At 36.2% G+C, this 277,717-nt stretch overlaps 1 protein-coding gene across 3 annotated transcripts; it reads right to left on the bottom strand.

Annotated features, from left to right (window-relative positions):
- Nucleotides 1–35,192: 35,192 nt before the first annotated feature.
- On the bottom strand, nt 35,193–143,726 carry SNX7 (sorting nexin 7). Of its 3 annotated transcripts, none has more exons than XM_025367452.1 (9): nt 143,479–143,726; nt 116,939–117,121; nt 110,803–110,913; nt 110,294–110,458; nt 106,880–107,078; nt 103,673–103,872; nt 101,018–101,104; nt 57,927–58,079; nt 35,193–35,639 (listed from the first exon to the last, which is right to left on the bottom strand). In XM_025367452.1, exons 1-9 carry the CDS (start codon nt 143,722–143,724, stop codon nt 35,562–35,564), a joined length of 1,422 nt encoding a protein of 473 aa, XP_025223237.1. In that variant the 5' UTR covers nt 143,725–143,726; the 3' UTR covers nt 35,193–35,561. The 3 variants fall into 3 exon arrangements, with proteins under 3 accessions (XP_025223237.1, XP_025223257.1, XP_025223247.1); XM_025367472.1 differs by lacking the exon at nt 143,479–143,726 and adding an exon at nt 143,005–143,164; XM_025367462.1 differs by lacking the exon at nt 110,294–110,458 and having other exon boundaries at nt 143,479–143,704.
- Nucleotides 143,727–277,717: the final 133,991 nt, after the last annotated feature.

The raw sequence follows: 277,717 nt of genomic DNA, 5'->3' as shown, positions 1-277,717 counted from the left end.
ATGCAGGAACAGAAGATCAAATACCACATGTTCTCACTTATAAGAGGGAACTCAACACTGGGTACTCACGGCCATAGAGATGGCAACAATAGAAACTGGGGACTACCAGAGGGAGGAGGAGGGGGAGTAAGGGTTGAAAAAGTAACTATTAGGTACTATGCTCAGTACCTGGGTGATGCGAACATTCGTAACACAAACCTCAGCGCCTGTCAGTAAGCCAGGTAACAAACCTGCACATGTATCACCTGAACATAAAATAAAAGTTGAAAAAAAAGAAGCTGCCCTACCAGTATCTGAAAAAAAGAAAAAAGCTCTACATCACTAATCATCAGGGAAATGCAATCAAAACTATGATAAAATATTATCTCATCCCAGTTAGAATGGCTACTATCAAAAAGACAAAAAAATAAATGCTGGTGAGGATGGGGAGAAAGAGGAATGTTTGTACACTGCTGGTGAGACTGTAAATTAGTACACCCATTATGGAAAACAGTATGGAGGTTCCTCAAAAATCTAAAAATAGAACTGCCATATGATCCAGCAATCCCACTACTGGATATGTAGCCAAAAGAAAGGAAGTTAGTTTGGGGAGGTTGAGGCAGGCAGATCACAAGGTCAGGAGATGGAGACCATCCTGGCCAATATGGTGAAACCCCATCTGTACTAAAATTTAAAAAAAAAAAAAAATTGGCCTGGTGTGGTGGCGTGAACCTGTAATCCCAGCTGCTCGGGAGGCTGAGGCGGGAGAATTGCTTAAACCTGGGAGGTAGAGGTTGCAGTGAGCTGAGATCACGCCACTGTACTCAGCCTGGTGACAGAGCTAGACTCTGTCTCATAAAAAAAAAGAAAAGAAAAGAAAAAGAAAAGAAAGAAAGTTAGTATGTCAACAAGACATCTGCAGTCACATGGCTGTTACACCACAATTCACAATAGCTAAAATATGGAATAAACCTATGTGTACACCAACAGATGAATGAATACAGAAAACTATTCTACAGTGGAATATTATTCAGTCACACAAATAATGAAATTTTGTCAATTGTAACAATAAGGATGTCACTAGAGGTCCTTACATTAAGTGAAATAAGCCAGTCACAGAAACACAAGAGAACCTTGCATGTTCTTGCTTATATGTGGAGACTAAAAAAATGGATCTCATGGAAGGAAAGAGTAAAATGATGGTCACTGGAGTCTGGGAAGGTAAGGAGGAAGGGATAAAAAGAAGTTGGTTAAGGGTACAAAAATTCACTTAGAACAAAGGAATACATTCTAGCATTTGACAGTACAATAGGGAAATTGTAGTTAACAATAATTTACTGTGTATTTCAAAATAGCCAGAAGAGAAGAACTGTAATGCTTCCAACATTAAGAAAAGATAGATGTTTGAGATAATGGATATCCTAATTATTCTGGTTTGATGGCTACATGTTTTGTACATGTATCCAAATATCACATGTACCACCAAAATATGTACAATTATGGTAAAACAATAAAAATACAAAAAAAAAGGAAACATTGGTCATCACAGAAAAGGAAAGACAATTAACTTTGAATATGTTTCATTTATGTTCAATATTATCTAGTTATCCCTCTCTCCAAAGAAAAAGAAAGGGAGCTCAGGTCATTCAAACAAGGGCAAGACTCATGTATTTGTAACTTAGTACATCAAAAGTAGTTTATTTGAAAGATCTGCTTACTGTTAATCTAAGCAACAAAAGTTACCCTTCAACCTTCAATTAACATAAAAAATAAATCTGTGTTTGAATACCTTCGAATGGATTACAAATCGTGCTATATTTTCTCATTAAATATGGTTTTTGGGCATTACATACCAGAAAGCAAAAAGCCCCATACTATCATATGCCACTAGGAAAAAAGTTCCCCAATTCACAAAACCTCTTCTAAGACCAAGTCTATATCCAGGAAACCACAAATAACGTAAAAGTCAAGGCCTTCATTTTTCACCCTTCAGAATAGCATAGGATTTTCTTCTGAGTGGTGAAGGACTTTCCTATTCCCTAGTTGATACATTTAGAGAACAATAAAACAGACACACACACGAATAAGAAAAATACATGTGCAACAATGTAATATTTCAAAAAGTATCACGGTAGTTATCAACACACTGATGGACTTTGCCACATGTATTTTAAGGATGACTACCATTGTCACTTTGAATTACCTTAAATTACCTTTGAATTACCTGAAGGCTCAGAGACTTCAGATCTCACTCAGATCCTAAACAGTGAAGAAAACAGAGCCTCATTTCCTCATTTGTAAAGGGAATGAATTTTTGACACACTTGGGGTTGGGTGTGCAGCCTACCGCATCTTCTCAACCCCCCTCCCTCCCCTATCCATGAGTTACCCTTAAAGAACTTTAACTCATGGCCCCATGCTTTGTTCAATCTGATCCATACAGGGCATTTTACTTTCTCTGCTCTCCACTCCCATCCAATTTATTCCCAGAAACTTTTAATTGGAACACAGAGATTCCAGTAACTAGCTGTAGATGCTAGAAGTAGCAAATACATAAAATAAAATTTCTGTCTGTGATCACATTCCTTAAAAACAGATAAAAGGATTTTCACCAAATTTAGAGAATATGTTAGAGATGATGAGTCAACATTTACGGAATGTGACATAGCAAAATGAACTTTGTTGAGTCCAGTGTTGCTAATATTTTCACTTAATTTCCTCTTCATTTGTTATCCAGGATCAACTCTCAGCATCTCTATCACTAGACATATTAGTAGCCTATTTCTTACCAAAGCAGAAACAGCTCATCTAACTCCGTAACAGAATATCTTGTGCTCCATGCCAGAGTCACATCTAGATATATGGATAAATTGGACAAGCAAGTAATTCCATGCACACCTAAACCACTATCTCCAAAATATCCATCCAACAATTATTTATTAAAAAAGAGAGAAAGTGTCTTTTTATATTTCTTTCATTGTATGTAAGATAACTAAGATAATCACATGCACTGCATTTAATGTAATATTCTAACTTAATTTTGAATATTCTTTTCTTTTGTAATTTTCTTTTTATTTATTTATTGTAATTTTCTTTATTCATAGTTTATATGTATGGATACAGAAGTACCTTATAAGGATACATTACAAAATTCTGTTCAAAGCAACACTGAAAGCTCTTTTCTATTGTCTTTTATGTCAGCAAAATATTTTTACCTTCTCGGTAGTTCTTTCTCTCTTTTTAGCTTCTTTTGCAATTTTCTAAATCAGAAAACATCTTGGCAGGTATATTAGAGCATTTAAAGTTTAGGGGGAAAATTTCCAGTTCTTACTAAACAGCACTATCACATGCATTTTTCAATTTCAGCTCAAACTGCTGACTTCATGCAGCTGTCAACTGGCTGTTCTCAGAGTGATTGTCACCTGTTGGAAAAATTCCCAACAGAGATCCATCACAGGTGGCAAGGAATGCTTGGTTTTGTTTTAATTTTTACTCCAAAGTGCACTTCAATTTGGCAGAAGCCAAACTATGAAAGAAGCCAGCTACCAAAGGAGTTGTACGTAGAAACCTGAATTAAATGGTTGTATTTGTTTTAGAGTCCCTTATACATCGATGCACCAAATGTCTTCCTACTTGGCGCTGACCATCGGCTCTTTGCCCTTTTCCAACCACAATGTTCCGTGGATTTCCATCCTAGCCTTACAATCCCCTAATGTTTGACTTTCTTGAGAATCTAAACAATGTATTCAGTGATTATTTACTGTTTCCCATCAGCAATGAAAATACCAAAGCATTAGTGATCAGTGCAACTGGCACCAGCTTGTATTTCCTTACTTAATGGCTGGTAGATTTTGAGGTTGGATCTAGTGGCTTGGAAAGTAATGGAAATAAAAATGGACAAAGGAGAAAACATCTATCCCAAAGGGAGGAAGGAAAAGGATTAAATTAAGAAGCCAAGTGAAAATTTATGTGAACCCCTCTGCCCCTCAACCCCCACCTTCCTCCTGCAATCTGGCTCATTTTCTGAGTGCCCACCATGTGCCAAGCACTGTGCTTTATCCAAATAATAGTATTTTAAAATACAGTGCTATAAACTAGATACTATTAGTCCCTTTTTAAGAATGAGGAAACTAATGTTGAGAGGTTCTTTCTCACAATATCACATCTAACAGGTCTTCAAATCCAGGTATATTAGCTAAAAAGTAAGACATCTAAGAATAAGAAAATGAACACTGTATATCCTGATACAACAGTCTATAATCCTAAAGTGACCGAGGTAGAGATGATCAGAATCAAAGTTGCAACTAGTTCAGGGGAAATGGGAAGACCTACTTGTCTTATAAAAAAATTTTCTATAACCAATCATGTCTGAAATTTTGAAGTAAAGTATAATAGAAAGCACAGAAGATTTTCTTAAGTAAATAAAGTATTGGGAGTAAGGAATAATAGTACTAGCAAACATTTATTGAGTACTACCATGCACCAGACACTATTGAAAACATAGTTCCAAGAGTCTTTTCATTGTAATCCTAACAACAACTATGTAATTAAGGTATTACTGTTTTATTCATATAAAGATTATGAAAACTGACATCTAACAAGCTTAAATAACCTTCCCAGGGTCACAGGGTTACTAAGTGTCCAAACCAGGACTCCCACTCAGAACTGTATGCCTCTAGACTCTGTGCTTCAAACTACTAGACTAAACTACTTCTGGAAGGGAACCCATGATCCTAGTATAGGTGATCAAGTCATCATCTACTTTAGCTGGAATCCAGGCTCTACAGAAGAGGATTCCCCAAGATAAAGTGAACACCTAAGCATTAGATCATAATATATATAAATTTAATGAGGCAGTGCTAACACTGTAGCTAAGTCCTTTACCTGGATTGTCTTATTTCTTGCTCACAACAACCTATGGGATAGGTACTAATACTAACTTTATTTCAAAGTTGAGGAAACTTGAGACTTAGGAAAATTTGCTATTTTGCAGGACTTAAAACCTAGACCCTAGGAACTATCACTATTAACCACTATATGCTCCTTCAAGTCATATCTTTATGGGCTGAGATCTAATTCCATCTTTTGTAGTACTGACTTCGTAGTACCCTACTACAGTAAAATATTTTGCTCTTACATCTGGACCAGAGTCTTACATGTTGAGTAGTGGATGGAGTAGCCTCCAGCTCCTCCTAGTGGCTAGAATGGCCACTAACATTTACTAAAGAGTTGAGTATTGTGAATCATTGCAAACCAGGAACCACCAGCTTATGGGTTTGTCCAAAGGCCTGACAGGCATTAAACACCTGCAATCAAATGTATCCTAAACCTCAGAAGCCTCATTAAGTGTCTGACATCTGGTATGCACCAGGGTACTTTAGCAACTGGGGAAGAGCAGCATGCAGATTAAAATGATAAAATTACCCCCAAATTAAGTTAAGCAGATGTGGAGTGGAGACACCAGCAGTTCTGTTTTTCAGTTTCTTCCTTGCATTCCACAACAATAAATATCAATGCTTGTTATCTCAGCTAATTACACAGTTCTTCAGCAGTAAAGAAACCATTCTCCTTTCATTTCTGACACATAGCATTTAGATGCCTCCCCTCTAATGACCTGCTTCCTTGTCTTTTAAGAATGGAGTGCTACTGCATCCAGCTAGTAATTCAAAACTGAAAGCTGCTCCATCCTCCAACACTTATTCTTTTTAGGGTTAATTTTTAAATCATACCCTAATTACAGGAATTTACAGTCTTTAAAAAAGTAGCTATTTTCAGACCTGTTTACTAGACCACAATCTGAAACATCAGTCAAAAATAGCTTCAACTGATTGCATCCTTCTCTGGAACAGAACATCTAGCAGCAGAACATCCTATTGTAGCTGGTCCATCTACCCCATAATTGAGGTTGCATTGCAGCCCTGCTCCAAACTTATTTCCGCAGGAGAACAGCTAAGATCCCTTAGATAAGATGTCGGAATATGTGCTACTGGAATTGCATCCAGTCTGTTGGTTAACATTACCAGAGCCAATTTAGTGTTGAATTTAAATCACGGAAATGTTAGTGATATGGCAACATATATTCACAAAACTTTAGTAAAGTCAGTAATGACTGCCTTGCTCTCTGAGGCTCCACTCTGAGAATCCTCTTCATAAGACGCAGTCAAAGCTCAGTGAGGGAAACATATTGCTGTTAAATTAAAAAAAAACTTATTATGTTCATCAACTCAATATTGCACACTTAAAAGTCATAAAAACAGCTTTTGGAATCACAGGGGATTTTTAACCACAAGTTCTTCTTTTTGTAAATATTCATACAAACAGATGATGTAATGTGCATTTTAAAAATGAGAAATTAACTTTAGGAATCAAGTGGGTCAAGGATAAGAACAGTGTGACTCAAAGAACTCAATGCCTCCTTTCAGATTAAAGTGAGAAACTCTAAAAACGAGAACAATATCGGGGAAAATCTTGATTTATTTTTTCTTTCTAAAGCAAGTTTGATGGAAACAAAAAAACAGCAAGTGTTTTCAGAGGCTGCTATGTTTATATTATGTAACCATATCTTGCTAATATAGCTTTAGGTGTTTATCCTTCAAAAGTAAAAGAATTAAACAGACCCAAAGAATTCCTCAAAGCTAAAACCAAAGAATACAATAGCAGACTAACCAAGATTTGCAGAGAACCTACTACATGCAAAGCACTGTTTTGCTGTGAGCTGCATAGTGATATAGAAAATTTGGCACAAACTGTTTGTCCCCAATGTCTACTTCAAAAAAAAATTCTTTCCTCTAAAACGTGATCCCTTCTGCTGTCCCTTAGCTGACAGCCTCATGCCATCACAAAGCCTTCCAGCCCTAAGATCTAGAGTCCATTTTTGAAGCGGCACAGTGCTACGAAGGAGAGGCAGATAACATGGATGGATCCCATCTCAGCATGCTAGGCACACAACTCCCCCTCCCCAGATTTTATGAAATCACCTCAAAAACCCTCATCCATAATATTCAGATAAATTAGTCTTTCCATTTAGCTTCCTCTCTTGAGAAATGTTTTAAGAATCTAACCCCATCCAAATGCTCTTTGTTTTCTCCCCAACACAGAACCTGTGAATGAGTGTGATTTTAAGTCAATAGAAACATACATAATTTATAAGAGGATTTTTTTTAAATTATGCATTTCCAAACACAGTTGTTAAGGTTATAGCAAGTAATAAAAATGCAGAGAACATCTTGCAGTAGAGACAGGCTGTGGGAACCCCCTACTGGCTTAGCCAGAAGAAAACGACCCCACTGGTTCACTCAGCAACAGCTGTGGGATCCAGATTACAAATTCCTCCCAAGGCAATATGAATATGAGCTTGAAATATTCATCTCTCTTCCCAATACAAACTTGCTGATGCATTGCTGCCTCAATATTTCTATAAACCAAAACACCTCACCCTCAGAGCAGAGCTAGTTGAATCCTAAATTCTTAGGACATAAAGTATACAATGCTCAGAAGGCACATATGAAAAGATCTTCCTTTGGAATCTCAAAGTCAGTTGGCAGTTGGTAGCAAGACCAAACACAGAGATAAAGTCAAAGATCCTATCACATTTTTGGTTTTTGAATCTCAAAAAGTAAACATATTTGTGGTGGGATTAATAGTTGTCAGTGGGGAGCCATCTCCAGTAAAATGCAGGCACATTATTACACAATTTAGAGAATATCTTGTGTGTGTGTGTGTGTGTGTTTTAAAATAAACAGCACTATAGAGTTGGATGAAAACACACAGACTATGTAAGAGCCAAATTCATAGCAGCTGGAAAATGCCACATATGGGTGAAGGTGAAACTCTAAACTGAAGCAGGAAATCTCCCTGCTCCCTTTGTAGGGGGGAGTTGGAGTACCTGGGCGCTGGACCTAGCTAGGTGCTTCAGTGGCAGCAGGGACGAACTCCACTCACTTGAACACACTGCATTCTACCCCTCACGACAGGGGGCCCACAGGTGCAGGTGCAGGATCCAGGGCAAGCACTTTTGGATGCCAGCAGGAATGAATTTTGTATTGCCCCCACAGCAGCGTCTAGGGGGATGCCTGCGACCCTTGAAGCCCCAGAAGGAGTTTCACAGAAGGAGTGTTACAATCAGTGCTCGTTTAGCTTGCCATCTGCAGATGGCTTAAGTGTTAACAGCTCAGTGGAGGGTCAGTGTCACAGCCTTTTGCACCTGCACTCGAGTTCTTGTCCACTGTCCAAGAGGAATGATGTTGCACGAACAAATTGGAGACGGTAAATGTGAGGTAGGGGTGGGGTGGGGTTATTGCCAACGAAAGTGGCTCTCAGCAGGAAGAGGAGATGAAAAGGGGATGGAGTGGGGAGGTCATCTTCTCCTGGAGTCCAGCCGTACTCAGAGGGACTACTTTCCAAAGCTACACTACCATCAAGCTGTCCCTCTGAAATCAAGTCTCTTCTCTCTGACATCCAACCATAGTCTCTGACATTCAGTTACTTCCCCTCCCCTCCTCTTTCTGCCAGAGAGCCTGCGGTTTTTAATGGGCACAGGATGGGGGGCAGGGCGGGCCACGGGTGGTTTTGGAAAAGGCATTATTGAAGCGGGAGAGCGGAAAAGTATGTTCTCATTTTGGGTCGCAGTTCCAGGCTTGAGGGTGGGGCCGTCACTGGGGACCCACTCTCTTCTGCCAAGAATTTCCCTGCCTCCTATTCCTATCAGAACTACTGGCCTCACCTGAGATTATGATAAAAGTGAAGTGTGAGTTTAATAATAGTCCAGATTTTTATTCTAATTTCAGTTCAAGTATTGGTTATAATCCATTTTCCTGATATTACATTGAGTGTCAGAAATATAAGGATAAACGACAAATGTCCTGCCCTTAGGACATGGTCTAATGGGAGACTGCCATAGTCTGATGGGAGAGACATGGGAGGTTGGTGCAAAAGTAATTGCAAAAAGTAAAACCAATTACTTGTGCACCAACTTAACACATGTAAATACGCAACCACCCAAAGCATAATTTATGCCATAATGGTATCTTGGTATCTTGCATGGTAAGTGCTCAGTAGATAATAATGAATTTTTATGTTAGAAAGAGACATTTTTAGGTTACAGATATTCTTAAGAAAATAATTCTAAGTCAGAGAAACCTTCCCAAGAAAGCAGCTGTACTCAAAAGATGAATACTGCAATATTATTTATAATAGTGGACCATTTAAAACTATGTGAACATACAGCAACAGGAGATTGATAATAAATTATGGTATGTCTAAATGATTGAATTTATAATGGCTATTAAAATGAATATTTAGTACAAAAATCTCTTCTTTAATATCAAGTGAAAAAAGCAAGATACACATAATAGTATTATTATACTATTTATATTATATAATTATAATATATACAACAGTATTATTATAATAATATTATTATAATACTATTTATATTATATAATTATAATAATACACATAATAGTATTATTATGACATGTACTTACATACAAATAATGTAGGTAAGGTATGCCAAATATTAATAATAGCTATAACTGTATAATAGACCTATAAATATTTTTTTTCTTTTTTTAATTTTACTTTAAGTTCTAGGATACATGTGCAGAACGTGCAGGTTTCTTACATAGTTATGTGTGTGCCATGGCGGTTTGCTACACCTATTGACCTGTTCTCTAAGTTCCCTCCCCTCGCCCCTCACCTGCCAACAGGCCCTGGTGTGTGATGTTCCCCACCCTGTGTCCACGTGTTCTCTTTGTTCAACTCCCACTTATGAGTGAGAACATGTGGTATTTGGTTTTCTGTTCCTGTGTTCATTTGCTAAGGATGATGGCTTCCAGCTCCATCCATGTCCCTGTAAAGGACATGATCTCATTCCTTTTTATGGCTGCACAGTATTCCACAATGTTTTTGTACCACATTTTCTTTAACCAGTCTATCATTGATGGGCATTTGGGTTGGTTCCATGTCTTTGCTATTGTGAATAGTGCTGCAGTAAACACATGTGTGCATGTGTTTTCATAGTAGAATGAATTATATTCCTTTGGGTATATACCCAGTAATGGGATTGCTGGATGGAATGCTATTTTTGGTTCTAGATCCTTGAGGAATCGACATACTGTCTTCCACAATGGTTGAACTAATTTACATTCCCACCAACAGTGTAAAAGCGTTCCTATTTCTCCACAGCCTCACCAGCACCTATTATTTCTTGACTTTTTAGTAATCACCATTCGGACTGGCAAGAGATGGAATCTCATTGTGGTTTTGATTTGCATTTCTCTAATAATCAGTGGTGTTGAGATTTTTTTCATATATTTTTTGGCCACATAAATGTCTTATTTTGAGAAGTGTCTGATTGTTTCCTTTGCCCACTTTTTCATGTTTTTTTTTGTGTGTGTGTGTGTGTGTGTGTGTGTGTGTGTGTGTGTGATTTTGTTTAAGCTCCTTGTAAATACTGGATATTCAACATTTGTCATATGGGTAGATTGCAAAAATTTTCTCCCATTATGTAGGTTGCCTGTTCACTCTGATGATATTTCCTTTTGCTATACAGACACTCTTTAGTTTCATTAGATCCCATTTGTCAGTTTCAGCTTTTGTCGCAATTGCTTTTGGCGTTTTCATCATGAAGTTTTGTCCGTTCCTATGTCCTAAATGGTATTGCCTAGATTTTCTTCTAGGGTTTTTATGGTTTGGGGTTTTACATTTAAGTCTTTAATTCATCTTGAGTTAATTTTTGTATAAGGTATAAAGAAGGGGTCCAGTTTCAGTTTTCTGTGTATGGCTAGCCAGTTTTCCCAGCACCATTTACTGAATTGGAGATCCTTTCCCCACTGCTTGTTTTTGTCAGGTTTGTTGAGGATCAGATGGTAGTAGATGTGTGGTGTTATTTCTGAGGTCTCTATTCTGTTCCCTTGGTCTATAGGTCTGTTTTGGTGCCAGTAGTATGCTGTTTGGGTTACTGTAGCCTTGTAGTGTAGTTTGAAGTCAGGTAGTGCGATGCCTCAAGCTTTGTCTTTTTGCTTAGGATTGTCTTGGCTGTATGAGGTTTTCTTTCATTCCATATGAAATTTAAAGTAGTTTTTTCTAATTCTGTGAAGAAAGTCAATGGTAGCTTGATGGGAATAGCATTGAATCTATAAATTACTTTGGGCAGTATGGCCATTTTCATGATACTGATTCTTCCTATCCATGAGGATGAAATGTTTTTCCATTTGCTTTTGTCTTCTCTTATTTCCTTGAGCAGTGGTTTGTATTTCTCCTTGAAGAGATCGTTCATATCTCTAGGTAGCTGTATTCCTAGGTATTATATTCTCTTTGTAGCAATTGTGAATGGGAGTTCACTCATGATTTGGCTCTCTGCTTGTCTATTGTTGGTATAAAGGAATGCTTGTGATTTTTGCATATTCATTTTGTATCCTGAGACTGCTGAAGTTGCTTATCAGTTTAAGGAGTTTTGGGGCTGAGATGATGGGGTTTTCTAAATAGATAATCATGTCATCTGCAAACAGGGATGATTTGACTTCCTCTCTTCCTATTTGAATACGTTTATTGCTTTCTCTTGCCTGATAGCCCTGGCCAGAACTTCCAATATTACGTTGAATAGGAGTAGTGAGAAGGGGCATCCCTGTCTTGTACCAGTTTTCAAAGGGAATGCTTTCAGCTTTTGCCCATTCAGTATGATATTGGCTGTGGGTTTGTCATAAATAGCTCTTATTATTTTCAGATATGTTCCATCAGTACCTAGTGTATTGAGAGTTTTTACCATAAAAGGAAGTTGAATTTTATCAAAGGCCTTTTCTGCATCTATTGAGATAATCATGTAATTTTTGCCTTTAGTTCTGTTTACGTGATGGATTACATTTACTGATTTGCATATGTTGAACCAGCCTTGCCTCCCAGGGATGAACAGCTCACTGCAAGTTCTGCCTCCCAGTTTCAAGCAATTCTCCTGCCTCAACCTCCTGAGTAGCTGGGATTATAGGGGCCCGCCACCACACCCAGCTAATTTTCATATTTTTAGTGGAGACAAAGTATCACCATGTTGGCCAGGCTGATCTCGAACTCCTGACCTCAGGTGATCCACCCACCTGGGCCTCCCAAAGTGCTAGGACTACAGGTATGAGCCACCACACCTGGCTTTAGTGCTTCTTTCAGGAGTTCTTGCAGGGCAGGCCTGGTGGTAATGAAATCTCTCATTCTATTTTCACTAGCAGTTGCTCCATATTTTTGTCAGTACGTGATATGCTCGGTCTTTGGTTTAATCCATTCTAATAGGTATGTGGTGTTATTTAATTGTGGTTTTAATTTGCATTTTTAAATAACTAACAGAATTTTTTATTATTTCATTTGCTTATTTGCCATAAAGGTATATTTTATTTGGTGAAGTATCTGTTCAAATCTTTTGACTATATCTAATAAACAAATTGTTTCTCTTTTATTGAGTTTGGGGAGGATATAAATCAATAATATATTTTTAAATTTTCTTTTTATCATTGGTTTTTACAATTGGATTATAGGCTTGGTTTGGTGGATCACACCTGGAATCCCAGTGCTTTGGGAGGCTCAGGAGGCAGGATCACCTGGGACCAGGAGTTTGAGATCAGTCTGGACAACATAGTGAGACCAGGTTTCTACCAAAAATTTTAAAAATTAGCCAGGTGTGGGAGCATATGTCTGTAGTCCTAGCTACTTAGTAGACTGAAGTGGGAGGATTGCTTGAGCCCAGGAGTTTGGGGCAGCAGTGAGCTATGTTTGTGTCACTGAACTTTAACCTGGGTGACAGAGAAAAAGAAAAATTGGGTGTCTCAAAAAAATTTTTTAATTAAAAAACCCAATTAGTTGGATTATAATGAACTGTGTTATAATTGTCTTCATGTTTCTTGAATTTGGGATTCTTTGTGCTTCTTGGATCTGTGAGTTTACTGTTTTTATCAAATTTGAAAATTTTCAAACTTACTTTCTTCAGTATTTTTTCTGTCTCTCTCCCTGCTTTGGCCACTTAACTTACAAACATATTAGACCACTTGAAATTGTCTCATATCTATATAGTCCATTCATTTTTTTTAAAATTATCCTTTATTTTTGTGTTTTATCTTGATGGTTTTCATTTTCATGTCACCATGTTTACCAATATTTACATCTGCAATGTTGCATTTGTCATTAATTCCATCCAATATATTGTTCCCCTCACACATGTTAGTTTTCATTTCTAGAAATTCCATTTTTGTCTTTCTTATAAATTCCATTTCTATACTTAATATTTGAACACATATAATAGTTATATAACTGTTTTTATGTCTTTATTTGCTAATTGTAATATCTGTGTCAGTTCTGGTTTCCAGTTGACATTTCCTTTTATTATAAATCATATTTTTGTACTATCTTGCCAGTGTATAATATTTTATTGAATTCCTGACATTGCAAACTTTACTATGTTGGATGTTAAATGTTTTTGGATTCCTATGGATATTCTTGAGCTTTCTTCTTGATACATGAGTAATTTATTTGGATACTGTTGAAGCTTGCTTTTAAGGTTTGTTACGCATGACTGGAAAGGTGTTTTAGCCTAATTATTTACTACTATTGAAGACAGGTCAGTGTGCTTTACCCAGTGTTCCATGAAACATGAGATTTCTCCAGTTTGGCTGGTGGGAATGGGTGCTATGTCCAGTCTTAAGTCACCTCTAGGCAATGTCACCTTTACTCTGTTTAGGCAGTTTTTTTCCTCTGTCTTTGGGTGGTCTCCTCATGCATGGGCACTTAGCAGCACTCTGCTAAAGACATGGAGGGGCTTGCTGTTGACCTCTGGAGTTCCAGCTCTGTGAAGTTCTCTCTTCTCCAGCAGACTGTCCCACATACTCCGAGCTCTGTCTCTTCAACTCAGAGAACTGGTCCAGCTCTGCCTAGATTCTGCCTCCATATACTCTGTCCTGGAAACAATCTTGAAGGTAATAAGATAGGGAAATAACAGGGCTCACATCATTTTCTCCTGTCTCTCGGAAATCATTGTCCTACATTGCTTGATGCTCGTGTTTTGATAACATTTATTTCATACATTTTGTCAATTTGTTTATTTTTCAGGTTGGGTGATAATTCTGTTTTCTGTTACTCCCTCATAGTTGGAAGTGTATGTACCTAAGTGTATTCATTTTTCTTCTAAGTGATAATTTCATAAGCCTCAGAATTCCAAATAATGAATAAAATATTCCCATAGCAGCTTTTATGTCTGACCAATCACATAGACCCAAATATTCCTTTGTAAAATACTTCACATAAGAAAACCTAAAAACAAAAACAAAACAAAAAACCTGATGGCTTCAACCATAATTTTTGTTGTTGTTGTTGTTGAAGGAGCATTGCTTTCAGTAAATATTTCTCACTTTGTCTTTTTAAAAATTACCTTTTAAAATTAATACTTTAATACTATTCTTGAGTAGCTGTGTTTATTAAAGCACTAGATATTAATTTTGATTTTTCGTTGCCAACTTAAAGCTGTTCTCAATAGACGCTAGAGATAAATACAGAAACTATTGGTTTTTACATTTTATTCTTTTTTAAAATGTAGGATACTTCTCTGCAAACTTAATTTTAGAAAAATATTTGAATATTTTTTAAAAGCACAATAAAGCAATGGAAATATTTTATAATAACACATAATTTTTGTGTGTAAAAAACATACTAACTTATAAACCTTCAAATCAATTGCTTAGACTATACCTGCAGGTAAAATGAGCTGTTTGGCCTGAATTGACTGCTTGGTTATTTCAAAATCCTTAAAAATTCAGTTAAATTGGTTGGATCATTACATAGTATGAAACTGGCAGATTGCTTAATCAAAAATGGTTGAATTGGCTGTATGTGGAGCTATAACATGAATCTGGGAATAGTAGTCTCATGTTTGGTGCTAAGGGTACTAGAAAGAACTAAGAAAACATTTGTGAATATTTTTTATCCCATAATTGTGTTGTTTTTCATCAAAGGACTTTGAAGTTATAATAGTAGAAGGTGTCTATGTCATTAGAGGAATGATGCTGGGTACTTGCAAATTGTCCGTGGCATGTATTATAGACATAATAGGAAATGAGAGGAAATCACAACTAGACCTCAGAATTATCCCATTTACACAATAAATAGAACACCTGTTATAACTAAATTAAACACACACCAGCAAGAAACTGGCCCAATCTTTACCCAAGGACCCCTGAAAAGCTTAAACGGAAACCTCAAATGGCATTCAATAAATAGATTAGTATATTCATGCTAGATTTACAAAGTATACCTCATCACTTATTGTCACTGAAAAGTCAGTAAGCGTTACAGTTACCAGGAGACCTGCTTGAAACTTCTTACTAATAGTAAGAATGGAGGTTTTGGTTTAGGATGTTATTTGGGAGATTAAAAGATTTAGACAAGCTTAACTGGGAAGAATAGCATAGTTTCTTTGAAATCTTGTAGTTTAAAGCTGAGTTGACAGTTGCACATTCACTAGTTTAATTTCTTTCCTAACTCTGAATGGTTTTGCTAAGAAGGAAGAATGCAGGACGGACTGAACATTAGAAAAGAAATATCATGATATAAAATGAGGGCTGAGGTAAAGACGAGGGTAAATGACTATCCAAATGGGATATCTCATAGATCCAAATAACTTTAGAGTTAGAAAATACTTCAACAGCCACCTCATATATTCCCTAATTTTGCAGATATTCTAGGAAGTGAAGCGACTTCACATGAAGACAGGATAAAAGTCCACCCAAGCAGACTGATTATTAGTAGTTCTCCAAGACTTACCAGGTAGATCACCAAATGTGTGGACACTGATAGGTCCTCCTCCCTGAGGTTCAAAAGGGTTTCTAAAGGTGAGGGAGGCTGGCTGTGTCTGGCAGCAAGCAGTGATTCTTTCTGCCTCTACATAGTGTGGCTGGCACTCTTTCTCTCTCCCAAGGCACTTTGCTGGGAAAGCTCCACTCTTCCCACGACTGTAGATCTAATGTTTCAGAGAAACACAAAGTGACTGATGCTTCCAAAATAAATTCTTGATTTCTTAGACTGGGGAAGGGAACTTAGGGGCATGGTTAAGAGCACTGACTTAGGTGTAAATCGCACTGATTGTTGTGTGAAATTGTATGAGCTATTTCACTTCTCCAAGGCTTACTTTCCTTGTGTGAATAAATATAATAATTGTTTCAGTTTCATAATACTGAGAAGGAATAATCACATGTAAGGTGCTTAACCCAGTATCTGTCAAAAATATTATCCGTTGTCACAATAAAATAGGATTATCCATCTCCTACGTTTCTTTTCCTGGAAGAGCATTGTTGCCTGGTAGACCCTTATTTTACTCTAGATTCATAATGGGGGAAAATGACATTTTTATAGATTACAAATTTATTGAAGTAGCCATGGAAAAAATTGTCACGCATCACATGTGAAGTATTGTAAACACATCATAATAAAATCAATACCATATTATTACAAACTTCTCTTTCATATTTATCTGGGGTCACAGGCTTCTCAAAGGACTGTGGGCTTGAAAATATAGTGTCAATGGAGCTTCAAAGCCAGTCCAATGGTGATGGCAATGACCCATAAGATTCTGGAATTGGGGCTGGGCACGGTGGCTCATGCCTGTAATCCCAGCACTTTGAGAGGCCAAGGTGGGTGGGAGTTCCAGACCTGAGGTCAGGAGTTTGAGACCAGCCTAGCCAACATGGTGATACTCCATATCTACTAAAAATACAAAAATTAGCCAGGCTTAGTGGCTCACACCTGTAATCCCAGCTACTTGGGAGGCTGAGGTAGGAGAATCGCTTGAACCCAGGAGGCGGAGGTTGCAGTGAGCCAAGATTATGCCACTGCACTCCAGCCTGGGCTATAAGAGCGCAACTCCATTTCAAAAAAAAAAAAAAAAAAAAGCTATGGAATTGGGTACAATGTCTCTCTGCACTTCTTTACCCTCTTTACATCCTCTTTTTCCTCAAACAAGCTGGATTCAAAGAAGGGCTGGGAGCCGTGTGGCTAGTTGGTAATAGCTCCTGAAAACTCAATGTAGCAGTGTAATAGGAGAGAATGAAATGGTGAAAGAGAAAAGTTTGAGAATCACTGAATTAATTCAGTCAAGTGTGTCTTTGCTTCCTGTACTAGAACTAGAGTCAATGTATGTTGGAATAGTCATCATTTATATAATTATGCTTCTCTTATTTATGTTTAAAGAACTTTGAGTGAATGAATTATTAAATTATTGAATGAAGGTGAGCATGATAGAAACAAATTTATTCTTCTCCTTAAGATTTGTTTGGACATGGTGCAAAATGAATGGCTCTCAGCCTTCAGAAAGAGTGTTCCCTGCACAGTGTGCCTCCCTTTTTCTGCTGTGCCACATGTGACAAGAAAACACAATTAAACTTTCAGTTGGGTTTTGCATTTTTCTGATCTTCTAACAACTGGGTGTCAGATATCTCAATGCATAACCACCCACTCACAACAAGATTATACATTAGACTCTTTGTTATCTACTTTTATGAAGGATTTCTGAATGCTAAAAGGAATAAATTAACTGTGCCAAATCTGTAATAAAGTTGTTCTCTCTATCCGATTGTTAATATTTCCACACAATTGTAGAGTAATACTCATCAAGGACAAGAACATTTACATTATCCTAAAAGAAGGACACTGAAAGTTATATAAAATTCATTTGATTCTTGGAGCTATATATCCATATTTGCTCTGGACTAAATATCATAATAGTATCTAATAGCCAAGTGTAAAATAACTATTAGAATAAATCTTTCCAAATATAATGAGAATACAAACCAGGAATGCAAAATTAAATATAACCATTTTATTTAAATTTCTCAGATTTTAATAATCTGATACCTAGATTTTCTTCTAAGTGCTATTATAGTGTTAATTTCCCTGTGCCCACCCTTTGTAGAAAAGTACTTGCTGGTTACTGCTTGTGAGCAGAGATGTTCATCTTTTTCAAAATTAACTCCATCACCAATAAGAGTGACTGGCACACATACTCCAAAATACTTGTTTATTATTGAATCAAATAGTACATAAATCATAAACTGTGAATTATGGAGATTAATATTTATTTTAAATAAAAATAATAGCTACAATGTTTGGAATAGTCTCAATGGGTAGGCTGCTTCATGTATATCTTTTCAAAGTCATAAATACACCATAATATATTAGCATGATCACTTTGAAGATAAGCAAACTTTTAAAATATCTCTTTAAAATTTTCAATTTAAAAATGATTTGATTTAACATAATTTGTGCGGAAAGGCAGAGATTATATCACACGATCTGTTACTTGTGACCACTCTGCTATCATCCCCAGCACTCTTCCCCTCCCTCACTCGCATTGCTCCAATCATCCTGGCTTCCCTGTTGTTCTTCAAGACACCAAGCTTAATGTTGGCTTAGGGTATTCGTATTTACTGTTCCCTCTCCTGAGATACTCCTCCCTCTGTACCCGCAAGACTGGCTTCATCACTACTTCATCTATATCACTGTCTTCTCAAAGAGGCAGTCACTGACCACCCTGTGTCATAGAGCTGCCCCACTCTCTAACCCCTTGCCTTGATATAGTTTTCTTCACTGTACTTGTTGCCATCATATTAAACATTTGCCCGTTTGCTTACTCTAGATCTCTCTCCACTAGAATATAAGCTCCAAGAGAGCAGACTTTGTCATTTTCTTCACCACTGGATCCTCCCAGTGTATAATAGTACACATAGTATCATTCAATAAGTAGATAAGTATTTCTTAAATAAATGACTCAATTGGTTGCTCTTATTTACTTAAAAATATATTTTACATGTTTTATGAATAAATTCGCTTGGACTTTCTTAGTTCATTAAACACTAGAAACAAAACTCCAAAACAATGATCTATCTAATTCTGACTTTCTTGAGACGTATTTTGAGACTATTTTGCAAAAATGATCGCCAGTAGTCATTACTGCTGTGGAGTTGCCTAAGGAGAAAAGGGATGCCTCAATTTACTATGTTAACTCAACCCAGGAAATGTTGAGATATACAGAGCCCCACCATTCCAACATTCATCAGCCATGCAAATTAAGTTTTTCATAAAAATTTTAGTGAACTCAAAAGGTTATTGTGAAAAAAAATTCTACTGATTATATTTCTGTCGCTATGTGCCAGGCATTGTATTTAGTACTTGACATGTATTAACATATTTAATTCTCACTTCAGAGCTCTCTGAGGCACTATTATCACGCTATTTGTTATGGACTGAATTACGTGCCCCTCAAAATTCATATGTTGAATGTCCAACACCGTACCTCAGAATGTGACTGTATTTGGAGATGGGGTCTCTAAAGAAATGAGTTAGGTAAAATGAACTCATATAGGTGATCTCTAATCCAGTATGACCAATGTGCTTATAAGAAGAGGAGATTAGGACTCAGACAACACACAGACTATGAGGCATTGTAGTAGTTAAGAGTTCTCCAGAGAAACAGAACCAATAGGATTTTATATACAGATGTTGCCTGACTTACAATGGTTTGATGTAGGGTTTTTCAACTTTATGATGGTGTAAAAGCAATAGGTATTCATTAGAAACCATACTTCGTGTAGCCATGCACTATTCTGTTTTTCACTTTCAGTACAATATTCAATAATTTATATGAGCTATTTAATATTGTATTATATAACAGGCTTTGTGTTAGATGATTTTGCCGAACTGTGGGCTGAGGTAAGTGTTCTCAGCACATTTAAGGTAGGCTAGACTAAGATATCCTGTTCAGTGGGTTAGGTGTACTAAATACATTTTTGACACTGGATATTTCAACATATGATGGGCTTATCAGGATATAACCCCATTGTAAGTCAAGGAGATTTATTTTAAGGCTCTCAAGATTATGAAGGTGGCAAAAACAAACAAACAAACAAAAACAAAAACAAAAACAAAAAAAACTGCAGGGTGGACCAGCAGGCTGGAGGCCTAGGAAAGAGGCAAAGTTGCACATGAAGGTCCAAGGCAGTCTGCTGGCAGAATTTCCTCTTGCTCAGGGCAAGTCAGTCTTTTGTTCTATCCAGGCCTGCATCACCAAGAACAATATATTTTATTCAAAGGTCATGGATTTAAATGTAAATGCCATCCAAAAACATCCTCACAGAAACATTCTGAATAACATTTGACCAGCTATCTGGGCACCATAAGCTCAGCCAAGTAGGCACATAAAATTAATCATCACAAGGGCACTCCATGTGAACTTGGTGCCCATACACATCTTTAACCCTACCGTAATCCCCCCAGACTCACTGTTTTGATTTCTTTGGTTTCAGCTACTCGAAGTCAACCATGGTCCAAAAATATTAAATAAAAAGTCCAGAAATAATCAATTCATAAGTTTTAAATTGTACACTGTTCTGAGTGGTGTGTGCTGAAATCTCACACCATCCCACTCTGTCCCTGAGATGTGAGTCCTCCCTTTGTCCAGCATATCCACTGTCTATTCTTTCTGGCCGTTAGCCAGTTAGTAGCTAACGTGGTTGTGAAATTGACTGTCATGGTTTACAGTGCTGGTGTTCAAGTAGCCCTTATTTTACTTAACTGTGGTTCCAAGGTGCAAGAGTAGTGATACTGGCAATTTGGGTATGCCAAAGAGAAGTTATAAAGTACTTCCTTGAAGTTAAAAAGTGAAAGTTCTTGACTTAATAAGGAAAGAAAAAAAAATCATATGCTGAGGTTGTTAGGATCTACACTGAAAACAAATGTTCTATCTGTGACATTGTGAAGAAGTAAAAAGAAATTCCTGCATATTATTTATAGGTTTGGGATTATCCTCAGTTTCAGGCATCCACTGGGGGTGCTGGAACATATCTGCCACAGATAAGGGGGCTACGTACTTTAATCTCCAATAAAGACAATAACGAGGTCATACTTCCATCTAGCATAATACAACTATCCTATGTACAACTGAAAATGCACTCTTTTCCTGGAAACGGATGTGAAGTCCTTACATGATGTTTTCTCTTCTTGATACCTTGTAATTTAAATATTATGATATGAAGTCAACCATACTTAATACTATGACATGAAGTCAATACATCTTATATCACATAATAACGGGAAAAGAAAGGGAAGAAAACAAAGATACTATATAGTATATATATTAATACATACATATGTATGTGCATGCATACACACAAACATACTGATAACAAAACAAGGAATACTTATGACAATTACAGTACATATTTCTGCAACTGGTCACATGGTCATAGCTGGGATCTGTAATTACCTTCTTTCACTGCCCATTCTGCCTTCTATCACCTCAGCTGGTCATAGTTCCTTCCCTGGTGGGGTGACCCAAACCTTCATTCCTGAAGGGTCTGGGCCATTAGCAGTTCTATCTGGATTGCGTTGTTTTATTTTTCCATTGATTTTAATCACAGGGTATGGTAATACTATGAGAAACCCTAAGGAATCTCTTGTATTAGACAGAGTCTTACTTAGTATCCGTCCAATTTCTCCTTAATATAATAGTTAGGATCAATCACCCCAGCTAACAAGTAATTCCCGTATTTGCCTATTGATTCAGAGGCATGAGTAGCCTAAAGTGGTTGGGTGGTAGTCTTAACTGCTGGTTCAATGGAATCATTGTTATCTGTCCTGGTGGAAGCATTCCCCCATTTGGAACTGAGACCCCTAGGCAAGCAGAGCATGAGATCATAGGAACGGAAAGCAAATATTTTACTAGTTGGTTACAAATGGTACTGCTACCATTTCTACCCCTTGATTCCTGGACATTTGAGTGTCTGCTGTGGAAGAAACAGCACAATATATTGCACACAAATTCAGAGTATCTACAGCCTGTTGCAGAATATTGACCCAGCCCTGCAAGGTACCACCCCTCAGATGTTGTTGTAACTGAGTCTTCAAAAGGCCATTCCACTATTCTATCAAGCCAGCTGCTTCAGGATGGTGGGGAACAGTTCACCATGTGTGGACACAGTGAAAAAGTGGCAATCCTTAAAAACAAAAACAAGGAGAGAGGACTCAGAAGAAACCAAACCTGCTGACACCTTGATCTTGGACTTCTAGCCTCCAGAATTATGGTCTATTGTTATGGTAGCCCTAGCAAACTGATGCACTGTTTTACTATTTAGACAGATAGATAGACAGATAGATAGATAAAAACCCTGAGACTCAGAAAAACAGATAAACTTGCCCAAAGTAACACAGATAATAAATGATTAATTCTTAAACTCAGAGCCCTAATTCTTGACCGTTAGTTAAGAGAGCACCTGGTTGCCTTATCGGCATAACTAATGTCAAGTACTTCTGTGGTTTTGGTCATGCTCAGCACATTAGGTGGTCAACAATTAATAACTGGTGATAAATATGTTCACCAGTCTATTTAAGGACTGTCAAGCAAATTAATATCTAGGAGGCATGAAGCTATAAAGAAAAACACTTGTTCTACATGTAAAGAGGAAGAGAATATGGGGCATTCATTTTTTGAGTGACAACATTTAGAGAACAATTTTGAGAAAATTTTTACTTTATGAAGAAAATTTTGAAAACTTCCAATGACTTAGCAGCCCAAGCTGGCCCATGTGCTGAGGCTGAGGTGTATCCACCAGTCAACATTGCAAAAAACAAACACAAAATCTGCAGGTGCTTCTGAACCATTTCAGGAGCAAGGTGCTCACTTAGCTGGGGTCAGGGAAGCTTCACACATTTCTTCCCTCTGAGAAAAGAGTTCTTTTTAGAAGATTTGGCAAATGTTTCCTTGGAAAACTCTTCAGCTTAGTAATAGTTGGGGCTGTAATTTACCCAAAATGGACAGAGAACAGCTAAAGAAGAAGAGAAGGATCTTCATTCAGAATGTAAAATGTAAAAAACAATTGATACCAAGTGGGAAGGAGGGAAAATTTATATCTGAAAAAAGTAGTTAGGTATTATCCCTCCCTAAACAATTATATAACATATATTTATAATGCATAATACATAAAGTTATAAATACACTATATCTACACATATATATCTTTCCCAGATATTGAATATCTTTCATGTATTATTGACTGTTTCCCCTCCCATCTTGTATAGGTACAGGAATACTTTAAAAATATAAAAAATAGTGACTTTTCTTTTTCTAAAACATACAATTTCCTATTTACTATCAGACTAGCAATACTCTCTCTCTCTATATATATATATATATATATATTTTAGATACAGAGTTTAACTCTGTCACCCAGACTGGAGTGCAGTGGCATAATCATAGCTCACTGCAGCCTCAACCTCCTAAGCTCAAGCAATCCTCCTGCCTCAGCCTCCTGAGTAGCTGGGACTACTGGTGCATACCACCACACCCAGCTAATTTTTGCACTTTTTGGAGAGACAGGGTCTTGTTACGTTGCTCAGACTGATCTTCAACTGGTCTCAAATGATCCTCCCAGCTCGGCTTCACAAAGTACTGGGATCACAGGTGTAAGCCACCATGCCCAACCTGACCCTTAATTTTAAAAGCTTTTTGTGGATGTGTACTTTGCACTGAACTTGTGCTGATGATGAATGACAGCCAAAGGGGCCTACACAGAATGCCTCCTATATAGAGCAAGGAAACTGTAAATAAAGCATTTCCCTTCCCAACTCTTTGCCATTTACTTGATGTAATTAAGAAAGATGGCATTAGATACTTGTATACTATCTGGAGTAAGGCAGCCAGACACTGTATATTAGGAGGAAAGTTATTCCAAGGAGTAAGGAGATTCACTTGAAACGATATTTGGCTAAGGAAGTGAGAGTACAAAGAGAGGGGATGAAAAGTTCTAATTCTGACTCTGTTTTCAAATAACTGGAACCAGGGCCCACGTATAATGTGTGGGGCACAATGCAAGATGAAAACATTAGGCCTTTTGTTTAAAAATTACAAGACTTCCAAGTCTGTGACAGCAGAGCATTAAACCAAGTGTTAGGCCTTGGTAAGCCTAGGAACCTGCATAACGACACAGGTCACATGCTGTGTCCAAAGACCTGGGTTCACAGTTTTATCTGTGAATTCAGGAACTGATTTGCTAAGTTAGCTTGTCTCATCCACAATTTAGAATTCCACATCATGACAGTATAACGCCTTATGTTTCTTATATGGAAAAGGTTATAACCTTCACTTGTTGTAACAGAATTTGATAATGTTTTTCTCTAAAAGCAAATTATACACCAAAATATCTTCCAGTATTCGTAGCATCCTTGCCTTAAAGAAAAAAAAAACCTCATAAATGAAATTTTTGATGATTTCTATCACATATTTCCAGAGAAACACAAAGTAATCTTGCCTGTTAGAATTTGCATAAGTCCTTCTAGAAGGAAAAAGAAAATGCAGCTATTACGTATTTTGAATCCTAACATTTAAAGTTTAAAAGCAGATATTATATAGTTTTTTGGTTGTAGTTAAGCCTTCATTAAAGGATACAAATTATGCCATCAAGCCACTTTGAGTTTTTTATGTTTTTCTAATATCATAATTAAATTAAAAGGTTTTCTCTCCAGAAAAGTATTGATTTTAGCACAAGTCTCTCTCTCTTGAAATATTAGAATCTGAATTCCTTTAAAGGGGATGTGTTACATTATGACAGAAATATACAGGAGCATGAAATACCAAGAGAAAGTATGATTATAAGAAATGAAGAAAATAAAGGGGAAAGAGGAATGAAGAAAGGAAGGGGAAAAGGTAAGTTACTGTGATGCTATTCTAAGGAATATTTATATTTTGTATTAAATAATATTCAAAAGTAAAATTATGTGACTGCAATGATGATTCTGAAGAAATAAATAGTGGGGAAAGAATCTATAAGACCTACGAGAGGAGCTCTGGGCAATCATGAAGTTTGGGATCAGGCTTGAAGACATCTCCTAAGACTTAGTCTTCAGGTCGGCAATTCACTGCAGCAGTCTGACAGCAGTGAGAAATGGGATTTCTGTACTGTCCGCCACAGGTTGTGTATTACAGATACTGCTGGTTATCTGCCCTACATCTAGACTTCCATTTTACCCTAGTAATGGAGCTCTAATTTTATTCTGTGGAAGCTGTGTGCAAAAATAAATATTAAATTATCCAATACCCCTTAAAGGTAGGTGTGCTATGCGACTGGCCATTGAATTTGTGGTGAAATCTGGCCACTGAATTATAAACAAAACTACTCACTATAGTTAGCATGTAATTCCTAATTCCTTAGTTCTGTAGGTCCATTTCCTATAAGTTCTCTTTGGAGCAATTTACTTTATTTTTTGTTATGTATCCTGAAACTCTGTCCTTTCTTAGCTTTCAAAATAAAATTCTGAATTTTTTCCTCTAATGTTTTAGCTACTCTTTTCAAATATCTATTACCACAAGTTTGGTTAAGATCTCAGTAATCTCTAATGGGGACTACAGCAATAAATTCTAAATTACCATCTCAGCCTTTGGTTCAAATATAGCTCTTCAGTTTGTTATGCACTGAACATTTTCATATTTTTCTCTAATGGCATAGAACTAGTACAGTTTGAGGCTGAGAATATGACACAGAGAATTAGATAATAATTATTATTCCTGTGACTGTATTATTCCCAGAATGATCTAAGCAGGTAGATTTCAGGAACAGTGGTACATGTTACAAAAAATAAACGTAGCTATAAAGTGCCACAGGAGGATGGAGGGAAGAGTGATTCTTGGAGATAATAGGAAAATTCATCAAAGACTGGATGACATTAAGGTGGGTCTTAAATGAGTAGGAGTTTGAAAGGCAGGAAGGAAGAACTCATCAACAGAAGGAAAAACATGAGCACAATTATAGAAAGATGAAAGTGCAGCTGTGTTTGGAGAATGCTAAGTCAGTCTACGTGATTGGACTTTAGAGGAGGTGAAGAGAAAGTATGGAAGGTCTTTCAGACCAGCAGTCTTCAAAGTAGCCTGGAGCTACAGAAGAAAATTTCCAGAAAGTACTCTGGTATGGGTAGTGTTTCTGGTTATCAGTTCCTAGATACTAAATTCCTAAATCTATTCTTTTCTAAAACTGTCTGCTTGAGAATATTCCTCCTTTCTAGAAGTCGTACCTAATTTTCTTTCTTTCCATTTTACAGTAGACGCTCTCTCAATTTAAAAAAGAGAGGCATAGCTCTTATACATCTGGAATTTTACTATGGCTAATTGCCTAAGAGTGCAAATCCACTAGTCGCTAAACAAAGAGAAAATTAAAATATTTCTCATATTTATATGGGGTGTGTGTGTGTGTGTGCTGTGTCATTAAAAATGCTGCGTTCTGGTCAATGTTGCAATGTTCAGAATAATTTTGGGTGAGGCAGGGTTTATTTAATTTTCATTTAGTGACCTCAATCTCATCTGTCTCTGGAGGATCATCAAAGAATGCTTTGCTCCAGTGACTGTGTCTCATGAGAGCAAAGCAATGAGTCTATTGAGAAATGCTGAAAGTTGTGATGCTTTATTTTATGCGAATGACAAGGTAGTAGCAAGGGTGATCTATCTATTCACCTATCTGTGCACCCATCCTCCCATCTATCACCTTATCTATCCATGTAATGATCTTAAAATTCAGAAGGGAGATGATTCTTATGAAAATATGAATTTGTATGTTTATTTAAATTGAAATATAATGATTGACTTCACAATGAGGGCTGGCTTGATCAATTAGGTTATATGGCTGACATTTTCTATAAATGTCATGAGCTAAGTCTGTGACTCCAAAGTTTTGACAAAAAACTTACAATATGTAAGAATAAAGCACTTTATCAAAAACTGTTGTCATAGCAAAGGTTTATTAAAACTAGCAATATTTAAATTTCCCTAACCTTTTCTGTTTAACAAGGTGCCTCTAAAGTGAAAGAGTAAAAGATGAGTCATTGTCACTGAATACGTTTTGGTAAAATCTGTGCTATTTTCCAGAAACTAAAAAGAGAAGAAAGACTCTGTGTGACAGTCACTTAGACAGCAGCTAAGTCTGTAGCTTAGCTCTTCTTCCAAGAGAGACCCTGTTGTGAGAAGTGTAGTTAGCTGGCAGCCCCCAACTGCCACATCTTCAGATCCACTGCGATTTCCATGCAAACATCCTACTTTCCCCCAGACTGCTCTCAGTCAGTGACAGCCTGGCGGAGGTACCGGAGCTGGGGGTCACTTCTGCCAAGCCAGGATCCATAACAGAAAAGTTTTGCTCCGGGAATGGCTTATGGCCTAAGATTTTTTAAGAACTGTGCTGCATTCCGAGCCCTTCGAACCCACTTTCTTCTCCTTCCACCTCTCCCCTCATAGGTCCAGATCTGCACGGCAGTCTGAAGCCTTTTTCTGGCCCTCTCTTCTTTATCTCTTCTACATAGAGTTTCTATCAATCTTTGACATTTCTAATTTTGTCTTGGAGTCTGACTCCCAATCTGAGACACTCTAATACCAGGGCATCAAATTCTTTTCTGATTATTTACTTTCAACAAAATTAAGAGAGGATCTAAGCAAAAGATCCTTTGCTAAGTAATAATTTTAAAAACTGGTAATACATCCAGGAGTAGGTTAAATAGAGTTAAAAGTAATCTCATTCCCCTAGTTTGGGATTAGCTTAGAAACTCAGGCCTAGGTCAACTGTGTGACAAAATAGTCACAGGGATTGGTTCAGGATAGGCATAAATTTCAATTTGGAGAAATGAGACACAAGGAGAATGTTGGGTATTCTGGAAAAGAGTTTTCCTATTCTTAAAAAAACTAACCTGGAAAAGATAACTTCTTGCTTCCTTTCTATACCATGTACGTGGATACAAAATTAAAAGCCATCAGTCACTTTCATACTGTAAGGAAAGGAAGTCAAAAAGCAAAATGCTCACAGGCCAGGAAACTGCAGAGAAACAGGGATGGAGCAACCAGATTAAGCTGATCCTAAAGCCCACTCTACTGAGTGACTTCCTAGTTAAATGAGGATATATTTTTCTCTCCATTTAAACCTGCTAGAGTCAGTTCCCTATCACAGCCAAATACATCCTTCGTGCCTCCACTTACATTGGAACCTGCTCGGAATCCACCTTGCCCCAGCTCCCTCCCACGTGCAGTGGATCCTGTCCTTTATGTCTCAGCTGCTTTCCTGGAATGGGCATGCAGTTGTTTATCTGGACTTTGAGCCTCTGCCTCAGCCTCCGGCTTCTTATATTTCCTCTGTGGAATGGGACCAATTTGGATGTGAATACCAGCCTGAATCAAAGTCTACCTGATTGTTTATTGGATTTTCTGCTTCTTTGTTTACACAGCTACATTTCCATCTCTAGCCCCTACAACTACCATGTCAGTTAATGCATTTGTGTCTCCGTGGATCGTTAAGATTTCAGGGACTATGGGCATATAAAGACAGACATACAAAATAATTAACTGTTAAGGTTATTCTGCTAATTAATTTTCACTAATATATGCAAGTGTACAAACATATTTGCGTATATATTTTTGCACACATGCACATGTATATGGACAGATATATATCTATATATAGAGAAAAATGCCTTTCTATATATTTATGTCTGAATATCACATTTGAAAGTTCTTACCATGATATATCCAGTGTATCACAGGAGAACTAATCTGAATAAAGAACTAATCTGAATAAAGAGCTGATGGAGGAGTCTCCTAGGCCCCTGCTGTCTCATGAGATGTTTTCATTTCTGAGACTTGGGGACAATCTGGGGATAGTTCTAGAAGATGAGTCAGTGGGGTGATTGGAGGCCTATGCCAGCAGTTATTAAGCAATTATTATCAAAGTATTTAAATGATTTGTTTTTCCTACTGACATATGTCTCTAGATAGCATTAAACAGTTTAATAACAAGTATGGCTGTATTAGTGCAAATTTCCCTGAATATGAGCACTGCTGATGACAATTTGAAGCCTGGTATCTTAGATTTCTATTAGTTCTACTGATGTTCTTGTTTATGCTTTAGGTTTCCTCTCCTAATTCTTCTGCTGTTCCTAGCTTCGTGTGTCCTCTGATATCCCCACTTTGGTCACTCACTATAAAGGGGGTAATAAAAAATAAAAACCATATTGATTGAGTCCCTTAGAAGTTCACACTATCCCCAACCAAGTTCTGGTAATCGCTCACAATTCAAAAAAAAAAAAAAAGAGAGAAAGATTCCAGTAAGTTTAAACGACTCATCTTGGAACCTCTTCTTTCTCACTCACTACAGCCCAGACACCCTGGTTTTCTTTCACTTCCTCCTATGCATTAAGCTTTTTCCCATCTCAGGGCCCTTGTTTGTGTTGTTTCACTCAGCCACAATCTACTCCCCTTTGCCTGGTTTGTTCTTACTTTCTGGGTCTTAAGTTGTGCTTCGCTGTCTACTCAATTTAAAATAGATGCTCCATATTATTCCCTCTCTTACATCACAGCACTTCACACAATTTGTAATTATGCATTGTTACGGGTTGAATTGTGTCTCCTTTCCAAAAAAAACATATGTTGAAGTCCTAACCCTCAATACCTCAGAGTGTGACCTTATTTCACTACAGGGTCTTTATAGGGGCAATCAAATTAAAATGATGTTGTTAAGGTGGGCCCTAATCCAGTAAGACATGTGTCCTTGTGCAAAAGGGAAATTGGGACACAGAGACACAGAGGGAAGACAATGTGGGGACACACAGGGAGAAGATGTCCATGCGATTGGAGTGATGCATCTACAAGCCGAGGAATGCCAAGGATTGCTGGCAAACACCAGAAGCTAGAAGAGGCAAGGAAGCATTCACCCCTAGAACCATCAGGGAGAGCACGGTCCTGTAGACATCTTGATTTGCCACTTCCAGCCTTGAGAACGGTGAGACAGGTGTCTATTGTTTTAAGACACCCAGTTCCTGATGCTTTTATAAGGCATCCCTAAGAAATAATATATGCGTTAAGATTTATTATTTATTGTATGATGTCTGTCTCATAAGACTTTTAGCTTTATGAGAGTAGGGTATGTTTACTTACCATAATTGTTTACAGCAAAACAGAGGATGGTGTCTGGCACCTATTCCTAGTGGAATATTTGTGGAATTAGTGAATTACTGAGTAAGTGGATGCATGGATAATATTTTAATGCAAGGTCCTTCAAAAGAATTTAGAATCTCAGATTGTTCAAATAAACCATTTAAAAGTAACACTAATTTAATCTTAAAATCAGTGATCATAATGCTTCAAGTAGGAAAAGAAAATTTCTGATGCACAATTATCAAACACTTCTAACCAGCTCTGATTAGTTACTAAATTGCATGTTGTGGGATGATTCCCCTTAAAAAGGGAAAGCATTGTTCTTCTTATCTTACCAAAAGATTACCCTGTCATGTTTTAAGATAAAAAGCACAAACAATCTCTTCAATCTTCACGATTTACATTAAGAGAAATATAAACAGGAATTGCAGAAGTACACATTTTCTCTTTTGAACGTATGTAATTATAGCCTTAAAGAATTACACAAGTAAAAGTGATGGCAAACATATTTAAATAGCTGTCCCACTTTAAAGGATCTCATTGCACAATAACCTTATGAACAGGCACATAAATACATTTTCAAACCTGGGCGAACTGTAATACACGAAGACCGGAGATAAGTAACAGCAGGCATGCCGTTGGCTTCCTGCTCCATTGATTTTTATTCCCATCTTTCCACTGATCACTATACACATTCACACACCACACATGCATACAAACACGCCACATAACACATTTATACCATGTACATAAGCTTAAATGTGTATCTATATGTATTTCTACTGACACATATACATGACATTCTGAACATATCTTACTATGACATGCCTTGGTAAATGTGACTATTGTTTGCTTTATCTCAGGATTCACTTATGAAGGGATTCGGAGTTTTGAAGATTTAGTAGGTAACAAGGGGAAGCTGAGGCAGAACCTTTATAATCCAAAGTAAGTGGTCAAAGTCAGCTGTTCGTAATTTATTCTTATACTTCCCAGCAATGTAGATTTGGCAGATTAATTCCCCCTTTCCACAGATGGGAAATCGGGGCCTAGAATAGTTAACTCACAAGCTCAGAATTTTAAATGCTAAAATGACTATTTTTTTTTTTTTTTTTACAGTATGTTCAGAATTTAATTCTAGTTCTAACAACTCATGTGTTTCAATGGAATCTTAATTCAGTATTTCCACATAAGAATATTTCTTACATATTGAACTCCTTATTCAATCAATTCTAATGTAAAGGTTGATTTTTTAATACAGATGAGTGCACTAACAACTCTAATTTCACAGTCTTGTGCTATTTTTTAGCTAACACAATTATGATTGACTTCCTATGTAATTATATATGCTGGACTAATGGTTTATTCACACTTGTAATCTCAAATAGATATTCTTTGAAGAGCTATTTTTACACGAGTCCTTGCTTGTTGAAAAATTTTAGGCATTAGAAGTGTTAATTATATATAGAACTAATATAATTCTAGATAGATAAAAAAGTATGTTCATTTAAAATTATCGTGTGGACATGTATTACTCTATCTTCCCCAGCACTCTTCTTTCTTCTGGATAAAGCAGCCCCTTCTTTTAGATGGTGAACACATAAGGTGGTTGAATGAAAACTGCCGTCTCCCTTTGGTCATAACTTCTTTACCTACCGTAATTTGTGTAAAAGTAGGAACTGACTTTGGCTATGATAATAATAGCACATTGGCTCCTAGCCACAAAGACTGACCTGAGACCGGGGGGTGGGACTAAGAGCGGGCTTGGCTGTATGCTAAGCCACTTCTTCTCTCAAGAGTTTTAACTGAATTGAAGGTGGAAGGGAATAGCTCTCTCCTTCCTAGTAGCAAAGCTGGGCACTTGTGAGCCAGGAGCTACTAGCAGACATTAATCTAGCCCAGGACTTCTCGACCTCAGCAATGACATTTGAGGTTAAAAAATTCTTTGTAATTGGAAGCTCTACTGTGCCTTCTTACCTCTATCTACTCAATACCAGTAGCACCCTCCTCCCCAAGTGTGACAACAAAAAATAGCTCTAGGCTCTGCTCATTGTCACTTGGGGATCACACTGCCCCAGCTGAGAACCACAGAACTAGCTTCATGTAAAGGCAGCAATAGGAGAAAGTGAGGCCAACCATTCAAGAGAAGTAGGGAATAGATAGAAAGAAAAATATATCTGTTCAGGACCAGGCATGCCCAAATATATCTTTTTCTTTTTGATTATGTAAACTGTTCAATTCCTTTTATTTTATTTTTTAAAGTAGTTTGATTTGTTCTTTTGTCAAGTTCAATAAGAAGAATCCTGAAACAAAGCATGGTCTCTCCACAAATAGTGCAGGGACAACTGGATACCCACATGCAAGAGAATAAAAGTTGGCCTTTTCTTCACACCATACACAAAATTTAAATCAAAATGCACTAAAGCGCTAAAACTCTCAGAAGAAAACAGGAATTAATCTTCCTAACCTCATACTTAGCAATGAATATGATACCAAAAGCATGAGCAACCTAAGAAAAAATAGATACTTTGGACTTCATCAAAATGAAAAACTTCTGCGCTTTAAATGGCATAATCAAGAAAGTGAAAATCATAATTCGAGAGATTTGTATATTAAATACATAAAGAACTCTTACAACTCAATAATAAAAGCACACAAAATCCAAATTTAAAAGTGGGAAAAATATGTGAATAGACATTTGTCCAAAAATACCTATATAAATGGCCATTAAGCACATGAAAATATGCATCAGGGAAATACAAATCAAAAACAATGAGATGTCACTTCATACCCACTAGGGCAGTTACAATAAAAAAATCAGAGAGTAACAAGTACTGGTGAGGACGTGGAGAAATTAGCACCCTTATCCACTGCTGGAGGGAATGTAAGATGGTGTAGCCACTTTGGAAAACAATCTGGCAGCTCCTCAAATGGCTAAACAGAGTTATAATATAACCCAGCAATCCGACTTTCAGGTATAGGCCAAAGATAAATGAAAACATATGTCCGCCCAAAATCTTGTATATCAATATTTATAGCAGCATTATTTATAATAGCCAAAGTTGGAAACAACATAAATGTCCATAAGTGAAAGGATAAACATAATAGATGAACAAAATGTGGTATAACCACACAAAGGAGTATTTTTAGCCATAAAAATAACGAAGTATTGATAAATACTACATTGATGAATCTAAGTGAAGGAAGCCAGTCACAAAAGATCACTATCATAATACTAATATGAAATATCCAGAATAGGCAAATCTATAGAGACAGAAAGAAGATTCCATAGGCCCTGGGAGATGGGGGTTGAGGGCTAAGACAGTGACAGTTAAAAGGGATGAGGAGTCTTAAAAGGGATGGGGATTCTTTTTGAAGTGATGAAAAAGTGAAAGCAAAGTAAATAACTATAAACAAGAAAATTGCTGCATAAATTGCTGTAGATTCATTTCATGATATACTGCGCAGTCATGTAAAGGGTAGAGCTATTTTTGACTTTAAAGGTTTTCCAGAAGATATTAAGTGAGGAAAGAGGCAAAATAGCATGTATAGCATGATGTCATTTTTAGATCAAAGATAAAAGTTATGTGTGTATAAGTATGTACAGTATATTATGAGAATGGAAAAGTGTAAGGAAGGGTACATGTTAAAGAAGTTAACATGGGTTACCTGTGCAGCTATGCATGGTATGTATTTGGGAGAGCAGTCTTGTGGATGGAAAAGGAGAGGGATGAGGAAAGGCTTACAGCGCACTAAAGAGGGGGGGAGGGGAAAGGTATTGCACTTAAAAACAAAGCACATTTCATATTATCCCATTGAATCACTTAATGATCTGATTAACTATCATTTCTCTGCCAGGTTTTCTAAGTTTACTGTACCATTTAACAACCTGTGGGTTAGAGTCTATTATCTCCATTACCTCCAGATGGGGAAACTGAAGTTCAGAAGGCTTAAAGAGCTTGCAAAACAATACTGCTGGGGCAATTTTGATAAACAGGAAGGACTCCCACCTAAAATTTGTTTTGGATGTCAAGACTCATGATGCCACAAACACACCAAGAGGATATGAAAAGGTTTATCACTTACATCATGAGGCTTTCGGGGGAGAGCAAGGCTGGCCTCTTGGACTGATTCAAAAATGGTTTGAGGCAATTGGAAAAGGAGACCAGCTAAGGTTTTTATGGTAGTTAGCAGGTAGATTCCCATCTGTAGGGAGGGGCTTGCATGTGTTTGAACTTTATTCCAGTCAGTGCCAAAGGAGGGAGCACTTGGGCTTTCAAAGCAGCTTGTCCAGGAGATGTGGGGCAGAAGAGGAAGAGAGAGGGGTAGGATCTACAAGCTATCAGCAGCCAAATGTCAAAAAATGGAGCAAGACTTTTTATTACAGATGGTTTAAAAATTTTATTTGCCAATATTTAAGAAAAATGTTTAGTTTTATATTTATAGCTGTGTGTGTATAAGTGAATCTCTTGTTTTAGTTAAAACAATTTAAATGTCTAGTTTTGTGACACTTAATTGACAATACCCAAAATATAAAGTCATATGTGTAAGACAGCATGCATGACCAAATACCTCAAATTTCACAGTCCTGAGAAATATCTACTTCCAAAAATCAGCGAAAATTAAATAATCAACACATTTAGCTTTTTTAATTATAAATTATATTTAATTATAAATTTCTATTAATTTTATAATTTTAATTAATTATAAAATTAAGAGAAAAAATCTGTATGATCAGTATTACTAGAATGTAAGCTCTGAAAGTATCTTTTTCATCACTAAAGAACATAAGCACCTACATCTGTGCCTTGCATGGGATACACAATGAATGAATGGGGAAATAAACTTGATAAACACTGTACATCTTAACAAATAAAAGCTAGGTATGAGTTGAAAGAATATGCAAAAATTTTACAAAGCCCAAATATATCTACTAGTGGGAATATAATTATATAAGGATTTCTAACTAATAACTCAAATAATAATTTAAATCTTGGAAACTTTTTAATTGTGGAAAACAATTACTTATAAAAATCAATTTTTGAACAGTTGTCATCTATTTTAATAATGTCAAATAATTTTTGGTTGTTACTTTGAATTCCTAATATTAAACTGAATAGTATTCAGAGGAAATGATAATGAAATAAAATTGAATGCACAGTATACTTGTTAACACATGCTGAACTCAATTTAGAATGTTTAAGAGGCTTGAGTTACTAGGAGGCAAGGAATACACTGCAGCCAGCCACTTCATACTAAACTTTTTATTAAAACAGTCCTTACAACATATTTAAAATGGCATGTTCCACAGTCAAATATTTAAGAAAAAAAATCTATATGCAATTATTGGCACACAAATTTAAGAACATAATTAAAACCAAGCCAGATCTCTCTCTGTATTTCTATATCTATATACATATAGATATATATCCATACAGATAGATATATCTTCAAATTCATGTCAGTGACCTGGAATACCTGAGGTTTCAAGTTGTTGGTTTTCCAGATAGTACAAAACATTTTTCATCCACTTTATAAGGGACATGGCAGATCCAGAAAGAATAACTTTGGTTAATAAATGCTGTCTCCCAAAGATCAAACAGAAGTCCTCAATGGGATTAAGGTTTATCTTCAGAGGTTTCTTCCAAGTGGAGGTTGGTCTGTGATGTAAGGAATGATTCCCACGTAGCAAGGCACTGAATAATGGAAACACACCATGAGGCAATCAATAACGGTTTACTTTCAGCGTTAAAGGATTAATAAATTCTTACACATCTGTTCCTATTGCAATCTGTTCTATTCTTCTCTCCTATCATCTTGTCAGAATCCTTGTCATTTTCTACATATTTTAATTCTTAATGAGGGATGCTACTGTGAAGTAAGGGGAAAACATATTAAAGGTTAAAAAGATTAGCAAGGATTAGTTTGCTGAAATAGTCTACTATTACCCCATATCAAGAGAAAAATAAGAGCTCCACGTTATAGAGAAAAAGATGGAGCCAGATGGAGCTGAGGAGGAGTGATGATACAAACACACTTCAGCCTGATTTGAATCCCATTACACCAAGTGTGAATTTGAGAAAGTTGATTAACCTTTATTAGAGTTTCTTCAGCTACAAATTAGGTTAATGATAGTACTTACCACTAGCACAACTGTGAGAATTAAATTTATATAATCTGTATAAATCTCTACGCAGAATGCATAACATAAAGTGAATGCTCAAAAAGTTAGCAACTGTTAAGATGGTCTGTCGAGAATGGGTGGAAAGACTTAAGTTATTAATGTGCCACAGGAAATGACACAGGATTGTAAGGGTCTGAAGGCGCTCACAACACATAAACATAAATGTGGCCTATTTGATTTTGCCTGAGGATGACCTTCCTAATAGACCAGTCTCAAGTATCTGTATGAAGTTTATCTACAGCATAATTTTAACAGTCTGAACGCACTTAGGATTCTTCTAAATCATACCTACTCTAATGTATATTCAGCCTGAGCTATAATGAATTTGGAAAGAAATTATGTTTTGTTTTTTTTTTCAAACATGGATAGACGGCCATAGACATGTATGTTTCTACATAATACACTCCAAAGTTGGACTGATTAACACTGGTCCACCTGGCTCAACTACCTCCATGTCACTTCTTCTGCCTCTAATCCTTTCACAGCTTTAATGTGTCCATATCAGACAACCAGTGCTAATAACAGACTAGAGATTTTTCAAACACTGTAAAAACTCAAACATTTAAAGCTCTCAAATTATAAGTGTGTTGCATTTCAAAAAGTATGTATTCATATAATTATGTATGTGTATGTGTATGTGTGTGCGTATGCACAAACACATTTTTTTCAAACTGAAGATTTAGAATATGGGAAATACTATGTCAATTCAGATTTTCATAAAGATTACATACTGTGATTTAACTCTGAGATAGGCTCCAATAACTTAGGAAGCTAATAATAAGCTAAAAGATTTGTATAATTACAGGAGAACAGTAAAGCATTGAATGACCTAATTGTCAAATAAAAAAGACACTGGGTAAAATTTACCCAATAAATTACTGGGTTAAATAGTGGGTATTTATTTTGTAATATATTTTGAAGGCCAGACTTGGGGTAATGTAGGCCTCATTAGAATAATCAAGTTTATCAAGACTTTAAGGTATACTTTTTGCTTTAAATAGCTTTAGAAGGTACTGAAAGTCAAGTACAATCCAAGAAGCACAGTAACTGTAATAAATCGATTCTGGGATTTGCTTTTATCCTCCAGTAAGTTACTAACTTTACGATATTCTAGTTCCTCAGATATATAATAATAATAGCCTCTCTCATAGGGATGGAGAAATGACAAAATAAAATAGGAAGAGGAGGGAAGGGGAGGGGACTAGAGGAATCAGGGTCAGGTAGTTACTACAGGAGACACCTAGTAAGAGTGGCCTCCTCTTAGACGGTACAGGAGAATAACTTAGATATCTTTAAGTATATCTAAATGCCTATACTAATGAAAAGGCATAAAAGATGAATACTTCACATTTAGTATATTTTTCAAATTTTGGACTGTAAGTAATTTATAATTGTCCAAACTACACATGATTTGGGGGGCATGGAGGGTAGACATACAAAAATCTCTTCACTCAACAAATATTTTGGAGTTCTTACTATATGCCAGGCACTGTGACGGTACTAGCGCACAGCTCACAAACCAACAGAAATTAGGATTTAGCATGAAACCCAGGTAAGCAAATATAATCAACTATAGGATCTGTGATGTTACAGGACATGATGGGAGTAACAGTAATAGGATCTAAGATTGGAGTGTCCTAATGTTTCCTAGTGGAAGTAATCACTGAATGCAGACTAAAAGATGAGCAAAAGGTAGACCCCATAAATCTCGGCATGTTTGTGAAAGGTCAGTGTGAGGAAGTATAGCGTAGTGATCAAGAACTCAGGTTCAGGACTTCTGTTGCTGACCCAGAGGGTGTAACAAGGACTGGAAAGGCTCTTTTGCCTAAATCAATCAACCAGGTAGATACTATATATATAAAGCAATGGTTTTCAACACCCTGGAAATCAGGCAACAAAGGATAGTGGCCCCTGAGGAGAAAAACAAACAAACAAACAAACAAAACCAGAGTAAACTCCATGATTACCCCAGTGTTATGAACTGCAGCCCTAATTCTAGTACCTAAGAAGGTGACTGTATCTGGAGATGAGGCCTTTAAAGAGGTAATTAAGGTAAAATAAGGTCACATGGGTGAGCCCTAATCCAATATGACTGGTGTCCTTATAAGAAGAGGAAATCTGGACACAGAGAGGAAACCAGAAATGTGAGCAAGGAGGAAGAATCATCTGAGGACACAGCAGGAAGGTGGGCATCTGTAAGCCAAGGAGAGGGACCTTAGAAGAAAGCAGCCTGCTGACACCTTGATCTTAGACTTCTAGCCTCTAGAATTGTAAGGAAACAAATTTCTGTTGTTTAAGCCACCTAGTCTTAGGAATTTTGTTATGGCATCTGTATTGGGCTGTTCTTGCGTTGCTATAAATAAATACCCGAGACTGGGTAATTTATAAAGAAAAGAGGTTTAATTGCCTCACAGTTCTGCAGGCTGTATGGGAAGCTGGTGCCAGCATCTGCTCAGATTCTGGGGAGGCCTCAGGAAGTTCACAATCATGGCGGAAGGTGAGGTGGGAGCAGGCATGCCACATGGCGAATGCAGGAGTGGTGGGGGCAGTGCTACACACTTTTAAACAACCAGATCTCATGTGAACTCAGAGCAAGGGTTCACTTATCACCAAGGGGATGGCCCAAGCCATACATAAGGGATCCAACACTATGATCCAAACACCTTCCACCAGCCCCAACTCCAACACTACGGATGACATTTCAACATGAGATTTGGGCAGGGATGAATATCTAAACTATATTAGCATCCCTCTAATATACCAGCTTGTTGCCTTAACAGAATTTCCAGGCCATGGTGAACGGAGACATTACCTGGCTGACTCACTGAGTTAAAAGGGTAGAGCTAAGAGTTAGAGAAAATGCAGCTAGAGTTCATAGACCAGAGTAACAGAGAAGAGAGTGGTGCATGGAGACAAAGTTCTGGAGATGTGCGGAGGATGCGCCACATCAAGCAGAGTACTGATTGGCACATGTACGTGAGAAGACTAGGAGACACAGGGGGAAAAAGCCATCGGGAAGGATTAAACAGTATCCAGCATTCTCATAGGGCCTACAATAGTACAAGATCCCATCAAGCAGACTGCAAAATCACTTAATTCATTATCTGCAAAATTTATCACTGTCAGAACACACTATAAGAAATGTTAAAAAAAAAAAAAAAGCTTATCTGGCAGAAAAAAAAGAGACCAGATAGAAATATGGATCTATAAATAAATGACATAGTAACTACATGAGTACATATGATATATACTTTTCTTATTATTTAAATGTATTTAAAATATAATGAATTAAAAAAAGGAAAATCTTACAGGGCTTGTAATACATGTAGAGGTAAAATGCATTACAAAAACAGCATAAAAGCCAGGTGGAAGGGAATGAAAAAACACATTTGTAGGTTCTTATATAGGCAGTATAATAAATACTACCTGAAGGTAGACTATGACAAATTTAAGATACATACAGTAACCTAAAAATAACCACTAAAATAACAGAGTTATACCTAATACAAAAGAGTTATACCACAAAGAGATGTAAAACAAAATCATGTAAAGTTGTCTATCAGTCCAAAAGAAGGCAAAAGAAGAAAATGGGAACAATGTACAGATAGGACAAATAAAAAACAGCAAGATAAAAGACTCAAATATACCAATAATCTACTCAAATGTCTATATGCTAAACATACCATTAAAAGATGCAGATTGCCAATCGAATTACAAAAAAGACCTACCTATACTTTGTTTAAATTTCTTATAAATATTTTAAATATAAGGACAAATATAGTTAAAATTAAAAGGATTAAGAAATACATATATGGCCAGGCACGGTGGTTCATGTCTGTAATCCCAGCAGTTTGGGTAGTCGAGGTGGGAGGATCGCTTGAGCCCAGGAGTTTGAGATAAGCCTGGGCAACACAGTGAGATCCTGGGTTTATTTCTTTTAATTAAAAAAAAATATATATATATGTGTATATATATACACATAGATATACATATATATGTTTTATTGTAACACATGTCAAAAGAAAAGCTAGCATGGCTACACTAGTATCAGAAATGTAGATTTCAGAGCAAAGATCATTATCAGAGATATCATTTCATAATGATAAAAGGGCCAATACATCTAGAGGACATAATTTAAAATGTTTACACACATAAAAGAGTTTCATAAAAACTGACAGAAATACAAGGAGAAAGACAAATCTACAAGCATAATTGATTTTGATACCCCTCTCAAGAACTGACAGAATGTGTGGACAGAAAATCAGCACTCATATAGAAGATCTGAACCACACTATCAATCAAGTTGACCTAACTGAGATCTACAGGACAAAAGCAGAATACATATTTTCTTTCACGTGCCCGTAAAACATTTACCAATATAGATCACATTCTGGCCATACAAGAAGTCTCGATAAATTTTAAAAGATTCAAGTCATATAAAGCATGTTCTTTGAACATAATGGAATTAAACTAGAAATCAGTAACAGAAAGATATCTTTAAAATCACCAAATATTTGAAATCTAAACAGGACAATTATAAAAAGCCTCCAGTGTCAAAGGACAAATCAAAGGAGAAATTAGAACGAGTTTTGAACTGAATATGAAAACACAACACAGCAACAATTTTGGTATGCCATCAAAGTAGAACATAGAGATTTTTTAGCACTAAATGCCTACATATGAAAGGAGGAAAGATTTCAAATCAATGACTTTAGTCTCTACCTTGAAAACCAAAAAAAGAACAATTAAATGCAGAAGAAAACAAAAACAAAACAGAAAAGAGCAAAGTGGGACTCAATGAAAGAAAAAAGAAAAACAATCAAGAAAAATCAATGAAACTGATATCAGGTCTTTGAGAAAATTAAACTTTTAGCCATGCTGCCAAGGGTCAGGAATGAGAGGTTTAATGTTAGTTCAGACTCTACTAAAGGAAAAAAGAAAATTATGAAGATCTTTATGCCTCTACATTTGACAATGTAGATGAACTGGACCAATTCCTTGAAAGACATAAATTACCAAAATTCACCATAGAAGAAACCAATAACCCAAATGAATCTGAATTTGTAGTTAAATATCTTCATACACATACACAAATTTCCAGGCCCAGAATTCTTCACTGGTGAATTACAGCAAACATTTAAGGAAGAAATCATACTAATTCCATATAATCTCTTCCAGAAAATTGAAGACATGGGGATGCTGTCCAAAATACCAGAGCCAAAGATATTCCAAGAAAAGAAAACTACAGACCATTATTCCTCCTAAACATAGATATGAAAATTCTAAATAAAATTTTGGTAAATCAAATGTAGTAATTTCTATAAAGAATCATGCATCATAACCAAATGGAGTTTATTCCACGAATGCAAGACTGGATTAACATCCAATCATTTATCAAATGACAATATTAAATGCAACATTATCTCAATAGAGAAAAAAACATTTATCAAATTCCAATGTCCATTCCTTATTTAAAAAAAAATTCTCAGCAAATTAGGAACAAAGGAGAAGTTCCACAACCCGAGGAACAACACTTCCAAAAAGCTACAATAAACATCATAGGCAGATATGCAATAAATATTAGCTATTATCAGTATTTTATTGCTTTTCAATAGCAAGAAAACAAAAAACTCAGTTTCATAAACAACTCACAAATCTCCTTCACCAAATGTCAAGTTTAAAAAAGAAGGAAATACAAAAATGCCGAAGTATATCTTTAAAAAATCTACCCACAATGTTTACGAAACAGAAAACTATTAACTGGGTGGAGAGGGCTGATGGGAACAGCACCACACTTTACATTTAGAGAAAAGCCCTCAGTTTCCTTTGCAAACCATCTTTCTGCTAGAGTTCTCTGGTTTGCTCTCTGCAAACCCATACACAATCTTGTATCTGGCACCCCTGCAGGGCAGCCCCAAAGCAATTACTACTTTCAGAAGATATTAGGTATTTTTAATAACTGCAAAACTATCATTTAAATAAACTTCTGAACATTCTCCAGGTAAAATTCAAAATGAAATTCTAAGCAGCCTGCTCTATTTAGAATTCTTGTCTAATAAGTGATTCAAATTGCACCAAAGATGGTGTTAGTCCTCAAGTGAACAAACTCCTATCATTTTCATATTCTGCATTAACCATGCTAGTTTAATAAAGATCCAAGATATTCAGTAGTTGTCCATGCTAATTAGTGATGTGAGCTAATATTTTCATTTCTAAAGTAAGTACTAAAAGGGATAGTAAAACATGATAAGACAAATTAGCTATTTCATGATTTCCTTATCTTCCATACCAGAAGCAGAAAAAGTATGTGTTTTGAAATACAGAATATTATAGAACAATTGACATAGGATAGCAACAGAAATAACATTAACAACTGCCATATACTGATATGAATACTTGGTTAGGCATTATAATGAATGCTTTATATATCACCTTCTTTAAGCCTCACAATGACTACTGTCAATCCTATTTTACAGGTGAGAAAGCTGAGGCTCAAATGGTCTAAGTGTGTTTACATTATAAATCTCATCAATTGTATGCCAGTATTTATCCATCAACAAATGGATAGTCAATCTTCTGAACCATCACCAGGGTACATTTAATAAGTCACTGGGTCATGAGAATGAGATGCCTTTCTTTCACATAGTAGAAGGATGATTTTGGAAGGAGAAATAGGTAAGAAACCCTGATTGCTGGGGCATCAGGCTGATCACATTTTAGGAAAGAGTATTTACAAAAGGTGAGTGTATAGAAATTAATTCCCTTCATGTATCTTGGAAATTCTGTATATATTTCTAGGAACGTATCTATTGTTTGAAGAAGACTGAATTAATACATGCCAGGAATATGGTAAGTGCTCAGTAAATGCAGATGACTCTAAAGAGAAGGAATATATTGAACAACTGATGCTAAGATGCTGGCCATCAGAAAACTGCACTTTTCTATTTGAACACTAATCAACTGATACCTTGGTTTCTATTGCTCTTCAAACATGTAAATATTAAGTTTTGCCCTAAAAGCCTGAACCCCACTTATGTTGCTGACCAATATGGTTTTTTTTCTGGGCCTGCAAAGCTGAGATCTGACCTTGAACTATGCAGCTCCTGACGCTACCAGATAACTCTGGGATTCTTGATAGCAGGTTTTTAATTAAATAAATGTAATTGCCTGTTTCCACCAATGTTTAATATTCACCCGTGTTACCTGACATCCTGCACATATATCAAATTAATGTACACAAATCTTTATAAACAACAAAAATATGATCTCTAAGGCTCCTTAAATTTCTTTGCTCTTGAGTATGAAACCTAAGGAAAAACTCAAGACATATATTGTTTATACCATATAGTTAAGTAATTTATTACAGTGAGTATTTACTGTGCTCAGGATTATAATTGGAGGATATAAAGAATCGTTAATACAACCAAAAAAAATCTCAAAACCTAGTGTGAGATTTGCTTATAAGTTAATATTTTTAAAAGATGTTTCTATTTATTTGGCTTTGCATTGTCATCAAACAATTTTTTCCACTTTTAAATCATTACAGTGAGTGAAGAAAGTTAGTATCTGTCAAAACCAGAGTAGTAATAAAAAATACCCAGCAACACTGCTGGCCTGACATTTAATAGTTCTGGTTAGCTCATTCTAGCTTTGGATTCTCATACTATCATGGGAGAACCAACAACAACAGGAGTTCCACTTCCATTTGAATAAGATGTCATCATTTTCCATACATACTGTTTTATTTCATGCAATAATCTTCTGATGAAATCAGGTAATTTCATTTTACAGTTAAGAAAAATGACTCTCATAGTGCAGTACTGTGTTTTTTTCCAGTGCTCTATAGGAAACCATGGTGAACAGCTCCTTCTCACTGCAGAAAAAAATAAGCTGATAAATATGCTATACATGCAATGAGCCAAGATGTGGTTTGACCGGAAAAAAAGCTTATCACAAATCCTCGTTAATTGAGAATCCAGTACACGTTTCCCCCAGGTGGCTGCAGTTGTAGCCAAAGGCAAGTGCAATTTCTCTTTGAGGAGAGAACTCAGACAAAGAGAGCCACCACAGGAAGGTGAGCCAGAGGTGGGGAAAACAGACCCAACAGGTAAACGAAGCCTTTCTGTTTCTACACACAGGCTGAAAACCTCCTCAAATGCAGTACACACAGATAGAATACGTAGAAAAGTAAGTTTTAATTCCAAAACTAACTTTCAGTTTTGAAAATAAATCTCTTGATACTTCAGTAAAGGTGGTGACATTTTCCATTAGAAGAGGTAAATGTCTCTTCAGTTCTCATAAGCGGGTAGTAATCCCACAGGCAGATGTGATCACGTCTTCTAAAGAGTAAATGGTGACAATAATGGTATTTCTATAGATAAGATACAGCTTTCAATGGAAGCTTCCACATTTGAGAATCACTATTTTCTCAAGCTTGTGGGATATGAAGATGTTCTGTTCTACAGTATGATTTCAGGCAAATTTCTTTATTGCTCTGGGCCTGTTTACCTATTCATCGTAAGGGTTTGAACTATGTGTGTCCGTTAAGTTTCATCCCAGAACTAAAATTGAAGATTTCCAGAGGCTAACCATGGCTGACAGGAAGTTGGCAAATGAAATCACATATAATTTGTAAATATGCCTTGCTCTGCTTTGCTTGACCCAGTGTGGAATACAGCAAACAAAAAATTTTACTTCTCCTCCTTGTATTTGGTATTTGTAAGATAATTGTCATTATAATTTCCAAAGATAAGATTCACAAATATATGAGAAATATTTTCAGTACCACTACAGCTGCTTGTACTACTAGTAGCCAACATTTACTGAATCCTTATTAGACACTGAGTTAACTGCTTTTCTTTCATTCATTCATCCATTCATTCATTTGTTTAGCAGCTTTAAAACCTGTTTTCTATGGTGGCAATTTTGGGCTCAAGTAAAATTAGTGGCTTAAGGCATGTGCTGGTTAAGACTCCTGGAAATACCTGATGAGCATAAAATCTTATAAACAATTTTTAGTGACTCACTGGGAATGTTAACCTTTGCTTCTAAGACTTCTCTTTCATCTTTACGTATTCCTTTCCTATACATACATATATGTATATGCACGTACATTTACATTTTAACACCCAAACAAATCTATGGCATTTTCAGCACTTCATCGATGAGGATACTGAGGCTCACTAAAATAAAAAAAAAAAGTCCTTAAGGTCACTCAGCTAAAAGTCAGAAGTCATTTGTCCAAAGCCCATGCCCTTAGCCACCATGTGATGCCTATGTAACAGCTGATATCTCCATAGGTAATGACACCACACTGTTGATAGAAACAGCTAACTAGAAAATTTTTCATCCAAATTATTACATACGTCAAAATAAAATATAATTATGTATTTCTGTGGTAATAAAGTAAAATAACTAGACATTTACCTAATAATAATGATACTTATTATTATAGAATATGTAAAAGCCACACCTTCCCATATATTTATTTTAAAACGGGAAATTCCCATATTAAGGCAGATAAAGCTGTTGTGCTTCTACTTTTCACCTTTAATCAAAAAGCACCTTTTAGAGAGAGTACCATGATAATTACATCTTTCTCAATAAGCTACCAATTGGAAATATGACTGAGTTTCTTCTAAGTATTTTAATGTCATCTCAAATGATCCTGGACATAGCTGATATCACCTACATTTGAGAAAACATTGAAGCTCAAATTGGCAATCATTTCTCTACTAGGTCAAGAGCATCATGAAATTATTTATCATCTATAAAAATCGTTAGGTTATGCCTACAATGACAGCAATAGGGTGTGTAACATTTTGGTAACTGTTTTTTAATCTCCTAAACCTGAAATTGAAACACTAATGAAAACTTTCAGGAGGTACATATTTTCAAATTCTGATATGTAATCAATCTGGAAATTAGAGTTGATACTGCCAGAGAAAAGCAACTTCTATTATTTTGCAATAGCTCAAATTATTCATTAAATTTCATTTTTGGAAAAGTCTAAATTCAGCTTCTGAGAATCATCTGCCAATTTATAATTTTAGAAATACCAATAACTTAAAAATAACAGGATTTGCAGATTATTTTTCTAAAAATTACTTTTACATATCTCTCAAGAATGTAAGTGATAAATGTGCACTTGCAATTATTGCAAATATTTAAATGACTGCAACACAGATAGTTAATGCAAAAGGACTCATTAGCTACAAACGCCATCTTGTGGTCCATTTTTTTATTATTCTGTAGATGTCTAACTCAAGATCTGATAAAGACAGATGGAGCCCTAGATAAAATTTAATTCATTTCTCTCATTTTTATACATGAGGAAATTGGGGTTCTGAAAGGTCTAATATATTGGAAATCTTTATAGGAGAAATTAACATAAGAGCCAAAATTTAAATTCATATCCTTATAAACTCATACTTTTGCTACACCACAACATCATTGTTGTTTGCTTAAAACTAAGCCAATTACATGAAGTCTATACAGTTTAATGCGAGACACTTCAGACATTAAGCTTATCTGTTTTTGTGTCAGCATACGTTCAAAGTACAACAAACTATACAGATGAGCACATTTACCTTTGGATTATTAGAAAATTAAGGTGCAACTATGATGTTTAAGCACATTATTTTATAGCGTGTTACATATGTGTTCCAGTTTTATTCTCCTAAAGACTTGTGAGGGATGTATGTGAAAGGGATGTGGGGTGGGGGAAGGGAGGAATACCTCTATTTGGCAGTTTAGCAAACTGGGTATATAGAGAGGACATGGTTAGGACTTTATAATTAGCTAATGCAGGCATCATGGTATCCAACTTTAATTTTTTCCATTAGAAGACCCACCTTTCTTATTTGTGATAAAATGCTGTGTGTGTGCGTGTGTGTGTGTTTAAATCATTTCTTCCTTTTCTATACAGAAACTATTATATTGGCCCATAGTATGTAGTCTGTCATTTACAAAGCACAATAAGCAGAATGTCCTTGATTTAGAAACTAGACTTTATAAATTATTTCATTATTATGTGCAATCTCCTTCCATGCAAATCCCTGATTAACTACATAAAAACTTATGTAGCCCAAAGGATGGGAAGCAGCACAGACTATGGCATGATATAACTGTGTATTTCACACCTAAGGTCACTTTATTTGCATAGATAATTGAGAACAAATTACATTACAGAATATAGGGGACTGATGAGAATATTTTCAATCGAAGTTTTGAAAACCGCAGAAAGCTGGCTGGGTGCAGTGGCTCACACCTATAATCCCAGAACTCTGGGAGGCCAAGGCAGGCAGATCACTTGAGGTCAGGAGTTTGAGACCAGCCTGGCCAACATGGTGAAACCTCGTCTCTACTAAAAATATAAAAAATTAGCCAGGCATGATGGCAGGTGCCTGTAATCCCAGCTACTTGGGTAGTAGGGAGGCTGAGGCAGGAGAATTGCTTGAACCTGGGAGGCAGAGGTTGCAATGAGCTGAGATTGGAGCACTGCACTCCAGCCTGGGTGACAGAGCAAGACTCCATCTCAAAAAAAAAAAAAAAAAAAAAGAAAAAAAAAGTAAAAACCTACAAAACAACAAAAATATTTAAGACTTATATGACACATAATAAAAGGTTCACAACTAGATGGAAACATGAGCTATAGCTATGGATTTTGAAAATTTAATTCAGAGAAGAAATCACACTTAATCAAACAACAAAGTAAGTACATAATAGTTAAGAATTCTAAAAATGACAACTAGTTGATTCTAAAGTTTCCTTAGAAATAAATAAAAATAAAATCCTGCTGCAATTGAACTTAATTCTAAAACTGACTGCGTTTTATATGCTTTATATGATGCTTCAATATTAAATCGATTATAAACTTTTAAGTGAGAAAGGACACTATCTATATTAAGTGTAAGAGATCAACAGACTTGTAAAAACCAGAAGGAGCTTCAGAGCAATGCTTCTTAAACTATCCGTGGTGAAGAACAATGGTTTTGTTTTTTCTTCTTTCAGCCTTCTAAGGACCATTAAGTGGTCTTACTGGCCATGACTAGTCTGTAATTCATGCCACATGCAAATCACCACAAAGGCTGGACAATACTTGAATTGTTCCATAGAATTCAACAAGTCAAACCTCCTAATCACCCACTTGGATGTCTTGGCAATGTGGAATTGCTATCAAAGATTCCAACTGATAACTTGCAACTTCTAAATTGAATCTATAATAACTTATGGAATGAATATCAGTTCACACTTAAAGTAGCATTAGAGATCAACACTATTACCCAAGATTTCCTAAACTATGTTCTGTAGAACACTCATCCTGCAAGAAGAAACACTGATCTAGTCAAGAAAAGTATTATGTCTTCAGATTCACCATATAAGCACATAAAATACTCTGAGAACTCCTTTAGTAAATAAACCTGCTTAACTACTTAATAATTACTTTGTTCTTTTTTTTTTTAAGTCAGAAATATCTTCTAATACAACAGGACCTTAATATGATTCTCATAAAACTTAAATGTTGAAAAAAATTAAGTTTTTTTCAAAATTAATTAAGAGGTCACCAAAACAAATACCCAGAAAATTAAATAAATTGACTTCTAAAAAGCATGTTATCATTCTCCATGCTAAAGACTAACTTATGCAAAATAACTTTGACTTAAATATAAAGATTCCTGCAGACAGAAACTAGTTAGATTTTAGATTTACCTCTTGGAATGTGAAAGTAGGACCTTATCAACAACATAGAAGATAATACTTACCTTCTTATTTGCTATGGTAGGGGAATATTCATCTATACGTCAGTGAAAAGTTGCATCAAATTATGCAAACGTAAGTTCAAAGGCAGTAGGCTATAATACAGCAGTGTTTTAAGCCATGTTGAATTAAAATCTACTCTGTCAAGACCTCATGGTTACCTAAGCTCGTTCAAGTGGTGTTAAAATGAACACTCTAATGAGCATTAGAAATCTTATATCTCTATCATCTGTTTTCCCTCTGTTTTCTAGAGAACATTTCAGACATTTACTCCATAAATGGTTTCTGTGAGCAAACAAATTCGGTATGTGAGAGGATAAAGAAAGGTGAATAGGTTTCTTTCCTAAGAATTTCTTAGAAACATAAACATGCTAAGATGCGTTGCCAACCTTCTCCAACAAAACGAAACAGTATAAGCTAAATGGGAGTAATGTGGCTATCAACTTGCCATCCTCAAGAAGTGGAAGTAAAGGATTGTGGGATCATGTATACCACAAATATACAATAATTAGAGACCCAAAGAACTATGCCCAGAGACTTCCTCTGATATTTATAATAGTCAATTATTAAAAAGTTATTTGTGAAATATCTTAAATGTAGATTTCCCTGAGCTCAGCTTACAATTCTTGCTTCTTCACTTATCCAAATTTCCTGGTAATGTGTCAAACTGAGAAGGCAGTTTCTTGGAGTCTAATGGTGGCTTGCCTCCAAAGATGTTCTAGAATCACAGAAGACTATTCCATCTCTGTATCTTTTGCTCTGACCATTTCTATGTGCCTTTAGATTCTATTTCAAATAAGAACTGATTGCTCAACAAAAAAGTGATATATTTGGTAAAAAGGACAAGGTTAATAAACAATCAATAACAATGTTGGTCTCTTGAAACACAAGGAGAACACTCTATTCAATGTATTGCCATTTAATGGCATTAAGAAGATGAAAAGTTGCTGTTTTCCTTTTGATGATCATCCCTAAATAAATTAGATGATCCATAGAAAAGTAGCATGATGTAACCTGAATTTCTTAATGCATTCAGGCTTCCAGTGAGTACTTCCCAATGAATAAGACAGCAGATAATGTAGGTACAAGGATGTAACGAATTGGAAAAGTTAACTGGTATAAAAATGGCTAGACTGAGTAAACTTCTAAGCTTCTTATCCTCTCAAGCTGGTGTGTTTGCTTTGCCAGAAATATAGCCTACATGTAACTGGAATCTATTCAATTTTAGGGTGTATAATGTAGTTCTGAGATATTCTTCACATAATTCCAAAGACATAGAATGCTCTTTTCTGAAGGCCTATTTTAGCACGAGGGCATCTGTCTTCTGAGGTCTAGGGTTTAGGTCAGGCTTTAGTACCTATTAGGAGGCATGATTGTAAAAAGAAATGCACCTTGTTATGGGTTCAAAATTCCCTGTCCTGGATAACTCTGGATTATTCCAGCTCTAGTCAGCTTCTTTGTTTTCATAATAAGGAAAGAGAATTTAACTTTAAAGAATGTGCCTCTTGACAGAGATGCAGCCCAGGAGTCTTTTTTATGGCGAACATAAAAAAAAAAAAAAAAAAAAAAAAAAAGATTCAATACAGACCATCTATTACACCTCTGTTCCAACAATTTAAAAGAAAACTCAAACACTACCTGCCATTTCTTAGGCTAAAAACTATGCTGAACAACTCTATGTGGGTAACTCCCCTATCATATCCACTCTTCTCTCTCTAAGACAGGCTATTGATAAAGGGTTGAGCAAGTATTGACTGTGCATGGTGTGTATCTGAAGTTACAGAGGAGGTTAACTACTTTGGAAACATTGTTCCAGTATTGCTGAAAACCTTCTCTGGGGGTAATTTTAGGATTCACCTAGGAAAGTAACATGGCCTGCATTTCTTCTGAGTAAGTGACAGTCTGTCAGTCTTCCTTCTATGAGTAAATTTAGAATTAAGAGCTTCAACTGGGGCTTTGTAAGCACTGCTTTCAGGTTGGTAAAGGGCGGGCTTTTGCACCACTCACTGAAAAACAGAAGACACCCAGCCATCTCTTTGTGGCAATGGATAGTTTTTGTTTTATTACGTCTTCAAATGTACTGGATTTTAGTTAACTTTCATTTGTATTTGCCTAACCTTTTCATCTTATAGTTTCATTCTCCTTCATGGATAAAACAGCAGTGAAATAGAAATGAGGTAGTTCTGTTTTCTTCGTTCCCATTACACAGTTTCCACTAGGAATTCATTTTTATTAATTTCTTGATAACACATGAATTCCTAATTTTCTTGCTTCCAAAGAGGCTCCTCATACCTACTCTCATTTGACTCTGGTGCTGTTTGGAAGCTCTTCACATTTTTCCCCCCAAAACTCTCTGTTTCCCGACATATGCTTTCACTGATATTGCCTGTGTTTTTCTGTATTCTTCCTTGACTGTATCCTCCTCTATCATCTTTGTTTCCATGGTCCATGGTCCACAGGTACGATTGTGTCAGGTTCTTTACCTGCTTCATTCTTTTCACTTTTAAGAATTGCCCACTCGGCCGGGCGCGGTGGCTCAAGCCTGTAATCCCAGCACTTTGGGAGGCCGAGACGGGCGGATCACGAGGTCAGCAGATGGAGACCATCCTGGCTAATCCGGTGAAACCCCGTCTCTACTAAAAAATACAAAAAACTAGCGGGGCGAGGCGGCGGGCGCCTGTAGTCCCAGCTACTCGGAAGGCTGAGGCAGGAGAATGGCGTGAACCCGGGAGGCGGAGCTTGCAGTGAGCTGAGATCCGGCCACTGCACTCCAGCCTGGGCGACAGAGCGAGACTCTGTCTAAAAAAAAAAAAAAAAAAAAAAAAAAAAAGAATTGCCCACTCCTCTCAAGTCATATTCTCATTTAGAGTGTATGATTTTCAAAGTATAACTAACTTTTCTCTAATTTTTTAAGCTACTTTACTAAATTCTAGGAAATATGACTGAGAATGGCCAAGTTTTCCTTCTTTGCTTTCACCCCCCAGATTTTGAAAATAGTACTGTCTCCTTATGGAACTGTCATATTAAGATAACAGTTCTTTGTTAGTCAGAATTAAGTCTAGGGAGACTATTCCCCTCATGGCTCCTTTCAACTCACAGATGAGCACAAATCGATACTTTTTCTGATTTTCAGCTTTGAATAGAATGAAATTTCTGACAGGAATCTAAATGCCATCCATCCAAATCTTGCTTAGGTAGCAGTTTTATCATCATTATCAATATAGATTAACCTCTTAAGCTCAGAATACTTGGAAATTGTCCTAATTTGGACCAGGATGGTTTCAAGTAAATATATACACAATCTACAAAATGTCCCAAAGTATGCAGTATAATATTAAGTTTAAAACAAACAACCATTTCACTAGAATTTATTTCACCATTTTCCCAACACAAGAAGAAATAAATCCCTAAATAAGTAAAACTACACTTGAAGAACCTTCTGGACACTCAGCGCTTATTCATACTTATTTATTTATTTATTTATTTACTTACTTACTTACTTATTTATTTATTTTTCGAGATGGAGTCTCGCTCTGTCGCCCAGGCTGGAGTGCAGTGGCCGGATCTCAGCTCACTGCAAGCTCTGCCTCCCGGGTTCACGCCGTTCTCCTGCCTCAGCCTCCTGAGCAGCTGGGAGTACAGGCGTCCGCCACCACGCCCGGCTAATTTTTTTGTATTTTTAGTAGACACCGGGTTTCACCATAGTCTCGATCTGATCTCCTGACCTCGTGATCCACCCGTCTCGGCCTCCCAAAGTGCTGGGATTACAGGGGTGAGCCACTGCACCAGGCCCATACTTAGTTTTTAGAGGACTGCTGTGAGATCTACTTTTACAAAATTTCTGTGATTTTTAAATGAGCCATAAGTAACTAGACTTGGATTTTAAGAAAACAGTAGTACTGTTCATCTGGCTCGATGGTATACCCTTATAATGATTTTTTTTTCTTTTTCTCATTTATCTTTCAGAAATTTTCCTTTGCTATAATTGTTTTTCTGCTTGCTAGATGTCCATATAAATATATTTGTGTTATCTGCTAAGAATAGAACCTTTTATTGAGTCTGTCCATTACAATCAAGTAAAAAAACTAATTTAAATACTTTGCCATTAGAAAAAAAATAACGTTAGGGTTGTGTTAATCAAATAAATGAATAAATATTTTTATATATTATTTTTCCCCAATCAACTTTAGCCTCCTAACAGCAAAACTTAAGTGTGAATTTGGATCATCTCTCCCCAGGCCGCACCACCCGTGTTTAGCACAGGGCTTCGATAACAGAATCTCACATAAATGAGTTTACATGAGGGAAGTGGCATTCCTAAATAAGACTGATAGAATAAGAAATGCAGTAATCATGGACCTGCTTATTTCTTGAAATTCTTACCAAGTTTTCAAAAAGCTAATATTTATAATTATTTTTAATAGTATACTTATGATAGAAGAAAAGAAAAAAAACAAATGTTCAACTATTAATTATCTAAGCTAATATACATCAGTATGATGTATCATAAGAAAATTATGACACTACGTGGAAACATGTAAAATAAATGAAAAATATGGAACTCAAAATAATATATATTCATTTTAATGACTGTGACACTAAATAACTAAACATATGTGTTTTTATGCTGACACATTCCAAAGACCCATGCAGAAAATCTAACAATAATTTAATCTTAAAATAGCAAATTATTTTCTGTAATTATGTATAAATGAACCACTCCCTAGGAGAAAGGATTATATGGGTATTCTTTATCCTCATCATACATTTGTGTACTGAGCTTTTGTTGCTGTAATTGTTTGTTTTCAGTGAGCCTGTATTAATATTATAACCAGAAAAATAAGATAATAAAATAAGCATTTCCATATATCCACTAATAATTTTAAAATAAACTATTCAAAGGAATGAACTATATTATAAAATAAGCTATGCAAAGGAATAAACTATTTTCCTTTATCATATTCACTTAACTACAAACTGCAATTTGGCAAAAATTAACATTAGTAGAAACTTGGGCCAGCAAGACTGCAGAGAGAGGAGAGCACTACCTCCATGAGTTACAGAGAAGGTCATGTGAGATGCCACATGTGAGATACAGAGCAGGCCCAGATCATAGCAGGTACTCAGAAATGTTAATTTAGCAGGCACATATTAAGAATCTGCATAGACACATTTGAACATAGCTCCTTTTACTAACCCTACCCTTATCATAACTCTTGTGAATTCCCTACCCTTTCTTACTATCAACCTTGTCCTTGATATGTTAGAGACAAATAAAACAAAGACATTAAATGACCAAAAGGACATCAGAGCTGTCTGTCACCTCCTTAATAACAAAGGTGATTTCACTGGACTGGGTAGACGGTTCCCCATTTTTTGTGCTCATCCAGCCGAAAGGTAATTGTTCTCTTTTATATTAATAGTTCTTGCCAAGTCCAGAGCTATTCCAAAGCAGTTCCTAAATGGCTACACTTTCCTGTCAGAATGTCCAAATAAGCCCTCAAAGTCTAATTGTAAGAGGACATTGGACAGCCAAGTGAATTCAATGATATTAAAATAAAGTTTTGAGAAGAATGCGCTCTTCCAGTTCATAAGATAAGCCAGGAATCACTTGCTCTCAAGCTTTCATCATTAGCACCATCAGCATTGACAACAACAAAGCAGATTTTCTTTTGCACCTTCAATAAAAATGTTAGGAAATATCCACGCCCTGTATCCAACACGTCCTGTTTTACTGTTTTAGAATCCCTTTACATTAGCAGGAAGTCATTTTCTTTCGTTATTTGAGTATCAGTGTACTTTGAAATCATTCATCCTGCTCAAGTGGATTTTTAATTTTACTGTTTTATTATTCATTTGTTTAAAAAGACTCAACACATTTATCCTTAATTATTGGTCATATAGAACAAAATGTGAATAACATCATTTTACCTAGTAAAAGTTTCATTTGAGACACCCGTTGTGGATTTAGAATCAACTCTCTCCCAATAAATTCATACATCTAAGTACAACATGACACTGATTATTACATGTTCTTAGATGTAATAGATGCCTCTAAGTATAACATGACACAATTATTGTACAATATGATAATAACTGGAGTTGGATACAGACCCATACCTCATATTTATAATCTAATTTCCCTCTGCCATTTTAATATTTAAGTTTTAATATCTAAACAATCTGTGACCAGAACTTAATACAGGTAAATCCAAAGGCAAATGTATATATACCCTGTTTCATCCATCACACTAGGAACAGACCCTTTTGGGAATACTGATGAAAAAAGAAGTATTTCCATTAGAATGTGATGAAATTAAACAGGAAATGAATGGTCTCTGGAACATTTCTCTTCCCTGTATATCTGAGATATTCTGATGTTAATAGTTAGTGGTGGATTGTTGCTGTTTAGGCCTTAATCTTTCGCTAAGAATCCTTGACCATTTAAGGGCTCCAACTTTCAGATTTTGTTTTACTGGACTGATGTGCCAAATCTGTTACAAGTTTTTCACTCAGGAAAAAATTCAACAAATAAATGGAGCTATAAGGATCTCTGGAAGTTATACAAACGAAAAACAATGATCCCTCCAAATTTATACATTTAAGATGGAGGACACTTGATATATTTTTGTAACATTTAGAACTGTAGTACACTTGGGGAAAGAGTTAAAAACACACACTGATAGAAACTGCTGTGAAAAACAAAATTTGCAATATGGCACAGCAATGCTCTTTTAACTGTTTCTAAGAAAGGAACGTTTTATATAAACTGAATTCAATCAATGAGACTGAAAAAAATACGTATTTACGTGAGAAGTATGGTCAAAACCCAAACATTTTAGTTGGAATGCTGTGGAATTGTTATGAACACTTTAAAAAAAAAAATCCAAATTTAGAAAAATTGGCAGATCTTATCATTTAAAGGAAAATATATTAAGTGCATTTGTCCTGTGATTTTTATACCCTAATATACTTAGGTTTTATAATCGTTTATAGAAAACTGCATGTTTTAAGACATTTTCTTATAAATTATCTCAATTAAATTTTTGATTTGTTTTGTTATTCATAACAAGTGTCTTTCTTAACAATTCTGTAATTTAAGTGTAGACAATTTCTACTATAAAGGAGAGGTAAGGTTAGCTCTATGGATTTAAACAGTTAAATGGTAATAAAGCTTTATGTTGATAAATGTGCTTTATTAAAAAGAAATATTTTATATCATTCAAAATCTGAGATTTATGGGAAATTCATTTTAGATACTTGATTTTACTTATAGTTGTTACCAGAATGAAAAATTAAGGAGAGACAGAAAATGATCTTTCCAGTTCTACCCAGTTAAAAAACAAAACAAAACAAAACAAAACAAAACCACGGATCTGTTCGATAATCTCTAGCCCACTAACATGAAACTCCTAGGTCAGTTCACATCTCTGCCTTTCCTGCCTCCTAACTAGTCTCATCCTGTCCAGTGTTGCCTAACTCTGACCCATGTACAGTCAGAGTGATCTTTCCAAAAGGCAAGTCTGATGCTGTCAGTTCCCTGCTGAAAACTACTCAAAGGTTCCCATTTCCCTTAAAAGTAAAAGATTAAATTTATATAGCACTCTTCAGCCTAATCTTTCAATTCAAAACTACCTTCACTCCTTCTTCCTCCAAAAAAGAACCTCAGTTATCTGAACATGTTCTCTCTCCCTTCGAGGCTTTTGTACATGTGTTTTCTCTGCCTCCAACTCCATTTCTCACACCCTTATCTGGCAAGTCCTTATTCTTCATTCAGGTCTCTGCATAAACATATCCTTATTTTTCCTAGATTAGGTTATATGCCCCTGCAATGTCTTTCTATACCTAACCTTTATACCATTTTGTTATGCTCTCTTTGTGACTGTTCTCATCATTGGCTGTAACTACATGAGAAAGGGATTATTTGCCTTGCATACTGTGGTCTCTCCAGGGCCAGGCCCAATGTCTGGTGATAGAAGGGGCTTAATTAACTCTTGTTGAATAAAAACATCAATATCAGTTAATCTTTCAAGATATATAATATTTTACTTTAAAGTTCTTTTAAACTGATAAGCACTATATACTCTAAATTACAGGGGACCTCAACCCCTGGGCCACGGACTGGAACTGGTCACTGGCCTGTTAGGAACCCAGCCACACAGCAGGAGGTGAGCGGTGCGTGAGCATTACTGCCTGAGCTCTACTCCCTATCAGATCAGAGGCAGCATAAGATTCTCACAGGAGCGCATGTAAGGGATCTAAGCTGCATGCTCCTTATGACAATCTAACTAATGGCTGATGATCTGAGGTAGAGCAGTTTCATCCTGAAACTAACCCCGCTCCCACCTAGGTCCATGGAAAAATCATCTTCCATGAAACCTGTCCCTGGTACGAAAAAGGGTGGGGACCACTGCTATAGGACATAATTTTGTTAATATAATAATTTCATATATTCATTAATTCAGCCAGAGATAAAGTTAAAGATGTTATTTTAAAATATACTTTCTAGGAAAAGTATGTTTACAATTAAAAAAAAAAAAAACCTTATCTGAGGAAAAGTTAGTTGTAAAAAAATGAAATACAATCATCTGAAAAACAAAATGAACTTAAAAAAAAAAGATGTTGTTACTCTTTTGCTGATGGAATGGGGTGCTCCTTTGTTGATGGTTTTAGAATAGCTACAGAAGATGGGGATAGCAAGGATATAGGGAACAGGGCCTGAACTGATTTTCTGCTCATTCAAACCGCTGTTCCTTTCCTTCCTTTGCCAAATCTTTATAAATGGAAAAGAGAGAGGAAAGAGGAGTAGTTAGGAGAATCATTAGAAAGCATTATCAAATGCTTTTGAAGAATCGAAATCCAAAACAACAAACTGAGGATAAAAACCCAAATGTAACTGACAACTTCATCGAAACTGAGCTACCAGAGGGGCATCAGAATGTGACACTGGTTCTTTAATACACTCTTTCAACACTGGACAGACCAAAAGTAAATGAGAATATAACTTTAAAATGAAGCAATATCAAATAACACTAATTACCTGTTCATAATAATGGATATTCTCCTCAGCCATATCTGTAAATGCTAACTTGATGTCATTTTGCATATTTTGTTTCCATCTTTCCCAATCTGCTTTCAGGGCATTATTAGCACATTCCACTTTATCTTCAAGTTTTCCGATCTCCTCTGGAAGCTGAATTAGGTCACAAAGAGAGACAAATTGACCTATGTATTATTTCCATTAGGTGAATTCATCAAATATTAAGTTGAACAAAATACCAAAATAGCCTAAGTATAACTCTTTTTTGTTTTTAATCACCAGTATTTATCATATGTACTAACGAAAGTAAAAAGAACACGGGGTTCAGTCAGGGTTGTTGAGTACAGTTCTATGGCTGGCCACCAATTAACACTTGACCTTGGCTAAATCTCTCAAATCCTGGGCTTCAGTTTCACTATTTATAAAACAAAAGCAACTGAGCCAAAAATTAACTCCAAAGTCTTTTGTATTAAGACTCTCCTTACAACTACCATTTCTGGTGATAATATTTACATTAAAAAATACGGTTTCAGTCACTTCAGCTTCCCAGTTCTGGTCCTCATTTTTCAATTGTTTTTAGCAGAAGGCTCAATTAACTGAGAGGTTATAACATCCATACTCTAGTCCTGCCTGGAGGCCCAAGGGATTAACTTGTAAACTTTACTCAGATAGCCAGTAACAGAGGCAAGTTTATAGCGCAAGATGCCCAGATCCTAGACCATGAGCCACCGGACAGACTTAGTGTAATATTTACCCTCTTCCCCACCTTATCAGCCTTTCAGTATGTAATCTATTGATTTATTTTTTTATATTTGGCATATTCATATATATGTATTTATACATTTATATTATAGCTATTCATATATTCAGTGTATATTTACTAAGTGTCTTGTCTGTAGCGGGCATTTGTCTAAGACCTGGAGATTCAGTAGTGAAGAAAATACACAAAAATCCCTGTTTTTACCACAGCTTATACTCTACTGGGGAGAGACAAACTATAGGCAAGGTAAATAAAAAATACGAACTGTCCGCTGGTAATAAATGCTAGAGAGAAAAATGAAGCAGAAAAGTAGACAGGAAATGTTAGGATGCTGCAATCTCAGATAAGGTGGCCAGGGAAAGCCTAAATAAGTATGACTTGAATAAATATCTGAAGTAGATGTGAGAGTGAACCATGGGCTTCTCAGTGGAAACACATTCCCAGCAGAGGAAACACATTCCCAGGAAAGGAAACACCAAGGGCAATGACCTGGAGGTGGAAGTATGCCTAGGTGATTTAAGAACGGAAAGACCTGTTCACTCTGATGGTAGTTTCTTTTGCTGTGCAGAAGCTCTTTAGTTTAATTAGATCCCATTTGTCAATTTTGGCTTTTGTTGCCGTTGCTTTTGGGGTTTCAGACATGAAGTCCTTGCCCATGCCTATGTCCTGAATGGTATTACCTAGGTTTTCTTGTAGAGTTTTTATGGTATTAGGCCTAACATTTAAGTCTCTAATCCATCTTGAATTAATTTTCGTATAAGGAGTAAGGATCCAGTTTCAGCTTTCTACTTATGGCTAGCCAATTTTCCCAGTACCATTTATTAAATAGGGAATCCTTTCCCCATTTCTTGTTTTTCTCAGGTTTGTCAAAGATCAGATGGCTGTAGATGGGTGGTATTATTTCTGAGGACTCTGTTCTGTTCCATTGGTCTATATCTCTGTTTGGTACCAGTACCATGCTGTTTTGGTTACTGTAGCCTTGTAGTATAGTTTGAAGTCAGGTAGCGTGATGCCTCCAGCTTTGTTCTTTTGACTTAGGATTGTCTTGGAGATGCGGGCTCTTTATTGGTTCCCTATGAACTTTAAAGCAGTTTTTTCCAATTCTGTGAAGAAACTCATTGGTAGCTTGATGGGGATGGCATTGAATCTAAAAATTACCTTGGGCAGTATGGTCATTGAATGGGAGAAAATTTTTGCAATCTACTCATCAGACAAAGGGCTAATATCCAGAACCTACAAAGAACTCAAACAAATTGACAAGAAAAAAACAAACAACCCCATCAAAAAGTGGGCAAAGGATATGAACAGACATTTCTCAAAAGAAGACATTCATACAGACAACAGACACATGAAAAAATGCTCATCATCACTGGCCATCAGAGAAATACAAATCAAAACCACAATGAGATACCATCTCACACCAGTTAGAATGGCAATCATTAAAAAGTCAGGAAACAACAGGTGCTGGAGAGGATGTGGAGAAATAGGAACACTTTTACACTGTTGGTGGGATTGTAAACTAGTTCAACCATTATGGAAAACAGTATGGCGATTCCTCAAGGATCTAGAACTAGATGTACCATATGACCCAGCCATCCCATTACTGGGTATATACCCAAAGGATTATAAATCATGCTGCTAAAAAGACACATGCACACGTATGTTTATTGCGGCACTATTCACAATAGCAAAGACTTGGAATCAACCCAAATGTCCATCAGTGACAGACTGGATTAAGAAAATGTGGCACATATACACCATAGAATACTATGCAGCCACAAAAAAGGATGAGTTTGTGTCCTTTGTAGGGACATGGATGCAGCTGGAAACCATCATTCTCAGCAAACTATCGCAAGAACAGAAAACCAAACACCTCATGTTCTCACTCACAGGTGGGAACTGAACAATGAGATCACTTGGACTTGGGAAGGGGAACATCACATACTGGGGCCTATCGTGGGGAGGGGAGAGGGGGGAGGGATTGCATTGGGAGTTATACCTGATGTAAGTGACGAGTTGATGGGTGCTGACGAGTTGATGGGTGCAGCACAGCAACATGGCACAAGTATACATATGTAACAAACCTGTACGTTATGCACATGTACCCTAGAACTTAAAGTATAATAATAATAATTAAAAAAAAAAAAAAAAGAATGGAAAGACCAGCATGGTTGCAAGAAAGAGAGAAAAAAACGAGGGCGGGGTAAAGTCCTGGGAAATGAGGTTAGAGAAGCAAGTGAGTGGCCAGATCATACTGAGCCATGTAGTCTACGGTTAAGGTTCTTGGATTTTATGGAGATCCAAAGCCAGGAAGATGTGAACAGAAATGACATCATCTCGCTCATGTTTTAAAAGGGGCCTTATATGTTACCACCATTTCACGACAAAGTATTTGTGAGAGGCCATCTTTTAAAAAGAATTCCTATTTTAAGATGCTGAAATGTAAAAATGTCTTAGAACCAATAAAATGTTACTTCCGATGCTTGTCTGAATTAGCTCCTTTTTAATATGAAATTTCACTTCTGTTCTTATTTCACAGCAGCTGTGTGTGCTTTCATTTCTCAAATAATAGATATTTGGTATTATATAAAACTTGCATTACCAATGTGAGATCTATTTCAGTAGAAAGGCTGACTTTCATGTTTTTGTCTGTGTTTTTTCACTCTCTTGTTTTGTTTGTACGGTCAAACTATATCAGTGAGAATACTTTATGGGATTCTGTAGTCTTCTGGGTAATTATTTTGCCAAATCTTAAAGAACATGTCCAATGGGATGTTATTGAATAACTAATAATGACAGGCTGTCGGTGCTTGGAAATAGGCACCTACAGCCATAATAAAATTGTTGAAAGGCCAAACTCAAATAGGATCTGGGTCTGCTAGGAGACCTCAGGGATGTTAGAGAGCCTCCTCTGGAATGTTGGATGGAATCTTGCCATTTGCATAGCCAGATGGGGATTATTAACAGAACGTCTCCATCTAGGATCAAGGGGTACATACACCAATTGTAATCACACTGCTAACTCTCCTCTGCTTAGGCTTTGCAGTTTAAATTGCCATGCAATGGCGTGGAATGCTGATAGAGTGGTTCTACTGAAATTGGCTTTCAGGAAACATAGTATCTAAATCACATAGTCTATCTTTGTCTTCTTCCTGATGCAGCTTAAAATGGTGTCCCTGCCATAAAGGATTTACTACAAAGAGTTTTTCCATGTCAATCTGTAAATCTCCCTCATTAAAGCCTTTGAAGTGGTGGTCTGGTCAGTTGGTGGCTCTGCCATAACCAGCAGAGCGTGTTCCTAGAGAAGAACTTAAGAACGCACTCTCAGAACTTTGCCCTCACTGTCACCTACAGAAAAAATTATAGCCTTATCAGTACAGCACTGGGATTAAGAGTACTGACAGTGGGTTAGCCTGGTCTCAGTTTAAGTCCCACTTCTGTCGTTTACAAGTTATGCAACATTGAGTAAGACTATCTGTTGAAGCCCTAGTATCTTTAACTGTAAAACAAAGGTAAAAATAATAACATGCATTTCATTGAGATTCTTATAAAAACTGCAGCATGAAACAATGACCATTAATTGACTTACACAGGGCCTGAAAATTTGCCTACTAAATGTTCTCACCATCATCATCACCATCATCATCAGTTGGTGAAACTGACATTAATTTCCTCTCTTCTTCTGGTATTTTAGTCTCTGGTAATATGTCATTCTTCTACCAGTGTCTAGGTCTTAAGCCAATTTCTAGTGCTATTTCCTCAATCTATTTTCACCAGTGTAGAAAACGACACATATGCTTTAAATATATATGATGAATTCTTGTCATTTTTTGGTGACTATATCAGGTTTTTCCTTTCTTTGATGAGTTATTCCTAATTTTAGTTGGAAAAAAGGAAGGTAAAAAAATTAGGTATTTCCTCACAGTGAATCATCTTCCCATAATTTCAATTCTAAGAAACACTAACATAATAAGCACAAAACACCTAATTCAAATTAGGAATGATCTGCACTACATCTTTCCCAACAATTTACAAAAGCATAATATAATTAGATACCTTTCCCCTTCGTTGACTTCAATTTTACTAAGTTCTTTGGTACAAAGACTACGCATTCTGACTGTGCCATCCATCCAAGTTCTAATAGAACATATATACTCAACAAAAGTTAACCTGAGGGGGAGAATAGCCCACTGGCAGGCTAAAGAAGTCCTTCTGGTGTTTTATTGTTCCCTCCAACACCACATGTCAGGTTTCAATAACTCTAACCGTAGGAAATTCAACTCATTTACTGCAAAATAGCATGGAAAAGACTGGGCTAGATAGGATTTAAGGCTTGGTATTATCCTTCTTTTCACAAATACTGACAGCAGTTTAGCCCTCTGTTACTGGAAAAATTGAAGAAGCAAGCAATCCTTGTTGCCTGCAAAATGTTGTAATGCCAAAATAAGTAATAATAAAAGACTGTAAGATAGTGAAAACATGCTTTATATTTAATAGTAAGGCTAATGGGTAATTTCTAGCTTCAGTTATATTCAGCTAGAAATTAGCCACACAATTAAAGTCATTAATCCTAAAAGCTCAAACAAAACAATATTTTTCTACAATGGTGAGTACATGTCTATAGTAACAGTAACAGCAGTAATCATGACTATTTTTTGCAGTGTCATGGGCCATTATTTTAAGCTATATGCTTTCCATACATTATTTCACTTAATCTGCATACGCACGTTACAAATGTGGTATTATCATCTTCCTATTACAAGCTGGGGAACCAGAAGAAAGAAAAGAGATTACATAGCTATTTGTGGCATATCAGGGATTCAAACCGATGTCTGCCAGTCAAGGCAGGTGCTCTATTCATACTGACTGAATAGCACCAGCCATTGATTGGGCAAGCTTGTCTGTGGCTTTCAAGGTTAAACTGATATAGCTGTTATCTCAAGGAGTTTGTAATCTATTAGGTACAGGTACGCAAAAGTAAAGCAAAAACCAAAGGCTATAATAAAAAGTAGAATGGGATACCATAATGGAAGGAAAAACGTAAAAGTAGTATTTACAGATACAGAATGGGAGATTAATTCTGATTGTGGGGTAGGGGACATTTTGACTTTTAATTAACTAGTCAGTGACTGGGACAAGGAAACACCTATCTGAGGATATGATATGAACACAATCACATAAATACTATGCTACAGAGTGTGACAAAAGAATGGACAAGAGGCTGGTCTGGAGTTGGCAAGGAGAAGCATGGGAAATGCAGCTGCAAATGCAGATTAGAGACTGACAAGTAAAGGCTGGAAATGATATTGAGCATGAAAAGGATTTTGCAAGAGATGGTTATCCACTGAAGGTTTTGATCAAGGCAGAGTTGTACTTCAGCCAGATTGAGTCAGAGGTATGTGGAAATTGTTAAGAGAGAAACAAAGGAGGAGAAGAAAGGAAACCAGTTCATCTAAAATGGGACTAAGGAATCAAGAATAAAAATCAATAGGGAGGATCTGGTTGGTTCTCACTCATTCACCCAGCAGCTTCCACTCAGCATCCATCTAGTCTGCGTTAGGAACGAAAATGGAGGGGGAAGAGATGCACCTTGCTCTCACAGACTGATGCCATTGGGGAGAAATAAATAAGTAATCAGGAAAAGAAAACTTGAAAGGCATTCATGCAAAGCAAACTGCAGACGTTAGTTCACAGAAGCATGTTTACCTTGGAGTTTCTGAAGAACTACAGATGGTTCTTTAAGGTTGATACCTACAGTACAGTATGAGTAGATGAAGAGCTAAGGAAAAGGACAGAGAGGCAGGCAGTGCCAAGTCCTACAGGGATTCTCCTGCAGGTTGTTTGGATTTTCATTGAAGACAAGTGGAGGTGCTGAAGGAGTTTAAGAAAGAGGACTAGAGAACAGTGGTAAAGATCAGACCCCTGATGCCACAGAAACTGAAAAGCAGCGACTGAAATGCTGGGAGGCAGAGTCAGGAGGGTCTAGCCCTGACGTAGATGGTGGGCACTGTGAGAAAAGTCTGCATTGCTGATAAGGTTAACTGGAAGAACAGTTACTGCAAGGTGTGATAGGAGATGATGGCCTGAAGGCTAACAGTGGTAATACATTCACTGTCCCAAATAGTATTGCAAAGTGAGGGACACTGTTATATAAACATTCAAAACCATTTAGTTGCAGACAGAGCAAACAATTTTTGGAGGCTAGCAGGAATCAAGATTAAAGTTAAGCTTTGAAGCTTCCAAAAAGACTTTGCTACACTAATTTCGGTAGTTTGGGCAGGCTGGGAGATAATATGGATACACCAATTGACATATCGATTGCACCAAAGCAGAGCTGACATTTTAAATTTTAAAAATTACAGGTATATGTCTAAGGAAGTAAGTAAAACTGATGTGCAGCTCTGCTCTTTTGGGAGAGACCTCTCTCCATTATCAAGGTTTTTTATTTGATGTTTCAATGATGCTTAAACTGCTTTGGAAGTCTTGTTTGAACTAAAAACAGTAACGTGGTTCATTTTGAAACTGTTAAAACATTTGGTCCTCTAAAATGAATGACTAATCCTCCTCATTCAAACACATAAATATATACATCTGTTTTTATTTGTTGACCCTGACCTCTTTGATACCTCTTTGGAAACAATTAATTACGGATGCTCCTGACTTACCTATGTAAAAGAAAACAAAAACTCCAACCTGAACCCCAATTCACTATGCCAAAAGAAAAACATTAAGCTGAAAGCTGAGTCATGCAAGAAGCTGCCTTTCCTTTTGTTCCTAAGCAGATACCTATAGATAAAAATATTAAATATCTCCACAGGTAGCTACTCTAAGTTCACCTTATCTTATGTAAAGTGCCCATTCACTGAGGCTGAGAGGAATACATAACTGACTACTCCCCTACCTGCTCCTTTTCTCTTGCAACAAGTGGATAACAGTACCCTCACTATTTCCCCTCCAGCCCACTTTTCCCCTTTAGATACTGAAGCCTTCAAAATCATCTTTGGAGAAAGTTACAGGCCACAGACTGTTTCTGTGACTCCATGTTTATTTCCTCCATGCATGTCCCTAACCTTGGCAAAATAAACTAAACGGATTAAGACCTGTCTCAGATACTTTTTGGGCTACACCTAAATCCCAATAAACCCACTGTTAGTTGAAAATATTGTAAGTCAAAAATGTATTTAATGCTGGTAACACAGCAGACCGTCTCCAATTTAAAATCATTCAACTTAGGATTTTTTGACTTTAGGATAGTGAGAAAACCAAACACATTCAATAGAAACTGTAACCCCACCTTAAAGTTGAATAATCCTAAATGGAACCATCAGAATTCACGGACCATCTGCATTTTGAAGTGCTAAGCTTTCAGGGCTATCTGAACACTGTAAATCATTTTACTGGTTATAAGTCATTCAAACGTCATTCACATTTAATTAAATCAAGTTAGTAAGAAATGCAAACAAATTCAGGAAACTTTGTAGAGTCATGTGCCACATAACATTTCAGTCAATGACAATCTGTATATATGACAGTGATTCCTTCCATAAGATAATCACATGGTATTTTACTGTACTTTTTCTATGTCTAGATACACAAATATTTGCCATTGTGTTTCAATGGACTAAAATAAAATGCTGTACAGGTTTGTGACTCAGGAACAACATGCTATATACCACAGAGCCTGGGTGTGCAGTAGAGCATGACATCTTGAGGTTGTGTAAGTATACTCTACAATATTCGCACAATGATGAGAATGCCGAAAAACACATTTTTCAGAACATATCCCTATCACTTAATAACACATGACTGTATAGTAAATGAGTTATGTGATGTTGAGTTGAGTTCCTGTGAAAAAGAACTGAAAATTTTTCTACTGAAGTCCAAAGACAAAGAGGGAAACATTAGGGAATTCTGAAGCAGCTCATGCTCACCAAGACAACTACTTTGTGAGAATTATGAAGTAAAAATATGAAGTTTATTCACTTAGCTAATAAATATTTTTCCTGTCTACTATGGGCCAGGCACATGGTAGATGTTATGAGAGATACACTGTAATAAGCACATAGCTCCTTGAGGCACTTGAAGCTAAATAAAACACTATTCTTATACTTTTAAAAAAACTTTTATTCTTATAAAAAACAGTATTCCTATACTTTGGAGTTTTCTTTTGTTCATTCTAAAAAAAAAAAAAAAAAAGAATATAGGGCAGGAATAAATTTTGAATTGTTTTTAGTTATAACTATTTTTCCTGAGAGGGGAATATGACCAAACTTTGGTAAGGCTGACATATTTCTCTAAAAAGTATTATTATTAGTCTTAAAAAGTGAAAACAGAATTTGCTGATTCCTGAGAAGAAACAAAATTACAGGGGGAAAAAAAAGGAAATAATTTTTTAAAAATCACACTACAAATAAGTCCACCAATAACATATTAAATATTATTTCGTTATTTCTTACCCATGGACAGTACAGTATAAAAGGCAGCATCGAGTGGATGAATAAAAGATGCATGAAGTTCATGTCATGCCCCATCTATTGGAGGGATCCCAATCCAGCTGAAGGTCATTTCCTCCCTTTCTTGTTAGATCTGGCTTGCTTTTTCTGATTCAGTTCAAAGTTATCTAAGGAATTGTTGCGGGAAGTCAGGGACCCCGAATGGAGGGACCGGCTGAAGCCATGGCAGAAGAACATAAATTGTGAAGATTTCATGGACATTTACTAGTTCCCCAAATTAATACTTTTATAATTTCTTATGCCTGTCTTTACCGCAATCTCTGAACATAAATTGTGAAGACTTCATGGACACTTATCACTTCCCCAATCAATACCCTTGTGATTTCCTATGCCTGTCTTTAATCTCTTAATCCCATCATCTTCATAAGTTGAGGAGGATGTATGTTGCCTCAGGACCCTGTGATGACTGCGTTAACTGCACAAATTGTTTGTAGAGCATGTGTGCTTGAACAATATGAAATTTGGGCATCTTGAAAAAGGAACAGAATAATAGCAATGTTCAGGGAACAAGGGAGATGGCCTTGGACTCTGACTGCTGGTGAGCCAGGAGGAACAGAGCCATATTTCTCTTCTTTCAAAAGCAAATAGAAGAAATATTGCTGAATTCTTTTTCTCAGCAAGGAACATCCCTGAGAAAGAGAATGCGCTCCTGAGGGTAGGCCTAAGAACAGCCCCCGTAGGGGCGGCCTTCTTTTATGGTCGAAGCCAAAGCGATGAAATAAGCCCCTGTCTCCTGTAGCACTCCCAGGCTTATTAGGATGAGGAAATTCCCGCCTAATAAATTTTGGTCAGACAGGTTGTCTGCTCTCAAACCCTGTCACCTGATGTTATCAATGACAATGCATGCTGAAACTTCATTAGCAATTTTAATTTCACCCCGTCCTGTGGTCCTGTGATCTTGCCCTGCCCCCATTTGCTTTGTGATACTTTATTACCTTGTGAAGCATGTGATCTCTGTGACCCACACTCTATTCATACACTCCCTCCCCGTTTAAAAATCGCTGATAAAAACTTGCTGGTTTTACGGCTCAGGGAGCATCACAGAACCTGCCAACACGTGATGTCTCCCCAGGACACCCAGCTTTGAAATCTCTCTCTTGTACTCTTTCCCTTTATTTATGAGACCAATTGACGCTTAGGGAAATAGAAAAGAACCCACGTTAAATATCAGGGGTGGGGTTTCCCCCGATAGGGAATGGTCTGATGATTAAAAGGGTCAAAACAGATGCACTGGGTTCCATAAGCACTGGCTGCGCTGTGAACCCTGGTCATCATGTTGTGAATGTTTACAGGTCACATGGGCAGGTGGGAAAAGTAATGTGATAAATCCAAGCATTATTATCAGAAAATAAAAACTACATTCTGTTGGCATGGACTCATAGGACCATTTCTAGAACTGCATAACAGAGCACTGTTTTAGTATTATTCCATTTTTAAAGAGCATATGACTGCTAACATCACCACTGGGGCACTAATCTCACTAGCCCATTTAATCATATTGGAGGTTTTTCTCCTTATACACTCAACACTGACTTTTGGTAAAACTAATCCAGAAACATAATATTCTAATAATTTTCATTAAAAAGTGCTTTTATAAATTCTAATTTAATATCACCTTTACAAATTTAAACTTTCAAGAACATAGCTTCACATAAGCATAACCATCAGAAACAGACCTAATATTAAAGTTGCATAAATCTCTGAAAATATGGTTTATTAGCTTTTTCAACCAAATGATTAACTGGAATGTGAAGAGTAAAAACAAAAATCACAAAAAAACCAAAATAATTTTATTAACTTTATGGAAAAGATTAAAGTGATAGAACATTTTGGAATCTCATTAAGAGAATAAAGATAGTATTTTCTTTCTGACAAAATATGGTCTTGGAAATTGTATCACAAATATCTACATATAACTATTACAGATGAGAACTGCATTCTCACAAGGTTAGAGTAGCAAATAAAATATAGAAAATATTTTTTAATTGTTAAAAAGAACATATTCCACAAATCTAAGTTTCCAAAAATACTTTATAATAAATAAAATTTGGAGAAAAATTTAATAAAATGGGATTACTTATAAACTAAATAAGATATAAAACTAATGTATCCAGAGTGCATACATTTGATCTAATGCTAAATATTTAAAAATAACCGAGCTTTTCCTCTTAGAGAGTAAAGTGTGTTTAAAGATGACTGGGTAGTCTTTTGCTCTTAAGACTTAAGTTTGATACTCTGATGCTATTTCCCTCAATATATGTCTATTACAGAGGCAGGAACTTTACTTTCAAATTTACTAATAGAAATAACAATGACGTCATTGAATTCACTTGACTATCCTATGGCCTCTTACAAATGGTGAGAGCTTATTTGGACTTTCGAGCAGGAGACTGCAGCTATTTACGATTTGCTTTAAAATAGCTCTGGAGTTGGCAGGAACTACAAAAGAGAACAATTACCTTTTGGAGGGATGGACACAAAAAATGGGGAACTATCTACTCAGTCTGGTGAAACCAACTTTGTTATCAAGGAGATGACAAACAGCCCTGATCTTTACATTCTTGCTGGAAGGCCTTTTGATCATCTTAATGTCTTTGTGTTTCTTTATCTCTAACATATCAAGGATAACTTGATAGTAAGAAAGGGTAGGGACTTCATGAGAGTCATAAGAGTAGGGTTAGTAAGGGTAGCTATGTTTCAGCAAGTCTACTGCATATTGCAGATTCTTAACATGTGCCTGCTAGATGAACATTTCTCAGTACCTACTATGATCAGGCCCTGCGCCATATGTCACATGTGGCATTTCACTTAACTTTCTCTGTAGCTCTTGGAGGTAGCTCTCTGCCCCTGCCCTCATGCTCCCAGTCCAGCTGGCTTACCTTTCAGTAATGCAAAAGCAGAATTAGGCATGTGATGCAAGTCCCTATGACAGTACTGCAGGCTAGTTCTCAACTATACTTTTCTTCTTCCTAATTGTTTAGCAAACTCCATCTAAGGATTTTTGTTTTTTTAAGTTCCACAATGCATGTGCAGGATGTGCAGGTTTGTTACATAGGTAACATGCCATGGTGGTTTGCTGCACCTATCAACCCATCACCCAGGTATTAAGCCTAGTATGCATTAGCTAGTTTTCCCGATGTTCTCTCTCCCCACCACCCCCGCCAACAGGGCCCAGTGTGTGTTGTTCCCCTCCCTGTGCCCACGTGTTCTCACTGTTCAGCTCCCATTTATAAGAGGGAACATGTGGTGCTTGGTTTTCTGTTCCTGCGTTAGTTTGCTGAGGAAAATGCCTTCCAGCTCCATCCATGTCCTTACAAATGACAAGATCTCATTCCTTTTCACAGCTGCATAGTATTCCATGGTATATATGTACCGTATTTTCTTTATCCAGCCTAACATTGATGAGCATTTGGGTTGATTCCATGCCTTCGCTTTTGTGAACAATGCTGCAATGAACATACATGTGCATGTATCTTTATAACAGAATGATTTATATTCCTTTGGGTATATACCCAGTAATGGAATTGCTGAGTCAAATGATATTTCTAGTTCTAGGTCTTTGAGGAATCACCACACTGTCTTCAACAACGGTTGAACTAATTACATTCTCACCAACAGTGTAAAAGTGTTCCTATTTCTCCACAGCCTCACGAGCATCTGTTGTTTCTTGACCTTTTAATAATTGCCATTGTGACTGTCATGAGATGGTAGCTAATTACAGTTTTGATTTGAACTTCTCTAATGATCAGGGATGTTGAGCTTTTTTAATGTTTGTTGGCTGCACAGATTTTGTTTTCTTTTGAGAAGTGTCTGTTCATGTCCTGTACCCACTTTTTAATGAGGTTGTTTTTTTCCTTGTAAATTTAAGTTCCTTGTAGATTCTGGTTATTAGACCTTTGTCAGATACATAGACTGAAAGCATTTTCTCCCATTCTGTAGGTTGTCTGTTCACTCTGGTGATAGTTTCTTTTGTGGTGCAGGAGCTCTTTAGTTTAATTAGATCCCATTTGTCAACTTTTGCTTTTATTGCAATTGCTTTTGACATCTTCCTCATGAAATCTTTGCCCATGCCTATGTCCTGAAGGGTACTGCCTAGATTGCATTCTAGGAATTTTATAGTTTTGGTTTCTACATTTAAGTCTTTAATTCAACTTGAATTAATTTTTGTGTAAGGTGTAAGGAAGGGGTCCAGTTTCAATTTTTTGCATATGACAAGCTTGTTCTCCCAGCACCATTTTTAAAATAGAGAATCCTTTCCCCATTGCTTGTTTTTGTCAGTTTTGTTGAAGATCAGATGGTTGTGGGTGTGCAGTCTTATTTCTAAGTTCTCTATTCTGTTTCATTGGTCTGTGTGTCTGTATTCGTACCAGTACCATGTTGTTTTGGTTACTATAGCATTGTAGTATAGTTTGAAGTCAGGTAGCAAGATGCATCCCGCTTTGTTCTTTTTGCTTAGTATTTTCTTGGCTAGCTGGGCTCTTTCTTAGTTTCATATGAATTTTAAAGTAATTTTTCTAATTCTGTGAAAAATGTCAATGATAATTTAACCAGAATAGCATTGAATCTATTAATTACTTTGGGCAGTATGGCCATTTTCACAATATTGATTCTTCCTACCCATGAGTATGGAATGTTTTATCCATTTTTTGTGTCCTCTGATTTCCTTGAGCAATGGTTTGTAATTCTCCTTAAAGAGGTCCTTCACTTCCTTTGTTAGCTGTATTCCTAGGTATTTTATTCTCTTTGTGAAATTGTGAATGGGAATTCATTCATGGTTTGGCTCTCTGCTTGACAACTGTCAGTGAATAGGAATGCTTGTGATTTTTGCACATTTATTTGTATCCTGAGACTTTGCTGAAGTTGTTTATCAGCTTAAGAAGCTTTTCGGCTGAGAGGATGACGTTTTCTAGATATAGGCTTGCGTCAGCTGGAAACAGACATTTTGATTTCCTCTCTTCCTAACTGAATATTCTTTATTTCCTTCTCTTGCCTGACTGCCCTGGCCAGAACTTCCTAAGCTGAACAGGAGTGGTGAGAGACTGCATTCTTGTCTTGTGCTGGTTTTCAATGGGACTGTTTCCAGATTTTGCCCATTCATTATGATATTGGCTGTGGGTTTGTCATAAATGCTCCTATTATTTTGAGTTATGTTCCATTCATATCTAGTTTATTGAAAGTTTTTAACATGAAGGAATGTTGAATTTTATCGAAGGCCTTTTCTGCATCTATTGAAACAATCATGTGGTTTTTGTCTTTGGTTGTTTATGTGATGGATTACATTTATTGATTTGCATATGTTGAACTAGCCTTGCATCCCAGGGATGAAGCCTACTTGATCATGCTGGATAAGCTTTTTGATATGCTGCTGGATTTGGTTTGCCAGTATGTTACTGAGGATTTTCACATTGATGTGCATCAGGGATACTGGCCTGAAGTTTTATTTTTTCATTGTATTTCTGCTAGGTTTTGGTATTGGGGTGATGTTGGCCTCATAAAATGAGTTAGGGAGGAATCCTTCCTTTCCAGTTGTTTAGAATAGTTTCAGTAAAAATGGTACCAGCCTCCTTTTGTTCCCCTTGTAGAATCCAGCTGTAAATCTGTCTGATCTTGGGCTTTTCTGGTTGGTAGGCTATTTATTACTGCCTCAATTTCAGAACTTATTATTGGTCCATTCAAGGATTCAACTTCTTCCTGGTTCAGTCTTGAAAGGGTGCATGTGTCCAGGAACTTATCATTTTCTTCTTGATTTCTTAGTTTATTTGCATAGAGGTGTTTACAGTATTCTCTGATGGTTGTTTACATTTTTGTGGGGTCAGTGATGAAATCCCCCTTCATCATTTTTTATTGTGTCTATTTGATTCTTCTCTCTTTTCTTCATTACTAATAGTCTATTAATTAAAAAAAAAAAAAAAAAAAAAACCGCTCCTAGGTTTCTTGTTTTGTTGAAGGGTTTTTTGTGTCTCTATCTCCTTTAGTTCCACTCTGATCTTGGTTATTTCTTGTTTTCTTCTAGCTCTGGGGTTTGTTGGCTCTTTGTTCTCTATGTCTTTTAGTTGAGATGTTAGCTTTTTGACTTGAGATCTTGAGATCTTTCTAGCTTTATGAAGTGGGCATTTAGTGCTATAAATTTCCCTCTTAAACACTGCTTTAGCTGTGTCCCAGAGATTCTGGTACGTTGTTTCTTTGTTCAAAGAACTTCTTGATTTCTGATTTCATTTCATTATTTATCCAGGAGTCATTCAGGAGTAGGATGTTCAATTTCCATATAGTTATGTAGTTTTGAGTGAGCTTCTTAGTCTTGAGTTCTAATTTGACTGGGCTGTTGTCTGAGAGACTGTTATGATTTCAGTTCTTTCGTATTTGTTGAGGAGTGCTTTACTTCCAATTATGTGATCGATTTTAGAGTAAGTAACATGCAGCACTGAGAAGAATGCATATTCTGTTGTTTTGGGGTGGGGGATTCTGTATATATCTATCAGGTCCACTTGATCCCTATCTGAGTTTAAGTACCGAATATCTTTGTTAATTTTCAGTCTTGATGATCTGTGTAATATTGACAGTGGTATGTTAAAGTATCCTACTATTATTGTGTGGGAATCTAAGCCTTTTTGCTGGTCTATAAGATCTTCTTTTATGAGTCTGGATGCTCCTGTATTGGGTGCATATGTATCTAGATTAGTTAGCTCTTCTTGCTGAATTGAACCCTTTACCATTATGTAATGCCTTTCTTTGTCTTTTTGATCTTTGTTGGTTTAAAGTCTGTTTTGTCAGAAAATAGGATTGCAACCCCTGCTTGTTCCTGCTTTCCATTTGCTTGGTTGATTTTCCTCCACCCCTTTATTTTAAGCCTATGTGTGTCTTTGCCTGTGAGATGGGTCTCTTGAATATAGCACATTAATGGATCTTGACTCTTTATCCAGCTTGACATTCTGTGTCTTTTAATTGGAGCATTTAGCTCATTTACACTTAAGGTCAATGTGGCTATGTGTGAATTTGATGCTGTAATCATTATGCTAGCTGGTTATTTTATAGACTTTAGTGCTTCCTTCAGTGGCTCTTGCAAGGCAGGCCTGGTGGTGATGAATTCCCTCAGCATTTGCTTGTCTGAAATGGGTTTTATTTCTCTTTCGCTTATGAAGCTTAGTTTGGCCAGATATGAGATTCTGGGTTGGAAATTCTTTTCTTTAAGAATGTTGAATATTGGCCACCAAACACTTCTAGTTTGCAGGGTTTCTGCTACGAGGTACATTATTATTCTGATGGGCTTCCTTTGTAGGTGACCTGGCTTTTCTCTCTAGCTGCTCTTAACATTTTTTCCTTCATTTTGACCTTGGAGAATCTGAAGATTATGTGTCTTGGGATTGGTCTTCTCATGGAGTATCTTACTTGGATTCTCTGGATTTCCTGAATGTTGGCCAGTACTGCTAAGTTAGAGAATTTCCCCTGGATGATATTCTGAAGTTTCTTTTCCAACATGATTCCATTCTCCCCATCTTTTCCAGGTACCACAAACAGTCACAGGTTTAGTCTTTTTATATAATCTCATAGTTCTCAGAGGTTTTGTTGATCCCTTTTCATTCTTTTTTCTCTAACATTGTCTGCCTGTCTTATTTCAGCAAGATAGTCTTCAATCTCTGGAATTCTTTCCTCTGCTTGGTCTATTCAGTTATTGATACTATGGTTGCACTGTGAAATTCTCATGCTGCATTTTTCAGCTACATCAGGTCATTTATGTTCCTCTCTAAACTGGTTACTCTGTTTCACAGCTCCTGTAATGCCTGTAATGTTTTATCATGGTTCTTAGCTTCATTGTATTGGGTTAGAACATGCTCCTTTAGCTCAGTGAAGTTCCTTGTTACCCACCTTCTAAAACCTCTACTTCTGTCAGCTCATCCATCTCAGCCTTGGCCCAGTTCTGTGCCCTTGCTGGAGAGGTGCTGTGATCATTTGGAGAAGAGGCACTCTGGCTTTCTGAGTTTTCAGCAGGTTTTTTGGTTGATTCTTTCTCATCTTCCTGAGTTTATCTACCTTCAATCTTTGAGGCTGCTGAGCTTTGGATGGGGTTTTTGTGGGGATACTTTTGTTGATGCTGTTGTTGCTGCTGTTTGTTTTTCTTTTAGCAGTCAGGCCCCTCTTCTACAGGGCTGCTGTGATTTGCAAAATAAATTTGGTAGAAAAGTAAACAATCATTTTTTAACAACTTATTTATTTATTTAAGACGGAGTCTCATTGTGTCGCCCAGGCTGGAGTGCAGTGGCGCAATCTCAGTTCACTGCAAGCTCCGCCTCCCGGGTTTATGCCATTCTCCTGCCTCAGCTTGCCGAGTAGCTGGGACTACAGGTGTCCACCACCATGCCCAGCTAATTTTTTGTATTTTTAGTAGAGATGGGGTTTCACCATGTTAGCCAGGATGGTCTCGATCTTCCGACCTCATGGTCCACCTGCCTTGGTCTCCCAAAGTGCTGGGATTACAGGCATGAGCCACCGCACCCGGCCAAAAAAACTTTATTTTTAAGTGCCTATTGTGTGCCAGGCATTGGCCTAGACACATGACCAAGGGCACAGGATGAATATGAGAAGGAAGGTTCTGCCTCTGGGAGCTTACAGTCTAGCAGGGACTTAAAATTCACATCACACCAGGCATTCTCTGGCCTTAGAGATTCTCAATGAGTTTTCTTTTTAAAATAAATTAAATAAGTACCCTCCAAACTAAATCTTAAGAAATCCAGACTATCTAGATCCAAAAAATCCCCTTAAAAAGGAAATATATCTTTATATTCAATGGATATTCCTTACTGGACTAAATATTCACTTGATGAAATTAAGGTATATACTAATATAGGTAAGTACACAATCAGACATACTCAAGCTCAGTTGAATGACATCTTTATTTCTAGGACATTTTTACATGTCCAGTGCTCTGCTGCATTTGGGGAGAAAGATATGTACCCGTTACGAAGAGGATGCAACACGTGCCTCAACAGTAAGTTTCCTGTCTCCTAATAACAAATGCTTCTGGCTCTAGGTCAAGACTCAGATTATACTGGCCACTCAGGTAGCTCCACTTTGAAGAAATACCATTTCATCTTCCTCAGTTGCCTTAGGGTATTAACAGTTTGGTGTTACCTGCTTCTCTTGCTCCTTTCTTACTAAACTTTAAACATTTACAATCACACACATTTATCAGTCAGTGATCTAAAGTCTGGGCTTTGAAGTCCTGTGGGTTCAAGTCCTAACTGTGTCAATGTAGACAAGGTCATTGCCTTAGGAGGGTGCAGTTTCTCCCTCTGTAAAATGTGGCACCCTGGTGTGATGATGAAAAGATTTTTATTAAGGTATCAGAACTGTCCTTAAATGAATCTGCCCTCTCATTTATCCTATGTTAAGGAATTGAGGACCTGTAAGAAAAGAAAACCACAGGAGAAACAAAGAGCTATCTTATTAATAACTCAGTAAGCTCTTCAATAGCCCTGACAAAGCCTGAGAGTATTGGTGGGTGAAATGAACAATGAAATGCTTCAGGCTAAAAAGTCTTCTATTATAGTAAGACCCATCTCTAAATCAGATAGGTGAAGCCAAAAAGCCCAGAAATTACCTCTATTTTAGAAACTTAGGTTGTCACACCACCTCAATAAATTATTCCTCTCAATTACAAGAAATTTTAGTGTCTTGCAAATTACGGAATGTAAATACCCTAAGACAAACTATGCAAATGGATATTTTCCCCCTGACTCTGAAAGCACTTTAGAATATACTTCCTGGTAACTGAAAAAAGCTGTCTAGCAATCTAGGAAGAATAAAAGCCAAAACCATCCCTTTCGACTTCCAAACATCTTTTCAGGCTTTTAGTTTTTTATTAGAGATCAGTTTTTTAAAAGTATATTAACTCAGCCAACAACTATTTCTTCAGCACTTACTTCATGCCAAGTACCATACTAGGCACAGTGCCCCTTTGTGAAATGTTTTTCTTCCTTTCTCATTCGTTTTTGGAACACTTCTATCATAGAGGCAAATCTTTGCCTAATATCACAGAGTCCTTCCAATCTGGATATAGTCTCATGATGAGACCACTAAGGAATGCTTTAACACGTTTTTCTCAAATTGGGATTCCTATATCTATATCAACACTCAGTGATGGCCTAAGGATCGCCAAAGTCATGAATAAACATGGCAAAATATTCACAGATATTTTACAGAGATTAAACTATTTTTAAATTAACAAATATAAATATATTATGGAGTAGTGACATTTACACGAGAATTTAAAACAGGAGATCTTAAAGAAATTTTGAGTTTGCATTGCCCATGAAGGGGCATATCTCTCAGACTTACTGGGGCATATATTCCAACTTTCCAAACTCTTTTGGTAAAAATATTTGAACTGTACACCACATTAAAATATGTGTTAAAAGAAACTCTGCTTGACTGCTAAACTATACATTTAATAAATAATATACTTTAGCATGATGATTCTAGAGGAATTAATTTTCATAATTACCAACAGTTTTATCAAAGTATCAGTTATAAAAATTATGGATTGAGAAATCAGCTTCCCTACAGTCTGTTTCTCTAGGAACAGCTGCCAGAATTACAGGAGAAAATATCCAGTCAAAACCTTTTTAAATCACTGCAATTTATCATTGCTAAAAAGCAATCTAGGGAGAAATTTTACTTCTCTCTCTAAGAAAGAGCCACCCATGTTGACTATTTAATTAATAATCTTCCATCACTTATCCCTGATTTTGTAATCTAGAACTACAGCAAATAAGCATCCTTTATCCTTATCCTGTGATTGTCTCTATACATACAATAGTAAGGCCATATGGCAGCACAATTAAAATTTAGAGTCTTTCCAATATTATTACTAAGCCCCTAATGTCTAAACATCTTATGAGGTCTGGTCCTAATACATTATAAAAAGAGTTATTTCTTCATTAACAAATAACAGCATTCTCATACAAATTAATCTAGTATGTAAAAATTTCTGAGGCTAGCATAACCTTGATACAAAAAGTGCCATTTCTGGCAGAAGCAACTATAATTACAAATCATTCTTATTCAGAAATGTGGATACAAAAGTCCTAAAAAAGAAAGTGAGCAAGCCAAATCCAGCAATGGCCAGAGTGGGTTTATCCCAGGGACCCAAGCATGGTTAACATGAAAAAATCTCTAGTGTAAGTTGCCACAAGAAAATAATAAAAAGTGTACAATTATCTGAGTAGACACAGAAAATCATTCTGAAAGTTCGATACTAACTTATGAATCAACCTCTCATCAAATAGGAGTAGGTAAGAACTGCCCCAGCCTGATTAAAAATATATAGGATAAAAAACTATAGCAGACATTATTACTTATGACAAAAATCTTGGAAGCATTTACTTTACAATCAGGAAAAATACAAGAATGTTCTATCACTAAGAACATTATAATGTTTTTGCCAGCTAACAATGAAAAAGGAAATATGAAGAATAATTATTGAATAAATAAAATTGCCAATATTCACCCATAATTGAATTTTCTTTCTTTATTTTTGAGTCAAAGTCTTGCTCCGTCACCCAGGCAGGAGTGCAGTGGTGCGATCTTGGTTCACCACAACCTCTGACTCCTGGGATCAATCAAGCAATTCTCCTGCCCCAGCCTCCCGAGTAGCTGGGACTACAGGCATGCGCCACTGCGCTCAGCTACATTTTTTTTGTATTTTTAGTAGAGATGGGGTTTCGTCATGTTGGCCAGGCTGCTATTGAACTCCTGACTTCAGGTGATCCGCCTGCCTCGGCCTCCCGAAACAGGCGTGAGCCACTGCGCCCAGCCTAGAATTTTCTATGTAGAAAACCCATCTATAAATTATTAAAATTAAAAATAACTTAAATGATTAAATATAGAATAGATATGTAAAAGTGAATTACTTTTCTCTAATTCTGGCCAAAAAAAAAAGCCATAAAATGTTTTAAAATACAAAATTTACAATAAATACAAGCCAAAAAAATAAGGTACTTAGTAATAAATTTAACAAAAAGCATACATGGCCTTTTTGGGGAAAAAAAAGTTTAAAACTTTATTGAGAGATATTGAAGGATTTTCAAATAGTGAAGTATCAAAAAAAAATCTATTTTAAATCTTTTGCTGGTTTCTTTCATCTCAGCTTAAATAATAGTTCTCAGATAATGCTTCCCAAAACATTTATGTACAAAGCAGGGTTGTTGTTCTTTTTGTTTTTGGTCTTTGTTTTTTGCTATTTCCTATCTCAGTCCATTCTTCATTTCCTTAACATTCATTAGATCTTGCAATCATTTTATTTATTTGTCTTGTACTTTTCTGTTGGGATGTAAGGTCTACCATGAGGGGCCTTGGGTCTGTCGATCTTTTCATTATTATCCCCAGTGTTTACACTAGGTGGGAATTTGGTAAATATCTGTAGATTGAATCAGTGATTTTAGGAAAGTGAAAGGTTAGTAATTAATCCAGCCTTGTTTCTTTTACTGGCTTTATGAGTATTATTTCTTTACATAGATGTTTATCTATATAAAGATATATCATGAACATTTTTGAGCAAAATAACAAAATTTGAAGATGATAGTTATTCTTACTTAAAAATATCATCTTTTTTTTCTTTTTAAATGGCTTATCTATTATTTCCTTTTATGGAAGAAAAAAATCATTCAATCTATTTATTCAAATGCTAAAAATTTCTCTTCATAATCAGAAAAGCTGGGAAATTATCATTTTGAAAAGTTCTTGAAAATAATATATCTAAATAAAAGGATTAAGATTGCCACTCCATCAGAAGACAATAGAAAATTCTGAAATTCATTTTGAATCTGACAGCTACCTCTTCTTAACAAGTATTAATTAAATTGCAGGGGAAAGATAAGAGGGCTCTTAACAATAAAATTGTATTATTTTCTGATTCGTGAGAGAGGTGAGATGTGTCTGAAGAAATTAAATGCTTGATTATACAATGCTGCTTAAGCATACATGTGATTACTAAGTAGTACCTTTTTTACATACTGTACAATACACACTTTTCTTAAAAAGTGAAAACCTCTGTCCCTGAAACCCACTGCAGATTTTGTTATCCAAATGTAACTTGTTCAGTAAAACACAATGCATTTTCTAAAAATGACGAATTGAGTCATAAAACACCCACAAATGTAGTTAACGCCTCACCTTTCAAGCCAGCACCTTCGACACCATTAACATCCTTCAAATAATGATTATAATTTCTTGTGACATTGCAGGAAACAGAAAGACAATTATTTAAAGGGCCACATTTTAGGACAGGTAGAGATCTCCTCAGAATCTTCTATACAAGAAAAGCCACTAAATATATATATCAGAATATAAAGGATTCATTTCTTTCTAGGTGCTTCCATCAGTCATTAATATATTTCTATTAAAAAGAAATGATGTGGCTCCTTAAAAGTAAAACAAACAAACAAACAAAAAATCACAGTCCTTTAACTCTTTAGATATAATTCCCTGCACTTTTCTGCAAAATATAACCTAAGGCTAGAAAAGCAATATGTTCAATTACCACTAGGCTTTCCAAAGTTTAGAATTATTTCAAAGCCAAAAATCAAAATTTATTTATTTCACAGAACTTCACAGGCCAAACTATTTTGTTATTAAATATTTTTATTTTACTCACTACTTAACTAAACAATATCTCATACATTATCTCATTTAGTTCTCAATATACCCTGTAAGGTAAATATTATTTTTCCCAGTTTACTTACAAGAAAAAATAAGGCTTACTGAAGTTTAAAAGTGACTTATTTTGAAATTTCGGTCTAGAACCTAGGTTCTCTATAGCTTGTGATACAAACCTTAACATACTATGAAACTCCAAAATTGGGTAGATGAGGTTTAAGGCATATACAAGACAGTTCACAGTACTACATTAAGGAATTTCCATTTATAGTTACCTGCTTTGCATTGTTTTTAATGTCTACTTACATGCACAGTTTATAACACAAGTAAAACATGAGTATAGTACAGGTTAAGTATCCCTTATCCAAAATGCTTAGGACCAGAAGTGTTTCAGATTTTGGAATATCTGCACTACACCTACCAGTTCAGCATTCCTAATCTGAAAATGCAAAATCTAAAATGCTCTGAAGAGCATTTCCTGTGAGCGTCATGTCAGTACTCAAAAAGTACCAGATTTTGGAGCATTTTGGGTTTCAGAGACATGTGTTAGGAATATTCAACTTGAGGTGCAAGTAAATAATCTGTAAATTAAAAATTAACATCTATTGGGAGGTGTGCTTAAAAAATATTTATTTGATGGAGTATGTGATCAAAAGAGTCTGGTGACTACCATATTATTTTTGCTCTAGTACTGTGTATACTATAGTTTCAATCAGGTGAATTCCCCTGATGTTTCTTTCAGACATTCATCTCTTTTCTATCTGAATCCCTACCAAAGCTAAAACTTCCATGAGAAATGATCTCCCCTCTTTGATTTGATCAACCAAAATACCATATATAAAAAACAGCTCCTAAAGCTGCAACATACCATAAACCAAATCCAGCCAAATAGAACATTCTGTGATGATAGAAATATTCCACTCTGGACCATCCAAAATGGTACCAATAGCCACATGTGACTACTGAAATTCAGCTAGTGTGACTGAGAAACTGAATTTTTTATTGTGTTTAATTTTAATTAATTCAAATGTAAGAGTAAACAGCACATGTGGCTAGAGGGTAACATAATGTATAGCATGACTCTAGAAAAGTTGTATCATGTAACTGGAATAGCATCATATGTATAGCTCAAGTATAAAAATTAGGGGTTCACTCAAAAAAGTATCCTTTAATAAGGATAAAATACCTTTCATGTGTTTTCCCAGAAATACTCTAATATTACTGAATATTTTCTCAATCACTTCATTTTGAAAAATGAGGTAATATTTTATAAGAAATATTAGCCTGAGGTAAACTCAATTAATGGTACTTTTGGATATACATAGTAGTCTACTAATGGAGTTATTTTTTAAAGAAAAGAGACAAAGATTAACAACAGAGTTATTTCTAGGTAATCTCTCATGATTCAGGTATTTGATTATTATTATAAATATTTTATAGTTTACTTTTAAAAGCTCTGTAAATAGACAAGCAAGAGGAACAAAAAGTGGGGGGTAGACAAGTCCTGCCATTTATCAAACATATTACAAAACCTCCATTATTGACACAGTATGGTCTTGGAGCATTAACAAACCAAGTGAACATACAGAAAGTCTTAACATCGTTGCATATTAGAACAAATTAGGTATATTTCAAAGGCAGCATCAAATCACTAGGGAAAACATGATTATTCAACAGACAACTTGGGTACAAATGGGACAGTTATTAAAATATATACAATTGAATAATATATAATATACATAGTTGAAATATATAGTTGATATATACCATTAAAATATATATATTACATATATAGTTGACAAAAACCTCGTAAGAATCAATTTCTAATGGCTCAAAGATTCTACTGTAAAAAAGGAAACTAAAAAATTAATGGAAGAAACCATGAGACATTTTTTCTGTCACCTGAAGTATAACACTTTCTAACTTGTCTTTAAAGGTAAAATCTTTAAGAAAAAGATAGATAAACCTGACTTTATAAAAATTAGAAACTTCTGCTAGTAAAAATCAGAACAAAAAATTGCAATATAAGTGAAAAAGAAAGACTAATTTCCCAAATAAGAAGTTCCTATAAATCAGAAAGACAGAGATCAAGAATTAAGAGAAAACATAATGAACAAAAACCAGACACTGACAGATAAAAATAATACAAATTTTACTTAAATATATAAAGCACTGCTTAACCCCACTCATCAGAAGAGAAATGCAAAATTAAACCTACAAGGGGATACCATTTTTCACTTTTGAGGTGGCAACAATTCTACCATTCGATATCTCCCCTTAACAAGACTTGGGGTGGAGTGTACAGGTATAAGCCAGCTGGTGAGAATATAGTAGCTCTCCTGTGGACAGCAGCTGGGTGGTAACAAGAATAGCAGCAGCAGAAGAGTTAATTCTTTTATCCCTTCCTATGGGCCAGGCAATATTCTAAGCACCCTACATGGGTTAACACAGTTAGTGCTATGAGCTAGGTACTATTATTATCTCTAATCCACAAAATAAGAAACTGAGGCATGGAGAAGTTAGCTAATTTGCTCAAGATCACTCATTTAGTAAAGGGCTATCAAAATCAAATACCCTCCAATTTAGCAATTTCACTCTAAGTATTCTAAAGATCTACTGGTATACTTACAAATAACATGTACAAAATTCTTCAGCAAAGCATTGTCTATAGTCACAAAATATTAGAAATAAGTATTTACCAGCAGGGGTCAGGTTACATAAATTCTGCACAGCCATACAATGGAATATCATGTAGCTGTAAAACACCAATAAATGGAATGATCTCCAAAATATCTTACCTTAAAAAAGCAAAGTGCAGAAATCTTTAGAGCATATTACCACACGTATTAAAAAGTCAGAATGGATATTTGTATTTATTGTATATCCATGAAGAAAGCGGAAGGCTACAGAAGTAACTAACAATAGGATGTGCTTATATTAATAACATGGGTAGTGGGACTTGGAAGAATAGGATATTGGGATGGGCACACTTTTCACTGTGTGTGTTTTTCTAAATTTATGAATTTTTAGCCATGTGAATATATTATGTTTTCAAATAAATTATAATTTGGGGTCATTTTTAAAAGCAATGCACTAATTAGTTATGTTAGAGATCAAGACTATATTATCTTATGGGATGAATGAAATGTTGAAGTACCTAATGTTATATAAATGAGAAGTGGTGGTTGGGAAGTAATATTTGTAGGGACACATTACATCTGGATTTCAGAAAATAAGGCATAAAAGTGGAGACTCTGGCCGGGTGTGGTGGCTCACGCCTATAATCCGAGCACTTTGGGAGGCTGAGGCGGGTGGATCATGAGGTCATGAGATCGAGACCATCCTGGCTAACACGGTGAAATCCCGTCTGTACCAAAAATATAAAAAATTAGCCAGGCACAGTGGCAGGCGCCTGTAACCCCAGCTACTAGGGAGCCTGAGGCTAGAGAATAGCGTGAACCTGGGAGGCGGAGCTTGCAGTGAGCAGAGATTGTGACACTGCACTCTAGCCTGGGTAACAGAGCAAAACACTGTCTCAAAAAAACAAACAAACAAACAAACAAAAAACACAAAATGGAGCTCCTTTTTCCTGATTGTTAAATTGTGTGTATATATTTCCTCTTCCAATAAAAGTGTTAGGTGATAAAAAGAAGTATTGAAAATGCATGTGAAAGTGGAAAAAGGTGTTATTTCTATATTAACGTATTATTTTATACTAAAAATCACACATTCATGTGTGATCCTGACTATGTATAACAAAGTTAATCTAAATATTGTAACTAAAAATTTGACATTGGACAAAAACTATGCTTTTTGGTGACAGACCTTCTTCAGGAAGTGTGTTAGGCAAGCCTTACATTTGCACTTCTATGTGCAATCAGTAATGACCACATCTGGCACTTCTCTCATCATCTGACCTATGTGCACGCCTCTTTCATTTCCTCATTAATGGAGTGCCCATTATATGTCTTGCATTTTCCTGGTACAAGGGTCTGCAACACCTCTTTAAATGCATTAAGGTTTATTTTGAATGCTCTTCACGGATATCTCTGTCTTTTTTCTCACTAAGTTTACATTAAAAGCTTCTAAATAAGACGGTCTCAGAAGCAACAGAATCTGCCTTCTGGGAAGGACAGTATCTTCGTAATTTTGTTATTTTGAAAATGCTTCTTACCCTCTCCCTACCCACACTGCTTATGAGAACCGCTGACATACATTAAGGAAAGAAACTGTACCTCCTTAACTCATTTCATCCCCTCTTTGTGACTGACAGATAAACAAGGCAGGTCAATTTAACCTCAAATAAACACTATTAAGACTGCCAGTTCACCGTAATAAAATATTTCAAGTCACCAATGAAGTTCCGGCAAAGAGAATTTATCACAAGCTAACTCTGATTAGTATTAATTATTTGAAACATGTTGATAAGTGTTTTCTGAGGATTGTTCTGGGATTACACATAGTGGTTTCTGCTACCGGTAAAGGAGTAGTAGGCTATTTACAAGTACTGTCTTTGAATATAGTTTTCAAGTCCTAGAGTATAGTTAATAGCACAATTTCTGAAGTTCTGCTTCAAAAATTTCTGCATGTGCAATGTTGTTCAAGTAATTCTATTTATCTGTTCCTCAACTGTCACATTTATAAAATATATAAAAACTTATAAAATAAGGAAAATAATAGTACCTACACCCCACTGTATTGTGTGAGACTTAAGTGAAACAGTACACATAGAACATTTAGGACTCTGCCTGGCACATCGTGTGTGCTTAAGAAATGTTAGCTATTATTATTATCATCAATTAGTCTTAGTATGACTTGTTGATCTAGTTAACACATAATTCTATATAATAATTCCTTGAAAGAAAAAAAGACTTTCAACTCTCTGAGATAATTATAACTCTATGTATTTCAAAGCATTTCCAAGTGGCAATTTACAATTTATTACGAAATCCAAGTATATTTTTTAAAGAAGATAAAAGAAGAAAATACCAAATTTTATTCCTTTTTGCTTTGATTTTAGTAGTAATTGTTAGTTGCCCTAAAATTTTCTCATCTCCCTATGTATTTCAAAGCATTTCCAACTGGCAATTTATAATTTATTATGAAATCTAAGTATATTTTTTTAAAGAAGATAAAAGAAGAAAACACCAAACTTTTATTCCTTTTTGCTTTGATTTTAGTAGCAGATAAATTGTTACTTGTCTTAAAATTTTCTCATCTCCATGGACTTCAGACCCACCCATTGGGAAAAAAAAATTGTATTTATGATACATCAGGCAGTACAGAGTTAGGTTACAATTCTGGCTCTGCTATTTAACTAGTTGTATAACTGCAAGCAAGTCACTTAACTTTCTTATCAAAATCTCCACTACTACCTTCCTTTTTTATGCCATCATCACCACCTACTTATGGTATTGGATTCAACACAGCTTTCTGTTTTCCCATGCAGGAAACACAGTGAGCATTTGAGAGCAACTATAAACTCTTCCATTCTCTTTTCCCTTCATGAACAACTCAGCTCTAAAAGTTAATCACTGCAGGCAAAACAAGACTAATGTCCATACTGGTGCAGAAAAGGAGGCAAAGTCATGGTGGCCAAGCACAGACTGTCAAAGCAGCAAGATGAGGAGGTAGTTCCTGCAAACAGTGGCCTGAAGTAGGGGGTAAATGCCCAAGTAGGATGAAGAGGGCACCATATGGGGATAGGAGGCAAACTTGGCATGGGGGAACAGAAGTGTGGTAAAGAAGAGGTGTGGCCCTTGCAGGGTGTGAAAGCCCAAGTGGAGTGGAGAGTGCCACCAATTTAGGAAAGATGACTTGGGCTATGCAGGATTGGTTATATACAGAGGGATTAATCAGATAGGCAGATATAAAAAAGATAATGAGAGCCTGTCTCTCGCTGTCAGAAAGGGAACTACAAATACGGAAAATAAAATATATCAAGAATGAATCCTTATAACTAGATTAAAGTTGGAGGTATTGGTGTAAAATCATTGTTGTAATATATATGCAAATACACAGATAATAGATATAAAAACGTGTGTGTGTGTGTGTGTGTGTGTGTGAGAATATGATTAAACAGACATACTCCCTAGCTCTGCTCATACAGAAGGTCTTAGATAGTGATACCTCAATAGCAATGAACACATCTAATGACGAGTTACTGTATTCTAAATATAACTTTTTTTACTAAAAGGAACCAGGGCTCATTAGAGAAATAACTGATTCCAGGGCTGAGCCAGGTAAAGTACAAGACAGTCAGAATGTTTTGTTACATCAGAAGCAAAGAGTTGATCAAAACGATGTGAAGATGTCAAAAGGGCACAGAAGCCAGCTTGAAGATGGTCCCATTCATCAAAATCGGGTAACTCATGCATCAAAACAAGTAATGGTAACATCGGGCTAAAACTCACATCTTAAAATAAAAAACAAATTCATACATGAATAAATTGAAAGTTAAAGTAGGATAAGGCATGGGATTATCAGTCTCAAAGACGCTCCCCACAAAACACTTATTAATTACATTGGAAAAAGAGTGATTTTACAGTGAAGAAGCTGGACGGACATTGCCTTAGTGATCAAAGAGCACAGCATCATTAATGGGACAAATAAGTATCATGTACTACCTAAAAGGAATCAATGAAAGGATCACAGTAATGCTTAAGTGATATTCCTTTCAAAGATTGATAATATAAATCTAAGCATAAGGAAATACGAAACAAGTTAAAATAGGAGGCATTCTACAAAATAATCTGCAAATGTAGAATGATCATGAAAGTCAAGGGAAGATGAAAGAACTTTTCCAGATTGAAGGAGATATCTAACTAAATACTGTCAAAAAACATTAGAGAACACTGGTGAAACCTGAATGGGTCTGAGCATGTGATAATAGAAATGTATCAATAATTTATTGATATTGATGGTTGTACTATAGTTATCTAGGAAAACATTCTTGTTTGTAAGAAACACAGTATTCAAGTGTTATTACATTTACGATTTATTCTCCAATGGTTCAAAAGAAATGTAGGTCTTTGAAGTACTCGCAACTTTTCTGTAAATTTGTCCCTTTGAAACAAATTTAAAAATGTTAACACTTCGAATCACAACTCTTCCCTACTTGAAACCCTTCAGGGGCTCTCCACTGCAACCAGAAGAAAACTCAAGGCCTACACATTCTTCGTCTGCTAGTTTTCAGTCCTCATACCATAGTGCTGCCCCTCTGTCCTTCATATTCCGGCTGCTTACAACCTAACAAGGCTCCTGGAACATGTGAATTCATTCTCATTTCAGAGGATCATGACTTTTCCTCCGTCTTCCAACACTGGTGCTCCAGAATTTGGATCAATGGCCCCTTATAATGATTCGGCTCTCTTCTCAAGGTCATCTCCTCAGAAAGGCCTTTCTGATCACTCTAGACACTTCCCCTCCTGGTATTCTTGATCATATTACCCTGTTTTATATTCTTTATAGCACTAATCACGGTCTAAAATTATCATATTCATTTAATTATTTTTATTTATTTTCAGTCTCCTTCCACTAAAGAATAAGCTCCTAGGGAGAGGGACTTTGTCAGTCTTCTTCACCGCAGTATCTCCTCCACCTAGGGCCTGGACATTGAAGGAGCTAAGAACTATTTGCTGATTGACTCTCTAGGACTCGATTTTCCCATTTACAAAAATGGGAACAAATTACTACGTATCTCATAGGATTAGACATTGGCTGATAAATGCGAATGCTTAGCATAGTGCCTGACATACAACACGTACTAAATAGATGTTAAAGATGATTATACAATGAAAGCACTAGTTTGGGTCTAAACATTCTCTGAAAGTTGAATGGCCATGTGATTGGGGCATTGACACCCCCCCCAAATTGACTATTGACTAAGCTTCACCAGAGAGAAAATGCTTACTCTCTGAAGTCTACTAATTATACAACTATACTTCATTTTATTGTACTGTACTTTACCGTGCTTTGCAGATATTCCTTTTTTTTTTTTTTTTTAAACAAATTGAAGCTTAAGCCTACCAGCATCATTTTTCCAACAACATGTGCTTACTTCATGTGTCTGTGTCACATTTTGGTAATTCTTACAATACTTCAAACTTTTTCATTATTATCATATCTGCGATGGTGATCTGTGGTAAGTAGTCTTTGATGTTACCACTGTAATTTGGAAGGGGGGGAAATGTGTCCATATAAAGTAGTGAATCTAATCCATAAATGTATATGTTCTGACTGTACTACTGACCATTCTCCTGTCTCTGTTCCTCTCCTTCCTATTCCCTGAGAGACAATAATATTGAAATATGGCCAATTAATAACCCTACAATGGCTTTTATGTGTTTAAGTGAAAGAAAGAATTGAGCGTCTCTTACTTTAAATCAAAAGCTAGAAATGATTAAACTGAGTGAGGAAGGCATTTCGAAAGCTGAGATTGGCTGCAAGCTAGGCCTCTTGCACAGAACAGACAAATTCTGAATGCAAAGAAAAAGTTCTTGGAAGAAATTAAAAATGCTATTCCAGTAAATATATGAATTATAAGAAAGCAAAAAAAAAAAAAAAAAAGCCTTATTTCTGATATGGAGAAGGTTTTAGTGGTCTGAATAGAAGATCAAACCAGCCATAGCATTCCCTTAAGCCAAAGCCTAATCCAGAGCAATGCCCTAACTCTTCAATTTTATGAAGGCTGGAAGAGGTGAGGAAGCTGGAGAGAAAATGTTTGAAGCTAGCAGACGTTGGTTCACTAGGTTTAAGGTTTAAGGAAAGAAGCTGTCCCCATAAACATAAAAATGCAAGCTGAAGCAACAACTGCTGATGTAGAAGTTATAACAAGTTATCCAGAAGACCTAACTATGATCATTGACAAGGATGGCTACATTATAAACAACAGAGTTTCAACGTAGACAAGTTTTTTTTTTTTCCCCCCCCGAGACAGACTTTCGCTCTTGTTGCCCAGACTGGAGTGCAATGGCACTATCTCAGCTCACTGCAACCTCCACCTCCTAGGTTTAAGCAATTCTCCTGCCTTAGCCTCCCGGGTAGCTGGCATTACAGGCATGCACCACTATGTCTGGCTAATTTTGTATTTGTAGTAGAGATGGGGTTTCTCCACGTTGGTCAGGCTCGTCTCAAACTCCCAACCTCAAGTGATGCGCCCGCCTCGGGCCTCCCAAAGTGCTAGGATTACAGGTGTGAGCCACTGTGCCCAGCCACCAAAAGTTTTATATTGGAAAAAGATGCTACCTAAGACTTTCATAGTGAGAGAAGAAAAGTCAATACCTAGCTTCAAAGGACAGCCTGACTCTCGTTAGGAGCTAATGTAGTTGGTGATTTTAAGTTGAAGCCAGTGCCCATTTACCATTCTGATGATCCTAGGGCCCTTAATAATTACTCTAAATCTACTCTGCCTGTGCTCTATACCTGAAATAACAAAGCCTGGATGATAGTGTTATCTGTTAATAGTATGGTTTACTGAATATTTTAAGCCCACTCTTGAGATCTACTGCTCAGGAAAAAAGATTCCTTTCAAAATATTACTGTTTATTGTCAATGTACTTGGTCACTGAAGAACTCTGATGGAAATGTAAAAGGGAATTATCACTGCCTTCATGCCAGCTAATGTTAACTTCCATAGTCCATGGGTCAATGAGTCATCTGGACTTTAGAGTCTTATTATTTAAGAAATACATTTTGTAAGGCTGTAGCTGCCATAGATAGTGATTCCCCTGATGGAACTGAGTAAACTAAAAATCTTCTGGAAAGAATACACCATTCTAGATTCCATGAATAATATTTGTGATTCATGGGAACAGATCAAATATTAACATTTATAGGAATTTGGAAGAAGTTGATTCTAACTCTTATAGATGACTTTGAGCAAAGGGTTCAAGACTTCAGTGGAGGAAGTAACTACAGGTGTGGCAGAAATAGCAGAGAACTGTAATTAGAAGTAGAGCCTGAAGAGATGACTGAATTGCTACAATTTCATGACAGAATTCGAACAGATGAGAAGTTGCTTCTTATGGATGAGCAAAGGAAGTGATTTCTTGAGGCGGGATCTACTCCTGGTGAAGATGCTGTGAGTATTCTTAAGATGACAACAAAGAATTCAGAATATTATGTAAACTTTGATACAGCAGTGGCAAGTTTTGAAAGGATTGGCTCCAATTTCAAAAACAGTCCTACTGTGGGTAAAATGATATCAAACAACATCGCATGCTACGGGGAATTCACTGTGAAAGGAAAATCGATCTATGCAGCAAACTTCCTTGTTCTCATATTTTAAGAAATTGCCATAGCCACCCCAATCTTCATCCACCACCACGTGATCAGTCAGCAGCCATCAACATAGACGCAAGATGTTCCACCAGCAAAAAGATTACAGCTCTCTGAAGGCTCATATGACCATCAGCATTTTTAACAATGACATATTTTTAAGTAAGTTATGCACATTTTTTACACATAATGCTATTCCACATTTAATAGACTACAGTATAGTGCAAACATAACTTTTATATCCACTGGGAAACCAAAAATTTCTTGTGTCTTGCTTTATTGTGGCAGTCTGAAACTGAACACAGTATCTCCAAGCTATGCCTGTAATAAATCAAAATGAATTTAATTTAATGATATTCAAATGGGCCAGAGGAAAACTACTGGTTCTCTATTTTGTGGAAATACAATTTTTGATTTTCAGTACTAAATTATTTATACTTTAGGCTAGGCCTGTAATCCCAGCACTTTGGGAGGTCAAGGCAGGCGGATCACTTGAGGTCAGGAGTTTGAGATTCCACCTGGCCAACATGGCAAAACCCTGTCTCTACTAAAAATACAAAAATCAGCTGGGCCTGGTGGCACACGCCTCTAATCCCCACTACTTGGGAGGCTGAGGCAGGAGAATCGCTTGAACTCGGGAGACGGAGGTTGCAGTGAGCCAAGATCGCACCACTGCCCTCCAGCCTGGATGACAGAGCTAAATTCTGTCTCAAAATAATAATAATAATAATTGTTATTACAATTATTATTTTTACATTATTATTATTACAATTGTAATAATAATTATTATTATTATTTATACTTTAAATGTTTTATAAAACCATGATGTATTATCTAATATTTTACATATTCATACTATAACTTAAAATTTTTACTAACACAAGTCCTAGATTTATAAACACTAATTCATCTTCAAAGAAAATTCTTTAAGCACAATTTCTGCATGTCAATGGATAAAGAATAATTAATGTCTGATGAAGGACATAAGTTAAATAAAAGTGAATCAAAGCCCTCTCCTGGCTTCTAATTCCCAGTGGGTTACTGCTCCAAGCATTATGAAATATTTATTACGTGTCCAGGCAGGGCCAGGAGTGAAAGAGATATATAAGACAGATCCCTAGGACATATTTCTTATTAACAAAAAGTCTAAATTAAGAAGAAATTGAATCTGTTTTGAGTTTCTATATAGGAAAGCTATTTAAACTTTCTATCTATGGCAGGTAAACCCCATAAAACACACCACAAATCCAAAGGACACCGTAAGTAGAATTTCTTAAAACCCTGAGAAGAAATGACTGGAATTTTAAACTACCCCTTTTACTTGTCCATCTGTTACTTTTTCTGTTGCAGTTAAGGCAACAGAAAAAAAAAATCTTCCTAGAGAAAGACACAGAGCTTAGTCTTTCTTTAGAAATTATCTGCAACACTGTTACACTGCCTCTCTCTCTCCACAGTCTTTGTCTTCTTCCTTCTTCTCCCCTTTCACCCTCACCCACCACAAACATACACAGGCCTATTCATCAAGACTGTACATTCATATGTTCTGCTTTCAAATTAGCAACCCTTAATATGCAGTTACTTCCCTAAGCAAATTTCACCGGTGAAATTTTGAAAATAGTACAGTATTTTTCACCTCACCCTCTAATATCTCTTGACAAGTTTTCTGGGTAACGGTTACATGAGTCATTCAGTGTTCAGGTTTGTGTTCATGACAGACATGCTGCTGTTGATGAATTTCAAAAGAAATGACTAAAAACACACTTGGGCAGGGTGGTCAAAATATGTGTAAGAAATGTGTAGGCTTTAAAATGACTTGGAACACTTTACCTCTAGTTCTTATTAATTTGTTTCTAATTTATTCCTTATTAGATTCCATATTCCATATAAGAGAGCTTCCACAATTGTATTCTACAAGTTTAAAGACAGAAAGTAAAGACATTGGTGCAATGAGAACGTGAGAGTAAGGAAAAAAACAAGGTAAAGTTAAGGGTGAGAGTTTGACACACACAAGACACACTTGACAGACAGAAGTGGATCAGAATTGGGGCTCTCAATAGTTTAGTAACTAATGTAAAAAGTGAGATAAATGGGATAAGATCAGGTATAAAACCCAAGATGTGTATAAGCTGAAAACACACTAGCTACTCAGGAGAAATGCAACCGTATTGCTGGTGCTGTAAACGAAAGCTTTCTCATGCAGTCTTATAAAAGAAAAATATAAAATAGTCAGTGCTGTTGATGTTTATCATAAATAGATTTATGGTTCTCCTTAAAATGTCCTTCTGATACATCAATGGTACAACATCGAGTGAGTTGAGTTAAAATAATTCCATAGGAGTCCAAAGTGCAACCTCTGAATAGTCTGTATGAATTCATATACAATTTAAAGTATCTACGCAACTGCCTAGAACAACCGGGTAGGGCAAGTGGGAGTGGTCACTACACAGCTAAAGCTAATTGCTGCCTCGCTTTTTCTTTTTTCTTATTTTAACACTGTGGAGGTCTCACAAGCAGGACTGCAGTTAACACTTTCCAAACTTTGATCTAGAAGAAGGAAACTAATATATACTTCAAAGAAAGTTGCTTTAACATTGTTTATAGAAATATTTACAATCTAATCCTGGTTAGGCACTGGGCTAAGGTTTCAATATGCTCATTTAACAACACTTTACGGAAGGTATTACCCACATCTCTCATAGTTGAGGAAACTAAAGTATGGAGAATATTAAGTAACTTGGCCCAGAACTACAAAGGCAGTAAGTGACCTCTGCCACAAAATGCTGTGCTTTAAATTATACACAACTCTGCAACTGGGATTAAGACCTTATATTAAATACTTTATAGAGACTGCTCTGTTGTGAAGTGCCAGGGGCACAAAAATAAATGACAGAGAGAAAAATTCAATATAGTAAAATTCCAACCAGAGATCTCAGGCTCAACAGACTCTTATTCATAAGGCAGATATGGTGATTTTTGCAATTTAATCGAATATTCATTACTATCCTTTACAACTTTAGGAGAACACAGTTTTGCTTATATACCTACCACTCAAGCCAATGAAGCCCTGAATGAGAGGGCTGCCTGAGAAGACACAGAGGGAGAGGAATTCTAGGCACTCCTTTGTGCTTTCTTCTGGGAGAAGCTGGCTGCTGAGGGCCTTCTTGATTACGGCATCACTCAAGCACCATTCCAAATTCCCAGCCAGCTGTGTGTGTGCAAACCCACTACCCTGCTGCACTGTCTGTGGCCAGTATCTATTAGTGTTCTACCCAGAATCCATCCTCTACTCTCCACATTACTTTCTGGAAAGGCCAACGTTTTTTTCAGGTATCTGTCACAGGGTGTGTCTTGTAGCTGATAAGTAAACTCTGATGGCCACATTCGCACTCCATGTGACTGGTTTGATCCTGAGTTTTCACAATTATGACCAACAAGTTTTGAGGAAATGTCAGCCAGGTGCCTTTTAGGATAAACTGATAAAAGGAAATATGCAAGAAAAAAGCCTCTTCTCATCCCACTGGACATTGTCATGTTCTTTACTGCTGTGTATACATGTGTGGATGCATGTGTATCTGTGCGTGAAAGACAGACACATAACTGCAAACAGACAAAAAGAAGCAGAGTAGAAAATAGATTATGTTAGGAAATGAGGCATATAGAAAGGAATAATTTGTAAAAAGTTCAGGAGAGAAGTGAGCCAGAAAATACTTAAGAAAAGGAAGAAGCAACCTTCACCCCGATCACAAGAAAGGCTTGCTATGCCAAACTTATTTCTTTAAAGCTTCCTAGAATTAGAGAGAAGGCAATCGTGCTCTGTGCAGCATTTAGTACACTACCAAGATGATCTGAAAATTAATAACCTCTATTTAAGGATGAGAGTAAAACACCAGCCAAAAATAGCATGTCATACTGAATAAGGACCAGCTTGAATAATCTGGTATATGTTTGTATCTACTGAATGTGGCTGTGCAAAATTCCAGACTATGATGATCTTATGAAAATGCATTTCTTTGCTCACATAAATATACTGCTAAACAGCTATGGCATTATATCTAGATCCAACTTTCCAATTCTATGCACATATTGCTAAATGTCAAATGTATTCATATTCATTTATATTTGAATGCTGCTTTGAGTGAAAAACTATAAATCATCCATTCAGAAATAAAAATAAAATAGATATGCAGTATTATTTAGCAGCACAGATGAACCTTATTTATTTTACAGTTAAGCAGTGAAGTGAATAAGCATTTTCAAACAGAAGCTCTGACTCTGAAAACTTATAACAAAATGGCAAAACCCACAAGTTTCTCCAAACATCTGAGTTTCCTCATAATCTCAGCCATTATTATACCTTTATCATCCCAGTCAAAAATTATGACTTTCACAGGACACTATTACATTGAATATCTTCTTTATTGGAGCACATAATGCAACTCAATTACTCTTGAAATATTGTAATCATATATAAAATTGTTTTTTGAAATGCCTCATAATTGGAGAAACTGTTTAAAAAGTTGGATGACCCTAATCAGATCTGTTTAGTTAATCTTACTGGTGCAATGATCTATCACCAGACAAAGCTACATCAAATTCTTTTCCTTCTCCTCATCAGTCAAAACTTCTGATTCTTCCATTAACATTAATCTCTTAATGTTGAAATATGCCAAGGCTCTGACTGGACTTCTTTCTTCTCTCTTTTCTCACACTTCAAAGACCTTGACAAATCTCATAGCTTTAATTCTATTTGCTAATAACTTCCAAATATATATCTTCAGCTGAACCTATGAATTTTTACATGTAACTCCGTACCCAATAGCTCCACTGGGTGACTAACAGGCAAATCAACTTTACCTTTCCAAATCTGAGAAACTTATCTTTCCCATTAAACCTGTTGTTTCCAAAGTCTCCTCATCTCAATTAATGCCAACTATTACCTTCCAGTTGCTCCGTCTAAAACCTCAGAATCATCCTTGCCTCTCCTTATTGGCTCACAATCCACAGCCCACCAAATAGCAAACAGCTCTTCCTATGAAATATACTCAGCTTCTGACCCTTTAACATCACTTCTGCTCTGGTCCAAGCTATTATGTCTCACTGGGAATATTTTAAGAGCTACTCTCCAGCTCTGGCTTTCCTCCATCCCATGCACATACCACATGTACATCATCTTGTGCTTTCTCCAAGCACAACAATCATCTTATAACTTAAATGTGATTATGCTACTTCTTTGTTCAACTATTTTCCTATCTCACTGAGATATATAAACCTTATAAAGCTCTATATGGTCTAACCCCTGGTTTCTTCTCTGACTTCATTTCCACAACTCTTCTACTTGCTCACTCCATTTCTGCAACACTGGCCTTCTTGCTTTTTCTGGAATGTACAAGCACACTTTCATTGTGCATGTACTGTCCCCTCTGCCTGAAAGGCTCTTCCCCCAGGTATACATATTGCTCACACATTACCTCCTTGGTGACTATTTTACTGACACCTAATTCTAAATTGCACTGCTCCTCAACACTCTGTCTCCTCCACACTTATCACTATATGACAATATATTATAAATTTTAATTATTTACTCTTTTTTTTTTTTGACCCACTAGAACATAAGCCTCATGAGGACCTGGTTTCTTTCCCCAGTGCTGGGAACAGTGACATTCATATGGTAAATAATTAACTTTGCTGAAAAGTTTTTGTTGAATACCTCTACCTTAAATATCATCTTATAAATATGTAAAGTTGCACATCTCCAAATTTCTTCTTCACTTTTTATTCTGTAGCTCAGTGTAGAGAGCCACGATCTGCCCTGCTGCAAGTTAGAAATGTTAGTTATTAATAACTTGAAACATTGGCTGCCCTTCATTATTTAAGTGATGTGGCTTCTATCCTCTGCCTACCTCTTTCTCATATTAACTCGTCTCTGCAACTCCACTGCCACCTCTTCAATTCAGGTTCCTACTGGATCCATACTGAGCAAAGGATAAAGTACATATTTCTCAACCTGACAGATAAGGCCTCCTTTCTACCTGACTATACTCCACCTTTAAGTCACATCCCCTCTTCCTCACTGTACCCTCCCCTCCACACACCAATCTGGTTTAATCAAGTTAGCAGGCTTTTTGAGCTTCTAAAGCTTTTCATAATATCCATTCTACCTGAAATATTCCTTGTGCTTTACAATGAGTAACTCCATAGCCATTTTATACGGACCAATCTCAAATATTACCTCTATACTGTCATCAAAATGACAACAGCTAACAACTACTGAGTACTTACTATGCTCCAAGCAATGTATTTGCATTATATAATTTAATCCTTAAACAAGCCTATTAGAAAGGTACAAATAATGTCCTCAACCTATACATGATAAAATGAGGCTAAAAGAAGTTAGAAAACTTCTCCTGGGTCACAAAATTTAATAAACAGGTGAGCTAGGATTTGATCTTTGATTTATCCAGTTCCAAAACTTAGACAACAAAACTCTACATGAACCGCTGAACTGACCTTCAAATGAATATTCCGAATGTCTTTACTGACTTAGGTAATCCTGAAGCCATTAATTTTATGGCTGTGAGATAAGAACTACAAACCACAAACTCTGAGAAGGAGCCACTTTGCAACTAACCATGTAATGTATCAAGGACTCTCTGTCAGATATTATTTTAGTTTGCAGAAAAACACATACCTTTTGTGGGTATATCTGTGTGATAAGAAAAAGTAACTGTAATGCCATTATTGTTCATTTATAGTAAATGCAGGATTACAGGCAAGGTAAAAAGACCAGAACCCTTGTATTTGCATGCCACAAAACCCACACGAAGGTCACCTGATACAGTCAAATGTCCTCTGGAGTGTTATATAACTGCAATCTTTCTACCCAATAACTATAACTCCTCTAACCTTTGCGTTTCTTGCTAGAGCTTCATTTCACTGACCTTTTTATTATCAGTTGCTTTGCTGGGTTTGCACATAGCATCCCACCCAAAGGTGACTTCGATGGAGTCTCTGAAGGCTGCCCCAATGTCTCCATAGAAATGGCCCCAGAGTTGTCTCCAAAATGGCCCTGTCTGAGTTGCCATGGTAAACAACCAGGCAGATTGCTATATTCAGTTCTCTGCCAGGGTCGCCATGGTGACTGCAAAGGACGGCTCCTTAGAAGGACCTCACAAGGGCACGTTGCCATGGTGACCCTATCCTGCATATTTCTAAGCAACTTCCTTTCAGTCTTTCTGTGACCAATCAAGGCCGGTTCATTTTTAAAGTAACTCTGGTAGGTTCCTCCCGAAGATACCATCATAAGACATAGGGATTTTAAAAGTGAGAAGGCCTATAAACAAATTAATTATTTGAAAATATAAACAGTTCCATTCACAAATCATTAAATCAGTCTGCATAAATTTTAGGAAAAATTTGTTTTGATGATAAACAAAAAAATACCTGCAATGTCTCTGTTAAATGTGTCTGTTTTGAAACTTAATCAACTGAAAGTATCTTACAGAATATAATGCAGATAATTAAAGTTTCAAATTTTTCCAGTCTTACAATGTAGCAGCTACATGGGTATTAAACACTTTATAGTAGACATGACATACACACCCAAGTGAAATCATAAATATATACTGATGATTAAGTTATAATAAAATATCAAAATTATTCTTACGCAGCAAAAGACAAAATATTTGCAAGCCCAGTGGAAAAATAAATGTGTGTGTGTGTTTTTTTAACTGAGTTGGGAAATCCCAGCCATATTTGGACCCAAGCTATTTTCTTCCTTGTGCTTTTGTGGTTGGAACAATCCCAACTAATCTTCCTTTCATTTTAAAACATGAATATAGGCCATTCTTAACATATGCTTGGTTTTTCAGCCATGCTATTATTCTCCTGAAACTTTAAAATATTCTACTGTTCCTAGTATTTCATCATGAGCAAAATTTTGACTAACCACTAACTTCAATATCCTTAGTTACTTAACACCTAAAAACAAATTCTAAAATTCAGAAGATGCAATTACAATTTCTATACACATGTACAGCCTTTCAGTCAATTCTAGTTGACTCTTAACTCTCTCTCTATAATATACATATATATGTACATATATGTATTATATATATACACATATGTATATATATGTTTCTTAACTATATATATTGAGAGCGTTAGGAGTCTATTGTTTCTTATTAAATGGAAAAGGTTAATCTGGGGTTCTCTCTAAATCATAAAGATGATTTTTCCTTTGAGCACTATTTCCTCTAGTTCTACATTTTCTGTTATTCTCTCTCACAGATTCCTTTCTCCTACTCTGTCCACAGCAGCCCACCACTCCCCACTCACATTCCACTGGAGAGAATAGAATTTCAGTTAATATACATAGTCAAGAAACGTGAGAATAATTCATAGTATAATAATTCTAAGTTGCATACAGACATGCAAGTTAGACTTCGTAGACACAAGGACTCTTAGTATTTGTACTCATCTTTTACTGGTTTTCACAATATTAATTAAATAATGAAATAATTGCACAGTCTGATTTTGTAGAGACTTCATGCTTCAAGCCTTCAATATGCTTGCACAAATCAGAGTAGTCACTATGGTTTCCACTCATTCCTTCACTACATATTTATTGAGTGACTACGATGTGCCAGGCAGTGCACAAGGGTCTGGGAACACTCTAGTGAACACATGAAAAAAAAAAAAAAAATCGGCCCTTAAGGTGTTTCAGTTATGGAGAGGGAGAGAGAAAAATATATAAAGAAAACTAATTAGGAAGTCATATGTTAGGAAGTGATTAAAGTTAGGGAGACTATTAAAGCAGGGAGGGGGGATGCAGAGTCCTTGGCCAGGTCAGGGCTGAGGAGGATGCAACAGTATAGATTTACAGGGACGTTTCAAGGACTCCCCAACTCACCTGATGTAAGTGCACTCAACATTGTATTCAATAACAACCTAAATCCTTAAATGTAAAGGAAAATTTAAAAAATATTTCATAATGCACACAGTAGAAGTTTATTAGATTAAAAGTCCACTTTTCCCACTTCTATACCTGCTTTTTGACAGGCAGCACTGTCTGAGGCAGACAAGAGACGTCATCACCTCCAATCCTATTCTGCATTTCAAGACCTATATATAAACTTAGGCAAATTACTCTACCTTTCAAGTGTCTTCTCACTTTTAAAATGAGAATAATTATTCCAACCTGACAGTATTACTCTGAAAATGCAAAGATACTAAAATATAAATATAAAACTACCATGGGTAAAATAATCTATATCTAGAATTTGCTTTAGAATACTTCAGTAAAAATTTAAACATGAGGAGAGACAATAAAAAAAGTTGAGCAAAATGTTGAGCATTAATGAAGCCCAGTTATGAATATATGAGAGCTCATATTATTAGATCTCATTTTGTTTGAAAATTTCCATAATAAAATATCTTAAGGTAAAGATTAAACTTGCAAACACAAAGATATTCACTTTCACAAAGAGTTTAACAATACTCAGAAAAAAAGTATAGAGGAACATTAATGTATTTTATATAAAAATCTCAAAAAACTAGAAAAAAGAAGATTTATTTACTGAGTACTTACTAGCCTGGAATAATGCTAGTATTGCCTTTCACACTTTCTTCCAATACATTATCTCCATTTTAAAAAATTATACTTTCCTAATAGTATGAGATGAGACATAAGTCAGAAAGGCAGAAAACCATCATTGTTAAGCTTGTAGACTCACATGGTATCCAATGTATAACAGATTTTAGGAAGAAATTTTACTATAATTTGCTGAATGTTTAGAAACAATCATGTAAGAAAGAATTATGTAAGGACATTGCTAATAAAAATTTTAGACAATGAATTCTATATGATTGTATCAAGAAACTTAAAAACTTACCAGATCAGTGTCTGTCTTTTTATAGGTCAAAGCTTCAACTTTGGAATCCAGTTCTGCTTGTATTTGGTCTCTTCTTTTCATAACACCCTTTACATTAAAACACACAGATAAAATAGGATGTACTTAGTTTTAATAATCTTTCCTATAGCAAAAATATATATTTCAGAAAACAAATAGCATCTCTTCCTTAAGCCATCAGTCATTTGGGGATATAATACATTTTAAAAGTTTTTTTTTTTTTAATCTCTAAAAACTAAATTGAAAGCAAGTATTTAAGAGGGTTTTCTCCTATAAATGTTTCAATTAGTTTTCCTAATGCACATTTTACCCATTTAAGCATTGTATATATGCACTACATTGATGGAATACTCTAGGCATGTACAATACTTCAAAAATAGTAAAGAGCAAAACAAACAAAAAATAGTAGAAGCACTGGAAATATATACTACAGTATAAACTAGTTGCAGGTGGGATGTCACATGGACCATAATCTGGAAATATCTACACTCTGTGGCAACCTTCTTACCTGACTCCAAAGGGATGGATAATCAAACAGGAAATTATGCTGGGAAATCAGAAAACTGAATTATGCATTCATATCCTAAGCATTTTATTTTTGCTCAAAATATAAAATATTCATTAGTTAGCCAAGCTTTTGATGAGAAATCATAGCCTCCTCTTTGACTGATAGGAGTTGTATCTTTTTTCTTGATTTCATGTTTCAGAGTTTTTAAACTTAAAGCACCCATGTGAAGAAATTGAAGTGCAGAATTCATCTACATCTTTCATTTTTGTTGAATTTTTACAATGTCTTTAAGTGATTCACATTTCTTCCGAGACATGTAACTTAGACTTGAGCCCAAGAGTTCGAGGCTGTAGTGAGCTATAATCATGCCTCTGCACTCCAGCCTGTGCAACAGAGCCTGTTAAACAGACGTTAAACAGGTTAAACAGCCTGTTAAACAGACGTCTCTTTAAAAAAAAAAAAATCAAAGGAAACTAACATTTTTCCTAGTTGCAAAGAAATCCATAGAAAACTCAACTAATATCATAAATTCCTTTATATTTACCTCAATGTTTAATTGCCATTAATGTCAAGAAAGCCCTCCTTTCTTTGACCCAAATGACTCACTCTCTAACTCAGTCCTATTTATTTAAGATCTGTTTCAAAAAAGATGAAGTACTGGTTTTCATATGCACAAATACATTTTAAGTAAAAGGTTGCTTCAGAGGACAACTGGTGAAAATTACATGAAATTAATCATTTTTATGGGAGGATTATTTTTCATTATTTTAGCTCAAATTGAAGAGAATGTTCCAATATCAAACAGGACAAGAAATGCAATATAAGTACTATTTATTATACCCTGGGAGTCTAAAAATTAATTCAATCAAATGAGGACCTATAAAATAATTCTATTATAATTTTTCCATATCCTTAACAATGTAATACTTCAATTACATAATTTCCATCTTGATATAATATAAAAGAAAACACTAATTAATGGAGCAGAACATACAAATCAGATCTTCTTGAAGATTTACACAAGGGGGTGACCAATAATGAAGTGAAACCAAAGGATGTAGCCAAGGAAATGGATAGAGAGAGGCAAGAGAATCATCAACAGTGAAACATCGAAGGCCTTTGGGAAGCAAGAAGCTTTGTTTACAGGAGGACTCCAATAAAGTTGAGCACAGCCGAAGCCTGAAATGTCCGTGCAATATTTAATGACTCTGTCAAAGAAACCTAAACATGATCAACAAGAGAGAGGCAGATCTCATGCTGAACGACGAAGTGAGCTTTTCAGACCAAAACAAGGAAAAGTTTTTTAAAAAGAAAAAAATTGAAAGAAATTCCTAGAAATCAAGGGTACATGTCCAAAGAGACCATGGTTCCAATTATAAAGAATAGAAAAAAAGAGCTATATCTGAATGCAAGCTGACTCCTTCCCTCATCACCATCCTAAAACACCAGAGACCCGAGGGTGCCAATTTGCTTGTGCAAAGTATTGTAGGCACAGAAAAATACTAGATGAAAAACATTAGCTTTGCAGATAGCATTGCTAAATTCCAAATATCTGGAAACCTTAACTTGAACTGAGGAAGTAAAATGCAAAACTTTGATACAAGAGGAATAAAAGCCTTTTCAAGTAGTGAAAGAAAAACATTTTAACTTGAAAGATTTCTTATAAAAGCAACCAGAAGGCAGAACATCAAGATCCGACTCAAGTACTTTCTACATAATGGTACTAAATATACTGCTAAATCAAATGTACCTAGAAGCAGGAGAGCAGTTCTTTCATGAAAAGAAATCCCCAAAGCACTAAAAAATTTTAAAGTAAAATTTCAAAAGGTTTGGAAAAACTAATCATATTCCCTACATAAATTTTGATTGAGGATGCTTCCTGTCTATGTATAATCTGATAAATTGTTGGTGTTGCTATTGAGTATTGAGTATTCCTGCTTTTTAACAAAGGATTCTTTCTTTCATCTATTCAGGCACACAGTGAACAAATTATTTATTGAACATATACATGCAAAACAACCTGCTAGGACAAAAAGATAGTAGTTTTAAAGAAAAGAAATATAGTCGCCTTTACAGAGCTTATAATCAGGTTAAGGGACGGAAGTAAAATTCGAATTAGGTGTTCTTACCATTAACATTTCACTATAAAGCACGTACTCATGTACAACAGGAAGCAGGGCCTCTGAGAGTCCAGACATCCGCTTTTCAGTGGCCTTACAGCATCTGTCAATGCAGCCGGCAACATCCTTTAGAGTATCAACCAGATCCTCTTCTGACGCTGACCACAGAATATGAATTGGGCCATATTCTTTCATTTCATCAAAATATTCTTTAAAAAAAAGACTTAATAAGCTCTTCAATATACAAAAGTTTTCAAAGTACTTGTATCTTAGATAGTAAGAAAGGGCCTTATTTCTCTTACAGTGCACATATTCTCACATAAGAACATAAGAAAATGGATATCATCTTTCATTAAATCAACCGGCCATCAGTTTGCCCAGGTCAGTATTTGAATGACTACTGTCCAAGTGTAATCAATAACAACATTCCTTTTCATTGTCAAAAATGTCTTGGCTTGACAAATAAATTATATGACCATCAAATCTATTATAGACTTCTGCCTACCACACAACTGTATTTGAGTGCCTCATAGGCAACATGCCCTGAAAAAAAGCTTATCATCTTTTTTCTCCCGTTCTTCTGACTATATATTCTACTTAGTGGTAACTACTATCCATAAATCTAAGCAAAAAATTGGGAGGTTATCCTAGAAACATACTTACACAGAGCCAGTCAATCACCAATTCCAAAATTTCTAGATCTTAAACTATCCATCTACCTACCTATGTACTTATCTTCACTTCCACCACCATCAGCACCTCTAATCTGTACCACTTCAAGGGTCTCCTAACTATTCTCCCTCTATTTTTGTCACAGTAGAGAAACACTGACTCTTTGTAGTTAAATTAGAATTAGTTAAATTAAACCTTTATCATTAGTCCTCACTGTCTGCTTCTCCAGGTCCAATGTGAAATTCTCTGCCAAAGATTTTAACTCAAGTCAAATTGCTTGTTCATTCATGAATATCCCATGATTTCTCTTTAAAAAAGCATTTGCACATGTCCCTCTGCCTTGTCCTCTATTTCTATCACCTGACAAACTATTTCTAATCCTTTAAATTTCAGTTCAAATAAATCTCTGATTCTGTTCCAAAGGATTCATAGATGCTTTGGCCCTCAATGAGCCCATCATACCTATCATAATTTTACACTTATATTAAAGCATTATCCCACTGTATTATCGATGTCTTATAACTCAAATGCTCTTGGCCACATACTCCTTAAAACAGGGACTGAGTCTTCTTATTTTGCTATCTCAAACCCTTATGTGTAATGAGTTCAATAAATATTTTCGTATCAATGAAAGAATGCATATATGAGTAACAAAAGACCATTCAGTTTTTGATATGCTATATATTCAAAAATTTGGATTTCATTTTAAAATGTGAATATCTTTACAACTTAACATTTTTACTTTCACACTTAATTTTCAGTAATGTATAGCTTTTTGTGTAGAAAATGTATAAGCAGTGAGCATTTTTTGTTCACTATCCATATAAATACAATTAAATTGTCTATATTCAACCATCTTACAACTCATTAGGATTTGCTGATATCTGTCATATTTCTCTAAACTATTAAACTATTAAAACTTTAAAAGTTTGTATTAAAAAAAAGTTTAAAAATATGAAGTTTAAAAACAATGGAGATACTAGTTGTTACCTAATGAACATTTAATCACCTCTATAGTCCTTCCAAACTCCACCTTCCTGATCCTAGGCCTATCTTTATGGTAAATAATGACCATACTGAACTAATTTCTAGAAAAGAAAATTTTCCACTTTCTTTTCTCAATTGAGTCAATTGAGAAATCTCAAATTTCTCAATGTATGTCAATGTCTGTCATTAAACCTGAACAATATTTATGTTTATATGCAAAGCTGCCCTAAAATTCTAAACTGCGCTTACCTACCATTCAAATCACATCTGTATGCAAGCATTTACTTAGCTGCACTGTAATTTGTCTGTTAATATACATATTTCCCAACTAGACTGTGAGCTTAACAGGTACCATCTTAATTACTCTTTGATACTCATTGTTAGCTTATAAAGCTCTTAACTACCAATAGTTTCCAGAGATCTCTTTGAATTGCCATACCACCTAACTATGCAGCCAGAATCTACTTAATAGAACTGGAATCACAGAACCTAGTTAAAATAATTCACCTCTTCAGGTTAGAAAAAAAAAAAAGACAAATAATAAATGTAAGGGCAAACCAAGGAGGTTTAAAACACATTATTATACTATATTCAGTCACTACAGTAATCTCATCAGGTGTCAACGCATGAATAAAAAAGGTAGAAAAGGGGCAAAGCACGTTCAGTTATAATTTTTTTCTGTATCTATTTTTAAAACCAATCAATTCTTAATAAAGCACATTTTCCTACACCATTCCAAATCTTATGTTCATTCGTGTTTTTTTCAATCATTGAACAAATTTTAATTGAGTGCTTATTATGATTAAACACCATCCGAATACTAGAAATAGAAATAAAATATTTCCCAGCTTATCCTGATGGGCAGTACAGTTAAGTAGAAGTCAATTAACAAATAAGCCATTAACTTAGGGACTTTTGTTTGTCTTTATGTAGTTCCTGATCTCTAATAACAAATTATATTAGGAAATTATTTGCTGACTCAGTTATCTATTTTTTAATGTAAGTAAATGCAATTAGAAAATTAGTGAAAAAATCACATGATTAGAATTAGAAAAAATTCATCATAAATTCTGACTTATAAACTAAAAAAAAAAAAAAAAGAAAATAGGAAAAGAGGCAGATTTTCCAATACATAAATCTCTCTGCCATACTTTGACAGTATAATACAGGATACCTGTTCCCTCCAGAAAAAAATAATTACCAGAAAATGTGAAAACCTATTTCCTGAAACATCACTTCTTTGATTCTGAGCTCTGTGCCATGTTGAATACAAACGTCATAAAACTACATCCACAGTCGTAAACTCAGGGCTTACTTTACCACTATTATCTATGAATGGGAAGTAGAGCAGCTAGTGATTGATAAAAGTGAAAATGGAGACTGGCCATAACTACCTTTGAAATCATTTAGGAATCACAAATGTCCATAACATGGCTGGGAATAAGCCACACTTTGAAGCTGACATTCTAACTGCATGTTGCTATACTACACGAACAAATGTGAAGATTCATTAGAAACTGAACAACTGTGAAAACACATTTCAGTAATTCTACTTACCCCTTTCTTCCTTATAAATTCTCTGAGATATTTTATCTATCAAATTTATTTTCTGGCTAAATAGTTCAATAAAGTTATTCATTTCCATGAACTCCTCTGGGCGGTTTTTAACTCCTCTCATTGAGGATGCAACAGCTCTGACTGTTTGCCCCATCCTGCTTAGCAATCCGGGACCCTGCTTCTTGTGAGAAGAGAGTTCCTAGAAACAAAAAACAAAATATTTCTAGTGAAACATGTCTCAATATTCCGAGACTCAATACAAAAAGAAACCTAATTAGGAGAATACAACTAAGATAAAATGGTTTCATAGGCATTCAGTGTTAGCTTGAAGCAGATGAGCTTTATTAAGGTACAGTGTCCCCTCTAAGTGGCAGCCTCCTTGATAATATTCCCTTTCACAGTACTCATGTAAAACAGGTATACAGTCGTTCCTCAGACCATAAATCTTTAAAAGAACAGGGTTTAACAGACAGAATAGTGCTCAGTGAGATACTAGAGAAGACAAGGATAATATGACATACCATCTATATTTTATAACAGGAATTTAATGGAAAATGATTGAGATAAGATTTCTCAGGGCCTAAGTTATACTCTGAAAAATAAAATTGGAAAACTTCATTAATTCTTTAGATGTAATAGTAGCTAACATTTATTTAGAGCTTAATACATTCTGGGCACTATACTGACATTTTAATATACGTAATTTACCATAAACCTATGAGGTAGGTTTTATTATTTTCCTCATTTTACAGAAGAAAATAGAGGCACCGGAAAGTTAAGTAACTTGCTCAAGATCCTAGAGCAATTAAGTGATAGAGCAAGAACTGGAATCCTGGAAGTCTGATTCCAGAGACTTCATTATTAAGCACCAACTTGCTCTGCCCACTTAAAGTCATTAGGGTAGTTTGTCAATAGATACTACCTGACTATAGCACTTCAACCAAATGAAGCGGGTAAACTGTGACACCGCCTTCACTGGCTGGTTGTCTGCAGAGAAAATTTTTAATAAGAAACGTAACTAGTTATTTCATACTTAACCTAGGAGGAACAACTATAGACTTGAAAAACAGATAGAAGAAATCCTATAAAAGAATGTATTACACACAAGCATATCCCTTGAGAAGTATGGCATAAGATAAAAGAACAAATAAAAACAAAAGAAAGGACAAGGGATTCTAATAATGGTTATGGCCCTTGTTGAAACACAAGCTTGGGATCAAATAAAATACTGCTGACTACCTAATCTACAGATAAAAATATCATATATTATTTACCCAAATATTAAATAACACATTGTCTATCTTCTTCCAGGTTTTCGTTCCTGAATATCTTACGGAAAATAATACATACAAAGTAAACTTGTTTATTTCCAATTCAGTGTGATTTTTTTTTGTGCCAATAATAACAGATGCCATCCTTGACCAGGCAACACATCCATCCAAGAGTACTACAGCCTCATTTGATAGAGTAAACATTATCAGAGACAGCTCACGTCACAACTGGCAAGCTGTTACTGAAACTGTTGACTGTACAGAATATTTCTAACAGCTTCTAAGTTCTGAAGTCAGGCCACATATTCATTTCACATAAGTCACAAAGGGCTTCCATAGAGCAGGACTATCTGTCAAGATTGAAATGAACCACTTTTTAGCTTCCACCACTGGCAATAACTGAGAGATATAAAACTCAACATTTGTCAGTAACTGTTTAATATTGACTCTTTGTCCTATCTGGTATCTTTCTTGCAGAGTTATAGCTTTATAGAATAAAAGAAAAAACAAGTAGAATGGATAAGGTTTCTGTATTAGAAATTAGGCACTCCCGCACTTAGATAATTAAAGGAAAAGTAAGGAGATTATATTATCTGTCCATCCATCTGTCCATCCATCCATCCATCCATCCATCCATCCATCCATTCATCTATCTCCATTCATCCATCTACCCATTTAATAAGGACTTTTATCCTAGCTTAAAAAGCCCTGATCCATTATTACTCAAAATAAAGTAGACCCTTGAACAACACAGGTGTGACCTGAGCAGGTCCACACATGTGGACTTTTTTCAATAAATATATTGGAAAATTTTTTGGAGATTTGCGACAATTAAAAACAACTCACAAACCACATAGTCTAGAAATGTAGAAAAACCGGAGAGAAAGGTATGTCATGAATGCACAAAATATATGTAGATACTAGTCTTCATTTACTACCCTAAAATGTATATAAATCAATTATAAAAAGTTAACATTTATCAAAACGTGTGCACATATTTTGGCTCACATGCCACCATTTGCAGTTGAGAGAAACGTAAACAAACATAAAGATGCAGTATTAAATCAAAACCGATTAAAATTAACTACAGTACACACTGTACTACTGTACTATTTTTGTAGCCCTCCTGTTGCTATTTGTGGCTAGCTGAAGTGTTGCGAATATCCGCTTAAAACGCCATGTGACGCTGATCATCTCCGTGTGAGTAGTTCATCTCTCCAGTAAATCAGGTATAGCAGTAAAAAGTGATCTCTTGTGGTTCCCATGTATTTTTTATTGTGTTTAGTGCAATACTATAAACCTGAAATAATACCATGGGACCCATATGAAGTGCCACTAGTGATGCTGGAAATGTTCCCAAGAAGCAGAGAAAAGTCATGGCATTACAAAAAAAGTTGAATTGCTTGCTAAGTACCATAGATTGAGGTCTGCCACTGTCATTGCCCTCCATTTCAGACTGACAATTCATCTGGTAGACAGACAACATAAACTTATGGTATCAATAGATACAGTAGGATACTGTTAGTGTATTTTCTCTTCCTTAGGATTTTCTTAAATAACCTTTTCTTTTCTCTAGGTTACTTTACTGCAAAAAATACAGTATATAATACACAAAAGATATAAATATGTGTTAACCAACTGTTTATGGTATAGTTAAGGCTTCCAATCAACAGGAGGCTTCTATAAAGTTTCTGGGGAATTAAAAGTTACCCATGGATTTTCAACTTCATAAGGGGTTGGCTTCCCTAATTGCCATGTTGTTCAAGGGTCAACTATAGTGTCAATAAAAGAAATATATTTATAGCTGTTCAGTATTTGCTATTTATGCAAGAAGCACCCTGACATTAAAACATTAAAGAGAGAGAGAGAGAGAGAGAGAGAGAGTGTGTATGTGTGTGTGTGTGTGTGTGTGTGTGTGTGTGTGTGTATATATATATATGAAGATACAAGATTTCTGTAATATTTATATGTAGATTTGACACAGGGTTATACCTGAAGGATAACTCTCCAGTGTTTCTGAAAAATTCTATCTCAATTCAAGTACACCACTGCGTGATTTGTAAAGGTAAACAAGAGGAAGAATACAATCTACTATAGATCTAGACACCCAAAGATTATATGAGTATAAATAAAAATCATTTACCCAAGCTTGTGCAGTGAGAAAAATTTTGAAGTCTTCATTAAATGTTAAAGTTGGATGATCAGCAATTCGGTTCAAAAATTTATGTAAAGCCTTCCTGCGTGTCTCAATGAAGTCATCATTAAAGCGTTCCACCATTCCTTTTACTATAAACTTTTCTGGCAATGGCTAAGGCAAAAAAAATAAAAAAGGTATTCGAGTATTATTTGCCATAGGTTTATAAGGAATTCTATGCTTTCCCTTTTTGGAAGACTAGTTGAACATCTGATCATTTCCTATAAAAATAATTTTTTAAAAATTCACAATGTTAGAACCAAAAATGAGAAATCATAACACACTACGAAGAGTTTTTTTTAAAAGTGTACATAGATTGAAACATTTAGAAATACATGTTATTCCTAAGATAAATGAATTACAGTGAATTTAAGGTCTGAAATTAGGTTTTAGGCATTCAAAAAGACCCACTAGAAAACTGGTAGCTATTCCATGAAAAAAAATTTTTGCAAACTTACTGGAATAATCAGAGTGGGGTGTGCTTCTTCCAGTTTTCCCTTCAACCAAAGGAAATCTTGATACCGTCTCCTAACTTCAAATTCACTGGAGTCAAATTCCCCACGAGACGTCTGAAGAAAGTAGGAGAAAATAACAGCACATCCAGTATAAGATAGAAGATATTTGCCTAATGTTATTTTAGACACTGTGAAATAAATGGGTCTCTAAGAAAAATTAACAAATCCTAATTATTCAGTGTTTGTCAGCCTGTAATTTTTTTTTTTTTTTTGTCATCTATTCATGTAGCAGATGAAACAAAGCAAACTTTCTGGTATTTCCAGAAAGAAAGCAAATATCATACTTAAATTTAAAATCCAAACTGAAAAATCTGTCTTACAACAACCATCTGCCTTCCACAAGATTTTAACTACTATTATCTTTGGCATGACTTTCTCGCTAACAAGCAAGTGTGTTCTGAATTTAGGTTTCAAATATATTTCTTTTCTCAAGATGATTAGAATTCAGAATTTGAGGAAAGTCCTATTTTTGCAATTTGGAAAATAACCTGAATGTAACTGAGAAAAATGTTTTCTTGGAATTTGCTCAAATGAATTGCTGTGCTAGGATTTGCTTTTGGTATATGAAAATTCTAACATTTTAGAGTGATTTTACCACTGTTTTAAAAGAAGTAATTAATAGACATTTGATGTGAAAAGAAAATCTTCCTGTCATTTCTCAAAGAATTTTATTTTGGGTTATATGCCTAAACTCCTAAAAATTAAGCAAATACATTAAAATATCTGTTCTCAACAAACCAAAAATCCATGCCAACACATATGACAAGAAGAACATGGGTACAATATCAACCTCATTTCTATTGCCTGAGTCCCAAGTCAAAGAAAAAATATGGGTTATCTAATGCATACTCACCTCTCATAAGAAAACAGTCATTCACACCAATACCTTATTTAACTGAATTTTTGCATATTAAAAATTACATGCAGTAATATTTAGGTTGAGATTTTCCTGCAGAAGTAAACATAGAATGACACACTGCATATATATTTCACACTCACCAGAAATATCAATCACCCACACAGATGTACACAATTGTAAAATTAAACAGTCCAAGTCATAAGATGCAATCTTTATTGTCATAAAATAAGGTCCATGAAAGCTGTACTTTCCAAAGTTTATTCTCTTAAAACAAATGTTCAGAATATCATACAATGTATCTTTGTACAACATTCCCTTTATAATAGGAAAAAGTGGGAGCAAATGAAATGCAGAAATCTGAGAAACTAAATGTTCACAAAACACTACAAAATCTTAACTATTATGCAACATGGTACATGAAATGGAAATGGTAAAAACACGAAAACTAAATCAAGTACCAGCAGTTTAATAATAGAGGCTGGTTGGTGTGTGTATGTCCATATGCAAATAGACACATGCATACACACATACATATGCAGCCAAAACATGGTTTAGAGTAACTCATTAAAAAATATGACTGAGCACCTCCTTGTACCAGGTACATATGTACAGGTCCACTACCAATTTCTAAGACTATACATTGTCATAACGAACAATGAAGCACTCAAAAAACAAAACAAAACAAAACAAAACAAAAAAACCAGCAGTTAAAATAAGATTGAGCTGTATATGTCTTCAAGAATATCCAACATTTTAAGTAAACAATTCCAGCAAGAAGATATAAAATCAAGTCAAATAATTGGTTCAGTCTATCCTCATCACTCTATCATTGACTCAAAGGAATTCTCTAATGTAGTGCAATAGAAGAATAAAACAGATGATAAGTGTAAGTAACGAAAAGAATGTTATTTCTTCCTATTGCAAGATTTCATTCTTCTCTTGAAGGGTTATAAGAGATACAGATGTAGGAATATGATGAGGAAAACAGTCATTATCAGCAGAGTTTGGAACAAGACTAATTTCCCTACAGCAAGGATTAGAATCATTGTCCCCTCTAAAGTGGACAAATTTGGTCATTATAAGATGCCTCAGTGGCTCACGCCTGGAATCCCAGCATTTTGGGAGGCCGAGGCGGGCAGATCACGAGGTCAGGAGTTCGAGACCAGCCTGACCAACATGGTGAGAACCCGTCTCTACTAAAAGTACAAAAATTAGCCAGGTATGGTGGTGTGCACCTGTAATCCCATCTACTCAGGAGGCTGAGACAGGAGAATTGCTTGAACCCAGGAGGCAGAGGTTGCAGTGAACCAAGATCATGCCACTGTACTCTACCCTGGGTGACAGAGCGAGACTCTGTCTTGAAAAAAGAAAAGAAAAAAAAAAGATGCACAAAAGTTTCCAAACTGTAGAAATAACTGGGTTTGATGACATATATCCAACTTAGAAATATCATGTATTGTATACAGTGCATTTGGAGTACAAATAATGCTTCTAACATAGAATACAGTTTGCTATGGAAGCAACATTGTAAATGCTGGCCAATTTTTCATGTTTGACCATAAAAGCTTGGGTACTTGAAGTTTAGTACTAATGAACTCGTGTGATCTCTACCCCCAAATACATTTATTCCAAAAATACCAACCTTCAGTCAAGTGTGAACAGTTACTCTAAACTCAGAATTTAGAAAACTTTTTCTGAGGGAAAATGAAACCTAATAGTCAGTTCAGCCAATCAAGAATATAGCTTAACTCCTAACTGTACAACGACAGGCATTTATAGGTTTGTTTTCACAAACAGGAAGTGGAAGGAAAGTATCTTGTTAAATCTCTTCATTCTTACTCTTATATGTACTAAGAGAACATACATCTCTAGATCTCCAAAAGAGAAAATACTTCTTTAGAACAGTCACTTAAAATATGCTAACCTAAACAATAAAGGATAATTTCCCATAAAAAGAACAGATGCCAGAAATGTGGTTTTCCTGATATAATCATTTACAGTGGGATCATTCTTAAGTATTCCTAAAAAGGTGATTGTCAGTTTACATGTGTGAATATTCATTTACCCTTATAATCCTTAGTATCCATGAATATAAATATTTATAAAACTAAGATTTTTCCCAGGAAGGCCATCTTTCAACCTCCAAATTAGATGGTGTATCCCATGCTCATAATATCCAATATTTTTCCTTCAAAATATTTATAACTATAAAGAAAAAACTTAGTATATGATGTGGTTTGGCTGTGTCCCCAACCAAATCTCATCTTGAATTGTAATAATCCCCATGCGTCAAGGGTGGGGCCAGGTGAAGATAACTGAATCAAAGGGGCAGTTCCCCCATACTGTTCTCATGGTAGTGAATAAGTCTCATGATATCTGATGGTTTTATAAATGGGGGTTCCCCTGCACAAGCTCTCTCTTGCCTGCTGCCATGTAAGATGTGTCTTGCTTCCCCCTTACTTTCTGCCATGATTGTGAGCCCCCAGTTCCGGCCATGTGGAACTGAGTCAATTAAATGTTCCTCCTTTACAAATTATCCAGTACTGGGTATGTCTTTATTAGCAACATGAGAACAAACTAACACAGAATAAAATTAATTATTTAATATCATCATACACAAACACCCCTTCCTCAGAGTGAAAACACCAGGAAGGCAGAAAGTTCCTTTCGTCAGACCTACCCTGATCACTGATGTATTCTTAATATGTAAGCACAATACTTGGGAGAAAAGGGGTACTCAATACAATCTTTTGGAATAAATAAGTAAACGATAAGTGAATAAGAAAAGACTATCTGATAACATGATATACCTGTACTATTTATATATTTATATCTGTAATATATATTTTTATATATATAGATATAGTCCATATATTATGATATAGTAAAAGTAATGAGAAGTAGAACAAAGGAAGTTCGTTTATAATAGTTAAACTGAAAGTTTACCATATCCATACCTAAATGCACAAAAATATAATAGAAAAAATGTATACTATGAAAGTAAACTGTTTGGATTTAAATCTCAGCTCAGCTAATTACTATGCTGTGTAACCTTTAACAAGCCACTAAGCTTCAGTGTCCTCATGCATGAAATGGGGGTAAATCATAGTATCTATGTTTGAGGATTACTGTGAGCCTAAATGAGTTAACATGTAGCAACTGGTTAGAATATTACCTGGCACAAAGCAATCACACAGTAAATGTTTCCTAGTTTATACACTTTAATATTATTATTACTACCACTATTACTACTTCTATAAGACCAGTCCATTTAAAGTATGTTGTAAATAGGAAAACTCAGAGGAACAGTATGAATTAAATTAAACTCATAAGGTGACTTTAGAAAGAGTGTCTTTCTGAGAGATGCGAATGATGGAAAAATAATTCAGTTTCACAAATTATTTGCTAGGATGGATAATGACAATAGATAATTATAACAGTAGTAATAGGAGAAATCTGGCTCTATTCTAGCAGTATGCCTATATGAACATTCAATTTTCATAAAGACCTTATGAGGTTAGTACTGTTGTCCTATTTACACACAAGAAAACTAATATAGAGAGGTTAAATTGTTCAAGTCACATAGCAAGGAAGGTGAGAAATCAAGATTCAACTCCATGTTGTCTTGCTCTACCACATCTTGATATAGCTAAGATAATTCCTTCACTCATTCATCAACAAAATAAATAGTTTACTTATCATGTCCTAAGATTTGTGTTTGGAATTACGGATAACTTAAAATATAGTTACCTTCCCTGAGAAACTCACAAACTCACTGAGAATAAATACAAATAAGCATCTATTCCCATACAGGTAGATGGCAATTACAGGTAGATGGCAACTATTCCCATACAGGTAGATGGCAACTACTGAACACTTATCATGTGTTACGCATTTTACTAAGTGGGGTTTCCATTGATTCCTTATTCTACTGCAACCCTACAGAAGTGAGTTCTATTATCTCATGTTTATCGATTTAAAAAGACAGCTTAGTTGGATTAAATATAAGCTTTTGATGTTTTGCCATATTGACTCTAACGTTTCACATTTCTTAAGAGTTCGATAGAATAGCATAAGAAAACAGACGAAGAATAACTATTTCAGCCACGGGACAGTAACAACTAGAGAAGCCTTCACAGGCATCTAACATTTTGAGTTGTATATTGAAAACTAAGCATGACTTCTTCTGTCTAAGAAGGGGATGGACATAGCAAACAGAAGGAAAACTATATGCAAAGTGATGAGAGCAAGAGATCCCCTAAATATTCAGAAAACAGAAGCAGCTCTACATGAGTGGAGAGCAAGGGTACTGAATGTGAGGTGTAAGAAGTAAGTCTTCTCTGGCAAGTTGGCACCAGACTGAGAAGCCCCTTTATATGTCATACAAGAAAGTCTGCACTTCGTTCTGACTGAAATAAGGGGCAAGAAGGGATTTTAAGAATTCAAGTGAAGAAATTAGCAAACATAACTAATAGCAGTGTGGCAGTTTCATTGGAAGAAGTGATTATAGGAATATAGTTCAGAACTTTTTCAGCAAAAAAAAGAGACGTACTTTTACATACATGAAGTATAAAAGTCTAGGGTGAGGCTTCATAAACAAAATACTATAAAGAGAATTATTTTAAAATGCTATTAAATAAATGACTTAAAATACAGATTATACTAGGTGATTGCTTAATTGTGCCTGAGGTAAACTGTCTTTGCAGTGCTTTGCCCTATGATTAAAGAGCTCTGTGTTCTAGATCTACTTTGCCCTTGAATTATTGCACACTTAACAGTATCTCATACATGAGACAAAGTGGCCGCTTGCCCCACTTTGAAAAACAAATGATACTATATTTTATAATGTTCCAAAGAAATCTGAATACATAATATTGCAAACTGTTTAACTATTTTCTTTTTTTATTAACAACTTGAGGCCCATCTTTTCCAAAGGTATTTCTTAATAATTTTTTTAAACTAAAAACCTAGATGTTCTTATTCTAAGTATAGCTGCTATAAAATCAGTGACTTCCTCAAGTCAATTTGAATTTCACTGACTTGATACAGAACAAGTGAAGGGCAGATAAGAAGCAATGTGTTAGCCAAAAGGTTTGAAAAACTAAAAGTCAATTCAGCTAAGATCCTGGAATGTTGAGAATTATAATGAACAAGAGGTACTTACTTCCAAAGCTTCAAAAAAAGCAGCTAAATTCAAGAAAATATTCATCCAACGTTTACCTTAGTAATAATCCTATAGGTAATGAAAGTTTCTATTGTAGTAACGTGACTTTCAGGTTCATCAACTGTGATGAAGAGATCCTTTAAATCTGGTTCATCCTCAAACTTGATTTGGTTTATCATTGATAAAGGGGACGTTGGCATCATAGGGCTGAAGGAGTTCATGTCCATCAATGAGGCATCCTAAGAAATAAAACATTCAAAAATTAATATCAATAGAAAAATTAAACTCTTCCATTTCTAGATGCTATCAATATTAATGAAATATATCAAGAACAAAAAGGATTACTGGGCTTTTAGTTAAATGTGGCATATTGAACATGTATTTTTACCTATTTCCTCTTAAAAATCCCATCCAAAAGATGACAGTAAAGAAACAAACAAACAAATGAAAAGTACAAAGCCTCAAGGATTGCTATGGTTTGAATGGTTCTGTTCCCTCCAAATGTCATGTTGAAACTTAATCCCCAATGCAACAGTATTAAGAAGTGGAACCTTTAAAGGTGATTAAGTCATAAGGGTAGAGCCCTCATGAATGGTACTAGCCACCTTATAAGAGGGCTGTAGGGAACAAGCTAGTGCCTTTCTTGCCCTTTCACCTTCTTCCATGTGAGGACACAACAAAAAGATACCATCTTGGAAACTGAGAGAATCCCTCACCAGACGCCAAAAGTGCCAGCACTTTGATCTTGAACTTCCCAGCCTCCAGAATTGTGAGAAATCAATTTCTATTATTTATAAATTATCCAGTCTCAGATACTTTGTCACAGTAGCACTAACAGACTCAGGTGAGGATAAGAAGCAAAAACTACGTAAATGAAAGGTGCCAACTACTTTTTGGAAACTGGAGAACTGATCATCAAGCGGTAACTTTAAATAGCAGAGTAGAGAAAACTGGAAAGTAATACTGAAGAGAAGAGTAAACTAGAAGCAAGGATATTTATGATGTAGAATGCCAGGAAGGGTCAAGAATTGGAGGCACCAAGAACCTGTAGACATAAAGGTTGTAGAAGAGCAAAAACCAGATGATTGGTTATTAAGAAGATCTAATAAAACAAAAAAGAGCTAGAACCTCAGATTCCCTCACCTACCCTAGGCAATCAGGTAACTTTCCCACCCCAATTTGGCAGAACACTGGAAGTTTACTTTCTGAAAGGTCTGAACTCGAGGGCATCCAGTAGGATAGGGGAAGAGGTCCTATGAAAAGCCAGCTATCAAGTGAAAGTCCTGCATACCAGACCCAAAGACATGCAACCCTGTTCACCGGGTCCCAAGAACATTGGCAGGAAGGTGCAATCCCCACCCCATCATAATCCATTCAGGCTGTTATTAAAGAAAAATACAATAAACTAGGCTTACAAACAACAGAAATTTATTTCCCACAGTTCTAAACTAGGAAGCCCAAGATCAAGATGTCAGCAGATTCAGCATCTGGTGAGGGCCCACTTTACAGAACAGCTTCCTTTCACTACAATCTCCCGTGGTAAAAGGGGTGAGGGTCTCTCTGGGGTCTTTTATAAGGGCATCAACCCTAATCATGAGAGCTCCACCCTCATGATCTAATCACCTCCCAAAGACTCCACCTTCTACTATCATCGCCTTGGCAGTTAGAATTTCTAAGTATGAATTCTGGGTGGACACAAATACTCATAACACAGCACCCACCATAGTTGGAAGTTTCCTCTCTTAGCTGATATTGGAGGAAAAACTGACAGTTGTAGCCCCCTAATGAATTAGCCAGGTCTCTGTATAACCACCCTATATTGAAACCCCTACCGCGCATGCAGAATGTCTACTCTGCTTTTTATTATTTGGTGTAGGAACTACCAAACATCTGAACATGAGGGAAGGCTCTGATGTGAAATAAAGTCACAAACAAACTAAAACAGAAGATTAAAGGAAGCAGAAAGAACAGAGCATAAACACTTTTTAAAAACCATGAAATCACCAGAAAGATAACAGAAAATATTAAATCCATGAATGAGAAAGCATGCTGTTTTTAAAAAAACAGAGAACAGCAACAACAACAACCAAAAAAGAGACTCATGAAAATTAAAATATGATAACAATATAAAAATGCAACAGAAGGTTTGAAAATCAGAGCTCAAGAACTGTCCCACTATGTGAACCAAAAGAACAAGAGATGGAAAATGAGAAAATTTTTTAAAATGAAAGGATTCAGGCAGGCAGTGCCTGAATAAAAGGAATTCCAGAAAATGAAAAAGAAAAATATCCTTGACATAAAGTATTTCCAGGTTGATAGGGCCTGTGAGGTCTCCCCAAAATGAACAGGACACTGGTTGGGTAGGCAGTACTCCTACAAGCATCCATCACCATGACATTTCATAAACTAGAGATTTTTAAATTCCTGAAAGATTTAAGAAAGAATATAAGTAAAATAAAGGAGGAATCTTGGAAATCAGAATGGCATCAGAGTTCTTAAATGGTGATGCTGGAAACTACATAATAAACTAATGTCTTCAAAATTTTGAGAGAGAAGTATTTTCCACCTAGAATTATACATACCCAGACAATTGTCATTCAAATATACAGGTAAAGTAAAGCCATTTCAGACATAGAAGATTTCAAAAAACTTCCCATGTACCTATTCTTTGGAAGCTTCTTGACTTCTCCAAAATAAGGGAATATGCCAGGAAAGAAGATACAGAATCTAAAAACAAGAGTTACAACAGAAGATCAAAGTAAAGGAAATATCCCAGAAGATAATGTTCTAGGTTAACAGTTTTGCAGCAAACCTAGAGAACAGCCCATATACACTGGACCAGGAAAATAAATATACAGGGTGTCAAGGAGATGACAGGGAGAAAGAATAAAGGAAGCGAGGAAAGAAGGAAAAGGGGATGGTGGAAAACAGAACAAGAAAGGGGAGTAAGCAAAGGAGGAAAAGAAAAAGAGAAGGAGAGAGAGAAAAACAAGAAAGGGAATGAAAAAAGGAAGTGAAAGGAGGACAAAAAAGGAAGAAAAGGAAACTGATAGAATAATGACATAAATCTGACAGGAAGCATGCCTATGTTAGATCTGCAGATAAATTATAATTGGTACAAGAAAGTTAAGGAGAGAGAAAGCAAAAGAGAGAAAAGGAGGGATGAGAAAACTTTTACTTATTGAGAGTAAGCCGGAAACATGTTGCCCCATTATTCCTAAATAGGTCTGTGTGTATTTTCAGAAAACAAGAACTCTTCTATATAACCATAGTACCGATACAGCTATTTGAATCAGGAAATTAGCACTGACATAATACAACAGTCTAATCCACAGATCCTTTTGAATTTCTGTGTCCCAAAAACATCCTAAAAAGAAAATGTTCTTCCTCTCTGGTACAGAACTAAATCCAGGTTCATCTGTTACATTTAACTGCTATATCTCTGGTCTCCTTCAATCTGGAACCATTTCTCATCTTTTACTTTCTATTACGCTATAGACCTATCTGAAGCTATTTTATAGGCAATGTTTCCTTTTCTCAAATACATACATATGTTTTTCTCTCTCCTATCATCTTATCGCCATTTTAAGGTAGATCCAGGTTTAAGAAAAAAATTATTTTTATCCAGAGCCAAGCCATATAGTGAATTATGATTACATTTTCATTCTTCTACTGGTTTAAAAAATATCTTACAGTGATAAGGTCTTGCTATGTTGCCCTGGCTGGTCTCAAACTCCTGGCTTCAAACACTCCTCCTGCCTTGGCCTGCGACAAGGTTTGGTTGTGTCCCTACCCAAATCTTATCTTGAATTGTAACTCCCACAATTCTCATGTGTCATGGGAGGAAACTGGTGGGAGATAATTGAATCATGGTGGCAGGTCTTTCCCGTGCTGTTCTCCTGATAGTGAATAAGTCTCATGAGAGCTGATGGTTTTGAAAATGGAAGTTTCCCTTCACAACTTCTTTTTGGCCGCTGCCATCCATGTAAGATGTGACTTACTCCTCTTTGCTTTCCACCATGATTGTGATGCTTCCCCAGCCACATGGAATTGTAAGTCATTAAACCCTTTTTCCTATATAAATTGCCCGGTCTCAGGTATGTCTTTATCAGCAGCATGAAAATGGACTAACACAGTAAATCGGTACCGAGAGTGGGGCACTGCTGAAAAGATATCTGAAAATGTGGAAGCAACTTTGGAATTGGACAACAGGTAGAAGTTGGAACAGTCTGGAGGACTCAGATGAAGACAGGAAAACGTGGGAGAGTTTGGAACTTCCTAGAGACTTGTTCAATGACTTTGACTAAAATGCTGATAATGACATGGACAATGAAACCCAGGCCGAGGTGATCACAGATGGAGATGAGGAACTTCTTGGGAACTGGAGCAAAGGTGACTCTTGTTATGTTTTAGCAGAGACTGGTGGCATTTTGCCCCTACCCTAGAGATTTCTGGAACTTTAAACTTGAGAGAGATGATTTAGGGTATCTGGTGGATGAAATTTCTGAGCAACAAAGCATTCGAGAAGTGACTTGGGTGCTGTTAAAGGCATTCAGTTTTACAAGGGAAGCAGAGCACAAAAGTCCAGAACATTTGCAGCCTGACAAAGCGATTGAAAAGAAAATCCCACTTTCTGAGGAGAAATTCAAGCCAGCTGCAGAAATTTGCATAAATAACAAGGAACCAAATGTTAATCCCCAAGACAGTGAGGAAAATCTCTCCAGGGCATGCCAGAGGTCTTCATGGCAGCCCCTCCCATCATAGACCCAGAGGCCTACAAGGAAAAAGTGGTTTTGTGGGCTGGGCCAGGGTCCCCATAGTGTGTGCAGCCTAGAGACTTGGTGCCCTGTGTCCCAGGTGCTCCAGCTGCTTCAGCTATGTCTGAAAGGGGCTAACATAGAGCTCAGGTCATGGCTTCAGAGAGTGCAAGCCTCAAGCCTTGGCAGCTTCCACGTGGTATTGGGACAGACAATGCATGGAAGTCAAGAATTAGGGTTTAGGAACCTCCACCCAGATTTTGGAGGATGTATGGAAATGCCTGTATGTCCAGGCAGAAGTTTGCTGTAGGGATGGAGCTCTCCTGGAGAACCTCTGCTAGGACAGTACAAAAGGGAAATGTGGGGTGAGAGCCCCCACACAGAGTCCCAACTGGAGCACCACCTAGTGGAGTTGTGAGAAGAGGGCCATCATCCTCCAGGCCCCAGAATGGTAGATCCACTGACAGCTTGCACTCTGCCCCTGGAAAAGCCACAGACACTCAATGCCAGCCCATGAAAGCAGAAAGATGGGACTATGCCGTGCAAAGGCACAGGGGAAGAGCTGCCCAAGACCATGGGAACCCCACCTCTTACATCGGCATGACCTGCATGTGAGACATGGAGTCAAAGAAGATCATTTTGGAGTTTTAAGATTTGACTACTCCACTGGATGTCAGACTTGCATGGGCCTGTAACCCCTTTGTTTTGGCCAATTTCTCCCATTTGGAATGGGTGTATTTACCCAATGCCTATACCTCCATTGTATCTAAGAAGTGACTAACCTTTTGATATTAAGTTCGTAGGTAGAAGGGACTTGCCTGTCTCAGATGAGACTTTGGACTGTGGACTTTGAGTTAATGCTGAAATGAGTTGAGACTTTGGGGACTGTTGGGAGGGCATGTTTGTTTTTGAAATGTGAGGACATGAGATTTGGTAGGCACCAGGGGTGGAGTGATATGGTTTGGCTGTGTCCCCACTCAAATCTCATCTTGAATTGTAACTCCCACAATTCCCATGTGTTGTGGGAGGAACCTGGTGGAAGGTAATTGAATCATGGAGGCACATCTTCACATGCTGTTATCATGATAATGAATAAGTTTCACGAGATCTGATGGTTTTAAAAATGGGAGTTTCCCTGCACAAGCTCTTTTGCCCTGCTGCCATCCATGTAAGACATGACTTGCTCCTCCTTGTCTTCCACCCTGATTGAGGCTTCCCCAGCCATGCAGAATTTTAAGTCCATTAAACCCTTTCTCCTATATAAATTGCCCAGTCTCAGTTATGTCTTTAGCAGCAGTGTGAAAACAGATTAATAAATCCTGCCAGAGTGCTGGAATTGCAGGTGTGAGCCACTGTGCCAGCCCAGTTTTTGTTTTCCTGAGTGTTCATTATTCATTTATTCATTCTCTCTCACTCCAAACTACATCAGTGTATATATGTATAGTACTATTTTTTATTTTTCAATGTTGATACCATCAATAGGTTTTCCAATAAGGAGACTAAAGAGTATAATATTTTGTTTAAATTAATTATATGACTATAGACTCAAATTAATTATATGACTACAGACTCACAGATTCCTATTTTATTCAGTGGATATAATTCATTAACATCATAATTTATTTTGATGTTTAAACAGTTCCAAGTTTGACAAGTGGGAGTCCCTTAAAGCTGCACCAGTATGTTTTTGATATGTCTTCATTATTCTTTGAGCACTTTACTTTTTAGAACAAGATGTTTCAAGTTTATAATATTTTGTTCTTTCCCTGCCCAAGCTCTGGAATCAGACATTTCTCCGAAGAGCTCTGATTCGTTTTTGAGAAGATTGGTATTTACAAACCAAGATATTAGTGCTAGGAAATAAATGTATGAGACATACACATACATATATACACTGATATAGTTTGGATGTTTGTCGTCTCCAAATCTCATGTTGAAATGTGACCCCCAATGATGGCAGTGAGGCCTAGTGGGAGGTGTTTGGATCACTGGGGTGAATCCCTCATGAATGGCTTGGAGCCATCCTCATGGTAATGAGTAAGTTCTCAGTCTATGAATTCTGGCAATATCTGGTTTATTAAAAGACCCTGGATCTTCCTCTTTCTCTTGCTCCCTCTCTGGCCACAGGACATGCTGGCTCTCCTTCACCTTTCACTACAATCGTAAGCTGCCTAAAGCCCTCACCAGAGGTAGCTGCCAGCACCATGCTTCCTGTACAGCATGCAGAATCATAAGCCAAAATGAACCTCTCTTCTTTATAAATGACCTAGCCTCAGGTATTTCTTTATAGCAATGCAGGAATAGACTAACACACACACACGCAAACACACACACACGCAAACACACACACACATACACACACACACGTACACACACACACGTACACACACACAGACTCATACAGCTCTAGACTTATGGCTAGATATAAAATACGAAGGGTACACAAATTAGACTTATATACCTCTATTTCTTTTTTCTTTTTTTTTTTTTTTTGAGATGGTGTCTCACTCTGTCGCCCAGGCTGGAGTGCAATGGTGCGATCTTGGCTCACTGCAACCTCCGCCTCCCAGGTTCAAGCAATTCTCCTGTGTCAGCCTCCTGAGTAGCTGGGATTACAGGCGCCCGTCACCACGCCTGGCTAATTTTTGTATTTTTAGTAGAGATGGGGTTTCACCATCTTGGCCAGGCTGGTCTTGAACTCCTGACCTTATGATCCACCCACCTTGGCCTCCCAAAGTGCTGGGATTACACGTGTGAGTCACCATGCCTGGCCTATATACCTCTATTTCTAATTTGATATGTCATGGCTTGTCTAGCCTTTCCCTTTTCCATATTTATAACACTTTTTGCCGGCAGTGAGAAGCCTGGCTCCTATTATCCCAAATATGTTTACTTATTGGCTCAATTCCCCTGTACATAACCAATCTCCCAACCACACTGGCTGCCTCCTCTGCTCTGACCACATAGGCCAAGGCAGCCTTATTCTCAACCCCAACCATGCAGGATGCCTCCTCAGCTTCAATTTCAACTGGCACCACTGGTCATCTGCTCAGTCACCTTCAATAGTTTTGTCTAAATAAAAGAAAGAAAAAGATGGGAAAGGAAAGGCTACATGTTATTCTTTATAAATAAAATTAATTGAAACATAAGGAAAATTACAGTAAACTTTAAATTCAAATAACGGTTCTTTCACATGCAAAGATAAAGCTAACACTCTCAATAGAATGAGTTATTTCTGCAGTGGCAGTAAGAACTTATTCTCCAACTCTATACTTTTTCTTTTAGATACATTTGTTCCCCTAAAGTAGCGATACAGATGTTGGAATCAAAAGTTTTATCTGTTGTATGCGTAAGACTATAAAGTTAACTGATGTATTTGAATATTAAATCTGCAAGAAAGCCCATTTTAGCTTAGCAATAAAGTTAGCTAGTACTGAGTAAAATAAAAAAAAAATCATTACAAAGGAGGCCAAAAATGGCTTCTAGTCCTATCTCTGCCATTGACTAAGCAGGCACTGAACTACTAATTCGGCCTTTCTATGTTAAATTACAAAGTTGGACCTGATGATTTCCAAAATATCTCAGATCCAAATGCATTAATAAAGTACTGATGTTTTAAGAAGAGATACTTTTTTGTGAAACTATGACTGGGAAAAAAAGATGAAATCATAATATGGAGTTGTTTTCTCCTCAAACCAAATCAATAAAAATGCTTTTGAATCATCAGTAATATTCAGAACACTGCTCTAAAGGCTCTTCCCACAAAAAGTTTAGCTCTGTGAACTATAACGCAACATTTAGGTCATCCTTCAATGTAATAATAGAAGAGATATTATCATAGGCCATGCTAACTGAAGAAAGAAGATTAACAATAGTCATAAAGATTACAAAAATTCAGCCTATTCTCACAAAAAGATCTGTGATCATTTAAGCATTAAGCAAGGAGTAAAAGACAAATTTCAGTTGGATTAATCAGACATACAAAAATATAGAAGCAATAGATGTCTTGCAAAAAAATGTAGTAAAATATATCATTTTATATCTCTATGAGCAGATATAATGAATTCTATCCATACGATAGAATACAATATAGTGACTTAAAGATGATTTAGAAGACCATACAATAACTTGGAAAAACTTTCACAGTATGTTATTCAGAAAAGAAAAAAAAAAAGGCAAAATATAAAATTTGTGTAAAACCAGATTCCAATGTGTGTGTATGAGTATGACTGGGGGGATGGGCAGGGAGGGAGAGAGGGAACTTAGCAGCTATTTTAAAAAAAAAAGTTAACAGGAATTATTCCAGATGTTGGGATTGCTGTCGGGTTTAATATTTTTCTATGTGATTTTCTGTATTTTCCAAATATTCTAAAACATATGTTATATTTTGTAACCAGAAAAAATGTTAAAATTGTTAGAGTCAACATTGTACATGATGTGCTCAGAGACAGTAAGAACCATAGTGATAAAACAGTTGCCTAGGGCTGTTTTGGCATAACAACTTGGATTATATTTGATTTTTTTCTTAACAAGGTTGCATAGTTAAATAATGGGATGCTAACACAATGAAATACTAAGCAGCCATTAAAAACAGATTTTAGAGCTTCCAAATAAATGTGTAATCAGCATGTACAAAAATCTCTCTCAAAAACCATTTCATATAAATAGCAACTTTGTAAGCTGACAAATTTTAATTTGGTGGGCAAACGTACTTTGTATTTTACTGACATTACGTGCAAACGTGCTTTGGCATTCTTTTTGCTCACCCTTCCAACTCACCACAGCCTACTTCTTTTACCTACTACATAATTTAGCATTCTATTTCTTCTGCTTGAAATGCATCCTTTTGTAGAGTGGGAAAGATCTGCATGAATTTACAAAGGCTCACAATACCAATGAGTATAGTGTGGTGTCATAAAAATATGCTTCGATATCTAGCAAAGGCAGAAAATTACAGGCTGAAATTTAGCAACATTCCAGATTTCAGTGGAAGGATTTAAATTACTATGAATCACTCAAAAGCATTCTTAAAACCTCAATAAAACTGACTATCTAAAGTGTTTTATATTCACTTCAAAAAAAGGAAAGAAAATATACTGACAATACTTAAAAGACTTAACATTTGGACATGAATAACTGAAGAAAATAAGTGTTTGGGAAGATCCAAAGAAGCAATTAACCAAAAAGAACTCCATTTAACCTTTTGCGGTTGATGTGTTTCAGGAGAAATGGATCATTAAAATTTGTTCTTTCCAAACAAAGGTCTCACCTCCCCAATAATGGATGTGTGTCTCCCTGTCTGTCTATTTGGATATAAGACCATTATCTTAGGGTCATTTAAACAATGAAAATATATCTTTTTGCTTTTTCCTTCAACAGATTACAGCAGAATAAAAATTATCTGTGTGACAACTCTCTACTTCTTAACATTTACTCCTATAGCTAGAACACTGAAAATGCACACACACAAGAAAATCCTGGGATGGTTTCAGGCTGAGATTTGAGTGTTTAATAGAGAAGAAAGGCTGTGTTGCAAGAATTCATGGTCTTTTATCCATACTCCAAAACAATACATCCGCTGACTGTCAGAAAACCACTTAAATAACTTAACTGAAATAAATGGATTGGAATGGTGTTAGCATGATAACAGAATTTATTGCAAAAATCACAAATTAAGTGTAAGTTTTTCTGTTGTTACTCGGGGCTTATTATAAGCATTTGTTATGGGTCGAATTGTTACCTCACCCAAATTCATATGCTGAAGCCCAAATCCCCAGTACCGCAGAGTGTGACCTTATTTAGACTTGGGGTCCCTACAGATCTGATGAAGTTAAAATGAGGTCATTAGGATAGGCCCTAATCCAATTATGACTGGTATCTTTATATAAAAAGGGTAAATCTAGACACAGAAACATGGACAGAGGGAAGAGGATGTGTGGAGACACTGGGAGAACACAGATCTATAAGCCACGTTGAGAAGTCTGGAACAGATCCCTCTCTCACGGCCCTCAGAAGGAACCAACTCTGCTGACTTCTTGATTTCAGACTTCTGGCCTCCAGAACTGTGAGTCAATACATTTCTGTTATTTAAGACACCCAGTCTGTGGTACTTTGTTACAGCAGCCCTGGCAATCTCACACAGCATTTCTGCACTTAAAATGGTACACAATAAAAATCTGGGGATGGAGGCAAAGTTAAAAGGAAGAAATTGTGATTAAGATATTTCAACCTTGCTCCATTCTTTTTAACAGGTTAGTAGTCAACTCCAGGAATTTCTGGGAATGCTTTTTTCCACCCTCCTTTAATGCAATTAGATGGTTCCAACATTCTACCACTGAAATAAATAAATTAGATAGCTGAAATTTAAAATAAATGATGGTTTGTCAATATTTGAGTGCTGAGGTGATAAATAGCAATAGAAATAGGTTAAAAGGTGAGATATGACCTCTTTAAGAAGTGTCCTTCTTTAATGTCCCTCATTGAAATGCTACTCAGGAATGTCTCATAAACGTAACGTGAATTACTCTGATAATACTAAATCACACCCACCATCTGTGCACAAACAGCTATCTTCTTTTTACAAGTCACAGGGAAAAAAATCCATGTGAGAAGTGTAATAAATCAGAATACTGGCATGAAAAGGCCATGCAAATAAAATTGCTGATGCACAAGAAACACACACACCCAAGAGACATCTGGTAAAAAAGCAACTTAAGGTGGAAGGAGTTTGAGAAACCATGTTGTTAAGAAGGACACTCATCTTGATAGGCCTAAATTTAGACTTGCCAGCTGTGTTTTGGTTTACAAATCCTTCCAATCTGCCTGCTTATAATAATAATAAAAATGAGAAAGGCTTTCTGTGGAACACTGTTGAAAATGTGACTGGGGGAAAAGCCAGCCTCTGTTATATTCTATAAAGGGGCATACAACACTCTAATCTTGTTTGACATGATTTCCATCACTACATAGTATATATACCCTTACATACATATATCACAATTTATCCATTCTTGTGTCTCTAGTTTTTCTACTTTGTAATGGTGCTGCCTTGAATATGCTTGTACTTCCTCAAGTTTTATATACTACAGAGCTATAGACTGACCTTAGAAATTTTACACATAATTTTATTTAACATAATTTTCCCTTCTGGCAGAAAAAAATAAGAGTGGTATAATAAGAGAAAAAGTCTCTGTACATACGCAGTGCTAAAGTTAATCCAAGTTTACACATGTACCAGCTGAGTGAACTTGGTCAAGTAACTTTTCTGAGGTTCAGTTTTCTTACTTTCAACTTCTTAGAGAGGTCATAGCTCGCCTTAGATCACAGAGGACTAAGAGGATAAAAAGATAATAAATGTGTGGTACACAATGTCTGCTTGAAGGGTTTATATGAATTATCTTATGTAAACCTTACCACACTCTTGCAGAGTATATTTTTCCCCCTTGTTAGAAAGACAGAAATACTATTGGTAGGTGCTCTTTCTCCTCTTATTTTCAGATTAAATTATTTGTTCAAATAGTAACTGCTATTAAGTGAAAGAAGCAGGATTTGAGCTAACGGCCAATAAGCTCAAGTATGACACGGGTCAAAATCTTACATCAAAATATGACAGGGGTCCCTGGGACTCATCACTGAATTCACTTTTTTTCAATTTCCCATGAAGTTAAATAAAAATCTAAAGCAAGAATAAGTAAATGTACGTAGTCAGTATACAGCTCTGTAGCATAGAGAACGTGAGGAAGTACAAGTGTATTCAAGGAAGCATTGCTGGAAATTAGAAAAACACTAGAAACAGAAAAATGAATAAATAGTGAAATAGGCATATAAGGGTGTACATACTACAGAGCAATGAAAATAAACTACAACTTCATACAGCAATATGGCCAATTCTCATAAACAAAGTATTAGGAGAAAAAAAGCAAATTATAGGAGAATTTGCACAGGATGGTATCATTTTTTAAAGTCCTAAAACATTCAAGGCTCCCAAATCAGTAAATCTTTAAAATATATTATTTCAAGATACCTATATAAACTTCCATAAAAACCAAACAAATGACAAACATAAAATTCAGATTATCCATTTCTTTTTCATAGGAGAAGGATAATCTACGGAGGGGAACACAGGCATGTCAAAATTTTTTAATGTTTTATTTCTTAAACTGAGGAGTGGAACATGGATGCAAATTTTATCGTTCTATTACCAAGAATCTGCAAAAATTTTCTGTAAAGGGCCAGATGGTAAATATTTGGGGCTTTATAGGCCATCTGGTTTCTGTCACAACTTCTCCTCTTGGCCACTGTAGTGTAAAAGCTGTCATAGACAATACACAAATAAATAGGTGTGACTGTGTCCCAATAAAACTTTATTTATAAAAGGTCAACCAGATTTGACCCACAAGCTGTTGCTTGTTCTGGCTTTACACTATAGATATTATATAGACAGCTATATAATATAAACAGATATTTTATAAATATGTATATTGTTTCATATGTATCAAAATATTACATAATAAAAATCATTTTAAGTTTTCAAAAGGTATGTTTGAGTAGGATAAGTATATAGTGTCTTTCCACAGTTTTTTTTTAATTTTTTTTTTGTTTTAGAGACAGGGTCTTGCTCTTTTGTCCAAGCTAGAGTGTAGTGGCGCAATCACAGTTTATTGTAACCTCAAATTCTTGGGCTCAAGAGATCCTCCTTCTTCAGCCTTCCAATTACCTAGGACTATAGGCAGGAGCCACCATACCTGACTATTTATTCAAATTTTTTTGTAGAGACAGGGTCTCACCATGTTGCCCAGACTTGTCTTAAACTCCTGACGTCAAGCAGTCCTCCTACCTCAGCCTCCCAAAGTGCTGAGATTATAGGAGTGAGCCACCACACCCAGCCTCTTTTCAGTTTTCTAAAGAAACTTAGAAATAAAAAAAAATTCTCTTGACAAGTGGTAGGTAGGCAGAGGTAAGTTCCAGATTTGTAGCATTTCCCTTTCTGCTAGGGACATTTTTACACTCAGACATATACACTCACAAATCAATGTTTTTAATCACCACAATAAAGACAACTCCATATATAAGCAAGAACAAATCAACAACAACTAAAATACTAAGGCTGAAAGGTAGGCAAGGCTCCCCAACTAAGCACATCCTCCAGCACACTGGTGCAGTTCGCATGTGTGCCTCAGCGGAATGTCATATTATTGCATGTCAAAAATATTTTAAAGCCATGAATGCAAAATCTACAAACGGTAAAAGGTCAACCGAAATGGCCTTAAAACAAGCTTGGGGTAATAGATACGCACATAAAACACAGTATCAGCCAACTACCCAACTATGTTTCAGTGATGACTAACTGGAAGCAAAACAAACCAGGGAAAACAATTACTCTAACCAGAACTTCTGAAGAGGTTTAATGTATGTCCTACAGACAGATAACGCTGCAGACCCAACTCAGGAATGTAATCAAAATGGTTTTAAGGAGCACAATCAGCTGAGTGTGCCCTAAATAGGCATGGCAAAAATGGATCCTGTCTTACCGTAAACCACAACTATTCCCTAAACCAAAGTGTTGTCTTTACAGATATTCTCCTATATGTAAGGGCCTAGATATCTAACTCCACCAACAAATTGACAGAGCATTTCTCAAGAGACAATATATGCTTATACATATATCAGGAAAACCAGTCGGTGATTAAAACAGATTCACCAAACATTCTAATCTCCCAGGAATTCTAAATTGCCTGGCAGATATTACACGTAAGGACTCATTCCAAGAGGGAATTATGCACATATTGTATCACTTAAGAAACAATACTGTTGAAAGTGATACCAAAATTCTGGAAATTTAAAAACATGTGCTCTAATTATTTCAAATTAAAAGTACCCTACCCTCCTAAGTTTTATCTCCATGGAGCCTTTATATCCATAGAAAATTTTTCCAAACTTTCCATACTTAACTAAGTAGATGTACATATAGCCCTATCCAGATTATCAATTTATTGCTACAATATTTTCCCTTACATAAGTATAGGTTCCTCAAAGATAGAAACCAGTATGTTTTTGTGATCCTCTGAAGATCTCACTACAAATTCAAAGTGGCTGCTTACACAAGTCAAAAACAAAATATTAATCTTATATACCATAATAGTAAATACTGAGCACTTTCTAAGTGCCAGAGACTATGTGCCTTAGCAACATATACATACATTATTTCATTTAATCCTCTCAACAATTTGATGGAAGTATAATTATCATTGTCCATATTTTACAGTTGAATAAATTTGTGGTATAGGAATGATAATCATTCTCCCCAAGTCACTCATCTCTTAATTTATAGCAAAACTCAACCACCCTCACCATCCATAAGCACACAAAAAGCACTCAGTATAGTATTTTGATTTCATTTAACAAATGTTCACTGGATGTCACCCAAGTGTCAGGCACTGGGCTGGGGATACAATAGTGGCCAAGACTGGTAGCGTTCCTGCTCTCATGAAGCTTATACTCTATTTGAGAGGGAAGGGGAGGGTACATATAATGAGCAAATAAATATATAGATAAGTAAGATAATTTCAGATAAGAAGAGTAAGTGTTAGGAGAAAATGGAGCAGGTTGTTGGATAAAGGGGCTGCAGGGAGCAGGAAGAATGTTTTCCATAGAGCTGTCAGGGAAAGCTTCTTTGAGGAGGTAACATGAGAAGGAGTCAGCTATACAAAACACTTGGAGAGAAGGATTGCAGTCGGACCGATCAGTGAGGTCTAAGGAAGGAAGAATATTTGAGGAACAGAAAGGAGACATATGGCTGGAACACAGGCTATGATGAAGGAATGACCAGCAAAGCTCATTTTCCCATTTGCTGTGTCAGAATTCAAGTATTCATATATTTTATCTAATCGTCTTTTAAAAAGGGAGGAGCACTCTATGATAAATGAATGTTACACCTGAAAATTCCAAAGTAAAACATTTGTTGCACAACTAGAGATTGTTAAGCATCGGTATGGTCTTATTCAGACTCTTCATGAGCATTAGCCAATTGGTGGTGATTAATCATATCTAATGCAGCTCCATTAATCTTGATTACACTTGAATAATTTCTTAGTAGAAAACTTTATTTCTTGTATGTAATACTCTATTTTTAAAATTTGGTTTTATTTATTCAGAAAGGTCCAAGATGCCATTTGCCTATAACTTTGCCACAAAACCATTGTTAGAGGTGGTCTGATTGTTCCTAACGATCCCTCTTCTTCCTGTGAGAGGATTACATCTCCTGGCCAGTTGCCAGGTGATTTTCAGTGCCTCCCAATTGGTTTGGCCAGTTACTTGCTTTGGACAATGGCAGTATCTGCGTAGAAGATCTGGGAGCCATTGTCTATTTCCACCAGTGCTCATATTATTTTCCCTCTGTCATAGGAGTGGCATGTCCCAGTTAGGGGTTACTGCTTCAGTCTTGATCCCAAAATGAAGACATGTGGAACAGAGTCAAAGCCTAGAGCAGAATCACAGTTTAGCCACAGCTGACAGATACACGAGCAAGAAAGAAAACGTAATTGTAAGCAAGCCACTGAAATCGCGAGGTTGTACTGCAGCATAACCTAGTGAAAGCTGATGAAGATAGAATTCAATGTTCAATTAGATTACAAAATACACATGCACATTTTTCTCAGAACAAATTAGAGATTCGTTTTTTCTAATTTTCAAGATTCATATACCAAGAATTTGCCATTTGTTTCTGGTAACACATAAGGCTTTCATTTTCATCCCAAACAGACTTTTTCTCTTAATATTTCAATTTAAATGATTAAGCTTCTGTTTATTTTAAAACAAAAACTTATCTAAAAATAAAACTATGACATAAAATCATTTTTTAATAGAAATGAATCTAAAAATATGACAAATGAAAGAACCTCAAAATTATGATAAAGCATATATGATATGACTCTATTTATTTGCAATTACCTAAAAAGACAAATTTATATAAACAGAAAATTTAGATGACTGGCTTTTGTCTATGACAGAAAGAAAACAGAGATTAACTGTAAACAGGCATAATGGATCATATTAGGGAGATGAAAATGTTCTAAAACTGGTTTATAGTGATAGTTGTACAATTAGTTAATTATCTTTAAAATAATCATTTACCCAAAATGGGTGAATTTTATGGCATGTAAAATATACTCAATAAAATTGAATTTAAAAAGAAAAAAAGAGCATGTCATATAAAACCATTTCTCAATGTCAAAAAATAAGACAATTTTTCTATTTCAATGTTAAAACTGTTGTTTTAACCCTATGTTTTAACATAAGTAGATTTTTATGTCAGTATTTACTAATAATTTTAATTGTCTTTTTTGTTAATACTAGAGGTAACACTCTATTATCCAGCTTGACTGATATACACAATCCAAAGTTAACCAAATATTCTGTTTAAACTGAGCAAAATCTTTTAAGCATATAACTCTTTACCTGTTTATTGAGAAAACTGTAAAGTATATACTTAAGGTGATTCCAATGTAAATGTTTAACTTTTAGTCTCATATCTTCTTTGGAAAGTGTGTGACACAAATAAAAAAACATGAATAAAATAAATTTTGAACACTGTAACCACATAGTTATTGAATCTGTGTTTCCTTTTGATCACACTAGCTACCTGTAAAGCTACAGCAGGCTATCAGTTCAGAGTGTGCTAGAGCATATTATCAGGACCCTCAGGGATACAAACATAAAGCTTTATCTTTCAAACTCATGGAAATAAAGTATTCTTTTTAGAGTACACTAAGTTTAAATCTGGAGTCTTTTAACATCATTTTCTCAAAATATTTGTCATAACTTTCCTTATTGCTCTTGACCAATAAATAAACAAACACCACTGTCTCTGCAAAAAAGAGCTGTAGCTCTTTCCTATAGGTCCTCACAATTTTTTTTCTTTGTTTATACAACATCCAATCCCCTTTCCAAATACAGGCATGTGTCATTTAACGATGGGGATAGAAATGCAGCCTTAGGAAATGTTGTCATCGTGTGAACATCATAGAGTTCACTTGCACAAACCTAGATGGTATACCCTACTTCACACATAGGCTATATGGTACAGCCTATTGATCCTAGGCTACAAACCTGTACATGTTACTGTACTGAAAACTGTAGGCAGGGCTGCAACACATGATTAGAAAAGGTACAGTAAAAACATAGTGTTACAGTCTTAGGCAGTCCATCATTGACCAAAACGTTCTCACACAGCACACGACTACATAACATTGGCTATAGTTTCAGCTAGTGCCTGTCCCTTTCTGCACCTGCATTTCCAGCCTTTATATCTACTCTGTGAGCAATCTAATATTCAAGATTGCACGTCTTTCCTGCCAGAGTTGGTTTCCACTACTTGTAACCAAGCTCCCTGAGACAGGTGCTATTATAGCATTAATAGCTTAATATGTTTTTTTTCCTTCAAGTAAAAGAAGGTTTCTAAATTATTATCTTTGGATTGTTTATGCTTCGTGTTTATTTCTTCTAATATAATCTAAATGGGAGATTTTGTTCAGGATTGAGGCTCAACATAGCTGTCTGTATTATCAAACAATAACATTACTCACCATTAATTAAGACTAATTTAATTCTATTTAGTTTAGTATCCTGACAGGAAAGACCAATATGATACAAACTGAATTCACTAACAACAGACCACCAGCAAATTGCTGCAATAACTGTCTCTATAAATATGAAAAAAGTCAGAGGCTATGCCATTCATTAATGTATTTATTTTGTAAATAGAGTTCCTACTCTCCAACCTCCAAGGAGCTTAATCTATTGAAAATAGACAAGCAATCAAGATTTTGGAAAAGAGAAATAATATCTATTTATAAGGCAGAATGTATTAAGCATCAGATGATTCGAAACACTAGTATGGAGAGCACAGACTGGAAAAAATTAATTCGAGCTGAGGATTGAAGAAGGTTCTTAGGGATGATGAGTAACAGAAAAGATTTTATTTCACTACCCTAACAATAAGTACACAAAAGTAGAAAAATACACAGTAAGTTCACATAGTGGCAAGTGGACCAACCTAGATCAGTGCTTCTCAAATTGTATGGTGGAAACAAATCACCAGGAATCCTGTATAAATCAGATTCCAATTCACTGGGTCTGAGATGCTATTTGTAACCAGCTCCCAAGTGACGTAACAGTCATGGAACTGAACAGTGAGGCTCTCCAGGAAAGAGAGTGATGGTGAAGGAGAAGGCTGACAGCCTGATCATCAACAGCTGTGAATGGCAAAAGGTGATCAGAGCTGTGTGCTCTGGAAACGCTGATTTGCTGGGAACATATAGAATGCAGGCAGAATATTAAGAGAATGAAGACCTTATGAGGCTATTTTAATAGTTCTCAGAGGTAACCACATAACCACTCCAAACATAGGAGAGGAAACTGAAAGAAGGCACTAATTCCAGAGATACTAAAAAGGCAAAAATGATGGGGGACATTCAGATATATGAACAGACATGAAGAGTGCATGAGAGGGATGATTAGAAGGTAAACACTGAGGATTTTATCCTGGACACCTAAGGAATTATTACATCACTAGGAGAAAATTAAATGGAAAAGACAACGGGTTTGGGAAGAGAAATTAAGAATTGGAGAATGTCAGAACGTAGTCCAATTTGGAACTAAACTGAAGGGATGAATAGGCCCATCTAATTAAGACTTTCCACTGCTCTTATGGTTAAATTTAGTAAGTTAAAAATTCATTGGAACAGGCTCTTAGTAGTAAAAAAGGACAGTTCAACTGTCACACCCTCCTCTCCTCTGAGACAGTTAGTCATCCAGCTTGTTCTAGAACATTTTTAGTGACAGAATTCATGATCCTGTTGGGTAATCCCTTTCATTTTAGAACCTTTAATTATAAATCTATTCTCTGAATAAGCCTGAAACTTCTCTGTATTTTTTCACCCAATGGTCCTAGTTTTGCCCTTCAAAACTGTAAACATTTAATCCACCTGGATCATAATAAGTCTTCATAAGGAGTTATTAAAAGAATTAACCCATCTCTTCCAAGCTAAATCACTTTTTGTTCTTCCCCAGACTTTCCTCACAGGTTAGTTTCCTCATGGTTACCAGAACATATCATCAGTGAAATCCCTTAGTTGATTCTCTTTCATGGATAGCAAATATGTAACAAGACTGTTACTACTTCCTGTGCCAATGGAAGATCTTGTTAAAGGATCTAAGCCCTCTAAGTCCAGACCAGATTTCAGCTCCATCTTAATACAGTATTCCAAAGAATCCGTAACAAGGCACTGGCATCTGAAGATGAGACCATATTCCTCTGCCATTTTTTGATATCGACTGTTAACTCTCCTTTTAAAATGCTGAGAGTGGAATGGATCTTCAGAAGTGGGATGGACGGTTCAAATTACATTAAATTTAATACCCTATATGACCTTGAAAATATGGTGTTTAAATTCAATACCGTGTCATTTGTGTATACTGGTTTTTCAGTCACTGAAAACCACTAGGCATTTTTGCACATAAAATGGTCCTATACAAGGTCTCCCCAAACTTATTCTGAAGTTTCCTTATTTTTTTTGGTTTTATTGTTGATCACATATGCTACCCCAAAAAGAGAAACTTTGAGCTTTTCACCTTTCTACTTCACCTACCTAGACTTCCTCCCCAAGGAGAAATATAAAAGAATACTTAACCTATAAGAGAGCTATAATGGCACAGAGTGAAATTTTTTGTAAGAGAAATATAAATAGTCCTGGATCAACCCTATTTTGTTTTATTGTTTTGTTTTTGTTTGTTTGTTTGTTTTTTCCTAATCATCAAAATAGTAAGGCCCACTAAGACAAGATCAGGATGTAGGCCTTAGGGAAAGGGGAACACATATATTAAGTCATGTAATCGTCATGTTAGTATTTATCCTCATTTTACAGATGAAAAATCTGACGCACTGACATTAAGTAACTTGCCTTAGGCAACAATGCTAGTAAGCAGTGCAGCCAGGATTTCAAATGCAGGCAATGTAGTTAGAGTCCCTACTCCTGCCCAGGTGCGGTGGCTCACACCTGCAATCCCAGCACTTTGGGAAGCCGAGGTGGGCAGATCACCTGAGGTCAGGAATTTGCGACTAGCCTGGACAACATGGCAAAACACCATCTCTACTAAAAATACAAAAAATTTATATATACAAAAAAAAAAAAAGAATTGCTGGGTGTGGCAGTGTGCAACTGTAGTCCTAGCTACTGGGGAGGCTGAGATGGGAGGATAGCTTGAGCCTTGGGAGGTGGAGGATGCAGTGAGCCAAAATCATGCCACTGCACTCTAGGCTGGGTGACAGAGTGAGACCCTGTCTCAAATAAAAAGAAATGAGAGTTTCTACTCTTAACCACTAAGCTTATATCTTAATGGTATTTTTACTTACAATGACTAATGGAGCTTTCTTCAGAACTTCATATTTATGCCAATTAAATTTCATAGTCTACTCCTGAATACAATGTTCTAACTTATCAAAAGATTTGGAAAGCCGATTATGATATACAGACTATTAGCTATTGTTATAGTTACTACTGCTGTGTAACAAATCATCTGAAAACTTAGTCATATAAAATGATTTTATTGTTTTAGATTTTATTATGCCCACTAGTTCAGGCAGGAATTCAGGCAGCACACAGCAGAAATGTCTTGTCTCTCCTCCATTATATATGAGGGCTCAACTGAAAAGACTTGATGGCTGAGGGCATGTGAATGCTGGAGGCTGAAATCATGCAAACATCTTCACAGGAAAGCCTGCCACTTAATGCTGGATAGTGCCAGGGCCTTCAGCTGGGGCTGCTGACCAAGCATTTACATGTGGCTTCAATGTAACATGGGTTTCCTAACATGGAGGTTTTAGGTTGCATTTCTTACATGGTGCTCCAAAAAGCACAGTGTCCCACTGGACAACATGAAACCTACATTCCCTTTCATGATCTAGCCTGGGAAGTTGCACAGCATCACTTCCACCATATCCTATAGATCAAAGCAGTCATAATCCCACCCAAGTTCAAGGAAAGCAGCATTTATTCCATCTCTCCATAGGAGAGTGGAAGGTCACATCATAGAAGAGCATATAGAATGAGAGATACTGACACAGCCACCTTTATTGAAAGGAACTCTCCACATTTTTGTACTATGTCCTATGACCCCACCCATCTATTTTCTGTGCCCTAGGAGGCTGGCACCTATGGATGACATCACCTTAGCAAGATCACTCAATGAGGAGTGCAAGCAGGAGAACCAAGGGTAGGAGAAGAGGAATTCAGGGAACATACCCCTTATTTCCTCCTGCTTTGGCACGTTTCTGGCAGTAGCTACCTCTCTCTGTAAACACACTTCCTGAAGAAGTGTCCCCATCTCCACAGCTCCAGGTCTGACTGGTTTCCAGCAATGCTATTTCCATTTCTTGTCCCTTTAAAGCTAGGGATGCTAATAGTTTTTTGCCACTACAACTCTCTAAATGCCTCAGTATTCCTTGTATGTTCACTAACTCTGCCAATAATTCCATAAATAGTCCCCGCATTCAACTCTCATTTAAATCATCGGAGAGAATTCTGATTTTTATCAGGGTGATGACTGATACAGGCACACAACAGAAACCAAACAGAGACTGTTCAGAGAATATATGTGAGAAATTAGTAAGCAGGACTTCCTAATCTTTGTCTAATTATTTGATAGATGAATAGTATAATTATGCTGCTCCATCACTATACTGAATTTCCAAATTGACAAACAAAAAACATATATATATATAAAGACATGTATACATGTGTATGTTAGATGTCTCAACTTTATTCTTTCAAGAATAACCTTTTCAGCTGGGCGCAGTGGCTCACCCCTATTATCCCTGCACTGCGGGGGGCCGAGACCGGTGGATCACCTGAGGTCAGGAGTTCGAGACCAGTCTGGCCAACATGATGAAACCCTGTTTCTACTAAAAATACAAAAAATTAGCCAGGCATGGTGGTGCATGCCTGCAATCCCAGCTACTCAGGAGGCTGAGGCAGGAGAATCGCTTGAACCTGGGAGGCAGAGGTTGCAGTGAGCCAAGATTGTGCCACTGCACTCCAGCCTGGGTAACAAGAGCAAAACTCCATCTCAAAAAATAAATAAATAAATAACCTTTTCTGAAGAAATGAGTGATTTTTTTCTCAAAAGCCTTGCTCAATTAACTCTGATTTACCATAAACACAATCTTAAGCCTTTCATTATTCTTATAAAATATGTTAGCTTCTATTGATCATGTTTTTTTCAAAGTGTTTATAAACAACATACTAAATAATTCACTTCATGGCTTTTTTCGAGACTGAAGTGAAACCTAGTGTTCAGTACCTTCCAGAACTTCCTTTTTGCCTATTATTTGTAAAAACAATATTTACCTATTTCTAGCTTCAGGGAACCATTCCTGCATTTCATGACTTCTCAAAGATGACTAGTAGTGATAAGGATGATTACATCTGTAAGTTCCCTGATTATCCTAGATGATACATATCTCACTTTATGATCCTGAATATCTTTCAAGAGGCCAATTAGAGCTATCACTTACTACTAGATAACATCTCAGTGCTTCATTGTGGCCTAATCACTACTCTGTATCCACAGCTGTTTCTTCCATACAGTATTCAATAAAAATAAAGGCAATTTATCTTAATTTATTGTTTTTCCCCCAAAAAGGAGAATTTTTTCCTTTAAATGTGAAGAAATTGGCCCTTTTTATCCAGTTAAATTTTTTGGAAGCCTCATCTCATTTTTGACCTAGTTTTAAAATAATTCTTAGGCTCTTGTTACCATTTGTATCTCTTTTATGTTCTTTTTATTTTTATTTTACTGCTTTTGTATATTGGTTCTGTTCTCCTTCTAACATCTATACTTGTTCTTTTAAATCAATGTCCTCTACATTCTCTTGAGGTTGGCATCATTTTCTGCTCACTGGATCATATGAAAATTCAGAACAACTCTGTTTTACTTTCCATTCCTCTTGATTTATATTGCCATTCAGAGTTTCTGTCCCATCTTCCCACCTGAACTGTAAAATTGTGATAGCAACAACTAAATCTTGTATTTCTTTTTTTAATCATACTTAACACAAAAATATCTACTTGCCATGTACTTGTAATATGTTGTGGAAAAAAAAAAAAAGAAATAATACGAAGTTTTTTGTTTTTCTTTTGAGACAGAGTCTCATTCCGTCACTCAGGAGGGAATACAGTGGTGCGATCTCAGCCCACTGCAACCTCTGCCTCCCGGGTTCAAGTGATTCTCCTGCCTCAGCTTCCCGGGTTGCTGGGATTAAAGGCTCCCACCACCACACCCAGCTAATTTTTATATTTTTAGTAGAGATGGGGTTTCACCATGTTGGCCAGGCTGGTTGCGAACTCCTGACTTCAAATGATCTGCCCACCTCGGCCTCCCAAAGTGCTGGGAAAATTCATACTCTTTAAAAAGCTTCTGGAAGAGGGCACCAGGCACATATTCATAAATAATCTAAGGGAATAAGGAGACTATAAAGGTGAATGTAAATTGAATATGCAGGTTGCCAACCTCAAAGTACTAAAGGGGAGGACAGTCTGCTTCGTAAGTAATTGTGAGATTCCATCCTAGGGTAGGCTGAACAGCAGTGGTGTTTGCTTTATAGAGGAGCAGGCAAGGAAGGGAGTAGTGGAAAGGGAAGGCCACGTGGAGCAGCCTTTCTTAAATTTGCTTGCTTAACTACAGATAACGGTTGAGAAATTCAACTTACTGAAATGGATAAAAGTGGCTAAGTTTAAACTTTTCCAACTATTCTTTTTGGATTTTCACTAATATTATTATCTTTGCCTTAATCTATGTGGGCAGTTTCTACAGACGTTGTTCTTAACTTTTTCCAAGCATCCAAGACGCGCAGTTAACACGAAAAAGCAGGGTGGACCCAGGTGTACGGGCTCATAGAGTTTGGAAGGTCCACTTTTAAAAGAATACAAAATTAGGTGGAAAAACAAATTATTCAGATGAGAAAAGAAATCTCAATAAATGATTGGAGCCATGGAGATCTACATTCCTTAGTCTGAGAGAGCTTTAGGCAATTCACCAGAAATGCTTAATTAGAAATGCTTCTGGTTGGGACCTGTCATTTCCTTCCCACCTAGAACATCTGCAACTCCAGTAACCCCCAACACGCCCAGAGGTCTAAGCAAAAGAATAGCGCTGAAGCTTCAATTTCATTAGCTTCACCTTAGATCTGCCTCTGACGAGAGGACCTCATTTAAACATCGATTCTTAAGAGCCAGCTAGGACACTTAGAATCTGGGGAAAGAGAAACCGCTTGACAAGTTTAAAACAATCCCAGGCACTTTGGCTCAAGTCTGTAATCCCAAACCCTTTGGGAGCTGAAGGTGGTAGAACCCCTTGAGGCCAGAAGTTTGAGTCCAGCCTGGACAAAAAAAAAAAAAAAAAAAAAGAAAAACAGAAAGAAACCCCGATTTTTCTGATACAATATTGCCATTTCCAACATCCCATCCATTCCATTTTGAAAGTTGCACAATGCATAACCATAGACTAATATTCCTTGTCTAAACAGCAATGTAAAGAAGAAAAGAAAGTAAATCACTAACTGGCCAATTGTTGTTGATCTGAACATAAAGTATGTGTGGAATATAAAAAGGCAGCGTTTACCTTTTACAACTAAATATAAAATAATTCCATTGTTTTACTATTTAATAGAAAAGTCAAGAGCACAAAACTGTGATAGTCTGTTTAAATATTCGGAATACAAACCTGGGCCTATCATTCCATGTAACCCGAAGTAGAAATAAGTTTTACATACTCCTTTTTGGAGTCAGAGTATGCATGTTCACTTCCTAACTTGGATTTGCTCTCCCAGAGTAAATGCGGTGGTTAAGAGGTCGTTTGCTTTACCTAACATCTCCAGGTAACATTAAAAAGAACAGGCTTCTTAGTAATTAATACAGCGTTGTGATCTGAACTCAGGTCTTCTCTCAGCAGCAACTTGAGAAACTGGAGCGACATTCAACCTCCCTGCAAGAAAGGTATTTTTCTTTTCTAAAACCCTTTAAGAAATTACAGCCACCAGTCTACACGTACCAAAAGTCTACCACTAGCCCACACAAGTCAATTTCCCTCCAACTGTAAAATAAGGAAAGAAGAGCCTTTGGTCCTAAATTTCCCGGGGGCAAGGAAAAACGAAAGCGCTGGCTGTGGGTTGGGTGGCAGTAGCTGACCATCTGAAAAATTCTTAGCTCCTCAGCGGAGGAGCTTCCTGTTAGAAACAACCGTTTTCTCCTGTTCAGGGAGATTTCCTCGAACCTATTCCCACAGGACCTGAGACTCACCTCGGGTGTCACCCAAGTCTCAAATCCACAACCAACAACACTAAATTAAGAATAATTTCTCTAAACTCGGCTAATCTCTCTCCCAGAGTTCAGGGCTGGCCTCGCCCGAAAAGCAGCTGGCGGGGGCGGTTTCGAGCCACCAGCCTCCCAGGTTCGGGAGCTGCCGCGAGGAGATGTCTGTGTCAGAGAAGCAGAAAGGGAAAACAAATCACAACTTTGCAGACTCCACGAAGCCACAGCCCCGCCACACGGAAGGTCAAAGTGCGGAGGAGGGAGCGGCTGCGGTTTGAGGCCCCGAGGCGACGCGGCCCCGGCTGCAGCCAGAGCTGGCAGGCGGGATCAAGCAGCCCGGGGGACCTCACCCGTCCCCAGCTCAGAGCCGCCGCCCCGGGAGAGCGAGCGCGCCAGAGGCAGCCGTCGGCGCAATGCTGGCAACTCCTGGAGTTGCCTTGGAAGTTTCCCGGGACTCGCCGCCGCCGCCCTCACCTTGCTGAACACCTCCAGGTCGTCCTCGTCCTCGTCCAGATCCAGCACCTCCGCCTGCAACAGCGCGGAAGAGCCGCTGCTGCCCGGGAAGGGGGCGCTGCCCCCCGGGCTCTCCCCGTCGGCGCCCCCGGCCGGGAGGCCCGAGGAGCGCGCCTGAGATGCCCGGCGCTCGCCCTCCATCCCGAGAGTGCGCGCCCGGCTGGCCGCCACCGCCGCCGCCAGCCCGGCTCCCCCGAGCGTGCCCATTGGCTCCCGCGTCTCCTGCGCCTCCCCGGCCGGCCCCGCTCCAGCCCCTCGCCCGCTGCGCAGACGCGGAACTGCCGGGACCAGCGTCGGCCCGGGCCGGGCGCATCCCCACCTGGCCTGAGGCGGGCTGGAGGGGCGGGACTGGAACTCTCCGACTCCGGCTAGGGTGGAGAAAGAGTTGGCTGTCCCCTGAAGAAGAGGAGAGACTCAAAGGTAGGAGGTGGGCGTCCTCGCATTGACCCAGTCGGGGGCCACCGAGTGACCGTTTCCGCGGTGGCGGGGTCGGGGAAGAAGCCACGGAGCGAACCGTCCACTTCGCGGGATCCACAGAGAGGCTGGAAGGCACCCGACCCAGCCTGCCAAGAGAGAAAAAAACAGCAATAACAATACTGTATTTCCTCTATTCAGTGGTTGCCTTTCTTCTTGGTTGTGATTTTCGAGCTAATGTAAAAATAAAGACATGAAAACTTCCCCTGTTTCGTTAATTGATTTTTGACCCAGTTACTGGCCTGTGCGGTCATTTCACTGTCGAGCCAGGAAAGCTGAGCTTTACAAACTATTTTCAGCCACTTTCAAATGCATCTTTACTCCTGGATGTCTTCCTGAAGTTAATGAGCAGAATGTTACCAAGACCCAAGGACAACTAGCAAGTCTGGAAAATTGCCACCGAAAAATAATCTTCAGTCCTTGCACTGCCAAGGCAAAGCTTTAATTATTTAACTGCTTATTATTCAAAAACAAAACTAAGTTACAAAAACAATGGAAAATTGAGCCCACGTTGATATATTTTTTAATTTATCTTCAGGTTTCATTATTTACTTCCGTCAGCCCCACCTCTTTTCTGTAGGCCCATTTAAAAATGTTTAAATACATTGAGCTCTATGTAAGAATTCCTTATTTGGGAAAATAGAGAATATCTTTATTTCTGATTAGAGGCAAAGCCTTAATAATGTATTTTCTCCTATCATTCAAATGTATTCCCGTTGATTTCAGACATGCACCCACTCTTCAGTCAGGTTGGTCACTGCCCCATGAATATCCAAATTTGTTCCTGTGCTTGATGATTTCTGTACTTTAAATGCCATCTCCTGCCCATCCTTCAGAAATTAAATATAGTCCCATCTCTTTCAGAAAGACTTTCTAAATGACTGTTCTCAATTTAGCATTTAATTTTATTCCGTCTTGCAGATTGTATTTGTTTCATGTACAAGTTTTACATTCCTTAGTAAATGATAACATGTTCAGGTTGAGGATCCTGGTATGTATTAACCACAGTATCAGATGTACTCTCAAAACGCTGTCTGCTAAGGTCTGAAAGAATATAAGTTATTAAAAGACTTTATTTTTTCCTTGATAAACTTATTCTGGCTAGGAAGGAAGATTCAAGGTTTTCTAATTGCAATCTGAACCAGGAAATTCTTAATAATGCTGTAACTCACAGAATTGCCAGAAACCATAGAGAATGGGCTCAGAAAATGGGCAGAATAAAGCAAGGCTGCACAGCTTGAATTATAGCCAAAAACTAGGCCACAGAACCAATGGTACAAACATTGCTGCTACCATTGCCTGATACTGGATGTCACACCATCTTCACCAGTGTAAATATTGTCATTAACACTGACGTTACTGGACTCCAGTTGCTGTCCCTGACAGCAGTACCACAGCTGCCTCTGAGAACTTCTCTGCTATTATTGCCATTAAAATGTCTCCACCGTCCTGTTTCTCTGTATTGATTTTTCTAGTATTAAAACCCTGGAGAGTATGTGTGCTTGGCCAATCTGGCCACGTTTCATGGAAATTTCTAAGGCAGAGAAAGTTCTAAACATAGAAATGTCATATTAATGCTTGTCAACCAAAAAAGAAGAACAATAGGAAGAAGAGGGAAGGATGAGGAAGAGGAGTAGGGAAAACCTGACTATAATTTGCCTGTTTGGCTATGCAACATTAGTATTGCCTTTCTTCACATACTCCCCCTACTTCCATGCTTTGAGCACCTAAGCATGCAGTTCACAGCCCCCTAAAGGGAGAAAATTCCAAACCTACTCATTAGTACAACTCCAAAGCAATATGTCTACTCCTCCTGTAGTCTCAGCTTCCCATTAAGTGGGACTGTCACTGGGTTGATTTTTTGTGTTTTTTTGGTTTTTGTTTTTATTTTTATGAGACAGAGTCTCACTCCATCACCCAGGCTGGAGTGCAGTGGCGCGATCTCTGCTCACTGCAACCTCTACTTTCCGGGTTCAAGCAATTCTCCTGCCTCAGTCTCCTGAGTAGGTGGGACTACAGGCACACGCCACCACACCCAGCTAATTTTTTGTATTTTTAGTAGAGATGGGGTTTCACCAGCATAGTCCAAAATTTTGAGTACAAGTATAATATTAAGAGGAGCACTACCCACTCCTGTCCTGTTTAAGAGAAATCATATCATACATTCATTTATGGTTTCATGAATATACATCTTGTGGAAAAGCTTTCTCTTCTTATACTTTCCAGATGGGATCTCTTCAGACCATAACTTGGTCTTTAATATTCCATTCCACCATCTATGAAGTCTGCTGTTTCTAGTAATGGGTTTTGTGATGAGACAAGTTACCCCATGAGCATTGCCCAAAGGCTTTACTTCTTTTGCTAGAAAGTGATTTAACTAGTTAGAAAAAAATATAATGTGCAAAATCTGATGAGGAATAGACCAGTCAATGAGTTCATGGACAAGCGTGTTAAGGGAAATCTGATGAGCAGAATAAGCAAAGACAATTTGACTTTTCCACTAAAGACAAATCATGGCATCCTGCAGTGTGGCAGGGTAAGGGCCCTGTGTAGTTGCTGCTGTGGCAAGCTGAGTGCTGAGCAATGGAAGTAGCCAATTATCCTTTAGTGAGGGGAAATCCTTATTTTTGAGCCAATGCATAGTATAAATCCCTGCCAACATGGCCACTTGGTATGTGAAGCCATAGAACAAGCACTGGAGTTTCTAGAAAAGCAGTAGGATTAACATCCACAGGAGAATAAGCATTATTGTCCAACTTATTTTAATGTTATAAATTCATCAAATGAAAAGGCTTTTTTGGAAAATATTGTTGTGGGCTACATACAAATACGCTTTTATTCTGGGGCCATTGCAAGAAACTCACCCACATACATTTTCTCTAACCTTCTTGACCCTGAGATCCTACCTTGTTTCTTCTAAGTCCCATCAAGTCAAACCTCTAGCCTTTGTCCTGGAAACAGCATAGAATCCTCATTCTAACCCCTTTGAAGCATAGTGGGCACTGTTGTATACCAAGGGGAGGATGTCCCTCGTCCACTGCCCTTTTGCACTGCAATAACTACTAACTGATTCCCGCAAATGATAAAGATCCATCTGTAAACCAGATTTGGAGTTTTTACCCCTTAGTTAACTGTTCAGATAAAACTCCCTATGAGATTATAGGAGTAGAACTGCTGGGAGCAAGAGCTAAATGCTCATGCAATGTTGCCTTATAGGACCACTTTCAAACATAACATTTCCACACAAACATGGCTTGCTGAAGGAAGGCTCATTCAATTTTAGTATTTTTTTCATTATAGCACCCATTTCATGAGGAGCTGCTGCTTGGATCACATGGTCACCTGATGTCACATGCTTATGTATCTAGTTGATATGGTTTGGCTATTTGTCCCCTCCTAAAGTTAGGTTGAAGTGTGATCCCATATGTTGGAGGTGGGGCCTAGTGGGAGATTTTTGGGTCATGGAGGAGGATCCCTCATGAATGGCATGGTGCCCTCCCTGTGGTAGTGAGTGAGATCTTGCTTTATTAGTTCACACAAGAAATGATAGTTTTTAAAAAAGGAGCATAGCATCTTTCTCTCTCTCTCTCTCTCTCTCTGACTCTTTTCCTGAATCTCTCTCGCTCACTCCCTCTCTTGCCCTATGACATGCCTGTGCCGCCTTTGCCTTCTGCCATGAGTGTAAGCTTCCTGAGGCCTCACTAGAAGCCAAGAAAATGCTGATGCCATGCTTTTACAGGCTACAGAACTGTAAGCTAAAATAATCTCTCTTCTTTATAAATTACCCAGCCTCGGGTATTCCTTCATAGCAACACAAAACAGACTAACACACTCGTCTTTGCCAGAACCTGATTATAAGCTAAGGGCTGATTTCTTAAATCTATCAGAGAGAGCACATTTTGCTCTAAAACATTAGTCTTTTGATTTTCTTTCAGAACTTGTCATAGGCCCCAGAGAGTATCCTTATTCTCTAGAGTCTTGTCAGTAATATTAACAGTGAAAGGTAGGCCAGGCATGGTGGCTCACACCTGTAATCCCAGCACTTTGGGAGGCCAAGGCAGGTGGATCATGAGGTCAGGAGATCAAGACTATCCTGGCTAACACGGTGAAACCCCGTCTCTACTAAAAGTACAAAAAATTAGCCAAGCATGGTGAGGGGAGCCTGTAGTCCCAGCTACTCGGCAAGCTGAGGCAGGAGAATGACATGAACCTGGGAGGTGGAGCTTGCAGTGAGCCGAGATCTCGCCACTGCACTCTAGACTGGGCAACAGAGCGAGACTCCGTCTCAAAAAAAAAAAAAAAAAAACGAAAAAACAGTGAAAAGTAGTGAGTGTCTACTTGAGTCACACATTCTTATAAGTGCTTTATGCATGGTCACTCATTTAATCTTCACAAACACTTTATGATGTATATGCTATTTCTACCATCCCCATTTTACAGATAAGGAGACTGATGAACAGAGAAGTTTAGTAATTTACCCAAGTTAAGTAATAAGTGGGAAATAATTTACACCTCACTGAAAAGAATGTTACATATGTTGTCTTAAAAAATAGAAAAGAGGCCAAATATGGTGGCTCATGCCTGTAATCCCAGCGTTTTGGGAGGTTGAAGCAGAAGGATCACTTGAGGCCAGGAATTCAAGACCAGCCTGGGCAACATAAGGAGACTCCATTGCTTTAAAAAAAAAAAAAAAGAAAAAAGCCTTTTTTTTTAAATGAGCTGTTGTTGGTGGCGCATGCCTGTAGTCTCAGCTACTAGGGAGGCTGGAGTGTGAGAATTGCTTGAGCTCAGGAGTTTCAGGCTGCCCTGAACTGTGATTGTGTTGCTGCACTCCAGACCGGTGACAGAGTAAGACTCTATCTCTAAAGAAAAATAAAATAGAAAGGAGGATTTATAAGGATATTCTGGGATTCTCAGCTCTTGGAATTTAGCAGAACAGATAATTCTAAAATTCTTCCACTACCAGTCCTGAAGAACTGTAACAAGAATCTTTAAATTCATGGTTGAATTTGCAAAAAAGTAATTAACTTTCAGGAGACAAGAAACAAAGTAACCGTATGTGAGAAGATGAAATTGGTAAATATTTGGGCTGCTAGTCTGCCTGTCCCCAGGGTGGAACATGTAGGATTGGTCTCAATAATCTAAAGGTTTGCATTTGAATTATCATAGGAATAAGGGAAATACAAACTTATAAGATATTCGGTCAATAACAGTACTCTTTTGGATCAGCCTGAGCTCCACATAGGAAAGATATCTCCCCAAAAATCTTACTCATGGTTTGGGAAGTCACAATTCAAAATATTAAAAGTGTTCTTGAGTTAGTGATATAACTGGGATCTCTGGCATAATCAAATAAAAAGATCTCTTTCTCAGCTCACTCTAGACAGTTTCAACAGATAAAACTATACTGCAGATGAGATCACAATACATAATTTAAAGCATTCAAGGAAACTATCATGGATCAGAATCATCATATGAAACTTTTAGGAGGAGAGCCTCAAAGAATAATCAGAACTTGTTAGATGCCAGGAGAAGCTGCTGCTTGTTGGAAACTATCAGACTCAGGAGCCTCACAAAGTCCTCCTCTTCAGGAGTCTAGTGCACTGGGTCAGCTCTTGGCTGCTGACCTTTAAATAATCAAACAATATACAGAATATAAATTATTAAATAAATAAAAGAATAACTACAACAGACTATAAAAAGAACCAAAAAGTCTAGAAATGAAAAATATAGTCAGTGTGCTGATTGTTAATTCTTTGCTTCTCTGCTCCAAATGAACTCTCATTGCCTGCTCTGTGATAATGGAGATGAGCCTTATAGATATTTCTCCTTTGCCACCTGGCAAGATGTTAAACATTGTCAGGAGAGGATCTGGAGGGATACTGCAGAAGGAAGGGTTTTTCCTCTTCCTGTTTCTGGTGTGCTCCCTTACCAGTGTCCTGCAGAGAGCTCTTTTTCTCCACTGTTCAATGTGAGGTTCCTGTAGGGCAAAACTTTTTATGGTATTTGACTCACTATCAAACTCACACAGCTGTGTTGGCATAGTCCCAGATATTGTGGGCCTGCCCCCAGCCCAGGTTACTGTACCCCCTTCCCTCTTCTTAGTCCCAGGCATGGACACACACCAGGGACACTGGAGTCCAGCCATTCCCTGATGTCTGTCAAGCACAGCAGCCAAGAGCTGACCCAGTGCACTAGACTCCTGAAGAGGAGGACTTTGTGAGGCTCCTGAGTCTGATAGTTTCCAACAAGCAGCAGCTTCTCCTGGCATCTAACAAGTTCTGAGGCTCAACACCTACCAGAGGGTAGATTTCCATTAAGTCCTACCATGAGGTACTTCATTGACTTCTCCAACATTCAGGAAGCTATGGTGGAGCTAAGGTGCTGACATCTGGATCTCACTTCTGGCAAGAGAGGGCTTGTCCGTGGGTACTTATCTCAGCACTATGGGTAGTGGCCACATTTTATATTATATTTGCGTACTTTTAGAATTATTTTGACTCTCAGCCAATTCTTCATCACTCCAATTCCCTGTTAATAATGCTTCATATTAAATTTTGCCTCCTCAAATGACTGTGATTTTTATCACCTGATTGGACCTGGAACAATACAGAATTTCTACCAGGAATGGTCCCAGAAGATAAACCTGCAAAAAATGGCATTTTGGGAATCTCCTTACAACCAAGTCACTGAGGAAGAAAAACCTCGAGCCTGGCGTAGAGACAGGTCTTCACAGTATTCTAGCACCATCTGAAAAGAGCAGCTGCAGCACTGCAGCCCCACTCAAGGGTAAACATGAAGAACAGTGGTGAAGGAATATTCTCCCAGTGACCAGAACTTCAAGTGTGACATTTGGTCATCTATGTCTGGAGAGTAAGATGGCTGAAAATACAGGTTCATATAATGCATGGGTAGTTGCAAATAGTTTAGTTGGATGGTCAAGGACTTGGAAGGAACCGTTTTAGATGATTAGTCAAAAGGGAGCTTACAGAAGAAGTATGTAGGTTGACTTTTCAGAATGGCCACAGATTAAGATGTTTGTGAATGTGAAATGCCCACCAGAGGGCCACTACTACAGAGGTGGCTTTAAGTGGATAGAGTTCTGCACTCTGGGATGTCAGTCAACCTTTCTCCCTAGCCATCATATTCTTTGTTTAATGGATCCACGAACTAAGAGGCTATAGTGGCAGGGATAGAGTCTACGCATGGACTCGATAACATGAACATCCCTTTACCAAAGCTGATCTGGCTAATGCAACCATTGAGTACCTAATCTGCCAACAGCACAAACCAGCACTGAGCCCTCAATATGGCACCATTCCTGGGATATAGGGGCCAAGACAGCCAACTGGCAGCAGGTTGATTATGTTGGATCTCTGCCCTCATGAAGTAGGTAGAGATTCATCCTCGCTGAAATGAACACACTCTGGATATAAATATACCTTCCCTGCCATTAGTGTTTCTTCCAGCACCGCTATTTGTGGATTCACAGATGGTCTTATTCACCACCATTGCATTCCATAGAGCATCAGGTCTGATCAAGGAATTCATTTCATGGTAAAAGAAGTCATCATGGACTCATGCACATAAAATCAACTCTTCTTACTATATATTTCATAGGTTGGAAGTAGCTGGCTTGACTGAAAGGTGGACTGGCTTACTGTAGACTCAGTTATGGTGCCATTTGGAGACAACATCCTGAAATAATGGGGTTCTACCTTAGAGGATGCAATGTACACTTTGCATCAGAGTCCATTATATGGTGCAGTCTCTCCCATAGGTAGAACACATGGGACCAGGAATCAAAGAGTGGAAGTAGGAGTGACTCCTCTTGCTGTTATACCTAATAATCCCCTTAATAATCCACTTGCAGAATTTTTGCTTTCCATCCTACCCCTTCTAGCTCAGAAGTAACTCATGTTTCTTTTGCTCATGACTTACTGGCCAGAAATGATTGCACAGCTCCACTCAACCTAAAGGGGGTCATGAAGTACAATCATACCCTGTGCTCAGTAGTCAGGGGGTCAAAAATACTTGAATAGCACAAATGACAGTTAAAACCTAAAAGCACTTAATTCTAGGTGATTAAAATGAGGTATAGCTAATCTGATGGAGGGGCTATAACCCTAAGCCTGTGATTAACACCCAATTCTGCAAATGGACAGATCTTTACATGAAACTCCTCATTGGCTTAGAGAACTCAGGCATGTATTTTAAATTATTACCTTCAATTTTCCCGTCAACAAAGTGGAGATAATTGGTAATATATATCCAAAGGTTATGAGAATCAAAGAAACTAATATACGTGAAATCATTTGTGAACTAAAGACCCATATCAATTTTAATTGTGTTATTACTATTACTGTTAATATTATTAATTTCAGTAGTAGCATATGGTTGCCAAATCTGACCCATAATTTCATTTGGACTCTCTAGCAGTAATATTTGGGTTAGTTCTTGTAATGTAACATAATGCTTTGTAGTTTTGACTAGAATATGTGTTTTGTAAAAAGGGTTTCCTTACTATTATGGGAAACTGGCAATTTCAAGTCTTCTGTCATGTACTGTAACAAATAAATAAATGTGTTAGAATAATAAGGTAACATGATTTTAAACATCTTTAGACTAGCAAAACCCAAAGGATATGGAATATGCATGTAATTCCATGACCTATTATGGTCTGCTTTTCTCTTAAACTGGATACAATAATCCTACTACCAAAGGAAGGAATCTAGGAATGATTTTCTTTAAAAACAAAAAGCAAATTTATTATGTAACAAAACTGAAAATACAGAGTAGGGTAAACTCTAAGCACAGTGAGATAATTGTTCGTAAATATTACCCAATTAATTCTATAAATGAACTAAACATGGCTTAATATTGCCAAGCTTTTTTCTAAAGTGTTGATGTTTTTAACTTAAAACAAACATTTAGCTGTTTTTGAAAGCTTCTCAGATTCACTGTACTCAGCTTCCGTGGACAGACTCACAGGACAGATCATTGCTATCCCAGAATTTTATTTAAGTGGTACCAGTATAATGAAAATTTATCTGCAGTTCATTTCATTTCTATAACAAAAGTTCCTTTGAATGTATTTCATTTAAGAAAACTTTAGAAAAAAATTGTTTTAATAAATCATATACATTTGTTGACGGCCGTAAGTAAAGGTGTTTTAGAATATAGAGGAACCATATCTTAAAAGCAAGACTCTAACATTTATCTTCTTTTTCTTTTTAAAAATAAGACTTATTTACATATAATTCACATGACATACAATTCACTTATTTAAAGCATACAAGTCAATAGTTTTGAGTATATCCACAGAGTTGTACAATCATCACCAAAATCAATTATAAAACATTTTCATCATCCCCAAAAAGAAGCTCTATACCCACTAGCAGTCATTCCTATTTGTCCCCAGTCCCAGTCCCTGGAACTACAAGCCTACTTTTTAATCTCTATATATTTGTCTATTCTTCACATTTCATATCAATGGAATCATATAATTGTTGTCTTTTGTGGCTGGCTTCTTTTATTTAGCTTAATCTTTTCAAGGTTCATCCATGCTGTAGCACATACTAGTACTTCATCCTTTTTATCACGAAATAATATCTTGTTGTATGGATATACCACATTTTATTTATATTTTCATCAGTTAATAGGCATTTAAGTTGTTTCCACTTTTTGACTGTTATTAATAATGTTGCTATGAATAATTACATGCAAGTTTTTGTATGGACATCTATTTTCATTTCCCATGGGTACATTAGGAGTAGAATTGCTAGGTCATATTGATGACAGCAACGACCCATCTGGAGCAGTTGCTGCAAAGACACTGGCTGCAGCTGGGAAGGCACTTTTGGGGATACATACTCCACAGGCCAGCTGGAGGTAAGAACAGGCAGAAGCCCTGCCGCTTTCTGAGTTGGAAGGGTGGGAGCCCTACCTGGCTGGGCAAGCTGGAAGCCCCCCTGCCCTGGCAGACTTAGAAATGACTGCTCCCACTGCCCAGGCTCCCCCCTCTCCCTGTGCTGCTCCAATTTCAGAGCAAAGTTGAGGCCAAGCCTGGGCACCGTCCTGGCCCAGCTGGGTGTGCATGCACTCAGGGCAGTGCTGTCATGCCAGGTTCTTGCTGCCTTAGCCTCCTCTCTGGCCTTTGGATATGATGAGCACCAGTGGGAGGCTGAGGGGAAGCTGAGGGTGACACAGTGTGGGCCTGTGGGCACCCCTCAGCACAAACATCCTGAGTGCCAGTGACATCAGGTTGATGGCAGTGGGAGGCAGACAGGTTCCTGGGCAGAAACGGGTGGGTCCCTGGTAATGCCCCACCTTCAGGCCTGGGATAGCCTGAAGCCTGGGGGCCAGGCTGCCAGTTCCATTGACCAACGTGAGAACTCATGGTGCTTTTTCCCAGCCACACATGGCTGCCCACTGAGCAATCAGCATGTACTTCCTGCCACCTGAAGCCCACAAAAACCCCTGACCTGGGCAGGAAGACCCTGACTCAGGAAGACGTCAGGATGAACTGCCTGCAGAGAGGAGCTACCAACTGTGGGTCTTCTTTAGCTGAGAGCTGAGCAGATATTGAGACGACCTGCCTGTGGATAGGAGCTACCTACTCCAGGTATCTTCTCCACTGAGAGTTGCACAAGGGACAGGACAATCTGCTTGCAGATAGGAGCTACCCACTCTGGGTCTCCTCTCCACTGAGAGCTGTGCTCATTGGGATGACCTACCTGTGGAAAGAAGCTGCTCACTTCAGGTCTCCTAAGAGCTATACTATCGCTCAATAAAGCACCTCATCACCTTACTGACCCACCAGTTGTCCATGTACCTCATTCTTCCTGGATGTGGGACAAGAACGTAGGACCCACCAAATGGCAGGACTGAAAGAGCTGTAACACAAACAGGGCTGAAACATGCCCCTTGCTTACCACATTGCAGGTGACAAAAAGGAGAGAAGAGAGGAAGAGAGAAGAGCTGCAGCCCTGTGGGGGCCCAGACCTAGGAGTTCCCCAAACCAGGGCTCTGACACCCTCTTTGGGGCTCTGCAGTTTCTGGCGTCTGCAAGCTTCCATGCACCACCATGTTCCCTGGTGCCAGCAGTGGAGCTCACTTGCAGTACACCTGGTCCAGCTGCAGGCTCACAGGGAGCTGACACTTGTGCCTGTGCCTGGAGCTGCTTTCCCCACCACGGCCAGTGTGTCTGGACTCGCTCACTCATGCACCCCTCATCACTCCATACCTGGTTCATCCTTGGCAGGCATGGGATTTGGGCCAGTAGTGCAAGCTGAGTACAGCGTTCCAGGCCAAACGGGAAGAACGAGCCCAGTGAGCCCCAGTAAAACTCTGGCAAAGTCACCATCAGCCACAAAGGTTTCCAACTGGCAAAGCAACATCCCAAGGATCCTGTGACAATGTTTGAACTCTGTGTTTAACCTTCAGGGAAACTATCTGATTGGTTTTGAAAGCAGCCATACCATTTTACATTCCCACCAACAGCGTATGAGGATTTCAATTTCCTCACACTTTTGATATTACTTGGTATTTTCCTTTTGGTTATATCCATTCTAGTGGATGTGAAGTGATATGTCATTGTGATTTTGATTTGCGTTCTCTGATGGTTAATGATATTGACCATGTTTTCATATGACTATTGGCCATTTGTTAATCTTCTCAGTAATGTATCCATTCACATCCTTTCTCTAATTTTTAAATTTGGCCATTTGTCTTTATTATAGTGATATAAGAGTTCCTTAGAATTATAGGTAAAAGTCTCTTATGACTTATATTTTATATATTTTCTCACATCCTATGAGTTGTCTTTTCAATTTCTTGTCGACATCCTTTAAAGTAAAAAAGTTTTTAATTTTGATGATGTTCAATTTGTTTATTGTTTTCTCTTGTACTTTTAGTGTCGTGTGTAAAAATATTTTGCCTTAATTCTAGATCATTGCTATGGTCTGAATGTTAGTGCCTCCCAAAGTTCGTATGTTGAAATCCTGACTCCCAGCGTGATGATATTAGAAGGTGGGGTGGTCTTTGGGAGGTGATGAGATAATTACAACAGAGTCCTCAAGAATGGAATTAGTGTGTTTATAAAAGAGAAAAGAGAGCCTAGAAAACTAGCTTGTCTCTTCTGACATGTGATGTTATAGTAAAAGGATAACTGTCCATTAACCTGTAAGACCCTCACCAGACACTGAGTTTGCCAGCACCTTAATCTTGGATTTTCAGGGCTCCAAAAGGAAATCATTAATTTTTCTGGAAATTTTAAAATAACTTTCTGTTTATTTGTAACAACACCATTATGATATTTTGGTATAGCAGTTCAAATAGACTAAAACAGATAATTGGTACTGAGAAGTGGGGATGCTCCTGTAACAAATACCTAAAAATATGAAAGCAGCTTTGGAACTGAGTAATGGGTAGAGGCTTGAAGCATTTTGAGGTACATTCTAGAAAAAGACTGCATTGTGGTGAACAGAATATTAAAGAAAATTTTGAGAAGAAATAGAAGAAGAGAGGTGTAGAGACAACCTCAGCCTTCTTAGAGAACATCTAAATGGTCATGAATATAATGTTGGTAGAAATATAGATGACAAAGGCCATTCTGATGAGGTCTCAGACAGAAATGAGGAATATAATATTGGACAATTGGGAAAAGGTCATCCTTATTATAAAGTGACAAAGAACTTGGCTTAATTATGTTTATGTCCTAACCATGTGTGGAAGACAGAACTTTGAGCAATAAAATTGGATATTTGGCTGTGATAATTTTAAGCAAAGAGTTTAAGGAGCGGCATGGCTTTTTTTTTTTTTAATTGAGTGCTTATAGTAAAATGCAAGAAGGGAGATGACTTAATAATGACATAGTTAATCAAAACGGAAGCAAAATGCAAAAATTTGGAAAATTAGCCTACCCATACTGGAGAAAATGAGACAGCTTTTTGGGAGAGAACACAAATGGTGTGACCAAACTTAATGAGTTTAGTATGGATCAACCATCCCAACAAAAGCTAGGTGATATTCATGTAGACAATGGGGAGATTTGTCAATCATCTAAACAGAGGCCAGGACATATTATCCAAGACAATGGAAGAATGACCCTAAAGCCATTTTGGAGGTAATCAAGGCTGTCCCCCTTATTACAGTCCCAGAGTGCAAGGGTATGGGAGGCAAAACTGTTTCAAAGAAGGGGCCACCACTGATGGTATCACCTCACGTGGCAGACTTGCTCCCCACATTCAGTCACAGCACTCTGCAGCCACCCCAGGTGCAGCTCCAGTAAGCCAGTTGCAGTGTACATTGTGCTTAGCAAAGCTGTGAGGGTATAGCTACCTCTGTCTAGATTTCAAAGGATGCCCCAGGCAGAGCACTGCTGTTGGGAAGAGCCACCACAGAGACTCCCCACTAGGACGATGCAGATCCATGGGAGTAGTGCCAACTCCACAATCCCATACAGACAGAGCCAAGAGCCTGTGATTAGAGCTTGAGAGCACTGCAGGCCTCTAACTTCAACTAGTGACAGTTGCAGTATGGGTAGCTCCCAGGGCAAGCCTGCCCACATCTGCAGGGTGAGATTTCTACACCAGTGGACCTAGAGGGCAGAGCATCAAAGAAGATTATTCTTGAGCCTTAAGTTTTAATGTTGTTTGCTGTCTTGGATTTTGGACTTGTTTAAGATCTGTGACTCTTTTCTTCTTTCTTGAATATTCCCTTGGGAATGAGAAGGTTTGTCCCATTCCTGCCTCACTATTGTATTTTGGATGCTTGTAACTTGTTTGATTTTACAGGCTCACAGCTGGAGGAGAATTTCTCTTAGAATTAATTAACCTTGGGTCTCACTGATGTCTTATTTAGATAACACCTCAGACTTTAGACTTTTGAATTGATGCTTGAATGAGTTAAGACTTTGTGGGCTATTGGGATGGAATAAATGTATTTTGCATGCAAGAAAGATGTAAGTTTTGGGAGAACAGTGTGGAATGCTATGGCCTGTGTTTGTGTCCCTCCAAGGATATTTTGAAATCCTAATGCCCGAGGAGATGGTATTAGGAGGTGGCACTTTTGGAAAGAGAGTAGATCATAAGAACAGAGTCCTCGTTAATAGGATTAGTGTCATTATAAGAGAAATTCCAGATAACAAATTTGCCCTTTTGCCATGTGAGGACACAACAAAAACACATCTGTTTATGAGCCAGAAAGTGGATCTTCACTGGACACCGAATCTGCCAGTGACTTCCTTTTGGACTTCTCAGCCTCCAGAACTGTAAGAAATAAATTTCTGTTGTTTATAAGCCATCCAGTCTATGTTACTTTAGCAGTTTGAACTGACCAAAACACTCATGAAAATACAAGATACACCCCTACATTTTCTCCTAAGAGTTTCATGGCTTTACCTCCTCATTTGGATTGATGATCCATTTAGGTTGATGAATTTATATTTTCTATATGGTGTGAGGAAGGGGCCCAGCTTCATTCTTTTGCATGTAGATACTCAGTGGTCCCAGAACCACTTATTGAGATGATGATTCTTTTCCCACTGAATTTTCTTAACATCTCTGTTGAAAATCAATTAACTGCAATTGTGAAGGTTTATTTCTGGACTTTCAATTTTGATCCATATGTTTATCCATTGATCCATATGTTTATCCTCCTGACAATATTACACTATCTTGATTACTGCAGTTTTATACTAAGTTTCAAAATTGAGAGGTGTCAGTCCTCCAACCATGTTATTTTTAAAGATTGTTTTGGCTATTCTGGGTCCCTTGTGCTTAAATATTGAGTGTAGGATCAGCTTGACAGTTTCTTAAAAAGACAGCTGGAAACCATCATTCTCAGCAAACTATCGCAAGAACAGGAAACCAAACACTGCATGTTCTCACTCATAGGTGGGAATTGAACAATGAGAACACTTGGACACAGGAAGGGGAACATCACACAACGGGGCTTGTTGTGGGGTCGGGGGAAGGGGGAGGGATAGCATTAGGAGATATACCTAATGTAAATGATGAGTTAATGGGTGAAGCACACCAACATGGCACATGTATACATATGTAACAAACCTGCACGTTGTGCACATGCACCCTAGAACATAAAGTATAATAATAAAAAATATGTATATAAAAAAGACACCTGAAATTTTGCTAGGGATTTCATTGAATCTTTTGATCAGTTTGTGGAGTATTGCCATCTTAACAATTTTGAGTCTCCTATTCATGAAGGGGTTTTTCCATTTATTTGATCTTCTTTAATTTCTTTTGACAATGTTTAGCCATTTTCAGCATATACATTTAGTATTTGCTTTGTTGAATTTATTCCTAAATATTTATTCTTTATAATGCTATTGAAATGGAATTGTATTTTTAACTTGATTTTCAGGCTGTTCATTGTTATTGTATGACATATAATTGAATTTTTAATATTGATCTTTTAAAAAACTTTTTATTTTTTATTTTTGTGGCTACATAGTCGCTGTGTGTATTTATGGGGTACATGAGATATTTTGATGGCATATAATGTGTGATAATCACATTATGGGAATGAGGTATCCATCACCTCAAGTACTTATTCTTCATGTTACAAACAATCCAACTATACTCTTTTAGTTATTCTAAAATGCACAATTAAATTATTATTGCCTTTAGTTACTCTGTTGTGCTATCAAATACTAGATCTTATTCATTCTTTCCACCTAATTTTGTGCCCATTAACCATTCCCAGGTCCATAATCCCCCTCCCCACTACACTTCCTAGCCTCTAGCAACCATCATTCTACTCTCTATCACCATTAGTTCAATTGTTTTAACTTTTTTTTTTTTTGACTGAGTCTCTCTCTGTTGCCCAGGCTGGAGTACAGTGCTGTCTCAGCTCACTGCAAACTTTGCCTCCCAGATTCATACCATTCTCCTGCCTCAGTCGCCTGAGTAGCTGGGACTACAGGCACCTGCCTCCACGCCTGGCTAATTTTTTGTATTTTTTTAGTAGAGATGAGGTTTCACCCTGTTAGCCAGGATGGTCTCGATTTCCTGACCTCGTGATCCACCAGCTTCAGCCTCCCAAAGTGCTGGGATTACAGGTGTGAGCCACTGGGCCTGGCCCAATTGTTTTAACTTTTAACTCCCACAAATAAGTGAAGAACATGGGAAGCTTGTCTTTCTGTGCCTGGCTTATTTCACTTAAAATAGTGTTCTCCAGTTCTATCCATATTGTTGCAAATGACAGGATCTCATTCTCTTTTATGTCTGAATAGTACTCCATTGTGTATAAATATGTTTTATTTATTCATCCATCTGTTGATGGACACTTAGGTTGTTTCCAAACCTTGACTATTGTGAATAGTGCTGCAATAAACATAGGAGTGCAGATATGTCTGCGATATATTGATTTCCTTTATTTTTGGTATATACCTAGAAATGGGATAGCTGGATTATATCGTAGCTTTTAGTTTTCCTTCAAGGACCATTGAACTGTTCTCCATAGTGGTTGTACTAATTTACATTCTCACCAATAGTGTACAAGAGTTCCCTTTTCTCCACATCCTTGCCAGCATTTGTTATTGCCTGTTTTTTGGATAAAAGCCATTTTAACTGGGGTGAGATATCTCATTGTAGTTTTAATTTGCATTTCTCTGATGGTCAATGATGTTGAGCACTTTTGCATATATCCATTTGCCATTTGTATATCTTCTTTTGAGAAATGTCTATTCAGATTTTTTACCCATTTTGAATTGGGTTATTAGTTATTTTCTTATAGAGTTGTTTGAACTCCATATATATTCTGGTTATTAATCCCTTGTCAGATGGGCAGTTTGAAAATATTTTCTCCTATTCTGTGGGCTGTCTCTTCACTTTGTTTATTGTTTCCTTTGCTGGGCAGAAGCTTTTTAACTTGATGTGATCCCATTTGTCATTTTGGTCGATGGTGCTTGTGGGGTAATAGTAATCATTTATCCTATAACCTTGCTTAACTTGATTATTACTTCTTATAGTTTTTAAATGGTTTATTTAGGATTTCTATAAGAAAAACCAAGTAATCTATAAATAGAGATAGTTTCATATCTTTTCCAATGTAGATTACTTTTATTTTCTAGTTGTATTTGTCAGGAGTTTTCTACAGAAACAAATAATACAGGATATCTGTCTGTCTGTCTATCCATCTTTCTATCTATCTATCTATCTATCTATCAATCATCTGTCTATCTATCTATCTTTATAAATAAAGAGGTATATTGTAAGTCATTGGCTTATGTGATTATGGAGACAGACAGATCCTAATATCTACAGTTGGCAAGATGGAGACACAGGGGAGTCACTTGCAAATTTGCAGTATGAGTTTGAAGGCCTGAGAACCAGGATTGTTGATGATATAGTACATTCCAAAGGCCAGCAGTCTCCAAACCCAGAAAGAGGCTGATGTTTCAGTCTGGAGTCCAAAGGCAGTGAAAAAGCAATGTTCCATCTCGTAGGCAGTTATGCAAGAAGCGTTCACTCTTAGTCAGACTTTTTGTTTGATTTAGGCCTTCAACTGATTGGATGAGACCCACCCACATAAGGAGGGAAATCTACGTTATTTGGCCTACAAATTTAAATGTATTTAGTCTACTCATCTCCTCGGTCTACTTTATTCAGTCAACTAATTTAAATGTTAATCTCTTTAAACAATCTCACAGACACACCCAGAATAATATTTGATCAAATATCTGGGCACCCCATAGCCCAGTCAAGTGGATACATAAAACTAACCATCATAAACTACCATTTGTCAACTGCACCTGTGATTTTGTGATATAATAAGAAGTTAATAGTTGCTTTCTAACCCTGATTCCTGGGTAGTTCTCCTAAACGCCTTGTAATTTCTAAAGTGATTTTCCTGATTGCCAGGAGAATCAAATATGTGATAAGAAGGTTGAAATTTTCAGCCCTACCCTCTAACCTCTAAGTAGGGGAGAGAAGCTGCAAATTGACTTAATCACAAATGGCCAATGATTTAATAAATCATGCCTATGTAATGAATTTCTCATAAAATCCCAAAGGCTGGAATTCAGAGAGCATCCAGGTTGGTGAACACGTGGAGGTGCTTAAAGAGTTGTGTTCCTAAGAACAGTGTGGAAGCTCCACAATCTGCCCCTGTACCTCACCCTAATTGTTTCTTCTATCTGACTGTTTCTGAATTTTATCCTTTGATAATAAACTGGTAACTTAGTAAGTAAATTTTTCCCCAAATTCTGTATTTCTACCAAATTATTAAAACTGAGTATGGGGCATGGGAACCCCTGTTCTATAGCCAAGTTGTACAGTTGTTGTGGGTAACCCAAGGAGACACTGCTTGCAATTGGCATCTGAGATGATAGGAAGTAGTATAGTGAAACTGAGCCCTTAACCTGGGGATATGATGCTAACTCCAAGTAGATAGTCGCAGAATTGCATTTAATCAGATGACATCCAGTTGGTGTTTGTTGGATAATTAAATTCATTTGTTGTGGAAAATAAAACCACACACACACACACGCACACACATCCCATGACAGGAGTGAAGTATTGAGAGTGTTGGGAATGTATAGAAGAAAACCAGAGCTTTTCCCTTTTCAGCACTCATACGCATCACCTCACTTTAAACCATGCTTAATCTCCAAATAAATAAAATAACAAGGTCATAATTCCATCTAACATGATACCACTGTCCTGCATACAACTGTACATTCACTAACCCCTTTTCCAGAGGATAAGGTAAAGTCATTGAGTGATGATTACTCTTCTTTATATCCTGTAATTTTACTATGATGTAAAATTAACACTATCTGAATACTGTGATATAAACTCAGTGTATCTTATGTTACATGATAAAAGAATAAGAAAGCAAAGAAAGCAAAGACATTTGTTTTATACTCATGATAAATTATGTACTCATTTTTATAACTGGTCTTGTGGTTGTAGCTGAAATTTGTTACTACCTTCTTCCATACCCATTCCCTTTGCCTTTCAGCAAGCACCTCAACTGGTCATGGTTCTTTCCCTGGTGGGATGATCCAAACCTTCACTCCTGAAGGGTCTGGACCATTACTAATACTATCTCATTTGGATTGTTGTAGTTTTCCATTGACTTTAATCACAGGACATGGTTATAATAAGATATCCCTAATGAATCTCCTACATGCTGGACACACTCTTTCTTACCTCCTTTGTGGAGTAGTAGTCCAATTTCTTCTGGTAGTTAGAATCAATCACCCCAGACAGCAAGGTAACTCTCTTCTTTGCCTGTTGGTTTAGAGGCATGAGGAGCCCCAAAGTGGCTGGGCAGCAGTCTTAACATCCAGTTTCATTGGTCTATGTCTTTTTTAGGCCAGTACCATGCTGTTTTGGTTACTATAGTTTTGTAGCATAATTTGAATTCAGGCAATGTGATTCCTCCAGTTTTGTTCTTTTTGCTTTGGATGGGTTTGGCTATTCTGAGTTTTTTGTGGTTCCATATAAATTTTAGGATGATTTTTTCTATGTCTGTGAAGAAGGTCATTCATACTTTGATAGGGATTACATTGAATCTGTAGAGTGCTTTGGGTAATATGGGCTTTTTAACAATATTGAGTCTTCCAATCCATGAACGTGGAATTTTTTTTTGTTTGTTTGTTTTTTTGTTTTTTTTTTGTTTTTTTTGGTGCCCTCTTCAATTTCCTTCACCAGTGTTTCATTCTTTTCATTTTGGAGATCTTTCATTTCTTCAGTTAAGTGAATTCCTAGGTATTTAATTTTTTGTGTGGCTATTGTAAATGGATTTACTTTTTTATTTCTTTTTCACATTGTTCAACGTTGGCATATAGAACTGCTACTGACTTTTTAATGTTGATTTTGTATCCCGGAACTTTACTGAATTTGTTTATCAGTTATAATAGTTTTCTTATGGAGCCTAGGTTTTTCCAAATATAAGATCATATCACCAGCAAACAAGGATAATTTGATTTCTTTCTTTCCAATGTGGATGCCCTTCATATATTTTTTCTTGTCTGATTGCTCTAGCTAGGACTTTTAGTACTATGTCAAATAACAATGGTGACAGTGAGCATCTTGTTGTGTTCCAGGTCTTTGAGAAAAGGCTTTCAGTTTTTCCTCGTTCAGTATGATACTAGCTGTGAGTCTGTCATAAATGGCTTTTATTATGTTATGTTCCTGTTGTACCCAATTATTTAATGCTTTTTTTAAATCATGAAGGGATGTTTTGAATTTTACCAAATGCTTTTTCAACATCAACTGAAATGACATACAGTTTTTATCATGCATTCTGTTGATATAATGTGTTATGTTGATTGATTTGCATAGGTTGAACCATACTTACATCCAAGGGATAAAAATCCCACTTGGTCGTGATGAATGATCTTTCTAAAATATTGTTGAATTTGGTTTGTTAGTATTTTGTTGAGGATTTTTGCATCAATATTCATCAGGGATATTGGCCTGTAGTTTTCTTCTTGTGTGTCTTTGTCTGTTTTTTGTATCAGGGTAACACTGGCTTGTAGAATGAGTTTGAAAGTGGTCCCTACTCCTCTATTTTCTGGAATAGTTTGAGTAGAATTAGTATTAGTTCTTCTTTAAATGTCTGGTAGAATTCAGAAGTGCAGCCATCGGGTCTCAAGCTTTTCTTTACTGGAAGACTTTTTACCATGTCTTCAATCTCATTATTTGTTATTGGTCTGTTCAGGTTTTGGAAATCTTCCTGATTCAATCTTAGTGAGTTGTATGTATCTAGGAATTTGTTAATTTCTTCTTGATTTTCCAATTCATTGGCATGTAGTTGCTCATAGTAGTCACTAATAATCCTTTGAATTTTTGCAGTATCAGTTGTAATGTCTCCTTTTTCATTTCTGACTTTATTTGGATTTCCTCTCTTTTTTTCTTAGACTGACTAAATATTTGTCAATTTTGTTTAACTTTTCAAAAAACAAACTTATTTGATTGTGCTTTTGTATTTTTTTCATTTCAATTTCATTTATTTCTGCTTTGATCTTCATTTTTTTTTTCTTTTACTAATTTGAGGTTTGGTTTGCTCTTGCTTTTCTAGTTCTTTAAAATGTATTGTTAGATTGTTTATTTGAAGTTATTTTTCTTTTTTGATGTAGGCGCTTATAGCTATAAGCTTCCTTCTGAGTATTGTTTTTGCTGTAGCACATAGATTTGGGTATGTTGTGTTTTCATTATCATTTGTTTCATGAAATTTTTCAATTTTCCTCTTACTTTCTTCATTGACCCACTGGTCATTCAGGAGCATACTGTTTTACTTCCATGTATTTGTACAGTTACCAAATTTTCTCTTGTTATTGATTTCTAGTTTTATTTCATTGTGGTCAGAAAAGATGCTTGATATTATTTCATTTTTTCTCAATGTTTTAAGATTTATTTGTGGCCTAACATATGGCCTACCATTGAGAATAATCCATGCACTGAGAAAAAGAATGTATATTCTGCAGCTCTTGGATGAAATGTTCTGTAAATATCTACTAGATCCATTTGGTCTATAGTGCAGATTAAGTCTGATGTTTCTTGTTGATTTTCTTTCTGGAAGATCTGTCCAATGCTGAAAGTGGAGTGCTGAAATCTCCAGCTATTATTGCATGAGGGCCTATCTGATTCTTCAGCTGTAATAATATTTCCTTTATATATCAAAGTACTCCAGTGTTGGGTGTATGTGTATTTAAAATTGTTATTTTCTCTTGCTGAATTGACCCCTTATCCTTATATAAGGACCTTTTTTGTCTCTTCTTATAGTTTTTGCCTGGAAATCTATTTTTTTCTGATATAAGCATAGCAACTCCTGCTCTTTTTTGGTTTCCAATGGCACGGAATATCTTTTTCTATCCTTTTATTTTCAGTGTATATGTGTCTTTCTGGATGAAGTGTGTTTCCTGTAGGCAATAGATCAATGGGTCTTGTTTTTTCATCCATTCAGTCAGTCTATGTCTTTCTATTGGAGAGTATAGTCTATTTACATTCAGCGTTATTATTGATGAGTAAAGACTTGCTCCTGCCATTTTGTTATTTGTTCTCTGGTTGTTTTGTAATCTTTTTTTTCCTTTTTCTTTCCTTCTTGTCTTCCTTTAGCAAAGGTAATTTTTCTTTGATGGTATGATTTATTTTCTTACTTTTTATTTTTTGTGTATCCATTATATGTTTTTTGGGTTTGAGGTTACCATGAGGTTTGCAAATACTGTATAAAATAACCATTATTTTAACTTGATGGCAACTTAACACTATCTGCATAAACAAACGAAAAGAAAACTACAAAAAAAAAAAAAAAACTCTATGACTTAACTTTATTTCCTCACTTTTTAAATTGTTGCTGTTTCTATTTACATCCTATTGTACTGACTTTGCCTTGAAATGTTGTTGTAGTTATTATTTTTGAATGGTTCACTTTTTAGTCTTTCCGCTTAGGATAAGAATAGTTTACACACCACAGTTACACTGTTAGAATATACTGTGTTCTTCTGCATACTTACTGTTACCAGTGAGTTTTCTATCTTCAGGTGATTATTTATTGCTCGTTAATGTCCTTTTCTTTCTGATTGAAGGGCTACCTTTAGCATTTCTTGTAGAATGGGTCTGGTATTGATGAAATCCCTCTGCTTTTGCTTGCCTGGGAAAGTCTTCATTTCTCCTGAAGCATAATTTCACTGGGCATACTTTTCTACAGTAAAAGTTTTCTTCCTTCAACACTTTGAATATGTAATGCCACTCTCCTGTTCTGTAAGGTTTCCACTGAAAAATCTGCTGCCAGGCACACTGGAGCTCCATTGTTTGTTATTTGTTCCTTTTCTCTTGTTGCTTCTAGAATCCTTTCTTTATCTTTGACTTTTGGGAGTTTGATTATTAAATTCCTTCAGCTAATTTTCTTTCAGTTAAATCTGCTTGGTGTTCTATAACCTTTTTGTACTTAGATATTTATATCTTTCTTTAGATTTGGAAAGTTCTGTTATTAACCCTTTCAATAAACTTTCTAGCCCTATCACTTTCTCTTTCTTCTCTTTAAGGTGAATAACTCTTAGATTTGCCCTTTTGAGACTATTTTCTAAATCCTATAGGCATGCTTCATTTAAAAAAATTTTTTTTTTCTTTTGTTTCCTCTGACTGTGTCTTTTCAATTAGCCTGTCTTCAGGCTCACTAATTTTTTTTTTTAATTAATTTATTATTATTATACTTTAAGTTGTAGGGTACATGTGCATAACGTTGTGCCCCAGGCTGGAGTGCAGTGGCGCAATCCAGGCTCACTAATTCTTTCCTCTACTTGATCAGTTCTGCTATAAAAGGACTCTCATACATTCTTCAGTATGTCATTTTCATTTTTTAGTTCTAGAATTTCTGATTAATTATTTTTAATTATTTTATTTTAATCTCTTGTTAACTTCATCTGATAGAATTCTGAATTCCTTTTCTGTGTTATCTTGAATTTATTTGAGTTTCCTCACACAGTTATTTTGAATTCTCTGACTGAAAGGTCATATATCTGTTTCTCTAGGATTGGTCCCTGGTGGCTTATTTAGTTTAATTGGTGATATCATATTTTTCCTGGATGGTGTTGATGCTAGTAGGTGTTCTTCAGTGATTGGACATTGAAGGGTTAGGTATTTATTGTACTCTTAACTGTCTGTGATTATTTGTAGCCATCATTCTTGAGAAAGCTTTTCAGATATTTGAAGGCACTTTGATGTTGTAATCTAAGCTGTTTCTTCTTTAGGGGGCATCACAGTAGTACTGTGGTTCTTACAGACGCATAGAAGTACTGCCTTGAGAATTCTCTAGTTTACCAAATACAGACTATTGTTTCCTTCCCTAACTTTCTCCCAAACATAAAGAATCTCTCTCTGAGCCACCTAAGACTGAGGTTGGAATGACACAAACACCCCTGTGACCACCACCACTATGACTGCATTGGGTCAGACTTGCAGCCAGCCCAGGGCTGGGCCTCACCTAAGGCCTGTTGTAATCACTCTTTGGCTACTGCTTATGTTGATTCAAGGCCCTGGGGGCTCTAAAATCAGAAGCTGACAAAGCTAGCCAGACCTGTGTCTTTCAATTCAGTTTGGCAAGGTCCCCCAAGACCCAGGTGGGTCTAGAAGTGTTGTCCAAGAGTCAGACTAGAGTCAAAACCTGGTATTTTGGTATTGTATTGTACCAATTTTATTGTATTGTGGGTTAGGTGGCACTCAAACCACACAACATAGTCCTTCTCACTCTTCCTTCCCCTTTTCAAAAGCAGAACAGCCTCAGCCTGTAGCCCGCCTCCCCCACCACAGGCCATAAATAGTATTGCCAGACTACTACTGATTTTCCATTAACGCCCAAGATCTCTTAAATCAGCTTGTCACGAATGCTCCCTGGCCTGAGACTCACCCTACAGGACAGTGGGCTTCCCTCTGACTCAGGGCAGGTCCAGAAATGCCATCCAAGAGTCAAGTTCTGGAATCAGAGATCCCGAGAGCCCACTTGGTGCTCTACCCCACTGTGAGCAAGCTAGTATCTGAAGCCAGCAAGTCTCAGAGGTTCACCCAAGACCCTTGATGTAGTACCTGTGTATTGCCACTGGTTTTTCAGGGCCTAAGTTAGCAGGTGATGAAAGCTGCCAGCACTTGTTTCTTTCCTTCAAGACAGCAGGCTCTTTTCTGGTCCAGGGTGTGTCTGGGAGCTAGGGCCTGGAACAGGGGCCTCTCGACTCTGTTCAGTGTCCTATCCTGCCGTGGCTGGGCTGGTATCCAAGAAGCAGGATGAAGTTCTCCCCACTCTCCCTTCTCCTCTCCTCAAGTGGAAGGAAGTGGTCTCTTTTGAAGTTTCAGGCTATACAGCTTGGAGCTAGGGGAGGGGTGATGCCAGCACTCCCTTGGCTTCCCCAGCTGGTATTTCAGTATGTTGTGTGCTGCACCCCACCCACTCCTACAGTACCCTGTCTCTGGGCCTAACTCAGCTTGAGGACTTGCCTATGAGTGCAGTTCTTATGGCCTAGACTGCCTTTCAAGTTTACTTGCAGACACAGAGTGCTATAGCTCATCATGGTGAGTTTTGAGGGAACTCAATTTCAGACCACTATGATCATCAATTTCCCTCTGGCTAGGGCTGGTTTAAAGGCTCCCTCTGTGGGTGAGCATCAGCTGAATTTGATCCAGTTTTCCTTCCTGCTCTAACAGGACAGTACTGAGTTCAATGCCTCACAATTGCTGTGCTCACCCTCCCCCAGCACCCAGAGATGCTCACCACACCACACCGCTGTTGCCAGGGGTGGGAGAGGGTAGGCATCAGCAATTCAAGACTGTTATTTTTTTAATCTCTTCAGCGCTTCTTTCAGCAATGCGAAGTTAAAACCAGGTACTGTGAGTGCTCACCTGATTTTTGGTTTGTACGAAGGTGTTTTTTTTCTGAGTAGATAGTTGTTAACTTGGTGTCCTTGTGGCAGAGGATGATCAGTGGAGCTTTCTCTTCTTCCACCTTGCTCCGTCTTCCAAGCTCTTTTTTAAATCATGGTTTGCCTTTGCAGAGAGGGAGGGGGATTTGAGTGGCCAAAGGCAACTTTAGCTTTTATTCATAAGATGCATCAAAAAATTATCTCTAAAATTATTATAAAAAGAGAATACATTCATGTTTTCCTGGTTTATAAAGAATTTAAAATTTTTAAAATTTCTTTTGCCAAATACACCAATTCAAGCATTGTGTTTCCTAAGTACAATACTTAATTGTTCTAGCTTATTCTTTCAACTGTTGTCTCTATAAACATTCTAGTGTCTCTCGAGGCACTTTACTTCTCCCTAATACTTCTCTGTGCAGCTTAGATTTCCCGGTTCTTCATTTCAATTATTCTAATACTCAAACCCCGTTTCTTCTTTTGCTTGTGCCTCTAATGCCTCCAATCTTACAACTATTCATTTTCGCAATATTCACACCTGAGTAGCTGAGTGCTCATGGAAGAGAGAATCACTGAACCTGACAAGTCGTTACCAGTATAACTTTATAGTCACCCACCTCGACTGGGTCCTCACTGATGCTCAGTTATTCTACTGTATTTCTTTGTTCAGCTCTTGTTATTACTCCCTGCAATGACTGTTTCAAATGTCTTCTGAAACTTGCTTGCCCAGCCTCCCTTCTTACTCTCAGCAGGTGACTTTATCTTCTACTTTATAAAGAAAATAGAAGCTCCAGTTTTCAAACATAAAGACCCAGTAACGTCTGCCTACATGCAATCCTCCTTTCTTCTTTTTTTAATGGAATCCTTGTCCCACTTTTGAAAACCTGGACTTTGTCAGTTCTGCATATGACATCTGGAAATTTCGAGCCTATTTTGGGGCTGCAGGAAGATTTATCCTGAAAACAAAACCAGCATGATGAATGCAGCAGACCAGAAATGGGAAAATATCTGAATTTTCAATGACTGTATTAAGTATTTTATTAAGTGTATTTGGAGGTGACCTTATCAGACATGTCACAGTTTTGTATGAAGAATGAAATGATAAGTATCTTCGTTATTTAAGTTATTTGAATTATCCCTTTTTCTTGGTATTTACATGCCAAAGAACTCTACATTCTGAAAAATAAATACTAAATACAAAGATATTTGAAAGTGGCTACATAAGACATCCACTCCTAGTATACTCCTACTCAGATGTGTAGCCCTTTGGGAACCCAGCTTATTGTGACAGGTGACATGAGGTGCTCCTATTAGACCCTCACATTACACAGGACACGGACTCTTTTGTCTACTTCGATGAGGCTGAAAACTCTAAAATTCTATATTTCTGGATTGCCAAATACTTTCAAAACAAAAGTACATTTCATATGTTTTGAATACTTAATTCAACTTTTTTTCTGATACAGCGGTTGATCTGAAATACCTAATCTATTGCTGGAAACAGATACTATTATAGTTTTTAAAATTATAATAAGCTTTACTGGGCTGTAGTTTACATTGAATATATTTCACCAACTTTATTATTACCATTATTATTTGAAATGGAGTCTTGCTCTGTCATCCAGGTTGGAGTGCAGTGTCATGATCTCAGCTCACTGCAACCTCCACCTCCCATGCAAAAGTGATCCTCCCACCTCAGCCTCCAGAGTAGCTAAGATTACAGGTGTGCACCACCATGCCTGGCTAATTTTTTTTGTAGTTTTAGTAGAGATGGGGTTTCACCATGTTGGCCAGCCTGGTCTTGAACTCTTGACCTCAGGTAATCGCCTGCCTTGGCCTCCCAAAGTGCTGGGATTACAGGCATGAGTCACCACACCTGGCTATATTTCACCAACCTTAAATGTGTAATTTGATGAATTTTAATGATTTTATACAGTTATGTAACCATGACCAAAATTATGCTTTAGAATATTTCCATCAGTCAAAAAGTTTATTGGGAGTGTTTGTCATATAAAAACCTGAATTCACTAAGTTTAAATTAAAATCATAATACATTTTTCGTATGTACATAATCTTTACGTTTACTGTATTTATAGACAATCTCTAAATAAATATTTCCTTTTACCCTCTTCTACATTATGTAAAAATTGTAGTATATTTTTGACTATATAAGCAAGGAAAGGAAAAGGACTTGTGTGAAGCCGAGCATTTTGAGACAACTGATAAAGTTAAGTCCCTTAAATGAATGCATGAGCAGATGGTTGTGTTAACTTAAAAAGAAGGTGCCTTTTGAGAGAGGAAGAGGACCAACATTATTGCAAGCTGACTGTGGTAGGCACTTACATATATCATCCCATTTTGTACTCACAAATAACTCATAACATTGATTTTTTTTTTAAAGCCACTATACCAATTAGTATGTAGGAGCTCAAAAGAAATATGCAAATTATCCCAGCTCACAGGGTTAGTAAGCAGTAAAACTGAGGTATGAAAACAGATTTACTTACAAAGTGCTTTCTTTCTATTTCATATGATCATCCTGTGTATTGGAAGTAAAACAGACAATAAGTTCTTTGAAGATAGAAACTCTGCCCAAGGCACCATTGGGTTTTTGTGTGTGTGTGTGTGTGTGTGTGTGTGTTAAGTGTGGAGCATCCATGTGAGGTCTGATAGGATTTCTTGCAGGAGGTAACATCTAAGCTGAAACTTATCAGGAAAATACGGACACTCGCTGTGAGGAAAGTGAACGGTAAAAGTGAGAAGTGAGTTCTAGGAAGAAGGAATTAGATGTGTAAAGGCACAGAAATAAAGAGAAGCATTCTTCAGGAATTTAGCAAGAAGGGAATCGTGGGAGAAGAATTTAGAAAGGCAGATAACATGTTGGTCATTTAACAACAGATATCCCACCCAGAAGTATGTCTTGGATAGGATGGATCTGTTAGAATTGCATGTGGGTGCATATTGACCATAGTGGCTGCATAATGTCTGGAGTAACTTTAACAAGTAAGGAGTTATTATTATTGTTGCTGTTATTTTAGACAACGAGAAGTCAGGCATTCCCAATATTAGGTAGCTGGTCAAGGTTGGATGATTCTTCTAGCTGCAGGCTTGGCCATCCTTACTTAACATGTGACTTCTGTTCTTCAGGTTTTATGATGACTGCTTTACCTTTATATATTGAATCTGCATTTTAGTTAGGAAGAAGTAGGAAAGGCAAAGAGTAAAATGTAAATATCATCAATCTGTCCTTTCTCTTCAAAATCAGGGAAAGACATTGTGTTTTTGGAAGCATGAATAAGTGTTTTTGGAAGCACTTATATCTTATTAAGTACATCTGTGTCATAAGGTCATCCCTAGCTGCAGAGGAGTCTGGAAAATTCAGTTGTTGTTTTGTTTTTTGTTTTTTGTTTGTTTGTTTGTTTGTTTTCTTACTTTTAATTAGGCAGTCTGGATTTGTTAGTAAGATCTTGAATAAATATCCAATAATATTCACAGTACCCAACATAAGAACTCTTTAATAAATAATTGTTAAAAAGTTCTTCAGAGAATACTTCCTAAATGTTACTTTCAGAAAAATATGGAAAAGGTGAAATCCATAATAGGAAAGTAGACCTTCTTCAAGGTCACTTTTGGGTGTTTGGGGTGCCCTCAGCATAAACCATGAGGTATCATAGCAAACTCACCCCTTGATAATTTGTGTCACTGGATAGTAAGAAATAATACTCCATGACAAGCAATTCAACCAGAAAGATGGATTTTCTACCTTAATTGAGTTTCAAATTCCTGATGGGAAGTGTCTGATATACTATGTGTCACAACTTGCAGATAGTATAGGGGATCTATACTGGCAACTAGAGTCATAAGCAATAGGGATTCATTCATTAATTCATTAAGCATTTTCTAAGTGGATGCCTTTTGGTATGTTAGATCATGGCTGGGGCAATAGTGTACTATTTTCTACAATTACTCTCCCCTCGCCCCTGTAGTCATATTTTTTGGCTACTCCTTTTAATTTTTCTTAAAAAATTTTGGTCTGTTTCATTAGTATGCATGACCTGTATTGCAATGTTATTCAACCTTCTTATTCTACTAACTCCTATCTCTGTTTCCTTCATGACAGATTATATTCGATTGGATTTTGTGGACTCTGTGCTCCTGATTATTCTCTTATCTCTCTGAGTGCTCCTCTTTACTCTTTGTAAGACTTTTCTTCCTCAACCTCTCCTTAAATGTCAGTGCTACTCAGAATTTTGTCTTTTACCTCCTTTTCTCTGCACAAACTCTCCCTCAGTTATATCATCCACTTAAAGGGTTTCAATTGTTTCTATAAATCAACAACTGTTAAATGTATACTTTGATTTTTTTTTCTTTTAATCTTCAGATTAATACCTCTAACTCTCTGCAGGTCACCTCCCCTTTCAGAATCATTGATCTTAACATTTTCCAAGTTAAATTCAGAGATACTTGCAGATCTATGGTTGTATGGATCCAGCAGTTCCTACACAATAATCCCTTCCTCTTATTGCTGTAGTCCCTTCCCCTACTTTCTGCAATGATCCTTTTGAATAAAGTTTCTCCTTACTAAATCAGAATTTATCTTTTATTTGATAATTAATGGTTCCGTGCCTTCAAGGAAGTGCTGACCACCCCTTGGATCCCACTGTCTTCATCCAAGTATCCATGCTGGTTCTGGAAGCCCTTGTGTCCTTTCCTGGTGGGAGAAATCAGGATCCATGGTGATGCATCACAACTCCTCATCTAATCCAGTGCTCAGGACACTTATCTGTTGTAGCATCAAAGTAAGAAGTTACTTTTCTTCTTTGTGGCAAAGAGATTTTCCTTCACCCCCTGCTGTGTAGCCTCTTCTGTGTATTGAGGAATTCCTAATCTGGGGATTACAGATGACAATTTCCTTAGCTTCCAGAACCTCAGAGATTGTGTGGTGGGGTTCCCTTTTCCCTTGGCTCTCTGACTTTGTCTTAACTATATGATAATCCAACGAGTAACTCTCATTATGACTCCTTCTTTCCTCTTCTTCTCTGTTGACTACATGTGACAACATGCTTCACCCTATGGCACTGACTCAGTTTAATATCCTCAGAAACAGTCACATTTTACCAAAATCAGTTTAGAACATAATGATCTCTTTGCAAAACTTGAGAACTTCCCAAATTGGCTCATCTGACATCTTGAGAGCTCCCCCTTTCCATCATTCCTGTTACCCTTTCTTCCTTTCACTACATCAGACCTTAATTATTTCTAATATTCCCAGAAATTAATGAAAGTAAGCTTATTTTGCAAAACTTGATCTCAACAGTAGTTATGTTTGTATGTAATACATCACATCAAAGTTTCTAAGGTCTTTCATGAATTTAAAACCGTATACTTATGTAAATTAATTATGCAAGTTATGCAGGTTGTGTTTTTGTTAAGAAACAAGAAGAGTAATTTTGATCTAAAGTAAAATGACTAGTCATTCCAGGATGAGAAAGAGGGAAGTATAGCACAAAATGCGAATGGATATGAAAAGTTGTAGGAGGTTTGCAGAAAAAAATAAATAAAAATAAGGAATTTTATTTCTTGTACAAAGCTAAAATTTGATGGGTTTATTTATAGGATTTGTTAAAGAAGATTTAGTATTAAACTTTATACTGATAGAAAACTACAATTTGGTTTTCTCTTCACTTAAAAATGACAACAGTTTTTCTTCAATTAGTGTTCTGCTCTTTATAAGAGATTGTAAATAGTTTTTACTTACTTGCTGAGTAAGAAAAGATTCTGCATCCTATCAGAAAAATTTCCTGAGCTTATGTTGACGTTAATTCATTATTTCCCTCCCCAAGCATGATTTTCCGCTTGTTTCCCTATTACAGCAAATGGCATGACTATCAAACTAATCAGCCAAGTCAGAAACCTAGATGTAAATGCTCCGTCTCCCTTCTCATCCCCATCATCTAATATGCCAAAAGATTCAATTGATTCTCTCTTTAAAAGTATTTTGAGACTGTCCAAAAATACACATTTCAGTATAATCAGCACATTCTATCCCTGCAGTGAAGCAACAGAGGAACGGAAGAACCCAAGTCATAAGATGCAACTGCATTGATTTGCCATAAGACATCACTCTCACAGGGATGGAAGACTGCAGTGTGTACTTGTTCATGTTGGCAGACCAACTTGGGTATCAGAAAGTGATATTTTACATTGAATAAAGGAAGTTAGAGGAACAATTTGTTCAATAGTATTAGGCTAAGTAAGAAACTGGGACATAATACAGCTATGATAAAGTGAGAGTGGTCTTTTGATGCAAATGGAAAGATTTGAAGTAATTGACTATAATTTCACACATTTATCTCAACAATAGGGATGGCATGCCATTGAAATGTAAAATACTTGGGGTTCAGGGGCTGAGACTCTCCATTCCCTAAATGTTACTTAGATGGTCATAGATTATGCTTGCTTCTCTGACTCTGATTTTTTAAAAAACCTATCTGACCCATCTTCTCTGACCAATATGTAACACTGCTGACGTGGAGGACATTTCTGATGTTTTCAGTGGACAGTAAATTGTGAAACTTACAGTTCAATTCTGTTTATCTCATTTCTGAATAATTAACATTTTTAATTTAAAAATTTAAGTTCAAAACGTAATGTTCATTTGAATTCTCACATTATATTTATCTAGGTACCAACACATAATAAATTTGAATTACTCATGAGAAATTAATTTATTCCTTTTTCCATATTTTTAAAATTTGAAACTCGAAAAGTACTATATTATGTAAGAACTAAAGTGAGACATTTTTATTTTCCAAAGATAAGTATTAAGGCAAAATTATGTGTCAAGTGATGATCCTTCTTCCTTTCCCACTCACCAAAGCTATTATTTCATGCCTTTTATTTTCTTCTTAAATTTCTAATGCTGACAGCCTATCCTTTTCCTTGCCTAAAAAAGTCTGTAATTGCTATCACATTTAAAGAAAAAAAATTGAAACTATCTGATGGGAACTTAATCATCTTCCACAGCAGATGTGTTGATGCCAACCTTCTTCCCTTGTTAAAAGGAAATACATTTCCTTCCTCTTATGAAAGACTAGTCTCTTGTACCATGCTCCTGCTCTCAAGCCCTCTCATTGTCTTGCTGGCGTTCTCATGGCATAAATTTGCTAGGTTTGACATAAATATCACAGACTAGGTTACTGAAACAATGAAAATTTATTTCCTCACAGTTCTGGAGGGTAGAAATTGGAAATCAGTGTGTTGGCAGGGTTGATTTCATTCTGAGGCTTCTCCCCTTTGCTTGTAGATGGTCATCTTTGTCTTCTCCCTTTGTCTTCACATAGTCTTTCCTCTGAGCCTGTGTCTGAATTTCGTCTTCTTATGAGGACACCAGTCATCTTGATTAGGCACCACCCTAAAGATCTCATGTTAATTTAATTACCTCTTTAAAAACTTCATCTTCAAATATGATATATTCTGAGGGTTAAGACTGGGGGTTAAAACTTCAACTTACAGGCTGGGCATGGTGGTTCATGCCTGTAATCCCAGCACTTTGAGAGACCGAGGTGAGAATATCACTTGAGGTCAGGAGTTCGAGACCAGCCTGGCCAACATGGTGAAACCCTGTCTCCACTAACAATACAAAAATTAGCCAGGCATGGTTGGGGGGAACCTGTAATCCCAGCTACTTGGGAGTCTGAGGTTGGAGAATCACTGAAACTCAGGAGGCAGAGGTTGCAATGAGCCAAGATCACACCATTGCACTTCAGCCTGGGCATGTTGCCATTTTAAGATGGAGCAAAACTCCATCTTAAAAAAACTAGAAACAAAAAACCTTTGACTTACGCATTTGGAGAGGACACAATCCAGCCCGGAGCAATCAGTTAGGGCCTTTTCTTTCTACATTATCAAGCTTATTTTTTCTTTATCTCTCACAACTGTGTCATTACCCAAAGCATAAAGCACGCTGTAGAAGTTCCCATTCTAAAAAATCACCCTTTGACTCCACACTCCCCTCCAGCTATTGCTTTATTCCTTTGCTCTCATTTAAGCCATGTTAGTGGCATCTCTTATACATGCTGTGCACATCTTCTCACCACACTTTCACGTCTCCACCTTCTCCAATGTGTCTTCTGCCAATTTGATTTTATAAAATTAAACATAGTTGATGACTCCTTCAGTCTTGATACAGTTACCTACCTTGACATCCATGACATCTGCAAAGACATTTTGGTTATTCACCATCCATGCCTTCTTTCCCCCATCACGTAGCAGATTTGAGTTGGGGTAGGATTGAGCCTACCCCAATTTTCGCATTGGGTCGTTACTGGACACCTTGCCCTTGCCCACATTGATTGGTTCAATACCAAGTATGGATCTGAGATTTATGTCAGTCAGCTCATAGCATTCACCTGATCACTCTGGTGGGAATGTTTTTTCATTGAATTTTTGTTTCCTTGAATGGGCTCTTCTTTCTCCTTTGGAAGGAAATGAGGAAGCAAGTAGTTCTGTGTTTTGCTAATATCCATCTTGTGATAAAAATGACACTATCCTGGGGAAAAGCTACCATCTGGAAGAAAACAATGATGAAAGAATTTCAGAGAGAGAGAAACAGAATCCTGAGGGACTCATGTCTGAAGTTTTTTAAATCTCTGGACTTCTCACTGAAGACAGCTAGTAATCCCTTTTGTTGTTGGTTAGATTGAGTTAGGTTTTCCATTCCTTGGAACTGAAAGCATGTTAAATGAGTCAACACCTACTTGGCTGGTCTTCCTCCCATCTATCTCTCTCTTCATGTCTCTTTCTCTGTCACAGTATTCATCTTCTCACCTAAATATTTTAGTTTCAGTTTTCCAGGACATGGTTTTGGGCCTTATACCTTTTTTCCAAACACTGAGGTGATATGAAGTAGGGCACATAGTCCACATTGAGAGAGAGATTATGTGTGGAGCAGGCCCCAGGAGACAGTCAGGGAAGACCACAAGATGAGAGGAAGGGCTTCAGGAGACCCACTTCTGTGAGGGACACACTATCTCACAGCAATCAATATCTTTGTCTTGTCTGTGTAAGAGGAATACAAATGAAAAGACAGCTACAAAATATTAAATTCTGGCCATATTTTATATGTCATGATACAACTTCATTTTGTTTTGAATTTTTAACAAAGAAACAACATGATAAAATATATGTATTTTTAAAATTTTAAAAGTAAAAAAATAAAAGTAAATTTAAAAAAATAGAACTTGCCCTGTGAAGACAAAACAAAACACACAAACAAAAGACAAGCAAGCAAGCAAACAAACAAACAAAAATACTCTCATAGCTATGGTGAGAAGAGCTCATTGAAGAGGCAAGAGAGTGAGAGAGAGTCTCAAGTAGGGAGGATAGCCCAGGAAGAGATAATGGTGACATTGTTGAGGGGATGCACATGTCAGCACAATTCAAACCATTGGCCATGGCCTACAACTTCCTGAATGGTAAGAACCCTGACAACCCTTCCAATTTAACTCTGTTCCCCTTCCCCTTGCTCATTTTGCCCTAGCTACATTGCTCTTCTTTCAGTTTCTAACAATTACAGAGCTCTATCATCACCTTAAAATGTTGTTTTCTAAGTGAAATCAATCGTGAACATCTTGTCTGAGTTAACCACTCCTCTACCCATTATCCTCTATCACTTTATCCTATTTGTTTTCTACATAGTTGTTATCACAACTGTGTAATTATTTGAGTCAACATTTGTTTACTTATTTATTGTCTATTTCCTACTACTGAATTTGGAGAGGAGGAGTCCATGAGGAAACAGACACATCTCCTTTGCTTACCACTATATATCCAATATCTAGTAAAGTGCCTGGCAAATAGGAAATGCTCATTAGATATTTATTGCATGAATGATTGACTGAGTATAATTATCTAAAGGAGTTTCTTTAATATCATTATACTGTCTTTTCAGTAGTGAATCAAAAGCAATTTCCAATCAAGTTTTGAATTCCAAATCTGTGGTTGAACAACCAAAAGTTTCAAATTTTGGCTTACAATTTAAAATTTTTAAAAAAATCTCTCTCTCTCTCTATCTATATCTGTATGTATATCTATATATATCTATAGATATCTCTATATATATCTATAGATATATCTATATATCTGTCTACATTTGTGTGTGTGTGTGTGTATATATATATATATATATATATAGAGAGAGAGAGAGAGAGACTGAAAGAGAAAGAGAGACAAGGTTTTACTATGTTGCCCAGGTTGGTCTTGAACTCCTGGCCTCAAGCAATCTTCCTACTTCAGCCTCCTGAATAATATTTTGCTTATACTTAACTTGGTTTCTGGTGCATTCATGAGATACCTTAGAAGTACATAATTTAATTACAAATACTTTATTTAATTCTTAACAGAATCTTGAAGGTCCAATGTCAAAAACTTCTCAAATTAAAATTTGGAAAGTTATATAGGCTTTGATTTTTCATTGTTAAGACGGCAAATTTAAGACTTAGAGATACCATTTTAGGTTTTATTCAAGTTGTTATGAAGGAGATAAAACATTTCAAAATATCTATATGGTAGCACTTAGTATGTTTTCAGTTGAAAGTAAAAGAAAACCCAATGAACACACAAATAATAAAGGGGAGTTAGGTCTGTTAACTCAAAAGTGTAGTAGTTCTCGTTATAAATAAACTTAACAATTCTTGATGAATTAGTCGGTCAGCCATGAAACACAGTCAATCAAATAATACATCAAATTATTAACTCTGTTATGTGAACCACATTAAAATTTTTCCTGAGGAAGGCCTCCAAATCTCTGGAACCACAATGACATTTGTTACATCAGCCTCATTTACCTTAAGTCAGCATTGTCCAGTATGTTCGACAGAGCAGCAGTTTCTCAGGAGGTCTCATGAGAAAGAGATCCACGGCCGAATGCATCTTGGGGCTGGAGTGGTTAAGCTACGTGGGCTTCAGAGGTGGAGAGTCTCGCTTAGAATCCTGACTCAGTCACAGTCATATTACTTACAGTCTCTAGGTTTCATTTTCCTCCCACACAAATGAGGCTGAATAGAACGAACTTAATGGAAGAATAAAGACTAAATGAGATAAACAGTGAAACCTGTTTCTTATGGAATGCCAACTATATGCCAGGCACTTCTCTGATAACTTTATGTGTTTTATCTCGTTTAACTCTAGCCACAGCCCTAAGGATGAGTATGTTATTATGCTCAATTTTACAGATGAGGAAATTGAGGCAAACAAATGTTAAATAACTGCCTAACATCACGCAGCTAATAAGCAGCAGAGTCAGGATTTCATTTTATTTGCAATGCCTGTTAACATACTAGCTTTAGGAAATATTACTGTTATAAATGCACGTGTGGAAGTAAAGAAGCAAAGCAAGCCATCTTAGTAGTCAAGTGCTTCCAAGATATAAATCAGAGCCAGCCTCAGGGAGAGCTGAATCAAGGGTTCATAACTATCTAGGATATGACAAGAATCATATTAGCTCAATAGCCATGACCACTGTCCTCTTGTGGGCTCTTAAAAGTGTGTATATTTGCTACCTGCTGCTTACTCAAGATGGATCTCAATTTCAAAATTTCTAAAACAGAATATCTGTTTGGGACAGTTTGCCACTTTATAATATCAAGACATAGTTTCTCAATAGCTGAATCAAGAGGATGACCTTCTTTTTGTCAATCCTATTCTTCCTATCCACTGTTTACCTTGGGCAAAAATCACTGCCCTTACCAGCAATAGCCTGAGAAACCAGATTACATGACCCAAATCTTGACACTTTTGTTTGGAAAAAATGACCTGTGGATTATCTTTTGAGAAGGAGGTCTAGATGTGGCAGGCACTTATGTTTCATAAAATATTTAGTGCTAAGCTTAAAAATTTGTTTGGTTAACATTAAAATTAGCATATATATAGATATTAAAATCTATCACTAATAATATTCATTATATTTATATATATTAAAAGAAAAATCAATATTACTTACTTCTTTTTTGAGATGAGGTCTCTGTCACTCAGCCTGGAGTGCAGTGGTATGATCCCAGCTCACTGCAACCTCTGCCTCTGGGGCTTAAGCAATACTCCTAACTCAGCCTCCTGAGCAGACGGGACTACAGGTGTAGTCCACCACCACACCCAGCTAATTTTTTGTATTTTTGGTAGCAATGGGGTTTCACCATATTGCCCAGGCTGATCTCGGACTCCTGAACTCAATCCACCCACCACGACATCCCAAAGTGCTGGAATTACAGGTGTCAGTCACTGTGCCTGGCCAATATTACTTACTTTTAAACTAATTCATTTTTCAACAAATATTTATTGAACATCTAATACTTGATAGATTGCTGTTTTAATGCCAAAGTTACTGCAACAAACAAAGTCATGAAGTCCCTACCTTCATGCAACTTCCATTTTAGTGGCCGGAATTAGATGATTTGAAAGAATAAATGTAGAGTATATCAGGTAGTGATATGGGTATAAGAATAAAAATAAAACTGGGTAAGGAAGTTAGAGAATGCCAGGAGTGGGGAAAGTTACTAATTTTTTTTTTGTAATAGTAGGTTGAGGTCCTTCTATTTTATATAGTACGGCCTGATAAGGTGATATTTGAGCAAAGACCAAAAAGAAGGGAAGCTAAATAAGCTGAAGAAGAGCATTCCAGGTGGAAGGAACAGTAAATGCAAAGGCCCTGAGACATCACAATTCTTGACATGTTTGTGGTGGTGAGCAAGGGGAAAAGCCATAAAGATAAGGTCAAAGGGGTGGCTAGGAGTCACATCACTAAGGCTTTTGCAAGTGATTGTAAGGTTTTGGTTTTTAAACTGAGGAGGACAGAAAAACGTTGGGAAATCCATTGAGCCAAAAAAATCTCTCTTACATTTTGCAAGAATTACTCTGGTTGCTGTCTGGAAAGCAGACTTTAGGAGGGCAAGATAGAAGTGGCGATACCAGAAAAGAGGCTATTACAATAATCCAGGCAACAGAAAAGGGTGGTTTGGACCAAGGTAGAAGCAGTGGTACAGTTAGATAAATCCTGCAGATTTAACCAACTGGATTTTCCATCCAATTAAACATTAGGCCTTGGGTCATGTAATCCTGCTTTCAGGCTACAAGTAGTTGACCCAAGGATTTATATCCAAGGTGGAGGAGGATATAAGAAACAATAGAGTTGTCATAAAACAGGCCAATCTCTTTTAATTTCATTATGAACAGACTAAGGAGAAACCAAGGAATGACTCCAAAATATTTGGCATAAGCATTTAGAAGAATATCATAGTTACTTACTGAGATGATAAAATTCTCATTATCAGTACATACGGATATTAGGAGCACAAATTTGTATGTTAAATTTGAGAAGCCTATTAGATATCCAAATGGGGATATCCAAATGGGGATATCCAAATAGGTGGTTAGATGTTGTGACTTGAGTTTCAAATAAAGTCTAGGCAGGAGATTAAAAAACTGAAAGTCATTGTTATATAAATGGCATTTAAAGCAATGAGATTTAGCAAGCTCACCTACTGTGTAAAAGACAGAGAAGAAATCTAAAGATTGAGCCTTGGCATTCCAATGTTTAGAGTTTGAGGAGATGAAGAAGAACGAGCAAAAGTGGTTCAGAAACAGCAACCAGTGAGTTAAGAGAAAATAATTTTTAAAATTTATAAATTTCAAACACAGAATGTGCACACGAGGATAACTAATCACCATGCTGAAATTATGCAATATTTAATATTGAAATCAAGTATTTAAAACAAGTATTTTAGTTTCATAGAAGAAGAAATTTATTTTATCTGTATCTTTACTTCTGTAAAAGTAGAAACATGTTGGTTATTTTGAAAAAGTTAGTAAAAATGTGATAAGCATTTTTTAAGGCAAATAAAATGAGTCTTTCAGATAAACTAATATTAAAATACACCTCTAAAATAAATTCTGCAATTAAATAAACCAAAAAATCTTTCAAATAATATAATAGTAACATAAAAAATAATAAGACCTGCCAAATTTCACTCTCTTGAAAGAAACTTAAGGCTGTCAAACTTTTCTCTTCAGTATGTCCGTTAAGCAGAAATATACCAGCAGTTTTAGGTTTGCAGGTTTTTAAATTTTGGTGTTACCTATAAGCATTATCAAAATGATAATGGAAACAACAAAGAAAGCATAATTGCAATCTCATAGAAAATGCATTTGCTTTGCATGGTCACTTATAAAGATAGCTGTATGTCTTTTATTTAAACATAAAACATTAGAAATATTTTATCCCAGAAGAAGTAAAATTGGGATACATTTTGATGTCAGAGCTGGAAGATTTTTAGGCGTGCAGGGCAACATTTTAATCTTCTCTTAAGTTTTAGAGCTAATATAATATATACCCAGATGTGAATACACTGTCATTCACTGTACTCATGCTCTTTTAGTGTGTCATTCCCTTTTTTCAATTTTACCCAATATATGGATACCAGATTGTAATATTCTAAATGTTTTGAGATTCTGAGATGCTTATTAAATTGAAATACCCTGTGTTTGCCTTCGAAGAAAATGCATTTTGTTTATTATCTAATGTGTAAATACATTCTGTGCCATTGTAGACATAAAATTAAGTAAATCTTAGAACCTCAAAGAAATCACTATTTATTGGGAAAGATGTATGGATTTACTGTATAATATGAAATGTGATACTAGTAATAAAATCCTACCATTTTTAAGTTTTATGGGGACAGGAACTTTGATGATATATTCATCTCCTAGCACAATGCCTGGAACTCAGTACAATTTTTGAATGCATTCACAAACGGTTCTGCCTGATGGCATTGGAGAAAGTGGAGGTGTCAGCTGGTTTCTGAAACATGAGGGTGTTTTCAAAAAATGGAGAAAAGGGGATGGTGGAATACAGGCAGGGAAAAATTATGCACAAGGACACCAAAGTTTGAAAATGCAGAGCCTCTTTGGAGAGCTTTGAGTATAGCATAGGTTTGTGCACAATGGAAAGAGACAAGGAAGTGACTATTGACAGATTGTCAATGGCCTGACATGCCCTGTTTTATGAAGTTTGGCTATATACTCCAGCTGTCAAAAGATTTCTTAATAACATTAAAATTTTGCTTATACTAACCATCCTGACCAAAATATTCAAAAATTTACTATGATTTTTGGTTCAAGATAATCATCTTGAATGCACACATTTGCATGCAAAAGAGTACTAGAGGGGGGATAGAATTAAAATTTTGTCTGATGGATAGTCTGATGGACAGAATTTCAATTCTATCCCCCTGCTAGTTGGATAGACTACCCATCAGACAAAATTTCAATTCTATCCCCTGCTAGTTGGCTCCTACTATGGACTGCATGTCTGTGTCCCACCTAATCCGTATATTCAACCCTAACTCTTAACAGGATGGTATTAACAGGTAGGGACTTTGGGAGGTAATTGGGCTTAGAGGAGGTCATGAGGATGAAGCCCCCATAATGGGATTTGTGTCTAAGAAGGCTAGAATTTTCTCTCTCTCTGCCATGAGAGGATACAAAAGAAGACAGTCATCAGTAATCCAGGAAGAGTGCCCTTTCCAGACACTGGATCTTCTAGCAACTTGATCTTGGACTTTCTGGACATCAGGACTGTGAAAAATAGATGTCTATTGTTTAAGACACCCAGTCTGTGGTGTTAAAGCCTGAGCTAACAAAGACAGGTCCTCATTATTCCTTCTTTTTCCTCTATTTCTTTTTTTGTATCATTGCTGAATGAGCCTGGAAGACCAGCAATTAACCATTGGCAAAATATTAAGGTCTTTTCTCCAAAGAAGTAAGGAACTGCTAGGGAGAAATACAGATTCCTGGGTGAATGAATGTCAGTGCCCTAGGATATTGCATTCCTTCCTTTTTCTGGCATGTGCATCCACCTTTTTTGAACTTAAGACTAGCATCCTACTGATCATAATGTGAATGTTAACAAGCCCAGTTCACAAATACAGAGCTCTAAGATAGATATCTTATTCATGAGAGGAAGTATGAAGTATAGAGTTAACTTAGATAGCTTGAGATTGCTATCACTAGATAGTCCTGATTGCAAATTTGGCCCTTGCTGGGGTCTGGGAACATGGCTCTCAGAATGTTTCAGGTCAGCTGTCAACTGATATGGGTGGTTCATTGTGCCTAGACTTTAGGAACAATATGATTTATGCTAAACACTTGCTTTTGTTTTATGTGAGTCTAGAATTTTGGAACATGCTACCCAGAGTGTGCTTATCTAACCAGCCTCCAATAAAAACCTTGGGTACTAAGTCTCTGTTGAATTTCCCTGGCACACAAAACTTAGCATTTGTGGTCCTAAGTCATTTCTGGAGAAATTAAATGTGTCCCATGTGACTTCTGAGGACTCTTGGAAACCTGTACCTGATCTCCACCAGACTTTCCCTTATGGGCCTTTCCTTTTGCTGATTTTGCTTTGTACGTTTTCACATTTTACAATCAACCATACTGTGAGTATATTGTATATTGAGTCCTGTGCAACCTTCTAGTGAATCACTGAACCTGGGCATGGTGTTAGAAACTCTTAAAACAGGGTCCTAGTAGAAAAGAATAGGCCTACAAATAGAATCCACATCAGCTATTTAGGAAAACCAACTAAGTCCTCTATCTTAAAAAATAAACTCATCCAATATGAAATAAGAAGTGGAATAGCATAACAGAGAAGTAGAATGCATACTAGCAGATCACTCAATAAAAACATCTAGATAATCCAGAGAAAAATAAGAAAGAATATGAAAATAAAAACGAAACAAGTCAACAATTACTATAATTTACTTGAGAAATATTTGACTATATATAACCAAAAAATTATTCAAAACAGGTAAACTAGAAGGGAGAAGAAAGCTCTTAAAAATTAAACATATAGAGATTTGAAGGCAAGATGGCCAAACAGTAACAGCTCTGATCTGCAGCTCCCAGCGAGATCGAGGCAGAAGGCGGGTGATTTCTGCATTTCCAACTGAGGTACCCAGTTCATCTCACTGGGACTGGTTGGACAGAGGGTGAAACCCAAGGAGGGTGAGCCGAAGCAGGGTAAGGCATTGCCTCACCTGGGAAGCACAAAGGGTCAGGGAACTCCTTCTCCTAGACAAGGAAAGCCATTAGGGACTGTGCCATGCACTCCAGCCCAGATACCGCACTTTTCCCATAGCCTTCACAACCTGCAGACCAGAAGATCCCCTCAGGTGCCTAAACCATGAGGGCCTTGGGTTTCCAGCACACAAACTAGGAGGCTGTTTGGGCAGACACCGAGCTAGCCACAGGAGTTTTTGTTCATACCCCATTGGTGCCTAGAATGCCAGGGAGACAGGACCGTTCACTCCCCTGGAAAGGGGGCTGAAGCCAGGGAGCTAAGTCATCTGGCTCGGCAGGTCCCACCCCCATGGAGCCCAGCAAGCTAAGATCCAGTGGCTTGAAATTCTCCTACCAACACAGCAGTCTTAACTTGACCTGGGAGCTGGAGCTTGATGCAGGGAGGGGCATCCACGATTGCTGAGGCTGGAGTAAGCAGTTTTACCCTCAAAGTGTAAACAAAGCCTCCAGGAAGTTCGAACTGGGTGGAGCCCACCACAACTCAGCAAGGCCGCAGTGGCCTGACTATCTCTCTAAATTCCCTCCTCTCTGGGCAGGGCATCTCTGAAAAAAAAAGCAGCAGCCCCAGTCAGGGACTTATAGATAAAAACCCCACCTCCCTGGGACAGAGCACCTGAGGGAAGGGGTGGCTGTGGGTGCAGCTTCAGCAGACTTAAACATTCCTACCTGGCAGCTCTGAATAGAGCAGTGGATCTCCCTGCACAGTGTTTGAGCTCTGATAAGGAACAGACTGCCTCCTGAAGTGGCTCCCTGACACTCGTGTATCCTGACTGGGAGATGCCTCCCAGTAGGGGCCAACAGACACCTTATACAACAGGAGAGATCTGGCTGGCATCTGGCAGGTGCCCCTCTGGGACAAAGCTTCCAGAGGAAGGAACAGGCAGCAACCTTTACTGGTCTGCAGCCTCTGCTGGTAATACCCTGGCAAACAGGGTCTGGAATGGACCACCAACAAACTCCAGCAGACCTGCAGCAGAGGGGCCTGACTGTTAGAAGGAAAACTGACAAGCAGAAAGGAATAGCATTAACACTAACAAAAAGGACGTCCACTCAGAGACCCCATCGCAAGGTCACCAGCTTCAAAGATGAAAGGTAGAAAAATCCATGAAGATGGGGAGAAACCAGCACAAAAAGACTGAGAATTCTAAAAACCAGAACACTTCTTCTCTTCCAAAGGAACACAACTCCTCACCAGAAAGGGAACAAAACTGGATGGGAATGAGTTTGATGAATTGACAGAAGTAGGCTTCAGAAGGTGGGCAATAACAAACTCCTCTAAGCTAAAGGAGCGTGTTCTAACCCAATGCAAACAACCTAAGAACCTTGAAAAAAGGTTAGATGAATTGCTAACTAGAAAACCTGGTTAGAGAAGAACACAAATGACCTGATGAAGCTGAAAAACACAGCATGAGAACATCGTGAAGCACACAAGTATCAATGGTCGAATTGATCAAGCAGAAGAAAGGATATCAGAGATTGAAGATTAACTCAATGAAATAAAGCAAGAAGACAAGATTAGAGAAAAAACAGTGAAAAGAAACTGACAAATCCTCCAAGAAATATGGGACTATGTGTAAAGACCAAATCTATGTTTGTTTGGTGTACCTGAAAGTGACGGGGAGAATGGAACCAAGTTGGAAAATACTATTCAGGATATTATCCAAGAGAACTTCCCTAACCTAGCAAGGCAGGTCAACATTCAAATTCAGGGAATACAGAGCACACCACAAATATACTCCTCAAGAAGAGCAACTTCAAGATACAAAATCATCAGATTCACCAAGGCTGCAATGAAGGAAAAAAATGTTAAGGGCAGCCAGAGAAAAAGGTCAGGTTACTCACAAAGGGAAGCCCATCAGACTAACAGTGGATCTCTGGGCAGAAACCCTACAAGCCAGAAGAGAGTGGGGGCCTATATTCAACTTCTTAAAGAAAATAATTTTCAACCCAGAATTTCATATCCAGCCAAACTAAGCTTCATAAGCAAAGGAGAAACAAAATCCTTTACAGACAAGAAAATGCTGAGAGATTTTGTCACCACCAGGCCTGCCCTACAAGAGCTCTTGAAGGAAGCACTAAACATGGGAAAAAACAACTGGTACCAGCCACTGCAAAAACATACCAAATTGTAAAGACCATTGACACTATGAAGAAACTGCATCAATTATTGGGCAAAATAACCAGCAAGTATCATAATGGCAGGCTCAAATTAACATGTAACAATATTAACCTTAAATGTAACTGGGCTAAATGCCCCAATTAAAAGACACAGACTGGCAAATTGGATAAAGAGTCAAGACCCATTGGTATGCTGTATTCAGGAGACCCATCTCAAGTTGAAAGACACACATAAGCTCAAAATAAAGGGATGGAGGACTATTTACCAAGAAAATGGAAAGCAAAAAAAAGCAGGGGTTGCAATCCTAGTCTCCAATAAAACAGACTTTAAATCAATAAAGATCAAAAGAGACAAAGAAGGGCATTGCATAATGGTAAATGGATCAATGAAACAAGAAGAGCTAACTATGCTAAATATATATGCAGCCAACACAGGAGCACCCAGGTTCATACAGCAAGTTCCTGGAAACCTGCAAAGAGACTTAGACCCCCACACAATAATAGTGGGAGAATTTTATATGCTGCTGTCAATATTAGATGGATCAATGAGACAGAAACTTAACAAGGATATCCAGGATGTGAACTCAGCTTTGGACCAAGTGGACCTAATAGACATCTGCAGAACTCTCTACTGCAAATCAACAGAATATACATTCTTCTAAACACCACATCACACTTATTCTAAAATTGACCACATAATTGGAAGTAAAAACACTCCTCAGCAAATGCAAAAGAGTGGAAATCATAACAAACAGTCTCTCAGACCACAGTGCAATCAAATTAGAACTCAGGATTAAGAAACTCACTCAAAACCACACAACTATATGGCAACTGAACAACCTGCTCCTGAATAACTACTGGTAAATAATGAAATGAAGGCAGAAATAAAGATGTTCTTTGAAAACAATGAGAACAAAGACACAACATACCAGAATCTCTGGAACACATTTAAAGCAGTGTGTAGAGGGAAATGTATAGCACTAAATGCCCACAAGGGAAAGCAGGAAAGATCTAAAATTGACACCCTCATATCACAATTGAAAGAACTAGAGAAGCGAGAGCAAACAAATTCAAAAGCTAGCAGAAAGCAACAAATAACTAAGATCAGAGCAGAACTGAAGGAGATAGAGATATGAAAAACCCTTCAAAAAATCGATGAATCCAAGAGGTGGTTTTCTAAAAAGATCAACGAAATATATAGACCACTAGCCAGACTAATAAAGAAGAAAAGAGAGAAGAATCAAATAGATGCAATTAAAAAACGAAAAAGGGAATGTCACCGTTGATCCTACAGAAATACAAACTACCATCAGAGAAAACTATAAATACCTCTATGCAAATAAACTAGAAAACCTAGAAGAAATGTATAAACTCCTGGACACACACACACTCCCAAGATTAAACCAAGAAGAAGTCGAATCCCTAAATAGACCAATAACAAGTTCTGATATTGAGGCAGCAAGTAATAGCGTACCAACCAAAAAATGTCCAGGACCAGACAGATTCACAGCCAAATTCTGCCAGAGGTACAAAGAGGAGCTGTTACCATTCCTTCTGAAGCTATTCCAAACAATAGAAAAAGAGAGACTCCTCATTAACTCATTTTATGAGGCCAGCATCATCCTGATACCAAAACCTGACAGAGAAACAATGACAAAAGAAAATTTTAGGCTAATATCCCTGATGAACATCGATGCAAAAGTCCTCAATAAAATACTGACAGACTGAATCCAGCAGCACATCAAAAATCTTACCCACCACGATCAAGTTTACTTCATCCCTGGAATGCATGACTGGTTCAACATGCACAAATCAATAAATGTAATCCATTACATAAACAGTACCAAGGACAAAAACAATATGATTATCTCAATAGATGCAGAAAAGGCCTTTGACAAAATTCAACAGCCCTTCGTGCTAAAAGCTCTCAATAAACTAGGCATTGATGGAACATATCTCAAAATAATAAGAGCTATTTATGACAAACCCACAGCCAATATCATACTGAATGGGCAAAAGCTGGAAGCACTCCCTTTGAAAACCAGCACAAGACAAGGATGCCCTCTCTCATCACTCCTATATCACATAGTATTGGAATTATTCACCAGGACAATCAGGCAAGAGAAAGAAATAAAGGGTATTCAATGAGGAAAAGAGGAAGTCAAATTGTCTCTGTTTGCAAATGACATGATTGTATATTTAGAAAACCCCATCATCTTGGCCCAAAACCTCCTTAAGCTCATACACAACTTCTCAGGATAAAAAATCAATGTGCAAAAATCACAAGCATTCCTGTACACCAATAACAAACAGACTGCCAAATCATGAGTGAACTCCCATTCACAATTGCTATAAAGAGAATAAAATACCTAAGAATACTGATAACAAGGGATGTGAAGGACCTTTTCAAGGAGATCTACAAACCACTGCTCAAGAAAATAAGAGAGGACACAAAGAAATGGAAAAACATTCCATGCTTACGGATAGGAAGAATCAGTATCAAGAAAATGGCCATACTACCCAAAGTAATTTATAGATTCAATGCTATCCCCATCAAATTACCACTGACTTTCTTTACCGAATTGGATAAAAAACTACTTTAAATTTCATAAGGAACCAAAAAAGAGCCTGCATAGCCAAGACAATCCTAAGCAAAAAGAACAAAGCTGGAGGCATCACGCTACCTTACTTCAAACTTTACTACAAGGCTACAGTAACCAAAACAGCATCCTACTGGTACCAAAACAGATATCTAGACCAAGGAATAGAACAGAGGCCTCAGAAATAATGCCACACATCTACAACCATCTGATCTTTGACAAACCTGATAAAAACAAACAATAGGATTCCCGATTTAATAATGGTGTTGGGAAAACTGGTCAACTATATGCAGAAAGCTGAAACTGGATCCCTTCCTTACACCTTATACAAAAATCAACTTAAGGTCAATTAAAGACCTAAAACCATAAAAACTCTAGAAGAAAATCTAGGCAATACTATTCAGGACATAGGCATGGGCAAAGGCTTCATGACTAAAACACCAAAAGCAATGGCAATAAGAACCAAAACTGACAAATGGGATTAAGTAAACTAAAGAGCTTCTGCACAGCAAAAGAAACTACCATCAGAGTGAACAAACAACCTACAGAATGGGAGAAAATTTTTGAATCTATCCATCTGACTAAGGGCTAATATCCAGAATCTACAGAGAAACAAATTTACAAGAATAAAACAAACAACCCCATCAAAAAGTGGGTGAAGGATATGAACAGAAACTTCTCAAAAGAAGACATTTTTGTAGCCAACAAACATGTGAAAAAAGGTCATCATCACTGGTCATTAGAGAGATACAAATCAAAACCACAATGAGATACCATCTCACATCAGTTTGAATAGTGATCATTAAAAAGTCAGGAAACAACAGATGCTAGAGAGGATGTGGAGAAATAGGAACACTTTTACACTGTTGGTGGGTGTGTAAATCAGTTCAACCATTGTGGAAGACAGTGTGGCAATTCCTCAAGTATCTAGAACTAGAAATATCATTTGACCCAGCAATCCCATTACTGGGTATATACCCAAAGCATTATAAATTATTCTAATATAAAGATACATGCACACTTATGTTTATTGCAGCACTGTTCACAATAGCAAAGACTTGGAACTAACCCAGATGCCTATCAATGATAGACTGGATAAAGAAAATTTGGCACATATATACCATGGAATACTATGCAGCCATAAAAAGGATGATTTTGTATCCTATAAAGGGACATGGAAGCCGCTAGAAAGCTTCATTCTCAGCAAAACAACAGAAGAACAGAAAACCAAACACCATATGTTCTCACTCATAAGTGGGAGCTGAACAATGAGAACACGTGGACACATGGACGGGAACATCACACACCAGGACCTGTCGGGAGGTTGGGGGCTAGAGAAGGGATAGCATTAGGAGAAATAGCTAATGTAGATGACAGGTTGATGGGTGCAGCAAAGCACCATGGCATGAGTTTACCTATGAAACAAACCTGCACATTCTGCACATGTACCCCAGAATTTAAAGTATTATTTTAAAAAAGAGTGAAAAAAAGAGGAGAAAAAAATTAAACATAAAATTGAATAATTTTAAGGCATTATTTCTTAACATAGAGAAAAGAACAAATAGATGGAAAGTGAGATAAATAATCATACATAATCATACATAGATAATGAATCCAAGTGGTTTAAAATCCTGTAAGTAAGAGTTCTAGAATAAGAGAGAGAAGAAAGAGGGAATAAATTATCAAAGAACTAATAGAAGAAAAGTTCCTTGAAAAGAGACACTGGCCTTCACACTGAAATGTTCACCGTGAATAGAATAAATGTAGATGTATCCTGAAATAGATATATCAACATGACATTTCAAAATACCAAGGATGAAGAAAAAGTCCTAGAAGTTTAAATTGTGGGGGGAAAAAATGTCATTTATAAACCAAAGTTATTTAGGCTGGCATCTGATACCTCATCAAATTCTAGAAGACAAAAAAGAAAATCCTCCTAACTTCTAATTAAAATTATTTTCAACCTGGAATTTTATACCCAAACCATGAATCAAATATATGAGCAAATTATGCCTTTGCGGAAATGCAAGTGTTCCAACCATTTACTCACTAAGGGATTACACTGAGCAATAGGAAGAAAAAAATAAGAAAGATATATGCCAAAATAAGCGATGAAAATAACTCCCAAATCTAGTAAAAACAATCCCTCAGATGGCAGTTTTGCAAGAGTACCTGGTTCCAATTAGATCAGAAAATCAATGGACTTCAGGAAGGAGAGTGAAGTATATGATGAGAAACATAGAGCATATCGAAACCATTGGATATGGAAGAGATGAGGAGAAAAGTGTGTTTCTTCTTACAATAAAGAGAAAGGAAAGGAAGCACAAGAAAACAAGAAACATAAGATAAAAGGTAAAACTGTGTAAGTTACCCTGGTACAGATAGGAGGGAAACTAAAATGTGGTGAAACATTTTAATATTAATGTATCAAAAAAAAAAACCCAACTCATTTGGTCTGGAGTATTGTTCTTTTATACGAAGTGATTGCAGTTTTAGTATACTACCTTGCCTTAAGGTGAATCACATTTATATAGTACTGTAAGTGTTTTTATTGTTCATCAACTTTCAGAATCAACCCAGAAATAAAGCATGGAATATTTCAAGATGTTTACAGGATAAACAATAAATGAGACTGCATAGTGAATTTATTCACAGTGAATCTCTGGTATCATGAATCATTCTGATCATATAGTAGGCTGTATAAATAAATATAAGTATTTATTGACAGAGTGAGTACAACCAGATTTAAATACAAAAGAGATCTCTAAAAGTATAACTGCTCGGAAGTTAAAAATATATACCTGTTGTCAGGCCTCTGAGTCCCAGCCAAGCCATCGCATCCCCTGTGACTTGCACGCATACGCCCAGATGGCCTGAAGTAACTGAAGAATCACAAAAGAAGTGCAAATGCCCTGCCCCGCCTTATCCGATGACATTCCACCACAAAAGAAGTGAAAATGGCCGGTCCTTGCCTTAGGCGATGATATTATCTTGTGAAATTCCTTTTCCAGGCTCATCCTGGCTCAAAAATCTCCCCCACTGAGCACCTTGTGACTCCCACTCCTGCCCGCCAGAGAACAACCCCCTTTTGACTGTAATTTTCCTTTACCTACCCAAATCCTATAAAACGGCCCCACCCTTATCTCCCTGTGCTGACTCTCTTTTTGGACTCAGCCTGCCTGCACCCAGGTGAAATAAACAGCCATGTAGCTCACGCAAAGCCTGTTTGGTGGTCTCTTCACACGGACGCGCATGACATTTTGGTGCCGTGACTCGGATCAGGGGATCTCCCTTGGGAGATCAATCCCCTGTCCTCCTGCTCTTTGCTCCATGAGAAAGACCCACCTACGACCTCGGGTCCTCAGACCCACCAGCCCAAGGAACACGTCACCAATTTTAAATTGGGTAAGCGGCCCCTTTTTTACTCTCTTCTCCAACCTCTCTCACTATCCCTCAAGCTCTTTCTCCTTTCAATCTTGGCACCACCCTTCAATCTCTCCCTTCTCTTAATTTCAATTCCTTTCATTTTCTGGTAGAGACAAAGGAGACACATTTTTTCCGTGGACCCAAAACCCCGGCGCCTGTCACCGACTGGGGAAGGCAGCCTTCCCTTGGTGTTTAATCATTGCAGGGATGCCTCTCTGATTATTCACCCACGTTTCAGGGGTGCCTAACCACGCTGCAGTGACGCCTGCCTTGGTCCTTCACCCTAAGCGGCAAGTCCCGCTTTTCTGGAGGAGGGGCAAGCACCCCAACCACTTCTCTCCCTGTCTCTACCCCTTCTCTGCTTTTCTGGGGGAGGGGCAAGCACCCCAACTCCTTCTCTCCCTGTTTCTGCCCTTTCTCTGCTTTTCTGGGGGAGGGGCAAGAACCCCGACCTCTTATTTTTGTGCCCCTTCTTATTTTTGTGCTCCGATCTTTTATTTTTGCACCCCAATAGCTTATTTCTGCTCCCTGACCCCTTTCCCGCTTTTCTGGAGAGCAAGAACCCCCGAACTCCTTCTCTCTGTATCTCTACTCTTTCTTTTCTCTGGGCTTGCCTCCTTCACTATGGGCAACCTTCCACCCTCCATTCCTCCTTCTCCCTTAGCCTGTGTTCTCAAGAACTTAAAACCTCTTCAACTCACACCTGACCTAAAACCTAAATGCCTTATCGTCTTCTGCAACACCACTTGGCCCCAATACAAACTTGACAATGGCTCCAAATAGCCAGAAAATGGCACTTTAGATACTTTCATCCTACAAGATCTAAATAATTGTCGTAAAATGGGCAAACGGTCTGAGGTGCCTGACATCCAGGCATTGGTCCCTCCCTAGTCTCTGTTCCCAATGCAACTCGTCCCAAACCTTCCTTCTTTTTCTCCTTCCTGTACCCTCAGTCCCAACCCCAAGCGTCGCTGAGTCTTTCTAATCTTCCTTTTCTACAGACCCATCTGACCTCTCCCTTCCTCACCAGGCTGAGCTAGGTCCAAATTTTTCCTCAGCCTCCACTCCCCAACCCTGTAATCCTTTTATCCCCTCCCCTGCTCACACCCAGTCTGGCTTACAGTTTCGTTCTGCGACTAGCCCTCCCCAACTTGCCCAGCAATTTCGACTTTAAAAAGTGGCTAGAGCTAAAGGCATAGTCAAGGTTAATGTTCCTTTTTCTTTATCCGACCTCTCCCAAATCAGTTAGCATTTAGGCTCTTTTTCATCAAATATGAAAAACCCAGCCCAGTTCATGGCTTGTTAGCAGCAACCCTGAGACACTTTTCAGCCCTAGACCCTGAAAAGTCAGAAGGCTGTCTTATTCTTAATATGCATTTTATTTTATTACCTAATCTGCTCCCGACATTAAATAAAGCTCCAAAAATTAAATTCCGGCCCTTAAACCCACAACAGGACTTAATGAACCTCGCCTTCATGGTGTACAATAATAGAGGCAGCCAAGTAGCAACTTATATCTGAGTTGCAATTCCTTGCCTCCAATGTGAGACAAACCCCAGCCACATCTCCAGCACACAACTCCAAATGCCTGAACCGCAGCTGCCAGGGGCTCCTCCGGAACCTCCTCAACCAGGAGCTTGCTACAAGTGCCGGAAATCTGGCCACTGGGCCAAGGAATGCCCACAGCCCAGGATTCCTCCTAAGCTGTGTCCCAACTGTGCGGGACCCCACTGGAAATCGGACTGTCCAACTCACCCCGCAGTCACTCCCAGAGCCCCTGGAGCTCTGGCCCAAGGCTCTCTGACTGACTCCTTTCCAGATCTTCTCGGCTTAGTGCTGAAGATTGACACTGCCCCATTGCCTCGGAAGCCTCCTGGATCATCACAGACGCTTTGGGTAACTCTTACAATGGAAGGTAAGTCTGTCCCCTTCTTAATCAATACGGAGGCTACGCACTCCACATTACCTTCTTTTCAAGGGCCTGTTTCCCTTGCCTCCATAACTGTTGTGGGTATTGACAGCCAGGCTTCTAAACCTCTTGAAACTCCCCAACTCTGGTGCCAACTTGGACAACATTCTTTTATGCACTCCTTTTTAGTTATCCCCACCTGCCCAGTTCCCTTATTAGGCCGAGACATTTTAACTAAATTATCTGCTTCCCTGACTATTCCTAGGCTACAGTCACACCTCATTGCTGCCTTTTCCCCCAGTTCAAAGCCTCCTTCGCATCCTCCTCCCCTCATATCCCCCTATCTTAACCCACAAGTATAGGATACCTCTACTCCCTCCTTGGCAACTGATCATGCACCCCTCACCATCTCATTAAAACCTAATCACCCTTACCCCACTCAATGCCAATATCCCATCCTGCAGCACGCTTTAAAAGGATTAAAGCCTGTTATCACTCGCCTGCTACAGCATGGCCTTTTAAAGCCTGTAAACTCTCCTTACAATTCCCCCATTTTACCTGCCCAAAAACCAGAGAAGGCTTACAGGTTGGTTCAAGATCTGCACCTTATCAACCAAATTGTCTTGCCTATCCACCCCGTGGTGCCAAACCCTCAATACCTCCCTCCACAACCCAGTATTCTGCTCTGGATCTCAAACATGCTTTCTTTGCTATTCCTTCACACTCTTCATCCCAGCCTCTCTTTGCTTTCACTTGAACTGACTCTGACACCCATCAGGCTCCGCAAATTACCTAGGCTGTACTGCTGCAAGGCCTCACGGACAGCCCCCATTACTTCAGTCAAGCCCAAATTTCTTCCTCATCTGTTACCTATCTCGGCATAATTCTCATAAATACACACTTACTCTCCCTGCTAATCGCTAATCTCCCAAACCCCAATCCCTTCTACAAAACAATTCCTTTCCTTCCTAGGCATGGTTAGTGCGGATAGATTTCTTATGCAAGAGCTGGGACCATGTCCTGTAGCCTTTCTGTTTAAACAACTTGACCTTACTGTTTTAGCCTAGTCCTCATGTCTGCACGCAGCGGCTGCCACTGCTTTAACACTGTTAGAGGCCCTAAAAATCACAAACTATGCTCAACTTTCTACAGTTCTCATAACTTCCAAAATCTATTTTCTTCCCCCAACCATCGCTCAGGACAATGCTTATGCTGATAAGTTAGATAAAAAAGCAGCTAGCGTTCCAACTTCTATCCCTCACGGCAGTTTTTCTCCCTCACATCGGTCACTCCCACCTACTCCCCCACTGAAACTACCACCTATCAATCTCTTCCCACACAAGGCAAATGGTTCTTAGATCAAGGAAAATACCTCCTTCCAGCCTCACAGGCCCATTCTATTCTGTCATCATTTCATAACCTCTTCCATGTAGGTTACAAGCTGCTAGTCCACCTCTTAGAACCTCTCATTTCCTTTCCATCATGGAAATCTATCCTCAACGAGATCACTTCTCAGTGTTCCATCTGCTATTCTACTACCCCTCAGGGATTGTTCAGGCCCCCTCCCTTCCCTACACATCAAGCTGGAGGTTTTGCCCCCACCCAGGACGGGCAAATTGACTTTACTCACATGCCTCCAGTCAGGGAACTAAAATACCTCTTAGTCTAGGTAGACACTTTCAATGTATAAGTAGAGGCCTTTCCCACAGGGTCTGAGAAGGCCACCGCGGTCATTTCTTCCCTTCTGTCAGACATAATTCCTCGATTTGGCCTTCCTACCTCTATACAGTCTGATAACAGACCAGCCTTTATTAGGCAAATCACCCAAGCATCTTGGTATTCAGTGAAACCTTTATATCCTTTACCATCCTCAATCTTCAGGAAAGGTAGAACAGACTAATAGTCTTTTAAAAACACACCTCACCAAGCTCAGCCACCAACTTAAAAAGGACTAGACAATACTTTTACCACTTTCCTTTCTCAGAATTCAGGCCTTGCCCTCGGAATGCTACAGGTTACAGCCCATTTGAGCTCCTGTGTGGACGCTCCTTTTTATTAGGTCCCAGTCTTATTCCAGACACCAGACCAACTTAGACTGCACCCCAAAAAAACTTTCATCCCTACTGTCTTCTGTCTAGTCATACTCCTATTCACCGTTCTCAACTACTCATAAATGCCCTGCTCGTGTTTACACTGCCGGTTTACACTGTTTCTCCAAGCCATCACAGCTGATATCTCCTAGTGCTATTCCAAACCGCCACTCTAAATTCACTCCTAAAGTAAATAAATAATCTTTGCTGGCAAGGCTGTGCAGAATCTCCTTGGGCACTCTCTAATTAGATGTCCTGGGTCCTCCCAATTCTTAGTCCTTCAATACCTGTTTTCTCTCCTTTTCTTATTCAGACCTTGTGTCTTCTGTTTAGTTTTTCAATCCATCCAAAACCATATCCAGGCCATCACCAATCATTCTATATGACAAATGTTTCTTCTAACGACCCCACAATATCACCCCTTACCACAAAATCTTCCTTCAGCTTAATCTCTCCCACTCTAGGTTCACACGCCGCCCCTAATCCCGCTTGAAGAAGCCCTGAGAAACATCGCCCATTCTCTCTCCATACCACCCCCAAAAAAATTTTCACCACCCCAACACTTCACACTACTTTGCTTTATTTTTCTTATTAATATAAGAAGGCAAGAATGTGAGGCCTCTGAGCCCAAGCCAAGCCATCGCATCCCCTGTGACTTGCACGCATACGCCCAGAGGGCCTGAAGTAACTGAAGAATCACAAAAGAAGCACAAATGCCCTGCCTCGCCTTAACCGGTGACATTCCACCACAAAAGAAGTGAAAATGGCTGGTCCTTGCCTTAAGCGATGATATTATCTTGTGAAATTCCTTTTCCTGGCTCATCCTGGCTCAAAAACCTCCCCCACTGAGTACCTTGTGACTCCCACCCCTGCCTGCCAGAGAACAACCCCCCTTTGACTGTAATTTTCCTTTACCTACTCAAATCCTATAAAACGGCCCCACCCTTATCTCCCTTTGCTGACTCTCTTTTCCGACTCAGCCCGCCTGCACCCAGGTGAAATAAACAGCCATGTTGCTCACACAGGGCCTGTTTGGTGATCTCTTCACACGGACACGCATAACACATGTCATAACATTTTTACTAATAATTTTTTTTAAATAACAAGCTATCTAGAAAACAATGAGAGAAGAATACATCACACCAAAATCTACGAACCCAGTGAAGTCTGAGCCAGAAGAAAATGTGTGGCTCTCTTTACCCTCATCACTAAAGAGGAGGTGAACAGCAAAACAAAACAACTAAACACATATCAATAAATTGGAAAAATAACCAAAACAATAACAAATAAAATAGGAGGTAGAAATTACACAATAAAATCTGAAATAATTAAGAGAAAAAATAGGATAAAGCCAAAACAAACACAAAAGCAAAGCTACTTTTGTAAATTACCAAGGGAGATAAATTCCCCATGAAAATCATAAAGGAGAAAAGCAGAACCAAAATAAAAAAGATTAAGAATGAGAGAGGTGTTGTAGCCGAAATACAGAGACTAAAATAATTACAAAAGAATGTTATATAAACTCTATGGCCACAGATTTGATAACGGTAGGATGTGGATAGTTCCTGGCAAAATAAAATGACTTAAGGTGACAAGATAATACCAACAAAAACCAAAGAGAAACAAAAACTGGCTGGGCGCAGTGGCTCACGCCTCTAATCCCAGCACTTTGGGAGACTGAGGAGGGTGGATCACCTGAGGTCAGGAATTTGGGACCAGCCCAGCCAACCTGGTGAAACCCCATCTCTACTAAAAATACAAAAATTAGCTGGAGGTGGTGGCGGGCACTTGTAATCACAGCTACTCAGGAGGCTGGGGAAGGGGAATCACTTGAACCTGGGAAGTGGAGGTTGCAGTGAGCTGAGATCGTGCCATTGCACTCCAGCCTGAGTGACAGAGCAAGACTCCATCTCAAAAAAGAAAAAGAAAAAGAAAAAAAAAAGAAATAAATAAAAAACTATAATAGAGAAATTACATGCTATCTATCTGAAAGTTGAATAAACAACTACCATTGAAAACGTCCACAGGAGAAACACATTCTTTTTCTTTACTCCCTCCTGAAATCCCAAGAAAATAAGAGCAAAAGAATAAAAAGGTCATAAGCACATAAAGGCAAACAGAATAAACGAGAAGGTGACAAAAGCCCAGAGAGAAAGCTGGGTGAATGAAACAGGTGACTGAGGAGTACCTGACAACATTCCAAAGCAAGCCTGGTGGAGTTGGAAGAAAAGTGGGGAAAGTGAAAAAAATTGGCCTTTCAGAAACAGCGGTCCCCAAACTTTTTGGCACCAAGGATGGTTTCATAGAAGACAACTGTTCCATGGACAAGGGTGGCAGGAGTCGGGGGAGTGGGGGATGAATTTGGGATGAAACTATTCCACCTCAGATCATCAGGCATTAGATTCTCATAAGAAATGGGCAAGCTAGATCCCTGGCATGCACGGTTCACAATCGGGTTTGCACTCCTGTGAGAATCCAATGCGGCTACTGATCTGAGAAGCGGCGGAGCTCAGGCAGTCATGCTTGGCTCTCCTCCTGCTGTGTGGCCTGATTTCTAACAGGCCATAGACCTGCATAAGTTTGCAGCCTGGGTACTGAGGATTCCTCAAGCAAAGACTCTTTAGATTAGATACTCTGCATCAGAGCCTTTTCTTGTCCCCCTGCAGCTGGTTACATGCCTCCTTCCCCTCACCAAGAGGAAAGAGGAAATTAATCATATCTACCACTGCTATAGATGCAAGTAGAAACTACCCTCCTAAACAACAGGGGAAACGGGATAGGTAAACTATTGCAGCATTTTTAAAAACCAATTTCAGGATACATGTTAAAGTATAAAACTTAATCTATTATAATTTTAAAATTAACTTCTATTCCTTAAAAGCAAAGCAGTAGATATATCGCAATTTTTAATTACAGCAGAATACACAGTGGCTAAAACTGGAAAGTATTTAAACGTATGTTTACATGAAGAAATTGGGAACTATATCCTACAATATTATTTAGCCAGTGTCATTAATGAATTCCAGACATTAATGTTGACTTAGAGAGATTTACAAAGTATTGCCATGCCTGTAAGTAGAAATATACCCATGAACAAAAATATATTTTCTAAAGCAATGAGTTTGAAAACCTATATGCATATGTATTTATATTTAATCTTATAAATGTTTGGATATGATCATGAAGAGTTTGAAGCTGAATTTGAGGAAATAAAAGGCCAAAGTAAGCTGCAGGGAAGTGGTTGGGAGGTGGAGGAAACACAGCTTTGTAAGTACTGAACAGAGACTGTCAGTGTGTCAGGTGCAGGGCTAGGGGTATCATTCCTAACATTCTGTCCAGATAGAAGATTAAGGAGAAAAGAAGCAAGGCTTAGTGTGCAGGAGATGGCCGGAGGCTGAGGCAAGGCTTCTCCTACAGGCATCAATGTCCTGGAAGAGATAGCAAAATGAAGCATTTAAAAGCCTTTGGCAAAAGATTCCAGCAAGACAGCTTAGTTGTCCTATGGGAGTTTTGTGGGGACATGAATGATTCAGTTGCATAAACCTTAGACTCTAGGTGAGGAACAGTGATGGCAATTTCCGAACCTTGCTGGTTTCTGGGGTAAACACTATTAATAGGCTGAGCAGCTGTTTTGCCACTGGTTCTGGAAGGAAAAAAGCCAGCTGAAATGCACTTGGCATAGTTTGATCTAAAAGTCAACACACTGGCACACTGGACAAATAAAATAAACAAATTTTATTCTCACACTAGCGTTTGATTACTCTTTTCAGACCAACATTTAGCTTTTTTACATCATCTTCCAAATATGACAATTTCCATTGTGATTATTTTAAAAAACCTTTATGAAAAATGTTTTTGTGACTTATGTCGTTACTTGATGCAATTAATAGGCATTCATTTATATTTTAAAAAGAAATTTTCTATAAATGTTTTCTTTATTAGTGTTCTAAAGAATCAATTTAGTCTACAAAAGCTGTGACTCATAATTTATGCCTGATTTTATTTGTCAGTACAGTTGACAACTGAATAGCTTTTAAAAAGTAATTGATGTTAGTACTTTAGGAATTGAAATACTGCAGACAGATCATGTGAGAGAAACTAATGTGGCTTTTGCCTTTCATTAGAATCCATAAATGGAAGAAAGTAGAATATAAGGATGGTATATACTCTGGCATACAATATATTTAATAATATCAAGGTCTTTTAAAAAAATAATAGCAGTCTTTTAAACAGAATTAACTTTTGAATGTAGTATCACAGTTTAAATTCACAAAGCAAAAATATCCATTCAGAATAATTGTGAAAGTTTATGTGTCCACTTCAGTAGTTACTATATACATAATTTCAATTTTCCAGTGTTAGTAAGTTCTGGTATAAAACAGTAAGTATTATTTTAAGTTTTGTTACTTTGCGAAAACTAAGGCAATTTCAGGTTAGTGTTTGAATTGAGTTGCTTCTACCAGTTTTATTTTTCTAAGCTTTATCAAGGTATAATTAATATAAAAATCTGTACATATTTAATGTACACAATTTGATGAGTTTGAACATATGTATATACTCATGAAACCATTACTGAAATGAAGGTGATAAACATATCCATCATCTCCAAAATTTTCTCAATGTCCATCTCACCGTTTTGAGGGGTTGGTTTGGTTTCTTTTCTTTTTTTATTTTATGATAAGAACACAGCACTTCTACCAACTTAAAAGCATTTTAATATAATAAATCTAGTTTTATTTCAAACTTACAGAGGTATGAAAATAAACTACATTAATTCAAGTTTAATTTGTAATATAAAATTATATTTATTTATTCAGATATTTGGAATAAAAATACTTTTCCCCACAACACTGTTTTAAAAATATCTGTATATAGGACACATAAGAGTGCAGTGATTAAGATATGGATACTGGATTCAGAATGCCTAGTATAAATTCTGACTTTGTCCCTTACTTAGCAGCTATATGATAGTGACTTAACATCTCCAAGCTTTAATTTTCTCATCACCAAAGTGGAGATAACAGTTGTAAGAATTTAATTGCTGAGAAAAACTTAGCAAAATGCCCTGCAAATAGGAAATAACAAATGAATATTAGTTATTACTAGAAAAACAGTGCCTTGCCCATATGTAGAGGGCCCCTTATGAGCATGCTATGATCTGGCATAGCTTTAGACCCTCACTGCTTCCAAACATCTCACATATGCAATAAAAGACTATATGGTATAGTGAACAATGCATTGGATTTTATATTATAAAATTCAGATTCTGATAGAATCTTTTACAGTCTGAGCATGTGGCTTAAGCCTATAATTCTAGCATATTGGGGTGCTGAGGCAGGAGGATTACTTGAGGCCAAGAGTTCAAGACCAACCCGGCCAACAAACCAAGACCCCTGTCTCAAACAAAAACAAAAACAAACAAACAAAAATTGTCTCTACAAATTATATGAATTTGAAAAATCTATTTAAAAACCTCAGTTTTTCAACAATAAAATTATAAAAATGTCAACATAGACTATTTTATATAGTCTTCTTTTACCTTCCTCTTCTCCATTTTTACAATGTTATTGAAAAGATCAAAGAAGATTATACATAAGAACCACAAAGAATTAATTTTTTTTAATTTTTATTTTTTAGACAGAGTCTCGCTCTGTCGCCAGGCTGGAGTGCAGTGGCACGATCTTGGCTCACTGCAATCTCCACCTCCCAGGTTGAAGCGATTCTCTTGCCTCAGCCTCCCAGGTAGCTGGAACTACGGACATGTGCCACCATGCCTAGCTAATTTTTGTATTTTTAGTAGAGATGGGATTTCACATGTTGGCCAGGAGGGTCTCAATCTTCTGACCTTGTGATCCGTCTGCCTTGGCCTCCCAAAATGCTGGGATTACAAGTGTGAGCCACCCACAAGGTATTTTACCATTAATAAGATTCAATATAGTGGTCACTGACATGGCTCCCAATTGGATTCATATCTTTGTATTGGGGCATTACTTCTCAAATTGAGACATAATAGCTGTAAAACTTGCAGACAGATTTTGCTGCTTTTCTTTCCTTGCATTGTCATTCTGTAATGCTTTGGTCCTAGCTCATAAATACTTTATTTTACCATATTACATCTCTATTTGCATTTGTTACTCACTTATTAGACTTAGCTCACTAAAGTTTATATGAACTCAATGAACAGTTATAGAGTGACTACTACTATTAACATAGCCAATCAGTCAAAAGATGGTGATATAATTATGAATGTGATGCAGTTTTGTCCTTATAGTCTTGGCTTGATTATTTTTAATACAATGAGGCAAATACAATAGTTAACTACCCACTAAGAGACCCAGAAGAGGAGAAATTAGAAGTGGAGCAGAAAGGCATGTTAAAAAGACACACAAAAAGTGATCTCTGAATGAGGCTTGAACTTAATCTTCAAGGATGAGTGAAAATACAGAGGTGAAGAGCCTGAGAAATGTAATTTTCCATGAGCATAACCTGCAGCCTAAGGAGAGAGAAGTGATAAGGCTGAAGGTATAGGTGGGAACATGTACCTTATCTCTATATGGAACCCTCATAACTTATGTAATGTTAGGCCCATCATAAGAATTCAATAAATATTGATGGGCAAATAGAATAAATAAAGGATCATTCAGAACACAGTGTAGATAAATCTTTCCCAAAGAAAATAATAATGGTAATAAATTGTGAGAGGCCACAAGACTATAGCTTGCCATTAAACTTCCAGGGAATCAGATAGCTAAAGAAGTAGCAGTAGAACCCCAAATGTAGACTCAAATTATGTGTTCATCTCACAGTAAAATTGCTTAACAAATAGCTATGACCAGACAGTAAACTAACATTTCTGGATGCTGATTTGATGGTAGATTCAAGTGTCCAGAATAGGAAAAATAAACATGAGAGAACTGTAAGAGAATATGAAAGAATATTATTTTGCCATTGACTCCATGTTTGTTTGAAGCTGATGGTGGAGCCCAGGGAACATTACCATTGGACTGACAACCCACCACAAGGTACTTATTTCTAAGGAGAAGAGTGAATAAGATCGAGTGAATTGACCTATTGCCACGTGAAGCCTCCACAGACTTGCCTGTATTTGTCTATTTCACACATAGTTCCCATGAAAATGAGAATAAAAAGAGTTTCAGGAATGTCTCCTTGAAGATGTAAGTACATTTAATTCTCTGACTACCCATTTGTAGCATCTAAATAAACAATGTGGACAACGGCAAAAAAAGAGAGAGAAGGACAAAATGTAGTAAACACCGCACACCTCATATATGCTGAGCCAATATTTTATGTGAACGAATGGATGACATTTGGAATTCAACTTGTTTTAGCAACATTTTTCTTTTAATCCCAAAGCACTTCCTTCTTAATTAAAATTTTATCTCCTAATGAAGTTGTTTAACCTTGTTAGCTGATCAAAGGGAATTAAAATTTCTTCAATGACTAATGTCAGCAATCTCCTGAAATATGCAGTTAGAACACATTCAGTCTGAGAATGAACTAAATATATGAAAGTGAGAAAATTTAATTTTGTGTTTTCAAGAGTCAAAAAAATACAAATGTGATAGTATCTTACTGTAAAACCCATAAATATTTTTAAAGTAGTTTTAAATCAAAGTGGATTGAATCATCAAAGATAATGCATTTTAATAGAAGTTAAATACAGAATAACTTTTATCTAGTATTTCTCTAATGCTTATTTTTTCTCTCTCTCCAGAAAAGGCAAAAAGCTTGGGGAAGAGGAAATCTCAAATTGTTATCAGGAAGAAAATGTTTATAACATCCAAAGTAAGATTTGAGTTGATGGCTTTTTCTTAAAAAATAAAAATAAAAATATCACTTCCTGATTTTATATTAATGATAATAACCCATTCTGTATCAGATAGGTTGCATGAGTTTTTCCCAGGTGCAGCTGACCTTTCACTTTTGCTTTCATTGTTCTCTGGTGTGAAATTGTTATTGTTTATGAAGCAAATCTTTTTTATGCTCCCAATGAATGAGACTATCTCCACTGTTTTACTACAATGGTTAAGTCATCCTATATCAGGTCCTTCATTTACAATCTGTGTAAAAATTTATTTAAAATCGGGATGATAAGTTATTTTATAGTGTTGTTGAAATGATTGAGTTAAATGCCCAATAGATGGTAGACACCATTAAAATTACTCCCAAATATGAGTTGATCATTGGTGTAAGCTTTCTTTATATTAAGAATATATTCTTCAATACATATTTCTTCAGAAGCATTTCAAAAATAAGAAGCAGCTGTTGAATGGTATTGAATACCTATTTAAACAAAACCTATTGATTTTGAAAAATTAAAAATAAGTTGCTGAATTTCATTTAATGTATTTAAGATGTATGAATCTTTATGCAAATCAAATTGTCTTTATTATTGTTTTCTGCTTCCTTTATTGATTTTAGTTTAGAGTTATCTTAGATATATCAAATTAATTGGGTAGCTCTTTATCATTTTTCTTGCCAGGAATAAATTATGCTAACATCAGAAATATCTATTCTTAAAAGTACTGAAAGCCCGTTTTAACAAAACTGTGTGGCTCAGAACATTTTGGGCAATGATAATTATATAATACTTTCACCCCAAATTCTCTTGTATAAATGGTCTGTTTAATTACTAGATATATTTCTGCATCAATTATGGTAATATTTAAAATTTCTACAAAAACATCTATTTTGTCGAGGTATATTAGCTTAGGTTTGTAAATAGTGTTCTTTTAAATTACAACAACCAACTATTATTAATCATTGCGTTTTCATATTTTTTTATTTTTACTTTTTTTTTTTAAAGATAAGATAAGGTCTGGCTCTATTGCCCAGGCTGGAGTGTCGTGGCGTGAACTTGGCTCACTGTAACCTTCACCTCCTGGACTCAAGAGATCCTTCCACCTCAGTCTCCTGAGTAGCTGGGACTACAGGCACATGCCACCACACCTGGCTAATATTTGTGGTTTTTTGTTTGTTTGTTTGTGGAGATGGGGTTTCACCATTTTGGCCAGGCTGGTCTCGAACTCCTGAGTTCAAGCCATCCACTTGCGTTGGCCTCCCAAAATGCTGGGATTACAGGCATGAGCCACTGTGCCTGGCTTTTTTCTCACTTTTTATAATTAAAATTATCTATTTTAGTTTTTCTAGTATACTTGTTTCATAGAGTTAGTCGTTCCAGTATTTTCCTGATTTCTAGTTTTATTGTGTTATAATCTTAATTTGTTTTCAAATTATTTTCTGAATCTTTTCAAAGTTTTAACAATAATGTCTTCATGAATATGTATGAAATTGATTTATTGCTTTGTTAAATAGGAAAATCAATGAGGCCTATTTTTCTCTATCTCCTTATGGTATTTTATTTGGTTTCTGTCTTTCATCTGTTTGGAATTTGTTTTGATATCAAGTGTGAAATAAAGATCTAACATTTTTTTTTCAGTAAGTCTACTTAGGGGTTCTGATGCTCTCTATTTAATCAATCATTCTTTCTTCGCTGACTGGAAATACCACCTTTATGGTAAAATAATGACTGTTCGAGTTGTATAGATTTTTGTATTTGTTTATGGATTTTTGAGTTTATTCAATTGATATATCTGACACCTGTACCACACTTGTAGTGTTTGCGACTTAATAGTTAATTCCGATATCTGGAGTTAACTTTGACATTCTCACACATTTCCTTTTTTCTTTATACTGCTTATTCTAGTATCAGTCAACAAACTGTCCCCTCTACACTCTTGAATAACTTTCTTCTCTTGACTTTCATTATTCCACATTCTCTTGGTTTTACTTCTGTTCCTCTATTCAATCATTTTTAGTCATCTGCAAATGTATTTCTCCCATATCCAATCTCTAAATGCAATTTATATAATAGACATATATAAAATAAATTGAATTTATTACTTTTTCTGATTACAATAGTAATAAAAAGTTATTCACAATTTCAAAACCTCAGAAATACCTAATTCAGAATTCCAATTTTGGGTGTAAAGGGCTAACTTGTATCAGACCAATATTTCCACAATGAACAACTGAAAAAAATTATAAATTAAAAAATAAAAACTGTTTATAAATGTTAGGTAACTACCAGGCAATCAGACCCTGAGAGACCAGGATCTCTGAGAAAACAAAAATGCACTGAGGTTAGCCTAACATTCAGTGTCACCATTTTCCCTGAAGTATTTATTGTTTGTAAGTTGCAACTGAGAGTCTGAGAAGTCAAGCAGTGGCCAAAAATCTTAGAAACCTAGCAGAATTTTCATCACTCTTATGATATGGTGGAGAAAAAATTCAGTTTAAGACTTCCCAAAGATAAGGGCCCTAGACATTCAGGTGGAATCCCTGAAGGGTTATATGCTAGGAATAAGGATAAATAGAAAAATTGAAACCCAATTTTGCAACAACTCAGTCTACACTGGAGTAAGGTAATGTACTCCCAAGTCAGGCTGACAGCCAGACACAAATGTAAGTCTTCTCTGGAGGAAAACAACATCACCAAGAACCTCATATTAGCCTAAATATGTGTGTACACATTATCTGGCACTAAAAACAAAAGGAAATCCCCATAGAACAAGATACTCTCAAATAACTGAAGGCAAGAGAAAAACATAGGCAGTATAAATAGATCTACAGATGATTCATACAGTGGACTTACCAAACTTAGACTTTCAAATAATGTCAATTCATATATGTTTTAAAATAAATGACAAAATGGATCATTTTAGTAGAAAACTGAAATCCATAAAAAGAGCATAATGAAAACTCTAGAATAGACAAATAAAATAATTAAAATTAAGAAATCAGCAGATTGGTTTAATGGCAAACTAAAGATGGCTGAAGAGAACATTAGTGAACTGGAAGAAAGGTCAGTTGAAATTATCTGGACTGAAGCAGGGAAATGACGTAAGATACTCAGAAAAAAGCTCAAAAGATGTATGTAAATGATGAAAAGTTGTCAGATATTTGTATTATGAGTCTCAAGGAGAAAAGAGAATAAGAAACAGGTAATATTAGAAGAGACAATGGCTGAGTATTTTAAAAATTAGAGTAATCAGTAAGAGATCCAAGAATTGCTGTAAACCCTGAGCAAGGTAAATACAAAGGAAAGCAGATTAAGTCACCTCAAAGAGAATATCAGAAATTGTCAAAAGGAAACAGCCACACTGCTTTAAAATAGAAAAATAAGAGGTTCAAATTCTTTAAGAGAAAAACATTATAAGGAAAACTAAAATCAGAGTGTTAAAGTGTTGAAAGAGACTTGTTGCTAACCAATAACATTATTCTTCAAAAGTGAAGAAGTGAAGACATTTTTGAACGAGCAAAACCTGAGAAAATTCTTTCCCAGTAGAGTCACACAAACCTGTTACTAAAGTGAGTTCTGTAAGCCTGGGAATATGCTGCCAGATAAAAGCATAGACATATAGAACAAAACCAAAAAGGTACAAAAAGAGTATGAATGTGGATAAATTTAAGTGAGTATTAACTGAGTAATACTCTAATATTATTTATGGGTTTAAAAATAAATGTAGAGTTAAAATACACGACAACAACAGCACAAGAGATGGAAGATAGTTCAATGGTCTTAAAGTGATAGCAGACCTTTAACTTGTTTGAAAAACGGTAAAAGGAGCATTAGCTTCAATAAACCAACAATGCATGTTGTAATGAACATGGTAACTATCAATGTATAGTTACCAACCCAATGGGAGATGGAAAAAAATACTTGATTAATTCAGGAAAAGCCAAGATAGTAAAGAAAAACTAACATAGAACAGGTAGAATAAGTAGAAGACAAATAAGATAATCTTTATATTCAAATATATCAAAATTTACCTAAAATAAAAAACTAAAATCAAATCCTTTAACTATAAAATTAAAATCAAATACTTTCACATAGATTTCAGGCTAGGTGTAAACAAAGGATTCAAGTCTACACTTTTTACGAGAGACACGCTATAAACAGGTTGCAGAAATGTTTTCGAGGAACGAAAATACTATGAAATTATTAACCAAATAAAGTATATTTAATTATCATTATATCCACAAAATTAGATTTTAATTAGTTTAGAAATAGTAAAAGATATTTTCATAATGATAAAAATAGGTAACACACTAGGAAAATATGAGTTCTAATTTGTAGCACCAAATAGCATGGTCGCAAACTACATGAAGCAGTGTCAATGGAACTAAAAGAGACAAAACTACAAGCACGATTTTTAAAAAACCATTTACTTTAGTGTAATTATCATATTTATTTTCTACTTTCAATAATTACCAACTCATAGCCAATAAAATTGCATATCTATTACTCTCTTACCTGTGATTTTTTTCTGAAGCAAATCCTAGATACGATGTCATTTACTCTCAAAACATTTCCTTATATAGCTCTGAAAGAAAAAAGCCTCTTGATAACGAGGCCATACTATGTTCCATACAGATTGTAAACACGTTTTTTGACTGATTTGTTCTTTAAGAATTATTAAACTCCAAGTGATTTTTAAAATATAAACTTATTGTTCACTTCAAGTGTTAATATTTTATTAAAGATGAGTTTGTGACATTAATATTTTTTCCAGGTAGACTATCAACTGTGCCATGTAATGGTAGGTTAATAATGCGTCATTTCAAAACTAGAGACATTTGGGATATGAAGAATCACAACAAAGAAACTGAAGAACCATTGGATAGATAGTTTATAAATAAATTGGTGGACATATATGGTGACAACAAGCATAGGTCACAGTGAAATTGTCCACTAGATTTCTGCTTTCTGGTGTCCTTTCAGGATAGGGGGATAGTTAAAAATGTTAAAAGGACTACATTATTCCAACACATATCAAAACATGCATTAGTGTATGCACAGATATGGTAAAGAAAAGAGAAGAACTCAGTGTGGTCTTAAGGAAAGGGGTTTGCAGAACTGAACAAGATCGTGTGGTGCACACCTTGAGAAATACCACACCCTTAAAGCCAAGTGGTAAATAAAATGGATTTGATACTGTTAATGTTTTTTCATATCTACATTATTCCATGGACCTCAAGGAAGCCTACCTTTGGTTAGGGTATCCTCTATTGCAGGTAGTCAGAGAAAATATTTTACTTCTTGGAAATTCTTTCAGTCTACAATAGACCACTTTTTTTTTTTTTTGGAAATAGTTCCATGGAATTTCAACAAACAAGGGCATATCATATGTTTCTATTATACAAACTTGTTTGTGTTTATTGGGTTTTTATCATGTGCGTAGGTTCTATGCCATGTTTATTAGGTTTTATTCAGCAATTTTATTTAGAAGTCCTCTCTCTCCATATTCTTTTCTACTCAAATAGTCAGGCACCGGTATTAGTGTGTTCAATATCCCAATATCATTGTGTTTCTCTAAATTCCTGTTTGAGTTTTCAAACTTTTATAATCTAGACAACTTGATGATAAACTATTTGCCAATAACAAGTAACAATGATATATTTTTATCAGCAGATTGTGAATTTTGTTAGCATAAAATAACTCACATTGTTTCATTGTGAACAAAGATTTTGATAATATTTTCACTTCTCTCTTTTTCCTTATGATTGATTGATGCACACACACACACACAAACACGTACACATGCATGCTACTATCTTTAAAACATTTTAATTTTAATTTTTTAATTATTTGTTTGGTTTGGTTTTTGTTTTCAGACAAGGTCCCTATGTTGCCCAAACTGGTGTCTAACTCCAGGGCTCAAATAATCCTCCTACCTCAACCTCCCAAGTAGCTGAGACTACAGGCACGTGCCACTGAGCTGGGCTAAACATTTTTATTTAAAATAAATAGGATTGGCAAGTATTAGAATAGTCCTTCAGATCACTGATGCAGTGACAATAATCATCGGCAGCTTCTTGTAGTATCCATTTTCCCAGAAATATTCCACACAAATAGATACATATATAAATTCATTTAGTCACACTTCACTACCTCCAAATATGAAATATCCACTTTGTCTTGCATCTTGTTTTTGACTTTATAAATTTATCTTTAATGTATTTCATATCAACACATAGAGATAGAGATATGCCTCATTCTTTTTCATTACTATGAGCTATGTCATTTGTGGGTGAACCATAATTTATTTAATCATTTATGGACATCTATAAAACCAAGTCTTTTGTTACTAGACAAGACTTCAATAAATAGGTTGTATGCATGCCATTTGGAAATGTTGGTAGTATAATCTATAGGCCTCTTGATGTTGAACTACTACATAAAAGAGTATGTACAGTTCTCATTTTCATAGACACTGTCAAATTGTTCTTCAAAACATTTATGTTAATTTACACTCCTACTGGCAATGTCTGAGGATGCCTTTTATGATATACTCTCTCCAATGGTGTGAATTTTCAAATTTTCTTCCTTTCCTAAGATAATAAAAATCCCCATTTTTATTTTGCATGTCCTTACAAGTAGGGTAAAACAACTTTAAAAATACTTAAACACCTTATATTTTTATTATCTGAAAACTGTCCTTTGCTTTTTTATTGCTGGTGTTTTCTTTTTCTTATTGATTTGATATGCCTCTGTAGATGAAAGAAATTAGAGATTTGTAACATGTGTTACATTTTTTCCTACTTTTTGTCCTTGGACTTTCTGTTTTTATGCAGCTATTTTAATTTTCATGCAGTCAAATTCATCAATCTTTCCCCTTTTTCCTCCTTTTTTTCTGGATTTTCTTTCTTTTAAAGGCATTCCTAGTTCAAATATTACTGGAGAAAAAACCTTCCCATATTTCATTTTAGAACTTTTATGATTTTACTAAATTATTGATATTTCAAACGTAATTAGATAAAAGGTATGTGGTAGTGGTTACTTTAATATCTTATATTGAAAAATCCATCCTTTCTCCACATTTATCACTTATAAATTTTATAAGTACAGTTTTAATTGCTGTGCATTTATAATGCCTGAAGGGATTAGTTTTTTTTTTGTTTCCTTTTTAAAAATTGGCTAGCTATTCTCACTGCCCTGTTTTTCTCTATATAAACTTTAGAATTCTCTTGTCTAGCTTCAAAACATAGAGAACTGCAATATTTACAGTATTGGTTCCTCTTATCCAAGAATATGATAAATATTGGCATTTATTCAAAAATTTTTGATGTCTCTCAATAGCAGTTAAAGTTTCTATTATACATAGTGAACATTTTTCTTACTAAGATTTTTCTTTGGTGTCTCATAGAGGTTTCTTTTGTAAGTTTAACTTTTATTTCCATTATATTTTCTAATTGGCTAGAAAGGCAATAATCATTTTTATATCTAGCAAACTAAGTAAATTATCTTATGTCTAATAGCTAAATAACTCAATCTCTTGAATATTCTAAGTATATAATATTAGGATCTGCAATTAATGATAATATTGCATTATCCTTTTAAAGTTTATGTCACTTCTTTTCCTTGCTATTTACCTTGGTTAGAGCTGCCAAATTAATAAGAGCACCAATTATGAGCATTTTTCTTATTTCTAGTTTTGATATTGATGTTTATAAATACACACACACACACACACACACACGCGCACATACACAGATATTTCATGTATGCTTGAAAATAAAGATTAGAAATAGACCTTACTTGGAAATGTTTTACTAGTTGCATTTTCATAGACAATTTTAATTTATTTTTATTTTTTAAAAAAACTTTTTCCTAGTTGGTAGACTACCAAGAACATAGGCAAGTTTTTAAAAAGAAGAAACTTATAGTATATATGCTGTACATCCCGAATAAGAAAAGGATTATTGACCAAAAGAAGGCATTAAAGACTTTAATAGCCCTTAGAAATGGTATCTAGTTTTCAGAGGTCATTCTCATCAGAACATGAGGTGGAACTTTATGCAGCAATGCTCAGTGTTCTTCCCTAACCTTGACTTTTTTCCCACACCATCATCTCATCTCTTCCCTTTTTCTCTTTAGCACCAGGTGCTACTCAATTTGTATATCCATTAGGAGATTTCAATTTCCAGGAAGCAAATGCTGGAAACAGTACATGATGGGTTATACATTATATTCTGCATTACGTTCTGGAATGTGCAGTCATATTAGGAAAAGTGCTACAATAGGGCAATAAGAAGAATTCTTGGTAGATGCTATGATTTGAATATGATTTTTTCCCTCTAAATCTCCTGTTGAAATCTGATTGCCATTGTGGTAGTGTTACAAGGTAGGGCCTCTAAGAGGTGATTAGGTTGTTAAGAGAGATTAATACCTTTCTTATGGGATTGATTAGGTATTGTGAGAGTTTGGCTCCCTTTTCTTTCACACAGGCATGATCTGTTTCCCCTTCTGTTTTTCTGCATTGCTATGAAGCAGCATTAGGCCCTTACCAGATGCAGCTGCCCAATCTGGTGCTTCCCAGCCTCCAAAACCATGAGCCAAATAAACCACTTTTCTTTATAAATTAGTCTGTGGTATTCTGTTATAGCAATAGAAAACAGATTAAAACAGGAGATGAGTGGTTAATGGATACACACATGAGTCCATGCATAGATCCAAACATATTAGAAGCATAATTTAGTCTTTATTTAACACACCCTCATTAAAATAAGCTTGCTTTCTGTTTGAAAACATTCTGTGCTAACGTTAGAATCACCCAGAATTGACTAAAGAGTACATTAAACTTCAGTAAATTATAATTCAGTGAAGTAAGTTCAAGGCTTAGTCTAAAAAATATAAAAAGAATAACCTTATCACATATCCTAAGTTCGTGTGAGAAGCTAAAGTACTTCATTAATCTCTAACTTCACATTTCCTTCCAGTTAAATGGAGATGAAAATTGAGCCAGATCATTGGCAAGTGATAAGCTAAAATGTAGAAACAATTGCATAGCACCGTAAATATATAACTTTATATAAATGCTGTGAGAAGCAGAATATAATGAATAATCCATAAAGAGTATTGGGTTTATGCTTCTATTAAAAGCTGTCTTCCCTCAAGTCTTGAATATTCCATGAACAATTCCATTAATCTTTTATCTACAGCACATACAATATAAATCACTGATATGTTGTATATAAACACCTAATAAAATGAGGTTTTTAAAAAATAACCTAAATTCTATTTTAATTCATCCTTTTACTTTTAAAAAGTTAGTAATGATAAAATGCAAAAGATCAATTATTTTTGTCATATTATAATACAATTTTAGTTTAATATACTTTTAAGGCTTAGTGATAGATGAGTTCGCACCAGTCTTTATGTGTCGTACCTTTCTGTCTTTTGTATTGTCATCTAAAAATAAATATATAAGTATAAACTTTTAATAAGTAGGTTCTATAAAGTACACTAATCATGTTAGCATTCTTTTACTCTCTTTCTTCTTCTTCATTCCAAGCTCTTAATGATCTTCAGTAATAACTTATGAGTAAACTTGCTTATTGGTCTCTTTGTTGGAATTAGCCATATGGAAAGAAAATTTCTGTGGTCTAGTTTATGTATGAATTTGAGGATGAAGGTTACTTGGTAGCTTTCAGATGGTAAACCAAAAAATGTTTCTGCATCAGGTGTAAATGTTTTTCTTTTTTATATTAAACTTTTAACACCCATTTACTTGCCATGTGAATACCTACCTGGGCAATGGTGCCATGAAGAATCAGGAGTGGACAGTTCCCAATGTGCTCTGATTTAAATTATAAATGATTGTCCTGAAATAAAGAAAATTCAAACACCAAAAGGAAAATTATTTTAATTCTACACAAATGTGTTTGATTGCCTTCCATATAAAATGTATGTACCAGGTATTGAAGAAGTTTTAATTGGTATTCTAGGTTAAAAGAGAATTTTACTTCACTTCAAAAACAAATTTACGAGAACAGAACATTTTTTACAAAAAAATTTACAAAAACAAATTTTTCTTAGGTGGATGAAAGGTATGAAATCGAAAGACAAAACTTTAGAACTTTTTAGAATAAAATATAGAATATTTTCGTGACATTTTGTAAAACTAAGGTGTCTTATTCAGTTTGGACTGCCATAATAAAATATCATAGCTTGGATGACTTATACACATCAAAACATTTTTTTCTCATAGTTCTAGAAGCTGGAATCCAAGATTCAGAGGCTGGCAGAATTAGTGTCTGGTGAGGGCCTGCTGCATGGTTCATAGATGGCCATCTTCTCACTGTTTCTTTGTGTGGTAGAAAGGGAAAGGAAGTCTCTTTTATAAGGGTACTAGTCCCACTCCCTAGGGTTCTGCTCTCCTAATTACTTCCCAAAGTCTCTATCTCCTAGTATTATCACATTAGAGACCAGGTTTCAACATATAGGTTTTATAGGGGCACAAATATTCAGTCTATAGCAGAAGGCATTATTTTTAATATCATGTATTCAAAGAACAGTATCTGAAGCTAAAGTATTTTAAAATCTCCTCTGTTGCTATAAAATTAGGTAATTTACTTAAGTTCTTTTGTCTTCAATTTCCTCACTTGTAAAATAGAGGTAATAATTTTACCTAACCCAAACACTTGTTTTGAAGATAGAATTTGCTTAACTCATGTAAAGCCATTAGGAAAAGGCCTACCACATGGTAGGTCTGTGGGTCAGCTGGGACCCAGACTGAAGGGTAGCAGTTATCACAGGAATGCTCTTACTAAAGTCAAGCATAGAAGTACTCAGAGGGACAAGTAGAAACATGATGACACCTCTATAAGCCCAGACACATGACATATTCCATTGACCAAAACAAGACACATGGAAACACAACTTCAACATGTTAGGGAAATATATACCTCCCATGACATCACTGGGGTAAGGAAGAAATATATTGGAAATAGTATTAAATATACTACAGTGTTCTTCAGGATTTGATTGGTTCTTCAGGGATTGATCATGCAGAATTTTGGTGTAGGAGGGCGGTTTAAGAAAAAAGAACAAGGTCTTTGCAAATAGGTTAGATTTCAAAGATAGAAACACAGAAACATCTGCATATGAGGAAGTGGAGCAAAACAAATTTTAAAGAAAGTGATTTTGATCTATGTTTTCCCTCCAAAGTTTTTAAGAAAGGCCAATAAGGAAAAAAGATATTTTTAAAGTACATTTTGCTAGCTGTTTCTTTTATTATGCCATCAGTCTGGGCCACCAAGTTACTACAATCCCAAGAAGCTTTTTAAAAGAATTGTGCAAAGTAATAATATAAATATCTCACTCATGTTACCATATAGATTCATCATCCATATGCAACTTCTAGTGGTAATTTGTTCTATACCCTTTCCAAGGTTTTGAGTACATACAGATGTATCCAAATATACATATATTTTATATGAGAAATATAGTGAATATATATTCATATATATACATATGTATGTAAATATAAAGTGATTGTTTAAATATCTCATAATGTACAGATCAACTTAATTCGTTTTAAATAAGACAATTCCTTGAAAATTCAATTGCATTTATTCTTTCCTGTGAACTTTAGAATGATTTTGTACAGTTCAAAAAATTCTGCTGGTGATTGCATCAAATGTAGTTTCATTCTATTAAATATACAAATATATATGGATACACATAAATTTGTAAAGGATTGATGTTTTAAGGGTATTAGGTCAAATAACAGTGAAACATGCAATATTTCAGCATGTATTCAGGTTATATTATACATGTTTCAATAAAATTTTATAGTTTTGTATAATAAGTTGTAATTTCCTTGTTAAAAGAGCTCAGCATGATACAGCATCTACCATTCGGTTAGATCTTAATAGTTACTAAAATATTGAAATGATTTATCCACTTATTCATATATTTATTTCATTGTCTTCTCATATGATAATTAATGGGTTCAATGATTCATTACTTGAGAAGTTGCCATATACTTGTCAGTGACTATATTCATTTTTCAGAAGCCATAAGCCAATTTATCAAGAGTCTGTACCAAGAGATTCTAATGTGCCTGCAATTTTTACAAATATTTAATGCATTATACTGATATGCAAAATAGTGGACATGGTAAATGTTACACAAAGTAGAAATTTAATATTGAATTATAAAGATTATATGTGCTTATAAATAATGGTCAATCATTAATTATCAATGTTAACATATAAAGTGACAAATGTGGTTTGTTTTTTTCCCTGTAGGAGCACTAGATGCTAGTGTAATTATTGCATGAAACCACCAAAATAAAACAATCTCAACTGAAGTTGGCAAAACAGATATAAAGTTAAAAAATAGTTATTTTACAATAGAAAACAATTTAGTAAAGGCATTGAGAGACCATACTTTGTCCTCTTCTACCTGGGTGTCTCTAGGTATACGCAAGGGGAGGTTATCTTTTTCTTTCTAGAGAACAGGGGAAGGTTTCCCCATCAGTACAGTATCCTACTATGTAAATCAGCTACAAATAGACAAACAGCAGCAGATGAAGAACAAGAGTTATTTGTGTGCTGAAGTTTATAACATATAGAAGTAAATGTTGGAAAACAACACAAAGGCTAGAGGGGGAAAACTCACAGAATGGGAGAAAATATTTGCAAACTACCCATCTGACAAGGGATTAGCAACCAGACTATGTAAGGAGCTCAAACAACTCTATAGGAAAAAATGTAATAATCTAATTAAAAACGGGCAAAAGATTTGAATAAGCATTTCTCAAAAGAAGACATAGATATGGGAAACAAGCATATGAAGAGGTGCTCATCATCGTTGATCATTAGAGAAATGCAAATCAAATATATAATAAGATATCATCTCATCCCAGCTAAAATGGCTTTTATCCAAAAAAATAGGCAATAGCAAATGCTGGCAAGAATATGGAGAAAAGGCAACCCCTGTACACAGTTGGTGGGAATATAAATTAGTACAACCACTGTGGAGAACAATTTGGAGGTTCTTCAAAAAACTAAAAATAGGCCAGGTGCAGTGACTTACACCTGTAATCCTAGCACTTTGGGTGGCCAAGGAGGGAGGACTGCCCGAGCTTGGGGGTTCGAGACCAGCCTAGCCAACATGGCAAAACATCATCTCTATTAAAAATACAAAAAATTAGCCTGGTGTGGTGGCACACACCTGTAGTCCCAGCTACTTGGGAGGCTGAGGCATGAGGATAACTTGAACCCAGGAGGTGGAGGCTGCAGGAAGCCGAGATTGTGTCACTAAACTCCAGTCTGGATGACAAAGTAAGACTCTGTCTCCAAAAAACAAAAAGCAAAAAAACGAAAAACAACAACAACCAAAAAACACCTAAAAATGGCACAACCGTATTACCCAGCAATCCCACTGCTAGGTATCTACCCAAAATAGAGGAAGTCAGTACATCAAAGAGGTATCTGCACTCACGTTTATTGCAACACTATTCACAATAGCCAAGATTTGGAAGCAACCTGTGTCCATCAACAGATGAATGGATGAATCAAATGGGATACATATACACAATGAAGTACTATTCAGACATACAAAACATGAGATCCTGTCATTTGAAAATATAAATGAAACTGGAGGTTATTATGTTAAGTGAAATGAGCCAGGGACAGAAAGACAAACTTCCTGTGTTCTCACTTATTTGCGGGAGGTAAAAATTAAGACAATTGAACTCACAGAGATAGAGTAGAAGGATGGTTATCAGAGGTTGGGAAGGGTAGTAGCAGCTTGGAGGGGAGATGGGGGGGATGGCTAATGGGTACAAAAAAAAAAATAGAAAGAATGGATAAGACCCAGTATTTGTTAGTACAACAGGGTAACTATAGTCAAAAATAATTTAATTGTACATTTTAAAATAACTAAAAGATTATTATTGGATTGTTTGTAACACAAAAGGTAAATGCTTGAGGTATGGCTTCCCCATTTACCCTGATGTGATTGTTAAGCATTGCATGCCTGTATCAAAATTTCTTATGTGACTCATAAATATATACACCTACTATGTACTCACAAAAATTAAAAATTAAAATTAAAAGAAAAAGAAAAAATATATAGGACATAACATTCTTAAACATTATGAACCTATTAATAGAGTTTAAAAATAATGGAGCAAAAGCTAAGTACAGGAAAGATAGACAAATCCACTAGTATAGTAACACATTTCAGTGGTCCTTTTGCAAAAGTGGATAAAGCAAATATTTTATATAATAAAATACTAAATAATTAAGGATATAGAAACTCAAACAACAATACCAACCAAGATTACCTAAAAGGCATTTTTGGAACATTCTACCCAGCAATTACAGAATACACATTATTTTTAAGTATACACATAACATTTACCAAGATAGGCCATATTCTGGGTAATAAAATAATTCTCCCTGAACTTGAAAGTATTCAAATTCTACAAAGTTGTCTGACTACAATGGAAAAATTAGAAATTAAAAAATAAAAAGGCCTCTGGAATATTCCCAAATATTTGGAAACTGTTTTATTCATTCTTCAGACACACAGAAACAATAGGATATATACAGTTGACCCTTGAACAACATGGGGGTTAAGAGTGCAGACACTCCATGCAGGTAAAAATCTGCATGTAACTTTTAACTCCACAAAAACTTAACCAGTAATAGCTTGCTGTTTACCAGAAGCCTCACCAATAACAGTTGATTAATACATATTTTGTGTGTTACATGCTTCATATATCATATTTTTACAATAAAGTAAGTTAGAGAAAAGAAAATGTTAAGAAGATCATGAGGAAGAGAAAATATATGTAATATTCATTAAGCGGAGCTGGATCTTCACAAAGGTCTTCATCCTCATGGTCTTCCCATTGAGTACATTGAGGAGGAGGAAGAGGAGCGATTGGTCTTGCGTCTCAGGGGTGGCAGCAGTGAAAGAGGTGGAGGAGGTGGAATGGGAGGCATGGGAGGCAAACAAACTTGGCGAAACTTTACAAAAAGACACTAATTTCTGTCTGACTTTTTGCTTTTACATTTCTGTAAAAATGTTTCTATATGGTACCAATCTTTCTTCCAGTTTGTTTTAGTCTAAGTGTCTGTATCATAGAAGGGTTCATTTTGTACAAGAAGTACAAGCAGTCTTGGATAATCAGAGCCCTCCTGCCAGATTGCCTAATGTCAATTTTTCTGACACTGCTCCGTTTCTATCTTCTTCCTCATTGTCTGGCACTGGTTTAGAAATGCTCATTTCCATGAAGCTATCTTCTGTTAATTCCTTTGCTGTGGTGTGTGTTAGCTCTTGAATTTCTCCAAGATCCGTATCTTGAAACTTTTCACCCCTCACCGTTTTTGTGGTATCCACAATCTCTTTCATGATTTCCTTGATTGACTCTGTCATAAATCTTGTGAAGTCATGGACAATATCTGAACACAGGTTTCCCTGATAGGAATTTATTGTTTCAGGTTTGATGGTTTTCGTGGCTTTTTCTATAACAACGACGAAATCTTCAATGGTGTAATTTTTCCAGACTTGCATGATGTTCTCCCTATTGGGGTTCTCTCATGATGTTGACAACATTTTTCCATAGAGTACCATATGTAATGAGTCTTAAAGGTTTTTATGACCACTTGAGCTAGAGGCCAAATTAGATATGTTGCGTTTAGGGACAAATAGACCACTTTTATTCCTTCGGTGCTGAACTCATGAGGTTCTGAATGAGCAGAGACATTGCTTAATATCAAAAGAATTTTTAAAAGCAGTCCTTTATTGCTAAGGGGCTTCCCAATATCAGGGACTAACCATCAATGAAACCAATACAGAAAAAGTGTTCACAGCTGGGTGTAGTGATTCAAGCTTGTAATCTTAGTGCTTTGAGAGGCCAAGGTAGGAGGATTGCTTGAGGCTGGGAATTTGAGGTCAGTCTGAGCAACATATGAAGATCCCATCTCTACAAAGAAAATGTTAACCAGGCATAGGAGTGTGTGCCTGTGGTCCTAGTTTTTAGGAGGCTGAGGCAAGAGGATCACTTGAGCCAAGGAGTATAAGGTTACAGTGAGCTATGATGCTATGATGGTGTCACTGCACTCCAGTCTGGGTGACAGAGGGACAACTTGTCTTCAAACACTTTTAATTTTTAAATTTTTTTTTTAAGAAAAAGTGTTCAGGCCTTCTTTTTGTTCAAACAAAATACTGGCAGCGCTGCTGTCTATCTTTTCAAGGCTTGAGGGCTAGTAGATTTATAGGTAAGGGTAGACTTGGTCATAAACCCAACTAGATTTGCACAAAATAGGAGAGTTAGCTTATCCCCTCCTGCCTTAAATCCTGGTACTCGCTCATCTCCCTTATTAATAAATATTCTCTGTGGCCTCTTATTGGGCACTGCCGTCTACACTAAAAATCTGTTTACTCAGATACCGTTTCCTCTCAGTGATTTTTCTTAATGGTATCTAGGAACTCATTTACTGCTTCTTGGTTGGCAGAAGCTGGTTCTCTTGTTGCCTTTACTTTTTTTTTTTTTTTTTTTGAGGCAGGGTGGTCTCATCCTGTTGCCAGGCTTAAGTGCAGTTTTAACTCACTGCAGCCTCAATCTTTCAGGCTCAAGGAATGCCTCCCATTTCAGCCTCTGGAGTAGCTGGGGCTACAGGTATGCACTATCACACCCAGCTAATTTTTTTTAATTTATATTTTTAGTAAATATGAGATCTCGTTATGTTGCATAGGCTGTTCTTAAACTCCTGAAATCAAGCAGTCCTCCCGTTTCAAGCTCCCAAATTGCTGGGATTACAGGTGTGAGCCACCATGGCCGGCTTCTTCACATTTTTTAGGTCAAATGTCCTTCTGAAATCATCACACTGTCCTTTGCTGACATGAATTTTCCAGATTTATATCTTTCATCTTCACTTTGCTTTGTCATATAGTAACTTCACTTTTCCTCAGGTCATATTAAGAGTCTATAGGTATGACTTTCTTAGGAAAATCCTGTAATCACATAAATGCTGCAGTTTCTACATGAGATATAAAGGTATTTTACAAAAAACTAAAAAAATGCAAGGATTTCATACCTGGTGATGTATGATAAACATAAAGCAACAGTTTATGATTTTTTTCTTTTTATAAAATAGTCTAATGCTGGTTTTATTTATATTGAAAGAGTAGGCAACTGTAGCAGTAGACCTTAATCTGTGGTACTTATCAAACAATTCAGCTTTTTCTTGTAATGTCATGACTTTTCTCTGTTTCTTGGGAGCAGTTCCAGCTCTACCAGTGGCACTTCTTTTGAGTTCTCTGGTACTATTCAATGTTTATGGTATTGAACTAACACAATGAAAAATAAGTAAGAACTGTGAGCGATCACTGTTTACTGTGATACATAATTTACTAGAGAGACAAACTGCTCATATGGAGAAGATTAGAGTCATGTGGCATTTTAAAGTGGATACGTTTAACATTTGAGCTCACTGCCATAGCAACAGGAGGTGGCTACAAAATTATTACGGTATTATAGTATGTACTATAGTTAATTTTATTCAGTTATAATTTAATACTGCATCATTATATATTTTTTCATCAACTTTTATTATAAGTTTCAGGTTACATACGCAGGATGTGCGGGTTTGTTACATATGTAAATGTGTGCCATGGTAATTTGCTGCACTGATCAACCCATCACCCAGGAATTAAGCCCAGCATCCATTAGCTGTTATTCCCGTTGCTTTCCTTCACCCCACCCCAGCAACATGCCCCTGTGTGTGTAATTTCCCTCAGTGTGACCATGTGTTTTCATCGTTGAGTTCTACTCGTAAATGAGAACATGCAGTGTTTGGTTTTCTGTTCCTGCGTTAGGTTGGAGGAAAACAGCTTCCAGCTCCATCCATGTCCTTGCAAAAACATGATCTCAGTCATTTTAATGGCTGCATGGTATTCCATGATGTGTATGTACCATATTTTCTTTCTTTCTTTCTTTCTTTCTTTCTTTCTTTCTTTCTTTCTTTCTTTCTTTCTTTCTTTCTTTCTTTCTTTCTTTCTTTCCTTCCTTCCTTCCTTCCTTCCTTCCTTCCTTCCTTCCTTCCTTCCTTCTTTTTTTTTTAGATGGCGTCTGGCTCTGTCGTGCAGTGGTGCAATCTCGGCTCACTGCAACCTCCGCCTCCTGGGTTCAAGCAATTCTCCCGCCGCACCCTCCTGAGTAGCTGGGACTACAGACACCTGCCACCATGCTCCGCTATTTTTTTTTGTATTTTTTTTTTTTTTTTTTGGTAGAGATGGGGTTTCACCGTATTGGCCAGGCTGGTCTCAACTCCTGACCTTCTGATCCATCCACCTTGGCCTCCCAAAGTGCTGGGTATACAGACATGAGCCACTGCGCCCAGCCATATGTACCATATTTTCTTTATTCAGTCTATCATTGATGGACATTTAGGTTGATTCTATGTCTTTGCTTTTGTGAATAGTGCTGCAATGAACATAGGTGTGTATGTATCTTCATAATAGAATAATTTACATTCTTTTGAGTATATACCCAGTAATGGAATTGCTGGGTCAAACGGTATTTCTGCTTCTAGATCTTTGAAGAATCACCACACTGTTTTCCACAATAGTTAAACTAATTTAAATTCTCACCAACAGTGTAAAAATATTCTTTTTCTTCACAACCTCGCCAGCATCTGTTGTTTCTTGATTTTTTGATGATCACCATTCTGACTGGCATGAGATGGTATCTCATTGCGGTTTTGATTTGCATTTCTCTAATGATCAGTTATGTTAAGCTTTTTTTCATGTTTGCTGGCTGCATGAATGTCTTCTTTTGAGAAGTGTCTGTTCACCTCCTTTGCCCAATTTTTAATTTTTTTTTTCTTGTAAGTTTGTTTAAATTCTTTGTACATTCTGGATATTAGACTTTTGTGAGATGGATAGATTGAAAAAATTTTCTCCCGTTCTGTAGATTGCCTGTTCATTCTGATAATAATTTATTTTGCTGTGCAGAAGCTCTTTAGTTTAATTAGATCCAGTTTGTTAATTTTTTCTTTTGTTGCAATTGCATTTGGTGTTTTTATCATGAAATCTTTGCCTGGGTCTATGTCCTGAATGGTATTGCCTAGATTTTCTTCTGGGGTTCTTATTATTGGGGTTTTACATATAAATATTTAATTCATTTTGAGTTAATTTTTGTGTAAGATGTAAGGAAGGAGTCCAGTTTCAGTTTTCAGCATATGACTAGTCAGTTCTCCCAGCATCATTTATTAAACAGAGAATCATTTTTCCATTGCTTGTTTTTGTCAGGTTTGTTGAAGATCAGATGGCTGTAGGTGTGCGATCTTATTTCTGAGTTCTCTGTTCTGTTGCATTGTTCTATGTGTCTCTATCTGTACTAGTACCATGGTGTTTTGGTTACTGTAGCCTTGTAGTATAGTTTGAAGTTGGGTAGTGTGATGCCTCCAGCTTTGTTCATTTTGCTTAGGATTGTCTTGGCTATATGGGCTCTTTTTTGTTTCCATATGAATTTTAAAGTAATTTTTTTAATTCTGTGAACTATGTCAATGGTAATTTAATGGGAATAGCATTTAATCTATAAATTACTTTGGACAGTATGGCCATTTTCATGCTATTGATTCTTGCTGTCAATGAGCATGGAATGTTTTTCTATTTGTTTGTGTCCTCTCTGATTTCCTTGAGCAGTGGTTTGTAGTTCTTCTTGAAGAGGTCCTTCACATACCTTGTTAGCTGTATTCCTAGGTATTTTATTCTCTTTGTAGTAATTGTGAATGGGAGTTCACTCATTATTTGGCTCTCTGCATGCCTGCTGTTGGTGCATAGGAATCTTAGCGATTTTCGCACATTGATTTTGTGTTGTAAGACTTCGCTGAACTTCTTTATCAGTTTAAGAAGCTTTTGGACTGAGATGATGGGGTTTTCTAGATATAGAACTATGTCATCTGCAAACAAAGTTAATTTGATTTCCTTTCTCCTATTTGAATAAGCTTTATTTCTTTCTCTTGCCTGATTGCTCTGGCCAGAACATCAAATAAATATTTTGAATAGGAGTGGTGAGAGAAGGCATTCTTGTCTTGCATTGGTTTTCAAGAGGAATGCTTCCAGCTTTTGTCCATTTGGTATGATATTGGCTCTGGGCTTGTCATATATGGCTCTTAGTATTTTGGGGTATGTTCCTTCAATACCTAGTTTATTGAGAGTTTTTAACATGAAGGAATGTTGAATTTTATGGAAGGCATTTTCTGCCTCTATTGAGGTAATCATGTGGTTTTTGTCTTTAGATCTGTTTATGTGATGAATTGCTTTTTTTGATTGTTGTATGTTGAGCCAGTCTTGCATCCCAGGGATGAAGCCAACTTGATCGTGATGTATAAGCATTTTGATGTGCTGCTGGATTTGGTTTGCCAGTATTTTATTGAAGACTTTTGCATTGATGTTTATCAGGGATTTTGGCCTGAATTTTTCTTTTTTTGTTGTGTCTCTGCCAGGTTTTGGTATCAGGGTGATGATGGCCTCGTAAAATGAGTTATGGAAGAGTTCCTCCTTTACAATTGTTTGGAATAGTTTCAGAAGAAATGGTACCGGCTCATCTTTATACTCTGGTTGAATTCAGCTGTAAGTCTGTTTGCTCCCTTGCTTTTTTTGGTTGGCAGGCTATTTATTACTGCCTCAATTTCAGAATTCATTATGGGTCTCTTCAGGGATTCATTTCCTTCCTGGTTCAGTCTTGTGAGTGTGTATATGTCCAGGAACTTGACTATTTCTTCTAGGTTTTCTAGTTTAGCATCATTATGTTTGTTTTACATTTCTCTCAACTGGGAATAGCACTGATCTGTATATGTTTGAGTGCATTGGTTTTAATAAATTTAAACTTTTTATGATAGATTTATGTATATTTTATGGTAGTAAATTATAAAATATACTAAGATCTACATATATTTTTGTATTCATGATGTATCTGACTTTAGGTTACTTACTTATATTTCTATACTATGCAGTTCATCTGCAAGTTCCTTTAACCTGATGCAAATCTCTACCTAAAAAAATACCTGGAAATATATTTAACCAATGAGGTGAAAGATTTGCATAAGGAAAACTACAAAACACTGATGAAAGAAATCAATAACACAAACAAATGGGAAAAAATTCCATGTTTATGGATTGGAAGAATCAATATAATTAAAGTGAATATACTTCCCAAAGAAACCTAGAGATTAAACCCAATCCCTATTGAAATGCCAACATCATTTTTCACAAAATTAGAAAAAACAATCCTAAAATTCACATGGAAACTAAAAAGAGCCTGAATAGCCAAAGCAATCCTAAGCAAAAAGAACAAAGCTGGAGGCATCACATTATTTGACTTCAAGTTACACCACAAGGTTATATTAACCAAAACAACATGGTACTGGAATAAATACAGACACACAGAGAGATGGAACAGAATAGAGAACCCAGATTTAAAGCTACATACCTACAATCAACTGATCTTTGACAAAGTCAACAAAAATATACACTGGGGAAAGGGCACGCTATTAAATAAATGATGCTGGGGAAAATTGAATAGTCGTATGCAGAGGAATGAAACCGGACCCACACCTCTCACTATATACAAAAATTAAGTCAAGAGGGGTTAAAGGCATAAATGTAAGACCAGAAACTATAAAATTCCAGAAGAAAATCTAGGAAAAACTCTTCTGGACATTGACATAGGCAAAGAATTTATGACCAAGTCCTCAAAAGAAAACACACACACAAAGAAACAAAAGCAGACAAAGGGGACTTGATTAAACTAAAAACCTTCCACACAGCAAAAGAAAAAATCAGCAGAGTAAACATATAACCTCCAGAATGTGAAAAAATGTTGGAAACTATGCATTCAACAAAGGGCTGGATTCTAGAATCTACAAGGACCTCAAACAACTCAACAACAACAGCAAACCGTTCAGAAGAGGGCAAAGGGCCAGCCTCAGTGGCTCACACCTGTAATCCCATCACTTTGGGAGACCGAGGCAGATGGATCACTTGAAGTCAGGAGTTCAAGACCAGCTTGGCCAACATGGTGAAACCCCGTCTCTACAAAAATACAAAAATTAGCCGGGTATGATGGTGGGTGCCTGTAATCCCAGCTACTCAGGAGGCTGAGGCAGAAGAATCGCTTGAACCTGAGAGGTAGAGGTTGCAGTGAGCCGAGATCGTGCAATTTCAACCCAGCCAGGGAAACAAGAGTGAGACTTTGGCTAGGAAAAAAAAAAAAGAAAAAGAAAAAAAGAAAAGAAAAAGGAAGTGGGCAAAAAATATAAACAGACATTTTTCAAAAGAAGACATACAAGTGGACCAACCAACATATGAAAAAAAGCTAACATCACTAGTAATCAGAGAAATAGAATTAAACCACAATGACATGCCATCTTACACCAGTCGGAATAGTAATTATTAATAGAAGTAAAAAAACAAAAGATGTTAGAGAGGATGTGATAAAAAGAAAATTCTTATACACCTTTAGTGGTAATGCAAATTAGTACAGCCTCTATGGAAAACAGTATGGAGCTCTCAAAGAAATAAAAATAGAAGGCCATTCTAGCCAGAAATCTCACTACTGGGTATATACTCAACTAGAAATAAAGTATTATATCAAATAGATACTTGCACTCATATGTTTATCACAAGACTACTCACAATAGCAAAAATATGGAATCAGCCTAAGGGTGCATTAATGGATGATTGGATAAAGAAAATATATGATATGATATTTTATAATAAAATATATAACTATATATACTATCATGGAATACTACTCAGCCATTAAAAAATAGACTGAAACTATGTCTTTTGCAGCAACATGAATGGCACTGGAGGCCATTATTCTAAGTGAAATAACTCAGAAACAGAAAGTCAAATACAACGTTTTCTTACTTAAAAGTGGGAGCTAAACAATGAATGCATGGACTTCCAGGGTGGAATAATAGACAATGCAGACTCCAAAAAGCGGGAGAGTAGATGAGGATTGATAAATTACCTATTGAGTACAATATTTATTGTTTGGGTGATGACTACACGTAAACTTCAGACTTCATCACTATGCAATATGTACATGCAAGAAATCTGTAATGTACCCCCTAAATATATAAAAATTCAAAAATTTAAGAAATTGTTGCAAATCTCCAAACATTTTCCAATATATTTATTGGAAAAAAGTCTGCGTATAAGTAGACCTGTGCAGTTTAAACCTTTCTTATGCAAGGTCAACTCAAGGTATCTTGAATCTGAATACTGCAAACTCGTGCAGAATTTCTGTATTGAATTCTGGAGACAGAATTCCTTCTTTTGCAAATCTTAGTTTTTCTTCTTAAGGGCCTCAACTGATTGGATAAGGCCAGTTCACATTATGGAAGGTAATCTGCTTTACTTCAAGTCAACTGACTTTAAACATTAATTGCACCTTAAAAATACCTTAACAGCAACATGTAGACTAATGTTTAACTAAACAACTGTTCACCATAGTCTAGCCAAGTTGAAACATAAAATTAACTATCACAGAAAATACACAACACACATCTTAATTATGCATTAGTCAAAGAAGAAATTGAAAATAAGATTAGAAATAATTTTTATCTCAATGAAAATTAAAACACAATATGCCAAAATTGGTGGGATAAAGCAAAAGCAGTACTTAGGGGAAAATGTATGCCAATAAACATTTTTATTAGGAAAGAAAATATGTCCTACTCTAATCAATGACTTCAGCTTTCACCTTAATAAACTAGAGAAAGAGGAACACATGAACCTCAGATTGAGCAGAAGAAAGAAAATCGTAAAGGTTGTAGTGAAAATCAGTGAAGTAGAAATCAGAAATAAATGCTTGCTTTTTGAGAAGATCAATAAGATTGATAAACCAAATTGAGCAGATGTAGATCAATCAAGAAAAATATTTGAGAAGACACGAATTGGCAATATAAAAAATATATATAAAGAGCTAACATAACTACAGATCCTTAAGGCTTCAAAAGAATTATAAGGAAACTTTATGAAAACTTTTATGTTAAATCAATAAGTTAGACGAAGTAGACAAATGATACTCAGAAATAAGTATATAAATGGAATCATCCTATGTTTATTAAAGAAAATAAATTTATAATGAAAAATCTTCCCATGAAGAAAAATTTAGTTCCAATTGGCTTCTCTGGAAAATTCTACCATTATTTAAGGAAGAAATAATAGTTTTTCTAAGAAAATGAAGAAAGGGAAATGCTTCCTAATTTATTTTGTAAGTCAAATATTATTCTGATATTCAAATCAGGGAAAGACATTACAAGAAAAAACAGTTGCAAAAGTGTTACTTTTTTTAAGCAAATTAAAACTTATGTCATAACCAAGTGAATTGTATTCCAGTAATGTAAGATTGATTTAACATGCATAAATAATATAATTGATCATGCTACATTAGACAACGGTAATAATAAATATGATAATCTGAATAGATGTTGAATGGTATTTGACAAAATACAACGTTCTTTTCTGAAAGAAAAAAAAAACGTAACAAACTAGGAATAGAAAGGAATTTCCTCAACCAAATAAAAGAGATCTTCAAAACTGCTACATACATTCATGCAGCCAACAAGCATATGAAAAATGCTCAACATCACTAATAATTAGAGAAATGCAAATCAAACCACAGTGAGATACCATCTCACACCATTCAGAATGGCTGTAATAATAAAAGTCAAAAAATAAGTCAAAAAAGTAGAAAAATAACAGATGCTGACTGGCGAAGCTGTGGAGAATGCTTATGCACTAGTGGTGGGAATATGGATTAGTTAAGCCATCGTGGAAAGCAGTTTGGCAGTTTCTCAAAGAACTTAAAACAGAATTACCATTTGACCCAGCAATCCCATTATTGGGTCTATACCTAAAGGAATAGAAATCATTCTACTAAAAAGACACATGCATATGTATGTTCATCACAGCACTATTTACAATAGCAAAGACATGGAATCAGCATAGATGCCCATCCATAGCACACTGGATAAACAAACTGCGGTACACCATGGACTATTATTCAGCCGTAAAAAAGAATGAGATCATGTCCTTTGCAGCAATATGGATGGAGTGGGAGGCCACCATCTTAAGCAAACTAACACAGGAACAGAAAACCAAATATGGCATGTTCTCACTTACAAGTGGGAGCTAAACATTGAGGACATATGAACACAAAGAAGGGAACAACAGACAGCAGCACCTACTTGAGGATGGAGGGTGGAAGGAGAGGGAGGATAAAAAAACTGCCTATCATTTACGATGCTTATTACCTGGGTGACAAAACAATTTGTACACCAAACCCCCATGACATGCAACTTACCTATACAACAAACCCACACATGTAACCCTGAATCTAAAGTAAAATAATAATAAAAAACACTTAATACCTTTAACATTTCTGTGAAAAAAAATGGCCAGATTCTCTTTCTAGCCCAGAAAAGAAGAATGAAAGCCCATCTGATTGTCAAAAAAACTAGGATGACTTTAAAAACAGAAAACCCTACAGATAATATCATGCATATTGGCTAAAGAGTGAATAATTTTCTCCAAGGATCTTAAAGAAAGTAAGGATTTCTGCTCTTATAATTCCTATTAAGCATCATTGTTCTGGAGGATCTATCCCGTGAGGTAGGGCAACAAAAGAAATAAAAGACATCCAAATTGTATTGAAGGAAGTAAATCTGTCTTGATCCACAGACAACATGATCATGTGTACAAAAGAAACAACAACAAAAAAGTTTATAAATGTTGCAGGATGTCAGGTGAATATATAAAAATTACTTGTGCTTGGCCGGGCGTGGTGGCTCACGCCTGTAATCCCATCACTTTGGGAGGCTGAGGCGGGCGGATCATGAGGTCATGAGTTCAAGACCAGCCTGGCCAATATGATGAAACTCTGTCTCTACTAAAAATACAAAAAATAGCCGGGGATGGTGGTGCGTGCCTGTAGTCCCAGCTGCTCGGAAGGCTGAGGCAGAAGAATCGCTTGAACCCAGGAGGCAGAGGTTGCAGTGAGCCAAGATGGTGCCACTGCACTCCAGCCTGGGTGACAGAGTAAGACTCCGTCTCAATAAAATAAAATAAAATAAAAATTACTTGTGGTTTACACACTAGCAAAGAACAATCAAAAATTAAAATTTTTTCTGAAGGTCTAGAGCTGAAAGGAAGTGAAAAATAATAAATAAAAATTTAAAAATTTAAATGCCATCTATAGTATAAAATATAAAAATAAGTGCAGTGTATTGCATCTAATACATCTTAATAAAGCTATGAAACAATAATTAAAAGGAAAAAATTGAGTAAAAATAATGCAAAGTGAACATTTGGAATCTCAAAATAAACTGTACCATTTTGCACAGAAAAGGAAAAACAAATTTTATTTACTTTGGAAAAAATGGAAGAAACAAAAGAACATAGGTATATCTGAAGAAAGGAAAGACAATGTAAATGAGTTACACATTTTTTTTGTGTATTTGCTGTGCATTTATTTAACATTTTAAAATATGATCTCTATCAAACCAAGGGACACATGTAACTACACTTGGAATTTTTTGACTGCTTATTTTGAAATAACTTTAATTGTGTCTTCTCACTAATTCATTCAATCATTGATTTATTTCAGTGTGAACTCATGAATATTTATTTTATACTTTCAGTTATAATTCAATCCTACATTATTAATTTTCTTGCTCAAATTGTTCTAGGTTTGGCCATTAGCGGTTCTTTTTGGTTGGCGTACCTCCGTTGTTTTCATTCTTTTTATTTATTATTTATTTGTTTTCCTTTTTTGAGTATTTCTTTCCTTTCTGACATCACAATATGTTCCAGGCTCACCTTGTTTTCCCCAGCTCAAGGCCTATATTCAATAACTTCATTGTGTGGATATAATAGTTTGTTTAGCCACTCACCATTGGAGGACAATTTGACTGTTTCCAGTCCTTAGTGATTACGAATAAAGCTGCTATAAACATTCTCATAAAGATTTTTGTACAAACAAATGATCTCAATTCACTTGAATAAATATCTAGAAATGGGATTGCTAGATTTGTGTGGCAAGTGTATGTTTAACTTTAGAAGAAATTGTCGAAAGTTTTAATTTGTATGAAGTCTAATTTATTATTTTTAAATACTATCTTTTAGTATCATATCTTAGAACACTTTGCAAAACCCAAGATGCAGTTTTTTTCTAGGAATCTTATGGTTTTATATTTTACCACTATGTCTGTAATTCTATTTTGAGTTAATTTTTGTATTAGGCTTGATATTTAGGTCAGGTTCACTTTTTTTATATGTACATCCAATTGTTCCAACACCTTTTGTTGAAAAGACCATAGTATTTGTCACTATTGAATTACTTTCGCATCTATCCCCAAAATCAGTTGACTAGGTTTTGTGGATCTATTTCTAGGCTCTTCATTTTGTTCCATTAATCCATGTATCTAGCCCTTCATCAAATACTCCGTGTTCTTTCATTTCTTCATAACTGTAGCTTTTTTAAGGAGTCTAGATATCAGATCATCTAGATACCAGTTTGAGTCTTCTAACTTTGATCTTTTTTAGAATTATTTTAATTATTCTATCATTTTGCCTTGACTTAGCCATTCCATTCCACAGTGTATCAAAACATCATGTTGTATACCATAAGTATATATATTTTTTACTTCCCAATTTTAAAAAAGATGTCCATATTGAAAAAAATTAAGGAGAACAAGTTCTCAAATTTCTAATCAGACACAACTGTGGCCGAACTGATGTCTTCAAATATATCTAAAGAAAATGTTAATGGGTATGGAATTTAGAAAGAATAAGCCAAAAGGGCAAAGTACTGGCATTTATAGATTAGTGATTTAACAACCAGCACAGTTCAGGGAAGATGCACAGTAAATCTCAAGGAAAATGAATAAGGTTTCTGTTGTAGACAGGAATGATTCATCACATCTGTACATGGCCTGAATGAAATTACCTCCATTTGTCTGATTTCATTGCCTCCAAGCATCCTATTGATTATCATTTGGCTCCAGGTTTTGAGGTCAGAGTGTTTCAGTTCTGCTCTGCCCCAGCATTCAGTAGTTACATGCAGCTTTCTGAATTTCTTAGAACACCACCTTCCTCATTTGCAAAATGATGTTAAAAATAAGTACTTATAGGATTGTTGTAATTAACTATGGTGATGAAAACCAATAAACTAAAGGGAAATCTCCTAAGTAAAATGGAGATGGCAGATATCTGAGTTTCCAGATATCAGCGCTCCAAGTTGGCACCCTTCTTAAGAACACTGCCAGCAGAAGGGACACCAGTGGCCAGATGCGAGGACTACCAAAGGTAGTGGGAGCGTACTAGGCTAGAGAGACAATGCATCTTGCACATGAGGGAATTGAGCAGTGGTGATTAGACTACTCTCAGGAGGTTTCCCAAATGATTCAGAGGGTAGTAGAAGGTACCTACTTGGGCAGAGGACCACATCAGCCAAGAGTAGACTATAGTAGCCCCAATTAGTAAGACTTTCACTCCTTCCCTCAATTGTCTTTCTCCTTTTCCAACTCTGGAGATGCTGTAAGGAAAAGGAGAGGAATTGTGGGGACAAGAGGAACAGGAATGTCCACCCCACAGCATGTCCTTCTCACTTGATATCTAGCAGGCACTGCCTGTGGGGAATAGGTGAGCAGTAAATTATCTATGAGACAGAACCAACCAGATTTTTAATATATTACATTTAATATTAATGAGTGCATAGCTACACATTCTGCCCAAGATATCTTAAGAGACAGAAAAGGAAAAGTAAACAAGGCAATTATTAAAGAAAAATCAAACATTTTCTTATTTGTACCCTATAGAAAAGAGAGCTGCAATTAACAGTTTTTTGTTTTGTAACTCGGAACAATTCTTTCCTAATTGGATCTTCTTTCTTTTTTTTGCTTGCTTTTTCTTTGCAAGAAAAATGTTTTATTTTTCTTTTTATGATTCTAATGAAGTATTAAAAGAACATATGTGTTATGAAACATGTTATTAATAAAATTAATGACATAAACTTACCCTTGCCAGCTGAAATTCATTAACTAGAAAGTCACAAATATTTCCTCTACTAAATTCCTCTCCCCTATTATATACAGCTGCTACGACCCCACAAGTAATCACTAGCTTGAATTTTGTGTCTATGTTTCTTTGTATAGCAGGCATTGTCAGTGTCCCCTCTATATCTTCTGGGCATTCATCATCCTGTAAATGCAGAAGGATTTTACTGTAAGCGCCTCTAACTCTCTTCCTAGAAGGTTTTGCTGGAGTGTACAAGGTAAACCAGAAGAACTGTTTTTTCTTTTAAAATATTGTTTAAAATGATTTAATTTTCTATGTGCACACATATGCACACATACAAACATACATATACATGCCTCTTAACATGTAGTTGTTTCACATGCCTTTAGCTTTGTGGTATAATAAATATGATATCACACCTTATGTGATTTTCTGGAACTTGTGTTTTTCATTAAACTTTGTTGCCAAAATTCATTGTGTTTTTGAGTATACCTGTAGTTCTTTCATTTTTTTTGCTGCATATACAGTTTTATGCTATACATCAATCATTTGATTTTCCCATCTATTCTCTAGATTGTTGGCAATTTGGATTGTTTCCTTGTTCTTTCCATTATGAACAGTGCTGCTATGAACATACTTACACAAGACTCTCAGGACACCTGTGCAAAACTTGATCTGTTATGGTGTATGAGAATGCTCATTTCAAACTACATCCCAAAGTGGTTGCAGTAATTTACTCTCCTCCTGGTGTAAGAATTCCCATTGAACCAAATTCTCTGCAACTTTTGGTCTTGAAAGGTTTCCCCATTGATTTGTAGTGCTAACTTTATTATATATAAAGTTACCATACACACATGGATCTGTCTCTGGACTCCTTGGAATAGTCGTTGGTTCATTCGTCTGTCATTGCACCAATAGCATATTGTATTTATTACTTAGATTTGTAGAATATCTTATACCTGGTAGAACAAGTTTCCTTCTTTTGTTGTAGTTTCCTTGAATATTTACATTAATTTAAGGAATAATTACTTTTTATAATATAGAAAACAAGAACATGAAATGCTTCTCCCTTAATCAGATCATCTTCCATGTTATTTTGAGTTTTAAAGTTTTGTCCATAGAGTTCTTGTGTATTTTTTAAAAGCTAAAAAACAATGTATTATTTTCATTGCTATTGAGAATGTTGTTCTTTTAAAGTTATTGTCTCTTTGGTTATTGTTGCTGTAGAGAGTTAAATCTCTCATAAGAAGATATTCACTTTATCTGCAAATTATGGCAGTTTTGTCTTGCCTTCTAAGCTTTTATTATTTCTTGTTTTTTCTTTATAGCCTTTACCAAAACATCTAACAGTGTGTTTTAACAGTAGCAGTGTTGGTGTACCTTTTTGTCTTGTTCCTGGTCTCAAAGGGAATGCATTAATAGTTTTTCCGTTAGGTACAAGGTTTGTTATAGGTTTTGTTATACAGTATATCTTTTACCAAGTTAAAGACAGCCCCCTTGTATTCTTAATTTGCTAACACCTTTTATGAAAAAAGGCTTACCTTTTATCAAATGCCTTTCTAGTCCCTATTGTGAAAATTACATTTTTATCTCTTTATTCTATTAATGTAGTGAATTACAATTGACATATGAAATCAATTTACTTCATAAATATAGAAGTACTCACAGTATGTGAGGAGATAAAAAATGTGCAATCTAGAGCTGCAAAGTCTCAGGGAAAGACTTTGAGAACAAGGACAATGCACAGAAAAAAACAGAGCATAACTAAGAGATACAGATCTTTGAAATATTGTATGCACAGTCATCAAGCCACATATGAACCTAGTACTCCCCTAAACATTCATTGAGTAAGCCAAGAAATTCCTTCTTTGCTAAAACCAGTTAGAATTTGCTTTTCTGATACTTGATATGAAAATGCTGCTTATTAATTCAGGTCTAATTGTTTTCAGCTGTCTAATGCCATTTATAAAATAGCCAACTCTATCTTTCTGATTTGAAGTGCCTCCTTTACTCTGACCTCAATATGAAAAAAAAATGAGTCTGTTTCTCAATATCAATCCATTTCTTTGTCTATTTTGTCTATTATTACACCAATGATATTCTTATTTAAAAAATATTATATCCTGTTTAATTCTTTTTTGAATGGTTTGAAGTAAGAAAATTTAAAACAGTGTATATTAAAAACTCTCCTCAACTTCAAACATCCATTAATAGGATTTCCCATTCAGAACACCCAATGTGACAGGTTTCCTGTATATCCTCCCTCAGAACTTCAAGCACAGAAAAGTAAACAAATTTTAAGTCACAAAAGTAGTATATTATAAAATTGATCTGCACCTTACTTTTTGTTTAATAGTGTATCTTACATATTATTCCACTTCAGCATATAAAGCACATTCTCATTCTTTTTTGTAGCAGGATGGCACTCCGTTGAATGAATATTGTCTCATTTGTTTAACCAAATAATCTTTTCTCCATAGGCATTTAAGTTATTTCATTCTTGTTTTACTATTACAAAGGGTTATGGAATGAATAGCATTGTACATATATCATGTAGAATGTGGAAATGTGTGACTCCAGTATACATTATTTGGTGTGGAAGGTACATATGTACATTTCAGCTTTTGAAAATGTTGTGAAATTACCTTTATTTAAAGTTGTGAATTTCAGATAGCAGTGTATTTTAACACAGCCTATTACCAAAATTTTAATTTGTTCTATACTGTTGAAGGAAAATCTATATCTTCTATAATATTTTAACATCAGCTTTATTGAGTTATAAATTACGTCTGAGAAAAAAACATCCATTTTTAGCGTACACTTTAATATGTTTGACAAATTTATACACATGTGCAACTACCTCCACAACAAAGATGAAAACATTTTTAATCACCCCAATGTTCCCTTGAGCCTCTGCCAAGTGATTCCCCCAACTATCCTTGCCAGCTGGTGATCTTTGATTTGCTTTCTATTACTATATACACATGGTCTCTAACCTAATGATTTTTTGACTTTATGAATGTATGAAAGTAATATGCATTTAGTAGAAACTATACTTCATTATCATACTGTATTCAATAAATTACATGACAAATCAACACTGTTATAAAATAGGCTTTGTGTTAGATGATTTTACCCAACTGTGGGCTGATGTAAATATTCTGAGCATGTTCTAGGAAGGCTAGGCTAAGCTGTGATGTTTGGCAGATTAGGTGTAGAAAATGCGTTTTCAACTTACAATGTTTTAAACTTGAGATTAGTTATTTTATGACATAAATGTAATCCTATTATAAGTGTAGGAGCATCTGTCTTGGATTTGTTGTTTCTAGAGTTTCACCTAAATGGAACTGAATAGTAGGTGCCCCTTTATGCCCAGACTCTCTTGCTTCACATAGGGATTTTGATATTCAACCTTGTTTTTGTGTGTATAAGTAGTTCTTTTTTAATGCTGAGTAGTATTTCATCATAAAAATATAATCATTTATTAATACATCTATTGATGAATATTTGATTTATTTTTAGTTTTTTACTCTTAGAATAAAGGTACTACAAACATTTGTGTTCAAATTTTTATGTGCACATATATTTTTTTTTAATTTGGGGAAATTATTTAAAATACTTAAATACTTTTAATTTGGGGAATCTCCAGGTCACACTTCAGTAGAAATTGTCAAATGGAACCAACTAGTTGTATAATTTTTCATTTTCGTCATTAATGTATGACGGTTCCAGTTATCACACATCCTTGCTAACATTTAGTATTATCAGTCTTTTACATTTTTGCCATTCTGTCGAGTCTGTAACGCTGTCATACTACAGTTTTAATTTACATTTCTCTCTTGATAAAGGATATTGGGTATCCTTACATATATACATTAGACATTCTTCTTTTATGAATGTTCATTCAATCTTTGCTCATTTAAACAAATGTAGTTGTTTGTTTATTATAAAGTTGTAAGAGTTCATATGCCTATCTATCATCATCTACCCATTATTTATCTATATAGTTTGGATATAAATATTTAGCCAGATTCAAGATATAATTGTTGATTTGTCTATTTATCCCTTGAGTTCTTTCAGTTTTTACAAGCTCTGTAATTAGACAGTTAAACATTTTAGATTGAATGTATTTTTGTTAAATTGATCCTTTTATCATAATGAAATGACCCTCTATTTCTCTGATCATATTTCTTGTTCTGAAATTTACTTTGGTATTAAAATAGCAACTCCAGATTTTTAATGCTTCATACTTAAATTGTATATTTATTCCTACTTTTTAACTTTTTTTATATGTGTCTTCATATTTAAAAGTTTATTTCAAGCCAGCTTGGAGTTTGGGCTTATAATTTCTTTTCTTTTTTTAATTTAGTCTGATAATTACTGTCTTCTATCTTAAGTGCTTAGGTCATTTTTATTATATATAATTACTGCTGTGTTGGATTTATTTCTATCACTTTGCTATGAGATTTTAGATTTTCTCATCTGCATAAGAAAATTTCCCCTCTTTTCTAGAGATTTTAAAATACGCATATTTAACTTTTTATAATCAACCTTCAAATAATATAATGTCACTTCACCTATAAGACTCTTTTAAGTGTTTACTTCCAGTCCTTTGTTCTAAGTTTGTCATACTAAATCCCAAAACATGTTATTACTATTATTGATTTAAACTATCAGTTATCTTTTAAATTAAACAACACCCTATTTCTAACACATATTTAATAATGAAAGATGTAATGGTTTCCCCCTAATATTCAAAACAAGTCAGAGTGGCTTCTTTCACCTCTGTTATTTAACATTTAACTGAGTTCTTATACAGTGTAATATGCAAGAAAACAAAGCAGAGGCATCTAGTCTGGAAAGAAAGATGTAGAAATGCCTTTATTCACAGATGACATAAGAATATATACAAAACTGCCCATTATTTTCTGATGGAAAATTAAACCTATCATTCCTTTATCATAATTATTTACTTAAAGAGAAAGAGGTTAATCTCTAAGCTCTGACCTTTTAAAAATTAAAAATATAGAAAAATTTAAATAAATTTAAAGTTTGACTTTCTGTATTTTTGAAAAACCAATCTTCAATTTCTTTCACTTTACATTCTTGCTTTCCATTCTTCTAGGAGAGAATGAGAATTCCTTTTCTACATTCTGGTGACTTGTTTCAGAGATAGTATTTTATACGACACATAATCAAGAGCAGCCATTAGATAGGTCCAAAAAACTAAACACGATATTTTCTCATCCAAATTGTATGAAAAAGATCATTTGAATATTTGTTGAAGCATTTAGATTAATCGTATTTGTGCACATCTGAAGATTTATTATCTTTGCTCATTATTTTCTAATGGAAAATTAAACTTATTGTTTCCATTTTATTCTGAGAATGGTTTAACTGTGCTGGGAAACAATTTATTACTGTAAGTTCTTGATAAATAATTACAGCTTTTTATATCTTAATTGTTCATTCTAAAGAGTTGATAAATAGTATAATCATTCTTTATGTGTAGATAGACTTATCTATACTCTAAAAAGTAGTAATAATAATAACAACAAAAGCTATGAAAAATAAACTACGAGTGAGAATTTTAACTAAAACACTAACAGTGAATTTACTTAATAAACTTAAAGAGATGAGATAGATTCACAGTTATTGAAATTATAACACTATAAAATTTCCATTTGTCTATATTGGAAGACATTATTTATGTCATAGTTCATCAATGTCCAAGCAAATGCTTTCAATGTACTTGAATTTTTCTCTGCTATAATATTTCAATTATTATTTATTAATTTTTATATGACATTTGAAGTATTTTGTTTAATAAAGTTTCTTTACATTTCATGTGAGATGTGAGGAATGTTCTGGGGGTTGACAGAATCGTATTTCTAAATGGTTTCATTTGTCACATATTCTCGTTACTCACTTTTAATTTTAACCATCATAGATAGTCTAGCTATTAAGGTACATTTTATGATAGAGAAGTAATACACATTTTGAATGTCTGCCAGCATTTGCCTGGCAAAAGTGACAACAACAACAGATAATCAAGATTTGAGCATACACTGTGATTCAGCAAATACTCTTGTATATTTTTCCAGGAAAGATTGTCCAGAATAAGCTAGCCTATAATTTAAATTTTTATTTTCAATGTATTTTAAAGTACATTAGTTTAAGACAATGCTTATTAAAACAAAAACCTTATCTTATTTTGTCTCTCTCTTCATTTTCACTAGAAGATAGCATTCTAACACAGTAATTAAGAGAGGACTATGAGTCAAACTGTCTGACTTTATCACTTCCTAATTCTGAGACCTTTACTGAAGTTACTTGGGCTCTTTGTACCTCTGGTTCCTTATATACAAAAAGGGAATGATAAGTGATTTCGCTTCCTAGGGTATTCTTTATAAGATTACATATATTAGGTGTTATAGAATGACCTGGCACAGAAGTAGCACCTAATTAAAATGAGAAGCTCTCATTACTATTCTGAATTCTTACAAAATGTTGAGTTATAAATTATTTCCATGTTTGATAAAGAATAATAAAACACCTTTGGGAAGATAATTCTCTCATTCATTCAATAAAGATATATTGAGAGAGTACTATTTGTTAGGCAATGTGCTAAGTGTGGGGCAACCATAAAACATGGTCTCTGACTTAAAGGAGTTCACTTGTGGGGAGACAAGTAAGGAGACAGGAAAACATATAATAACTGGTATAATAACATAGAGAAAGAGTCAAAAAATTCTTTTCTTTCTCTCTCTCTTTTCTTTCTTTCCTTCCTTCTTTCCTTTCTTCCTTCCTTTCTCCCTCCCTCCCTCCCTCCTTCCTTTCTTCCTTCCCCCTTCCTTCCTTCCTTCCTTCCTTCCTTCCTTCCTTCCTTCCTTCCTTCCTTCCTTCCTCTCTCTCTCTTTCTCTCTCTTTCTTTCTTTCTTTCTTTCTTTCTTTCTTTCTTTCTTTCTTTCTTTCTTTCTTTCTTTCTTTCTTTCTTAATAAGGTTTCGCTCTGTCTCCCAGGCTGGAGTATAGGGTCATGACCACATAGCTCCCCATAACCTCAAACTCCTTGCTCTAGTGAGCTTCCCACTTCAGCCTCCTGAGTACCTAGGACAACAGGTATGTACCACTGTGCCCTGCTAATTTATTGCTTTAAATTTTTTTGGAGATATTGTCTCACCATGTTGCTCAGGCTGGTCTCAAACTCCTGGCCTCAAGTATTCCTTCCACCTAGGCCTCCTAGTGTGCTGGGTTTACAGGTCACCATACCAGACCAATTTTTTTTTTTCTGAAAAAGGCCAGATAGTAAATATTTTAGCCTTTGTTGGCCATACAGTTTCTGTTGCAACTCCTCAATTCTACTGTTGTGTTAAAGCAGCCTTAGACAATATATAAACAAATGGGGGGCATGACCATGTTCCTCGACAACTTTATTTATGGGCACTGAGATTTAAATTTTATATAATTTCCACATACAGCCTTTCGTTTTCTTTTCCAACCTATTTAAAAATGTAAAAATTTTTCTTAGCTCACAGGCTATACGAAGATAGGTGGTAGTCAGACTTGGTCTATGGGCTAGAGACAGGTAATCCCTAAATCAGAGGAAAGATGAGCATTCCTGTAAGGAGTGGTTGCAGGGGAAGTCTTCCTGAGAAGAGTGTGACTGGCTGAGCTTTAAATAGTACAGATAATCCTGGTGAATATGTAAAGGAATAGCATCCTAGGCAGAAAATAACATGTGCAAATAAGAATGGCCATCAATAACAGTCACCAATGCGGAGTCCTTGCTTTGTGTTACTCACTTTATATAGATTATTTAATTTACTCATCCCAATATCCTTTTGAAGTAGTCATTATTTAATCTATTTTGCAGAGTAGAAAATTGGAGCTTAAAACATTAAGCAACTTGCTATGGACACCAAGTACTAGAGCGGTGCTTTGAAACTAACTCTAAAGGATTCCATAAGCAAGCTCTTAAGTTATATAATATATGATCCCATCAGATTTGTAAATATTTAGGAAACAGAAAATATCATGACTAAGGATTTTAGTTGATGGAAGAGATGGGGCAAGAGCAATGCTCCTTTAATGACTTCAGAATTTATCCTGAGGGTGAAGAAAGAACTATTACAGGATTTCAAGCACCAGAATGTCAAGGTAAGATGCTAGAAAAGTGGTTCTAGAAACATAGTGGAGAAAAACTCAATGCCAGGCATATGAGAGCTTATTATTAAAGATGCTGAGACAGGATACTGGAAATACAGTTGGAAACTACAGCAAGGATCTAGACAAGAGATAGTGGTGGTCTAAATGTAAACAGTGATTGGCGGAATGGGAGAAGAGATGACAGAAATATAATGGTTATCAAACTTAATTCCCTAGCACAGTTACTACAGCACTATTAACATTTTCACATGCTAAACCTCATTCCTGGAGATTCTAATTCAGTAGGCCTGAGTGTGAACTAAGCATCTGCATTTTTTAAAGTTTTAATAATTAATTCTGTCAGCCGGGGTGGAGAGGTACTAGGAAAAACTCAGGAAGTAGACTGAGGGTAAGGTATATTGTGATATACTTACTACAATTCGGAATAAACGAGGGAGAATATGATGAGTTTCATACTGAACAAGCTGTAGTTGAGTCATCTTGGATGCATTCAAATGGAGATGTCTAACAGATGCTGCATAGAGTGGCCCAGAGTTCAGGACAGAGTAATGAACAGAAGATAGAAACAGGGTGGTCAGCATTCATTCATAGAGGAGTAAAACACAGTTTTCATAAGCTTTGTTACAGGTTGAATTCAAGATCAGAATGCTTCAGAGGGTAATCAGGCATTTGAACAGGGGCCTATTGACTTCTTTGTACCTTTAAGGCACGCCACTTTTCAATATTGGGTTTTGTCCTTAATTAGGGTCAATGAGATTCTACACACCAGCATGGTGCCATAAAATTTCCAGAAATGAGCCTTTTCTAATACTCCAGCCAAAAGCAGTGTATAAGGTTGTTTTAATGAGAGCAGAATTGGCCAGAAGGAGACAATCAACATCAGCAGTAACACTCAGTGTTTACCAGCTCATCAGCAGCACCCCAGGGGAGGCAGTTGCTACAATTAGCTTAACTTCTTGCAAAGCTAAAGCAGAAGGTAGATAGATACAAGAGAGAATGAGCCACACACTCAGTCAACGATTACAGCAATTTCTGGAAATCTCTCATTCGAGTACAGCAATTTCTGGAAATCTCTCATTTCATAGAAATAGTCGATGTCATCAGTGTGAAGGAGGATGCCTGTCTTTGTTTGTTCAAAAGAGATATATGTATCCAACTCTCATAAGAATAATGAAAACAGTTTTGATTAAGAAGTGGGAAGCTACAGCAGAGCCATGTTTGTAAGTTTTTACAGTTTGGACTACATCTGTCCTGAAATTATTGATGCTGAGTCAGATTAACAATAAGCTTTTGATAACTACTCTGAAGAAGCGTTATAGAAGCTTGTTTTCACATATTTTGGCTCAAGGGCCATTATCTACTAAATCAATGACCAGTGGTGGATAAATGAATGCCCAAAGAGTCTTACTTATTTTTTACAATCTTATTTAATTCTCAAAAGAATTTGAGGTGGCTTACAATACAAATGTTTACATCAATGTTTTAAAATAATTTTTTTTTTATCAAAAAAATAACAATTCAGATAGTATTAACAGACCTATAATGAAACACAATGGCCTTCTCTCCTTCAAGCCCTTCTCCCTAGAAACATTCTTTCAACTCTTCCACTGTCTTTCCTGATGCTATAAATAATATATGCTTACATTGCTATTATTCAAGTTAATCTTTTACATATATTATTAGCTTCATTTTATATAAATTCTGCTATATAAAATGGATTCTTCCTCCCCTTATCCTTCTAAAAATTGTCATGTCACAACATTTAGTCAAGTCAATTGTCAGCTCCTGCTGCATTTTGTCAATATAAATATTATTCATTGTGGAGACAAGTAGCATATCATGATTGTTTCCTTTCTAGCACTACCTTCTCTATCCTCCACATGCCCAGAATTAGTTATTCCTTTGCTATTTCATGTACTTATCCTTATGTATGTTTTCCTAATTGTTTTCAAGAGCACTGATAAGTTCATATAGTTTTCCAAAACTTAGACAATCAATCTATAATTCTTTGTTTTTTTCTTGCTCTTTCTGGAAAATGTACTATAGAGACTTCTGTTTATCTTCTATTCTGGGCAGATTTCTCTCTAGGTCTACTGCACGGCTGTCTCCTCAGGGGCTTCCCTCTCTACTCATCTGTGTTATATCTCTATTTCCAGGATCCTATGTCTTCCTCCTTCTTAGTTTATTGCCTTGCTTTTCTGGATGTCATCCTTTAATAGCTTTCAAGGAAATGGAGCATGAAAAGCATATTTTTCAGTCTTGTTTATTTGAAAGTGTCTTTTACCATCCCACTGATTTTTAAAAATTTTGGTTGTAATATTCTAAATTTACAAGTTCTTTTTATTGTCCATTTACCATACATTTTTTATCTTAGAAATGCAATAAAATTTCTCTTTTTGGGTGTTATTAATTATAGTGGTGTCTTCAAGTTTTCTTTTGCTTCCCTGTGGAATTATCACAGTCCCATATTGATAGTGTAAGCCTGAAAGATAGAAGATGGTGGTTTGAGAGTGGAAATTTTAAACTGTGATTAGAGAGGGAGTGCAGTTACTGGTAATGACAAGAATTGACTGAGATCGGGTGAGGGCAAGGTAGTTGGAGAGAGATGTCAAAGAACTGAGAGTCCATGGTATAGAAAGGATTACTTATGTAACTTTGAAATTTCTGAGAACTAAGGCAGAAGTAGAGTTAGAGAAAATGACAGTGAACTAGAAGCTAAAACATTCAAAGAACAAGAGCGAATCACTTATTTTGGCATTATTTATAGATTATTGCAGTAAGGAGTGGATAGTGGATGGAATAGTTTAATATTATGAAATTAAAAATTGTGCAGTACTACTCTGTTCACATGCTGCTGATAAAGACATATCTGAGACTGGGCAATTTATGAAAGAAAGAGGTTTAACTGGACTTAGAGTTCTACATGGCTGGGGATGCCTCACAATCATAGTGGAAGGCAAGGAGGAGCAAGTCACATCTTACATGGATGGCAGCAGTCAAAGAAAGAGAGCTTGTGCAGGGAAACTCCCATTTGTAAAACCATCAAATCTCTTGAGACTCATTCACCATCATGAGAACAGTGCATGAAAGATCCACCCACATAATTCAATTACCTCCTGCTGTGTTCTTCCCATGACAGGTAGGAAGTGTGGGAGTTACAATTAAAGATGAGATTTGGGTGTGGACACAGCCAAACCATATTATGTGCATTTCACAGAAGGAAGAAAGAGTAATCTGGAAATGGCAGTGAAGAACAGGGAAGATGCAAAATCTACTTCCTGTACTAGTGGTAATGAAATTGTGAGAGAAAACAGCTACAACTTGAGGGCACTATAGGTGAATTCCCATCTTAAGGAGTCAGACTTTCGTTAGAAAAAGAAATATAAGGAATGTTTAGAGAAGAGCTTAAGGACAAAGCACATGAATATGTTATCTTCTCTATTACTTATATTTGATTCTAAAATCAGAATTCTAGATTCTAACTGATGCTAAAATTAGAATTCTAGATTCTAATTGATTCTAAAATTAGTTTAGAATCATACACTGTTAAATGTTGAGATTCTAGATTTACCTAATAATCTTATTCTTAGGTATTCATTTAAAAAAATTGTCTTTTAAATTGCTAGCTTTTTATTTTATTTAAATGTTTTTATGTCAATTAATTTCTTTTTTCTGATCATTTTAAATATTTTGTATTTGGTTTCTTTTTCCCTTATTCTTAACTTTTTAATATCTTTATTCCTGTGCTTCCACAGTCTTTTATGACCAGATCTATCATCTCACTGAGTCTACACTAATATATTCTACATTTCATTCTGCTACAATGGATGAAATATCCATTTTTAAGGTCATTTCTTTGATGACTACACTGGATCCCGAACCCTTTTGTCCAACAAACAACTTGATTTCTGCAGTTGAAACTTCTCAATTTAGCATTAGCAATTTATTTCTGCCTAGGATATCATTTCCATAATCATATAAACATGCTATAATGTCTCCCATTTTAAAAGAAAGTAATCCTTCCCATGACTTCATAACCCCCTCAGCTATTACAGCATTTTTCTATTCCTCTTTAGAGTGAACCACCTCAAGAATCTTCCAAACTAGACTGCCTCCTTATCTTCTCTTGTGACTTTCCATACTCTCTCTCACCTGTTTTTAAAAAGTGATTTATTGTGACATATAGTATGTATATTAGAGCACATAAAACACACATGTACAGGTCATGGAGAATGACTGTATATGGAAAAAACACATATGTGCCTATCAAAGGAAAATAACAAAGTCAACATGCACATACTCACCACTAAGGTTAAAAATGAAACATTACCAGGACCTTAAAGTCCCTTCCTAATCCTATACTCCTCTTTATATCTAGATGTAGCCATTATCTCTGCTTTTTTATTGGAGATATTCAAACCCTTTTCATAGAAAACTATTATTGATATATTTATATTTAAATCTATCATCCTGCTACTTGTTTTCTATTGATCTCTTCTTTGTTCCATTTTCTCTCTCTTCTGCTTTCTTTTTGATTGTTTTTGGTGATATTTTATCTTCTTTTTGGCTTACTAGCTGTAACACTTTGTTTTGTTACTTTAGTAGATGATTCAAGATTTATAATATATGTCTTTAACTTATCATGGTCATTTTTCAAGTGATTGTATGTCCTTCACATCTAGTATAACAACCTTACAATAGTATGCATGCATTTATCCCTTTCTGGCTATATTTTCATATGCTTTACTTGCACATATACTATAAACCCAACAAGACATTACAATTATATTTGTTTAAAGAGTAAATTGAGCAAATCATCCTAAGGAGATTTAAATAAAACAAAAAATATCTTGTATATTTACTTCTGTACTTACCAGTTTTGGTGTTCATTCTTCTTATCATGTAGATCCATGATTCCATCTGATATCATTTTCCCTCTTCCTGAAGGGATTTTTAGAAATATTTCTTGTCATGTATGTCTTCTGCTGCTGAATTATTTCAACTTTTATATGTCTGAGAACATGTATATTTTGTCTTTGCTTTTTAAAGGCATTTTAAATGTGAGTATAACATTCTAGGTCAGCAGTTTTTTGTTTTTTTGTTTGTTTGTTTGTTTGTTTTCTTTCTTTCAGTAGTTTAAAGGTGTTGATGCTAATGGTTGCGTTGTTGTTTCCACTGAAAAATTTGCTATTGTCCTCATCTTTGGTCCTCTGAATGAAAGGTGTCTTATTTCTTTGGCTATTTTCAAGATTTTCTATTATTGCTGGTTTTGAGCAAGTTGATTATAACATGAATTAGTATAATTCTCTTCACATTTCTTCTATTTACGGTTTATTGAACTTCCTGGATAAGAGGCTTATAGTTTTTATCAAATGTGGCAAATTTTGAGCCATTATTTCTTCACAAGTTTTTGTCCTGCCCTCTCACTCCTCTCCTTTGAGTATTAGGATTTCACATATATTAAACAGCTTGAAGTTTTCCTTCAGTTCACTGCCGCTCTTTTCCTTTTTCTCTTCTCTTTGCTCCTTTTTGGATGGTTTCTATTGTTATGTCTTCAAGTTCGTTAGTATTTTCTTGTGCAATGTTGTGTCTGCAGTTAGTCCTATCCAGTGTACAGTAGTTTTTCCTTATCTGCAGTTTTGCTTTCAAGTTGTTTATGTGTGGTTAACCATCATCCCAAAATATGAAATGAAAATTTCTAGAAATAAACAATTCATAAGTTTCAAATTATGCACTGTTTTGATTTGCATGATATAATCTCACTCCATCCTGCCCGGGACGTAAATCATCATTTTGTCCAGTGTATCCACACAGCATATGCTACCCATCCTTTGGTCACTTTGTAGCCAGCTCCGTTGTCAGATCAGCTGCTGTGGTATGGCAGTGCTTGTGCTCAACTAACCCTTGTTCTACTTAATTAATGTCCCCAAAGTGCTGGTAACTCAGATATGGCAAAGAAAAGCCATAAAGCACTTCCTTTAAGTGATTAAATGAAAATTCTCAACTTAATAAGTAAAGAAAAAAAATCATATACTGAGTGAAGTTGTTAAGATCTACAGTAAGAAGAAACCTTTTATTCATGAAACTGGGAAGAAATTTATGTTAGTTTTGTTGTCACACCTCAAACTGCAAAAGTTATGGCCATAAGGCATGATAACTTCTTTTATAGTATATTGTTATAATTGTTCTATTGTACTATTTATTGTTGTTAATCTCTTACTATACCTAATTTATAAGTTAAACTTTACCACAGCACAGGTACGTAAGTATAGGAAAATATATAGTATATGTAGGGTTCAGTACTATCTGTGGTTTCAGGCACCCATTGGGGGTCTAGAATGTATCACCACAGATAAGGGGGACTACTATGATTTTCATCCCAAACATTGTAGTTTCCAATACTAGTTCTAGGTATTTCCATATCTAGAACTTCAATCTGGGAGTTGTTAAATCTTCCATGTATTGACTTAATTTTCGATTATATGAAAAGTAATAATAAGAATTGTTTTAATGAATCTACTAATTCTATCATCTTTGCAGGTGCTGTGTTGGTTTCAGTTGATTGATTATTCTTATTATGGGTAATATTTTTCTGTTTCTTTTCTGTTGGGCAATCCTTGATTGGATGTAGAGATTATGATGTTTTTCTTGGGTAGTGTTGGATATTTTATATTTCTATTATTAGTATTGAGCTGCGTTCTAATACTCAGTTAAATTACTTGAAAACAGTTTGATCCTTCAGAGTCTTTAAGATTGTTGGATGGAATCAGAGGAGCATTCAGTGTAGCACTAATTATTCACCACTTCTGAGGCAAGACCTTCCTGAATACTCTTACCAGTGCCCTATGAATTATGTTTTTCAGTTTAGCTGGTGGTAATGGGCATCATTCCCAGTCCTGTGTGAAAACCAGACATTGTTCCTTCTATTCCTTACAGATAATTCTTTCTTCAGCCTTGGGTAGTTTCTTCACACACACACACATTCATCTGTATTCTGCAGAACTCTCTCTATGGGAACCTGCTACAGATCACCAGTATTCTTTCCCATATTCTGTCACTCTGACCCACAGGCTCCAACTGTGTTAATCTCTCCAAGCTCTCAGCTCTATCTCCTCAGCTCTGGGAATCGAATGAGCTCTTCTTCAGTTTCCCCTTCATGCACTGCATTCCAGAAACATTCTCAGGGCAGTCAGCTGTAATAACTGTAGGGCTCACCTCTTTTCCTTTCCATTTCTCAGGAATCACTAGCCTTTGTTGTATGCCAAAAAAAAAAAAAAAGTTTTTTTTTTGTTTCATAAATATTGTCTACTTTCTTGTGTCTTTGTTTTAAATGAGGGAAAATCACATCCTTGTTACTATATCTTGGTTAAAAGTGGAAGCTGCTTGAGAATATTGAACTACACAATTTTTAAAACATGTAAAACAAATCAATATATATGTAGGTGACTTCTCAAGAACCAGAGAAATTTTTGTTATCTGAAAATGCCCCCCAAAAATCTTGAGAAATAACCTGAATTTCACTTATAATGCATAGAAAAGCAAGCCCTATTTGTTCAATGTGAAAGTTAACATAAGCAATATAGTAGTGAACATTTGAATTATGTTTCTTGGGCCAGAGTCCACAATTTGAGAAGTGATTTTTCTTTTTCTTTTTTTTTTTTGGATGGTACAATATGTGTATTTAAGTCTACTTAATGTAGAAAATATATGGAGGTGGTTAACTAAATTCTAATAGGGATTCTTAAAAGAAATTATCCCCATCTATCTAATCTATTTATGTAACAACATTCATCTGGCTTACTTTTTTGTTGTTAAATGGGTTGGGATATCTTCCCCTACTCTTTTCCTTATAAAATATTGTGGTATATTCTGTTTAATTAAAAAAGTAATAATTTTATGTCAAATAATTTTTCTTTAAAATTTAGTTTTTGCTACCTTGGTTAAGGGAGACATTCTATCTCATGTTCGTAAAATTAATCTTACTTTTTCCCCAAGTTTTAGAAAGATTTTTCTTTTGTTTAGATTTTTAATCCAATTGGAAATCATTTTGTGTATTGAATGTGATATGCTATGATTTCATCACTGTTTCCATAGAAAAGGCCAATTGGGTCAATGCTTTCAATGGAATATAATATTTTCTTAATTAATTCACAACTTTACATCTTACACCAGGTTTCCAAACTGGTTGTATCTCTTTCTGGGTTCTCTATTCTTTTCTAGTAATCCATCTACATACTCTTGTGCCCGAAAGACACTCTTCTAATTTCTCTAGTTTTGCAACATACCAATGAGACTGATAGGAGTTGGTAGATAAATATCTAGATTTCTTGTGCCTTCAATGGACTGACTTTGTGATGTGTGCTCTACAATGCCCCCTAGAGTTTCTTGGTGAAATTACATTCAAATTACCTATGGTAATAAATTTTTTGACAACATATGCTTCATTGCCTTTTTTCCCCTGTCTCATTTCCCCACTTCCCTACTAGCGTTTTCTGAAATAGTCTATAATACAACAGAATTGTACCTGAATCCTTGTGTCAGGATCCTTTGGCAGGAGCCCAAACTGAGATTCTAATACATTTCTATATTTATGTTATCTAATTTTTTTATTAACTAAAAGAGGTTTGAATTTTATTAAATACTCTTTCTGAAATTAATTAGATGATAATGCCAATGTAATGAGTTATATTCATATATTTTTGTCTTAAATCTTATTTTAGAGGCTATAATTTCTTTCTTAGAGTAAGATTTATTGAGGTTCAATTTATACACAATAGAGTTCATCCTTGTTAGGTGTACGATTTTATTAATATTAACACATACTTACAATAATGTTACTTCTATCATCATAATAAGAAAATGGAACATTTACATTGCCCCAGAAAGTTCACTGGTGGCCTCTTGTTGTTAATTCCCCTCTTCCTTTCCCATTCCTTGACAACAACTGATTGGTTTCCTACCCCTATAGTGTTCCCATTTCAAGGATGTCATATACATGAAATGATAATAAAATATACAGACTTCTAAGTTTATTTTTTAGATCTTATGTTTCAGATCATATGCTTTATTTTTTCTTGGGTTAACACATGTTTTGGGAATTGCTGAGTCATATAGTTAGTGAAAATTGAACTTCATAAATATACAAACTCTCTTTAACTGTATATTCAAATAGATACAGATATAGATATGTAACTATTCAACTTATCAATCTCATCTTGAGTAAGTTTTTGAAGTTTATACCTTTTAAAAAAATTGTTCATTTCTGTGGAATTTAGTAGGAAAAGTCACTCATCATATTGTCTTAGTTTTTAGTATCTGTAGCATCTATAATAGATGCCCTTCTTCTATTCCTGATATGGGTAATTTGTGTGTTCTCTTTTTATTATTACACATTTAGCTACAGGTTTACTGGTTTTATTGATTTCTCATAGAAATTTGTATTTTGTTACATTGACTTTATTGTGTTTCAATTTCATTGATTTCTGCTCTTGTCTTTATCATTTTCCTACTTCTGCTCTCTTTTGGTTTAATTTTGTCTTCTCTTTCTAGTTTCCTAAGGTAGAACATAAAATCATTGATTTGGATACTGATATAGTTTGAATGTCCCTTCCAAATCTCATGTTGAGATGTAATCCCAGTGTTGGAGATGAGGTCTGGTGGGAAGTCTTTGGATTATTGGAGCAGGTTCCTCATGGTTTAGTGTGGTCCTCAAGGTAGTGAGTGAGTTTGCCTGGGATCTGGTTGTTTAAAGTGTGTGGCACATCTCCCACTCTTCCTCTTGCTCCTGCTCTGGCCATGTGACATGCCTGCTCCAGCTTTGCTTTCCACCATGTGTAAAGACTCCCTGAGGCCTCCCTAGGAGCCAATCCAATGCCAGTGCCATGCCTCCTGTACAGCCTGCAGAACTGTGAGCCAATTAAACCTCTTTTCTTTATAAATTACCCAGTCTTAGGTATTTCTTTATAGCAATGCAAGAACAGCCTAACAGATACCTCTTCTTTTACTAATCATTTGATGCTATACATTTTTTTTCTACAGACTTCTTTGATGTATTCAAAATATTTTGATATGTGTTTTCATTTTCATTTAATTAATAATTTCTAACTTCCAGTGTAGTTTCCTCATTGATCCATGAATTGCTTAGAAATATGTTGCTTAATTTCCAATATTTGAGCATTATCAAGATACCTTTTGACTACTGATTTCTAGTTAATTTTCACTGTGGTCAGATAATATATCTTGTATGTTTTCCATTTTTTTAAAGTTTGTTAAAGTTTGTTCTAAGGGTCGATGTGTTCTGTGTTGCTAAATGCCCATACGTACTTCAAAAATTTATGTACCTTGCTTATTACTGGGTATAATGTTCCATGAATGTCAATTAGGTCAAGTTGGCTGACAGCATTGTTCAGTTCTTCTATATACTTGATTTTCTGTGTATATGTTCTATCAATTACCTACGTGTGTAAAGTAATTCAAATAATTGTGAATGTTTATTTCTACTTTCAGTTCTGTCAGCTTTATTTCATGTATTTTGAAGCTCTGCTGTAAAATGTGTATACATTTAGCATTATTCATTCTCCTTAGTGATTACTTTTTTTTTATTATTAGCAATTACAATGAAAACATGTGATGTCTTTATTTTTTTAAAAATAATCCTTGTTTTGAAATTTCTTTAAGGTCAATATAGCTGACCCATTTTCTTCTGATTAAATTTTATATAGTGTGTATTCTTTTCTCATTGACCAAGTCAACCTTTGAATCAGTTTAGATAATTTATATTTAATGTAATCACTGTGAGTGTTAAATTTAAATATAATGCTATTTATATATTTATTAGATTTTTTCTGATTATACTTTACTTTCACAATTGTCTTACTAGTTACACTACTTTCTTTAATTTTTTCTTAGTAGTTTCCCCAGAGTTTACTGTAAACATCATTAATTCATCACTATCTAGATTCAAATATTACAATACCACTTTATATATCCTGTAAGAAATTTAACAATATATTTTCAATTTCCTCTCTCCCATCCATTGCTATTTTTATCATACCTTTTATTTTACCTATGATATAGATTCAAAACATTGCTTTGTTTAGATAATTTAAAAATTATTTCTTTTATATTTACTTTAATTTTTACTATTTCCAAGGCTCTTCATTTCTTTGTATAGTTCCAAGTTTCTGTCTGAAGGATTTCCTTTAATATGTATAAAAGCTAATCTTCTCTTCTCACTTCATTTCATTCATTTGATCTTCAATCACTGATACCCATTCTTCCACTTGATTGAATCGGCTACTGAAGCTTGTGCATGCATCATGTAGTTCTTGTGCCATGGTTTTCAGCTCCATCAAGTCATTTAAGGTCTTCTCTATGCTGTTTATTCTATTTAGCCATTAATCTAATCTTTTTTCAAGGTTTTTAGCTTCTTTGCGATGGTTTCGAACATCCTCCTTTAGCACGGAGAAGTTTGTTATTATGGATTGTCTGAAGACTACTTCTGTCAACTTGTCAAAGTCATTCTCCATCCAGCTTTGTTCCGTTGCTGGCGAGGAACTGCATTCCTTTTGAGGAGAAGAGGCACTCTGATTTTTAGAATTTTCAGCTTTTCTGCTCTGGTTTCTCCCCATCTTTGTGGTTTTTATCTACTTTTGGTCTTTGATGATGGTGACATACAGATGGAGTTTTGGTGTGGATGTCCTTTCTGTTTGTTAGTTTTCCTTCTAACAGTCAGGACCCTCAGCTGCAGGTTAGTTGGAGTTTGCTGGAGGTCCATTCCAGACCCTGTTTGCCTGGATATCACCAACAGAGGCTGCAGAACAGCAAATACTGCAGAACGGCAAATGTTACTGCCTGATCCTTCCCCTGGAAGCTTCATCTAAGAGGAGCACCCGGCTGTATGAGGTGTCAGTTGGCCCCTACTGGGAGGTGCCTCCCAGTTAGGCTACTTGGGGGTCAGGGACCCACTTGAGGAGGCAGTCTGTCTGTTCTCAGATCTCAAACTCTGTGCTGGGAGAACCACTATACTCTTCAAAGCTGTCAGACAGGGACATTTAAGTCTGCAGAAGTTTCTGCTGCCCTTTGTTCAGCTATGCCCTGCCCCCAGAGGTGGAGTCTATAGAGGCAGGCAGGCCTCCGTGAGCTGCGGTGAGCTCCACCCAGTTCTAGCTTCCAGACCCCTTTGTTTACCTACTCAAGCCTCAGCAATGGTGGACTCCCCTCCCCCAGCCTCGCTGCCACCTTGCAGTTCATATGTATAAATACTAGTAATGAACTCTACTATGTCTTGTTTATATGAAAAGATCTTTATGTTGTCCATTTTACTGGGGGTATAATTCTGCTTAACAAGTTTCTTTTTTCTCTCTTTTTTTTTATTCTTTCCTTCTTTCTTATAGTGAATGCATTTAATACTGTTCCTTCTAAGTGATGCTTAGCTGCATCTCTATAATCATTGATATATTATGATTTCATTATTGTCAATTTTAAATATTTATCCATCTCCATTGTAATTTCTTTTTAAACTTATTTTATTTTATTTTATTTATTTATTTATTTTTTAACCTAGTCTGGAATTCTATAATTGTAACTTTCAAATTTTCAACTGTGGCACTCTACTGCAAAAGAAGCCATAGACAACATGTAAATTAATGGACATGACTGTGCTGTAAAAAAACTTTATTTATAAAAGCAGTCAGTGAGCAATTGCCCAACAGACCATTGTTTCTTGAATTTTCTCCAAAGGTTTCTTCAGATTTTATTACAACTTATTTTGCAGGCTAATATATACTAATTTTTATCAAAATGTTCTCTGTGTCTGTTGGAGAAGAATGTGGGTTTTTTCATAGACATATTTATATACACATTTTTCAAGCTGTTTATATTATGTTATTCAGATCATTTATGTCTTTTTTGTTTTATATTACCTTTTATAACACAAATAATTAGCATTTGAATTTTTAATTTCTGTGGGCACATAGTAGGTATATATATTTATGGGGTACATGAGATGTTTTGATGAATACAGGCAACATGAAATAAGTACATCATGAAGAATGGGGTGTCCATCCCCTCAGGTTTTTATCCATTGAATTGCAAATAATCCAACTACACTCTTTAAGTTATTTTAAAATGTCCAGTTATTATTGACTATAGTCACCCTCTTGTCCTAGAAAATACTAGGTCTTATTTATTCTTTCTAGTTTTTCGTACTTATTAACCATCCTCACCACCACCCCATTCCCAACCCCCAATACCCTTCTCAGCTCTTTTAACCATATTTTTACTTTCTATGTCCATGAGTTCAATTGTTTTGATTTTTAGATCCCACAAATAAGTGACAACATGCAAAGTTTATCTTTCTGTGCCTGGCTTATTTCCCTTAACATACTGATCTGCAGATCCATCTATGTTGTTGCACATGACTGGCTCTCATTCTTTTTTATGGCTGAATAGTACTTCATTGTGTATATGTACCACATTTTCTTTATCCATTCATCTGTTGATGGACATTTAGGTTGCTTTCAAATCTTAGGAACTGTAAACAGTGCTCCAACAAACATGGGAGTGCAGACATCTCTTTGATAAACTAAATTCCTTTCTGTTGGGTGTGTCTCCAGCAGTGGGATTGCAGGATCATATGGTAGCTCAAGTTTTAGTTTTTTTTTTGAGGAACCTCCAAAATGTTCTTCATAGTGTTTGTATTAATTTACATTCCCACCAAAATAATTAGCTTCACAATTTAAATACTTCCAGAGCCTTTTGAAGTTTGTAGGTAATAAAATGATGGAACTATGGGCCATTACTGTAAGCATAGTTACGTGGATTGAAATCAAACCTTCCTTGGTATTTTCATTAATATATAAAACCCGGTATTTCAAATGGGAAAAAAGTGTTGAAAATTTCACTTATATTGCTATTTTAAGTCCCAATGTAATATATTATTTTATATTTAGCCATGATTCTGTGCATGTTTCAACTTTCCTGGACTGATAAATGTGGTCAGTGAAAAAACTATTCACTATCATTTTACTTAATCTTTTATATATCCCTCTTGGAGGTTATCTGAATTGTATCCAAAGTAAGACAGGCACGATTATAAGGCTGGGAAGAATAAAAGGGAACAATGTTTCCAATTTTATTAACAATTTCCCTACTACTTAAGGTTCTCTTGAAGCTCTTTTAGGAACACTGAAAGACATTTTTCTCTCTAAGTCTCAAACTAAATGTTTTAATTTACACAATACAATTATTAAAAACTATAGCCAGCTTTATATATTCCATTTGCAGACAAATCTTAACTTACTACTTCCAGTCTTCTACTATGGGTATACCAAATATTCACGTTCAGGTCAGTGTGATGGCATATAAAAAAAAATTAAAAAGACTGGGAAATATAGGGTTTAAAAATAAGATTAAGAAAAAGTTTAGTCTACTGATGTTCAAGTTGTGGTGCTGCCAAATATCTTAAATTGAACTTCATGGCAGTCAAAACACAAATGGTGAACACATTACTCTAAATTTTTCATGAAGAAAATGTGAACTTATTCCTTAGAAAAAAAATTTTTCCTAGTAGTCAGGAAACTATTTTTCTCAAAACATTTTTCAAAAAGAAGATATTTCATCATGTGGGAATGAGCTACTCAATAACTTCCCTGTAATAAATGTACTAATGGTATCACACAGCAGTTTTATTTCCATGACCCAATGAAGAGTTTCTGCATTTCACAACTCTGGGAGGCATCATTTTCAATGTCTTCTATACAAATGGCTCTCGTTGACATTATGCGAGACTTACACCACCCAGCTATATACAGAGTCCCCAAGATAGATAAGTCAAGGCCACAACACTGAATGCAGCTTAGTGAAAGACACTTTTCAAGAATAAAGTAACTGTGATTTTGTTGAATAATGCTTTCTTAACAGTGGTTCCAAAATTAAGGGTCATGGAAAGACCCTGACTATTATGCAGAACTACCTAACTTCTGCCTTCTCTAAGTGGCTATACAGTGTTAATGGTTATATGATCTTGCATAAGTTAGTAGACTGTCCTAAGTTCCAATTTTATCATATATAATACAGAAATAATATGTATACTTGCTTCATAAGGTGGTTATGAGATTTATATTAAGAAATAATATAAAAAATTGGACAAAATAGAAAACTAATTGTTGGGATTTAAGATAGTTCTTAGACTTTAATACGAGTCACTGGGTTTCCAGATACTAATGGAAATACAAATTATATTCTTACATATTGGTTGTTATTTTAATAAGAGAACTACTTAATTAAAAGCAAATGAATAACACTTATAAAGGAAGTATAATTGATTATAAACACAATCTTAAGTTAGGGAAAGTCACCTGTAGAATTCCTTCCTAGAGAGGGATTTATAAGACCCAGTTTCAAGTGCTGTCATTTCTACATAGTAAATGTGCATTCTTAGGTAGGTAATTCAATGTTTTTTGGTTTATTTCATCATCTACATAACTGAGGGACTGGAGTACATGATTTCTGAAGTCCAATCTGTGCATTCACCCTATATAATTGCCTCTTGTGGATGCTACTTTTTGAATAGTTCAAAACAACAACATTAGCGAATTTGGAATCCATCACGGCCCAGAAGTCTGAGACTAATGGGATATGGAGATAGTAAAGTTACAGTGTATCAACAAATCAATATCTAACTGCTACTTTGCTATCTTCAAAATGAGGCCTTTTATATCAACAGAATAATACAGACTCCTTATTGAAAAGCAATCCAAGATAGAGTGATTTAGAGAGAGCTCAAGGAAAGATAAATAAAGTCAAGGAAAACTACAAAAGTGACTTAAAAATTTTACTCAAACCAGGAATCAAATTGATGTTAGGATTTGAGCTAATATTTACTAGTTTCTATGAAAACTTCCCCTGCAAGAAGGAAAGAATGTTTGAAAGGACACAAATTTGTTGAATGTCATAGCATTTAGAAAAGGATATGGAAGAAAAAAACAGTATTGAAAGCTCTGAATCTCTTAGATTAATTTAGCAGTAGAAATTAAGTGCACAGATTGAATGAAGCTTTTTGCATGCAACTGGAGCAACCACATCTACCAATGCCTTTCTTTGTTCCCTTACCCAGTCCAATTTCTTCTTATAATAAAAGCATCAGAGTTGCCTACAGTTTTGTTTTGTTTTAAACCTACCAATGAAAGATATCATTAGGGTTGTTAGTAATCTCTTCTGTATTTCATGAACAAATAATGTGGGCAGTTGTCCAATCAGAATAAAATAATCCCTGCACTCTAGGGAGAACTCCATGTAATTTCCTCATACCACCTTGCAATGGCGAGTCAACTTTCCATGCAGTTGCATTCTGATTGCTTTTTATCCCTTACAACCCAAAATAGTGAGATGAGAGAATGTGAAAAACTCCTTTCTATTTTATTGTTGATATATGGTGGGCTGAGGGAAAAAATGAACACATTTAACAAATTCCAAATACATTATTTACATGGATGATTCTGGATTTCTAAGGTCAGGATATTTTGATTGAACCTTAGGAGAATTAGACTTTTCCTTCTTTAGCTTACCATGGAATTATCCCAGCTGGGAATCCAAAATAAAATTTGCTGTTTGTAGTTGGCTCCAGTTTCTGTATATTTCAAATAGAAACATTGAAACCCTGTGTGGAATGATGAACTGTCATTGATTTTGAACTGAATTATCAAATATGCCAGTGGGAAGTTAGATAAACCTGTAGGCATTTATATGATTCTCTAACATGGTAAGATTTAAAAGAGTTTTTAAACCCCTTCAAAAAATTCGAAAAAGGGAAATCAGTGCTAACCAGTGTTAAAAACTCATTCAATTTGTATTATTGGGAAACCAGATGTATTTGTTTTCTTAGTGTCTGATATATATATATATGTGTGTGTGTGTGTGTGTGTGTGTGTGTGTATAGAAGTTTTTTGCATGCAACTGGAGCAACCACACTTACATATATATAAGTAAACAGTATGTATCCTCCTTACTGACTCCTTACTGACTTAGTTAAGTCTACCATAAATATGATTGTGCAGCTTGTTTATACAGTTGACATTTTAATGACATGTTGATTCTGTAAATCATTTGTCAATCGATATTTAGAGGTTATTTTGTTTGTTTGTTTTTCATCTTCCGAAGTCTGTAAGTATGACAAACCTTAAGACTAAAATGTTTGCCAGGTGAAATGCTCACAGTCATTATTATACTTTTTTGGCAGAATTTAAAAACATTTGCTTGACCCCCTAGAGCTAGAAATATTGATTTTTTTAATGGGTACACTTTTCTCAAATGGAGTCCATTGCTTAAATCCAACATCCGCTCCTTTGTTGAAGGAGCAGTTTTTTATTTCCAACCAAGTAATTACGGTTCTTCTTTTTGCCACTGATAATGTGTTTAAGAATCTATATAGTCTCTCAAGGAAATTTAAAGTTTGTCTTCTATGCCAGAAAGCAAAGAGGCAATAGGATTTTAATAATTAATAAGTTGTTATAACTTTTTTCTTTTTCTTTTTTTAGTTTTTTGAGACAGAGTCTTGCTTGTTACCCAGGCTGGAGTACAAGAGTGGGATCACAGTTCATGCAACCTTGTACTCCTGGGCTTCAGCGATCCTCCTGCCTCAGCCTCCTGAATTGCTGGGACTATAGGCACACACCACCACTCACAGCTAATTTTTAAATTTTTTTGTAGAGACGACGTCATAGTATGTCGTCCAGGCTGGTCTCAAACTCCTGGTCTTAAGCGATCCTTCTGCCCTGGCCTCCCAAAGTGCTAGGATTATAGGCATGAGCCACCATGCTGGGCCTATAACTTTTGTCTAAACATTGTTTAGCTTTATTCTAAAGAATAAACTTACTTTATCTTTTGAGATCAGGTAGGTAGAACTTCCCAGATTGGTGTAGACAGTACAGTTTTTTTCCCCTGTACAGATTTTCTCAAGAAACTAGGGATTGCAGAGGCTGTCAGAAGCTAATATTCCTTAAGCTACTTTTACAAAAAAAAGAAGAAAAACATCCAAAGAGTGAAAAAGTTATGGTATCAATTTGACCAGGAGTTCCAGTCACTTGCATTATTGATCACGTAACCACTAGACCCTCTTCCAATAATCTATGATATATGGTGGTAGATGGTGGTAGGAGAGAATATTCTTTTATAGATTTGCAGTACCCTTCTTGTCTTAGGCAGGGTGGAGTTGAGACTCGTCTGTTTTCTCTCTTTTTGGATAAGGTGTAGCTCAATCACCCACTTAACATCTACTTCCTAAAATGACCTTGCTCATAGACCTGAGCTACTGATCAATACTTATTAACTGTAAAATTCCTCTATACTTTGAGAGTTCAAGGACAGTTTTCTCTGGCTCTGCACAGCCTAGAAAGGGTAGTCTAGCAAGAGAGATTTGAGAGCGCACAGTATGGTAGAAAATAACAAATAGTTCAGTGAGTGTATAATGTATTATTTAAAAGGCTCATTGTGAGAGAAGAGGCCAAGGATGTTTAAAGGAAGAGTCAGCAAAAGGGGGAAGGCACCTTGTTAGATGCCTTATATGCTGTTGCAGTGTTTGGACTTGATTCTGAAAGCTGGGAGGCATTGAGATTGAGCAGGGGAGTATATTAATGAGTTGTTGTTTTGGTTTGTTTTATTTTAAGAAAATTAACTCTGGAGGCTCTATAAAGAAAAGCTCACGGAAATAAGTAGATACCATCTGACCAGCTAGAAAGCTCCTTTAGCAACTTGTTTAAGAAACTTGAATGCATAATAAATGTAGCAACTGTGGATTGATATAAATGGGACAGATTGGAAAGGAGTTGAAAGAATGAATTACGTAACATTTATTGTTTAGTTTGATATGGTAATCAAAACGTCGTATCAAAAGTGACTACAGATTCCGATTTGTGCAATTGAGTGGAATTTGAAGTCCATTTATTTATATACTAATCGAGTTTTCAAAAATGATTTAAGGTGGCTAGAAAGATTAAATTAAAAAGATTAGTATCAGCAGCACAAATTTTAGAAAAAAATTAAAGACAAAGAAAACCAAAGAAATGAAATGCAACCAAAAGAAAAGCATGAGACAAATGGAAAACTATGGTATTATAACAAAATAAGATAGAACTAAAAGTGACATGAGTACACAAATGTATTTAATGAAAGCTTATAAACTTGCTAAAGTCGGGTCACAAATCAATTCAGCACAAAGGTGTTCAGTAGGTTATTCAATAAGGGAAACATAATCACTAACAAGATCCATGTAGCTGCCTGGAAGGTAACAACAAATCTACTGTTGCAGAAACTCGTAATCATTTCTGTTTCTGCAACAAGAAAAATTCACACCCAGGAAGTGGTGTGATTTCCTGAAAGAGTAAAGAGAAGGAATAGATTTTAGACACAAATAAGGCTGAATTCAGTCTAGCCAATGTTAAGTCACTGCATCTCTAACTTAACAGGTTCCTTGCTCTTTTCAAATACTCACTGTCCAACACTTTGTGTTCTTGATTCCTATCTGTCAGCCAGGAAACAAACACTTCTTGAGAATCTATAATGTACTTCTGACAGAGAAATTTGCCTTGCATCAATGTTTTGCTCTTTTTCTCCACCTTAATAACCCTATCTTTTCTGATTCCACTTTGTTCATTTCCTAATTCATCAGTGCAGTTGTATCATATTTTTATGCTATGTATTAACAACTGTATGGCCTGGACTTCAAAGGCCTTAAATACTCTAAATCTCCTTTATTCTCCATTTGCTCATTCCAACATCAAAATTCCGTAATCCAGGTTTTATGAAATATGCAATGTGTCTCACTGATAGTGCTTGAAAAGATTTAGGGAGATACATGAATATGGTCTTAAATAACAGAATCACATACTGAGAAAATATTCCTCTTTCAATTCTCTTTCATATTTTCTGATGAATTCAAGAAGCAGTTCTCCATTTTGTTTATTTTTAAGAGTTTTTAATACTAATCTTCTTTAATCTAAAATCTCTGCTTTGGAATCTTTTAGCATCAGTGGTAGCTAACTAGAATTTAGTAATTTATTTGTTTTGTTTTTATTGTATTATCTTTGATTTTCACAAAGTGATAGTGTTTTCTTTTTGTAGGGTAGTGAAGTAGAACTTCCTTTTATTTCAGTTAAGAAGTGAATTGAGTGCATTAGTAATAATATTCAGATATTAATATTAAGTGATGTGCAAATATGGGAAAAAAACTTTTGAAAATATTACACTTATTTCATGGATATAGCACAAATCAGAAACCTAAGATCCACATGACTAACTTTGCTAAACAACTATGATGCCCACCAACCCAACCTATATTGCCTTTCTGCACATATACTGTATTAGCAACTGTTATGCCTTTGCTGTGCTGGTACCTTAGCTTCGAAATCTCCCCTAGCCTTTTCCACTTGATGAACTCCTACTCATCCCTCAAAAATTAGCTTCTGCATCTCCTCCAAGGTGAAGCTTTTGCTTATTTTACCTATTGTACCTTGTGTAAACTGTTACTTATTAAACTGTAATGCAAGTATTTGTTCAAGTATCAAACTCCCCAGTTGACTGCAAACTTTTCATAGCAACGTGTGATTTATCTTTGTATCTCTAATTTCTGCCACAATGACAGACACGAAATAGGCAAATGTTTGATTGATGAATTAATAAAAATTGTGCATATCTCTTGTAGATGAGGAACATTTTTAGTTCGTTTAATATTCAATCTGTGTGTGTGTGTTTAAGTTTTAGCAGAATTAACAATACGAGTGTACTTAATGCCACTGAACTGTACACGTTAAAATAGCTAAACTGGTCAATTTTGTGTTATGTTTATTTTGTTACAATAGTTTTTAAAACTTTACAGAAGGTAAACAAAAATTAATATGTTAATGTTATGTATTGAGACAAAATTTTTCCTGTGCATACATTAGACCCATTAAAGATGGACTAACCAAAGATTAGTTTAAAAATTTACCAGAAATTACCATACCAGAATTAGCATGTAGCCAGATTGATGTGTCAAGCTTAAAAATTGATTGCGCTTGTTTATGGGGATACAAATAAAATCCAAGAATACAAAGTTAATCTCAGGCAGTAGAGCCATTTTGTAAGTAGTGTAAGTATTTCTTCAGGTTTAAAGAGTGGGTCAGGTGTCGCTGGTTAACAACTTGTATGCTCATGTGAAAATTAGTTGTTTCCTCAATATTGGACACTCAGGCACATTGTGCATTGTCATTCATGTGTTATTTCAAAAAATCACTTTTGCTAACAGAAACAAGTGGGAGCTAAATTTAATTTTTTAAAATTGTTATTTTCTGGTAAGGACTCAAAGTTGGGATGTGGCAGCAGGGCCCGAGAAGGCCTAAATTTGGGCACTTGAAGGCAATTGATAACCTAGTAGCACCATCAGAACTCTCTTCCCTAGAAATGCTTCTCTCAGCACATCTGCTTTGTTTTTTCCTTACTGAATGGACTTTCACAAGGTGGGTCCACAATGTGTGTCCAAGTTGGCTGCCCATGTTCATATTCCATTTCCAAGCACACTGAGAAAATAACTGTGTGTTGGTTCTGACCTAGTCTAATCAACCGCACTCAAGGCAGAAGCATCTTGGTTTACATGTATGACTATGGGGCCACATCCTGTGGTAGAAGAGGGGGCAAGCCGGGGTCTTTGTGTGCTGAGCAGACAACCCAAAAGGTTTGCTACCCGTGCTCAGGCTTCATGGGTGGTGCCCAATGTGCTATCTTTGTCTAACCACCATGTCACCTCTATAGTATTTCAGCAATTTGAAAGAAAGGATAAACCTTCAGCCAGCTCAACAGCCTCTCGAGAAACCCTAAAATTTGGATAAATATCACCCCAGAAGCGATGTTTTCCATTCCATTAGCCAGATAATATTTATCATATTTCTTTATTTCCTTCGTATACTTTCATCACCTTTATCCTGTTTATGTGTTTGTTTATTTACTGTTATAGCCACCCCTCACTCTGAAAACTTAATCTTCATGAACGACCTTATCTGTTTTGTTTACTGTTATATCCCACTGCCTAGAAGAGTTCCTGGGAGAGACTGTTCAGTAAATACTTGTTAAATGGAAGAAGTTTAAAATATCTCACATTCAAAATGTACTTTAAGAAATATGTACATGTTAAAGTATAATTTTAAAATAATAGATAATAGAACTATTGGGGTTTCATCCCACCCTATTAGGGTTTAGCTCACATTAGAAAGGACTGCAGGGCATCTCACTCAGCACTTTCTAAAATTTATTGAGTCACAAATCCTTTCACAGTAAAATTTATTAAGTGGCATGTTAAAAATCCTTAAGTCTTTTAAATTTTTTTCATAATATATGATCAATTTATTTGAAGTAAAACATTTTGGACCAATTTATTATTAAATATTTTTATAAAATTAGTTTTAATGCAAACAATAGTATTTATAATATATTTTAAAAACTGACATGTTGAAAAAAATTCTCATACTGCTTATTTTTAAATGATTTAAGCAGAAAATATATAATATAAATATTCATTTCAAAATAACATTAAACTTATTTTATTTTCATCCTTTAGTATTTATAATGTAAAACTTGCCTATTGAAAAAAATTCTTATGCTACTTATTTTAAAATAATTTAAACAGAAAAGTGCATAATATAAATATTCATTTCAAAGTAACATTAAACTTGTTTGATTTTCATTATTGTAAATTTATTTATTTATTTATTTTTATATTTTTATTTTTTGAAACACAGTCCCTCTCTGTTGCCCAGGCTGGAGTACAGTGGTATGATCTCAGCTCACTACAACCTCTGCCCCCTGGGTTCAAGCAATTCTTGTGCTTTTGGCTCCCAAGTAGCTGGGATTATAGGCATGCACCACCACACCCAGACAATTTCTGTATTTTTAGTAGAGATGAGGTTTTACCATGTTGCCTTGGCTGGCCTCGAAACCCCTAGGCTCAAGCCATCTGCCTGCCTTGGCCTCCCGAAGTGCTGGTATTACAGGTGTGAACCACTGCACCTGGTCTCATTTTAAATGTATTTGTAATTTGACTATTTGCTATACAATCAAATACACACAGCTTTTATGACCTGATGAATTTCTCTTCGGAATTCTTGTGTTTTTTAGTCTTGCAAAAATGAGACCTTTTAGTATTTCTGTTTTGTTTCTAAAAATTAGAAAAGATTTTTTTTTGTTTTGTTTTTGTTTTTGCTTTTTTTTGTTTTGTTTTGTTTTGTTTTGTTTGGCAACTTACATGTAAGTACTTCTCAAAAGATTAGAAATTGGTGATTTCTGGCTAAATAATGTGAGCTAATTATGTGCATTTTCCTCCTGATCCTCTCCCCTTTCCACTAAAAGGAAAAGAAAAACTGCATAAACTCATAAAGACAAAGAATAAGAAAGGATGGTTTAATGGGTGATTGATTTCGAGAAAAGTTTACAGGTTAAGAAACAGGTGGATGGTAACTGGATGAACTGAGCAGAAGGGGCTGCAACGTTGTGTTCCTACACAGCAGGTTGCCAAAGAGGAGCAAGATGCCTTGCCTCAAGGAACTTAAGAGGACCGAGACTTGGAGTTACCTGGTTTAGCAGACAAATAAATTAATTAAAATGGAAAGAAAATCAAGACATATAAAAATAATAATTTTGGAACTTTACTTCAAAATGTTCCCTAGGAGGGGAAAGTTGGGTAGATGAAAAGGTAGGCCTTTGCTGTTCACAAACAAATCAGCCACTGTCTACAATTTTGACCTATTTGCATACTCTTCCTTCCTTTATCCACTTTAGCTTCCCAGAACTATTTTTCCCCCCGAGAGTCAGAGGGGAAGTAAAAAGTGGAAGCAAAGTCTGACCCAGTCATCCTTCTAGACCATTCCTATTACCTTGGATCGGCCTAGGGACAGGTGGGCTTCCAGGACTGAGAATCATTGGGAACATTACCAGACATTGCAGAGCACTCAGGTACCAAATTTACTAGAGGACTCTAGAATCAATTGAGATGGTAGAGAACAGATTTGAGTACAAATGAACTAAAGGACAGTGCAAGAGCTTCTCAGTGGACATTGTGTGGACATTGGAGAGTTGGAATCATGGTTCAGAAATCTAGGCAGACAAGACCATGCTTGAAAGCATGAGTGCCAAGATAGCATCCTATTAAATATTGCAGCATAAGAAACATTTAGTTTGATATTTGTCATTTGCCATCTTAATTTCCTTAGCCCTAATTTTTTAACACATGAAAAAACATCTCTACTAATTTCTGACAAATCTCTTGCAATAATGATCAGAAAAAGTACCATAATTTATATTTTCTCAAAAAGTTAAATCTATGAGCTTTATGAAAGTGTAGTGGAGTGATAAAGTTTCATTATGGTTATTTCAGCCTCTTGGGAATATAGCCTTTTATTCTTTTATGTAAACATGTCTGTTTTGAGTATATATAAATGCACCCTACAGTGTGTTCATAAAATCAACAGATGTCTAATTGCAGTCCTGGAGCATTGGTCAGTTCACCTGATCCTTCTTTAGAAGATTGATTTTTGTCAATGCAACATTTTGTTTCTACTGCTGTGGATCCTTTTCTTCTCCTTCTCCTTCTCCTTCCTCTTCCTCTTTTAATTAGCAGTACCAGCAATCCTGCTGTAAGACATATCCAAAAGAACGAAAATCAGTACATTAAAGGGACATCCGTACTCCCATGTTTATTGCAGCACTATTCAAAATAGCCAAGACATGGAATCAACCATTCATTGGGTGTCCATCAATGGATGAATGAAATAAAGGTGGTACATATACACAATTATTATTCAGTCATGAAACAGAATGAAATCCTGTTATTTGAAACAATGTGAATGGAAGTGGAGAACATTATGTTAAGTGAAATAAGCCAAGCAGAGAAAGACAAATATCATATATGTAGGAGCTTTAAAAATTGATCTCATGAAGATAGAATAGAATGACGGTTACCAGTAGACTAGAATGATGTAAGTTATCAGAATGTTGGGAAGGGTAACAGGGAAGGGAGAAAAATTATAGGTTGGTTAGTGGGTACAAAAATACAATTAGATAAATGAATAAGATCCTGGTGTTCAGTAGCATGAAAGGGTGACTGTGGTCAAGAATAATTTTTCATATTTTGGAAAATAACTCTAGGAGTTAAATTGGAGTGTTCCTAACACAAAGAAATGATAAAGGTTTGAGGCAATAGATATCCCAATTACCCTGATTTGATCATTACACATTGTATGTTTGTATCAAAATAGCACATGTATCCTATGAATGTGTACAACTATTTTGTATTCATAAACATTTTTTTAAATACATAAAATAAAATTGGCAGGAAATGTGATATAATTTCTAATTAATGCATTATGACATTCATAAAATAATAGATTAATTGAAAGCAAATCTTTAGGCCAAAGAATAAATTTGTATAATCTCTGTAAAGGGTTTGATTTTAATCTGTACTATTTTGAATTATAAAAGGTTAGGGTCTTTTTTTCTGAAAAACTAAAAGTGAAATTTTTCTAAATTTTATTTTTCTTCTTAATTTTACACTCTTGTAGAACAAGAAACACGTTTTAATTTCCTTTCTGCAAGGACATTACTGTGTAAAGAGGACCATTTGATAAACAAATTTTTGAAATTTTGTAGCCAGAGAACAGTTAACAGTATTATCTGGATAACTATATAGTGATACTATATATTTTATAAGGGAAATTTCCCGAATATAGCATGCAATTTAACAGAATGCAAGTGATCCTGCTCATGTGGAGACTGCAGGACTGGGAGGTGATCCAATATTACAGAAATTAATTAACACTCATCCTTAGCAAACAGTTAAATATACTCACGAGAATTCAAAAAAGTGGTCTGAAATCAGAGAAAGGAACTTTTTAGCAAGGTCACTAAGCAGAATAATTTAAAGAAAGTATTTTAGGCCTTCATAGCATTTTGCTTGGCAAGATTCTTACCTCTGCTACTCTTCAGAACACCCATAAACGGCATGGCCTTAGAATAAAAAATGTGACTTTAGTAAGCGGAGACCAAGAAAGGACAGGAGAACAAAACATGGAAAGATAACAAGTCTTAGAACTGTGCACTAAGGCTCATGGGGACACTCAATAAATACATGTGAGTGAGTAAATATGTGAATGAAACAATAAGTATTGGGGAAAAAAGAAAGAGAAAAGGGTTCTGCATGGGGATAGCCAAGGGAACTGCTGCAAAAGGGAAAAAACTGTGACCTTCAAACTGGCTGCAGTGACTCCATAGGCAAAAGGATATCTTTAAAGATAGCAATGAAGTCTTCCATTTGCAAGACTGGGGAAACCCAAACAATGAAGGGGTATTAGAGACTCACACATGTCACCACTTGTGAACAGCTTCTCCTAATTCCCAGGATATTTTTGCAATGTTAAAAGGCTCTGAATTCTTCAGTAGAAAAAATGAACATAATTATGGAGTGCTTAGGCTTTTGAAGTCAAACAGATGTGGGTTCACAATCCCACTCTGTTACTTCACAGCTGTATGATTTATCTCAGCAGGTGACTTAACCATTTAGAGTTCAATGGGGGAACTATATATCAAATATAATGCTCCATGATGCTTATGAAAACATGGTGGGCACTCAATTAAATGTGTACTTAAAATGAACAGTGTTGCATGTAAATAACCATTGAAAATTGTGTTTCTCTTTTCAAAAGAAGACATTTCTGCAGCCAACAAACATATGAAAAAAAGCTCATCATCATCGGCCATTAGAGAAATGCAAATCAAAAACCACAATGAAATACCATCTCATGCTAGTTAGAATGGCCATCATTAAGAAGTCAGGAAACAACAGATGCCGGAGAGGATGTGGAGAAATAAGAATGCTTTTACACTGTTGGTGTGAGTGTAAATGAGTTCAACCTTTGTGGAAGACAGTGTGGTGATTGCTCAAGGATTTAGAACCTGAAATACCATTTGACCCAGCAATTCTATTACTGGGTATATACCCAAAGGATTATAAATAATTCTACTATAAAGACACATGCACACGTATGTTTACTGTGGCACAATTCCCAATAGTAAATATTTGGAACCAACCCAAATGCCCACCAATGATAGACTGGATAAAAAGAATGTGGCACATATACACCATGTAATACTATGCATCCATAAAAAAGGATGAGTTCATGTCCTTTGTAGGAACATGGATGAAGGTGGAAGCCATCATTCTCAGCAAATTAACACAAGAACAGAAAATCAAACACTACACGTACTCACTCATAAGTGGGAGTTGAACAATGAGAGCACATGAACACAGAGAGGGGAACATCACACACCGGTGTCTCTTGGAGGGTGGGGAGCTAGGGAAGGGATAGCATTAGGAGAAATACCTAATGTAGGTGACTGGTTGATGGATGCAGTAAACCACCACGGCACGTGTATACCTACGTAACAAACTGCACACTCTCCACATGTACCCTAGAACAATGAAGAAAGAAAGAAAGAAGGGAAGGAAGGAAGGAAGGAAGGAATGAAGGAAGGAAGGAAGGAAGGAAGGAAGGAAGGAAGGAAGGAAGGAAAGGAGGGAGGGAGGGGAAAGAAAACTGTTTCTATGGTATAGGTAACTTTCCCTTAGATGTTCTAATTTAGTTTTAGTTTAGTTTAAGTGGTTCCGTACTATTTTCTACTTTGATCAAAATTTTCCAATGTCTGCTGACCATACATGTATTTAACATAAAGCATTATTTGCTGGCCATGTAATCAGGTAAGGGGATTTATATGTAATGGTAGTAATAATTATCTGCTGAAAAAAAATAGTGTAAAAGAAAATCTGTTCCTATTGCTGATAAAAAAAATGTATCATAGAAATGTATCTACTGGTGGGCTTTATTTTGGAAAAAAAATGTTATCTATCCAAATTAAAATGCTACTGATTGATTGTAAAACTAAGCATCCAGTCCGAGCAAACTTATTGAATATTTTTATTTTGATGTTTAAAAACTATTTTATTACAGGTTTTATTCAAATTATTAAACAACCTAAAGTTTATTTTTCAGTTATAGAAATAGAAAACTTCTCATGATAAAGACTCTCCTATTTAAGAGTTGCTGAGATTTTATTTATTTTCTATTTATGTATTTACTATTATTATTTTCTTTTTTGAGACTTAGTCTCTGTCGCCCAGGCTGGAGTGCAGTGGCGCCATCTTGGCTCACTGCAAGCTCCGCCTCCCGGGTTCACGCCATTCTCCTGCCTCAACCTCCGGAGTAGCTGGGACTACAGGCGCCCGCCACCTCGCCCGGCTAATGTTTTGTATTTTTAGTGGAGACCGGGTTTCACCGTGTTAGCCAGGATGGTCTCGATCTCCTGACCTCGTGATCCACCCACCTCGGCCTCCCAAAGTGTTGGGATTACAGGCGTGAGTCACTGCGCCCGGCCTACTGAGCTTTTAAAGTATCTACTCAAATAAATGGAAAGAAAATACCCTATTTCAGATTTCAAAAGCATATAACGATTCCAAACCAATTTTAATTTTTGGTTAATTTTATTCAATCCTTTATATTATTAGAACTTGGGAAAATGATCTGAAATAGTGGACATGCTATATCAGCCAAGATATTTAGAAAATTTGAAAATGAAGATTAATAAAGGAGACTGTCCCCTACCAATATTAAAAATCTATCTTAATGTTATAGTGATTCAAACCAGTGTGGGAATAGTACAGAAACAGACAGACTCATGTAAAAGGGTGCAAAATCCAGAGTCATCATATACAGCTTGCACATATTAAAAACTCTGTGCCCGTCATGTTTTCGAGCATATTAATTACATCATTCCTTTTCTTTTCACAACTCCATAAGGTGAGCTCCTCTTCCTAGATGAAGCTTGAAAGAGTATAAAGAACTTACCTGAAGTCACCCAAATCAGTTGTAGAGACCGGATTTGTGTCCAGACATTCTGACTTCCAGAGTTCACGTTCTTAAACACTGCATTAAAACACTTCCGGCCGGGCGCGGTGGCTCAAGCCTGTAATCCCAGCACTTTGGGAGGCCGAGACGGGTGGATCACGAGGTCAGGAGATCGAGACCATCCTGGCTAACATGGTGAAACCCCGCCTCTACTAAAAAATACAAAAAACTAGCCGGGCGAGGTGGCGGGCGACTGTAGTCCCAGCTACTCGGGAGGCTGAGAAAGGAGAATGGCGTAAACCCGGGAGGCGGAGCTTGCGGTGAGCTGAGATCCGGCCACTGCACTCCAGCCTGGGCGACAGAGCGAGACTCCGTCTCAAAAAAAAAAAAAAAAACACTTCCATGTTAGGCCAAAGCAAAGGTCCTCAAAGTGTGCTTCAGGGAGCCCTAGGATTCATGAGACTCTTCTGCAGTCCAGGAGGACAAAGATGTATTTATAATAATACTAAATTATTATTTGCTGTTTTCACTGTCATTCTCTTAGGGGCACACAGTAGGGAGTTTTCCAGAGGCTACATGGTGCATCATATTGCAATAAATTCAATGCAGAAACAGATAAGAAAATCCAACTACCTTCTATTAAGCTAGATGTAAAAGATATTTGCAAAAATAGAAGACAAAGTCACTCATCTCACTAAATATTTTTATTGTGTAAAACATTATATTGTACAAAATCTCATTATTATATTAACATATAATAGGTCTATCATTGTTTTTCAATTAATAAATATTTTACGAATTTATGAGTTTTTAATGTCAAACACAGTATAATAGACACAACCTATTTTTGTTTATATTTCATACACAGAAGATCTATGGGGTCCTCAATAATATTTAAGAGTATAAAGAGGTTCTGAGACCAAAATGTTTGAGAATTGCTATGCTAAAGTAAGCATTTCAAATCACATGGCAGATAAAGTTTTAATGAACAGTTTATTGAACACACAATTTTAGGATTGTTGGTCAAACGTATTGAAAACTACAAGTTATATTCATCAAAACACTCTACAAATTTCTGGTAGGAATAAAAATTAGTAATAATACTAATTATTGCTTTCTTAAAATAATGAAAATAAATATAGAAAAATAGGAGATAGGTTAAATAATTATGATATTAAGAAGTTCTAAGCAACCATTATGATGCTATAATCGAGAACTATCTATTGATGCATAAATACTTCCCTACATATTGTTAACCCCAGAACTAAATATACACATGTAACTATGTATGTATAATATATATACAATACATAAGTTTATTATAACCATGTTTTGTAAATACTTTTTATATGTGTGTACTTACATGTAGGTACTGTATATACACACACTCTCTGGTCCCTGAGACTCTTCTGCACTCCATAAAGACAAAGGTATGTTTGTAATAATGTAAAATATTATTTGCCCTCTTCACTCTCATTCTCTTAGAAGAGCACAGTAGGGAGTTTTCCACTACATATGCGAACATGGAAGTACATATGTTTAACATGCAACTTCCCAACATTCAGAATATACAGGAAAAAAAAAAGAAAAGAACAAATTTGGCAGAAGATGACAGTGAGTGAACATAGGTGAAAGGTACACAGGTGTTGACTATGCTATTACTTCTTGAAATAACAGGCTTGAATCTTTTTGAAATAAATTGCTGGTTGAGAGAAGAAGCTAAATAACAATGCTAAGGAATTGCAATTAAAGAGTAAGACATACTGCAGATAATTAGCCATTAAGGAAGGTCTGGGTGGTAACATCTCTGTAGCATTTGTCTTTATTTTTTATTTATTATTATTATTATAATTAGTATTAGTATTATTGAGACAGAGTCTCCTCCTGTCACCCAGGCTAGAGTGCAATGGCGTGATATCGGCTCACTGCAACCTCCGCCTCCTGGGTTCAAGTGATTCTCCTGCCTCAGCCTCCCAAGTAGCTTGGATTACAGGTGCCTGCCACCAAGCCTAGCTAATTTTTGTATTTTTAGTAGAGACGGGGTTTCACCATGTTGGCCAGGCTGGTCTCGAACTTCTGACCTTGTGATCTGCCCGCCTCAGCCTCCCAAAGTGCTGGGATTACAGGCATGAGCCACTGCACCCGGCCTTTATTTTTTTATTTTTATTTTTTTTGAGACAGGGTCTCACTCTGTTGCCCATGGAGGAGTGCAGTGGTGTGATCACAGCCCACTGAAGCCTCAACTTCCCCAGAATCAGGTGGTCCTCCCACCTCAGCCTCCCAAGTAGTTGGGATAGGCGCACACACCCAGCTAATTATTGTATCTTTTTATAGCAACAGGGTATTACCATGTTGCTGGGCTGGCCTCAAACCCCTCTGCTCAAGTGATGCACCTGTCTCAACTTCCTAAAGTGCTAAAATTACAGTCACGGCACCCAACCTCTATTTGTTGAGTACTTTCTACATGCTCAATACATTTTTAAGTGCTGGGGAAAAATGATTACAAAGAAATTTTAGTAACAATAGGAAATGTTTAGGCAGCACATAAGACAACTTAGTATCATCATAGCTATATAAAAATAACATATATGCATAGAAATAACTATTAAGAAATATAACAAACTATCAGAGTGATTATCTTTGGGCGTTACATGGATGGGTAATTTTTATTTATTTCCCTATATAATTCCTTATATTCCAAAATTTTAACAATGATTAAATATTACTTTCCTTATGATAAATACAAAGCTCTGAAATTAAATGCACCATGCCATTTGGAAATTTTGTACTCCTAATGCATACCTAGGACATTTGATTGAGACGGGATGTTGATAACTGTTTTCCACTCTCTAGCTTGTGAGATCTAATGGCCATAATGTGAAGACACATTTATATGACTTTATCCAACAGTTTATGAACATTTCTATATGGTAAAAATTAGCAAGTGTTGTGAGTAGACTGTGCGGGAATATGTTCAAGCACTTGCTAATTAAATAAAAATTTGTTCTGAAAATTAAATCAATTAAATACTTATCTGTTGGGAATAAGCAGACTCTCAACACTTTACCATAGTTACCTGAGAAAGAATTTCAATGCATGACAGTGACAAGATTACAAAGGCAGTTGTGAAAGGTAGATTAGGATATTTTCCTTTATTATCCAATAAAAGATACATGGTCATCAGGGAGGTCATCTCTCCGTTGGAGAGGAAAGCTTTGGTAGGTCTCATCGTGTCCCAAATAAGATCATCATGTCCCAAATAAGATAACTATTTGAATTATTCTCTTGCAATTTATCTGATTTCACCCTCATCAAGCAACCTTAAAGTTATTATTCCACTTCATAGGTACCTTGACACCAGGAAAAAAATTGTTCAACTTAGGGATGAATAATAAAACCATTTCTTTTAGGAAATTAACCTAAGGAATTGACTATATCATTTATCTACTCATCTATGTACATATATCTTTTGGGAATTTGGTTGGTATGAGCTTATCATAGAAAGCCTAATAATCTCAAAGAAACTGATAAAGCACAGTGTTTGGTGATTCAAGTCTAAGGGCCAAATTCTGAATCATGACATATTCACTAAGATATGAACTTCCCTATATGGTTTCTGCTAGCTGGACTTTACTTGGAAAGCTGCATATTTTATTTTTATTTTTAACTTAAAACATTATGGTAACATTAATTTCAAGTTTTCCATCATAACTGAAGCAATGAGTCTAAAATGTATCAAAAGTATCATTTTTATCTAGATATGCTTGCTGATAAAATAACTTTGCATGTGCTGTCACCAATAAAGGGTGGGTTGTAGGCTGTGAATAACAGATTGTCGTTACTGAAATTAGAGCATAGTGTTCAAGCACTTTAGTAGAAAAATTCTACCTATTATGGGCTAGAGATTCTAATTCAAGGAGATAATTCTTGTTTAAATAAAAAAGTGAAATTTTATTCCTTAAGATCAGAATTTAAAGTTGATATTAACATGAAAAAGGTAATCAAACTGTACTCCTTTTTGTAAACAACTTCTGCCAATATCCACAAATAGCAATCACATCAAATAGCGAATTTAAAATGCAACTCAGTGTTGGATAATAACAAAGTTTGAGTGACCTCATGGTATCTTTCCAAATCACAAGATAGCCATTTTTAAAAGGTATTGTCCAAACATTTGTTTCAATATGGCAGATCAACTAAAAACAAAAACAAAAACAAAAAAACAGAGTCATTTTTATTTCCATTACTAAAAAACTAAGTTTATCAATATTATTCAAATTGATTTTCCAGGACCCAAACTGCCAAAAATACCAATATAATTTCAAAAAAGGCAAATATTAAAATTGAAATATTAAGTTCACATTTTATGTTTTGGTTTTCGGTATGGTTTGGCTGTGTCCCCACCCAAATCTCACCTTGAATTCTAGTTCCCATAATCCCCACTGGTTGAGGGAGGGACCTGGTGGTAGGTAATTTCATCATGGGAGTGATTACTCTCATGCTTTTCTCATGATAGTGAGTGAGTTCTCAAGAGATCTGATGATTTTATAAGGAGCTTTTCCTCCTTTTGCTCGGTACTTCTCTCTCCTGCCACCCTGTGAAGAGGTGACTTCTGCCATGTATGTAAGTTTCCTGGGGCCTCCCCAGCCATGCAGAACTGTGAGTCAATTAAACCTCTTTTCTTTATAAATTACCCAGTCTCGGGCATTTTCTTCATACCAGCATAAAGACAGACTAACATAGTTAGTTAGTAATTACTGCTCAGAAAAACTCTCATTTAGTGTTTTTTATTTCCCTCTGCAACATTTCAACGAAATTAGTGTATGTTGACTGATTACATTTAGACATTTTTGTTTCATTTTGGCGATTGACCTCATGGTTATCTGTCTAAATAAGTCGATATTCTGAATAAATGTAGAACACAACTGAGGACATTCTGATATATTTTATATAAATTTTAATATATTTTTTCTTGGTAAAAATAAGGACGATATTCTAGTATCTAAAAAGTGAGCATTTTGACTATAGCATTCATATTATTTTTGAACAGATTTGTTTAAATA

The sequence above is a fragment of the Theropithecus gelada genome, chromosome 1 (genome assembly GCF_003255815.1).
Source record: "Theropithecus gelada isolate Dixy chromosome 1, Tgel_1.0, whole genome shotgun sequence".
NCBI lineage: Eukaryota > Metazoa > Chordata > Mammalia > Primates > Cercopithecidae > Theropithecus > Theropithecus gelada.
The sequence above is the reverse complement of the archived record's forward strand: the minus strand, read 5'-3'. Positions and strand labels throughout refer to the sequence as shown.

Coding starts and splice junctions, on each gene's coding strand:
- SNX7 (XM_025367452.1), bottom strand. CDS start 143,724: ATGGGCACGCTCGGGGGAGCCGGGCTGGCGGCGGCGGTGGCGGCCAGC. Junction 101,105..103,672: donor TTTATAGTGAAATGTTAATG/GTAAGAACACCT, acceptor TTTAATGTAAAG/GGTGTTATGAAAAGAAGAGA. Junction 35,640..57,926: donor ATATCCATTATTATGAACAG/GTAATTAGTGTT, acceptor TCCATTATTCAG/TGCCTTGCTACGTGGGAATC.